This window comes from Thrips palmi, unplaced genomic scaffold (genome assembly GCF_012932325.1).
Source record: "Thrips palmi isolate BJ-2018 unplaced genomic scaffold, TpBJ-2018v1 HiC_scaffold_5, whole genome shotgun sequence".
Classification (NCBI taxonomy): Eukaryota; Metazoa; Arthropoda; class Insecta; order Thysanoptera; family Thripidae; genus Thrips; species Thrips palmi.
This window is the reverse complement of record NW_023144632.1, coordinates 5875898-6119615: the sequence shown is the minus strand read 5'-3', so window position 1 is coordinate 6119615 and position 243718 is coordinate 5875898. Positions and strand designations below refer to the sequence as shown.

Here is a 243718-nt window from a genome sequence, read left to right as displayed (position 1 = left end):
TGTGACGGGGGTGTGAAGGGCAGGATTGCGGCAACAGCGCGCTGCAGCGGAGCAGGGGCTGAAAAAGGACAGACACGTTGACTTGCCTGCCAGCCCCGCCGTGCCGGCTGGTGCCCAGCTTGCTGCTGCTGCAGCCAAGTGCTGAACTCATCCTGTCAGAGAGGGGGGGGGGACAACCCCACCGCGCTGTGAGCTCTTCAGAGGCGGCTGAGTTAGCGGAACTCATTTCCACCGCCGCCCTCCGCCTTCCCCACACCATTTCGCCCGCCGTATAAAAACATAAGCCGCGCTGAAAGGAAAAACGAGAGAGAAAAGAGAGAAAGCAGTGAGCTTCGGCCGTGCCGCCGCAAACGACATTGTTTGAGCTGCAGAGTGCATGAATGCTGCTTCCTCGGCGCTTGTGCGGCCCACCCCCTCTCATCTTGTTCAGCGCGGCCGGCTCTTCTCATCTTCGGCAGCGCTGGGGTGCGCTGGGGTGAGAGCGGCGGGGTGGGGTGCGGCGGGGTGCGACGCGGCGGTGCCGCCGAGGGCCCAGTGGCCCAGCGCAGCGTGGCGCCCCGCCGGCCGAGGGCAAGGGGGGCTGACTCCTATAATACTTCGTACACAGCCCTATAATACTTGAATAATACTATAATCCATAATACCAAAAAATGCCGTACATTTTGTGCAGTTTTTGGTTTTAAAATGAGAAAGTTGTGTAAAATTGTGGTGAACAAGCGTTCAGAGATTTCTAGACGGAACGTTAGAGTAAGAAAATGGCGCTGAGAGAAATGACTTGGTGCTGAGGCTCTTAAAGATGCGCTGTATAATAATTTGAGGCCCAGGAGCGCGAGCCGGAATCCTTGTTTTCAACTTGCTTGCGTATTTTGGAAACCTTTGGTATACGGAAAACCACTTACAACGACACAATTATCTGGATATAATATTTGGAATAATACCTATAATACTCTATAATACCTATAATATATAATACTTCGTACACGGTTCGGGAGAGTCAGCCCCCCTTGGCCGAGGGGCTGCTGGCTGTGCTGGCTGCTCTGAGGCTCCGGAGATAAGACCGGATAAGACGAGACGAGCCCGCCTCGGCCTTCTCGCGCACGATCATCGTGCTGGATAATGCTGCTCGCTGTTGCAACGTGTCGAACGAGACTGGGAAACGAGGTCGCCCCCCCCCCCTTTCTTCCGGCCGGCGACAGCCCCAGCGAGCCTCAGAGAGCCTTAGCCTCCACGGCGGCCCGCTCCTCGCGCACCTCGACGTCGCCGTCTTCGGCCGCCTCTTGTGCGCCTCCTCCGTTTTCCGGTTCCATTGTACCGCCGCCGCCTTCCGGCGCGGCCTCCTCCGGTCTGGACACCGTCCGCGGCGTCACTGGGGGCAGAAAGCAACATCTTGAGCTGAGGTGCTGCAGGGGGCGCAGGACTTTGCTGCCAGTGGCGTAGCGGCAGCGACGGGGATGGGACGGTTGTCCCCCCCCCCCCCCCTACACACACCTCTCCACCTTGAAACAGACTCCTGACGTGTATGAGATCGTATTTGCATTGCATAGCGACTGTGAGTAGACAAAAAGCTCGACCCCCTTCCCGACTGCGGGTCTATATCGTTTGTACGACCTCTTTGTCTGACCTGTGCGCCGCCACCGCCACCGCACCGCCCTTGGATCACAAAGAGGGTCCCTACACCACCCTACCCAGCGCTGCCCTGCCTCACCGTCGGCACCCTTGCCGCCCAGCCAGCGGGGGCAGCACAGCGCGCAGTGCCTGCTCCTCTTCCGGGCGGCGCAGGCCGAGTGGCAGGCCCAGTCGTCGGCCAGGATGTCCGTCGCCGTGGCGCCAGCCCTGCCCTTCAGGCACGGCGCCGAGGCGGCTGCCGCGTCCAGCACAACCTGGAAGAGAGCGTGGTGGCGAACTGGCAAGCGCAACGCATTTCGTCGCTCTGCCTCTCTCGCAGCCGTGTGGAACGCCCCATGAGAGCGAGAGGCAGCGTGACTCTGGTCGGAATCAGACTGGGCTCTTGCCTGCGGTAACACGACCAGGGCTGTGGCCGTGCCTATGCACTGAGCCAGTCTGCTGCACTCACCGTCAGAGCGAAGCAGGTGCAGAGGATGGTGGCTGCCCACCTCAAGAAGAAGCCCATGGCCATGGCCGTGGCAACCCCGTGGCAACCGTGGCCGTGCAGCGATGGCCTCGGACGCGACTGCAGGACTGCGGCCTCGCGGGCCTCATCCTCTAGACGGCCGTGGCGCCATTGGCGACGCGTAGCGAACCAACTCGCTGCCTTCGAGGCACGTCCGAGGGCACGTCGGCATGGGAGTGTGAGAAAAGAAAAAAAATGAGGTTGGTTTCCATTTTGGATTGTTTGTCGGGATTTGGCAGCACGATCGGTACAGGTTGCTGTGGCCTCTGGATCACCGAGTTCAAGGAGCACCAAAAGCAACGAACACGGATAAATGTTCGATCATTGGACGCACAGGGCGGTAAGAACAGCGTCGCCGAGACCCCTTCGCAACGCTCCTGGGGAGAAGTCCTTGGGATTCTCTCGGATTCTTACGAGGTGAGACGGTAGAGGGAGCAAAGGACCATTATTTTTGCTCTCCCGACCGGTACACGCTTACAGTCGAGTGGGCTACCACTAACGATGTTTGGGGACACAAGATTTCTTAAGACATGAGATATTTCGTTGGATTTCGCAAGATTTCGTTCAATTTAACGCCTAAGATCTGCTTTTTTTGCCTTTTTGGGGAAAGATTTCGGATTTCCGGAGATTTCTAGAGCTCCAGGGGACACAGGATTTCTCGAGTGGTTGCCCCCTCGCTTACGGAGGAACATTCGCTGAAGAGGAAAAGGGCAAATCACAAGAAATATTTCATGATCGTCCCCCGACGACGCTTCAATCCACGGCCTCGCCATCGTGGCTCACTGACCCAGTGGACTGCGTGCCTCAGTTCTCAGCAGTGCTGCCGGCCACGGAACCTATTACACTGCAAGAAAAATTGTGAAAAGTACAACAAATGTACAACAAAAACTGTACAACATAAGTACAACAGTGATTGTAGAAAGTACAACAAAAATTGTACGGACCACAACAAGGCCTGATCTGCACAGCACTTCTTATGCCGGTGCCATTGTACTTTGTACAGCAATTGTTGTACTTTGAAAGTACAATAAATTCATGACAAAAACTTTGCCGGAAATTTGTGTACTTTTGTGGGTTTTTTTTTGCAGTGTGGGGTTCATATGGTCACATGAAGCTGCAGTAATACAATGTCGCCAATACATGATTGTCCTGCGAGGGTGCCACCACAAGCCTCCAGCAGCGCCAAGCCCAAGCCCAAGCCCAAGCCCAAGCCCAAGCCCAAGCCCAAACCCAAGCCCAAGCCCAAGCCCAAGCCCAAGCCCAAGCCCAAGCCCAAGCCCAAGCCCAAGCCCAAGCACTAGCCCAAGCCCAAGCCCAAGCCCAAGCCCAAACCCAAGCCCAAGCCCAAGCCCAAGCACTAGCCCAAGCCCCTTGGCCCAGCCGGCCTGGAGGTCCCAACACGGTAAAAACGGTACCTGGTTTTCCCAGGAGCCCTATGGCGAAGACATAGGTGATTTCCAGGGGGTTCCTGGGAAAACCAGGAACCGTTTTGACCGTGAAAGGAATGAATGCGTGTGTGTGGAAAGGAAAGGGGTGGGGCCCCACGGCCCCACGGCGAGTCCCACGGGGTGACCTCGGCCGAGTCCGTCGAGTGGCGGTGCCAGGGCGGTCTGCTCTACTTGTTGCCTGTCGCCGTCCCTTGCAGAGAGCCACCTTCGAGAGTGGATCCACGGAAAGGATTGCCCCGATACCCTCGAAAAAGGCAAATCAAATCGATTGAAGTTCATTTTTAAAGTTTTTAACGGGTGGATACATGTTTCCAGAGTGAGCTCGTAGCCGAACCGAAACCGTTTGGTCTACAGGAATAAGAGCAGAAAGAATGTGGACAACGCATCGACTTAAACAGGGAAAAACGTTAAAGGGACAACCACCACATTTGGCATTTTTGGGTTTCTCAAAACAAACTTATACCGCCAGCGTAATCGCTTTTCGCGAGGGGGTAAACACTCGCGTAATACCCTGTACACAAAAATCGTGTATTACGCGTAATACACGTAATTGTAATACCATTTTGGGGCTAAATATGCCAAATTTTGGCATTTTAGTGCCGTAATACACGTGTTATGTCCCCGAAATACCGCGTAATACCGAGTACTCTGTACACGATTTCGTGGAGTGTTTACCCCCTCGGCTTTTCGTGATGAGAACGGATGGGAATGGCGTTCAAAGTGCGTATCATCTGCTTTTGAGATACTGGCGTCAACGTTTTTTCCGTCCCTGAATCCCTTTACCGCGCCGACCCCGCCCGAACAGCAGCACGAGCGCGCACGAGCGCGCCGCCAGCAACAACATCTGTAACGCCGGCCCTGCCCGCCGCACACTTCCCCGGCCCCGCGAGGCCCGCCCGAAATGAACCATAAACAAATCGACTTGCGGAGGCGAAGAGGAGTTGACGGCGCGAGGGGAGTGGAGGAAAGAGGGGATGGGTTGCCTTGCTCTTCGCGCCTCGCGCCTCACGGTTCGCCTCAATGCGCTGGGCCACTTGGCGCCAGGCTGCAGCCCAGTCGGGGCGCAGCGTGCGTGCGTGTGCGTGTCCCGTGCGTGCCCCGTGCGTGTCCCGTGCCGGCCCGAGCCGCGCGCGTCGAGCGAGGATTTCACCGGGAGCGGAAAAGTGCGATACCGGCTCCTTTGATCTCGGGTCTCGGGCAGTCTCAGGTCTCAGCGGGGCGTCCAGGTGAGCTGCCGAGCGGATTCGGAGGAGCCATTTCGTCGCTCTGTCTCTCTCGCACCCTTATGGAGGCCCCATGAGTGCGACAGAGACAGAGCGACGAAACGAACCCTCCGAATCGCTCGGCTGACGGCGTTAGTTTCTTCCTCGTCCGCCTCGCCGGAAGCCGAAACCGGAAAAGTGGCGGCGGGAAGAAAGGGCTGGAGGGGAGGGGAAGGGAAGACCCGGCTCGCGGCTCGCCGCGCTAGCACAGTGTGCCGTGCCCCGACGGATTCTCCGCCTCCGCTTCCGCCCCCGCCCCGCCCACGGCCTACACCTGCAAGCATTGCGCGGCCGCGCGGCCGGATTCGCAGTGGTGGTGCTAAACTGTCCCGCCCCCCCCCCCCCCCCCAAACCACGTCACTCACTCCCCCTTGCAGTGTGGCCACACCGCGCGACACATTCCGCGCAGTCTTGCCGGCCTTGCCGCCCGCAGACAGACTGCCTCCACGTCCTCGCGTATTTTGGCGGCGGACGTCGACTATTTTCTTTGCCATCGTCGTGCTCCCTCCGTCCGCCGCGTCCGCCGCGTCCGCCGCGTCCGCCGCCAGAGCGCGACAGCGTTCCCGACCCAATCGAAGGGCAGGAGGCACTCCCAGGGGCGCTCGGCCACCTGGCCAGACCGGCCCGAACCAATCTTTCGGTATTATCGGTGGCGGCGAAACGACTCGCGTCTCTCTCGCTCTTCGTGCCTCCGTCTGGGCACTCAGAGAGAGAGAGAGAGAGAGAGAGAGAGAGAGAGAGAGAGAGAGAGAGAGAGAGAGAGAGAGAGAGAGAGAGAGAGAGAGAGAGAGAGAGAGAGAGAGGGCATCCGGCCGATACCGGCGCCCCACGTCCGGAGTTGGCTTTGCCGTAGCGGCGCCTGTGCCAGTCTGTGCACTCTCGGCCCCGGGGCGGGCAGAGACTCGAGCCCTCATTTCTGGTCAGGCTGATCCCCAACTTCCGAACGGTGGTTCCTTCGGGTTTCTTCGCTCCGTCCATGGTGTCTCTGACCCTCCCCCTCGCACGAGTACAAGAGAGACAGAGCCTGGCGGGCGGTGCGGCCACCACGCCGTGACTCCATGCCGTGACACCACGCCGTGACACCACGCCGTGACACCACGCCGTGACACCACGCCGTGACACCACGCCGTGACACCACGTCGTGACACCACGTCGTGACACCACGCCGTGACACCACGCCGTAACACCACGCCGTGACACCACGCCGTGACACCACGCCGTGACACCACGCCGTGACACCACGCCGTGACACCACGCCGTGACACCACGCCGTGACACCACGCCGTGACACCACGTCGTGACACCACGCCGTGACACCACGCCGTGACACCACGCCGTGACTCCACGCCGTGACACCACGCCGTGACACCACGCCGTGACACCACGCCGTGACACCACGCCGTGACTCCACGCCGTGACACCACGCCGTGATAGAAACCACGCCGTGACACCACGCGCGTCCCTCGGGAGGGAAGTCCGTGTCGTGGCGTCGTCTCGCCCCGCCCCGCTGACCGCAGCGTGCAGCGTGATGCTCTGCTCTTGACCCAGTGCCGCGGTCGAGCCCCGGGCCCCGCCCCGCGCGCCTCCGTCGCCGCGCCTCCCCTCCGCCACACGCAGCCAACGCAGCCACGGCCGCCACGCGACGCGCTTGAGCGAAAAACTTTTTGCAAGGCGCGCAACGCCTCTCGCCGCGCGGCCCTCCCCCCTCCCCTCCTCGCCCCGCTTCCACCCCGTTGCTTAAATTATGGGAAACCGAGGCAAACTTAGCGCTCCGCCGCCTTTCGGCATGCTTTCGGCGCGCGTCGCGGGGCCCAGTGCCTTGCCCAGTGCCCTGGCCACCCGGCGCGGGCTGGCGACGCGCCAACGCCTCGTGCCACGCCTCGCGCCACGCCTCGCGCCACGCCTCGTGCCATGCCTCGTGCCACGCCTCGTGCCACGCCTCGCGCCACGCCTCGCGCCACGCCTTGCGCCACGCCTCGCGCCACGCCTCGTGCCACGCCTCGCGCCACGCCTCGCGCCACGCCTCGTGCCACGCCTCGCGCCACGCCTCGCGCCACGCCTCGCGCCACGCCTCGCGCCACGCCTCGCGCCACGCCTCGCGCCACGCCTCGCGCCACGCCTCGCGCCACGCCTCGCGCCACGCCTCGCGCCACGCCTCGCGCCACGCCTCGCGCCACGCCTCGCGCCACGCCTCGTGCCACGCCTCGCGCCACGCCTCGTGCCACGCCTCGCGCCACGCCTCGCGCCACGCCTCGCGCCACGCCTCGTGCCACGCCTCGCGCCACGCCTCGCGCCACGCCTCGCGCCACGCCTCGCGCCACGCCTCGTGCCACGCCTCGCGCCACGCCTCGTGCCACGCCTCGCGACGCCTCGCGCCACGCCTCGCGCCACGCCTCGCGCCACGCCTCGCGCCACGCCTCGTGCCACGCCTCGTGCCACGCCTCGCGCCACGCCTCGTGCCACGCCTCGCGCCACGCCTCGCGCCACGCCTCGCGCCACGCCTCGCGCCACGCCTCGTGCCACGCCTCGTGCCACGCCTCGTGCCACGCCTCGCGCCACGCCTCGCGCCACGCCTCGCGCCACGCCTCGCGCCACGCCTCGCGCCACGCCTCGTGCCACGCCTCGCGCCACGCCTCGCGCCACGCCTCGCGCCACGCCTCGCGCCACGCCTCGCGCCACGCCTCGCGCCACGCCTCGTGCCACGCCTCGCGCCACGCCTCGCGCCACGCCTCGCGCCACGCCCCCCGAGGGCCGAGTCCGCCTTGCAGCTTGCTTGCCGAGGATGCAGCAGCACGGCAGTGGGCATGCGAAGGAACACTCCAGCACTGTCAGTCGCAGCTCCTGCCGAGTGGCTCCGAAGGTTCGTTCCGTCGCTCGGCTCCTCTCGCACCTCTGTGGAACGACCCATGAGTGCGACAGAGGCAGGCCGACGAAAAACGACGCTTCGTATACACTGTCTGCAGCCCAGGAGAAGTTTCAGCGAGAGTTTCGGATCCCCAGTTTTACCCCAGTTCCGGCTGCGGCCGGAATAGAGCCTGTTGACGTCTGGGGCCCTGGACGCCTCTCGAGGGGGGCAAGGCTTGTGGGTGGCAGGCTGGGCAGGCCCCAAGCGGGGCCCGGCACTTCCCTCCACATACTGCCCAAAACGAGGCTACGCCGCTACGCGAGGCAATGCGCCCCCACACCCCAAGGACAGCGAGGCGGCGGCGGTCTCAGCAGCCGTTCACGATGACCGCGGCGCCGCAGCGTCAACCGATGCACACTCTTGTGGACTTTTTAATGCTTGTTTCAATGCATAGCGTGCACAGATACGCACATACGGTGTGTAGTATGCATCTCTGTGTACGAGCGTGACATTTTGTCTCGTTCGTTTCAACGTAATGTCACGTTTCTGGGATGAGAGTGCTCCTTTGTGCCGACCCGAGGCTTACCCGACGGTCCGGGAGCCTCGGCCACTCTCGGCCACGCTCGGCCACGCTCGGCCACACTGCACTCGTCGCAACCATGTCGCAACGGAGATGCATCCCGTCCGTTTTATCCTCGCAAAAGGAAGCCTTTCAACCCGCAGCACTGGTTTTTCGGTTCCTCGATTCCTCGGATCCTCCCTCCGCCCGCTACCGTGATTGAGGCTCAGCGTGTCCTCTCGAGGTAGAGAGGACTTTCTCTGGAGAGTCACCGTCGTTCTGTCTCTGTCGCACTCGCGGGGCGCCCCGTCCGAGGCCCCGTCGGGGACGCGAGACAGACGCTGCGAATCGGCTATCGCTCGGCTGCCTGCTGAAGTTCGGCCCCCACTGCGACTCTTTGATCAACTGCGAAGACTCGCCCTCCGGGATGCTTTGTGTTTGCGAGCTCCATTTGAGTGGAGTGTGCTGGGCATGGTGCGGGGCATGGTGCTGGGCATGGTGCGGGGCATGGTGCTGGGCATGGGGCGGGGCATGGTGCTGGGCAGGCCGCAGGGTGGACTCTCGTGGATACTGTTCCTGGCCTGCGCTGTGCACTCGTGTAAATTTTGTCAGAACGTCAGAAACATGTCTGAAGTCCTGATCAAAATTCACACGCCTCTAAAAGCTGAAATTCTGAAAAATTACTCTGATATTGATGGTTTGAGTTCTTCGCCGGAATGTAGGAGGTGTTTTCAGCTTTCAGAGGCGAATTTTGATCAGTTTTTTTCAGACAGGTTTCTGACGTTAAGATTTACATGAGTGTGACGCTGCGCTGCGCCGGCGTGGCGGCAGACAGACACATTCCTACCGTCGTTTTCGCCGCTGTCGCACTCATGGCCCGTTCCGTGCAGGCGAGAGAGACGGAGCAACGGAAACGGCCCTCGGAAACAGTGTCTGTGTGACGCACTGGCGCCACGTGCGCCCCCACGTAATCACGTGTGGCCGCGCCGACAAGGACCTCCCTTTGTGTTCCAGAGCGACATGCCCTGGCGCGCCCCCCCGGGGGACCACGCCGGGGCGGCGCTGAGGCCGGCTGAGCGCGGCGCCTCGGGGGCGGGCACGGACGTCGAGGTAAGTGGGTGCCGGTGGCGCTCGTACGCGAGCTCGTACGCCCAAGGGGTCCCCAACCGAGCCGGCGAGCGTACACTGACTTAAAGTCAAAACTGACTTTTTTGACTTTTTTGTGACTTTTTGATTGGTTTTTGACTTTTTTGTGACTTTTTTGAGCATCTTTTCTGACTTTTTGCGACTGTTTTGCCTTGGAACTATTTTCACTTTCACACGTTTTAATGACTTTTTGACTTTTAAATGACTTTTTGACCTTTAAATGACTTTTTTGACTTAAAAAGTTACTTTTCCACCAGCGTTCATTGAAATTTGGTATTTTTAAAGGCTGTTTCGTGACTTTTTGGATACTTTATAGTGGTTTTTCTGTTACTTTTTCACTTTTGTGACTTTTTGACTTTTTTGACTTTTAGTGACTTTTTTAATGACTTTTTCACCCGTGTACACCGATTTTCGCCGGTTGGGGACCCCTTGCGTACGCCTCTAGATGCCACCGGCATTGCGGGTCCACTCTACGCTCTGCCCTCTGCTCTGGCCGACGCCGCCCAGGAGGGCAGCATCTCCAGCGAGGAGGAGGGCGGCAACTCGGGCGTGGACGAGCCCACGGTGCGGACGGCGCAGGCTCAGCCCGTGTGGACGCGCGACGACCTGCTGGACGGGCTCAGGGCGCTGCCGGACGCGGACGACTGGCTCGGCGCCACAGGTTGGTTCCTTTCACATTCTGGCGGCAAATCTCGAAATCTCTCGCCGCCACTCTCACGTCAAGGGTCAACTGGACCTCCATAACGTAGGATTTGCATAAGCCTCTCCAGGATGGCTCTGCGCTCGGGGGAGGAGAGAGACCCCCTCCCCCGCATCAGAGTGAAACCTTTGTCTTGTTTTATAACGGGTAATCTGTGTGTTAGATAATATAAATTTTGGCATTGCCTGGAAAGCACGGGGAGACACCTGATGAAAAATGGGGTCGGGCAGCGCACAGAATGTGTGCTGATCCAGTACGTCCGACGATGCCGTCGAAGTACATCGGCAATACTATTTCCAGCCCACCTTTAAGTCATCCGTAGTAAGAAAGTGTGGTTGTCGGAAGCTCACCCCGCCTCCAACTCCTCCGACTTGCAGACGGCGCGGAGCTCCCCCGCGACCGCGACGCCACGACCGGGCTGCTGGTGGCGGCGTTCCTCGGCCAGCCCGACGCGCTGCTGGAGCTGCTGCGCCGCGGGGCGGACCCCAACGCCAGGGACCGCCAGGGCAGGCAAGTCCCACATGAAAACGACGCCCTTCAGCACCACAGTCTTCCACGCCCCTCAAGAGCGTAATGCCGATGGAAGGGCATGAATAAAATTCACCGAGAAGTCACATTCCAAGTGACGTCCATTTACTAGGACATAGTTGTCATGCCTTTGTTTCGCCAAATCAGCGCTAGTGTGTTCATGGAAGACAAAAAGGCAAATTTAGGGGGAGGGGGCACTTTGCCGCCAGCATGGCATAGACCGCGTGTTTACAAACGAAGCGAGCCGGCCGCATGGGGGCGGCGGGGCGGCGGGGCGGCGGGGCGGCCGCCTGGCGGGAAACGCATCCAGGCCGTTCTGCTCAGGAAGCTATTTCGGAGTGCTTTATTTGCTTTGCTGTAGCCAACACAGGAAGGCAAAGAAAGAGGCCCCGTTGTCTCCGTTCTCCCTCGCACGAACACTTTCATGCAAGGACACCTAAGGACGCGAACGAGGGAAAACAATCTTCAATATTTGCCCACACTGGTAATGTAAGCAGACCGCGCATTCTATAGGTCGTGACTGAGAGAGGGACTTACAAAGACTAAAGCTTAGTTGCACTGACGGTACGCGAAGTGACGGCTTTCACTTGAAATGTCCAACAGAGGCTCTCTGTTTGGAGAACAGGGAAGGAAAGACTTTAGAGCGGCAGTCTTGACTCGCCCACCGCGGCATGAGGTCTCCTCGGGGAAAGTTGTTGCGCTGTTGTGAATGGAGCTCGTTGTCGCAGGACGGCGCTCCACTTGGCCTGCTGCGTGGGCTGCGCGTCGGCGGCCACCGCGCTGCTGGCCTCCGGGGCGTCGCCGCAGCCCTGGGACGCGCTGCGCCGCGCCACGCCACTGCACTGCGCCGCCTCGGCGGGCTCTGCAGACTGCATCCGGGCCCTGCTCGCCGCCAAGGTCTGTACGTCTGTACACTCTGGACGCAACGCGCAGCACGAAGCGTGCCCGCGAGAAAGCAGCCAAAAGTTGATGAAAATTTCTGAACTATGAGTGTTTGGTCAGAATAACCGGGCCAGAGGTTGTGGTAGATTTCATAATTAGCTTCACAAGTGTATGTCTCATTTACGGAAATTTTACCGTCCGACCCGGCATAAACTTTATGGGCGAAACTGCCGGGTTGCTGCAAGTTTTGGCGGGCACGCCATGGGCACGCGGAGAGCCAACCCAGCCGCGAGAAGGGAGTTTTGATGAAGCGGTTCTTCCGCTTCGCCGCTCTGCTGTGCAGGTGGACGTGAACGCCGGGCTGTCGGGCGGCGCGGCGTGCACCAGGGCGCCCCTGCACTACGCCGTCCAGAGCGACGCCACCGACTGCGCCCAGCTGCTGCTGCAGGCCGGCGCCATCCCCAACACGCCTCAAGTACGAGCACGACGGACCGGCATGCCGCGAGCGCCTGGCCTGTCGCCCACTGTAACCTCTTGCCGCAGGTGTTCACCGAGACGCCGCTGCACGTGGCCGCCGCCCTGGGGTCGGCGTCGTGCGTCGGCCTGCTGCTGGAGCACGGCGCCGACGTCCGCGTGCAGTTCGGCGCCATGCGCGCCACGGCACTGCACCTGGCCGCCGAGGACGGCAACGCGGAGTGCGCGCGGCTGCTGCTGGAGGCGGGGGCGGACACCACGGCCATCAACTGGCGGCGGCAGACGCCGCTGCACCTGGCCGCCCACGCGCAGTCCGCCGCCACCATCCAGCTGCTGCTAGCGCGCCGCGCCGACCCCAACAGCCAGGACGACGACGGCCGCACCCCGCTGCACTGCGCCATCGTCAAGCTGTCCCGCTCCTGCGACTGCGTGCGGCTGCTGCTGCAGGTGGGCGCTCCGGACGGTGCATCGTCGCTCTGTCTCTCTCGCACCCAACGCGATGGGGGCCGGGTGGCCGCGATCACGTCCCGAAGGCACGGCCGCCCAGCCCGGCCGCCCGGCCCGGCGTCAGCTACAGCCTGCGCCTCTGCTGCACCATCCCGAGGGCGTGTTCATTTGAATGCGCCACTGCGGGCGTCGGTCGGGCCCGTCGGGCCGCACGGGGGCTCGCGTTATGCGCGCCACGTCCACGGCGCGAAGCAGCGAGAAGCAGCGCGGCGCAAAGCTGCAGGAAGTGGATGTAGAAAAAGGCGGCAATGCGCTGTTCATCCGAGTGCCGCTCGACGCGGGGCGGGGCGGGACGGGGCAGGGCGGGGTGCATTATCCCCTGCAATGCAGGCCGGGCGCACGATTAAACTTGTTTCCAGCGCCTGTGCACAGGCCGACCCCTGTTTCTCTCGCACTCCTACGGGCCGCCTCATAAGAGCGAGAGAGAACGGGCGACGAAAAAAAAATTATTCGAGGCCACTCTGCAGCGCCTCCCGCTCGTCCAAAGTGCAGCAGGCGCACACGGTTTTTCCATTTCCGTCTTTTTTCTCGGCGCAGATGAGTTTTATCTCCAGTCGGTAAAACTGAATGGCAGAGTTCGGCGGTCCTTTTTTTCTGCGCCCAGCGGTGCAGCGGCCCAGCGGGGCCCAGCGGTCCAGCGGGGCCCAGCGGTCCAGCGGGGCCCAGCGGCCCAGTCGCATGCTGTCTAATGCGCACCACGCGCACTGCAATCGCGCAGGCTCTTCAAAAAAGCAGAAAGTCGGGCGAAGCGCTGCCAACGGCACAAGCACGTTCGCAATCACCAAAGCCTTTCGAGCGACAGTGCGGATGCATTTATCTCGACGTATGGAACGGTAAATCAAATCCAACTGGTGAGGGCAAAAGGCAGAGAACGTTAAGCACGTACATAAGGTAGCCGAGAACAGTTTTGCAATCGAAATGGTGGACTGTCGTCGCCGAGCAACGAGAAACCGCGTTGTTAATTCCGTATGCGTGTACTTATACTACGTACACATTTCTATTTGTGGAGTCGTCCCCGCAGGGCGGAGCTCGGGCTGGGGCGAGACGGTGTTTGGCTGGCTTCCTGGAACACGGCCTGGAACATGCAGTCCTGCCACGAGGCGCACACGTGGCGCACACGTGCTGAAGGCCGACGAGGCCGGCGAGGCTGGCCTTGGCCCAGGTGCGCCGCGCGCGTCACGCCGCGTCGGCGTGTCAGCGCGTCAGTGTCAGTGTGTCAGCGTGTGTGAGCTGGTGTGAGCCATCGGACCTGACCGACTCGCGAATTGCCATGTGTCACGCTTGAATTGTCAGCCAATCCAATGCGCAATCCGCGGCTTCCCATTGCGCCCCCCCCCCCCCCTCTCTCTCTCTCTCTCTCTCTCTCTCTCTCTCTCTCTCTCTCTCTCTCTCTCTCTCTCTCTCTCTCTCGCTCCCCCAACCCCCTCCCCACTCGCACACAAAACCTCGCTGCTCGCGCGCTGCCTGACGTAACCACCAATTAGATCGGCGTGCATGAGCGCGGCCAGACGCGTTGCATCACTCTCATCACTTGCGTCATGTTCGCCGCTTTGATCACTGCGTTATTTGCGTCACTTTCGTCACTTGCTCCATTTGCGTCACTTCCATCACTGCCTTCACTTGCGCCGCGTGCATCGCGCGTGGCACACGTCCGCCCGCCGCGCCATTTGTTATTGGCGGGCGAAAACGAGCACATGAAGCGATGGCCGAGCAAATTAACCAGGCTCAAACTAATAGCGAAATTGAGGAAAATCCGAACCACCGCGGAGCGGCCCTTTGTATACGCGCACAATTAACCAAATTAACCCAACCCCGCCCTGTGAGCGAGCCTGTGAGGGCAGAGCCAGGCACAGCAGGCAGAGCAGGCAGAGCAGGCGCGGATTGAGGGGGGGGGGGGGAGGAGGAAATTGAGGGAGAGAGCCCCTCACTCCAGTCCTCGCCCTCTTTTCCGAGACTCTGTCCCTCTCGCACCGTCGCGCCGAACGTTCTCGAAGTGCGCGCGAGGGGCGGGGCGACGAAATATGTATTCGGATCGGAGTCAGACTGCCGGAGCAAACAGTCCAAGGACCACGAGTTGACGCCGCGGCGCGTCGTATCGGATTTTCGTTTCCCTGAGCTTGGGGCGATGACACGGTGGAGGGACACGGTCTGTACAACGTGGCTGGGGCTTCGCCTGGTCCCCGGCCCCGGCGGTCCCCGGCCCCGGCGGTCCCCGGCCCCGGCGGTCCCCGGCCCCGGCGGTCCCCGGCCTCAGCCCGGCCCCTCGTGCCTCGATATCGGCCTCCAGGCCCGAGGCCAAAGCCGATTGCTCCTTCTGGTACTAATACCTTTTGCGGACGCGTCTGGAAGGCCCAGGCCACCGTTCCGGCCCGTCTCATTACTGTGCTGGCTGCGACGCTGCGACTGCGAGTTCGGACCACTGCGGAGGGAGGAGCCTGCGGTCGCGGCGCCGTGGCTAGCCGGGGCCAGGTGTCGCAGGGTTGCACGGCCCCGCATGGCCCCGCATGGCCCCGCATGGCCCCGCATGGCCTTCGCCTCGTGGGGCATAGGCTTCAAAGGGCCCGGGAATCAAAGGCGGTATATTGGCAATTTAAGTTGTCAAGGGCGGCTTCCATTCGTTCCGAGAAGTGTTAATGGTGGCCGTGGACCGGCTTTCGGCCTTGGTTTCCATGCTTGCGAGTCGTGGGAGGTTTGGTGGGTTTCCAGTCACGCGGGTTTCAAGTCACGCTGCTCGAGGGGAGTTCGATCGGCCGCTCGGCGGCACAGGAAGGACAACGACGACGCGGTGCTCTTTGCTGCAGGCCGGCGCCGCGGTGAACCAGGCCGACAGCTTCGGCTACACGCCACTGCACATGGCCGCCCTCAACGAGTTCTCCAACTACGTCCTGCTGCTGCTGGCGCACGGCGGCGACGTCACGGCGCGCACCAAGGGCAACGTGTCCGTGCTCTCGTTCATCGTGCGCCGCACGCCCGACGTGCTGCCCAAGTTCGTGCAGAGGCTGGACCAGGCCGTGCGCCTGCACGACCACGAGATCGGCGACGTGGACTGCGAGCTCAAGGTGCGTGCGGGTTCGATCCACACCACTCCCGCAGGGAAGAGGGCCGGTTCGCCGGGATGCCCGCTTTCGCTGTAATTTTCCTTTGTTGATTTTATCTCTGGTACTCTGGTATTTTAAGACGCACGCTCAACTTTGTGCAAAGCTTGAGCGCAAAAAAATCTGCATGGTAGTTTGGTGCGTGCTGATTGGCAGATGGACTTCCGCATCCTGGTGCCGAACGCGGACCGCGGCGAGAGCGTGCTGTTCCTGGACCTGATCGACGTGGGCCAGCGCAGCATCCTGCAGCACCCGCTCTGCGAGACGTTCCTCTTCCTCAAGTGGCGCCGCATCCGCAAGTTCTTCCTGCTGTCGCTGCTCTTCCACGCCGCCTTCGTCGTGCTCTACTCCGTGTACGTCATCGGCGTGTACCCGCGCAACTGCGACGGCGAGCAGCTGCCGCGGTACATGTGCCAGATCCCCATGGCCACCACCGTGTCCGGCTACGTGCTGCTGGCCATGAACGGGCTGCTCGTCACCAAGGAGGCCTTCCAGCTGGCGCACGGCTTCCGCGCCTACGTCCGCCACTGGGAGAACTGGCTGCAGCTCCTCATCGTGGTGTCCGTGTTCCTCTGCGACATTCCTTCCGGCCGGGTGAGTCTCCATTCGCCTACCCGCTCATTCAGTTGGCATGCATTCATTCGCAAACCCCGTTCCCTGCGGGCCCTGCAGGTGTCCTCGTGGCAGCACCACATGGCGGCGCTGGGCATCTTCCTCACGTGGCTGGAGCTCATGATGATCGTGGGCCGCTTCCCCACGTTCGGCCTGTACGTGCAGATGTTCACCACGGTGGCCGTCAACTTCTCCAAGTTCCTGCTCGCCTACTGCTGCCTGCTGTTCGCGTTCGGCCTCAGCTTCGCCGTGCTGTTCGCCAACTACCCGCCCTTCGCCAACGTGCCGCTGTCGCTGCTTAAGACGGTCGTAATGATGTCGGGCGAGCTCGAGTTCGAGGACATGTTCTACAACGGCCAGCCCGGCGAGGAGATCCAGTTTCCCTACACGGCGCACTTCCTCTTCCTCATGTTCGTCGTCCTCGTCACGGTCATCCTCACCAACCTGCTGGTCGGGCTGGCCGTCAGCGACATCCAGGGGCTGCAGAAGTCCGCCGGTGAGTATCGGCATGGGCCTCACTCGGCCCCGGCTCCGGCTCTCCGGGCTGGTAATGGGGAGCGCCTGACGACTGGCGGGTAGGCAGCGCGGCCGACAGGCGCGTCGTGCTGCGTCTCGCTGCCTACCCGCCAGGCGGACTGCCGCGGCCGCTTCGCCGCTTCCAGTGCGGAGACACGCGCTAAATATAACCCTGAGTCCGACGGAGGGGCTTGGATTATTCCAGTGGATCGATGTGTTGACAACGTGTTGACAGGCCTGGACCGCCTGGTCCGGCAGGCCGAGCTGGTGGCGCACCTGGAGAGCATGCTGTTCTCGCGGCTGCTGCGGTGGCTGCCCGCCAAGCTGCTGGCCGTGTGCCACCGGTCGGCGCTGCTGCTGTCCTCGCCGAGGTCCTGCGCCATCTTCATCCGGCCCAACGACCCCCGCGAGCACCGCATCCCGCGCTACCTGGTGCGCCGCGCCTACCGCCTCGTGGCCGAGCGCCGCGACCGGGGCCGCGCGCACCGCCTGGCGGGGCTCGGCGGCCTGGGCGGCCTCGGCCTGGACGGCCACCACCACGCGCACGGCACGTCCCTGCCCATCCACGGCCTCGGCCACGCAGGCCACGCCAGCCCGCACCCCATCGACAGGGAGCAGGCGCGGCACGGCCTCGGCCTGCTTGGGGTGGGTCAGGGGGGCTCCCTCCGCGGCCGGCCCTAACAGTGGTGCGGCGTGTGGCTCGGCTCAAGGGGTCCCTCCCAGCCACACCATTCCCATGTGGAAAATTTAAACGAACGATATCTGTTGTTAGTAAATGCAAAAATGCTCTATTTATTTCAATTTTAGTTTAAGGGTTATGGGACCAACAGGAACTATAGCTGACAGAAGATTCTTTTCATGCAAGAAATCAGCCAGCAAAACTTAGTTTATCTTTATCATGTCGTGCCTCATCTGAGCATGCAACTGTGATTTTATTGCTGTACCATTTGATACTTTTATAAACCAATGCTTGTACATTTAATTTTTTTAAAATATCACCTTGAAAAAATAAAGAAAAGTATATTCTGATCAACGTTTTCTGTATATTTCATGACTGAGCAAAAGTCCTGTACATTTCTAATATGCCATTGAGTCGCTGACACAATGCTCTTACCAAGTTAGAAAGACTTCAGTGAGAAAAGCAGAACAAAAAGTTCATGCTCCTTAACACTATACAAACTTAACAATCAAACACACTACTGACACATACATTCTCACCATTTTTTATACACATAAAGGCTAACAAACACTTAAGTCAGTTCAAATAGTACTAGTGGAAAAAGTAGAGAAAATACAATTCAGAAAGTAAGATGAGAAAAATTGCAATAGAAACATGGCACAAACTCAGGAAAAGATGTATGCCATAATTGATGCAAAGGTAATTAAAATGACTCAATAACAAATAATGATCATTTAAAATAAATCATTTATAAGAAAAAGTCTTCAACTGCAAATTTTATGACCTCTGAACATGAATATGGAATTTGCAGCCAGGCATATTCTGAACTTCCGCAGTGACTAAGCATTTAATACCCAGATTTGCCAGGGCTCCTCTTATCAGCCCACAGGTGAAAGCAACATACTGAAAAAAAGAAGAACAAAAATGAATACACAAGTAGAATTCTGCTTCAAGATTTTAAGGTGTATGTTTGACTTAATTAATAGCAGGAAAGCAGAAACACAATTTTAAGACAACCCCACTGAACATGCGTCATTATGGCTACAACTAACAGATACTGCATTCTAAAAGGCACAGCGATTCTGCTACTCCCCAAGTGGTTTAAGGCCAAGCCACTCACCTTTGGTGCTGATTCTAGGTATTGACGTCCAGATGATAATTTTGATAGAAATCGAAAAGCACAATCATGTAAGACATAAATTCCTTGGTGATTGGTCCTCAAATTGTCAATTTGTTTCTTGTAAATAGTGGACCACAGGTCTGTGCAAATGAATTTGACAGTATCTAACTCGTCGTTGAACCGTGGACGTTCTTTTGTCAGTCTGTGAAGAAAGGGAACATTAAGGAATTCTATATCTGGTGAAATAAGAGATTTTTTAAAATCGCTAATGTGCTTACCTTTCAATAATCCTGAATCCAGATGAAAACCCCATGTACTCCAAGGAAGAAAGGTCATCTTTCTGTGAAAAGACAAAACAGACATTCACTAGACACCACCATGGAAGGTTTCTAATGACAAGTTACAATAATCTTGATTGAATCACTCCTCAAAATATTTGAAGCGACTTCCATTGAACAGTGAGATAGTAAACATAACCTAAATAATGAAGCTTTTACTGAAATATTGTGACAAATGAGAAACTTGCCTTGTTCTCTCGAGCTGATTTTTCAGTGACATATCCTACAATTTCTGAGTGCAAAAATTCGTAGAGAGATTCATCTGCCATCGCGCCGACCTCAAAAATTCAGTAGACAGACAGACGTAACAAAACGCGGAACAATAACAACAATCACACACAACAACTAAAGTGGAGGCGGCAGCCGGCAGACTTCACAGAATGAGTCCCGAAGCAAAACGATACTGATAGACGTTAAGATAACAAGATTCTACATGAGAAAAATATCCACAGTACATATTTGAAAGGCGGGGACTTAAATGTTGCATGTGGAGCAGCTCTTCCATGGATGAACGAACGATTTCGATACCTACTTATATCTGCCGTAGGCTTGACCGGAATCTCTGCCCAGCAGCTTCCTGGCGCAAAAAAAAGAAGTAAACAAAAACTAACGCAAATTTGATTGGGAAAGCAACGCCCCATCGTATCAAATCTCAGCCCCCTTTTAGATTTGGGGCTGTTGCACGGGGTTCTCGAGGACCGGGCCGCTTCAATAATAAAGCGGCGATGCTGTGAAGTGGCAAGTACCCCATTTTGGGTCCGTGGGCATGCAGCAGCGGCCACCAAAGTGCGACGGGGCGTAGGCCGTCCGTGCCTGGACTCGGACTCCTGTGATCGATTTATTGTCGGGGTAAGTGAACTGTATTTCTGTCGTGGACAGAAGGGGAGTTTTGAGACGTTTCATTACAATTGCGTCTTGATTCGTGATTGTGATTGGAACGTTGTGAATTGCTTCTCCCCCTTTCTGTGTAGCCTGTCATGACAATGCTCGGCCGGCTAGGCAATTTAACTGGTTGCCATGGTTACCTAAACATTGTCACTTTTTTCATTCGTTAAGTAATACATGGAATGCAGTTCAACTTCATATGGAGGCTCAGCTGTTGTTGAATGACAGCCAATGACAGCTTACCAATTTTCTTTTCGTATGAAAAGAAAATACTATTACTTCTCATTTTTAATTCATCCTATCATAACCTCTTTTTGTATTAGCTATCATTTGAACCGAATTCTACCATGCATTTGTTTAATATGATATCCTGCCCTAAGCCTCTTTCCTCCTAAAAATAATGAAAATTACTTTCTTCAGGTCAGAAACTTGAAATCATGGATCTTGCAGAGATGATGAAAACCATGATGGCCAAGGAATCTGGTTCTGCCACTGCGGTAAATTCAGCTGTCGCTGGTCCTGCTGCAGTGGGCAGCCCTACTATCATGGCAGGAGCTGTTGGACCTGGCACTGGACCTGCACCCAACAGTCAGTCAAGCACTTCAAGCACACCCTTCGGCACAACCTACATTACAGAAAAGCTGTACACTGTACTGCAAATGTATCTGCAGCATAAAGGCTGGAACTCAGTGGAGCTCTTGCAATGCTTTGCTGAGATGAAAGAAGCTGCTATGATTCCCAATGCAGCAGCATATTTGCAGTAGGTTTCTTTGTACTTAACCACAAGTTTGCATCAATGGTTCTATGCTACCAAAGACTCATCATGATTTTTTAAATTTAGGATGATGGCATCAAGGGTAACACTGGACACGCAAGCAAGGCTTGTGCACAGAGAAAATGGTAAACTTATTCTGCCATTTGAGCATTTTGCCAATGCTGTCATGTTAAAGCATATAAATAGACCTCACACCATGCATTTGAATTTGGAAGCAACTGTTAGAGCTGTAAGTAAAATTCTCTCCCTATGTGTGTATTTATATGAATGGTACTCAAAATCATATTTGCCAATAGGTAATGGAGTCCTATACCATTGGCCGTGACTATTTTGGCATGGAGAAAGAATTCATTTATGAAGTGGTGCAGAATTGCCCTGAATGTCGCTATTATAAAAGCCAGATGCCATCATATCATACACTTCCTGAAACCAATGGTAAGCACAAGATTTCTTTTTGCTTTGAATAGAAGTTTGTTGTTCTGTACTCCTAGTTTTCATTTCCTATCCTTTCTAATTTAGATAAGACATCTAAGGGAATGAAAGACCTTATGCCAAATCCTCAAAGGCAACATCAAGACTACAAGTCAGCTTCCAGAGGTACAGTATAATCCTTTCTATAGTGCATGAAATGTTTCTACTCAAACTATTTGTATAATTATTTTGTCAATATATTATTCCTTTTATTAAAAACAATGCAAAGTCCTTGACAATTTGCTTATATTATTTAGGTCAGATGCCTCAATCACTTGCTGATGCAAATCTTTTGAGAGGTGGAGTTGGGACTCCTGCATCATTCTCAAAGCCCCCTTCAGCACCTGAATATTCGCAGGTACGTTTCATAAAAAATGTTGACTAATCATTATGTGTCGATTCCCTAGATGGTACTTACCTAATTATTTTATGTTTCTAGTCCATGGACCTTGGAAGTCAATCCATGGGAGATCTTAAAACAGTCAACGCCATGCTTGAGTTGAGTAGAGCAAAGGCAGCTGCTGCAGCAGCTGCAGCTGCAGCCACCACGCATCCGAGTCGCAGCAACACTCCAGCACCAACAAGAGCTCAGCTTCTGAATGCCGCTGTTGCCGCCCAACAGCAGCAACTTTTGGCAGAAAAAGCTGTCCGTAATCTTCAACAGGAAAAGCAGCAACACCAGCTGCAACATCTGCAGCAACAGCAACAACAACAGTTACAGTTACAGCAACAGCAACAGTTACACCAGCAGCAGATTCAACTTCAGCTTCAACAGATGCAACAGCAGCAAATTCAACAGCAGCAGCAGCAGCAACAGCAACAAAAGTTGCTTCAACAGCAAAAGTTATTGGATCAATTTCCCACTATGGTGGACCCAAAATTAACTGACTTCATGCGGTCAAGCTTAGACAATTTAGACAACTTCTCCAGCTCAAATAAAGACTTACTTGCGTTGCACAATGGAGCCTGGTCTTCTCATGATGATCAAAGCTCTTACAAAAGATCTTCAAGCATGGAAGGTAAATGAAGAACCTGATGTGTGATCTGAGTTATATCCCACATACAGAACTATAGGCCTTCTGGACTAATCTCTTTTGTTCACAGGCGGACAAGAAAAAATTGTTCGAGCATTTGCAGAGGTGATGAGAAACTTGCACCGCATGAAAATGTGTATTAAACCATCAATGTGCAAGCCCTATGGAAAGCAGTCAGAAATGCTGCAAAAGAGTGAGTTTTTTCCTCTTTATTAGTTTTTACAGTGTCTTTTTGTGAAAGTAGTGTATTAATTTTTGTTTCATTTTGTAATTTTTCAGCTCTGGAAGACACATTACTACTAGTTCAGGCGATGCGATCTTTCTTGCCTCCTCCTCAGTACTAGTTATTGTTGAAAGGCGTGGGAAGCTACCAATACTTTGGCATGTTGCGCTTCCAAGTGTGTTTCGTGACTCCTCCCCCTCCCCCAATTATTTCTTATCAGAACCAATTCATTCAGCTGTATTACATTATTGCACTTTTATTTGCAATGTGTTGAATACTACTGTGTCAACATTTCCATATCTTCTGAAGATTATTTGTGCTGAGAACATTGAATAGATGTTTTCAGAATTTTAGTCTAGTCAAGGATGGGGTGCAGGCTTTTGAATAATCATCACCTTTTGGATATCTGTGATATAATTTCATCATCAGAAACAACGTTTGTATTTTTTCTCCTTTGATCTGGTGCTACGTTTTTGTGTAAAATGCTGAAAGCAATTTTTAGTTTCTAGTTACTTTTACATGTAGGCTAGCAAATTTATAATTTTTTTAAAAATCTCATTTTAACTTTAAAAATTTTGTTTTTGTGTTTTGATCTGATTTTTGTCAACTTTTGTTGCACCCTTTTAAACTTTTGTTCCAGTGACTCTTCTCTGGATTTACCTAGATAAGAGCAATAAGAGGAAGTTTTGAATTAATTCTATAATGAATAACAGGTACCATTTGGGTTCTAACTTAGCATTAAAAACTGTTAAACAGTTTGTGTTAGTTGGTTGAGAACTGCAGTGGTTTTTGTGTTATGAGACTGTGAACTGTTTAGTTATACTTACTTTTTCATTGTCATCCTGTTTGCTTGTGCAATTTAACTTGAATTGTTCTTACCAAAGTTACTTCCATTTTTGATTGTCACATGTCTCTGGAATTTTTTTTCTTTCTGAAATGTGATTTTGAAGTTTGTTCATGTTGATGTAATGTTTTTTATTGTTCTTTGTTATGTTAAATTGGCATAGCCAAACTGATGGTTCTTCAACCAATATTAGAAGTGTTTTTCTTAAAAGATTTGTCTTGTCAAATTTTGATTGTTTCTGTTTTTGTTTTGTACCTTCCTCTGTTTCTCCTTTGAGGAATATCAAATTTATCTACCTACATTTTAAGGTAGTCTAAAAAACAAATCAAAATACCTTGCGGAAGATAAGAAAGCCTTATCTTTTTAATTTCTATCTTGAAATGAATGCTTTAGAAGTGTGTTGTTAAATCAAGCTTTTCTAGTATTCAACCAATGACATAACTTCTGTAGACTGTAGGATAATCTGTGTCTCATCATCATAACTATGTATTCTAAGTTTTGCTGGAATCGGTTGACTGTTTATAGACTGTATTTCTTATCACAGGACTTGATGGAATAATCTTTTGTCTGTAAATAGTGAAATTGTTGCTTTTACTTCTTCCATAGATAATGCCATAGAAAATGATTCTCTTAATGCATTTGCATCTTAAAAATTAACTTTATTTTTTGTCTCAAATATGTAATGTAAAATGATCTTCACATTGTACATTTCATGGATTATTCTGTGGCCCCACCACTAAGCAGAAAGTCCTGTGGGGCATTTCTGTGTGCCAGCAGTCAGCAGTGCCCTCGAGCACGCCAGATGCTACCTTTATGTGTGTTCAAAAGGACAAGGCTGAGAAAAGTGATGAAAGGAGAACATGTTGCAAAAGGCTTCGTTAGTTAAGCATTGTATTTAATACAGTATTTGTGATTTTAAAAAATATGGAAGAAATCCATTTTTTCCTTTTATTGGATTGGGAAACACTATTATTATTACTACTCAGCAGACAAGTTTGTTTTTATCTTATCAATTTAGTGAATGTTGCTTTTTATGTGTGATCTGGATGTCAAGTCTCTTTTCTCTGTACTGATTTCTTAAAGTACCTAGTAAAATTTTGTGTTGGTAATTGATAAAACGAAATTGAAATTAACAATCTAGTCCAAAATTGACTGACTGTTTAAGATAAGTAGTTTGAAATTTAACGGCTTTCGGGAGATATCGAGGACTTAACTCGGATAGTAGTCGCATCATTCCCCATGGTTTATTTTACTGTAAACTTTTGTCTCCAATTCTATTGATATATTTTAGGATTATCCTTCATATTACATGCATCTCTCACTGTTGCAAGAAAGTTTGAGTTCCCAGTGCCCTTTTTTTTTCGGTTTCCGATTCTCTTATTCACATGAAGTAAACCTCTGATGGTTATGTTCCTTAGTAGGGAGTTTTTATTTGTTTTTGTTGTTGTTGTTGTTGTATTGCCATGTTCCTTTTTTGTGTTTTAGAGTAATTTTTGGAAGCATTTTTAAATTTCTTTTTTTTTTCAAAAACATTTTACTAAAAAAATTTGGTTTGATGAAAACAGGTACTGTTTCTTTCAGTATTGTTGACTCTTTCTTCTCAAATGGAATCAGTCGCAAAAATGATATGGTATTGTACAGCTTATGGGAGTTTAAGCTTGCTGGGAGTCTGCTGTTACAATTCAGTTTATCTTGCACTTTGTGTCTTTGTTTGTGTTCCTTAATATTCTGCTGCCTATTGTATGGAAAGAAATAAAATACAAGATGAACTCAATAAATTGTCACTCTACTCAAAATGATTTTAACCTTAATTAATTTTTGGAATCTGAGAGACTCTGTTCTACGGACTCAGTGTGGTCAAACAGTCGAAAGCAACCGACAGAAAAAGTACAAGCAGACATTAAGAGATGTAGTTTATTTCTCCGGACTGAATGAAGGGGTCATAAATAGAGGTTGGCGGTGCATTTAGTAGGCGATCTTGTAGCCGTGCTGCTCGACGGGCTCAGCGTGGACGGCGACGTTGTAGCCGGACACGTAGGAGTGGGCAGCAGGCACGGAGTAGGCGACGGGGGCGGCGACGGGGGCAGCCACAGCCACGGGGGCGGAGTAGGCAAGAGGGGCGGCGATGGCGGGGGCAGAGTAGGCCGAGTAGGCAAGGGGGCTGGCAGCAATCACTCCGCTGTGAAGGGCGGGGACGCCAGAGTAGGCCAGGAGACCGGGGGCGGGCTTGGCGGCGGCGACGGCCAGCACGGCGGCGAGGACAACCTGGGGCAAGACAAAACCATCAGACACAAACCAATCACTTTCGGCGACGCCCAGGTGTTGTGCCTCGGGTGGTGGCCCGCAACATGATAGAAACGCCGTTTCCACTTCGTATGGTGTGGACAGGCCGTACAGATACGGAGGAAATCTAATCTGTGATGCCGAGACAGGGCACGGAAACTGAGGGTGCAAGAGAGAACAACGAGACTTGTGATGCACGAAACACTACTTACCAGCTTGTACATGGTGATGGGATGGATAATTTGCCTTCGGGAGCGAACTGCAAATGTGCCTGGTCCAGGACCCCGCACCACTTTTATACGAAGTCCAGGCGGTCCTGTCGGCCTGCCCCCTCCTTCCTGCCTCCCAGCGCAGCCGCTGCCCGCCCCGCCGCCCCGTCGCCCCGCCCGGAAAAAGGAACGAAACACCAAGCCGACCACTCCACAAACGGAGACGCGACTGTCTTGCAAGCAGCAGAAAACAGAACACACTCGCGGCTACAGTGTAAGACATGCAGCCTAGCCTGGTCCAGTGAGTGCAGTGCCCTGGCAGTGCCTGTGCCCTGCGATTGCTTTCGTGGAGTACTGCGTTGTCGCAGGAACAAGTGCAGGCGTCTGGCGTCCGTGACGTGACAACGTACCTGGGCCCAACGCCGTGGGGGACGGGGAAGACGTCCCGAGCAGGCGAACATAGGAGCAGGAGTGCATTTCCCGCACGATGGTCGCTCGGCCTGCAGCTAATTGATGCTCAGCGCAGGGCTGGTAGTATTTCAGGCAACTCCAAGCGCATCGCCACACAGTAAATGGGGCAAACCAGGGCCAATCAGCAGAGCCCAAAATGGACCATCGACGATTTGGCCCATTTTTGGCTCAAATGTTACCTACCCATAGGTAAACTTCGGGGTAAAATTTCAGCCACCTAGGTGTCGTTTCATAGGAGTTATGGGCAATCTTAGTTTTTGACTTTTTTTCTTAAGTGGTTTTTGACCGAATTGCTACATTTTCCAAAAATCCCTCTCAAGTCTACAGTTTTGCAGTTTTGCCCCTAGTTGGCTAAAAACTCGTACTCCAACGTAAAATTGCATGAGGAATTCGATTTCAGGGCCCAAACGGACCCCTGGGCAGTCTATCATAAAGAAAAACGCAAATTTTGACGAAAAATCACTTTTTTTAAGGTTTTACGTCGGTGCGTTTTAAAGCTACACCCGAATCCAAACTTGGTCAACTCAATGCGGGAAATCGTACCTCATACTACCACCTAAAATAGCACGGCTCGACATTTGGGTGGTATGGGTATGGTTTGGGCGCTGCAGCCTTGGGAACTTTTAAATTATGAAAAACAAGCAAATTCCACCTTACGGCGAGGTCAACCCTCCTGCATTGGCTGTTTCGGGTTCAACTGAGGCCCCGCGGTAAGATTTAAGTTAGAAAGGTCCTTCTTACCCCTCACTACCATCACTGACCCTCTGAGAAGCGCACTGAGGTCACTTTTGGGTCCATGGCTGCAGCCAAAATGACAGAATTGACGAAACGCCTGAAGGGTAGGCAACTTATCCTACGCGCCTGAAGGAATTATCCTACGCATGAGGGGGGCTGTTCTGGTCTAATAAAACATGTAGTCTAATATCTGCTTCTTTCATTTTGAAGAGGATAATGATCACAATTTTGACAAATTTGGCAGTTAGATAAAATACTAAGCTAGGAACAAAACTTGGCTCATTATACATTGAGGTAATATCGTGAATTGCTGATCATTACACCAAACTAAGAACACAACTTTGCTTAACACGTTCACGACCGGACTCGTTTTGGGCAAACTTCCGCTCAGGACCGGAGTCTGCTTTGACCAAACCATGCATCTCTCAGACCTCGCGACTTGATATAAGCACGAATCATGGAATAACAAAACCAACCAGCTGAAAAAAAAATCTGGGAACCCCGTGCCCGGACGGTCGCGAGGGCCATGCCCATTCACGCGGGTACGGGGTTCCCGTGTGGACGCCAACGACATTAGATGCGGGAACCCAGTACGGGAACACGGTTCCCAGTCAAAATGAGTGCCAAAATCATTTTATTTTCCGAAAATAAGGAAGAAAACGCAAAAAGTCTCAGTTTGAAGCTTGTATGGCCGTTTTTGAGTCCGGGAACCGTGTACCCGGACGGTCCTCAGAGACATGTCCAGTTCGGGAACACCGTTTCCGTACGTAAAAGCGGCCCACCAAGCTAAATGAGGGTATTTTCGGAATCAGCGGAGGGACCCCAGGCCATTCGCACACTTTTTGACCTGTTTTGAGCTGTAACAACCAACCCGATTTCCACACGGCCTTCTTGACGTGCAGCAGAATCGGGCCGTGTCAAAATCGAGTTGGTTGTAACAGCTCAAACCAATTCGAAAAGTGTGCGAATGGCCTGGGCTCGATCCGCTGATTCCGAAAATACCCTCATTTGGCTTGCTGGGCCGCTTTTACGTACGGGAACGGTGTTCCCGGACTGGGCATGTCTCTGACGACCATCCAGGAATCATGTTCCCGTACCAAATTCATCGTACGAGGTCCGTTCAAAAAGTAACTTGCGTCTTTCGTAGAGGCGGTTCCAAAACAATGTGTCTCATGATCGTGACCATTCTGTGAGGCGAAATCGGAAAATCGGATTTGTCCGGGAACGGTGTTCCCGGATGGTCGTCTGGACTTTTTCCCATGGGTTAAGCAAAGTTGTGTTCTTAGTTTAGTGTATGAGCCAAGTTTTGTTCCTAGCTTAGTATTTTATCCCACTGCCAAATTTGTCAAAATTGTGATCATTATCCTCTTCAAAATGAAAGGAGCAGATATTAGACTACATGTTTTATTAGACCAGAACAGCCCCCCTCATGCGTAGGATAATTCCTTCAGGCGCGTAGGATAAGTTGCCTACCCTTCAGGCGTTTCGTCCATTCTGTCACTTTGGCTGCAGCCATGGACCCAAAAGTGACCTCAGTGCGCTTCTCAGAGGGTCAGTGATGGTAGTGAGGGGTAAGAAGGACCTTTCTAACTTAAATCTTACCGCGGGGCCTCAGTTGAACCCGAAACAGCCAATGCAGGAGGGTTGACCTCGCCGTAAGGTGGAATTTGCTTGTTTTTCATAATTTAAAAGTTCCCAAGGCTGCAGCGCCCAAACCATACCCATACCACCCAAATGTCGAGCCGTGCTATTTTAGGTGGTAGTATGAGGTACGATTTCCCGCATTGAGTTGACCAAGTTTGGATTCGGGTGTAGCTTTAAAACGCACCGACGTAAAACCTTAAAAAAAGTGATTTTTCGTCAAAATTTGCGTTTTTCTCTATGATAGACTGCCCAGGGGTCCGTTTGGGCCCTGAAATCGAATTCCTCATGCAATTTTACGTTGGAGTACGAGTTTTTAGCCAACTAGGGGCAAAACTGTAGACTTGAGAGGGATTTTTGGAAAATGTAGCAATTTGGTCAAAAACCACTTAAGAAAAAAAGTCAAAAACTAAGATTGCCCATAACTCCTATGAAACGACACCTAGGTGGCTGAAATTTTACCCCGAAGTTTACCTATGGGTAGGTAACATTTGAGCCAAAAATGGGCCAAATCGTCGATGGTCCATTTTGGGCTCTGCTGATTGGCCCTGGTTTGCCCCAAATGTCTTACGGTGAAAGGCTGCACCAACATAATATGGTGGAGATTTTCTCCATAATACCAGCGAAATTCGTGAAAATCTCCATAATGTACAGTGAATTCTCAATGGTATGTTACGAAGTCAGCTGCACCACCATAATATGGAACATTTTCACCATAATATGGAGAATCTTCACTGTAGAACATTTAGAGTGCATGCGGCGTCGGGGCATCGGAATGACTAACCCGACCTTCTGCGTCGTCGGGAAAACGCTTCTGCGTGCCCCCAAGCCCTTGCCTCCCTGCTTCCGGAAGGGCCATTGAGTGATTGTGCGGCGCAGAGGCACGCCCCCAACCTGGAATGATGGCTCTAGAATGTTTGCAATACCCCGGCCCGGCCCGGGCCCGGCATCCGGCTCTGCCGGCAGCGCAACAACGCAGAAGCGTAGGTCGTAGGTCGGAGGGAAGCCCTCGCTCGCCCTTCCCCCGCTATATTGGCGTAGGAATCTGGAATGTGGAATGCAGCAGCGCGGCGAGTGCAGTCGAGCGACTCACTCTGTCTCTCTCGCACCCCTGTGGCTGCCTGTGGCTGCCTGAGGCACACTCCGTGAGAGCGAGAGAGACAGAGCCAGGAGTGCGGGCAGCGGAATTGCACGACAGCGCGGCGGCGCGGCGCTACACCTGTGATATCCTGGAGTGCTCCGAAGGCCCGCGGGCGCGGACGCCGGCGAGGGAGGGAGGGGGTCATGGAGAGTCGGGGTCGGGGGGAGGCGTCGTCGTCGGCGGCGGCGGCGGAGGTCTCGGCCGTGCACTTGACTTTGATTTGGCGGCCGCCGGCAACCGGCCCGGCCCGCCCCGGCCCGCCCCGCCCCGCCCCGCGGGCGCAACGGCCGGCGGCTGGCGTTGGGTGGGGCCGTCGGGCCGTCGCTGCCGCGGCGTTGCGGCGTTGCGGCGTTGCGGCGTTGCCCCGACCGGCGCTGGAGCTGGAAGCCGCGGTGGCCCCGGGCAACACGACCACCCTGACGCGCCACGCACGGCGCCGCGACCCCACTGCGTAAACCAGGCACAACATGTTCTGTTTCTCCGGTAAGGATTCTGCCCATCATGTACACCCTGTAGCGCCTGTGAGGTAGGCCACCCCACCGGTGCGCAGGACACCGGCGCGGAGACGGTGGCCTACCTTGCCCCTGTGAAGACGACAGGGGCGAGGTAGGCCACCATCTCCACGCCAGTGTGTCGCGGACGGAGCGGAGGCCTACCTCAGGCGCTACAGGCCCTACACAGGGCGATGGCTGCCAAACTTGTACGATAGAGCAACGCAACAGTGTTCTTGTGAGGCCACGACGTAGTTAGTGATCACAGACAGGGACGGGACGTCCCGGCCTTCATCTTCGGGTCTCCGGCACGGTGCAGTGCACGGTGCAGTGCACGGTGCAGTGCACCGCGCGCGCCAGCAGTCGCCGGGACGCGGAGGGTCACTGACACCAGATACATTTCTAATACAACGTCACCGTCGGTGTTGGCGTGTGTGCGTGTGCATGGATGCGGGCGCGCGCGAAGAGCACATTTTGCATAGACCGGCGGTGCAGTGCTGGGGTCGCCGACGACAAGCCGCGAAGCTCGCCTTGCCCAGCGCCCCGCTGCCTCGCCGCCTCGCCGCGCAGGTGCGGAGGGTGGGGGTTGGGAGGAGAGGTTGTCGTGCCGGACGGGGACGCCGGAGAGGCACGGCTAGAATCTCATCTGCCGTTTACGGATTTTCTCAGCGCGCCCTTTTCTCACGCACGCACTCGCGACCAAAAACGCGCCGCATTTTTAAAAAGAAGACTAGACAAACCTCTTTTTTTTTTCACTCCATTTTTTTGTATCGTGGCGCGGACCAGCTGGTCGAGGCGCCAGTGCCGCTTTGAGTCGTTTTGTTCTCCGTTTCCCGACTCTTCCCGCCCGGCCGTTTATCGCCGCGTCGCGACGCGTTCGCGAGTCCGTTGGAGTCGCGTAGTAAAACGGCGCCGCGCGCCGCGTGCCGCGTCCGCCTCACTGGGCCCATTAGTTGGCGTGGCACCCGTGCGGCCCGCGCCCTCGCGCCCCACGCCGGGGCCAGCCGCGGCCACCACGCCCTGCACGGAGCTCCAGTCGCTACACTGCCGGGAGAATCTTGCGGCCCGAGGTAAAAAGAACAATCACAACGAGATCGGCGCCTCGCCCCGCCGCGCCCCGCCGCGCCCCGCCCGCGGACACTGGACTGCCGTCCGATTCCGAGCACTGCTTTCGTCGCTCTGTCTCTCTTGCGCTGATGGGTCGGTCCGTAGGGGTGCGAGAGAGACAGAGCGACGAGGCAGTGTTCGGAATCAGACGGCTGGACCGGGCCAAATGAACTGACGCCGGCGTCGGGCTCGGTTGCTCGGCGGCTCGGCTCGGGCGTGGCCCATTGTTAATTCGAGCTGGACCGCGCCCCTCCTCCGGCCGGCGTGCGGCGCGGTGCGGCGTGCCTCCGGTTTGGCGGACAAGACAGCCCCTTACACTGCTCTGCTCGCGCTGCTCGGCAAGAGTCGTTAGAGGATAGAGGATCGGCAACCCGGATCCACGCTCGAAAACAGCGTGGCGCGTGGCGCGTGGGACGTTGCGGCGGCAGGAGCGGCTGCTGAAAACCAGCAGGATATCGGCGATGACGCGTTTCTTGGTTCGGACGGGGCCGCGTACTCCCGGCTGGCATGCTCGTGCATGAGCACACTCGCTCCGGGCGTTGTTGCAGGTTTTAGCTGTCCGCCGGCAGCGCAGAGAGCGCAGTCAAGGCCCGGCCCGGCGGCCCTCTGCGGTGATTCGTCTGACTTGTGGAGATGCCTCGCCGCGCCCCGCCGCGCCATGGTCAAGGAGAGGCTGAGGCGGGAGGCGGCCCAGGGCCTCGCCCCGCCGCGCCATGGTCAAGGAGAGGCTGAGGCGGGAGGCGGCCCAGGGCCTCGCCGCGCCGCGCCATGGTCAAGGAGAGGCTGAGGCGGGAGGCGGCCCAGGGCCTCGCCGCGCCGCGCCATGGTCAAGGAGAGGCTGAGGCGGGAGGCGGCCCAGGGCCTCGCCGCGCCGCGCCATGGTCAAGGAGAGGCTGAGGCGGGAGGCGGCCCAGGGCCTCGCCGCGCCCCGCCGCGCCATGGTCAAGGAGAGGCTGAGGCGGGAGGCGGCCCAGGGCCTCGCCGCGCCGCGCCATGGTCAAGGAGAGGCTGAGGCGGGAGGCGGCCCAGGGCCTCGCCGCGCCGCGCCGCGCCATGGTCAAGGAGAGGCTGAGGCGGGAGGCGGCCCAGGGCCTCGCCGCGCCGCGCCATGGTCAAGGAGAGGCTGAGGCGGGAGGCGGCCCAGGGCCTCGCCGCGCCCCGCCGCGCCATGGTCAAGGAGAGGCTGAGGCGGGAGGCGGCCCAGGGCCTCGCCGCGCCGCGCCATGGTCAAGGAGAGGCTGAGGCGGGAGGCGGCCCAGGGCCTCGCCGCGCCGCGCCGCGCCATGGTCAAGGAGAGGCTGAGGCGGGAGGCGGCCCAGGGCCTCGCCGCGCCGCGCCGCGCCATGGTCAAGGAGAGGCTGAGGCGGGAGGCGGCCCAGGGCCTCGCCGCGCCGCGCCATGGTCAAGGAGAGGCTGAGGCGGGAGGCGGCCCAGGGCCTCGCCGCGCCGCGCCATGGTCAAGGAGAGGCTGAGGCGGGAGGCGGCCCAGGGCCTCGCCGCGCCGCGCCATGGTCAAGGAGAGGCTGAGGCGGGAGGCGGCCCAGGGCCTCGCCGCGCCGCGCCATGGTCAAGGAGAGGCTGAGGCGGGAGGCGGCCCAGGGCCTCGCCGCGCCGCGCCGCGCCATGGTCAAGGAGAGGCTGAGGCGGGAGGCGGCCCAGGGCCTCGCCGCGCCCCGCCGCGCCATGGTCAAGGAGAGGCTGAGGCGGGAGGCGGCCCAGGGCCTCGCCGCGCCGCGCCATGGTCAAGGAGAGGCTGAGGCGGGAGGCGGCCCAGGGCCTCGCCGCGCCGCGCCATGGTCAAGGAGAGGCTGAGGCGGGAGGCGGCCCAGGGCCTCGCCGCGCCGCGCCGCGCCATGGTCAAGGAGAGGCTGAGGCGGGAGGCGGCCCAGGGCCTCGCCGCGCCGCGCCATGGTCAAGGAGAGGCTGAGGCGGGAGGCGGCCCAGGGCCTCGCCGCGCCGCGCCATGGTCAAGGAGAGGCTGAGGCGGGAGGCGGCCCAGGGCCTCGCCGCGCCGCGCCATGGTCAAGGAGAGGCTGAGGCGGGAGGCGGCCCAGGGCCTCGCCGCGCCCCGCCGCGCCATGGTCAAGGAGAGGCTGAGGCGGGAGGCGGCCCAGGGCCTCGCCGCGCCGCGCCATGGTCAAGGAGAGGCTGAGGCGGGAGGCGGCCCAGGGCCTCGCCGCGCCGCGCCGCGCCATGGTCAAGGAGAGGCTGAGGCGGGAGGCGGCCCAGGGCCTCGCCGCGCCGCGCCATGGTCAAGGAGAGGCTGAGGCGGGAGGCGGCCCAGGGCCTCGCCGCGCCGCGCCATGGTCAAGGAGAGGCTGAGGCGGGAGGCGGCCCAGGGCCTCGCCGCGCCGCGCCATGGTCAAGGAGAGGCTGAGGCGGGAGGCGGCCCAGGGCCTCGCCGCGCCGCGCCATGGTCAAGGAGAGGCTGAGGCGGGAGGCGGCCCAGGGCCTCGCCGCGCCGCGCCATGGTCAAGGAGAGGCTGAGGCGGGAGGCGGCCCAGGGCCTCGCCGCGCCGCGCCATGGTCAAGGAGAGGCTGAGGCGGGAGGCGGCCCAGGGCCTCGCCGCGCCCCGCCGCGCCATGGTCAAGGAGAGGCTGAGGCGGGAGGCGGCCCAGGGCCTCGCCGCGCCCCGCCGCGCCATGGTCAAGGAGAGGCTGAGGCGGGAGGCGGCCCAGGGCCTCGCCGCGCCGCGCCATGGTCAAGGAGAGGCTGAGGCGGAAGGCGGCCCAGGGCCTCGCCGCGCCGCGCCATGGTCAAGGAGAGGCTGAGGCGGGAGGCGGCCCAGGGCCTCGCCCCGCCGCGCCATGGTCAAGGAGAGGCTGAGGCGGGAGGCGGCCCAGGGCCTCGCCGCGCCGCGCCATGGTCAAGGAGAGGCTGGCGGGAGGCGGCCCAGGGCCTCGCCCCGCCGCGCCATGGTCAAGGAGAGGCTGAGGCGGGAGGCGGCCCAGGGCCTCGCCGCGCCGCGCCATGGTCAAGGAGAGGCTGAGGCGGGAGGCGGCCCAGGGCCTCGCCGCGCCGCGCCATGGTCAAGGAGAGGCTGAGGCGGGAGGCGGCCCAGGGCCTCGCCGCGCCGCGCCATGGTCAAGGAGAGGCTGAGGCGGGAGGCGGCCCAGGGCCTCGCCGCGCCGCGCCATGGTCAAGGAGAGGCTGAGGCGGGAGGCGGCCCAGGGCCTCGCCGCGCCGCGCCGCGCCATGGTCAAGGAGAGGCTGAGGCGGGAGGCGGCCCAGGGCCTCGCCGCGCCCCGCCGCGCCATGGTCAAGGAGAGGCTGAGGCGGGAGGCGGCCCAGGGCCTCGCCGCGCCGCGCCATGGTCAAGGAGAGGCTGAGGCGGGAGGCGGCCCAGGGCCTCGCCGCGCCGCGCCATGGTCAAGGAGAGGCTGAGGCGGGAGGCGGCCCAGGGCCTCGCCGCGCCGCGCCGCGCCATGGTCAAGGAGAGGCTGAGGCGGGAGGCGGCCCAGGGCCTCGCCGCGCCGCGCCATGGTCAAGGAGAGGCTGAGGCGGGAGGCGGCCCAGGGCCTCGCCGCGCCGCGCCATGGTCAAGGAGAGGCTGAGGCGGGAGGCGGCCCAGGGCCTCGCCGCGCCGCGCCATGGTCAAGGAGAGGCTGAGGCGGGAGGCGGCCCAGGGCCTCGCCGCGCCGCGCCATGGTCAAGGAGAGGCTGAGGCGGGAGGCGGCCCAGGGCCTCGCCGCGCCGCGCCATGGTCAAGGAGAGGCTGAGGCGGGAGGCGGCCCAGGGCCTCGCCGCGCCGCGCCATGGTCAAGGAGAGGCTGAGGCGGGAGGCGGCCCAGGGCCTCGCCGCGCCCCGCCGCGCCATGGTCAAGGAGAGGCTGAGGCGGGAGGCGGCCCAGGGCCTCGCCGCGCCGCGCCGCGCCATGGTCAAGGAGAGGCTGAGGCGGGAGGCGGCCCAGGGCCTCGCCCCGCCGCGCCATGGTCAAGGAGAGGCTGAGGCGGGAGGCGGCCCAGGGCCTCGCCGCGCCCCGCCGCGCCATGGTCAAGGAGAGGCTGAGGCGGGAGGCGGCCCAGGGCCCAGGGCCCAGGCCTGGCCCTGCCAAGGTGCATGGGCATGGACGAGGACGCGGGATGAGCCCCACCAGTGCTTCGCGGTGCTGCCTCGCCCGTTCCCTCTCGCGCTCATGGTGCGTTCCGCATGGGTGCGAATGCGACAGAGCGACGACAGCACCGCCCGCGGGGTGGGCTAGCCCGCGCTCGCGCCGCTGGCCCAGCTCGATAGAAGGCAGGAAGGGTATCACTCCAATCACTCCTCCGATCCCCAGCAACTTTGAGGCGTACGCCCGCGGGTCTCCGAGATGACAGAGTGGAGCATCGACCCACGCGTACTCGAACTCACGATGAGATGACACGGGCTCGGCAAAGAAGGCTCGTCGGAGGAAATGCGCTAAGGGTCTTTCCAAGGGTCTTTCCAATCGGAATCCGATGCGGACAGGGCAGCCTGCGCGAGCCCTGCGAGCCGGTTCCCTCCCGTAGCGCCGCTCTGGCGCTCTTGGCTCTCGGCCGCGCGAAGCTAGCAGGGGATGTGCACGTTCAACAAACATGCACACACACACACACACACACACACACACATTGTCCCCTTCTACACCCCCCCCCCCTCTCTCTCCCCCACACACTCAATCTGGGCACAGAGAGCCTATCTGCGCACTGTGCGTTCAAAGGCAGCGACGCGTGCAGCGCAGTGAAGGGATCGAGCCTCGGCGCAGCGGAGTTTCAGAGTTTCGGGATGTCGTCATCCACTTCCCTCATGCTCGTGAGACGAACGCGCGGACGAACGTATTAAGGGCTCATTAATTTTGTTCATTGGGTCGTTCAGGTTGTTGATGAGCGCGTCCGCGGTTTCGAGCCACCCGCAGAACTTTAGCGAGCGCCTGAATGCCTGAATAGTGGTGATTGGGCACGCGTTGCTGTACCTGTGTGGCTGTCCCAGTGTTCCATGTTCTTCGGATAACTCGGCTCCAACGGCGACGCCGATCGCGGTGCTCGGATTCCTGCCTGGCTGCTGACCCCACCGCCCGCCACGCGCGGCCACGCCGCCCCGCCGCCCCGCCGCCCCGCCGCCCCGCCGCCCCGCCGCCCCGCCCAGAGAGGCGGACAGGACGGCCGAGTGCACCAGCGCGTACTGCACCTCCCCGAACCTGCAGGCTGAGTCCGTGCTGATTACGAACAGTGCCCTGTCTCTCTCGCACTCATGAACCTCTCTGCGAGGGAGCGCGAAAGAGACGGGGCGACAAAGTAGGCTTCGGATGAGAGCCCCCCCCCCCCCCCCCACACACACACACCCTCCCCCCAGCCGCAAACTAAATTCACTTTAGACAAATAAACACGCAGTCTCACTGCATTCGGACTCCCGGAAATATGATTTCCGATATTAAATTTGACGTTCCCACAAATAGGAACCTTGTTGCTAGAACTCGAGAGACTCGGTTTCATGGGCGCTGTGTATGAATGCGTCGTTGGGCGCCTGTCTCTCGGCGCAGCATTGTGCAAACTTTGGGCGCCTCTTTCGGTACGAAATGTGATCGAGTCAACTCGTGTGGATGGCGGCGCATACACTTAGGGCTATGGATGCACACACACACACACACCCAGACCCACACAGTAGGGCTGTGCCCACCACGCTGTGCCCGTGCCTCCCAGGCTGAACCTTGCCGACCAGACTGTGCCCACCGCTGTGCCCACCAAGCGTTGCCCGCCTCGCCACGGCACGGCGCTACGCGTCATTACTCTGCGCTTCTCTTATTGTTTTGGTCAGTACCGGTTCCTTTGGGTGTGGCAAGGCCGTTCGGAGGTTCGCCCCCCCCCCTCTCCCCGCTCTCTTCATCCCGGCGAAATGGAAATGAACCGCTCCAATTGGCCCGCCCGACTGAAAATAGATATCCATTATTTCCTCCAAACTACAGAATGGAGTCCCGGCCCTCTATCTGCGCCCAGCACTCGGGAAACACCATTAACTAAGACGCTTTGCAGCCTCTGCCGCGCGGCGGGCTGCTCTATGGATGTTGGTCCTCCCGCTGCTGCCACTTCCACGAGATGGCAGTGGCGCGTCAGCATACTCCAAACTTCTGTATGCATCCGATCAGCAATGGCCGATCTACATAGCCAGCGAGCTCGTCTCCGAAGACCGATCTACTCAGCACTCAATCAAAAAGGCCGTTCTACATAAAGCGATTGTAAAATGTAGATGAGGCTATGGGCGGACCGGATGCATCCGGCGACTTCTGTCCGGCAGCAGGACCGAATCAGATTCTCCAGCACCTGATAGGCGCGTCCAGTTCAGGGCGGGACGAGACATTACCCCGCGCAGAACCTAAAGTCATCAAAACGATTTGGGCAGAGGTGGCACATGCCGAGAGACCTACGTTTTCTCCAAACATATGACCTTGAAGATGGGGCGTTGTCACCTGTCTCGCCGTGTCTCGCCCTGCAAAGCGTGCTCACAGATCCGAATTTAGATTTTCTTTTGTTTTTGTTTTTTTCTCGTCTTTCTTCTGGCAACGCGTCACTGGACCCATGAGAGTCGTAAATTTCTAAGGGGGTTAATGGACTTCAAATATGACTGAGTTGACGTCACAAAGACGAAGCTTGTGTTGCTTGCCAAGCTTTTTCGTGCAAATGTACACAGGAGTTGGCGAATTTAGTTTGATTAACATTAAACAAACCCACGCGTGATATTGTGTAAGTTCTTGTCAAAACTTACATAAGTACATGTTAAATTAAACTACGCACTGGTAAAACAAAATGAAAATAGAACGACATAACTCTCCAAAATAAAAATACTACTTTTTTTTTAAGGAAGAAAGTGGAGGTGTTAAATGGCAAACCCACTGTAGGCCAGAGCAGGGCGCCAGCCTAGGAGATTAAACAGTCCTCGTTCTGCGAGTTCCGCGCGAAACTCGCCGCGGACTCGCCACTCCGGACAGACACCGCGGTCCACATTAAACCCTACGCCCGTAAACCGCCAAATAGTGACCTAGAGAAGGAGAGGAGCGAGTGGCGCACGGCGTGGCGCGCGGCGTGGCGGGTCACTGGGGCAAGCTGACCATCAGCACGCCGCCAAATCGGCATTCGGCACTGGGAAAGACAACCAAAAACGTGAACTGTTTATTTTTTGTCGGCTTTTAAGGGGCACATTTAAAAAAAATTCACGCACGCACGTACGGGAGCAGTAACCACTAAACCTAGTTTTTTTTCATCCTTTCCGATCAAAACATTTTAGGGCAGCAAAGAAATCTTCAGAAAGTTTCAAAAAACGACAAGTGTTTCTGACCACTCATTTTTCACTAGCCAAGTGCAACACCCCCGAAAGAGCAAAATCAAACATTGAGCACATTGACCCCAGCCACACGCCTTGCCGTGGTGTTATGACGCTTCCCTAGTGTCTGCAAGCCGTCCTTCGATGCAGCGCGTCGGGCAGCCTAGCCGTGCCCAGCCCGCCCAGCCCGCCTAGCCTGCCAGCCACAGCGTCCGGCCCGCGCAGCCACACCGTCCAGGTCTTCCTCCTCTCCCTTCTTCTTTTTGCGGGCCGCAGTGCGCGGCGCGGCGGGCGGGGAGGGACGAGGGGAGGACCGGCCGCAGCCGTCGTATAAAAGCGAAAGGCTGTCTCTGCGGCAGCACACTTCCTTCTGATCTTCGCGGAGGACAACACAGACCAAACATGTACTCTCTGGTGAGTGATCGGCGTTAGTCCATTCTGGTCGATTTGTTTGCCGCCACCCCAATTCTACTGGGGTATTATTCAGAGGGCTAACATTGCCTTGCCTTTGCCTTGCAGGTGGTGTTGTTCGCGGCCGTGGCCGTCGCCTCTGCTGCTCCCTCCGGCCTCGGCCTGGTGGCCCCCGCGGTCCACACCTACGCCGCCGCCCCCGCTGTTCACACCTACGCCGCTGCCCCCGTAGCTGCCGCCGTGGCGGTCGAGTCCCCCACCGTCGTGGAGACCCGCACCTCCGTGGGCTACGCTCAGGCTGCCGCCCTCAGCAAGCAGGTGCACTACGCCCCCAAGCCCGTGGTGACCGGCTACAGCTCCTCCGTCATCAAGCCCGACCTCGGCGCCCTGGCCACTCCCCTGCACTCCGTGCTGCAGCAGCGCGTCCTGGCCCCGAGCCGTGCCGTGCACACCATCACCCCCCAGGTGACCCAGGTCCAGCCTGAGCTCCACGTCCAGAAGGTGGCCGTCGACGTCCCCGTCCAGACCCCCTACGTCAGCGAGGTTGAGGTCCGTACCCCCCAGGTCGTCGCCAAGACCGCCCCCGTCATCGCCGCCCCCGCTGTGGCCACCTACGCCGCCGCCGCCCCCGCTGTGGCCACCTACGCCGCCGCCGCCCCCGCTGTGGCCACCTACGCCGCCGCCGCCCCCGCTGTCCACACCTACGCCGCCGCCGCCCCCGCTGTGGCCACCTACGCCGCCGCCGCCCCCGCTGTGGCCACCTACGCCGCCGCCGCCCCCGCTTACACCACCTACGCCGCTGCCGCCCCTGCCTACGCCACCTACGCTGCCGGCTACCCCGCCGTCAACACCCTGGGCTACTCCAGCTACAACTACGCTCTGTAAGGAGTCGGCCGAGGCGAGACAACTGGACCATTTTGGCGACCCACTCGTCGCGGAGCTGTCCCGCACCGGCTGCTTCCTGATGACTGAACGCCAACACCCCACCCGACCCGCCCTGCGGCGGCGCGGCAGCCGCGGCAGCGAACGCAAGCTGTGAGGCGGCTCGCTTGGGGTCCGTCAACTTTACAGTCTGGAATAAACACCTCCGACAACTAAGAGTGTTGCCTTGACTTTTGAGTTCCCCTCGTTCCCCCGCACACTAACCGACACGAGGAGCGCTGTGGAGTGGGCGGGCAGTCCAACGCAGGGAACCCGGCAGCCCAATCAATTAAACGGCCTCAACGAAAGGAACGCGTGGAAACGAAAACGAAGGCGAAGGTCGCCATGCGGCGCGTGGCACGCGGCGTCGGTGGCCGAACCGCCGAGTTGGTGCCCGTTGGGTGGCCTACCCACGGGCCCACGGCGCACACCGCGCCGCGCCGTCTCGGAGCCACGCCGCGGCCACGCCTGCAGTCCCGGAGTACGTCGTTTGAAGACGACTCTTTCTTGCATAAAACTAAAAACCCGGTGTGCGTCCAATGCGAAAAACATGAGTCATATGCCAAACCGCATCAGCCCCCTGCCCCCTCACCACTCAGCAAAGCAACACATGGTACCACAATCGAGTCATACACGCCACTCTCTTTAAAATTTGGTTTACGATAAGACAGAAAAAATTGAACCCCACGACCCTCTCCCCCCGCAATGGGGTTCGAGCCGCCTGCTTAACTTCGGTGTTCGTTGTTGCGTGTCAACGCCTCTACGCTCTCGCCTACCATCGACTGTGGAGTGCGACTCGTCAAGAAGGGTACAAGGTAGCTTTTATACAGACAGCAAAATAAAAGAGGACGTCGACAAAAACCATTGAGGACCGGATTCGAACCAGAGGTTTTGCCTGCCGCAATGCAGTGCGCAAGTGCCCGCGACTAGAAAAGCTTGATGCACTGCGAGCCAGCAGCGGTGCTGATAAAACTTTGGCAGTGACGTGACGTACCCTCCGCGATTCGGAACAACTGTCTCCAAGTGCCCTGCTTGACGAGTCGCACTCCACGGTCGATGGCATTTCAAAAGTTTAGAATTTTTAAAATAGGTTTTAAATATTTAGGTACTTTTATTTTTATACTATTTGTCAAGTCCAGTTGTATTGTGAGCTTAGTCTTAATTTAAGAGAAAACAGTACAGTGAGTTGGGGTGCTCACAGCCAAGCGCCCGCGCGATGCTGATACTTGGTCTTCTTCTCGATGGCGGCGAGGGCTGGCGGCGTGCTGCGGCCGTCCACCTGCGGCACCTGCAGCAGCTCGGTGCTCGGTGAAGTGCTCGGAAACGCCGCCCCAGCCGCCCCAGGGGACGGCGTCGACGCGGCGGCCTTGGCCATCGGCTGCATGAGAGCGAGGCGGTCGGGGGGCGCGGGCCTGGGCGCCGAGGTCTGGGGCGGCCCGGGGGACGCGGGCCTGGGCGCCGAGGTCTGGGGCGGCCCGGGGGACGCGGGCCTGGGCGCCGAGGTCTGGGGTGGCCCGGGGGACGCGGGCCTGGGCGCCGAGGTCTGGGGCGGCCCGGGGGACGCGGGCCTGGGCGCCGAGGTCTGGGCGGCCCGGGGGCGCGGGCCTGGGCGCCGAGGTCTGGGGCGGCCCGGGGGACGCGGGCCTGGGCGCCGAGGTCTGGGGCGGCCCGGGGGGCGCGGGCCTGGGCGCCGAGGTCTGGGGCGGCCCGGGGGACGCGGGACGACTGCCGTCCCTGGAGGACGCTGCCGACTGCACCGTGAAGATGGGGGTGCGCCGTGTGAGCGATCCGGACTGTCTGGCGGCGTCCACGTCGGGCACGTCGGGCACGTCGGGCACCGGGGACGATGCCGCCCAGCCCCGCAGCCCGGCCTCGGCGAACAGGTCTGGCGAGGCGTCGCGGCGTCGCAGGATGGGGTGGGACAGGAACTCCGGCTCCTCGAAGTGCGGCGGCGGCGAGCTGGCCAGGGCAGGTGGCAGATCGTAGTGCTGCGGGGGAAGAGGAGGTGGAGGCGGTGGCGGTGATGGAGTCGACCCTCGCGAACTCGTGGCGCTGTCCCCGGGAGTCGGGGAGGCCTCGGCCTTCACCGCTGTCACGTCGTGAAATGCGCCATGGAGACCGTCGGGAACCTCCTTGGCGCCCACCTCCGTTCCCCGGCTGTCTGCAGAGTGCGGGTGGGCGTGCTCGAGGTCGCCGTCGACGGACTCCACCCGAGGCGTGGCAGGCGCCCGGCGCTTAGTTGACTTGCTCAGTGATCTTCTGCGGACGGACAACCGCTGCAGGGCCGGGCCGGGGCCGTAATCTGCCGTGCTGGTCCCTGCCCAGAGTAGCAAGGAAATGGAGTATGAATCGTCAAGCTTGTTTAGTTAAGCAGAAAACCTCCAATCAAGAGCCCAACCTGCGTCCCCGCGGTCTCCGCCGGCCCGACAGTCCCCGCTGTCGCGGCGCTGCGGCCGCGGCTCGCCCCGCAGCAACTCCCGGAAGTCGCGCGTCCCCGGCAAGGGCGGCATCGGGGAGCTACCGCCGCTCGGGGCGTTGAGGCCCACGGCGCCAGTCTCCTCCGCCAGCCGACGCGCCTCCTCCATGGCGCGCTGCAGGCTCTGCTGGTTCATGAAGGACTCCCGGTTGTGGCAGCGCCCGATCTGCGACGCCTGGCACAGCCCCTGGACGACCTGCGCACAGAGTAGGAGACCTCAGCAAATTGGGCACATAATCCAATGGGGTCTCGGATGGTGGTCGGGTTGGTGGTCGCACCTGGCGCCAGCGCATGGTGCTGGCCTGCAGCACGGCCAGCTTGGCCACCCTGCGGAAGCGCTGCAGCCCCGTCTCGTTCTCCGGCGGCGGCGCCATGATGAGCTGCTCCTCCTCGTCCACCGTCGCCACGGGCGCCACGTGGAAGTCCTTGAGCAGGCGGCGCTCCCACACGCGCTGCCGCTTGTTGCCGGGGGCGTCTGCAACGCGGGGGAGGCGAGGTGGGTTACTTAGTTACTTCCAGTCGATGCTCTGATGCACCAACAGCATCGTGGGCGGGTGCAGCAGGCGGACCCCGACCGCCAATTACCGCGTCAAGGTCCCAGAGCGATTCCACACTGCGTTTCCTCGCTCCGTCCCGCTTGCACCTTCGCGTGACGCCCCGAGTGCGAGAGAGACAGAGCGACGAAAGCCCGGTAGGTCGACAGTGCCGCTGAGCCGCAATCACGACATGAGTCTTCGGGGAATTGGAAAGCCACTTACTCCGGTCGTCCGCCGCCCGCACCGCGCTCACGTCGAAGCCGTTCCTGCTCATGACCTCCAGCAGGTCGCAGCGCAGCGCCGAGATGTCGCCCTTGACTTCGTTGACGTCGTCCTCGGTGACGGGGGCCTCGATGCAGGCGCGGTGCGACTTGGAGACGTGCCGCCACACCAGCGCGCGCATCACGGCCGAGTAGCGGTAGTCCCGCTCGCGCTCCACGCGCTCCTTGCGCTGCGCAGCAAGCACACCCTCAGTACGACACCTTCAGCCAGGACCCCCTGCCCCAAATGCCAAGTGCGGATTAACGCGTTGCACTCCGTTAATTCAAACTCCTATTAGTTTGCGCGGATTTGATGACTTGGATTGGGCTGGTTTGTTTTAAATGAGAAAAATGTGCTGACTGCTGGCCGGAGCCCCTGCGACCGCCAGGGTAGACCAGCCCGTTGCGGCGCCCTGTGCGTGGGGTTGCCTACCCAGCGCTCCGCAGGCGCTCGCGGCCAGGCGGAGCGGCGGCGGCGTACCTTGGTGGACATCCTCCGCAGTCCGGACTTGGGGCGCAAGAGGCGCATGATCCTCTTGGGGGTGGGGAAGATGTTGAAGGGCGGCGGCAGCGTGGCGCCCTGCTCGAAGTACGACATCCAGAGCCTCGTCCGGGCGAACTTCCACTCCGTGTCCGAGCGTTCCTTTTGGAAGAGTCAGGGCAGGGAGCTGGTCAAGGACTCGCCGAAACGGAAAGACTCTGGCATTTTGTTTGGATGTACCTCGATCATGGCGTACGAGTTGGACATCATGGCGATGAGGAGGTTCAGCAGCACGATCACGTTGATGACGGAGTACGAGCCGAACATGAGCAGCCCCCAGAAGCGCGTGTACTGCTTGATGCCGGTCAGCTCGAAGGAGTCGATGCCCACGTTGCCGAAGCTCGCCCAGAACAAGGACTGCGACGCCTCGAACAGGCTGGAAACACGCCGTACTTGGTGAAGCACTCGCTCTACCGACACAGGCGCACGACGGACACGCTCTAAAGCACGGCGGGCTACTTTGCGAAGCTGCGCCACTTGGTGCACGAGTCGGCGTGCTCCTCCCAGTTGGCTCGGCCGTCGGGGAGGCTGAAGCAGCGTCGGCGCTCCAGCTCGGCGAAGTACCACAGCAGCTGGTTCATCCCTGGAGCGGCGAAAAGAAAACTTATTGACCGGAGCCACAAGCTGAACGGGCAAAATAGGGCCAAATGGACTTACCGCAGGCGAAGGCGAAGAGGACAAGACTGTAGATGAAGAGGAACTTGACGATGTCGTTCACCATGCGGCCCAGCGAGATCTGCAGCGGTCCGAGGTGAGGGTTTATCGAGAACAGGTGCACCAGCTTGAGGGCGCTGCGGGACAAAAAACATTGCCATTGTTGTCGCCGAATCCGCCTTATTGCAGCACGTCGGAGGAATGCCTGCGCCCTGCCGCTCTGCCCTGCCTGAGAATGTTGGCCGCCGCGAACACGCCGTCGCCCACGAGCTGCGGGTCGAACTCGGACCAGCGCTCGCGCGGCACGAAGGCGCTCTGGGGGTCGGCGGCCACCTCGCGGCGCTGCTGCACGAAGGCGGCGGCGCGGAACACGAAGCACAGCACGTACAGCAGGTTGCGCGAGAAGTCGATGAAGTTCCACAGGTTGCGCAGGTAGCGCCGCATGCCCTCGCGCAGCATCTCCGCCGTCTCCTCCCAGATGAAACCTGCACCGGAAGGCACTGATGAAGTTCGTGTCCGCCTGGGTGTCCTCGTCCCAAACGGACAAACACGCACCCAGCACGTACACCGCCACGACCCACTCCAGGGGCGTGGGCGCGTTGCCGCGCTGGCGCTCCATGACGTCCTCGCCGTGGAAGAAGGCCATGATCTTGACGTCGATCCGCTGCGACACCAGAATCAGGACCACTGCAACCAACAGGATACCGCAGTTAGAGTAGCCTGGGGCTGGACCATCCAATCGATGGCGAGCCTTGAGCCCTTGGCGGGCGCTTACGCAGGAAGAAGAGGTAGGAGGAGGCGTGCAGCAGGAACTTGATGAAGGGCTTGCGCACGTGGCGGCCGAGGCGCGAGTCGGGCGCCACCATGTACACGGTGCAGTACAGCGGGAAGAGCAGCGCGATGACGGCCAGGTCCTGGGCCTTGCCCACCATGCTCTTGCGCCGGAAGCCGGGCAGGCCCTCGTACCACAGCGCGGCCAGCAGCTGCTGCACCTTGGGGTGCGCCACGAACTGCAAGCAGAAGGCCGTGTTCACCGCGAGCAGCCTCGCCTCGCGCCAACATGCACGCCCTTGTCTTCTACTCACAAAGCACCCAGAGCGAGATTTTACATCATTCAATGGCTATGTGAGTATTGCTATCAGTGTCGTCGCCTGCTCGAATGACCAACTAAATTTATGTTCAGTACGGTGGTTCCCATTCCTCAGTCACACCTTTACGGTACCTTCTTCTGCTTGTACAGGATGGCCAGCTCTAGGCGGGCCAGCTTCATGTGCTCGCCGTCCTCGTACGGCGGGCTGTTGGGGTCGTGGTTCAGGATGACGGCCAGCTCGGTGGAGGAGCGGATCTGCTGCAGCAGGTCGACGGCGAACTGCTGGCAGCTCTTTCGCAGCTCCAGGTAGTCGGCGCGCGACTCGGGCTCCGCCGTGGCCAGCTCGCGCAGCTCCCAGGACAGCTGGAAGGTGGTGAGCAGCGGGTCGGCGGAGGACAGCGCCATGAGCGACGGGCTGGACAGCGCGCGGTACTCCGACAGCCGGGCCGCCGAGTGCTGCGGCGGCAAAAGGGCTGCTCAGTCACGGGGGTGGACAGGGCCAAGGGGCAGCTTGGGGACAGCACCACGAGGCCACCCACTCTCTGCGGTAGACAGCGCCATGCGCCAGTGTGCCAGTCTCGGCATCGGACAGGGCCAAGGGGCAGCTTGGGGACAGCGGCATGAGGCCACCCACTCTCTGCGGTGGACAGCGCCATGCGCCAGTGTGCCAGTCTCGGCATCGGACAGGGCCAAGGGGCAGCTTGGGGACAGCGGCACGAGGCCACCCACTCTCTGCGGTGGACAGCGCCATGCGCCAGTGTGCCAGTCTCGGCATCGGACAGGGCCAAGGGGCAGCTTGGGGACAGCGGCATGAGGCCACCCACTCTCTGCGGTGGACAGCGCCATGCGCCAGTGTGCCAGTCTCGGCATCGGACAGCGCCATGCGCCAGAAGGCTACCCAGTCGGAGCGACCCAGTCTCTCAGTAAAAAGAATCGTGGCGGTCGAGGCGGTTTTGTGGAACATCGCAATAAGGCTGGTATGTATGTGTGTGTGTGTGTGAGAGAGAGAGAGAGAGAGAGAGAGAGAGAGAGAGAGAGAGAGAGAGAGAGAGAGAGAGAGAGAGAGAGAGAGAGAGAGAGAGAGAGAGAGAGGTCCACGTATGACGTGCATTCGCGCGGAAAGAGGAAAAGGCGAGCTCGGCCAGGAAATGAAACTAATAAGTGCGTCTGCGCCGGTCTGCTCCCTGCGGACTGTGGGCTGCGGTCAGGGATTCGAGCGGTTTGAAGCAAGCGATGGTGCTGCCCAGCGAAGCGTGAATTCCTTCGCTAATTTATTGTGGGGCCAGCCTTGCATTGTTTCATCTTTCCTCAAGAAAAGAAATTAATGAAACTAGAGAGGGCGCACGCGTGGGCCGAGGCGTGGCCAAGGCGTGGCCGGAGCATGGCCGCGGCGAAAGGCGAGGCGGAAGGCGAGGCGGAAGGCGAGGCGGAAGGCGAGGCGGAAGGCGAGGCGGAAGGCGAGGCGGAAGGCGAGGCGGAAGGCGAGGCGGAAGGCGAGGCGGAAGGCGAGGCGGAAGGCGAGGCGGAAGGCGAGGCGGAAGGCGAGGCGGAAGGCGAGGCGGAAGGCGAGGCGGAAGGCGAGGCGAAGGCGAGGCGGAAAAGGGGAGGCGGAAGGCGAGGCGGAAGGCGAGGCGGAAGGCGAGGCGGAAGGCGAGGCGGAAGGCGAGGCGGAAGGCGAGGCGGAAGGCGAGGCGGAAGGCGAGGCGAAAGGCGAGGCGGAAGGCGAGGCGGAAGGCGAGGCGGAAGGCGAGGCGGAAGGCGAGGCGGAAGGCGAGGCGGAAGGCGAGGCGGAAGGCGAGGCGGAAGGCGAGGCGGAAGGCGAGGCGGAAGGCGAGGCGGAAGGCGAGGCGGAAGGCGAGGCGAAGGCGAGGCGGAAGGCGAGGCGGAAGGCGAGGCGGAAGGCGAGGCGGAAGGCGAGGCGGAAGGCGAGGCGGAAGGCGAGGCGAAAGGCGAGGAAGGCGAAAGGGCACCTGCAGGGAGTCCTCGCGCTGCTCGCGCAGGCACGTGTCGCAGCCGCACTTGACGTCGTGCGGCATGGGCAGCGTGGCGCCGCGGTCCAGCAGGATCTTGAGGATCTCGTAGTTGTTGCGGTGCGCGGCCAGGATGAGCGGCGTGATGTCCGGCGTGAACATGGCCACGTTCCAGTCCACCTTCTCCCAGCTCTGCGACCCGACAGAAGGAACAGGCTTCACTTAGAGGCTAGGACGAATTTCGGCAGGTCGGACAAAAAGAGGTCGTACAAACGATGTTCTCCGGAGTAAGGTCATATGGAAGATAGGTCTGCGCAACCGAGATGCATGCTGGGAGACCTATCTTCCATATGACCTTACTCCGGAGGGGGTGACGTGATTCGCGGATGGAAGGCCGCTGAAAGTCACCACAAAACACGAGGTGTCTGCGTTACGACCCAAACACTTTCTGCCAATAGCATACACCCGAGGCAGGGCATAAGACAGAAAAATCTTTCGGCCAGCACGCTGCGGGTGTACGATCAGCAAAGAGTTCAGCCCAAAACACGACAGCCGTCTTCATTTCGGTCAGCCAAACCCCAACCGCGGCAACCGGGTAGGAAACGGTCAGGTTCGAGCCCCACTCGCTGAGAACCTGTTGCTGCCACGACTCACGTAAGGCTCGCCCTCTTTGTGCACCAGCTCCTCGTGCTCCAGGAGCAGCTCCACCACCTCCACGAAGCCGGCGTCGATGGCGATGAGCAGCGCGTCCCCGGTGGCCACGCCCATCACCACCAGCAGCTGCACCATGTCCAGCTGCTCGTTGTCGATGGCCAGCGAGAGCGCGCCGCGCCCCAGCGGGTCCACGCAGTTCACGTTCAGCGACTTGGTGCGCTCGGCCCGCTGGATGATCCTGCCAGAAAGAGAGGATTCTGTGGAGGCAAGTCTCAACATTTCGTCACATCCGCAGAGCAACGCATTGCCATGGCACCGGCCCGATACCTGCGCACTGCGGCGATGTCGCCCCTCTCGACGGCCAGGAGGTAGCGCTTCTCCTCCAGGCTGAGGGGCCTCGGCAGGTTGGGCATGTGGATGGTGCGGGGCTTGGGCTTGTCCTGCGCCGCGGATGCCGCCGCGCCGTGCTGCTCGCCGTGCTGCCCGTCGTGCTGCTCCACCTGCACCGCCACGGACCCGCGGCCCTGCGGGTGGCCGCCAAGCCCGGCGACGGCTCCAGCCAGCATCGGCCCGAGCTTGAAAGGTGAGAAGAAAATTAACCACCGAATGCTGTCCGCGAACAGATATAAAAATTTTAGGTCCTTGCTCCCCTAGCTACGTACGCTGGTATTGCTTTTCTTGCGCTGCTCCATATTCACTGCGACGGCGTGGCGGTGCGTGGCGCGGGGTGCCGAAAGGGCGCGCCTTGCCGGGGCTTCTTTCCCAGAAACGCGGAAAGGCACACCTAGCCTAGCCGGCCCAACAGTGGTGTGGGCATGAGGAAAAGCTAATTATTACCAACACAATTTTGGCAGAAAGGAAGACACCGTCCAGCGGCAGGGTTGCCAGTCGCCGACCATCAACTTCGCGCGAGAAAAGATATGAATATTTTTAAAATATATGTTTGTTGTAATTAGTGCCATTTAGCACGTATTGAGAGCGGATTTCGGCGAATGGAATAATGCCCGTGACTCACCCGACATGCGCTTTCCGGTGGTAGTCCGGCCGTCAGGTCCTGCGTGGAAGAGAGGGTTGCGCCAATGGCTGCGCGTGCTGCGAGGGCCGCCACCGCCTGTCCCACATTTATCAACACTCAGTGTTGCTGGTTGGTCGCTCGACTGGCCGGCTGTTGAGTGTCGGAGGGGTGGGGAGCGGAGGCGTTAGGGTTTGAGGGGACTGAGGGGCTTCGGATGAGCCGCCCCAACCCCCTTAGTGCCCCCTCCCCCAACCCCCTCCCCGCTGAGATTACAGATACTGCCTTCGACTCCCTGGTATGCATATACAGGGTGGCCCGCACCTCGCAAAGGCAAGCCTGCCCGCCCGAGCGGCTGCACGACTGTAGACCCCGCCCCGCCCCCCGCCCCGCCCCGCCCCGCCCCGCCGCCTTGAGTTCTACCTCCTCCCAGCCAGGCTCGCGGCACTGCCATGGGGTGGACGGTTCTGAGAGCCGAATCATCCCTCACTGTAACTTTTCAACGAATGCAATCACATTGAGTAAAAAGTGTTGTTTTATCTGCCGACTAGGAGTGACATGAATTAAGGAATTTCAACCATGACTAAATTTTTGACTACTTACTTAATTTTTTGACAGAGCGTCGGGTAAGATTCCTTGGCGCGGTGCCCCGGCGCCAGCCGTTGTAACCTGTTTCAAATCAGCCCAGCAGCAGGGCCAGCAGCAGGGCCAGCGGGCCGGCAGGGCACCTCAGGCAGAAGTTCAAAGGGCACCAAGAGGCACCAAGCGGCACCAAGGCACGGAATACCTGGGACGGACGTCGGGCAACATACGGCCCTCATTTTCTGTTATTGCGACTTTGAGGCTGCCTCGCATGGAATGCAGGGGACATATTTTGCCTCGCTGCTCGAGGGGCTCCCGTAAGAAACTTTATGACTGCACCAGGTAAGTATAAATGTGTGTTGGGGATAGAATGAAGTAATTAATTTTTTGTTGTTGTGCTCCTTTTTTGGGGACCAGTGAGGAAACGAAGGGATTAGGGCATAAACACACTCCACTCCATCAACAACATTTTAATGGTATTTCTACGGAATAACAAACCATGTGAGAAAATGAAAAAGAAACATCACTGTGACACTGATTTTAGAGAAAATTTACAGTGCACGTTTTTATTGCCGGGGACCCAGGTGAAGGTTTCTTTATTGATGAGTACATTCGTGTGTTAAGTGAACACTTAAAATTCGAGTTAAAGTTAACGTGGTGCAGCCGACCACAAGTCTGTCTGTCGCGGTGGTCGATGCAGCGGTGGTCGGTCACAACCAGCCCGTCAGCACCTGTCCGGAGATCTTGGACTTGCCCCCGGGCTTGGTGGGGCCCGCCGTCCGCACCGGTGAGTCCTTCTTCTCTTCCTTCTTTGCGTCCTTCTTCTCGTCCTGCTTGGCGTCGCTGCTGGGGACCGCTGGGGTGGGCGGCCGCGTGGCGCCGGGCGTCTTTGAGTCCTCCTCCTCCTCGGGGATGGGCGTCCTGGACCGGAAGTCCTGCTTCACGCTGCTCGCCTTGCCTAGCGTGTCCTTGGCGGCGGTGGTGTCCGTGGCGGTGTCCTTGGCGGCGTCCTTGGCGGCGGGCTCTGCGGCCGTGGCGGGGGCGGTGGGTGGAGACGCGGGTGCTGCCGCGGGGGGAGCAGTGACGCTGGTGGTGGGGGCCTCCACCGCGTCCGGGGGCGTGGGCTCGATGTCCACGGTCACGGACTCGGCCTTGGGGGCGTCCTTCTTCAGGCTGCCGATTTGTGACGGCGCCGGCAGCGAGCTCTTGGGGCGCGGCCGGATTATGGAGCCTGGCTGTGACGGCGGCTGCGACGGCGGCTGTGATGGCGGCTGCGACGGTGGCTGCGACGGCGGCTGGGACGTCGTGCCCTTGGCGGCTTTGGGCGGGGACTTGGCCGCGTCGCCCGCCTGCGACGACGCGTCGCCCTCGCCCGCCGCCTCCTTGCTGTCGTACTCCTGCTTGATCTTGCTCATCTTGAACTTGGCGTAGGCGACCCGCGCCGCGGGCGAGACGAGCGACAGCTTGGGGTTGTACTCCACGAGGCGCTCGGGGTCCATGGAGGACAGCGCCTCGCCCTGGTTCTCGATGATGTAGCGGCGCAGGGACTGGCGCGACCGGCGCACGTGGGCCTCGGTCGTGGAGCCGATGGGGTCGCGGGCGATGGTGCTGCGCCGCACCACGGCGTTCCAGTCCTTCTTCTGGGACTGGCTGGACGTGCGACGGCCGATGGCGCGCGCGATCTTGCTGAACACGTCCTTGGGCTCCTTCTCGCTCGAGATGGCGTCCTTCACGATGCCCTCCACCATGCCGATCTGGAAGTCCTTGAGCAGGCGGCGCTCCATGACGCGGCCCTTCTTGCCGGCGACTGCAACAATGAGGTGCCGTCAGAACCCAGAACAACAGCCCAGCCCCCCGGACCGACCGCGGAACTTAAGTGTGCGCGTAAAATCATAGAAGTGTGTACTGAGTACACTCTTTGAGAGTAAACTCTGTGAGCACTAAACTGAGAACTACTGAGGACACACTTAAGCCTCGTGGGGCGTCACCGCCTCTACTTACTGCCCGACTCGTTGGAGTCCACGTTGGGCGTCTTCATGCCGTTGTTGCGGAGGATGTCGATGAGCTCGAAGCGGAGCGTGGAGATGTCCTGGCGGATCTCCATGACGTCATCCTCGGTGATGCCGAACTCGTCGCGCTTGCGCTGCTCCGCCGTGACGTAGCGCCGCACCAGCAGCCGCATCACGGCGTCGTGCCGCTCCTGGGAACGCTCCCGGGTCTTGCTCTGCGCCGTGGCGCCACGCCCATCAAAGCCATTAGTAAGTGAAAAATAAGAAAATAAGAGCAGTAATCGAATTGCTGGGTTGCTGCGACGCGGCGAGGCCCAGGCAGACGCCCACCTTGACGGAGCCGGAGCGCTTCGCCTGCGGCGCCATGCCCAGTGTCTTCTTGATCCACTTGGGCGTAGGGGCCATGTTGAAGGGCGGCGGCAGCGTGCCGCCCTCCTCGAAGTACGACATCCACAAGTGCGAGCGTGCGAACTTCCACTCCGTGTCGGACCGTTCCTGGGAAGCGGCAGAGTGAAAGGATGTCGGTATATGGTCACACTGAGCCAAAGACGAACCGCTATTTTTGGCGAGCGAGGGGTTTTCTTCTCCCCTTCCACTTGCCCTTCACAAAAGCCTTCTGGGTAGCCAGCCTGCGATGCTTTCCGCCAGTAAGTACGACAAAGGGGCCACAGAAAAAGCCTTGAGACGGCTGCGCCACTGATATCAACCGACCCTGTGCCGACTCACCGAAATGATTTGGTACGAGTTGGACATCATGGCGATGAGCATGTTGAGCAGCACGATGATGTTGATGACGGAGTACGAGCCGAACATGAGCATGGCCCAGAAGCGCGTGAAACTCTTGATGCCCTGCAGCTCGAACGCCATCAGGTCCACGAGGCCGAAGCTGGCCCAGAACAGGGATTGTGACGTCTCGAACAGACTGGGAAAGTCGGGAACATTAGGCATTGCTTACTGTGTGCAGCAAGTTGTTATTTCAAGAGCATTTTTTGCCTCGCCTCACACTAATGCAAAACTATTTCGAGAACATCTATCTATGCAGGGCAATATGCTTTCGGATTATAATTTCTGTGTTTTTTTTTTTTTTTCAGTGTACTTTGCGAAGCGACGCCAGATGGCGCAGGCCTTCTCGTTGTTGTCGAAGTCCGGCGAGCCGTCCGGCAGGTGGTAGCACTTCTTCATCTCCAGCTCCGCGTAGTACCAGAGCAGCTGGTTCAAGCCTGCGGCAGAGTGGAGGAATCAGGTTGCTTGTCCGTTCAGGCGCCATCGTTCTGCGAGACGCGATCGGGACGCACCGCAGCCAAAGGCGAACAGGACCAGCGTGTAGATGCAGAAGAACTTCATGATGTCGATGATCATTCGGCCGAGGGAGATTTGCAGCGGCCCCAAGTGAGGGTTCACACTAAATATGTGCACCAGCTTGAGAAAACTGAGGACACAGAAACGCATGAATCGTGGTGCTTCGCAAGTTTGTTTTTGAGTATTCGCAAGTTTCCTTCGCCGAAGGATGTGTACCTGAAAATCATCCCGGCTGCGAATGCGCCCTCGGACAGCAGCATGGGGTCGAAGGGATCCCAGGCCTCTCGAGGGTAGTAAGGGTTCAAGCCATTCCACAGGTCCACCTGAAAATGGAGAGAGCCGAGGTGAGAAACACTGAGAAACACTGACGGCCCGGATCTACGCCTTGCTCCTTAGAAACATTTTGAGCAACCTTGACCAGCCACCAAGAAACTGCTCTGAGGAAGATCCATGTCACGTAGAAGCAGTTCGTACAAAAATCTACGATGTTCCAAAGATCGCTGATGTACTCCAAAAGGCCTTCCTGGTAGAGGGAGCACATTTCGTTCCAAACTAAACCTGAAAAGAAAAAAAACCACAAATATTAATTTTTTTGAAAGCATTCTCTTACTGCAGAACTATCATTCGAGTCAGTTGAAATACGTACTAAAAACGTAAAAAATGACACCGAACTCGACGATTCCGGGCAGGGAGCCCCTCTCGCGTCGCTTCCAGTCGGCCAGGATCTCCTGCATCCAGTCGGGGCCGAACCACTCCATGACGAGGTACTCGAGCCGTTGCGACGCCAGCGCCAGCAGCACTGCGGGCAGAGAACACTGCGGCACCTGCGGCGTGCGACGTGCAAACAACTAGGAGGGGCGGTCCACCTACTGAGGAAGAACGCGTAGGACGCCGAGTGGCAGATGAACTTGACGAAGGGCTTCTTCATGAACTGGCCCTTCTCCGAGTAGGGGGCGAACATGTAGATGGTGGACAGCACGGGGAACATGGCGCCCAGCTTGCCCACCTCGATGAGCTGGCCCACCATGGACTTCCGGCGGAAGCCGGGCAGCCCGTCGTACCAGATGGCCGCCAGCAGCTGCTGCACGTTGGGGTGGGCCACGAACTGCAACACACCGGGGCGGGCCGAGACGGACCGGGACGGACCGGGACGGCCGGCGGGGGGCGCAGAGTCAGTGGTGCTTTGAAGTCAGTGTCGCTTCTGGGAGCGCGTCACCCTGGTACGAAGGGTAGTCCGTTCCCCAGCCCGCGACGGACACCCCCCCGAAACACGTTCACTCCGAAGGAAGGGATGGGAAATCGCGGCAAGTGACGAGAACACCGTTCTCGTTCGGTAGCGAACGAGCTAAGGTCATATGGACGTCCATATTGACCTTACCCCCCACTGAGATTCCAAACGCTATGTGTATAGCACGAATGGTGCAATGCAGCATGAGGAAGTGCAGGCGAGGAACAGAGCAAACGCTTCCGTAAATGGGTTACTCGACTGGGGCCCTTTGGAATTCGAATCCGTGATGGAGCGGCCCTTCGGCGAGCCCCTCGCGAGGGGCCGCTCCATCACGGATTCGAATTCCAAAGGGCCCCAGTCGAGTACACCACTTACGGAAGCGTTTGCTCTGTTCCCCGCCTGCACTTCCTCCTGCAGTGCGCCCCCCACGTGCACCCCGCGCCTCTTTCTCTCTCCCTCTCTCCCTGATCCGTGCTGCCGTCGCCATGGCAACCAGGCTCGGCGCGTGGGAGCGTGGGGCCCGGCGGCGGGGGGGCTTGCACAACGCCAAAGGCGGGTCCGGGCCGGGACGGCCCACGGCTGGGCCGGCACTTTAATGATGGGGTGACGCACTCAATCTCGGAAATGTCGCAAGCGAAACCCACTTGTCAGAAGAGGAGGGCCACATTACATACACATTCAGGCGCGGTTTAAGGAGCTCCCGACAGGGAGGGCGATTGTGTATATTTTGCCTGCCTAACAGTGGTGCTGTGATGCTGGTTGCCTACTACGTATCAGGCGTTTAGGTACGCGAAACCGAGATGCATGGTAGGAGACCGGGCAAGCCGGCAGGTAGGCTGGCAGGCAGGCTAGCAGGCAGGCTGGCAGGTAGGCGGTCCTCCGCTGCAGCCGGCGACGGATTCGGGAGGGATCAGATCAACCAGTTGCCGGGCTCCCAGCATGCTTCTCTGTTGCGCCGACCTGTCTGCCATATGACCTTTACTTCACTCCCCTCCCCCTCTAAACCGCGCCTGTACACAAAATGCCAGAACGAGTTTGCTTTATCGGGCCTATTTCATTGAAGCCGGTTTGCAGACACCTTGTGACACTGATGCGGCGCCTATCCGCTCTCAAAATCTCGGCTTTTAAAAGTCGTGAAAACGACGATAAATGCTGATTTTTACGGATGAGCGGCTCTGGATCCCCGGGGCCGTGCCCGGCCCCATCACAGCTCAGTCCAGCGCATCATCGGGGCACATCACCCTAGTCGGGCCCCCGCGTCGCTGCTGCGCTGTGGCGGGAACAGCGTGCCGCACTGCGCGTCACTGCGCGTCACTGCGCGGCGCTGCACCGCCCCGGGCAGGACAGTGACACGGCAGGCCTGCTTGTCGGCCCTTTGCGCTAGTGTAGCGCCGCTAAACAGTGTGGGGCTGGTTGGGGCCGTACCATTCAAGTCTCACCGTACATAAACCTTGAAAGTGTAAGGCCCACAGTCCTACTACACTGTGAAAATTTGAGTTGTCACTTGATGACAATTTCAAGGCTAATTTTCCTTACAAGGATGTCATCAAAACAATTGATTACATTCTTGTGGCGCCATGAGACAAGTATAGGAGCTTTGACGAAAATGTCATCAATTTGTGACGAGATTATCATCATTTTAAAGTGTTGAAAATAACCACGACTTGGTCATAAAGTGACAACGTATTTTCACAGTGATGCAGCCCGAGATTCATTCACCTGCTTCTGCTTGTACTTGATGGCGAGCTTGAGGCGCTCCAGCGTCTGCCGCTCGCCGGGCTCCCAATTCTCCCCCGTGGGGTTGTAGTTGAGCATGATCTCCAGCTCGTTGGAGGTGCGCGCCTGGTCCATCAGCGAGGTGACGAACGTCTGGCAGACACCTCGCATCTCCTGCACAGCGAAGTAACGCACTCAGCGACACGAAAATTAAAAGCTTCCTGCCTGGACCAGCTTCGTTGTTTGCTGGACATCCAAATAACTGAATGTCGCCAGAACGAACGCCGCGGAACGCCGCTTCGACAGCAAACAAGTTAGTCAAACAAAGTAAATGTTTACTTTGTTCATCATTTTTAACGAAATGAAAAGTCAAAGCAAACTAACTAGTTTGCTGTGAAGGAAGAAAGTTCGTTCTGACACAAAGCATGAGGAAAAACGGTTTTTCGCAGTCCACAAACCAAGAAACCAAGCTGGGGCGCAACGAAAATTGTATTTTCGGGAGTGGCGACCGTGAAATTTCTGGCGGCGGCGCCGCCGACAGTGTACTCACGTTGTACTCGGCGCGGAACTCAGCCTCCATCTTGGCGAGGCGGCGCAGCTCCCAGGACAGCTCGAAGGAGGTGAGCAGGGGGTCGCGCGAGGACAGGGCGATCAGCGACGGCGCGGACAGGGCGCGGTAGGCGTTGATGCGCGCCTGCGAGTGGCGCAGCGAGTCCAGCGAGCTGGACGAGATGCACTCGTCGCAGCCGCACCTGCACAAAACGTTCTCAAATTTCAAACATACAGCCCGTAATCGGCCCGCTCGTTCTCTCTCTCTCTCTCTCTCTCTCTCTCTCTCTCTCTCTCTCTCTCTCTCTCTCTCTCTCTCTCTCTCTCTCTCTCTCTCTCTCTGCCGTGTTTATCGCGTAGCTTGATCCGACTTGATCCGTTTTCCTGGTCTTGACATGCGAGCAGCCAGCAGCGCGGTGGTATTCAGGAAAATTGACACCCGGGCGCTACCGCTGTCTGGTTGCAGTCGGACTATCACAACCTGACCCTGACCCTGGCCTTGGCGCCTCGGGGGGAGACCGTGCAAACTCCACTCCACCGGGGAAGACTAGACAGTGAACGCGCAGCCGCCGGGGAAGACTGAGCTATCTCGCATTCTTTCCGGCAAGAGATAGCCTAGTCTCCCACGGGGATGTCAGCGAGTCGAACAATTTCAGAGCAGGGGGCGTTGTCAGCCGGGCGCCTCAACAAACCAAAGTCCCTGCTTTTTTCCCTTTTCGTGTCGCAATGACGCGATTCTGGGTACGAGTTCCTCTTATTTCAACAGGAAAACCAACCAGAACTCTGTGGCATTGCGGGGAAGCCGCGATCCTAATAGTGCGGCGGCTGTCTGTATAAAACGAAATGCCACGATTGCAAAAAGTCGATTTCAAGTGTGAAGCGGCTTGTCCTAACGAGGAATAGTCGTGTTGGCGGATCACAGTCCAGCACGTACCATGCGCGCCGCAGCGATCCACCCAGTTCAGACACGCCCCTACTAATTTTTTTTTGAAAGACTCTATAACTCCTCTCACATTCCGAGTGGATCTTTTCTTGTTTTTTTGCGTGTCTTCGGTGTCCTTTTTGGGTGCTCACCTCACGTCGTGGGGCATGGGCAGGGTGGCCCCTCGGTCCAGCAGGATCTTGAGGATCTCGTAGTTGTTCATGTGCGCGGCCAGGATGAGCGGCGTGATGTCCGGCGTGAAGGTGGACGAGGACCGGTCCACGGCCTCCCAGCTCTGCACACAGTAAAGACACAGCGACAGTGCGCGGTTCCACGTTGTCGCCGAAACGGAAGCCGCGAAGCCGGCGCGAAGACGGCGGAGTGGAGCCGCTTACGTAGGGCTGGCCCTGCACGTGGATCTTCTCCTCCCACTCGAGCAGCATCTCCACGGCCTCCACGTACTCCTCCTTGATGGCGTGCAGCAGCGCGTCCTGCGGCAAAGCAAGCCTTTGAAACGGCAGAGTGCAGCAGGGCGATTCCAAAGCAGTGCTCTCTCGCATCGCTGCGGACACTGTCCGGACAGCCCCACGAGTGCGAGAGAGACAGAGCGACGAGAGCGCTGTTCGGAGTCAGCCTGCAGGGCGCGGGATCGTTACCGTTTTTCTCCGGCCGCGACGAGGCAAACTCGCTCGGATCAGAGCGGGCGGGGCCGCGCCGCGGAACAAGGGCAAAGGGCGGGGCGGCGAGGCCGCGACGCGAGGCCCTGATTTGGGATGCAGGGACGGTGCGGTGCGCGACGCCGCGGCGCCTCAGCGAGTGTGGCGACGCCGGGGTGAGGACCCGGAAGGGGGCGCCTGCCGGCCGGCCAGCAGCGGCCTAGGTGTCTGCCCGGAAAGTAGCCGCACCCAACGCACCTTGACTTTGATGTTGAACTCGAGCAGCAGCCGCATCAGCTCCGCGTTCTCGTTCTCGATGGCGGCGATGAGCGCGGACCGGTCCAGCGGGTCCACGCAGTTGATGTTGAGCTGCTCCGGTTTGTCTTTGTACTCCTCGAGCAGTCTGCCGCACACAAAGCGAAGCCCACATCGGCGTATTTTAATTTGGGCGTGGGCGCAGGGACTCAGCGCAGGGAGTCGGCGCAGTTTGTCAACTTTGTGGGCGAGCTATGTGAGCCGTCTGATGTTGACTCGCTGACATACTTCCTGACAGTGGCGACGTCGCCCCGCTCGGCCAGCAGAAGGAAGCGCTTCTCGAGCGAGGAGAGCGAGAACTCGCTGCTCATGGGCTGCAGGGACTGCTGCGACGTGGAAGAGCCCACGTTGCTCTTGCTGCCCAGCAAGTCCTGCCGCGACTCCCCCGCCATCATGGTGAGGCCGGGGCTGGCCGCGCTAGGCGCGCCTCACGCCGCACTGTGAAGTGTAAGTGTGACGATGCAGTACCCGCGTTGCAATGCTTGGATTGGCCGCCCCAAGACCAGGGTCTCGGTCACGGGGTTCGCACTCACCGGAAAAGGAGAGCCAAAGGGACAGTCCCCTCGGCTACTGTAGTGAGGTGACGGCGGCGCCCCGTCGTCGCCCTGGTGCTGTTGGACCGGCGACGGCCGGCGCGCCGTGCAGCATGGCCAGCAGCTCGGCCTGCAGCGCGGCCTGCAGCGCGGCCTGCAGCTCGGCCTGCAGCTCGGCCTGCAGCTCGGCCTGCAGCTCGGCCTGCAGCTCGGCCTGCAGCGCAGCCTGTAGGTTGGCGGACAGGACTGCAGCAACCGCGTGCCAGCCTCGCTACACCGACCGCCGCGCGACCACCTCAAGCGGGACGAGCAGGGACAAGCCCAGGGCACCGAACTGTCCGCCGCGCCCCGCCCTGCCGCGTGCGCCCCGCCCCGCCCCACCCCACCGCCCCTTGCCAGGCCCCGCCGGGCCAAGAGGCCGGATCAGGGTGCGAGCTCCCGAGGGGGAGGCACCCACAAGCCATAGAACGACACGGTGCGGCTTCCTCGACGCCGTGGTCGAGGCGGCCGTGTTCAGCACCGCGCCGGCGCCCCTGCCCGCCCCAGCCCCAGGGCCCACCCCCGGGGCCACCCCCGGGGCGCAGCGCCGCACCGGGGCTCCCATCCACCGGCAGAAGTCAGCGCGTTTTGCAGCCGGAGGGAGGGTCAGCCGTCAGCCGCGGTCAGCTCACTGATTAGCAGTCTCGTGCCGCGTGCGTGCACGCAGCATGGCTGTGGCTAAGGCTGGGGGCGGCGCCGACCTTCGCGGCGGGGTGTGGGCGGCGGGCGGCGGGCGGCGGGCTTCGGCGGGTGCGGCGGGTGCGGCGGGCGGCGGGCGGCGGGCGGCGGGCGGCGGGCCGGCGGGACGGCGGGGACGGCCGGTGGCGGCGGGGACGGCGGGGGCCGGCGGGGACGGCGGGGACGGCGGGGGCCGGCGGGGACGGCGGGGCCGGCGGGGACGGCGGGGACGGCCGGTGGCGGCGGGGGCGGCAGGGGCAGCGGGGACCTAAGACCCAGGGCAACAATGGCAAGGCGGGTTCCGTGAACATGGGAGGTACTGTACAAGGAACTGGGCTTTTTCGGACAACTCCAGGCGCTGAGGTGCGGATTGCGCTATCACCTCTTGGCATTTTCTGATAGCACTGCGCCTGAACCGCCGCCATGCTTCGCAGCGCGGGCTGGGCGCCAAGACCGTCTGGCGGGGGTGCGGGCAGGGGCCGGTGGGGTTGTGACGGGTTGAGCGGGTCAGGACACTGGTTGTAGTGAGCGGCCGGGGGAAGGGGAGAAGGCGTGGGAATAATGTAGGACACAGCGCGCCTTGGCCGTCTAGGCGCCCTGTCCTTTTTCCCTCGCCATCCTCCGCAAGCATCTCCGGACAGAGGCGTACAGGTGCAATAAAAACTAAATAAAGGAAGTCAATTCATAAAGTTTTTTTTTTTTAATCACCGCCAATTATGGTAACGTAACAACAAAAACGCCAACGAAATAAACCAAAGAACGAAGTATTCAACAGATTATTTTGATTACGTGTTTTTTGTTCATCAATTTAAAGGCAAACATCCCCGTTGTCAAATTTTTAATCTGTTTTATGGTTTTTAAGCGTGAGTGATGCAGCTGAGGCATCTGTTTTGTAGACGTTGGCCAGGATTTTATTTCTTTTTCTGTAAGGTGTAGCGAAACGGAAAAAATAGCAATCGCCCAGGAGGGCCTTTGACGCTCAGCCCTGCAGGCCATAGCTGTTACAAGGTTGGAATTTTTTTTATGAAGCTGATAGGGCAGCGTGCTTACGGTACGACCAGGTTCATCCGTAGCTCACCGGTGCTGCTGGATCTGTCGTGTGCAGTGTCACACGGAAGCCATATTTCGAGCCATTCAACTCCGATGTGTGTCAGTCGGTAGTCGGGTGCGGTGGGGGCGAGCAGGGGGCGAGCAGGGGGCGAGCAGGGGGCGAGCAGGGGGCAAGTAGAGGCGGAGCGTGAAGAAATCACGGCCTCATCGACGACAGCGCACACTAGCGAGACAAAGGCATACGTAAACAAGCGGCGTGAATCGTTTCATGCTCTTGGGAGGTGCGTGAATTGGTAGGCAAAATTTTAATGCCCTTCCAAAGGCACTTAAAGGGCGCTCAAGGGGCGTGAAAGACTGGTTAGGCCCTTAGGAGCGTAGCTGTTTTATGCGTTTGTTTCACCAGAGCAATGCGATTCCACTTGGGCAACACAACTGTCATCAATTCAACATTTGAAATCCCCGACAGCGCTTCGTTTGTTTGATTCGCGGCGGGGCTAGCAGTGGAGCCAGCAGAATCCGGCCTCGAAGTGGCACCACAGTGGCGACGCAGACGATTGACGCGGTCTGCCCAGCGTGCGCAGCAACGTCCTGCTTGATTGGGGGTCGGCCGGGGTTGGCATGCCGACCGCGCGTACAGATCGTGGGTGCATGCGCGGAAAGAAACGACAATAACAAATGTTGCCATTTTAACGATGGCATGCCAGCGCCGACGAAAAAAAAAATAGGAAAAGAAAAGTGGAGATGTGCGGGGACAGCTGTGATCCATCGGTATCCGCGGTTCCCTTTTTATCCAGCCTCGCGTGAGGGATTTCCAGCAGCTGGTCTGAATAACGGTTCCGAGAATGACCTCGAGGAAAGAGGGAAACAGCGACGTGCCTGACACGCGCCCGCCCGCCTTACCGGACTACGTAGTGGGCCCACTACACCGGACCGCTGGGCTAGCGCTGGGCCTGAGCGTGAAGGTGAAGCTGGGCCGGCCACGCGCGCGCGGTGAGGCTGTGCAGGCTGCGTGGGCCTCGGCCCAGCCCTGGGCCCCGCCAGCCCCGCCAGCCCCTGCAGCGTGCACCCTGGCGTAGCCCCACCAGGCCGCCCCCGGGAAGGAAGGGGGGCCTCATGATGATTGAAAAGGGCAGAGGCAGAGAGCCACCACGCGCCACTTTATGAATGCAAAGCGTCAACGGACAGCGCCTCTATCTAGCGATGTACAAATACCGGTAAGATTCAAAGTTACGTAAATAACGGTAAAATACGGTATTTTACTGTATTATACGGTATATTTGGGTAAAGTAAAATTTTATCGTTTTCATCCACTTTGCTGCGATACAGCTCCCAAACTAAGGCGGCCAATCGCACTCCGTAACAAAGGTGTTCTAAAGGAAGGCCCAAAGACCAGCTACCCGTTGGGGGAGAACGACTAGCCACCTTAGATCAGACGCAGTGGCTGCCCTAAGTCAGCCCAAACGACGATTTCTACACATTTGATTCCGTTTCGACAAACTTTGCTGCAATACCGCTCCCAAACTAAGGCGGCCAATCGCACTCCGTAACAAAGGTGTTCTAAAGGAAGGCCCAAAGACCAGCTACCCGTTGGGGGAGAACGACTAGCCACCTTAGATCAGACGCAGTGGCTGCCCAAAGTCAGCTCAAACCACACATTTGACCGAGGGGGCCACCACTCTCATTTCAGGCGTACACAAGATTACGGGATTACGGGAAATTTACTAGGGATTACGCGTGAAATTTTCGAAAATTGGTTCGAAAACGTTGAAAAATAGCTCAAAAACGTTGAAAAATGACTAAAAACGTTGAAAAATGACAGAATTTTTTCAAGGATTACGTGATTACGCCATGGATTACCAGGGATTACCAGCCAATTTGTACACAGGATTACGGGGGTGGTGGCCCCCTCGCATTTGACGCTGTTTCGACAAACTTTGCGTACTGCTTATTTCAATATTAACAATAGTTTCAAAATTACCAAAAAATACTAATTTTACCGGGGACTGCGTTAAATACCGTATTTTACCGTAATTTACCAGTTTTCCCTTCTTTTTGTGTATTTTTGGGCCACAACCCTTAAAAAAATCTGACAGTTCACAGTCTGTTTTGAAAACTCTATACTCATTGGCCGGTGGAGTGTAAAGAAAAGGCAATTTAATTTTTCATCCAGTTTTCTTGAACATTTAATTTTGGTTGAGAATATGGCTAAAGCCACATTCCATTTCTGAAATCGGACATCAAGAAGCGACAGCCAGTTAAAATAAAATCTATGTGCCAAATTTTTTTAAATTTTATCTATTAAAATTAGGCTTTTAATTTTTTAACTGTGTTGTACGTTTACAAATTGTTCTACAAGTACGTATAGACAAAGATGCTCTGGTGGTTATTGCAATTGACCAAAAGTTACTGCTTGAATTCCAGTAGTGCACTGAGCGAGTGGGGTGGTGGGTGGTGTGGTGGTGGTAGTTTCAGGGTTAGTGAGTCAGTCGACACAGAGGACATATTGTACACCGCAGTTTATTGAAACACACATCGTGGATACAGAGTCACAAGGAATGACTACTTCAGCAGGTACAAGAGAGACAGGCGGCACTACGACGTTGCTACAGCCCGTCTCAGGAGAGGAAAGATTACTGCGGGTTCGTCCCCGCCGGCCCAGGCGGCCGGCAGTCGGCCGGCAAGCAGAGGCCATCCGTAAGGATTTTCTTTTCACGCCTGGGACGGCCGGGACGGGGTAACGGGAAGAAAACAAAGACCTAGCGGGCTGCACGTCCCATACGCCGGACGTGCGCACCGTGTCTAGGGGTACACCGTCCCTGACACCATTCGCTATCTCTCTCCGTCTCCTCCACCCACTCACGCTCACGGTGGTACTCACCCACAGACACGCACATTATGATTTACACAGCAGACTCTGATCACAGAGTCGCCTCCCGTCCAGCCACGTCAGGAAGGCATCCCGGAAGTTACATCATGGTTACATGTTGACATCGAAAGCATTATACTTGTATACAAACAAAAGAACTTTACTCTACGCACCCAGATCGAAATATTTTCACATCAATGTGGTCGGGAAACCATTTTCGGGTGCATACTACAAACTGGAAAAATAACGCGTTCGCTAATATCTGTTTGCGTATACGCAGTTTTTGCTACACTATACTGTTTCTATCCTGCTGTCTCCCACCCTCGCACGAAGCGCTACGTTCCCCAACTGTGCGGCCATGACCACGCTTCCTTCATTCTCTTCTCTCTCTCTCTCTCTACGACCTAGGTAACCTAACCTACAGTAAAACTAAAGGAGGGGGCAGCCTGTGGCCACCTATGGATTTAACGACTGTCTTTACTACGCAGTCGACCACTACGAACCCAAAACTAAATTAGTAACCTAGCCATACGACCTACGTGCATAAATGATGGCGAAGCGAGGGGATGTGAGGACCGAGGCTCAAGTCTGACCGCTCCCCGGAGACAGGGTATTCCGCTGTGCTACAGAGTTGCCACACCAAGATACTCGATTTCCCTCAAACCGTGGTGACACTACAAGTTATTTACAGGAAGCGGATCTCTATCTATTTTAAATTTTGTGAAAAATTTTATATTTAAAATTAAGATAATAGTCTTTTAAAGCCGAAAGAAACAGGGCACCAACAACGCGCCTGAAATAAGACTAAAGGTTCTAGACTAAATTATATACAATCTGCCTGCAATGTTGATGACTGTGTCCTCACTTTGTTTCCTATCATCCGCAGGTGTTTCCCCAAAAGAAGAGTGATTCGAACTAAAAGCACGAAAATCGATTTGTGGTGAGCCATTTGGATAAAAAAAATGTCACCTGGTTGCCTACATCCATGATTACGGCTGAAATAAACTCATTTCTGTTTGAAGTATTTTGAAATTATTTTGAAATTTTGCGTTCACGCTGGGTTAAACCTTGCTAAAACTTCTCCCCCCAAAATTGATTTTTCTTCAATAACTCGGGAAACAAATTCTGGTCCATATAATTCAGAACAAGATTGTCATAGAACGTAAATATTTGATCCTAACAGCTCACTAGAAAAAGTAGTTTGTGTTCCCTATACAAGGAGTCACCCGGGGGACACACGATCTGGCAACACTGTTACACTATTCAGACTGGAATCGCGGCCACAATTCTGATCTGGATAGGGCGGAGTACCCTGTTAGTGCAGAGAGGACTAAGGGGTGAAGCGGCGGCGCGCGCTGCCTAGGCGACTGGGGCGCGTTTGCTGCCAGTGTTGTCGTGGGCCTCCTGGTGAGAGCCCTCTCCCTCCGCGGAGTCATCGGAGGCCACGTACGCACGGTCGGTGCGAGCGAAGGCCCCGGAGGCCGCCGGGGTGGTGGCGCTACCCCCAGCGCTTCCCCCGGCGCTTCCGCCACCGGCCACCTCGGCCCTCTCCCTGGCCGCGCGCACGCAGCGCACGCGGCGGCCCAGCAGCCCGCCGTCCGGGCGCAGCACATTGGCCGCGTTCGCGCGCATGAAGTGCTCCAGGATGGAGCCGCCGGGCACCTCCCCGAGCCCAGCGCGGGCCCAGTCCCCGCGACCGAACCTCACGTAGTTGCTGTCCGGACCGAGCCCAGAACGCCCAAATCGCACGTAGTTACTAGTTTCCGGGCGACCAAATCGCACGAAGTTATTGTCAACTGAACGGCCGAGACGGATGAAATTGCTCTCTTCCGGGCGACCGAAGCGGACGAAATTACTTTCCACCTGAGCCCTGGCGATTCCATCGTTCCTCCCAAACCGCACGAAGTTATCCTGGTTCGTTCCACTGCGATCAACCATCTCCAAGTGATCGTCGAAGCCCATCCGCCCGAAGCGGATGAACCCGTTGGTGTTGTCATTCTCGCCGCGGGAGATCCGCTCCAGTTGCCCAAAGGCCGGGCTCCGACCAAGACGCATGTAGTTCTCAGCTCGGCGATTCATGGGGTCAGTCGTCCCGCTCCGGCCATATCGCATGAAGTTCCTCTCCAGGTCAGTCCGGCGGTTGAGCAGAGTGGCCAGGAAATCCTCGTACCTGGACAGAAGGCAGGCCGTGAGACCTGGGCTGCTATGCCGCCAGCCACACAACAACAACGACCCAAAGGACTACGTACTCGGAGTTGACAGAGTCGTCAGCATCGGCTTGGGCCAGGCAGGTCGGCGCGAAGCAGCAAGCGACCAGGAGCAGCATCAGCACGAAGAGCACCATCCTGGAAAAAATGAAGTTTTATTGGTTAGGCTTTCCTCCAGGACTGTTAATTTTCCCTCCACAATTCGTTTTGCTTTCATTTTAAATTTGGTTGGAGAATCTACAGCTGTCCTAACGGCAGAAGGGAAATGCCGAGGCAAACTGCTCGTGGGTTGCTGATGTTTCGTCTTTTACCAACACTGGTAAAACAAAGGCATAAAAATACGATTTCAAGAAATCCTAGGAGTCACGAAGTCAATTTGATTATTGTGTAAGAGTGTGGAGAAAGAAAAGAAGTGGTGTTGTGAAGTTGTGGCTCAGGGGACTACCAATGGCAGTGGTACCAATGTGGTCGATGTGCCACCCGTCGAAATTTAAACTTGACAATAAATAGAAATCAAAATGCTGGTAAATTCAAAATATTCCAATGCTAATGTATTCCGCAGTGTTCTGACAATGGAACATCTTTAAAGTCCATCATTATTAAAATGTTCTTAGCAGAAAGAAGGCAGTAAATTATTTTCACGGGTTGGCAACAATCTTCTCGGCGTCTGCGCCCTTGCGAAAATCGCGAAGCTGAAAGCACCAGCAGTCGCGCATTAAAAATGCCCCTCCATTGTTGCTGACGTTGAATTGTTTGGCTTGTTTCAAAAGGCTATGGTTCTCTAGTCATGTTTTCTTCAATTCTGTGTAATAGTTCTCACTCACAACGTATTAACACCACGACGGTTGGTTTGACAAACTTCATAAACTCGGGAGGGAAGGTTTCGAAACGCGGGTGAGTCTTGTTCGAGGAACATGAGCACTGCAAGTCGCGAGGTGGAGCGAAGTGGTCCTAGTGCTAACTGAATCACAACAACAACAAAATTGTTTTGTTGACAGAAAAAAAAGTGATATTTGAAAAACTTTATGTCAGAAAAAAAGAACTTTTGTATTGCTAATTTTTTGTGAACATTTTTTTAGAAAGTTATCACATTAAAATTGAAAATTTGTCTTATATGAATTTTCATTAGCAGGAAACAAAGAAAAAACAAAAAAGAGAGCAAAATTAATACAGATTTCAAATGCTACAGTTGGTTAAACTGTTAAACAGGTTGCAAACCTACTGCGCATGTCCAAAAACACTCCGATCAAGAAGTATTATTGGATAGTTCTACCCGAAAAACTGCGTTCGAACCGACACCAATTCTATTGTTGCATCTTGTCTACCTGCAGTCAAAGAAATTTTTCATTTCGAACGTGCCATTTCAGCTTTTGGAGTAAGCTGTACAGACCCAAAATGAAGCTCGGCTATTGGTCCTCCCCGGCTCGGCTCCCCCCAATCCCTTTGACGAGTCGAGTTTTGCCATGGAAACGGCGATTTTGACAGCAAATTTCTCAAAATTGGCCGTTAACTTTTTAACCAGATTTCAGCATAAGAATCAGCGTTCAAAGTTCTACAAGTCTGCAAAATCTCATTAAAATCGTATAGAAAATTTCCGAAATGCATAAAGGGCCACACAAATTGAATCTCGGGCCGGCTGAATCCTGGGTATACTATAAGGCTACTTCGTGCCTAAAAATTACGCCCTTTGGGGCATAAATACTCTTTTACGCCCTTGCAAGGGCACAAATCGTTTATGCCCTTGGAAAGGGCGTAAATAGTATAGGAATTTCAAGCAAAGTTTTAATGCCCTTCCCAAAGGCATAAACGATTTATGCCCTTTAAGGGCGTAAATCGTTAACGCCCTTAAAGGGCATAATTCTAATGCCTTTGTTTCACCAGTGAAGCCCTTCATGTTCGATGGGGAAGGAGGGGCTTCCCACCCAGCTTGCATCGAATGCGGAAAACATGAGTCGGTCCATACGCTAGGGCGCTACGCGTTCAGCCCGCATTATTGATTCATGGACACGAGGCAGAAAATTGCTGCTTATTTCGTCATTACTGACCCGTAATTCCCTGCCCTCGCAGGCAGCCGTCCCTGCACTTTCCCCTCGCACTTCATTTGCATGAAAAAATAAACGTGCCGCGAGGCCGCGGATGGGTAGGCGGCGCGGAGCTAGTTTACTCTGCATTCGAGGCGGCCAAAACAGGGACGCTGCGTGACTGCTACTTGCGATGGAGATTCGCTTCGATTGGACAAAAGGCGTGTCCGCGCGGTCTCTGCGTGACGCGTGCGGCCCTGCCCCTGGGCCTGGCCTGCCCTGGCCTGCCCTGGCCTGCCCTGGCCTGGCCTGCCCTGGCCTGCCCTGGCCTGCCCTGGCCTGCCCTGGCCTGCCCTGGCCTGCCCTGGCCTGCCCTGGCCTGCCCTGGCCTGCCCTGGCCTGCCCTGGCCTGCCCTGGCCTGCCCTGGCCTGCCCTGGCCTGCCCTGGCCTGCCCTGGCCTGCCCTGGCCTGCCCTGGCCTGCCCCTGGCCTGCCCTGGGTCCTGCCCTGGCTGCCCTGGCCTGCCCTGGCCTGCCTGGCTCTCCATTTCCCTTTGCCTGCTGAATCCTGGCCTGCCTGCAATCTCATGGCCTGCCTCTGCCTGCCCTGGCCTGCCTGGCTTTTCTGCTGCCCTGCCTGACCGGCCTGCCTGGCCTGCCCTGGCCTGACCTGGCTGCCGTGGCTCCCTGGCCTGCCCTGGCCTGCCCTGGCCTGCCCTGGCCTGCCCTGGCCTGCCCTGGCCTGCCCTGGCCTGCCCTGGCCTGCCCTGGCCTGCCCTGGCCTGCCCTGGCCTGCCCTGGCCTGCCCTGGCCTGCCCTGGCCTGCCCTGGCCTGCCCTGGCCTGCCCTGGCCTGCCCTGGCCTGCCCTGGCCTGCCCTGGCCTGCCCTGGCCTGCCCTGGCCTGCCCTGGCCTGCCCTCCGTCTGATCTGCCCTGAAAGGCTGGAAGGCGAGCCCCACAATGGGGACGGCGAGCACAACTCGCGCGGACTCGCATCGCCCCGCCGGACCGCCGGACCCACCGCCATGGACATTCCTGCCCCGCCCCGCCCCGCCCCGCCAAAGTTAAATCAGAACAGAGACGGGACTCGGAAGGGCTTTCTAACCAGGTTACCGTCCGCGTCCCCGTCTCAAGGCGGCCCTCGGGCGGCCCCGAGGGGTTACCCACTCGTTGTTTTAATGTACACACGATTCCGGATTCCCGCGATTCCCAGAACAACCTTACCTGAGAAAAGAGAGAACTTTCGAAAATTTGCTTTGTATTCGAATGTTTTTGGTGTATCACATGATTACCATGACTTTAAATTGAAACTATGAGGATTTTCCATCAATTTAAAAGATCTACGAATGATTCCCGGACTGAGCGTACACATGATTCCCGGAGTGGGTAACCCCTCGGGCGGCCCTCAGCGTCCTGCACCGAGGCGTACCGAGCAGACGGCCTGCACCTAGGAGGCAGCCTTTACCGAGAACACGGCCCGGCCCGCCGCCCGCTGCGCCGCCATGAGAGCTCGGCCGAACGTGAGCACAGCATTGTCCGCTGCCTCCGCCAATATGATTGCTGCGCCCACACTGCACGCGCGCCACGCGTCCCCCCCCCCCCCATCGACGCCGAAGTCAGCAGCAGGCCGGCCAGCATGCAACGCGGAAAACTAAAAATCATTAAGAAAAACGATGATCGGCCTACGCGGTAGCGCGGTCCACGCCGGCCCACGCCGCGGCGCTAAGTACACTATAAAAATTGCTCGCTTCGCGCTTTGCGCTTGGCTCCGCAGCGCCAAGATGGCGGACGGGCCTTTGCTGCCTTGCCTTGCGGCTGCGCGGCTGCAATCCAACGCCCTGGATAATGATGGCAATCCAGTCGGCTGTTAATTAGGGGGACGTAACACGATGTAGCGACATCCACATGGAGGGGGTGGGGTGATATAAGGGTGCGAGGGCCGCGGGGGCCGCGGGGGCCAGGCTGGCCGGATGGGGGCGTTTTTGGCGGAGTTCGCTTTGCCCCGCCCCGCCCCGCCCCGCCCCGCCCTTCCAGACCACTCTGAACCATGTCTCAACAGGGCCGGCTTCGCGTGCCTCGCGTCGCCCACTCGGTGAAGTTCGCGCTTTGCGTTTCCGCGCCACTCGAAGTGGGTATCTGCTTCCCGACGGTCTGCCTGTCAGCGTCCGTCTGTCCGCCTGTCAGCGTCCGTCTGTCCGCCTGTCAGCGTCCGTCTGTCCGCCTGTCAGCGTCCGTCTGTCTGCCTGTCAGCGTCCGTCTGTCTGCCTGTCTTTGCACCTGTCTTTCAGTCTGCCTGTCTGTCTGGTCTTCTTCGCGGGATAGCGACGTGGGCGTACCTGCGGGCCGCCTCCTGTTTACGTCTCCATCCCGGCCTCCTTGATCCAACCCCTCCTTTCCCCGCCTCGGGAATCAATGTGAACGTGGAGGCAGCCAGCCACGCAGGGGTGGGCCGGCGGGGCGGGGACGAACGTGTTGCGCGCGGTGGCGGAGTGGAGCCGCGAGAGCACTTTGACATACTTTAACAGGCCGCTGCTTCCGGGAAGGCGAACCAAACGAAGACATGTCCCTGGCAGTTCATCATTTGATTACTCGGCGTGTGTAGACAGTGACCGAGCAGCGCCATGGCTACGCCGCTACGCCAGTGCACTGCGGCCAAGCCGCGTGCCAGGCAGGCCGATGCAGGCCGAGCAGGCCGAGCGGGCAGTGCCGCCCCTCCTCCCACGCGCGCCCCCTCCCCTCTCCACTCCGCTGCCCCCGCAGGACAATGTCCCCTGGCTGCCGTGATGCCGTCAAAAGTAGCAGCGCAATTTCCTTTCCACTGAATGTAGAGATACTAACTAGGTAAAGTCTAAACTTAAGGCTGAGCCTAAGTTCCCACTTGCAAGTTGACATTTCATAAAGATAAAATAATTTGTTTTCTGTACTTTGATTATACTTATTAATTTTTCTAAGTTTGAATGTGGGATTAACAGTATTTCCACTTTGTTTTCCTAGTTTAGGACGGGGTTTTATAATTTTTGGTTTGTATTCACCAAAGAAGTCATTTGTTACAACTTTTTTTTTCTCACCGCCCCATGTAAGCAGGCCAAAGTTTGAGATGGAGTTTAAGTCCCCATGGAAAATTTTGAAATACAGTTCTTTGGCTTCACATCGTAACATCCCTCATGCACCGAAAACTCCATGACTCAAAGACCGCCTTTCACCCCACATAAAGCGCAATCAGCAGTAGCTTGAACTGAAGATTGAAATAGAGGTTGAGATCCCATGGGAGATATTTAACTAAAATTTAACAAAAATCTATAATATATTCAAGTTTTATATACATCACAGCTTGAAAAGCTTTGTTGAAGGTAACATCATGGACACAAAGAGTTGTGGTTTCCACAATCTTTTCAAAATGAATCGTAGAGGTAAAAATGTGAAGACCAACCTTTTACGTTAAAATAGTAAGCGTCAGAAGATTTTTAGAGATATAGTCAAAATGTGCACGATAAGGTTCTTAACTGGGTTGAATGGTTAGCATGTGCCTCCCAATGTCAATTAAGCAGTTAAAAATTATTACTTTTGTTGATAGACACACAATTTATTAAACTGTGGAACTTTAAAACTTGGAAGCGAATTCTTATTGTTCATGACTGAGCGCTGCCACAAGAAGAAATACTACCACTTACAGATTTAAACTTTATAAGATTTATAATAATGATCATAGTTTATTATTAGTTTTTAATCTTGTCAATATGAATGTTAACTTGTAATTTGCAACTTCATTTTTTAAGTTTTGACTTCATCTAGTGTGAACGCTAGTGCCGACTTCCGCCTCCGTGTGTGTTGTTCGTGTTGTTGTGGTCAGTTTACAAAACCCACCGGGGTTGCAATTCAACGACGCTTCTAAACTGCACCCGACTTTTATCGTTGCCAACCTGAAAACTTCACTTGAACAGTGAACGAAACTAAACGTTTTACCAGCTTGAATCGAATGTTTGTTCGTTCATTTTGAAAAATTGGGTTCTGATCATTATAAAAATTCATCAAAGGCACCTACTTAGTTAATTTCAACGCTTAACACTACCACTTTTGTTGCCACCGATACGTTCAAAGGTTGCCTACATTGCGAGGTGCCACTTTCGTCGTGGTTCACTCGGGAGGGTCTCTGGGCCGGACTAAAGGGCTTCGCTAGTTTAAGTTTTAGTTTCAGTGAAAGGAATAGGGGGCTCAGCCAAAAAGTTCTGAGAACGATAAGCGGAAAGAACAGAGCAACGCTACACGTGGCGAATCGTTGCGACGAAAGTCACAAAAACAGAAGCCGCAGTATAGTCAAAGAGAGAACCGGATAATTCGTGACGAGTTTTGTCCCTTTGACTTTATAACTTGGTATTTCTGAAAGGGTGAGAGAACGCTTTCAAACGCTCTTGAATGACCGGCCCTTTTTTTTATAAAAAAAAAAATCGCACAAAGTGCTGTGCGGGTATTCTCTCTCAAATGGGTGTTTTTATTGATTTTGCCTAGATTTTTTAAAAAATTTACTCACTCGAATTTGACGCGATAATCGCCGGCACGTGGCGTGGTTGCATATTCTGCACTTCAATAGAGCCAATAAAACTAAACATAGTTCAGCACGGCCCTTTCCCCCTCCCTCGAGAGCGCGCCCCCAGCAGTGGGCCCACCTAAGCATGCCTGAGACCCATCCCACCCCTCCTGTTTGTATCGCTCACAGCTAACAAGCAAGGCCAGATAAAGGGATTCAATCGGAGTCGCGGCGTCCCCGGCACGGCACGGCACGGCATGAAGGGGCGGTGCGCAGCACTGCGCGGGACACCGCGGGTTCGTTACACAAAAAGGACAAGAGGCGCATGCAGAGGCCGGGGGTTCGGCACACAGACAGAGAGGCGGACACAAACCGTGGGCGCGAGCTCACACACACACACACACACACACACACACGCGCGCGCGCCCTCACACATGCCCACGCTCGGCGCCACGCACGGGAACGAAAATCCACGAAGAGTCTCACTCGGCTCCTGCCCCACCAGAGTCGTCTGCCGAACGTCGGCTGGAGATAGAGCGGACCGATGCCACCAAAAGCGTACTTTGTTTTTACGGTTCTGCCTTTCGACCAGTGCGGTGAGTGCGGCGCGGTAAACAGTGACCCCGGTCACGTGCGGGGGACGCTGGGCGACACTGCGCTGCCCTGGAAGGCAGGCATCGACCGAAAATAGATTATAGGTATCGGTGCGCAGGCAAGAGGGCAGGTGAGCTCGCGTTCTTTCTTGACTGACGCACGGTCCACTGTGCAGTGGAAGAAGACTCCAGTCACACCTCAGGAAGCGAGGAAAGAACTCGAACGGCCGGGTGATTGTTCCGACACGCGCGTCGATTAGAAATGAATTCGGACGTTGTATTGTAATTTGTTCCGCCCGGATGCCACCCTCGCTGGCGTCGCTGTTCTTGGGAGTGGTGCCGACGTGCTTCGAGCAGGTGCCCCGGGTCCACCACTACACTCTGAATGTAGGGTGCCCAGAAACTGGGCGCGTTTGTCGCCCACCCCACTTTTTAGGGTGCCAAATGTCGCCCAGTTTCTGGGCACCTTTGTCGCCCAGTCTCGGGGTGGACAAACCATACAGTAACCGGCCCTCTCCCATGGTAGAGCATACACAGGTGTCTAGTTCCTGGGCGACCGAGGTGCCCAGATTCTGGGCACCTTTGGCACCTTGGAAGACATTTGGCACCCTAAAAAGTGGGGCGCCCAGTCCCAAAAAACCATGGAGCACATGGGGTCCCATGGATGACTTCCCACGAGACGATGATCTTTCACCATGGAAATTTAGGAAAACACCACGAGCACTCTTACACCACGGCATGGGGCGGCATGGGGCGACAAATAATTCCGTGGTGAAAGAACCACCATGGTGTCTATCGTCATGGTGAAGCATGGCTTCCCCATGGTGGCGCTCGCACCATGGTAACGTGCTCTTGCCCGTGCGTTGAAGTCTCCAGAGATTATTCAGAATCCCCTGCAACTTGAACTATAGAGATAGAGTGACGGCGACCGCTCCATCGTGTTCAGCATCGAATTTTTACGTGGGTGAAGAGAATATGAACGCCTCGTGTCTCTTCGCTTGACTTTGTGACAAGGCACTTGGCACGCCATGTGTACGAGGGATGTCATGGGACCAGTACACCATGCAAACCAGACACCATGGAATTTTCTCATGGTAAAGGGGCCAAAATGAGGGTGTTTTGGACACCATGGGATTTTGCTTCCCATGCAATCCCATGATGTCCCATGCACCATGGGACCCTCCATGGTTTTTTAGGACTGGGGGGCGACAAAGGCGCCCAGTTTCTGGGCACCCTACATTTAGAGTGCAGTTGCGGCAAGAGCCGTGCCATTCTACAGGCTTCGCGATGCCTCGTGCCCCTAAATGCTTCGCCCCGCGGAGGCCCCGCGGCCCCGCGCTGGTGGTGAGTGGCGGCCGGCGAGACGGCAGATCGGCGGGGCTGTCCGGACCTATTATTTCGCGTCGGAGTGCCACACGGAGAGGGGGGGGGGCAAGCTCTTTTACGGGCGAGAGTCTTATTTCCTCACGCCCCGCGACGTCGGCTGGAGGCGGCTGGAGGCGGCCGCGCCAGCTTCGGCGAGACGAAAACCTCAAAACGCACGGCGCATGCTTCGTTAACGATGGTGCACGGCCATCCTGTCCGGCAGGAGACCGGTGGACCAGGAAAACCGGCACTTCTTGGAAAGGCCTGCATCTCGATGCGAACGAAGCAGGAAGGAGATGGAAATCGAGGGAGCCTTCGCTCACCTAAGGAGGGCACTTAAAACGACGTGACTTTCTCTCCTGCGTGAAAAGTGGAAAGTCTCACCGAAGACGGTATGGCAGGAAATTTGGCGTGACTTCTCTGTCCCGCCAACTTATGGCATCTCTTTTCAAAATGCATCTTTAGCACTAACCCATTACGTAAGTGCGCGGAGTGTTTGGTCTTGGTCTACATAGTGCAGTAGTTTCACACACACACACACACACCTCCCCCATCCCCGCCCGTCCCCACAGAAACACACTCGAAGAGCCTCCTGCACCAACTTTTACCCGGCCTCCCTTTATGATGCGTCCTGTGGAAAGTTCGGTCTCATTATCCGTCGCCCGGCCGGGCTGGCGGCGCGCTCGTGCAGTGCTCGTGCAGCGCTCGTGCAGTGCTCTTGCTGTGCTCGTGCAGTGCTCGTGCAGTGCTCGTGCAGCGCTCGTGCAATGCTCGTGCAGTGCTCGTGCAGTGCTCGTGCAGCGCTCGTGCAGTGCTCGTGCAGTGCTCGTGCAGTGCTCGTGCAGCGCTCGTGCAGTGCTCGTGCAGTGCTCGTGCAGCGCTCGTGCAGTGCTCGTGCAGTGCTCGCGGCGAGGGCCGCCTATTAACCACGCCGACAGTAATGGCTGCAGTGATCTTGCGAGAAAAAAAGCTCCCCGCCTTTTTGTGTTTATTCGTTGTATTTCGAACTGGCAAACCAAAACCATCAAAACAGCCAGTTCAGATTGAAAATGGCATCGAGTTCTGGTGCAGTTCTGTGCCACCCACTTGCCCGCCTACACTCTCTCTCTCTCTCTCTCTCTCTCTCTCTCTCTCTCTCTCTCTCTCTCTCTCTCTCTCTCTCTCTCTCTCTCTCTCTCTCTCTCTCTCTCTCTCTCTCTCTCCCCCCCCCCGGCCAGACAGACCAACACACGTGCCGCTTCTCGTCGTCGCACTCGTCCACTTATTTTTTTTTCAATTTATTTATTTATGTTGCTTTTGTTCTCGTGTTTAAAGTTTCGGGTTACTCTAGTCTGTCAGATCGGCAGGAGCTAGGCACTGAACACCAGAAGTGGCGATGCATCATCAACTTTGGCCTGTCGTGGGTTTCTCTAAACTTCTGGTGGTGTCACTTGCGTAAAGGTAATTGCAGGGCGGTCCCTGGACTGCTCCCGTGCTCGACAGCCCTCGCCCGGTGGCCACGTGATTGGAAGCGGATCTGTTGGACGTGACGTCTTATGGCGCGCCCCGGCCTACCCCGGGCCCACCCCGGGCCCACCCCGCAGCCACAGCCAGCCACCGGGCCGGCCAAGACAACAAACGGACAACTCCACTCGGACATCACTCGGACGATTTCCCGGACGACTCCCCGGGCAGGCAACCCCCGGCCACGGAAGAACGGAAAAGTGGAGTGGGCGTAGGTAGGTGTAGCCCGGCCCTGGCCTTGGCCTTGGCTGGAGTCTCTGCTGCTCGCGCCGGGTCGCGTCGGGTCGCTCCACGTCGCGCCACGTCGCGCCACTGCCGCCGCAGCAGCAGAGTGCCGAAGGAGCCGAAGGAGCCGAACGCTGTCGGTGTCTGTCGGTGTCTGTCCGGGTGAGACAGGTGGGGCTGGCTCGGACGGCCGTAACAGCCTTACGCCGCATCGGAAGCAAACATCCGACGGGCGCGGAATGGAATGGGTTCTTTCGAGCAGTTTCAAGCAGGTCGGAGTGTTTTGTTTTGCCCCTTTTCTAGCGCTGCGGAAAAGGCGGGAAACGGGCTGGATGAAATGGCGGCATAACCCGCTCTTTTCGGGGCTTTAAAGTGCCAAATTGACAAAAGAGATATTGTTACCGGATAACAGAATACGGAATCGTTAAAATACATCTGCAGATAAGGGCTCGTTCGGAGGAACAATTAGACAACCTATTTTCCAATGAGTAAGGCCCAGCGCAATACACCAGAGCAGGAGTCGGCCCGGTGTTTGCCGACGGTTGGCCGGCGGGTCCGAATGAGATGGCCGTTTCAAAGGAACCACGCTGCGCGACGCATCCCCGGCCCGAGTAACGTCATTCCTCCACTGTTTGCATGCTCCAAGTTGTGCCGGACCGCGATCTCTTCATTGAGCTGGTGCGGTCCGCGGCCCCGTTGCGCAGCCCAAGGCCCGGGTGACACGGTCGCAGTCTCTGAATGTTTCCGGGGATTCGAGCGATGCAGGCTGGTCACTCCAGGAATCAAGCGCTCGACAGCAGCTGCCGCCAAAGCCACGGGGAGTGCTGTGGCCTGTGGCCGGGGCCGGGGCTCAGGCCCGACCGGGGCGACACAAAGCCGATTTGGGTATATCGCTTCGCAGCCATGTGCGGCCGGGCCGGGCCGGGCCGCACGCACTCCGATGCGGCATGCACTCCGATGCGGCGTCCACAGGCCTCTCTGCGCAAAACTCATCGTGGCCGCTCCCCGCCAGTGAGGTTCCATATCACACAGTAATCAAATTCTGTGGATTCTATGCACTCACAGGATTTCCCCGCCGACAAAGCAAGTGCATGGCAGGCGAGGCTCAGCCTAACAAATAGACTTTAAAAACTTTTTTTAATATCAATCAATTTGTAATATTGTTCAATTTTCAGACTGACTCTGGCAACATTCAACGAGACGTCAAGAAGCCAAGTTGATGGTTAAAGTCATTTTGAACATTTTGAGTCACGGGGAGGCACAGCCCTTCAACCGACCCGCTCACCCCGCTAGCAAGCACCCACCCGCAATCTCACCCCTCCCCTCCCCTCCCCCTCCCCTCCCTCTCCCCTCCCCCTCCCCCCCCCTCCCTCCCCTCCCTTCCCTCCCTTCCCCTCCCCGAGGAACTGGAAGCCGCCTGCACGCGCCGAGGGACGGCAGGTAGGCAAAATGGACCATAACTTGATTAAGAGTTAAACTCTGTCCATTTTGACGTCGGAATAATGCAGGTAATTTTTACGCCATTTTGACTACCCTATCCGTCTTCCCCGGGCGAATACGGCAACCGCGTCCTCGGCAGGATTCTACTTTCGCAGCCACGCCTTCGCCGCCCCATCGGAGCAGCGCGTCCCCGCGGGCCCGGGGCGCCGGGACGCCGAGGCCGGGGCGCCGAGGCCGGGACGCCGAGGCCGGGCGGCGCGGGGGTGTTCGGTGGCGGCGGGCGGCACACGGCGCACACGGTAACTGGAGCGGGCGGCCGGGCAGGCGCCACACGCCGCATTTCGGATTCGCGGTGCGGGAAGTCATGCGCGGCGTGGCCTGGCCGATGAGCCTGCCAGCCCTTCTTTGAGGCTTCGTGTTGCGCCCGCGCATCACCGCCCCGCGGCTTAGGCCGCCACGCGGCACGCGGCACGCGGTGTCCGACCGCGCGGCACGGAGGCGGAGCGCGGGGCGTGGGGTGCGTGGAGCCCCCGCCGTCGCCACCAACGTCATCAGCCAGCAGACGTACGCGACGTATACGCAAGCCGCGCTGTCGTCTGAGCCACGGAAAGAAACGCCTCAGATTTACACGGCGGCATACTTGCCCCAGGCGGCACTGCCCCGCACGTCGCCCGGCGGCGGAGTGCTTCTCGTCTCGGCGGTCACGGAGCGCCTGTCGGAGTCAGGGTAGGCCGGCCCGCCCCAATGCCAAGGCCGGCGGGGTGCCTACGCGCCACAAGCCAGGCGCTCCACTGGAATGCGGCCGCGTAACGCTGCGCCGCGCACGCAGCACGCAGCACGGGGACAGCGACGGGAACGGCAATGGGGAAGGCGACGGCCACGGCGACGGGCGTGGCGACGGGCACGGCGACGGCGATGGCAATGGGGAAGGCGACGGCGACAGGGGCGGCGACGGGGGCAGCGATAGGGACGGCAATGGGGAAGGCGACGGGCACGGCGACGGGCACGGCGACGGCGATGGCGATGGCAATGGGGAAGGCGACGGCGACGGGGGCGGCGACGGGGATGGGGGCGGCGACGGGGACAGCGACGGCGACGGCAACGCGGACGGGGACGGAGGCGCACGCAGCACGTGGACACACACGGCCACCACCTTCACGCGGCGTGCCCTCGGTGGGCGTGGGGGGCACCACTCGGCTACGTCGCGTCCCCGCTCAGCGCCTGGCATCGGGCGCGTAGGCAGCCCGCCGCGCGCGGCCGTGTGGCGGGAGGGCCTGCCTTACAGGCGCTTGGCAGAAAGGGATGGTCGCCACTTCGGGGGCCTAGCGGGGGCCTGGGGCTCGGAGGGGCCAGCACTCCTGTGAGCTTCTGAGGGCAACCCCGCCTCGCCTCGCGCGGACGGTGGGGCCGGGGCGGCACGGAGCGGCGTATTGTGTTGGGGAATCTCTTTCCGGCGGACAGCCGCTCAAAGCCAGGGACACAGAGCGCGAGCCAGGGGTCGCTGCACCCGGCACCCACACGAGACGCCCTCGGAGGCTCCCCGTGGGCCTGGCACGGCCTGGCACCACCTGGCAAGACACAGCGCCAGAGCGATGCGTGGATTCGCCCGGCAGCGGAAGGCGGGAACGCGTCGCCAGAAGACTGATTCCGGGAGTCATCTTCATCGCTCTGCCTCTCTCATAAGCGCCCCGTAGAGGTGCGAGAGAGACAGAGCGATGAAAACGAATCTCGGAATCAGTCTGCAGCGATGGCTGTCGAGGGAAGAGCACTGTCTGACCTGGCGTCGGCCGATCGGCGGCGAGCAACAACGCAGCGGCGAAGCGGGCCGGCGAGGCGCAGGCTGGAAGCTGAGGGCTACAGCGCTGCTGTGCAGCCGCAGTCCCGGAGCACTCTGGAGCACCACTACAAGGACCACTTGTTGATCAGGTGGAAGCGTAGCTGCGTCTGCCGGCTGCGCCGCTGCGGCCACACTTTTATAAGCGCTGCTCCGGGTGAGGGGCGAGGGCGGGGTGACGCGCGGGCGAGGGCCCGGGGAGGGGAGGGGCGTACAGGGGCGTGCTGGGGATGCTGGACCGCGTGGTGGGGGAAGGGGAGGCGCATCGGCCGCCGGGGGCGCTGCCGGGGGCGCTGCCGGGGGTGCTGTGTAGGCGGTGGGCGTGACAAGTTCGAGACGAGGCAAATCTCTGCCCACAGTTTGGCCGCGTGCATTTCATTTTCGCCTCATTGTCCGCCCGTTTTTTCCGGACCCAGCCCACGCGAGAGACAGAGAGAGGCCTGCTGCGCCAGCTTCGCCTGCACGGCCGGGCCTCAGTAGCGACGTAGCGGCCCGTCGTTTCATCCCCTTGTTCCGGACGTTTCCGCGGAAAAAGTTGGACAAAGCCGCGGCCGCACGGCGGAAGTCACCCCCTCCCCCTCCCCCTCCCCTGCATGCGAGTCTGACCTTTCAGGTATTGGCTCTCGCGCATGCTCGCTGCAGCGATTGCACCACCTTGCAAATCGCTCCGCACAGCGAGCCGTCCAGCGAGAACAGCGTCGTCGACGGCTGGCCTGGCTGGCCGAATCAACGGTGCCTGCTGATCCCGAGCGCCGCTCTCGTCACTGTCTCCCTCACTCTCGCAGGGCGCCCCGTGAGGGTGCGAGGACAGCCACGACAGCGGCGTTCGAAATCATCCTGCTGCTGCAACCCGTGTAACCGCAGGCCCGCCTCGGCGCAGCCTCGCTGCTGTCGGCGGGGTGATTTTGGGTGATCTCGCCCCTTTTAGCGAGAGCACGGCGTGCGCCTGTCGAGACTGCCCGGCCGGGAAGCCTCGAGTCCCGGCGGCTGGCCCAAGGGCTGGCCGGCTTCAGAGCGATTTCGGACATCACCTCGGACTCTCTGTCCCTCTCGCACTCGTCCGTCGCTCCGTAGGTGCGAGAGGGACAGAGTGACGAGACACGCTGCTTGGAGTGGAATCAGTCTGCTGGCCGGCTGGCCGCCCTTCCAATTAATCGTGTGTGGGTCGCGCCAGTCGCCCTGCCGTTATGAGCCGCCCGGAATTACGGGCCATTTGTTATGCCGCAAATTGAACGCGCCGGCCGACAGCCAACAGGCCAGCCAGCACCGATAGGCAGAGGCAGTGCGTGGGGGCGGAGGGGGAGGGGGAGGGGTGGGCGAGCGGGCCTAAACTCCCTGGCCGGCCGGACCGGGCCGGACTGCCCAGCCTAGCGTGGGGCATAGGCAGACTGAAGGCTGGTTCCAAGCAAGCTTGGAGTCGCTCTGTCTCTCTCGCGTGCATGGGGGCGTGTTGAGAGAGACAGAGCGACGGCGGCGGGCGTGGTCGGAGTCGCCGTGCTCGGAGAGGACCTCGGCAGAATCTCGTCCTTTCCTATTCCAGACCGGATTACAGTCATGACAAGACTGCAGTCAGGATGCGATTCCTTAAAATCACTTGTCTCGCGCCCAAACTGATACAAGTAGCAAGTCCGCCAGCTATATCGCTACCTCAAAATTTGGATTTTGGCCATTTAAATGGCTTTCGCACAGTTCTATTCGTCTCAGCAAGGCCTGCAACGCACGCATGACGAGCACTGAAAAGTTTCAAGGTTTCCGCGTGGCTTGACGGTTATGCGATGCCTTCGGCCTTGCCTTTGACACATCTTCATCCCCCTGTGCCTTGGACGGTGGTGGGTGAAACTGTACCTGTGCGCCCGCGTGTGCGCTGGTGTGCCCAGAAACTTGGCGGCAACGTCGCCCACCGCGTCCCATTTTAAGGACGAAACTTGAAGGGTGGTGGAGGCTTGCAAAGTCTGTCGACCAGTTTCCTGGTGTGCCGCTCTTTCGCAGCGTAGACGCGACACGCGATACGTACACGACACTGCTAGGTTGGGCAAAATCCGCACAATTGCCCTCCCTGTCCTGAACCCCTAAAACCGATTCGCGCCCCCCCCCCCCCCCAGTGCACCCTTCGGCCCCTACACTGCGACGTCATGGGTTGCGTGGAACGGAACGCCCGGTGGAGAAGTCTGCTTGGCGCTCGCGGTACATTTCGGGTCTTCATTCTCACCCGCCCCTACCAAATGACTCGGCACACCTTTGGCGCCGTTGTCTCGCTCGCGCTCATGGAGCATTTGGGGGGGGGCGTGGATCCAGCATTTATCTGAGGGGGGAGGCAAAGTGGTGCCTTTTTCCTGTTTGCCAGGCGGTCTATCCAGTGCCCAAGGACCCGGGTGGACACTCTCATTCCAGGAACGTGACATCACGTTAAAACGAACGTGACTAAATGTCACGTTCGTTTGAGCATTGTGTCACATTCCTTTGAATGTAAACAAGCTGGTTTTTGGCCAATTCACTCCCAAACGAATGTGACACAATGCTCAAACGAACGTGACATGTTGTCACGTTCGTTTCAACGTGATGTCACGTTCCTGGAATGAGAGTGGAGGTTAGTTGTGTCCCCAACCCCCCTGGATCCGGGCCTGAGGTTGCTAGAGCGACTGGGTGGCGTCGAGGGGGTAAACACTTCACGAAATCGTGTACAGACTACTCGGTATTACGCTGTATTACGGGTGTATTACACGTGTATTACGGCCCTAAAATGCCAAAATTTGGCACATTTGACCCAAAAATGGTATTACGATCACGTGTATTACGCGTAATACACGGTTTTTGTGTACAGGGTATTACGCGAGTGGTTACCCCCTCGGGTGGCGCAACACCGTGCGGAATCTTCCTGCCGGCATGCTCCCCTAGCTCCGTGTTGCATGGCTTGGCGTGGCTTGGCGTGGCTTGGCGGCCCGGAGGCCATTCTTTCCCCTCGCCGACTGGAGTTCTCCAGCTGGCTGGCGCAGGGGTGGCGGGTGGGGAGGGGGTGGGGTGACACTTTGAGCAGCTTTGCCATTGTGTGGCCGTGGCCGCGCAGGCCGGCGCGCCAGTCACTCATTTATCACACACTTAGCCTGCAGTCTCCCATCCTGCCTCCCACTGGCCTGCCTCTCCCTGCCTGCGTCCCTCGGCGGGGCGACGGGGTCCGTCTCTGTAGGGCACTCCACGCCCACTCACGCAACACCCCCGGGCGAGGCCAGCTTGGTTTAGGTCGAGGTAGGCTGGCTCTAGCTGGAGGTAGGTGGGTAGGGGGCGGATCCTTCGCGAGTGCGAGGCCTTGTTTCAAGGTCCTGATCAAGTCCTAATTTCCCGCTATTTAGCGAGTCTAGTTGGTAAATAATGGTGGATGTTGTTAAAAAAATAAGATTTTAAATATTTTTTTATTAAAACAAGGTTATATATATAAACTGGTGCCAGTAAAATCGCAACAAGCTGAAATATAATTTGTGTGTAGCCCCCCCCCCCCCCCTTCTGTCCCTCTCTCTTGCTTCTGAATATGTGCAATGCTTTTAAGATGCTAACTATAACTATCATTGGTTGCTGTAAATGCTAAGTAATACATAGAAAAGTCTTAATTCATATTTTTAGTTACATCAGCTAGCAAATTTGGTGATTCAGATATAGTAGCTTTAAGCACATAAATTACACCTAGGGTGGTGACATGGCTCGACATTCATATTTCCCCAATAAACAAAGAAGAAGTTTTTCAGTGTACCATTTTTGGAGTGAGATTAAGGAATGAAGGTGCAGGCAATTAATGAGTATCCATTGCCATGGAGTAAAGCTTACTTCTTGTAAGGCTCAAAACTGTGACATTTCATATCTTCATCCATGTGGCCTTCCTGGAAACAACTTTTACAGTACAGATCGCGGTCACACCCTAAACACCGAATTTTAGCATCTTCATTGCAAATTATGCACCATGGTAGCTCTTCCTTCTGTCAACAAGAAAAAATGATTTATAAAAATTGTATTTATCTACATACAATAGCACAAAGTAAAAACTAGAGGACATACATCATTCTCTGCATCCATTGCTTCTTCTTCATCAGATACTTCAATGCCACAGCTTTTCTCCAAGTCCACTTGGGCTTGTACCTATAAATTTAAATATTGTGAAAGTAACAGAGACTGGGAGACACAGAGTGACAGCTTATATAGTTAAACAAGACACATACTTTTGAAATGATTTTTGCAGCAGCTGCTTCCTCATCAGAATCAGATTCTTCTCCGATTTTATCAGTTTCTTTGACCACCTGAGCTCTGAGTGTTTCAAGACTTAACAAAAAAAGAGACAATTAATTAAAAAGTTCTGGAACAAAAAGTTGTGTTTGCCCAATCTTCATAAACTACATGAAACCACACCCACCTCACAATAGTAGCAAAGTCCGGTTGTGTGCCCTTTTCTGAAGCCTCCATTTTAACTTGTGAAAGTATTTGGGCGATTTCATCTAGAGTAACTACTTTTTCACTACCTTCAGTTGATGAAACCTGCAACACATCAATGAATGAAATAAGTGAACACAGTTGATACCAATTATAACAACAGAAAATATTACCTGAGCAGGAACATCAATCTGGCCTCGGAGCCTATTTAATCGCTCCCTAATTTCATCATCAGGGTTTGGTATCTTTGAATCAATTTCCACCTCCTCTTTGCATTGTGAGAACAGATCATTGCTCTGCTGCTCTGCTGATCGATTGTCAGGAGCTTGGTGAGTCTGAAAAAGAATGGACCATTAATGGTGCAGGCTGAAAAGAAACACATCACTCACATTTTATTTTCACTTGACTAACAGAGGTCTTTTTAGGAGTGTGGTCATCCAGGTCCACCCCTTTTAGCATGGCTAATCTACGAGCCAATTCATCATCGGAAGGAACATTTTCAGATGTTCGGCGGTCTTCACGTAATTTCTCCAAGCGTCTCACTATGTCTAAATCAATACTGTTCAAGCCTTTTAAAAGTTTTTGCATGCGAGGCTCAGCACGATACATGGTAACAGGTGGCTTGAATTGACCATCAAGGGCATCTAGTCTCCTGGAAAAAAAAATATATAAAGTACAAGTTTAAGATTTTTAAGTATCAGAGACAACTGAAATCATTCCAGATCAAACTTAAAGATGAAAATGAAACATGGACTATCGGATTTTCCCAAAAGCAGACCTACTTGAGAAATATGTCGGGTGGTCCTTCATGCTGAGACATTTTGGAGTCTGTAGAAGATTCGCTGCTTGATAAAGTACTGAAACACTGCTGGCACACTTTGGAAACTTTACCGTTTAATTTAGGAACAGCACATTTTTGTTTCAAACAGGAATTGCAGAAAGAGAAGCCACAAGAGACGCAACCAACCTGCATGAAATAAAACACAAAGAGAAAACCGTGTTAGATATTAAGCAAAAATGGAAATAGTATAAACATGTAATGATAAGTGTATAAACTATTTGATTTACTCACATCTTTAGTCCAGAGACCAAAGGAAGTTGCACATCCATGGCAGGGCATACTATGGAAAATTTCACAATTTGTTATTCACTATAATTGTGGTACTCTTTAGAGAGACAGTCACTCTCCTCGAAAGGTTTGAAACAGCAAACATTAATTAAAGAGAAAATCGAGTGATCTAGGTTGTTTCAATCACTTAATCAAGGAACGTCAGGAGCATCGACAACAACGACAACAATTCCCTCCTAACCTTTCTCTGCTGTGTTTTGACATTGGTATGGTGCGTCATGCGTCCCCCTCCCCCTCCCTCCCCCTTTTCTCTCCCAACCCTCTGTTTTCCCCCACCCCGCATCCGATTTCGGACCCCCCCAAAAAAAACTAATTGAATGTCAAATGCACGATCATATTCGAAATCGCCCTAAATAAGTTATTACTCACCATTAATGAGAAACCTTTAATTCGTGAGTCGATAAAGCCGAGCCGTAGTACTTCCCTGCTAGGGAGTGCACATAAGGTATGTAACCTGCGAATAACGTGTCGTCTGCTATTGTTTTGTTGTTGTGGCTCCAGTCAAGTGTGCTGGTGTGTGCTGACGGGATGAGAGAGTGATAGTGGAAGCAAGAGTGAGGTGTGATTCTCTCGTGCCATAAGTTGCGCTTTGTTCATAGTCCGTAGGAGATTTAGAAGTAGTCGAGTTGAAAATGGGAGACGATTTGAGAGATGAATTGCTGCGAAATGCCATACGCACGCAGCTGAGGGATCGCAATGTCAAACTGTGGATGCCTCCGTATGCAGAAGAGAGCGGCAAACCGAATGACAAGTCCTTACAGGTTCGTGTGCAACATTGATTTTGATTTTGATTGTCTGAGCGACATGTTGGGAATTCGAGTTTTCGAAGCCGTACGTTTCTTGAAAGTAAATTATTGCCGACCATTTTAAACATTGAAATTGTGCCGTGTGTTCTTTGAGTATAAGAAATGACATGATGCAGCATCCCTCTTTGTTCTCATGAGCAATACATGAAGAAATCTTTTCAGAAAAGTTTTGTAGTTTAGTGAAACAATGATCAATGATTGATGACTGAGACAACACTTCTCTGTGTTTATTGTTTTTACATTCTTACTTGAGCTGTTGGTATTTTTTCTTCACTTTCCTATAATGATGTATTTTTGTTTTCAGGCCTTGGCTGAAGAATTTTCTACTCAATTAAAGCTGGATAAGGAAGACTGTTTACAAATGCTTCTCAGCCTCCAAGAAAATGCCATTAAGCGAATGAAGGAACAAGAACAGTTTCGTTCTGGAGGTATTGCCACATTGCACATCCGATTTAGTGGGTTTTCTGCTGACGTGTTGCCATCAACTTCAAAAAGTAGTCAGGACGCAAACGCAAAGAATCAAACAGAAGTTCAAATATCTCTTAATGCACGTGGAAAAGACCTTGCAGATGCTGTGTCTCAAATATCAGGAAAACCTGTAGATCAGTAAGTATTTCAAAACTGATTTTTCTTCAATGGTAGCTGTAGAAACTTTGTTATCTTTTGTTGTTTTTCCTAATCCTCTATGTGGCATTGATTATTTTTCCATTTTCTTTCAGAATAAAGCTAATTTGTGGGGGTCGTCTTCTGAAGCAAGAACAAAATCTTAAAGACCAAGGAGTTAAAAGCTCATCTAAAATTATGGCAATTGCAATAAATGAAGATCCCAATGAAGTTGATGTGAGTTTTTCTTTCTTTTTCTTGGAGCTCTAAACAGAAGTGTGCTACGGCGCTTTTCTGTATTAAACTCAAACATTTATCTTTGTTTCTTCTTCTTCTTGTTTTTTTGGTTTTTTTTGCAGAAGGGCTTGTCATACAGTAAACTATGTGAGAAGACTCGCTCTGCTGCCTCAACACTTTCTAGAAAGAGAAACCAATATGCTTCTCTTGAGGTATGTTAAAGATTTTGGCAAATTACTTTATCTTTACACGACTGCTTAACTTAGGTGCAATACTTTACTTGTAAACAGCTTGAAAACCAAACTGGCAGCTCTTTAAAACTAGATCAGCGAGAGAAGCAAGCTCTTTGCCTTGCCCTTGCCTTGCATGAGAGAGGACGTTCTGCATTGAAACGAAATGAGAACTCTTTAGCGCTGTTGCTTTTCTTGGAAGCTGATCAAGAATTTCAGTAAGTACTGTTCTGGCTAAACAATCAGTATTATTCTGAGAACTTGACTCCCTTTGTATGTCATTTAAAAAATATAGGAAGTAAAAGATGCTATTGGTATTCTATTCAGGCAGTGCAACTCTGATCTCCTGAAGAGTGTGGACAATGTAGCTCTTCTGCAGCTGGACATTGTGTGGTGCTATTTGTGCTTGCGTAGCATGTCACACATTCCAGATGCTGACCGACGCTTAAATTTGTGTGAAGCAACATTGGAACGCACCTATGGCAAAAATCTAGAACGTGTAGAGGCCTTGAAAGGCACCGCTGGTTTGTTTGTTTATAGCTTTTATTTGTTATCTTATGCATGCACTTTTTTATAGTTTTATGAATGCATTGTTGGCTTTTCAGGGAATGAAGCGGCTTTACTGATGCGTCTTCATTTGCTTCAAGCTATTGTCGCTTTTCATCTAAATAAAGTTAGTCTGTCACAAGAGCTACTTAGGAAAGCAGAGTCAGAGCTTCAATCTCTCAAAGTCAACTCAGATGATATTGTACAGATTGTAGCTTTAGGCAAGTTCATATATAAAAATGATTATGTGGATTTGAAACTTACAAAGATTTTTCTAATGCCTGACAAAGGTTTTTTCTGTCTCTAGGGTACTCAACTTCTGAAGCTCTTTTGGGTCTAAGAGCCTGCCAAGGAGATCTAAATGCAGCAGTCATCAGAATTTCTGAGTGGCAGGAGGAACGAAAAAAAGCAAGAGAAGAAAGCAGGAAAGCAAGACATAGAGAAAGGTACGTTTTAAAGCTTTTCATTTTAGTTAGAAAACTCTTAAGTTATTCAACTTTTTTTCCAGAGAGAGGCGAAAACTGGGAAAAACTGCGGATGGATCACAATACATTGAGCCAGATTTTGTAGAGACCCTTTGCGGCATGGGTTATGATCGATATCTTGCCATTTCTGCTTTGAAACACTCAAATAATCACGTGACTCAGGCAGTGCATATGTTGCAAGAGCAGCCACATCTTCTTGATGCTAAAAGGAGGTGTGTGCGTGTATCTTCAGAAGACGTAGTTCAGGTTCGTGTTCAGACTAGCTTCAAAAAACCTATAAATTGTTAAATGTTATCTAAAGTGTGCTTTTTTTTCTTGGTTTTGTTTCTTTTTAACAGATTTCTGCTTTGGGATTTGACACTGATATAGCTCGCCTTGCCTTGCGCAAACATAATGGAAATATTGAAGCAGCAGTTGCTGATTTATTCAATAATCAAGGCATTATAACCGTTACTCCAGGTATGCATTTTTCTTTAAAAAAGAAAGAAAGTTTTATTCTTGTTAAGTTTTCTTTCTTTATATCTCCTTTTTTAAACTTTAGATCTTGCCGAAGCGGAGACAGATGAAACAGCTACTGCATCAACCAGTGCAGGTGAAGGTGTTTATGATGCAGAAACAGTGGCTGAGAATGACCAGAGGGATCAAGACGAACAAATGGAAGCTGCTTTGGAATTGGAAAATGACATAACAAATGTTGAAAATGATCATCTTTGTATTACCCTCGAAGAAGAAGAAAATTTTCTCCTTGAATATAAAACGCTCTTGAAGATGTAAACCCTCAAATTGATTCAAGCTGATCTACAAGGGTGTTTTGCTTTCCTTTGCATGCATGTGCATGTTCTTTTAAATGCTAAGTGTTTCTGTGTTATTATCTATAATGTTTCTGATGTCCAAAGCTGTCAAAAACCAAAGGTAATTTTTTCATTAGGAGAGCACCAATTTTATGGAGCTCTAACAATTGTGCAATTCTTGTTGAGGGTTCTCATAAACATTGTTCCATCCTCTTTATTAATAAAGTTTTTTTCTTTTTGAATGCTGTGTCAAATAATTTTTTTGTGACTGAAGAATTTTCTTTTAAGCAATTAATCAAAGTCTTGTCGTCCCCAGAGTTGAAAAACTTCCATCATGCTCTGTCAGTTCTTGTGCTGGTCCCTCTGACTTTCTCTTACTTTTCCTAGTCTTGTCCTATAACCATGTGTGTTGAAACAGATTTTCTTCATTTTGGAATATGTTGGTGGAGGCTGCCCTTGATAAATCACTTGCCAGTGACGTACATCTGTGGCTCAGCTCAAATTTTAACAAGTAATAAAATATGAGAAATGGAAGTGAAGGGTCAGTGCGGAGAAAAACTGGACAGGGGAAGAACCGAACACCCCATATTTTACTTAAAATGCCCTATGTGCAGGCTTAACAACTATCATGTAATGAACCACTGATGCCATGGAACAACTTCTGATGGTTGTTATGCCTGTGCATACGGTATTTTAAAATATGGGGTGTTAGTTCTTCCCCGCCACCAACCTGAGCTCTAAAGTAATGTTTCTCCAGCAAAGACTTTTTCCTGCAGCAAAATATTAAAAATAATAATGCCTAGATAGCGGACATAATGTGAATTCAATTGCTGTTTATTTAAGATCCGTATATTCACTTAATGTATATTTTCTAGATAAACACATTGGTCCAAAACACTAGTATCAAGCTTTGCAAACTCTTCGGCAGATACAAGCCTCTCCCTTAATCTGTTACGATCTTTCTTCCCTGAAGTTGTTTTGGGTATTTCATCTACGAAATAAATGCCACCCCTAAGTAGTTTGTGATCGGACAACCGTGCTGTGGAAAAAAAGCAATAAGTTTATAGTTTGAGTTATCACAACCATTCTCAGAAACTCTTTTGTATACAGTGCACTGGTTTGAGGGAGGCGTACCTCTAACAAGTTGATTTATGTCTTGACGAAGCTGCTGCTCGTCGAGGTGCGCGTCGCCCTCTGCGCCGCCCGACCGCACGACGAAGGCCGTGGGCAGGTCTCCGTGGATGGGGTGGGGGCGGCCCAGGACGCACACCTCGCGCACCAGGGAGTGGAACAGCAGCACCTCCTCCAACTCGCTGGCCGCGATCTGCAACTCGCCGCAGGGCCGCAGCCGCAGGCAATGCAAAGGTGCAGTCCAAGGAAGCATTTCGATCCCTCGCCTGACTGGCGAGCGATTCAGGAGAGTCGTTTCGTCGCTCTGTCTCTGTCGCACTCATGGGGCTCCCCATTGCCCATAGGGGTGCGAGAGAGACACAGCGACAAACCGATCTCCTGAATCGCTCCATAGGGCGATAGAAGGCTCTCTGCTGTTGTCTGACCCAGTGGTGCCAATGTTCCTCACCGGCCAGCTGTTGTACTTCATGAGCTCCTTGATGCGGTCCACGAAGTAGAAGTAGCCATCGCTATCCCTGCGCACCAGGTCACCGGTGCAGTAGAAGCCATGCTCGTCGAATCCCTGGGCGGAGGCCTTGGGGTCACCGACGTAACCCAGCATGAGGTAGGGGGTCTTGTAGCGCAGCTCGCCCTCACCCTCCTCCCCGGACACGTCCCTGCCGCTGACGGGGTCCACGAGCTGCGGGGAAAGCAAACGTCAACAGCGCCCCCAACCCCCAAAACGCGCAGCGCGTGTTTCGAGTGAAGGGGTGGTTTCACTGACCCGCAGGTGCACCCACGGCTGCAGACGGCCGAGAGAGCCTGGCCGCGGCGGCGGCTGCCCTGGGAGGCCCGCCGAGTCGGAGAAGGCGACCCCCGCCTCGGTGCAGCCGTAGCCCTGCGCCACGGGGCAGCCCAGCGCGGCCTGCAGAAGGGCGTGCATGTCTGCGCCCAGCGCCGCGCCCCCCGTCGTCACGGCCCGCAGGCTGCTGACGTCGTAGGGGGCCCGGGGGCCCACGGTGGCGGACAGCGCGCTCGGCACCAGGGACAGCAGCCAGGGCGGCGCGAACGTCAGGTTGATCTGCGGCAGAGGAGGCGTGGCGTGAGTCCGGTCGTAGGAGATTTCCGCCAGAGACGTCTCTGTTTGTGACCACAGAAGAATGCTGAACGCACCGGCGGTCATCTGACGCAGGTCGCGGACTGGAAGCCCCCGTAGCGCCTAGACCCGTCCCGCAACACACCAGTGCGCAGAGGGTGGCCTACCTTGCGCCTGTCGTCTTCACAGGGGCTACGTAGGCCACCGTCTCCGCACGGGTGTGTTGAGGGTTGGCTCTGTGGCCTACCTCACAGGCGCTACGGGCCGCCGGACGCAGCGCCACTACACCGTTTTGGGGCTTCTGATTGGTCGGTGGTCGGGCCGGCAAAATCACACATTCGTAGCGTACGTGTACGTATATATATCGACAAACAGGGACGTCAACCGTGTCCGCATTAGAGTGTACTCCACGCATCGCCGGCATGGCACCTTGTACTTGTGGACGGTCCCCAGCCAGGTGTGCTCGTCGGCGCATCCGTTGAGGAAGACCCGCGTGGCTCCGACGAAGGCGCAGTGGAACATCATGAGGGCCCCGGAGATCCAGGACAGGGGTGACGACACTAGGAAGCGCTCGCCCTCCAGCACTGCCCAGGACCTGCGGAACAGCAGTGCGTGAGACGCGGATGGGACGCCGACGTGGCCCGGCCCGGCCCGGCGTCAGCTTACCCGGGGTTGAGCGTGTGGATGAGCATGGAGTGGTCGCTGGTCATCACGGCCTTGGGCTTGCCCGTCGTGCCGGACGAGAACAAGATGTACGCCACGTGCTGCTTGGCGTCGGCGACGGCGGCCGGCGCGTACGTCTCGATAGCGACCCCGTGCCGCACGCCCGCCGCGAAGAGGTCCTCGGAGGACATGACGCCGCCGGGCACGACCTCGGCCAGGCGCGCGCCGCGGCCCTCGGCCACCGCGACGACGTGCTTGACTGGGCCGGCACCCAGGGCCTCGGCCAGCGCCCCGCTGGCGGCGGCCATCCTGGGTGCCGTGAGCTCGTCGGAGATGACGGCGCGTGGAGACACCAGGAGCAGCGAGTCTAGAAGCTCCGCTGAACAAGGACCATTAGCTCCATTAGCCAATCAAAAATGCAAAGCGGGCGGGTGGCAAAGAGCGTACCCGTGTTGCTGGACGGCACGATGCCCGCCACGGTGCAGCCGTTGAACATGGCGCCCAGCACGGTGGGGAAGAGCGCGTGGAGGTTGTTGCTGCAGACGGCCACCGTGTCCCCGACGCGCAGCCCCAGCGCGCTCCAGCCCTGGGCTGCGCGGACGCTGCGCTCGAGCAGCTCGCCGTAGCTCATCGCCTGCCCCGTCACGGCGTCCACCTGGGCCGGCGGGGCGCGCTCGCCCTGCGCCGCGAAGTGCCGCAGGTGCTGCAGGGTGAACTCGGACAGAGAGACGCCAGGGTGCTCCACGCCGGGGCCGCCGAAGTGCACGCGCGGCGGATCCATGGGGTCCGTGGGGTCCACTGCAACACACGGCAACACACGAGGCATGAGGCATGACGATGTGTGCCTGCAGCAGCAGCTCATGAGCTGTCGCCGTCGCCGTTCGCCTCCCTCACATGGGGCGCACCGTGGTGAGCAGTAGGAGTCCGATTGGCGAGACACCGAGTCCTCCAACGGCGACGCCAGGGCGACGCACGCGCTGCGCTGCTGGAGGCAGCAGCCGTGCGTGGCGGGATTGCCTGCGCTCCCAGGCAGGGCGCGTCGAAGGATTGGGACCAGGCAAAACCGGCAGTCGTGGTTGCGTAATGGTTTTGCGGACGCGGACATCCTCGTCACCTTGCCCGCTTGCCCGCGCCGGCCCCGCCCTCGGCCGCCCTCGGCCCCACCCGCTTCCTCTGCGTGGACGAGATCGGGTTGCACGGACATCGCTGGGATGGCGGCGCGGCGGCGCGGGCCGGACACCAACAGGCGCTCATGAGGCCTGCGGCAGGCCAGGCGGGCCGTGGCCGTGCCGTGCCGCTCCCTTGTTGTTGCCGCCCAATCGGGCGTGAACGAACGAGGTACCCTCGGTACTCACGGTACGCGGTCGCCAACGGCGTAACCCTTTGGGTCCGTTTAATCTGGACGCCCTGCCTGCACTGGCTGGTCGGCAATCGACTGGAAATTCGACCCGCACTTTAAACGCTGCTGCCTATGCCAGGCTTCCCGCGACAAACGACTACGATTTGGGTGCGGCGTTTCGTCAACTCCGCCGTTTTTGCAAATTTTCTGGAAAACGTTATGTATACTCGTCTGATCGTCCTCGAGCGGCAGCGGCAAGCGCAAGGCCTTCTCGAGTTTCCGCGTCTCACGCAGCACGCGGACTGCGTAGGTAGACTGCTCAGAGGACGGGCGTCGCGGTGAGCACTCCGACATGCCTGAACACGGTGCTCCGCGGGGTGGCCCTAGTGGCTCCGGGGTGGCCGATGACCGAGGGAGGAGAGGTCCGGGGCCGCGGCCTTCTGGGGGTTGTCGGGGAAGGCCCGCGCGGCCCGCACGCACCTAGTACAACTGGGACGCGAGATGACGCGTGACTCCCGACATAGATAACGCTCACCAACTGCGCTTAGGCGTTGGCAAACAGTACCAGAACTGCCGAGAGAAAAGTGGGGCAGCCCATAAGAAACAGGCAGAGAGGCCTAGTAAACTCACGGGAGGAGGGGTATACCTGATCCTTGCGAACTGTGAACATCGGCGGGAGGAGAATTGCGGAGATTTTGCCCGCCTGCCCGTGTTACAGTTTGTTTCAGAGATGCGGTTGGAACAGCGGACACAGGGGCTGAGGTGCAGGCAGATGCAGGACACTTACTTGCGAGTGAAGGGGGCGTGTGAAGGAGCCGAGATCCAGTGACGAGTGTCCCCGGAAAGCTATTTCGGAACCGATGCCACCATAGTCACTGCGACAGGTCCCGGAAAGACGCGGTGCTCGGCGTCGACGTCCACCTGCAGCTCCGCCAGGCAAGAGTCACCGCCGGAGTAGCTTTGGGTAGCGCCCGCCCTACTGCGCTGGCCGCGGCTGTGCCGCCGCGCGGACGGGCAGGACCAGGCAGGACGGGCCGGGCGGGCTCGCGCACCCGCAGGGAGGGGTGGGGGCGGAGGCCGTGCAGTGCGGGCAGTACGACGAGTAGCTCGACAGGTGATGCACCGGCTGTGCGCGTACAGCGCGCACATCCCCACCTGTCACCCTTAGGGTCACCCTCACACCACTCACACCCACCCTGCCCCCTGGAACGGGTTGGACTCGGTTGCTGCCTTTCCTCCACATTGGTGCGGCCCGTCGCAGTTACGTGGTTCAAATCCAAGTTCCAAACACTTCAACCAAACGACCACCTCACTGCGCCACCAGGTCGTTTCGCGTCGGTCGGGCGTGGGTGAGCGATAGATGGGTGGCCCATCTACTACGCGGTGCTCGGTCGTGAGGCAGGCATTCCCTTCTACACGGTGTATCGTCAGTTTGTCCACCTTCGGCACCCTCCCCGAACCACGGCCCGTCCCCGTCGTGGCGCGTCGTGGTCTCTGCACTGAGTTGGCCCCATCTACTCTCCCGGCACTTTTGTTGTTTGTTCGCGGAATTGGCGTGTGACTCGGCGTGGAGTGCCCCACGAGGGGAGGCCGGTGTCGCAGGGCTTCCGGGGCGTGTTTCCCTTCCCCTCCCCAAGTCCCACCGGCCCCCGGTCTGGCGCGGCGTCTCCCATCCGCCCATGTGCTGTGCTGTGCAGTGTCTGCGCTGGGCCCGCAACCCGCAACTGCCCTCCTTTCGGACCATCAAGGGCTTCATAAGCCCACTCCCCTCCCCCACCCCCTCCAGACTGGGGTCCTTGCACCGCGCTTCACAACAATGGCAGGTGTTCAGAAAAGTTGACACACATTTGTTAAAAACGCGTATATATTTTGTAGAAATGTGTATCATATCACAATTGTAGCAGGTACCAAGACTTATAGAAAAGGTCATGAGTGGGAGTAAAATATAGCAATTGCTGGGTCTTCTGTCTCACATGTAACCAACACATCACGGAACTTGTCAAGGAGCTGAAGTAGTTGGGATCTTCGTAAATTTTCCAGATACATAATTTCTTCTAAATGATGTTGGCCTCGCAGGTAGCCAGACCGGTAAAGTTTGGCAAGTAAAGCCAAGTCATCTGAGTTGGTGGCAGCTGGGATCTTCAAAATTGACACCCGCTCTGCTTCACTGAAATCAGCCAGGAGTTCTTCAGGGATGAGACCATTACCCTTGTCTCCATCAGTTGAACCGTCATCTACAAAAAATAGAAATTAAAAAAATTATTAGCATTATTTTTGAAGTGCTTAAATGAACATTAATTCAAACATACCAAGGTTGGGGCTCAAGCTATTAAGAACAGCAGACTGATGATGGTGTGATCCCCGATGTTGGAACTGTTTCTCTGCCCGAAGTACAGCAATGTCATCACTGATGGAGCTTGCATCACTGTCACTCCTAGCATGCCCTGCACTCCAAGTTCCTGTAGGACCAAGGCTCAACTGCTCCTCTGGTGTGCTATGAAAACTTCCTTCACCTCCTGCTGGTAGAGACCCCTCCTGAAAATACATGGGAGGCAAAGATTTGAGGAAATTGGGAAATAGTGGTTGAATTTTTATTTTCTAGTTGCTGCAGTGAGTCCCACCTGATGGGGCCAACGAGAGGTAGCCATGAAATACACATAGGTGTGAAGTTGAAGCAGAAGCCTGTGGCGTAGCATCCACACAACAGTGCGAATCAACTGGGTTAGGGCTTGTGATCCCAGTAAAGGACTCACTTTCTGACCGATTGAAGTGGGCTGGGAAAACTCGCTCATTGTCTAACAAAAAAAAAATTGATAGTCTTAAGGCAACAATCATAAATTTTAGTGATAAATGAAAATGAGTCATTAAATTAATATGCTGGCAAAGCACCTGAAAAAGGCATAACCCAGGAAATTGCTCCGAAAAACGTTCTACTAAAGGGGAACCAAGATCAGTTGGTGCATCAGGAGCAATGACATACACATTACTCTCACAGAGCGGGTAAATTATAGTAGCCTTAGCCCAGTACACTAAATGTCCTGTAAGTTGGAAAACCTGCAACAGATTACAATAATGGTTTTCAAAGATGTACAGTGAAAGATAACTTCAAATACTTTTGTAAGTGGAAAACATTACCTGAGCCAAGGTAAGATCAGCATCTGCTGACAGGGTCTGCAAACTTTTTAGAGGAGAGTGGATTTGAACAAGACGTACGAGAGCAGGTGACGCATCAGGTGGTAAACTTTCTAATAGCTCGGAGGGTTCCACTAGAAGAAGAAGTCCATGATATGGTCGAAGGCTCTGAAGACACCTACGGGAAAGGGCAACTTCAAATAAATTTGAACTGCAATGCACACAAAGAAAACCAGAAGCATCACAATGCAAACCTATCAATGGCTTCTGGCTCAATTATGAAGTTTTTAAGATGGAAATGAACTTGGTGAACTTTTTGTGGGAGACAAAAGCTGACTTGAAGCCAATTATTGATGCGCAGTTTTATCAGACCTGTTTGAATGAGATCTTGAAATACTCCCTTTAATTGTTTCGCAAGTGAACTCCGGTGGAGTATCAAATCAAAAGCTGACTCAGCACCATAAATGTTGCATTCACTTTGCCTGAAAAAATTTATCTTCAATGAAAAAGTATCAAGCACAAGCGTATTCAGGAATCATCAACTTTTACAAGAAACTCACCTTGTTGAGAACTCATCATGGGCTGTTATCATTATTTTTGTTTCTTGTGTTACATATGAGCATCTCTTTTCTTCATGTCGCAAAGCCACCCCGAGCCTCTTGCTTAAATCATAGTAGCACTTAACAATTGAGTGACTGGCAGTTGCATGTAGAGCGAAAACCATGTTAATTAATGTGGTGTGAGACGGTGTATCTGGTTTGCTTCCACTTGCACCTGAACATAACAGTCATTAGTCGAGCACCTTGTACAAATTCAAAAGGTATGTCAAAACTGAATGAGGACGTACCTCCGAGTGAGCTCCTGGATTGGCTGGTGGCAGGCAGCTGTATAGGATGACCGACAAATCGGACATCATTCACTTTTAACTCAAACTTACGTTCACAAAGTTCTGGTTTGACAGCGAAAAGAGTTGACAGTACCTGGTGGCAGTTCATGAATTAGATGAGTAAGAAAAGCCATAATAATTTTTGTGGTACGCTAACTGTCCAAAATGCTTGCCTCATCAGTAAAACCAGTTAATCGTCCTTGCTGAATGTTGGACGTTTGGGCAGGTTGGGTTTGCAACAGGTCTTCTGTGACAGTCACGGCATAGGGATTACGACGGCGAATTTGCTGACAATTTTCCCCAGTGTGCCTGGAGTCAGCAGCGTAAGGGAATCGGAACAAGAGCCGGTCCCCTTTGCTATCACTGTTTACTAAAATGACACTTATGGGGTTCGCCTCCATTCTTAGCAAGAAAGAATACAGATCAAAAACAAATAAGACATGGCGAAAGGTTCCGCTTGGTGACGAGGAGCGCCACAGTGCTTTGAAAGTCGGTCGGCAATAAGAGTTTCGTCACGTAATATCATTCAACCGAAGCTTTAGAACGAACGTGTAAGGTTTGGGTTGTAAACAGCAACTTGCCAAGCAGAACAAAATTTGTGACGTCACGGTAGTGCGGATAACGCAAGATATTCGCACACCCAAATTGTTGGTTGATGCTGTTGTTGTTGTTGCTGTATTCGAAGTTGGAGTTGGAGGTTACGTTTCTCCTAAACATGCCTCCAAGTTACGAAGTTCTGAAGTCTCATTTTAATTTACCTGAGTGTGAAAAGTTCATGAAAGCCTTGGCGACTTGCAATTCTGATGTGCGTACGTCAACAGTTTTTAGCCCTTGACATTCTATAATTAAACAAAGATTTCTTACTTTTTGGAGTACTGCTTTAAGGCTTCTGCAATGTTTCTTATAAGTTGTTTATTTTATAAATTTGCATTTCAGAATAAGTTTATGAGATTTCTTGGTACATGTGATAGCCATTCCATATCACTCAATAAGTGCATTATCGAACAAGTATGTACCTCCCCAATTGCACTATTTTCTGTCCATGTACGTGTGCATATTTTTATGTTACGTAAACCATTCTGTTATTTATTTTGCAGAAAGAGCTCCAAAGGCTTAGGTCCAAGGCAGTAACCATACCAAAGCACTATGACTAATACCGTTGAGCCGATTGGCTTTGATGTGCCTGCTTTAGATGTCTATCCATCATTCACAGATAGGTATTTTCAAGCTAAATACCTCGTAGATGCAGACACAAAAGTTCATGAAGATCATTGTGTACTTATTCATTCTAATAGAATATGTGTTGTCACATTAGCGCCTTCCCATCCTGTGGTTGCTTTTCAGAAAACTATTTCTTCCATCAACTTTCAAATTGGAGACAAAACCAATAGGTTGAATAATATTGTACAGGGAAAGCGTAAACATGGAGCACAGGGTTTGAAACCAGAAGCAATTTTGTGTGAAATTCAATGTGAAGATGGCCTCAAGTATTCAGTTCAAAGTTGTGTTCATGGGAAGCTCATAGAAATTAATGAGAACTTAGTGAAGAATCCACAACTTTTGGTAGAGAAACCTAAGTCAGATGGGTATATTGCCATAATTCTTCCACACTTAAGCAAAAATGATAAATTTCAGAGCAACTTGGTTCTCGAAGAGGAGTATATGAAAGTTGTTGCCGAGAGGAAAGTAAAGGTAGAAAATGTGCCTCATACGTAGCATTTAACAAATTACCAATTGAATTCATGTTTTTGTTTATTTTGAATTTGAAACGAATAAAACTGACAAACTACCCGATTTTACCAATCCATCATTTTAAAGTAACTAGATTTAAATGGTTCTTGTTAAAACAATCCCTGCCAATTGGCACAAAAATCTTAAAAGAGCAGGAATCTGTTCAAAACCAAGAACCAGCAAACAACAATTATAAATTACAATAAAACCTTTAACATTATACATTGGCCATTGCTTGGAAGAGCAAGAGAGGATCCTTATAACCATAGGTAGAAATTGAGAGCTCTTGGCCGACAGGAATAAAAATCACAGAGCCCCTCCGAATTTGGAGGTCTTGTTGGCTGCATCCTTGACCGGACACTGCCAGAATAATGCTTGCCGATGATCGGGGTCCAACAGTGTAGTTAGCCACTTCGCCTGGAATCTGCAAAGTTAAGATTTGCATTAGTATCATGAACAAACTTGTTAACAATACATGGAGGATATCAATGAGAACCAACCTCAATCTTGGCTACAGCAAAATCAGGCACAGGGGGAGAAAATAATTGAGAGTAAGAGTCTAGACGTGTGGGCAGAAACTTCTTGTTATCAGCCTCTTCACAATGGTAGGTCAACATTTGGCACAGTGTGTCTACATCCATATATTTTGGGGTGAGACCAGCTCGTACGACATTGTCCGAACATGCCATGCATTCAATGCAATCTAGAAGGAGAGAAATATCACTGACACGTTGCTTTATCTTGGTAGGGAAATATTTCAGATTCTCACCTCCAGACAAATACGCATGGGGTTCATTAGGCCCTAAGTACAGAGCTTCTCCAGGCTTCAGAGTCAGATAATTAAGAAAATAAACACAAAAGCACCCAACATCTCCGGGAAATTCCGAAGCTAGCCTTGATACCAGACCAGCCAGCTCTAACGACCTTGATGATTCATCTATAAAAAAAAAGCAACATTATAAAAATTTACTTTGGTAAGTATGTATGCAAAATAAGAGGAAGAAGTAAATAAAAAACGTACCAAGTGATGAATGTCTTTCGACAAGAGAAGACAGCTGAGCACGCACACTCTCAGCAGGGCAAGTCATTAGAGCCTTGAAACACTGTCTCAGAGCAGTCTGTATTCCTGCTTCATCACTAGTCTGCAAGTTGGACCCAGCTTCACCAATAATAGCACCAAGCTCCGGGATGTCTGCAATGGAATCATGAAAAAATTTAACTCTTCCTTCTAGACATTGTTCTGTATGAGAAATACATATTTTTCTTTACTGAAAAGCGACTTACTGCCAAGGAAATCTTTTATTTGCTGAATTGGACGAAAACCACACAGCGCTTCAAACGGTGTCAGCGCAATTGCCAGTTCTGGCTTGTGATTTGGATCTTTATACAAATCAGGTCGCTCGCAATGGAGTTTCTCGGCATGCTCCTTAAAAACAATCAAATAAAATAAAAAACAGCCCAGATAAAAATTTTACAAACCCTTTTGAGTATAGAAATTTACCTTATTTGGATGAGCTTGAATGGACAGAGCTTTGTTAACTGATAAAACCTTGAAGAGAAAAGGAAGCTCATCACCAAATTTTTCCCTGACATTTTCTCCGAGTACTTCAGGATTCCTAGAAATCCATTCATTCAGTTTTTCATTTGACCCCTGAAACAAAACGACCAGACTATCCCAATAATACTATCTTACACCACAGCTGCCTATATTTTCTTTTGAAGAGCATTCTTTAGAACAGAACCTTAATCAGAGATGGAGCACTTGTATGAGCTCCCATCCAAAGCTCAGCATAAGGTTTAGTTTCTTCTATGCAGAAATCAGGATGGGCACATTCCTGCAGCGAAGCCACTTCACTGTTGTGCCCCAGCTTTCCCCAGGCGTAAGGCTGCACAGCGCATCGAATCTCCATCTGGAACACAAAGATAGCATCAGCTTTATTCAATCGGTCGGTACAAAATTGGAGCAACAGGGGGAAAAGAAATGATTTCAACAGTCCAAGTTAGTTAGGCCAAAGTCCACAAGTCAAAATAATGATTACATTTGATTGGACGTGCACAGCTTCCAATACGTGGCACAATGGGTGACAAACGCCGCTAACAGCGCGTTAGGTTTCGACAGATACGGATTAGCTGACACGCATCTCCCATTCCGGCTTGTTTGACCAGAAACTGTTTTCGTCGGCGGAGTCAATATAACCCCACCCTCGAACCACCCACAACCACTGACAGCAGCGCCAGCTGACGACACCTGCCTTCTGCTAGCTGAACAGTAACTGACAACTGCACAAACCCTAAGTTGAGCTGGCAAATACTTTTAAATAAATTTAAACGTCACTTTAAAGGTTGAAATTGAACAATTTTCTACATTTTATATTTTTGGTTAATTCTATTTGAAATTTGGTTTTTGCCAAATAAATAATTTTTGTCTTTTTTTGTTGATTCAAGTTTCTCGTACTGATGTTTATGTTGTGGTTCACCAGCAGAAGCAAAACGAACAGCACCGGACAGGACAGCTCAACAAGCGAAATGACCGCTATTTCTATTCAAATTTCGGAACTTGAAATGTTACAGTCCATGTTCAGCCCCGGCGAGTTGCGCCTGGATCCGGCACTGTTGGACGGACTGAAATCAACGACTGATTTTGATTCAACTCAAGCGATTTCGCCTTTTGTGTCTTTTACAATTAACCTCGATGTGGAGGTAACATATGTCATGCGGCTAGTATAGTCCTAAAATTCTAGCTAATTAATGAAAAACTCGAACTGTTGCAGATAAAGATGGAAGTGAGTGTTACATTGCCCTCCGACTACCCAATGGTCGAGCCCGAAATTTTTGTGCGAAGTGAATCATTAGATAAACATCAACAAGCATTAATCAACAAAGAGCTACACATTTTTGTGACCCAGTTAGAGAGAGGTGAAATGTGCATTTATTCTGCTGTTTCATGGCTTCAAGAGAATGCTCATCGGTTTCACCTACTTGAAGATAAAGATAATCTCAAAGATCACAAAGCTGAAGCTGATAAGGTTGTACGCCTGTGGATATATTCTCACCACATTTATAGCAAAAACAAACGACGAGATATATTAGGCTTTGCGGCTCAACATTGTTGCACTGGTTTTATATTACCAGGGCGACCAGGGATAATTTGTGTAGAAGGGTTAAAAGAGGATTGTGATGAAGTTTGGAGAAAGGTAAACCTCCAAAACAGCTGTTACATCATCTGACACTTACTGCTATTTTTATAGTACCTAATGTTATATTCTATAAATTTCAGATACGAAGTATGAATTGGAAAAAAATTATGCTAAAGAAGGAAGAAGATTGCTTGGTACAATCTTTTTCTTCGTTTGAAGAACAATCCTTCAACAAGTGTAAAGATGAACGCCACATGGATATGGGGGAATTTTTCAAGTTTTTGGAAAATCACAACTGTGGATATATATTTAAAGAATATTTTGGAGTTGATGGTAAAATGCCTTCAGAAGCCTGAGCCATGGACTGGGAAATTATTTTGATTTTTGCATTCACCATATAATAAAAGAAAATGAATTCATGAACATTTAGATCTGATTTCGCTTTTTACTTTCCTCATCATCCCTCAAAAATGAGCTTTTACACAGTGGTGGAGTAGGGTTTGCCTCGCATTTTGCCTACCTACAGCTAATGGTAGTGCTAGTTGCCCACCTCTTTGGCGGGTCCAGAAACGGGGGAAAAGGGTGGTGGGGCAGTTGAAGCAGACGATAGGTACCATGTGCTATGCTTCCTTTTGCGTAGCTTCTGAGTGGCAGGTGGCAGCGACATTTCCGAAACCCAGTGTGCGCAGCGCATATACCGTGCCTGCCGGGGCCGGGTTCACGCTGTTCACGCTTCCCGCCTGGCCCTCGTCCAACACGCGCACCGCACGGGCCGCAGGCCCTTCCGCAGCCGTGAGGCGCATTTCTAGCGCTCGCTTTGTTGCTTTGCGACGCGAGGACGTGAGCAGAGGCCGTTCGCGTTCCGCGGACATGCAGCCCCGCGCGTCTCAGAACCGATTCCGAAGCGCGTGAGGGAAGTCCCGCAGCTCGCCGCCCGCGCCGATGCTCTCGAAACATCAAACCGACCGCGTGGGAAAGGCCGAAAGGGAAACAAAACAGGACGCGGCAGACGAGGCGGGGAGGAGAGGAGACTGTCGCCAAACGGGGTACTTGCCCCTCGCGGCGACGACACGGATCCAAAATCGCCAAACTCGAGAGGAGAAAGGTGCGCGTCGCAGCGAGATGGCGATGGCGGGCGACGAGACGACCTGGTTCCGCCAATCGGCGCGCGTCTTGTCGCTGTCCGCTCCTTTACGACGCGACCGCGCCATTAGTGCGCCAAAGAGATGCGCCGCCTTGCCGCCAGTGGAGTGGACGGAGTGGAGTGACCCACTTGGCCCACTTGCCGGACTACTCGGCCGCCTCGCCGGCGACTGCGGCGGACTGCGTGGACCGGTGCGCTGACAACGGTGACAACCCGACCGAGCCTCCCAGGGACCCACGCACACTCATTCCGCACAGCGTATCGTCATCGACTCTCTCGCACGTGTACGCAACGCCCCATGGGAGCGAGAGAGACAGAGCGTCGAAGGTGGTTTTCGGAATCAGCCCCGCAAGTCCCAGGGGCGTGGAGATAGAGGGCCCCGCGGTGCATCGCGGTTTCGCGGCGGACTTTTGGCAAGCGTGCTGGGCGCGGGGCGGCGCGGAGTGCGGGGTCCGGACATCGGAAGACGGGACGGCTCTCGTCGCATGTCCACGCCCCGCCACGGTGCTGGGCCAAAGAGAGAGGAGGGGAGGGACGAGTGTGTGCGCGGTGCCGCGGTGCCCCACAACGGCATGCACCGTTCCAGCAGAGCAATGCCCGATTCCCGGTGGGACTGGGCAGACTGGGTCCGCCTGGTCCGCCCTGCAGCGAGCCCTGCAGCGAGCCCTGCACCCAGCGCCTCTTCTGGACTTCCCCGCGGGTGTCCGAGTCGCCGCGGCCGAGAGGAGAGCCCTCCTGGTCGTGATAATCGGTGTCGTCGTCACGGCAGCCGCGGCGCGCGGCGCGCGCGCTGGCGCAGGCCACGGGTCATGACGATAAAGAGAAATTCCTGCCGAGCCTTGAGCGGGAAGCAGCAGCTGGAAGCCCGCTTTTCACCATCCGACCAGGACGACCCACCTTACAGAAGAATCAAGCGAAAAATACTCCGTGTGAGGGCGAAGGCGAAGGCGGAACTCCGGCAAGCCGATTTAATCGGATTTAATGCCTCCGGGCGCGGGCACCGGTGGCGAAAATAAATCCTAACGGTGCGCCAGGATGGCCGCCGGCTTGACCTGGCTTCGGCTTCACGGTTCGAACCTTCGCTGGCTTTATTTATACGTTTGCGAAAGAGAAGGAGAAAGAGAAAGAGGTCCCGGGAGGTTTTGGCAGAGCGGTATGGGGGATCTCCTTGTCAACGCCCCTGCCCCACCAGCGCGATTCCAGAGCTTCCCGCGCGGCGAGGGGCCGGGGGCACGTCAGGGGCACGGGAAGGGGGAGGGGGAGGGGGCGTCCCGGCGACGCTCTGCGCTGCTAACGGGGCTGGACTGCGGGGGTACCGGGTACCGGGTAGCAGCACCAGTGCCAGTCCAGTCCGCCTCCGGCCACGAGAGCGGCACCCTGCACTGCAAGCCTGCGCGAAGTGTCCCCACAAGAAGTCGGCAGGCACCCCCGTGCTCAACCCGCGAGGACAGACGCTGTCCAACATGGCCCGGCCGCTAGCGGCGCTGCTCCTAGCCGGCCTCGTGCCCGCCCTCTTCCTCTTGGCGGGTGAGTCCTCGTCGCGCAGTGCACGGCAGTGCTAGTCGGAGTGGTCATGACCGTCCTGGTCGTCCTGGTTGCAGGCCTGGCCGGCGCCGACAAGCCCGCCAGGGTGGTGTGCTACTTCAGCAACTGGGCCGTCTACCGGCCGGGCATCGGCTCCTACGGCATCGACGACATGCCCGCGGAGCTGTGCACGCACGTCATCTACTCCTTCATCGGCGTGTCCAACGTCACGTGGGAGGTGCTCGTCCTGGACCCCGAGGTACGTGCGGTGCGCCGCGTGCAACCAGCTCCTTTCCACCTTTGTGCCTTTGTCCGTCACTGCAGTCACTGCCATGCCCTTTCTCCGCGCCCTTCAGAATGACGTCGAGAACAGCGGCTTCCGCAACTTCACGAACCTCAAGAAGAAGTACCCGGGGCTGAAGACGCAGCTGGCCGTGGGAGGCTGGGGCGAAGGGGGCCGCAAGTACTCTGCGCTGGTGCACAGCAAGGACAGGAGGGACACCTTCATCAGCAGCGTCGTGGGTGAGTCACGGCCAGTCAAAGCAGCAAGCCGATTGATTCCCCTCGTCGCTGTCAACGCTGTCATCAGTCGGTCCCTCTCGCACTCATGGGGTGACCCGTAAAGGCACGCGAGAGAGACAGCGACGAGCGCGCGATGGACCGAATGAGCAGTTCGTAAAGGCCTGGATAACCACCGGCGCTTGTGTCGACAGACTTCATGCAGAAATACGACTTCGATGGCTTCGACCTGGACTGGGAGTACCCCGGGGCGGCAGACCGGGGCGGCTCCTACTCGGACAAGGACGTGTTCCTCTACTTCGTGCAGGAGCTTCGCCGCGCCTTCGGGAGACGCTGGGAGATCACAATGGCCGTACCCATCGCCAAGTTCCGTCTCAACGAGGGCTACCACGTGCCAGAGCTATGCGAGTGAGTTTGGTTCGAGTAGCACGCTCCCCGTGCCATGGCACCGCCCCTTCTCACGCCGTTACCCTTTAACGGCAAGCTGCAGCCATATGTGCGATGATAAGCGTCGCGAAGAACACGATGACGTGACGGAAGGGTTGCCTAGCCCGCAGGCGCTAGGGGCTCGAACAGCCGGTACTTCCCTCTCCCAGCCACCAGCTCACCCGTCCGCTTCCTTCCGCTTCCAGGGAGCTGGACGCGATCCACGTCATGTCCTACGACCTGCGAGGCAACTGGGCAGGATTCGCCGACGTGCACAGTGCGCTGTACAAGCGGCCGCACGACCAGTGGGCGTACGAGACGCTCAACGTGGTAAGCAGTGGGCATACGCCCCGGCATACGCCGGCCGGCCACGACCAAAATGCGTAAACGGAACGTGGCTGGACCTTTTCGGAGAGACTGACGAGAGGCGGTCCTTGTTCTTGTTGTCTCTGTCTGCAGAACGACGGAGTGCAGCTGTGGGTCGACTACGGCTGCCCGCCCGACAAGCTGGTCGTGGGCATCCCCTTCTACGGCCGCTCGTTCACGTTGTCGCAGGGCAACACGGACTACAAGCTGGGCACCTACATCAACAAGGAGGCGGGCGGTGGCGCGCCCGGCAAATACACCAACGCCAAGGGCTTCCTGGCCTACTACGAGGTAGTAACACGTAGTACTACGAGGTTGTGACCTTCTTCATGACTCTCAGCCTTCAAACGAATTGTTTCTGAAACATTGTAAATGCCCCCCCCCCCCTTTCCAGATTTGCTTGGAGTTGAAAGACAAAGAGGGTAACTGGACAGAGAAATGGGATGACATTGGAAAGTGTCCATATGCCTACAAGGGTGAGTAACTGATTTGAGGGTGAGAACCAGAGACCGCAAACAGTACAAAGCAAATTAATTATTCAAAATAAATCTTTTTAAAGGAACACAATGGGTTGGTTACGAAAACGAACGCAGCGTTCAGATAAAGATGGATTGGATCAAATCCAAGGGATATGCAGGGGCCATGAACTGGGCCATAGACATGGACGATTTCCGTGGCGTCTGTGGGGAAAAGAACCCACTGATTAAAATCTTACATCGTAACATGAAGGACTACATTGTTCCTACTCCAACTATATCAACTACCCCCCGAGTGAGTTAACATGGGTTAATAATACAAAAGTGATTTAAGCTACTATTGCAACACCAGTAATCATTTTTTTCTCATTGTGGCAGCCTGAATGGGCTCGGCCTCCAAGCACCCCATCTTCAGTGCCAACAAGCCCAAAACCAAAGCCTTCATCAACCTCAACAACGACCACCACTGCAGCTCCAACAACAGCTTCCACCACCACTTCATCCACAACCCAGTCCACTTCAACTCCACCCAGTACTGTCAGCCCAATGGATGATCCTTCAACGACTGAAAGTACTGTAGCATCAGCAACAACTACAACAGAGGCATCAAATGAGATTCCGTCAGAGAAATGCAAAGAAGGCGACTTTTTGCCTCACAAGAATTGCCACAAGGTAATTGCTTTAAACAGAATTATGTTGACAGAACAATTACTTATTTTGTTGGTTTTCTACTGTCAAAGCTGTGGAATTGGCGTTTAAAACATAATATGTAATTGTTTTACTTTTTCAGTACTATCGATGCCTTTATGGAGAACATGTGGAATTCACCTGCGAATCAGACTTGGTTTGGAATAATGACGGTCAGACTTGTGACTGGCCGCAAAGCTCAGACCGTGAAGAATGCAAAAATCCTGGGGCCTTTTTACAAAAGCAAATGGAGCACTCACAGCATGGACTACTGGGACCTCAGCGCAGACAATAAACAATAACATTAATTTAAACCATATTTATATGAATATATTTATTATTAATAAATTGTACTGACATCAAAACCTTTAATTGAGTTTCATTCTTACACTATCTTTACATAGCCTTCATAATTCTCTACTGCTTGAATCTCAAGTTTAACAGGACAATGTAGCCATATACTCAATAATCGTTCACAGAACCCAGTTATGAAATAAACTGACTGGGGAGGCAATTTCTTAGGCAAACAAAAGGCTATACGAATTATGTTGTGTTGGCGTTTAATAATGATCTGTTGGCCCTTAATATGGCAAAACCAAGCTCCATGTATAAAGCGTCGAATGAACATGTCCTCAATGGTGGTGAGCTGGGAACGTCTTCCTCCTTCAAGAGTACCTGAATGAAAAGAATACATACAGGAGTGAAATGAAGCATTCAAAACAAGAAAGAGTATTAGGCAATAGGGTACATACTTGTATTCCAAGTGTTCCAACTTTTCTTGTGAGCAAGTTCATGGGGTTTGATGGCTTGATCGTATGTGAGTAACTGCTTCCGTCCCTCCAAGGGTTTGTACCGTCCTACCGACACTCTATTACGCACCGGTGTAGTGGAAATGGTTCGATGTAATGCCCACGCACCATGGTTCGAACTTAAAAGAGCCTGTATAACACAAAAATCAAAGTAAACCGTGAGTGCTAACCTCACTTACAGCAGAAAGCCCCAAGCGTTCAAATGGAAGTCAGTAAAACTAGACAAAAATATACGGGTAACATACATTTTTCCAAATGTTCTGAGAGAAATTGTAGGCCATAGTTGCTACAGGAAAATGTAGCAACTTGCCAGCCTTAAGTTTAAGTGTAATCAAGCTGGAATCACAGAACAGCAAGCAGAAAACAGCAACAGCAAAACATATGACTTTGGATTTCTCATACTGCTGTGCTCACAACTATGAGAAATTAATATCGTGCAAGTAGTGGGCGGAAGTGCCCCATCCCTCCCTTCCCCATCCCCCCGTACCTCCTCCCGGTCATCTCCTCAACTCAGCACCACTTTTTTTCCGTTTTATTTTAAATGTTGAAATTTGACTGTACAGGATAAGCTTTGTGTCTGACGGTAAACTTTTTGAAGGTACTCTATCTTATAGCAGTTTGAACATTCAAATTGTTTTCTCCTTGTTTCTGGGCTTTCGGAGCATGATCTTGTATACACCAAAGGAGTGAAAGAGAAGTTGCTTGTTTGCTCTGCACACCGCTTTTGTCATTCATCCCTTGGAATGACAAAATTAAACATCTGGAATCCATTTTTAAAATTAAATTTGCTTCTCACATTTTTTTTATGGAAACATTTTTAATCTAAATCTGTTCTGAATCTTTTGGTTAGGCTCCTGTGACTCATCTTATTTATTTTCTTCCTTTCAGCGGTGTATGAACAATGTTGAACACCACTTTTTGGGGACAACCCTGTCCCCACAATCTTCAACTGGATCAAGCATGTCTTGAGGTGTATTCATCAATACCAAACAGAGTAGACTTATGGCACCAATATGTAGAGTGTTCTGGGGTGTGTATATAATTTTATTGCAGTTATCCCAGCCAGAATGAGATGTTCAAAACAATGTTGATTCGACGGCGAATCGATGAAAAATCCATCGATTCTATATCAAACCAATGTCGTTTCAAACACCTTATTCTGGCTGAGCATCTTGGAGTTTTGAATGTTTGTCTTATTAGTTTTATTATTTAGTGCGACGGTGAGCTCTGGGCCACCATTCCGGCCAATGGGACTGCCGCATTCCTTACCGACACTGCAATCCGTAGTTTCTTCTACTTCACTATAGGAAAAGACCAACACTACTGCAAGTAGGATTCAAATTCCCTTCATGGTACTCCTATCATAAATATTATTTATACTCAATAAATTATATTATATTTGGTTTAGCACAACTGAAAAATTTGATGAATATGGTATCTATGGCTGGAACATTACCAGCGGAAGCTGTACGAGTGTTTGGACAATAAAACCGCCTTCTACCCATTTCTACTTACGTAAGTTTATGTGATTACGGTGGTTAAATAGATTTAATGAAATACTCTGTTCTTTGAGGACTTTCCTACCGAGGATAAAATTCTGTTCCTTGTTCACAGCCATTACAGTAGCTTTTTTTGTGTATGTCATCGCTGCTATCTTAATGTGTGTAGCAAAATGTGTCTACCAGCATGAATGGTCTGCCAGAGCTTGGCTCTTAAATGTTGCATTTACTGAGCTTGAAAATGTGAGTATTTCTTGCTTAGTACTTTTGATGGGTATTGACACTGAATGTAGCACGGAGTACTGTAGGCTGATTGTGTCTGTAATAGATCAGCATTAAGATTTTAGGCAAGGTCTCTGAATGGAATTCAGATCTTGTTTCATTTGGGACTATTGTGAAACAGGTAATTTGCCAAGACTTTGCCTTCAGAAGTGGAAGGATTTATTTTTATGTATTTATTATTCACAGGATTTAGGCCCACCAGAGTCAAGAGAAAATTCTCCTAATACCGGCTCCCGTTTGGGAAACAATAGAAGACAGATAAACACACGCATACAGTCTTTGGATACCTTTCGGGGGTGAGTAGTTAAAACTAATTGTTATTTATGCTCAGCAGTTTGCAACAATTGTTATAATCATAATCATATTCTGTACTCTCAGGATTTGCATAGCTATGATGATCTTTGTTAATTATGGAGGAGGACAATACCGCATTTTTCGGCACACTCCTTGGAATGGCATGACGATTGCTGATGTTATATTTCCATGGTTAGTAAGAAAACAATTACCTTGAATCAGGTTGACTGTACTATCCAGAATAACTTTGTTTTTATTATTATTTTGTAGGTTCTTATGGGTAATGGGAATGTCCCTAGTCCTGTCATTGAGATCACAACTTAGAAGTGACCGCTCTCGATATTCAGTGTGGCTCACTGCACTACGCAGATCTCTGATGCTTATTGCCCTGGGCCTTCTGTTGAATTCCTTTGGACACCTCCACAATGATCTTTCTAATTTCCGGTATGGTGGAGTGCTCCAGAGGCTGGGGGTCAGCTACTTCATTATAGCTTCTGTCGAAACCATTTTTATGAATTTGCAAGGACCCTCAGAGGTAAAGTTTTTGTTTTACTTTTGAACACAAAACGAGATATTGGGATCGGAAGTTTTACCATGTATTTGAAGTCGCTCTAACTCTTCAAAGTTCATTTTCTTTTCTTCTTGTGAATTTCAGTATGGTTTGCTCTTGGACATCTTAGATGGTTGGGTTCAATGGATATTCGCACTGGGTTTTGCCGGTGCATGGATGATGATCACGTTTCTGGTTGATGTGCCTGACTGCGGCCCTGGATACTTGGGCCCGGGAGGAATGCATGATCATGGGAAGTACATGAATTGCACAGGTGGAGCAGCTGGCTATCTTGATCGATTGATCCTACAACCCAATCACATGTACAAACATCCGACTTGTAAAAAAATATATCAAACCATCCAGCCCTATGATCCTGAAGGTAGGTCTCATTCATTTTTTATTTTCATTGCAAGCTTTACTATTATTTTAGCACATTGTTTGCTTTTAGGTCTTCTGGGAACATTGACTGCTGCATTTCTAGTTCATCTTGGGGTTCATGCCAGCAGAGTATTGCTATGTTATGACTCCTCAAAGTCTCGTATTTCTCGATGGATTGCTTTTGGATTTGTGACTGTAAGTTATAATGATGAGGAATTTTCTCAGTAAACTAACTGTCTTACATTTTTGCTCAATTAATTGTTCTTTCATTATTAAAGGCCATGGTGGGTGGAATGCTTTGCGGCTTCTCCTTCAAGGACACTGGTCACATTCCCATTAACAAGAATCTATTTTCTCTGTCTTTTGTTTTGTTGACTGGAGGATTTGCAAATTTGGTTTTTGCCATCTTGTACTTTATGATAGACCACAAAAACTGGTGGTCAGGATTTCCATTTAATCATGCTGGTAGGTATTAATAAAGTTGAAAATAAAACAAGGTTCTGGTATGGAAGTATTACTTTTAGTACTTATACACAAATTTTTATTTCAGGTATGAACTCTATATTGCTGTATGTGGGTCATGAAATTACTCGGAATATGTTTCCTTGGAGCTGGAAGGCTATTTATGGTACTCATGGAGAATACCTTGCAATGAATTTATGTGGAACCACCATCTGGGTTGTTATTGCTGTTATCCTGTACCAAAAGAAAATATTTTTCAGTATCTAATGGCAAAAACCCAAAGTAGACCTTCTTTGTGTGATACAGTAGTTTCTAAAAATTTGTGTAGCTACTCCTAGTATCTTGACCAACCTGTTTGTTTTTATTGATAGACTTGCTGAACTGAAATAATTAGACTGTCCTACGTAAGCCTGTCTTAAAATTAATGTTACCATTTTAATTTCTATTTTGGGTTCAAATTGTAAATTTGGATTGTAAGTGTACCTTTAAGTGTTGGTAAAATTAACTTCCTTTATTTTGATATGTTAAGAATTATCTCTTTATTTTTTATTGTTTTTTTGTGATAAGAGGTTCTTACCTCTTGATGTTGTACAAATTCTGTAATTTGTTTTGACAGTTCATTGTTTCAGCTTTAACTAGAGGGCCCAATTAGTCATTGAACAACAAATAAGCTCAGTGTAGCTTTGGCTGGGATAAATTCATTTCTACTGTAGCTGCAAGGACAAAACTTTTGCTTTTCTTACTGATAAGTGTTCTGTTTCTGGTTTCATCTCTACTTACATTACTAAGCGTACTGACTTACTTAAATTATTGTAATAGTCTTAGTGCTATGTTAAGTTTTGAGGGAAGTACCCTGTGTAACACATGTGATATTGTTTTTTGTAAGCAGGATGTATGCCCTTTTTAGTATCTTAGTTTAATATCCTCCTTTTTATCTAATTACAATATTTTGTAATGTTTTGAGCAATTTTATACATTAAATAAATTGTACCACAGACAAACAGATCCAATTTTGTGTATTTTTCTTCTTACTGCTGCACCCTAAACATTTGTGACACTTTTGATGAAATTCCGGATATCATGGTTTGCAATATTTGCGTAGATTCCTGGGTGGCCTTTCCGTCCACAGCCCAACCCAAATGACACAATTCCTACTAATTTCCAAGAGCCAGATAAATTCTCGCTGAGTGGTCCTCCACTATCGCCCTGCAAGCAGTAAATTACAACACCATAAGAGGGGAAAAGAGAGACGGACGATACCCCGCGCGAGAGGGTTCCTTATTAACCTCACTCGGGGAAATCCAAGGAAATCGTGCGTGCGTGGGGTATTGACGGGTTGAGATCTTTCTCGACCAGCGTGAAAAATAAAGTAAAACACACTTCAGTCCTAGTGGGGATCAGACCCATCTCCCGACAAGATAGTAGGGAAGGTGAAACAGCAGGAAAAGTAAGGGTCTTTTCGCGTTTCCCAGTCACCCACTCTGAGTTCTCCCGTAAAAGCCTGTGAGGTCGAGAGATTCGTGTTGTTCGCAGTGGAGGGAGACAATGCCCCACACGCACGCAGTGCTCGCAGCTTGGCTGGGAAAGTCACTCTGGCGCGGGGTATCCCCGCTCAATTGCCTCCACTAGAGACCCTCCCGTCTCTAGCCTCCACTCTACGGACCTGGCACGCGTCTTGCCGGTTGCTGCTAGCACAGATCATGCGCACGGTGATGGGCACGCGCTGTAAAAAGAAAAGTCAATTGCCAATTCGACATCCCCTTTGTTGCATGTCCTGCTAAGGTCCTTCTACATTGGCAGCGATCCGGCACTGAACCAAGGCCCCCCCCCCCGCGACGGTGCTAAATTGCCCCCCTCCCCCTCTCCCATGGAATCAAAAACTCGAACCCTGTCAGACGATTGTTGTGTTTGCAGGGTGTTTACCTCCTTGAAGAAATCCCTGCAGTCCTTATGCTCGACAGTGGTGAGGTCCGCCTTTAGCAAGCGCGGCGACAGTCTGGAGTTCGGGGCCTCAGGGTCGGAACACAAAATGGAGTCCGTAAAGCAAGCCGGCAGTCACCCCGCCTCGGACCTACCGCCACCAGACGCGTACTCGGACACACGCACCTCGGCGATGGCGCCGTACCCAGTGACCTGCACCTTGCGCTTGGCCGGCGGCACGGCGTCGCTCGGCGCGGCGAGCTCGATGCTGCTCACAGTCTGGCCGTACGTGAAGGGGGCGGCCACGTGCAGCACGGCCACGTCGTAGTCCACGATGGCGTCCGAGGGGTACATCACGATGCGGTCCACGGGGTGCAGGCTGCCGCCGTACTGTCGCTGCGTGGACCCCACGCGCACGCGGTACGCGCTGGCGTCCGCGGCCCCGGGCGCGCTGTAGAGAGAACATGCAGGGCAAGGTGCATTAGCCGCGATCAAGCTTCAAGCCCCAGGCGTGCCCCAGGCGTGCCCCAGGCACGCCGCACATCGGACGTGGACTCACGAGAAGCAGTGCTTTGCCGACACGACCCAGTTCTTGGCGATGATGGCCGCGCCGCAGATGTGGTGGCCCCTCATCTCGATGGATGCCTGCGAGCAACAGGTTCAGTTCCTCGCGGCCCTCACGGCCCTCACCCACTGGCCGTCACCGTGCCGTGCCGCCCTGCGTGGCCGAGGGGTACTCACTTGAAACGGGTAGTCCACTATGTCCACGGAGTCGCCGTTGACAATCCTCATGCCAAGCGCTGCAACACCGTAACACACGCGCAATACACTGCCTGGGACTGCGGGTGATTGCGCTGTGCTTGCTCGGTACGCCTAGGGACCGCAGCGCGCCGCAGCGAGGCACCATGTCGGCACACGTACGTGGCAAGGCGGGGGAGGTGTTGACGGCGTGGTGGGCGTGGGTGGCCGCGGCGTGCGTCGCGGTGCGCGTCGCGGCGTGCGTCGGGCCGTTGTCCAAGACGTGCCCCACGACGAGGGCGCCCAGGAAGGGCAGCAGAAAGAGCACAGGCTTGGCCTCGGGGCCGGGCGCACACCATGCCCTGCCTGCACAGTGAATGGCGGTGACGGCTACCTTTGCACGGCCGAGCGATTCAGAGTCATTTTGTCGCTTTGTCTCTCTAGTACCCCTGAAGAACGCCCCATGAGTGCCACAGAGACAGAGCGACAAGGGATTCTTCGGAATCAGCCTGCAGGGCAGTGAGTGTTCTCGATTTACCCTCTCGGCGGCGCATGGTGCAGGCCGCGGCGTGCCTCGCAGCCTCGCACAGCGCACCTCGGCGGCCAAGGAACGCGCACTCCCCCCCCTCCCGCCCCTTCCCCTTTCCCTTCGCTCCCCATTCGGACATTCGGCCGCCTCGGTCATTCCCCATCCACGCCTGCGTCCGTGCGTCCTCGTCGGCTCGTTGCCTCAGGGGACGAGCGGGAGCTGTACGCCCCAGAAGTTGTTAGTTTCCATCGCGTTTTCTTTTTTGACAGTCCTTGATTGTCGGTTGGTGCGAAGCTCAACACAATGGTACTCAGCTCGCAAAGAAACCCGTACTGCTACAGAATTTTTCCGTCTCATCGATATTTTCTGGAGTGCAAATGGAATCGAACCTCTTTCTTTTGCCAGCATCATTAATTCGTAATTTAATCTGGACACCAAATGAATGTATTGTCCGGCCGCTGAATGAGGCGCTCTCGTCCTTTTCCCCGTCTCGTCTCGACACGATTCGATTCTCGCATCGAACTGTTTCATCTGCGGCGTCCTCCTCGCTCACTCAGCCCGTCTTTACACTTTCTACTGCTTTTTACTACGCACTGAAGTATTGGATGTTCGTGGTTCGCAGATCGCAGTTCGTGGTTCCGCGAGGACAGAAGGCAGGGGAGGAGGGAAAATGGAGGGGGGGGGGGCAGCGCGCTGTGGCTGCGCGTGCGCGGGCGCCTCTGCTCCCGACTGCCGAAGTTGCCGACTCGGTGCCGATGCCGCGCCGAAGCTGCCCGAAGCCGAGCGGCTCACGGCCACGGCCCTCCCACCATTGGATCGGTCCCCCACCGTCCGCCAGCCGCAAGACGAGGTGGCCGAGTGGTTAAGGCGTTGGACTGCTAATCCAATGGGCTCTGCCCGCGTGAGTTCGAATCTCATCCTCGTCGTCTCTTTTTCAATGTTTCTACTCCACTGCCGTACTTACAACGTCTGTAAAAAGCAGCGTGCACGGAAACACATGCGTATCAACGGTTCCATGGTGTAATGGTTAGCACTCAGGACTCTGAATCCTGCGATCCGAGTTCAAATCTCGGTGGAACCTGTCTTTTCGCCTCCGCAACGTCCACCTTATCACTCCCCAACTCTCTGAGTCTGATATGAAGTATTCCGCCCAAACCGCAGTGGGACAGGCGCCTCCATAGCTCAGTGGTTAGAGCACCAGTCTAGTAAACTGGGGGTCGAGAGTTCGATTCTCTCTGGAGGCATATTTTTGAATTAAGCGAAATGATAAGTAGAAATTACTACGGTTTGGAACTGAGATTCGAGGGTGCTAAACATGTGAGGAGCGTTCGTCAGGCAGGGCTCTGATTTTCCTGAATGGGGCGAGAGGTCCCGAGGAATCAAACCTGGGACAAACCCGTCGGGATCCCCCGTTACTGCTGGAACCGTTTCGCGTGAAAGAACGGCGGATAATTAAAATTCCAAGGGCCCGTGTGCATTGGAAAACCTATAAAGCTCAATTTATTTAACTTAATGTGATCTGTGTGTGTATGTGTAAGGCTTAGTTCCGCAAAAGTGACTTAGGAACCATTTGAAGAAATGAAACAAAGACATTTTTTAATAGAGGAATTTTTAATTTGGAGTCGGGAACTTAACATAACGATGGCTTGGTAGATTACATCCTACGCAGTGGACATTACATAATAAATTGCTGCCGTCAAGCGCTCGTTGGGGACGGAGTTACGGAAAGCAGATACAGAGTGATTACGCTCTACGCTGCGGGTCGCTAGCTTGGCGCCAGGGAATAGGCTGAGAAGTGAAACTACGGGTCAGAACCATAAAGAGAGGGCTCAGGATTAGCCGTGCTAGAGGCCGAGGGGAAAGGGGGAGGGGGCCTACATTTTACATTAAGAGCACTATGTTTCAATTTTTACAGTTTTGCAAAAACTGATGAGTAACATACACGACAGTAATTTTGAATTGCAATACGAGGTCTGGAATGAGACCATGAAGTATCTGCTTCTTGGCAGACACCAAAAGTGTCAGCCCCCTCGGCTGGATGAAATATGAATTTAAAGAACAGCTAAATTGCCCAGAAGAGAACGAAGATAGACGTATAGAAAAGACACACTAGATAGGAAGACATTTAATAAAACTAATAACTTGCGTGTGCGATGAGAGGTTTTTAAGATTTTCAAGATTCGACATCCCAAATGCTAAGAAAATGTGCGAAATACAAATCACATCAATTTTACGAGATTTCGCTCGTAGCCCCTCAGAACCTCAGAGCCTCAAGGCGTTTGAATGATACAAATTTGAAATTAATCCATCCAAAATATCGAAAAACACAATGGCACCTTACTCATCGAAAAATAAAAGGAGAGTATCATTAAATTATTTAAGACAATTAACAAACACGCCTACAACGCGTGCCCTCTGTTTGATATCCTATCAGTCTACATAACATTATGGTGTTCAAAACGGAGGAAACAAAATCAATTCAAGACAATGACACGAAAAAGATGTCAATCTACGGTGGAAAATTGAACACAGTACTGTAGAATAATCAATTGCAACTTTTATGAACCACCCAGTTTAATACCAAACAATTTGCGCTCTTCCAAAATGTAGCGAATTTTTCCTACGTCTACTTTCGAGGTGTTCGAAATGCGGGCTTTACTCCACAATCCAGCCTACTGAAACTCGGAAGGGGAATGGGCGCATGCTGGGGCAGGCCTCTTCAAATGTCGCTGGGGTGTTAGGGAACAAAAACAACACGGAAAGATGTCTGGTTGGAATGGGGCAGGGCTGCACCGACTGCACCGACTGCGCCGGGCTGCGCTGCGCGCTCAGTACACGGACCGCAGGAGCTCCTCGGCCGACAGTTCGCCGTCCTGGTTCTCGTCGATGAACTTGCGCACCACGCCCCTGGCCAGGTCGGGGTTGTTCTGGATCTCCTCGACGAACCACTGCACGGGGAAGCTGCGGACAGAGAAGGTCGTTGTAAAAACGGACGAAGGAGAAGCGGGGCGTGCGTACTTGGTGTGCACTGCGCGGGGCGGCGAGGCGCACTCAGAAGATGAGTTGCCGCCTCGCCTACACGGCCTGCTTGGCCTGCACCGCGAGCAGCACGTGCGTGAGCGGTGCGGCTCGTCACGGCACGTTACGGCACGTCACGCCGCGTCACGACAGCGTCTAAAGAGCTTGGATTACATTGCCTGACCCAATTATACACGCCGGACTGAGTTCGGCCCTCCCTCCGTGCTTGTGGCGTGGCCGTGCGTGGCCGTGCGTGCGCCGTGCGTGCGCCTCGCCTAAGTGCCCCACCTATGGCACCGCATCACGCACCTGGGGCGCCGCGTCGATTCCGACGGGGTGCATCGGCGGGCCAAGGCGGGGCGGGGCGGGGGGGCGGGGCGGGGCGGGGCGAGGACGCCGCCCTCGAGACGCCGCGCCATCCCCGCGGACCTGAGGCCAGACGCTGGCAGCACCGGCGGCGGGCACGGCAGGCACGGTGGAAGTGCGAGTAGGAGGCAAGGGGGGTGTCCCTCAGGAGGCCATCATCATTGACATGCAACGGGACTCGTGGGCCGTGCTCCCCGCGTCTCGCCCAGTCTCGCCACCCAGCCCGGCCCAGCCCGGCCCAGCCCGGCCTGTCCCTGTCCGACCCACTCAGCAGACCGAGACGTTTCGACGTTTCAACCCACTCGAAAGGCGGAGGCCGAACCGCGTCGTGTCGTCGCCAAAGGCCTTGACCGAGGCCACGCGCCGCTACGCGATGCAGCCTGCGTCGTCGACAGACTAAAAGATTAGATTGAAAGGACCTTAGTAACACCTCCTCTGGCGGCGCGGAGAGGGAACTCCATATTAATTACCCCTAGCAACGGCAATCGGCCTCGGTTCAACGGTGCGCCCGGGTGCACCCCCCCCCTTTCCCCCCGCACGCACGCACGCATCCACACACACACACATACATACGGATGCACGGACGGCGTCATGCCATATTGACGCAGCGAGATGGCGTGTGCTCGACCGTCTGGTTTGCGGGGCGCGGGGCTCGCCGTGGGAGTAGTGAAATCCTATTAACCCATTAGAAGCCTGCCGCCCCGCCCCGCCCCGCCCCGCCCCGCTATTCGCCAATGTCCGACAGTCGGCGCTCGGCTAATTTGCCGACGCACATAGTTTGGCCCGCTCCCCGCAACCCCCGCGTCCCCCGCTGACAGCGCGGTGGTAATGCGCGCGCGTACATGTGTGCAAGACTTGTCGCGATGTCGGGATTTACTGTCGCTGGGGCGGGGCGCGGTAGGGCGGGGCACACACCCCGCCCCCGGCCGCCCCCCGGCCCGCCTGCTGCTTGCTGTCTGCTGCAGTGCCGGCGGGCATTAAACAGCCCCAAAGAGCCATGACGCCTCGCTCTGCCTCGCTCTGGCCCGCTCGCCGACGGACAGGCCAGATTGGCTAACGTAAAGCTGGTGCGCCGGCAGGCGGTTGTCCCAGCTTTGACCTTCCTCCCTCCCACTCCAAAAAACAACCCGCAAAGCCCTCAAGCTTTGAGCTGAATTCCAACACGGTTCTTCGCTTTTCCATCAGACCCCTCTTAGTGTTATATCCACTGCTATATACTGTATTTTACTATAATGAATGTCTGACGACTGGAGGAGTCAGCCGCCTTGTCTGGTGCAGCATCCTTGCTTGGAACCATCTCGATAGATCTCAGCCACCACCACCACCAGTCATCAGCTGGCGGGGAAACGGAACGATGCTGAACTTGCCGACTTTCCCACGGGACATGAGCGCGAAACAGTGTGGCAGCGCACCCTCCCAGACCTGGCCTTGCCTGCCTTGCCCAGGCCTTGCCTTTTGTTGGCGGCTAGTCCACCGAGCGCATGCCGCGCGGTGCAGCCCGATTGCAGACCCGCGGCCCCACGCGGCCCCCACGCGGCCCCACGCGGCCCCACGCGGCCCTGCCACAGTGCGGGCGGACAAAGCCACGAGCCATCGGCCCTCGGCCATCGGCCAGGTAATTTCCGCGCAGCTGGCTCCCTATGTATGTAGGCACACAAACACACGTGCATATGCACACATACACCTACACGTTTTTTTTCTCGGGGAAGGGGGCTTTGTCCATGTTGTTGAAGCAAAGGGATGTTTTCTGCGGCTAGCTGTGCTAGCCGTGGTAGCGTAGGCGGGTGCGGTTTCTGCGCTAAGCGGGAGGGACGGCGCGTGGTAAAGAGACCCGACAGGGGCACGCCGAACGCGTTCCCTGCCCCAAGCCCTGCCCCAAGCCCTGCCCCAATCCCTGCCCCAAGCCCTGCCCCAAGCCCTGCCCCAAGCCCTGCCCCAAGCCCTGCCCCAAGCCCTGCCCCAAGCCCTGCCCCAAGCCCTGCCCCAAGCCCTGCCCCAAGCCCTGCCCCAAGCCCTGCCCCAAGCCCTGCCCCTTCGCGGTGCCTCGCGGGGGCTGAGCCCGGTGCCTTTTGCCCGTTGTACGAGTTTTATACCCTTCCTACTCACCTGCTCGGAGGACGCTGGTAGTCCTGGCCGTTGGCCTGCAGAGCCGCCTCGTCCACGTACTCGCCCTGGGCGTCTGAGCCCCCCCGCTTGCCGAAGTTCCTGGCCGTGGACAGGACGACATTCTTGAAGCCCCGGATGGCGCGGGGCTTGGTCTGGCCCTTGGAGTAGCTCGGGCCCGGGGCGGCGAACGCCTCGCCGCACAGGACCAGCACCACGACGGCCAGGCACAGGACGACCACGCACTCGCACCGCATGCTGAGGAGCGTTGGGCTGCGGAGGGACAAACAGAACAAAGCGGGCTCAATTTGTGGGCCGTGCCCAAGTTGCAGGGAGTCGAACCCCAGCCCCTGCGCGTGTTCATGATTTCCTCGGGATGCCACAGTGTGAAGCCAGCCCAGCCCAGCACGGCCCCCAGGCCAGCGTTCCCACCTTTTAACGGGTCGCGACCCCAATTTGTAGCCAACTTTCCGCGACCCCGGAAAAATTCGCGACCCCCGCGACCCCTCCTTTAGCATCTTTGTTACGGAGTGCGATTATCTGCCTTAGTTTGGGAGCAGTATTGCCGCCAAGTTGATCAACGGTCACAAATGTCTGAAAAATCGTGTTTGGGCCGACTTTAAGCATTTACTGCGTCTGATCCGAGGCGGTAAATCGTCCTCCGTCAACGGGCAATTGGTCTTTAGACCTTCCTTTAGCATGCTTTTGTTACGGAGTGCGATTATCTGCCTAGTTTGGGAGTTAGTTATGCCCAAAGTTGATCAAAACACGATTTTTCATACATTTGTGACCGTTTTGATCAACTTTGCGGCAAAACTGCTCCCAACTAGCATATCGCACTCCGTAACAAAGGCATGCTAAAGGAAGGTCTAAAGACCAATTACCCGTTGAGGGATGACGATTTACCGCCTCGGATCAGACGCAGTGGATGCTTAAAGTCGGCCCAAAACACGATTTTTGACAGACATTTGTGACTGTTTAGACCAACTTTGCGGCAGTACTGCTTCCAAACTGAGTCAGATAATTGCACTCCGTACAAAGGCATGCAAGGAAGGTCCAAAGACCAATTGCCCGTTGAGGGAGGCGATTTACCGCCTCGGATCAGAAGCACTGGATGCTTAAAGTCGACCCAAAACACGATCTTTTACACACATTTGTGACCGTTTTGATCCACTTTGCGGCATTTAAGCAGCCAGTGCTCGGCGTGTGGGCCAGCCGGAACCCACCGCGACCCCAGGCGACCCCAGCCACCTCGCCCGGCCCCTTGAAATTTTTTCGCGACCCCATTTGGGGTCGCGACCCCAAGGTTGGGAACCGCTGCCCCAGGCCGACGACGCGGCCCACGCGAGGTACGCGACGAGCCCTCCTCCACACCCCGACCGGCAAGGGAGTTCCCCCGGGACGGTCGAGAGGCGGGAAAAGAGAAGCTAACACCGCGATGCCGTGTTGAGGCGGAGGGCAGCGGGGCGAGGGTCGAGCGGGGGTGGGGTGGGGCTTGTTTCGGCAATTCTCCTCGGCGAGACAGTGAGACGAGACCCCTCTCGACAAGTCTCGCCGACCTCTCTCCTTCCCCTTTTGGCGAGCCGATTCGTGTGTATTTTTTCCGCTGCCTGCATCCCGCCGCCCTCTCACTGCACGGCTCAGGCGCGGCAGGCATGACGGCATCATCGTTTGCCTGGAATGAGCTGGTAATGACGTTAGCCTCGGCGGGCATCGGCGGGGCCGGGCGGACCGGGGGCACGATACAGGAGGGCGTCGGCGAGGGCCCTCTTGCGCTGCCCCATGATCAAAAGCATCCCGCCCACCAGGCCGCGCCGCCGCGCCGCCGCGCCCCGCCCGCCCTTTAGCCCCGTAGTTAGCCCCGTGGTTCCATATTCATCACTCTGGTCGCTCCCCGCGGTTCCTCGTCGCACTTTGGCGGGATTGGTTGACGCGGGCCGCGGCGCGCGGTGACGTGCGAGGGACCGCCATGTTTTTCTTTGGGGAGGCGACCCGCAGTGCGCCCGGCCCACCCGGCCCGCTCGCGGCGAAGCAGGCAAAGGCGCGGGTTGTCTCTTACAACAGCCGCCTTGTACCAGCACGCCGCCGCGCCGCCGGCGGAGTGATCGACTTCCTACTAGGCCGCCGCGAACGCTCGCAGCCGCACCCACCCTTCACCACGCCAAGGGCAGCCCGGCCCCCGGCCCGCGGCCCTACAGGGCCAGCAAATGAAAATATGAATGCGCGGGCGGAGCCCTTGGCGGAGCCGCGGCAAGAGGCGAAATGCGACTTACGGGCCGCTCGCTCCCAGCGCTTCCAGCCGCCAACACCGTGCACGCGAGGCGAGCGATTCCGAGGAGGCGGTCCGTCGCTCTGTCTCCCTCGCACCCGCGGAACGCCCGCAAGTACGACAGAGACCTCGACAGAGACCTCGACAGAGACCTCGACAGAGACCTCGACAGAGACCTCGACAGAGACCTCGACAGAGACCTCGACAGAGACCTCGACAGAGACCTCGACAGAGACCTCGACAGAGACCTCGACAGAGACCTCGACAGAGACCTCGACAGAGACCTCGACAGAGACCTCGACAGAGACCTCGACAGAGACCTCGACAGAGACCTCGACAGAGACCTCGACAGAGACCTCGACAGAGACCTCGACAGAGACCTCGACAGAGACCTCGACAGAGACCTCGACAGAGACCTCGACAGAGACCTCGACAGAGACCTCGACAGAGACCTCGACAGAGACCTCGACAGAGACCTCGACAGAGACCTCGACAGAGACCTCGACAGAGACCTCGACAGAGACCTCGACAGAGACCTCGACAGAGACCTCGACAGAGACCTCGACAGAGACTGCGACGAGCCTGCAGGCCTCGACGAGGCTCGCAGGACCGTGCGCGAGCCTCGCGAAGCGCTGCGGACACGACGGTGGCACACTCGACGAGCTGCGGCCTCGCGGACCTCGTATAACTGGCAATAAAGAGTTACGCCTCAATACCGAGTTTGACAATCAAGAGGGGCTTTAGTGCCTTTTTAACGCGCGGCACACCTTCCTCGCTCCCTGGTGGCGGCGGGGCGGGGCGGGGCCGGGCGCCGGCCGTTCAATCACCTCGCGACTCGACACCGCCGCGCCGCGGCCGCCCGGACCACGCCAGCGGGCCCCGCAGCAAGCACCACGTCAAAGACTGCGCCAAAGCTCAGGCCAGGCCCCGAGTGAGCCGCCGGGAGGCGCACGGCGACCCCGTGAACCCCGTCCTGCGAGTAGACTGATCCCGAGCAGTGGCTTCATTGGCCACAGTCTCTGTCGCACCGGTGAGGCGTCCTGTAGGGCCGCGACGGAGACGGCGTGACGAACTACTCTTTGGAATGAGCCTGGTGGCCCGGCCGGCCCGGACGAGTCACGGTTCAAGTGTCAAACGAGCTCCTCGAAAAGGGCCCGGCGACGACATCGGGGACCTTGAGGGCGCGGAGCTCGCTAACGACCTCGGGGCTGCCGTGGTCGCGGACGTAGAGAGGCCGGACTACGAGCGGCGGCTGGCCATGGCCAGGGAACGATTCCCCGCATGGGGTTTCTTCGTGGCGTTGGCGCAGCAGCCCATCGGGTGAGACAATTGTCTGCTGGAAAAGTGGACGGCCGCCCACAAAGGCTGCAAATCGTTTCATCAAGTGGCCGTCCCTGATGTACCTGCCTCAAGTTTCATTCGTCCTCGCGCGGGCGGTGGCGGCCCGGGGCTCTGGGCAGGTCTTCCCCTGCCGTCCCCGGAGAGGAGCCACTGTGAATATTTAGCAGCGCTGGATGGAAAGGAGCGCCGCTCTTTTCTTCCTGCCATTTATTTCGTAAACCGTGTTCGCCCCTCCGGACCTCCTGACTCCGGCGTCGCGGCGCCGCGGCGCCAATCCAGCCGCGCGTCAGCAGACCCCCTCCCCCTCCCCTCCCCTCTCCTCCCCCGCCGGCCCGCTCTTGCCCCCGTGTTGCGCACGGCCGTCTGCAGCCCTGGGCCGCGGGGCGGCGGGGCCGGCGTCGTCCTCCGAGCCGCATTAGCCAAGGCAGCGAGCAATCCGGTGCGGAATTAAAAAGTTTGCCCCGCTGCACTTGAAGCAGTGCATCCCCGCGGTGGCGAGCCGGGGCCGCGACGCCGCGCCGTGTCGGCTCACTTTCCAAGTCGCCCCCGCGCCCCGCGCCGCCGACGCAGGCAGAAGCCGATGCACCGGGGGGGGGGGGGGGGGGTCTGCCCTGCCGCTGACTGAAAATCATGTACGATTGGGTGAGAGTGTCGTGGGTTTCCCAGTGACTTCAGCCATGGCTGCAGAGCCATTTTCCATTCACAAAATTGGAGTAACAGAAATAAAACCGACAAACACGATAAAGACAATTTCTCAGAAATGGCTTGTCACCCAGACGATATTCACTCGAGAATCTGTAAACTGTTTGGGACGCGCTTCTCCTCGTCGCGCGACCGCAGGCTTTTGCCCAAAGAGGAAATTTGTTCCCTCACGGCCACTCGCCTTTCACGCGCCGGGCCCAGCAAGGGGCCCACCGACAGGGTATCCGAATTTCACAACCCACCCGCCCCGCAGCCCCGGCATGGCATCGAACCGGCAGCCAATCTGGGCGCAAATTACTCCATGCGCCCTGCTCTTGTTGTGCTTGTTCTTGACACGACTCCCACTTGGTCGTTTTAGGGCGCCAGTGACGCGCGTGCCTCGCAGTGCAGTGGGCAGCGATCGCGATGGATCGAGATTAGGCCGCAGGGCGCCCCGGCCCCAGCCCCGGCCCCAGCCTCGGTTTCGGCTTGGCAGCGAGAAATAATAGAAACACAAGAAATCGAGCCGACGCGCCGCGCGCCAGTGGGACTTCCGCGCGCTTTCTCTTCATACTTGCAGCCTTATCATACTTTCCTCGACTTTTCATTAAAATTTTTCTGCCCGGTCGGCTCAAAGAGATTCCCCTTCGCAAACCGATCCCGATGCTGTTTGCGGCATAGGGCGGGGCGGGTAGGGTGGGGTGAGGCGGGAGGGGCGGGGCGGGCGGGGTGCCGGTGATCCCGTGGGGCCGAGCGTGCCTGGCGTCCTGGCTTGCGTCCTGGCTGGGGTGGCAGCCTTTCGAGGCCTTTAATGCGCCGTCTTAACGGGTGCGGCTCATCGGGCTCATTTGAGGTTTAGCGCGCCACGGCAGCCAGGGCCCTGCAGGGTTAAGGCTTTAGGGGTCGCGGCTCGAAGAACTGGCGTGCGCACCGCGCCAAGCACCGCGCCCAACAAGACCAGGCTCCGCCAGGCTCGGCCGGGTTCCCAGCCCGATGCCAGGTATTGCTATGTCAGTCCTTCCCCGCGGACGCACGCGCGGCCCGGATGGCCGATGACCCCACAGTGCAGTCTTGACCGATCGCCGTGCCGCCTGGCGTCGAAAGGGCAGGCCGTCCGGAGCAACGGGGGCGGAGGGGGAGGGTGGGGCGTGGCGTCTTGACGCTGCCGTTGACGTTGTCGACGAGAGGCCGCGCGGCGTGGGCGTCGCGCATCGCCGAGGCGACCGAGACCACCGCGATGGTCGAGCGGCATTTGAGCGCGAAACGAGGCTGGGACCGATCCGCCTCGTTCACTGCAAGTGCAGACCTTCCGGAAGGGGCGGCCGGGCAGTGCAGGGCAGTGCAGGGCAGTGCCGTGCAGCGGCGGCCCGACCGGATCGGTGTCGACGTGGTGCCGGGAAATGCCAACGGCCGGCCTCGACTCCCCATCGGCCGTCCCGTCGTTTCGTCCCCTCGGGGCGCGCAGCCCGCAGCCCGCAGAAGTGCACGGCCCCGTTGCCCCGTTCGCTTGCATCGCGGCATCGCCCTTCCGTGCAATGGCCGTCGCCGATCTCCACGGCACTGCCTAGTGATGCCTGGCGCTGCCCCTACAGACCGGAGTGAGAGTGCGCACACACTGCTAAACCGCCAACCGCGCGGCCGGGGGCAAACACGCCTGGCCGTGTGGGTCCAGCTACAACAGGGCCGTGCAAACCAAAACGGGGAATAAATACCCCCCAGCGGCCGGCCGTTTGTCTCGCCCATTACGCGCTCCGCGACACCTGTAGACCGATGCCGCGATGCCGTCTCTCTCGCGGCCTGGTCGCCCCGGGAGTGCGAGAGAGATGAGCGACGACAGCGTTGAGCGGAATCGTTCGGCTGGCGAGGCGCGGGGTGACGAGGCGGGGCGAGCAGGCTGATTCCGAACAGAGGTTCGTCGCTCTGTCTCCATCGCAGCCCGACGCGAGACGCTACGCGCGACGCGACGCCGAAAAAACAGAGCAGTCCGAGCTCTGTTTTTGTGGCGTTTTTTACACCACGCTAAAAAAATGCAACTCGCTAGCGTCCTCAGTAGCGCTGCACCTTAGTGAGGGCTGCCCGAGACCGGTTTACCGGAACCATATTTCTTGAGGATGCTACTTAGTTGCTGCAGTGCAATAGGCTGCAAAAATGGATTTACAAGGAAATGTTTAGGAGATAGGCAAGGCTAGGTTCTTCCGTGGGCCTTCGCTCGCCGGTGCATCGGAGTGGGTTAGTGGGGAACGGTGCTCCCCATGTTCTCACGCGTGCATCACCCTGGTCGAATTTTTAAAGCCCGGACACGTCTCCGGAGGGCCTTACGCCGGGCGACTGGCCGGTTACAGAAAATCCCCACCTCTTAATATCATAATCATGAAGAATTCTACACTGCTAATGCAGCCAGAGTTGTTTTCAATGCCACTAATCTCCGTTTTCTCCATAGCTAAATTTACCCAGCTAATAATTTTTAGCTGTGCAGCTAAAAATTTTGCTGGGCCTACAGAGCTAGATAAATTAGCACTGGTGCTAACTTTTTAGCTCTAAATCGATTTATTTTTTTGCGTGCGCGAGACGCGCCGTGTGTGCGGGCGAGACAGAGCGACGGAACCACTGTCCGGAATGAGCCCGCTGCCGCGGTTTGGCCGTCAAAGTCCACCCCTCTGACTGGCGCCGGCGCGGCCCCGACCGCCGGTGCGTGTAACGGCAACGGCCACCTTTGACTGATGGTGCGCGGGCGGTGCGGTGGGGAGGGGTCTGCGTGTCAAGTAAAACAGTGTGGTCCCGGTTAATTTCTGCCGCGGCGTTGTGTCCGCGCGGGTACCCTTCGCGCAGCCCCGCGTGTCTTTCCGAGAGTGCGTGCGTGTGTGGGTGTGTGTGGGTGTGTGTGGGTGTGTGTGGGTGTGTTTGCGCCCCGAATCGCCGCGCCAGGCCCCGGGCCGTCGGACCGGACAGTCTCTGTGTGCCGTGGCGCCGTGACGGTCTGAATAATAATACCAGGTTGGCGGCACTCGCGGACCTCACTGGCAAGCTGGAAAATCGCGGGGGGCCAACCGTGTGTTGCCTGTTGCCCTGCTTTACTCGTGCCGCAACGCTGGTGCCGCGCCCTCTTGTTCCACCTCTCTCTCTCTCTCTCTCTCTCTCTCTCTCTCTCTCTCTCTCTCTCCTTCTCTCTCTCTCCCTCCCCCCCCCCTCTCTCTCTCTCTCTCTCACCCACGCGGCCCGCGCTGCTTGCTCTCGCGAGGACGTCCGTTCCGTCGCCACTCTTCCCTGTTGGCTGTTGGCCCGGCCCGTATGGTATTTGCGGGTGTTTGCCTCCGCGGTGTCGGACTCTGCCGTCCAGCCCGCAGCAGCACGGCAGCAGCACGGTAGCAGCACGGCAGCGCGCAGATAAGTCGCCGTAGACCGCGAGCCGTGCAGCACGACCCCGCTGGTGTTACAGAGCGCGCGCTTGGCGGACGCAGCCGAGGCGACACGGCGACGGCGCGGCGATGGCGCCACCAAATCCCGGGAAAGCCGCGGCAGAGTGTCATCGCCTCGCTGCGAGCAGAGGCAACAAGGGCGCGAGCGAGAAAGAGCAAACGGCGCGCTGAGGCCGAGACCACGCCGCCGCCCGCCGCGCGAACCATGAGGCGTACTCATCCACACCGCTCCGTCCGCGCTCCCCAGGGTGGTTGTGCGCAGTGCGGCCGTCGGTCTATCCCTCTCGCGCTCATGGGACGTCCCGTCGAGGTGCGAGAGAGGCAGACCGACGGCCGCACCGCCGCACCGTGCTGAATCACCCTGCAGCCCCCGCAGTGCAACGCCACGCCGCACGGCCGGGCATCGCTGTTGCGTCCATTGCGCCCCGGCCAGCTGGCCAGTGGGTGTGCGCTGCGTTCACGCTGCGTTCGCGCCGCCAGTCTAAACAAAAGCAAGCCGGCGGAAACATGACCGACTGATTGGCCATCAATTCAGGACGACACCAGCGACCGCGGGGGCACTGTGTCAATGTCGACCGGCTGCAGGCCAACCCTGACCGCGAGGCGGTGGTCCGCGCGGCCAGCAGCCCGGCAAGGGCTTTTCATCGTGGGACCGCACAGCAAACTGCATTCCCCGTTTCGACCCCCCCCCCCCCTCACCCCGCCTCGCCCCGCCTCGCCCCGCCGTCGAGTTCACTTATCGTAAAACGTGGCGCGGGGTGCGTCGCGTGGGTGGCCTTGTCCGGCGTGCTCGCTCACTTCGACTAACAGTCTGTTGCGACGCATGGTACACGACACCCCGCCCCCTTTTTCCCGCACTGCACCTCAACTCCGAAGTCTTGGAGAATCTGCTTTGTGCACTCTGAACTCAAGCCCGCTGTCTAGAACAGCCCGGGAAGAAGTTTCTCGAAAGGCCCACCAGCCGCCGGGCGGTTTTGCTGGTTTTCGCCGGGCCTCGCCCGCGTCTCGATTATGCGTCTGTCGGATGGACTGTTCGCACTGATTATGCCCTGTCGATAACATGACGTCAGGGTGTCGGGTGCACATAGGTCTTCGACTTTGCTCTTCGCTTGAACTTTACTTGCGGGTAGCGAAGCTACCTCTTCGGCAAAATATGAAAGGCTGACCTTACAGGTTTGTTTGTTCGACGGGAAATGCAGGCAGGGGTAGGTTTGCCTCAGGCCCAGGGAGGCTGTCGTTGGCACTCTGCGCGTCTTATCACCCGGCCGACCCTCCGGCCCCTCCTGGACGCCGTGTCCTGGACACACCAAAGCAAACAGGACCACCCATCGCGGGCCTCTCTGGCCCCCCACCGCAGTGTCGACTTTCGCCAACGACTAATTGGAGTAATTCGCCCCTCCCCCTCCACGGCCTGCCGCCCCACTCCCTTGGGACTGCACATGCAGTGCACATGCAGTGCCAGCAGACGAGCAGGGCAGGGTCTCCTCCGAGAACGGGACCTTCCCGCCTACTCAGGCTCCAGACGGCCCGAAGGCAATGCAGTGAGTCGCATCCTCATCCCGTCTACCGACTACCGACGGCTCCCGTTTCGGTACACGGCTGGCGTGGCCGTTCTGAAAAAGCTCGAAGCGTTGCCATGGCGACGCCGCGGACGCCGCGGCCTTCACGCCGAGACGGATGTCACCCCGTCGGCCGCCGTCGGCGATCCGTCAAAACAGGACGCCGCCTGCCCGTCCCGCCGGCCCAGGAGACGAAGATTGGCTCTCAGTGCTGCTGGCCCACATTCGTCTCCCGGCCTCCCTGCCGGTCCCTGGCCCCCGGCCCCAGCGACCTTTGACATTGGCGCCGCCACGACCTCGACGGCCTCCACCTGGACAATATTCGACGGTTCAACAGGGACAATGCAGATAGGGTGCCGCTTCCGCGCGAAATTCAAGTGATCACCTTCAGCAATCACGGGCAGGGCAGCTCTCGGCCTCTAACGGTTTGGAGGAGCATGGGCGATCGGGATCTGAGTGGAACGGGAGCTTGTCACGAAAAAATCGGTTAAGATTTCATCAGTGATTTTTTGCTCATGCCTGTTTGCCCTTCTGGCGGGGTGGCGCGCCATCTAGGCAACCTGTTGGCCCTCCGCGCCCAGGACGCCCTGGACTCGCCGCGATACTCGCCCCCGCCGCTCGGTCTGGACGTCAGCGGCATTCGCAGGGCAGGACCTGCGCGTCGGCGAGGGCCTGGAGTCTCTCCAAGCTCGTCCTTACGGTCTTGCAGCTCCTGCAGTCTGGCGGCACTCCTACGCTGGGAGTCCTAGCCTCCTAGCGCTCGCTCACGACCGACTGCACCGCCAATGTTCACAGCCACCGTCTCTTTGCTCGCCGTGCTGCTGTTTGTGTGAGTGGTTTCAAAGGAAGGAAAGGGAGGGGGCTGGCGGTGCGCTCACCCAGAGAGCGAGCCACGGAAATCAGTCGTGCCAGTCGGTGAGATCGAGGGCGGACACGCTGTCTGTCCCGAAAATAAAAATAATCGTAATCCCGGCACATTATTTCCGACGGACTATTGTTCCCCCGGGGAATTCCCCTGGGAGTGGACCGAATGGACTGGCGGGGCCGAGAGCGGCAGAGAGCGGCGACGACCTGGCCGCGGACCCCCCCCCCCCTTTCCTAGGCGAGCAAGCAAGCACCCGCGTGGTTCCGTTTCCGGCGAGGGGTCGCCGTGGCGGTGCGGCCGGGCCAATGGACACCTTTCTTCTTCCGCGTTTCGCGGCGACAGGGGAAGGGGGAAGAGCTCACGGGAAGGATGGTTACTCACACACTTGAACAAACTACGAAAGAGAGTTGAAAGAAATTGAAATTGGATGTTTTAAAATTAGTTCTCTTGTTTCAAGTAAATAAACTTGGTTTAAGAAACCTTCTCCTGCTTTAAGTGGACTTTGGCTTCACACTCGGGTCATCTGCTTGCCCGCCAGCTTTGCGGTTGTTTTCATTTCGTTTCCTCTTTCTCTTTCCTCTTCCCTTTCAGAAATGCACACATTGCCGCAGCGGGTGTACTGCGTGTACCGCGCATACCGGTCTGCAGTCTGGGGCCCGGAGCACGGAGGGCGCGCAAAGTGTGCCGAACACACACGCCGCGCAGAAGACTCCCGCCGAGGCAAAAATGAAGAGAAAGGAGGCCGGCGGAAATATGCGCGGAAAATCCTCGCCGTTGGCAGCAAGGCACAGCCAGGCACAGCCGGGCACAGCCGGGCCGAGCGGCAGGGCAGGGCCGTCTGCGCGAGGCGCCGCCAAAGACCGCGAGCACACACTGCGCACCCCGAAAGCAACGCGTGGGCGCGCGGTGGCGGGGGCGGCGGCGCGGCGGACAAAGGTGAGCGGCGACGTTCTGTCTTTTTGGCGGCGCCTGGCGGGGGCCTGGTCCGCCTTTCGGGCCTTTCGGTAATGCACCGCACCGCCACGGCTCGGCCGCACGGCTCGGCCGCCGTGGAGTCCGGTCAGCACGGGTAATGGGCGAATTACGGGGGACGCGCAATTTCTGTCACTTATGATGGACGCTGGCCGGGTCATTACGCACCGCGCGGCACAGGGGCTGGCCGTGGCGGAGCAGTGCGGCACGCCGGACGGTGCAAGGGCGAGGCCGTGCCGCCGCCGTGCCGCCGCAGACCCGCCCCCGCCGCGCACCTGTGCCGCGGGGCGCGCGGGGCCGTCCGCCACCGACACGCCGTGCATGGCCAAGCATGGCCAAGCGGGCCGGCCGCAGCGGCGCCTCCTCGCGCGCATTAGGCGGCCAAGGTCGAGGAGGGGGAGGGGGAGGGGGAAGGGGGCGGCGACGCACGTTTTCGGGGTTGTGGACCGTTTTGGAAACGTTGAAGGCGTCCGCGCTCCGCGCGTCACGCTGCCGGTTCGTCAACCTCATCCCGCCGATGCTGGCAATGCCCGGCAATGCCGGCGAGGCGAGGCGAGGGCCGAAAAGCAGGCGGCAATGTCACGACCCTGTCGCCAACAAGGGCGACGGGAAAATGAGCAAGGTGATGGTGAGCGTCGACACCGCGCGGGCAGAGAGCGGCGCACCCCGTGGCCGTGGCACCGAACCGGGGGGCCAGGCCGACAGTCTCACAGCTTCGTTGGCCTTCGCTGCCCTCTGCACGACGGCCACCGCGAGCCCCACGGCCTCGAGGTGTCCGAGGGGCGGCCGAAGCTCGACCCGGGTTCGACGTCCGCGAACTCGCACCGAAAGGTACCCGCGCCGAGAGCCAAGCCGTCTCGTCTGGGCATGGGTTATTCGATGCCCTGCCTCGGCACGCCTCCCCCCCCCTCCGCAAGGCATGCCGGCTTGCCGCCACACTGCTGTTTTTGCGGCCAAAGCAAGCAGAGCAGCACCACTGCTGTGCCGAGTCTTCGTTTCTACATTTTCCACACTTTTATTTTTTGTAAAAGAAAGAAACCTGCCGGTAGAAATTTGATCCCGCTTTGCGCGGCCAGATGGCGCGTGCCGTCGTCGTCGTGTTGCCCTGCTTCGGACGTCTCCGCCCCACTGCCAAGGCGGGCAGCCGAATCACGCCGTACCTCTGGACTCTGGACCAGCATCTCGCCCGGACATGCATATGCAGCAGCGAGTTTCATCTGAGAACGGGGTGGAACGGGGCCAGGCAGGCCGCACGCGCCGCAGCGTGCTGCAGCACTCCAGAAACCACCTCGCCCCCGGCCCCCGTCCGACGCGCTTGCGCTGACCTTTTGCCTAGAACGCGCGTTAACGCTATTTGGCGCTTTCGAGGGGCTTCCATGCAGGCTCATTACAATCTCATCTTTCTTCTCTGTCTCTCTCGCACTCCTTGGCCCGGGGAAGAAAAAGAGGCAGGGGCGCGTGGCGTCGAGTCGCTGCAGATTGTTCATTAGCCCGCATCGGTGACGTGGATGCTGCGACCCCGTCGGGGCCCCCCGACCCATCAGCGCCGCTTTCGACGGAACACGTTCATTATTAAATGGAGAGCGTAATCTCTGGAGCACAACGTCAGCGCGCTGATGACATTACGGGGCCGGGCGATGGCGCATCATGGCCGGGCTTAGGGGTGCCCTTCGCCCGCCCCGCCCCGCCCCGCCCCGCCCCGCCCCTGGGCGAGGCGACTTACGTCCCGCATTCAGTTAGGCGCCCGTCAGCCGTGCCCATCTGGGGCCATCCGGTAGTTAGGCATTCCAAACAGCATTTGGCACGCTTGCGCGACTCCTTGCCTCCCCGCCGCGCGCCTCGCCACCTGCACCCCCCCCCCCCACCCCCCACCCTTTTCCCCGCAGCCGGATCGCGGCCCGCCAGCCGTCTCGCCGTCTGCGACGCCCCGCGCCGGCCGGCCCTCTCGGAGCCCTCGCGGCCCTGTGGCCTGCGGGGCCCAAAGTGGCCGCGTGCCCTGCTGCCTCGTCGCAAACTCTTGCAGCCCCCTCCCCTCCTCCTCCCCCTCCCCGCGAATCGCATTAGCTTCGGCCGCTCATCGGCCGCACTCGCTTCCCGCCGCGGTCGTCTCCCGCCGGTCTTGCTACGTCAGACGCTCGCCAGAACTGTAATCTTTCCACGCGCGTTTGAAGACGACTTCACATTCGTTTCAGCGGGACTCGCCTCTCAGTGGGTGAGAGTAAGTCTCATTCCGTTCGAACGTCGATCGACGTCCAAAGGAGTGTGACGGGTCTTGGAGCACCGGCAAGGCGTGTGTCGCGCGTGGGCTGGGGGCTGGGACCAAGGCTGGAGCGTGCAGCCTCCCGCCCCGCCCCGCCCCGCCCCGCAGCGCACCAGGAGGGGCATGGCGGGGCGGGGCGGGGCGGGCCGGGGCGGGGCAGAGCCATTTGCACGAACGCGATCACGATCCCCGACTGCGGACAATGTGGCGGATTAAGGAGTGATTGGGGCCGAGGCCGAGACCGAGGCCGAGATCGAGGCAGAGATCGAGGCTCCTCATCGAACTGCCCACTCACGCCAACGCCACCGCAGCGCTGACCGACCGCAGAGCGCAGCCCTCGGCGTGGCCAACTTGCACCCCACAGCCCCCACAGGCCCCACAGCCCCGACAGGCCCACAGGCCGCACAGGCCCCACAGACTGAAAGAAATTCAAGGGGAAGTTCCTCAAGTCAGGATCTTCAGCGCTTTTTTGAAGTGCCACTTTGCTTCGGTTCGCCTTGCGCTCGCCCACGCTCGCCACGGTGTGACGCAAGGGCATGATCCTCGCCCGCAGGTGGGGGTGACGCCGACCAGCCCCCGGGCCAGCTCAATCCTTGGCTCAATCGCCCTCACATTTTCACTGCACCATCAAGAAGTGGCAGAAAACGTATGGGAATACATTTTGGACATTACATTTTTAATCACCCAAATTCCCAACCAGAGGAAGGTGCTAGGAATTCATACCCATGTCAACCGTTAGATCTTACAGTCTTATAGCTAAACTGCAGTCAAATACTGCAGTGTGCTTGTTATTCCTCAGACAGAAAGAAAAGGAATTAAAATTAAATTGGGAAAGCACACAAAAAGTCTTATGATCGGAGCGGTATCCTCTGTCCGGGCCACTAAGCACGATTCTGGTCGTGAAGTTTCGAGAAGTTCGCGACGCGGATCTAGCGGAAGGACCAAAACACTTTCCCCGGAAACACACTAACTATCCGCCCGAGCACCCGGAGAACCGGTGTCGAGGACGCGAGGCTGGACATATGCCGTTGGGCCCAGCGTATCCCGGCCGCCGATGCCGCCGCCGTCCTGGAAGCGGATTTTTCTTTTGCACGGGGCAGCCTGTTGTTGTTTCATCTCGGCTAGCGGGCCAAGCCGGCCGGGCAGGTCACACGGCCCGGGGCGCGATGTCGCGGCGAGACACGTGGGTGGGTACCACAGCAGGCAAGCAGGGCGCGGCCGGCCGGCCAGCCAGCCAGACAGACAGACAGACAGACAGACAGACAGACAGACAGACAGACAGACAGACAGACAGACAGACAGACAGACAGACAGACAGACAGACAGACAGACAGCAGACAGACAGACAGACAGACAGAGACAGACAGACAGACAGACAGACAGACAGAGAAGACAGACAGACAGACAGACAGACAGACAGACAGACAGCTAAAGGACCTCGCCTCACCCTGCCGCCGGCCCCGCGGCGCTCGGCGGACCGCGGACTGCAACTGCAGAGCAACTGCAAAGCGCCTGTCGAGTCGGGGGTAGGCAAGCCCGCGGAGCACGGGGACGGAGCGGGGTGCCTACGCCGCGACCGGCAGGGGCTTTGCAGAAAGCGGACGCGCGCCAGAAACCTCACCTGCAGCTAGTCAACTATTTAGCTTTGTATTACGAAGCAATTGCTTACGAAGCAATTGCTTAAGAAGCAATTGCTTACGAAGCAATTGCTTAAGAAGCAATTGCTTAAGAAGCAATTGCTTACGAAGCAATTGCTTAAGAAGCAATTGCTTACGAAGCAATTGCTTAAGAAGCAATTGCTTACGAAGCAATTGCTTAAGAAGCAATTGCTTACGAAGCAATTGCTTCGTAATTACAACCATTTTATTTCTAAGATCAGCCTCAATATATAATTGAGAATACTTAGTAAAACATTTCTCAAAATAATTTGAAAGGGTGTGGCGGCTTCGGGCCGAGGGGGAAACGCAGCAGTACGGAGAAAGGTTATCGTGGGTGTGCGGCCCCTTTCTTCTAGAGGCGTAGCAAGGGGCTGACCCACAAGATGGGTAGGCAATTCGCAGCTCTCTCCGGCCTCCGCCCCGTAAGTTGGCGAAAAGTTAAACTCCCCTCTCCCTGGAGCAGTTTGGATACGCCTCGCACCCAGAGAAGTATGTTCTCGAAACAAGAACACTGGTAAAACAAAGGCATAAAAATTACGCCCTTTAGGGCATAAATACTCTTTTACGCCCTTCTCAAGGGCATAAATCGCATAGGAATTTCAAGCAAAATTTTAATGCCCTTTCCAAAGGCATTCACGATTTATGCCCTTTAAGGGCGTAAATCGTTTACGCCCTTAAAGGGCATAATTTTAATGCCTTTGTTTCACCCGTGAAACGTTTCGTTCCCAGAGCTTGGCACCGTCCGTTGAAAACGGGGCAAAATGCGCGGTTTCCAAGCAATACAGGGTGAGTTTCCTCAATCTGTCAATAATTTGCAGGCAGTTTGGGCATCCCTAGGGGACCATTTTTCACCCATGAACTAGCGGGCGCAAACGTCTAGGTACGGAGATAATTGGTGTTTTGTAATTGGATTTTGCGCCTACGAGGTAGGCACCCGGTGCCACTGAGGGCGGCAGGACCTGTCGAGGGGGTGTCGCGGGACTAGCAGTACTCGCGGGAGTGCCACTGACCTCGCGGAAGTATCCGTGGAATCCCGCCACCCTCGCAAAGACAGCCGTGAGATCCACTGTAACGGGGGCCACCATGACAGCCTCTTGAGACCCGCGGCAACCCCTCCCAAAAGACATTTGCAAGGTCCGCCGCACCCCTACGAGACTCGAAGATCCCCTCCTAGGCCCGCGACACCCCCACGTGAGGTCCTGCGACCATCAGTGGCAGCGGTGCCTACCTCGCAGGCGGAAAGCCAATTATAAAACACCAATTTCCCGTCAACGTTTCCCAGGTTGCACGTCGGAAAACGGGGCAAATGCGCTGTTTCAAAGCAATATTCTTCCTGCGGTGGCAGAGACGATGTGGTCATTTTTGAGGGTGCGCTGCGCCCTTGCCGGCCAGTCCGCCGCTCCGTGGCTGCACTAAAAAATCAAACGCGGTCTAGACCGCACCAATTGGTGTGGTCGAATGGAGCCATTTTGACCGCATCAGTTGGTGTGGTCTAGACCACCGTTTGGGGCGTTTGGGCGTCTAGACCACACCAACGGGTCAAACGTGGTCTAGACCGCACCAATCGTGGCCGAACCGTGGTCTATACCACACAACTGATGCGGTCAAAATGGCACCCATCTGACCACACCAGCGGTGCGGTCTGGACCACGTTTGGTTTTTCAGTGTGGGCAGGTGCCGTTATTGGCAGCCGAAGAGAATCCCCGTTAATCCCCGGCGAGGCGAGGCCGTCGGGGAGGCCCTGCCCCGCGTCCGCCACGCCGGCCGGGGGGACACCGCCTTCCAAGGCGAGGCCGCGGCGTGGCAGGACTACTGGGGCCGCCACCGCCACGAGGAAGTGGAGTTGCAGCGGAGACGGCGGCGCGGCCTCCGCACGTTTGTCTTGCTGCGGACTTCGGACCAACAAACTGGGCGCACAGCACACACGGCCGGGGAGGAGTCGGGCCATGGCCGGGCCACCGCGTTGCCGCGCAAGCAACGTCACATGCCGGGCGCGGCGTGCCGGCCGCGACGAGCTGCGGGCTGCCGCGCCCCGCGCCATGACTGACGGTTTCAAATACGGAATGTGAATATGGATATTTTGAGAGCCAGACTTGAATTTCAGAGGACTTCAAACTCGCGTCCTTCACTTTTATCGGACCGTCCGTCTAACGGTTCATTATGGGAGCGGACGTCTCGTCAGCGGACTTCCCTTTGTGAAACCCCACACACGGAAAGCCTCTCTCACGTCGGTTCGGTGAAGCAGTTTGTGATGCGCTAGTCGGGACGGTCGGATCGCCGAGCCGCCGACGGCGACCCGAAGGCCCGAAGGCACTCGTTGGGGTGGTGAGCGGGGCGTGCCGGACGACGACAAGGCGGCCTTCGCCGAGCACACCGTGTGGCGTGCGTGGGCCCTTGGCCCTTCCGCCAGCCAGCGCCAGTCAGCGCCAGCACGCGCATGCCGCGGCACGGCGCACACAGATTACCGTGCCGGCCGTCCTGTTCCGCGGGGCGGGGCGGGTCTGAGTCAAAGCCACTTGGCTAAATCAACTGTGTGCCTCTGCCGATGAGAAAAATGGCGCTGCACGGAGTGGGCCGGGCCGGGCCAGGCCGGGCCACCTGATTCCAAATTGATGGAATCTTGCCGTTTGCTTCGGAGAGCTGGCAGGGCAAGCCGAGCGGCAAGCAGCGGGGGTGGGGGGCGGACCAAAGAACGCCGAGGACTCGCTTCGAAATGTGTATCGCGTCGACACTGCCGGGTGAGCGCAGCCGCGCCTTCGAGGACCGAGACGCCCGGGACGCCGCCGCCGCCTCGGCGTTGAGGAAGTTGAGCGCCCGTCTGCCTGCCGCGGCGGGGTGCGGCCCAAACGAGAACGGAACGAAAGGGGCGGCGAAAATTAAGAGCCGCGACGCCTCGCCTCGCCTCGCCTCGCCTCCCACACCGCGTATCCAGTGACACAAAGAGGAGGCGGCGCGAGGCGCGCGCGTGCCACGGCGGGGCTGACGAGAGGCACTGGCCATGCACGAAGATAGAATGCGAGGAAGAAATACGTTGTGGCGACGGCGACGGCCGCCCCGCCGCGCTGGCGGCCTGACTCTCACCCCTTCCGACCCGCCGACTTGTTCGTTTGGATTCGGACTGCTTGATCTCGGCGGCGGCCCGCCCCCGCCGCCAGTCCGCCGCCGGTGGCGGTGACGAGTTCGCCTTAGAACTTATTGGAGCCAGAACGAGGCGGGCCGTCGCTGGCGAGCAAACCAGCAATTGAGTTCGGAAAGTGGCCGACACAGTTTGCACAGTGCGGTGCTCAGTGCACACCTGCCCTGCCACTCCCACAGAGTGCGGCCTCCGTCCATCTGCCATTGTCGCTGACACTGTGAAAATTTGTCATCACTTTATGACGAAAACGCGGATGACATTTTCGTCAATTTCGAATTATGACAATCTCGTCACAAATTGATGTCATTTTCATCAAAGCTCCTATACTTATTGCATGGGCGTGACAACAATGTCATCAATTTTTTTGATGACATTGTTGTAAGGAAAATTAGCCTTGAAATTGTCATCAAGTGATGACTCAAATTTTCACAGTGGAGGGAGGAGGAGTGGGGGGACTTTACATCAGCCGATCAAACGTACTCAGGAGTTGGTCTCCGTGTGCTAGTTAGCAAGGGCACTTACAGGTGCAAGCTGAGTGGCCTGCGTTCAGACGAGACAACAACGTGTCATGGCAAAACAGGAGCCTTGAAATTTCCCGCCATCCCAGGCGATTAAAGGGACAATGTCCACACCTTCATGCCGAAATACGCTCTTGGAAATCAATCCAGTGAGAGGAGGTTCTTCTTCCCAGTGGCGCGCCCGCAGAGGCTGCCGCCGTGGCAGCGCAATCGAGGCTCACCGCGCATCAAAACCAGTCCCACCGCACCAACCTCACGGCAGATTTTTCAGCTATGGTTAGCTTTTAACAGCCTCACGCCATCGGCGCGCAGTTGAAGTTTGCCGCTTACTTTGGTCACTTCGGTCGGAAGGCAAGGAGCTGCGGATCCTCGGCTGCGGACTGGCTTGTCACGCCGGGAGTCAGTGAGGTCAGGACTGCAGACAGAGCACCCTACGCGTTTCGCAGGGGTTATTATCCCGCCAGCGATTCGAGTGCGTTCTGGTTTTTGTAGGCGAGACTGCCCCCGCCGCGGATTGGTTGCGCCGGAGCAGGGTTGCAGGACGTGCAGACGAGCACACCTGAAGTCGTGCGGGAGAGTCCCGGTGACGAGTCTGGTTTGCAGGCGGCCCCCGCCGCGGAGTGGGGGGCGCTTAGGCCGGTGGCGGCCCCGTGCGCCCGGGCGACTGGAGGGCGGCCCTGCCGGATGGCGTTGTCCGCGTGGCGCTGGCGCGCGCTGGAGGGTGCTCGTGCGGGTGCGGCCGCGCGCCCCGGCCGCCAGACTGCAATCGTACTTAGCGACCCCCTCCACGGCCTCCAGGCCGCTTCCTCCGCGTTTGGTCGCCATTAGCTGCGGTTCGCGGATCAGCTCGATCCGCACTTTAGACGCATCGAAAACTTTACTCGCGAGAATCGACGTCACCCTTCCCCTCCCTCCGTCCACCTTGCGGTGTAGGGGTCGCCGACGCTTGCTGTCGGTGTGGGTGGGCGTGCCGCATGCGTGCCGCAGGCCGCAGGGACGGATGGAGGCGAACCAATCACCCAAGGCCTCTGCACGGCCGGCACGTCGCCGACGTGCCCTGATCGGCGTAATGCGCGTCCAGTGCCCGCGTCGCCGCGTCCCGGTGACGGCCTCGGTGACGGCCTCGGTGACGGCCTCGGTGACGGCCTCGGTGACGGCCTCGGTGACGGCCTCGGTGACGGCCTCGGTGACGGCCTCGGTGACGGCCTCGGTGACGGCCTCGGTGACGGCCTCGGTGACGGCCTCGGTGACGGCCTCGGTGACGGCCTCGGTGACGGCCTCGGTGACGGCCTCGGTGACGGCCTCGGTGACGGCCTCGGTGACCGGCCTCGGTGACGGCCTCGGTGACGGCCTCGGTGACGGCCTCGGTGACGGCCTCGGTGACGGTCTCGGCTCGGTGACGGCCTCGGTGACGGCCTCGGTGACGGCCTCGGTGACGGCCTCGGTGACGGCCTCGGTGGGCCGTCGGAGACGCCTTGCACCCTCTGACGCCTCTGTGACGGCGCTCGTGCCGGCCTCAATGCGGGGGACGGGCCTCGGTGGGCGTCCTGCGGTGACGGTCGTCCGGCTCGATCCCGGCCAGAGCGCACGCACCCCACGCACGCTCCCTTTGCAAGGGCTCGTTGCCGGCAGTGGGGCGCTCATGCGGGGGGGAGGTCTCGTCCGTCCGCACCACGGCGCCCTGTGAAGGGCTTTCCCGGTGGGAGCGCATCATGCAGGTTAGCCGTGACGACACCACTGCCCCTTGAGGCTTTCCCGGCTGGCGGGCATCATGCGGTTGCCGGCAGACACCACTGCCTACCCCCTACGCGCCTGTGAAGGGCTTTCCCAGTGGGAGCGCATCATGCAGGTTAGCCGTGACGACACCACTGCAACCTAATGCTCGCACGCGATTCTGCGACGGGAAAATTTTTGGGTTTGCTGGCAAACAAGTCAAGGCTAATTTTTCTCACGAGAATATTGCCGTCGCCAATATGCAATAAAGTATAGGAGCTTTGATAAAACCGTCATGAATTTGTGATAAATTGTCATCATTTCAAAGTGACGAGAATGCCATGCACCATTTGGTCGCCGTGACAAAAATTTTGCATCGTCCCACAGTAGCTGCTTACTCGAATGCTAGAGGTCTGCTGAGGCCTAACAGCGCTGATGATGATGATGATGATGATGATGATGATGATGACGACTGGCTGCTAGGCCTCTGGAGCGAGGTTCTTCCCTCCGTTTGAGGTGTCGCGATCCCGCGGCCCGTCCTTGCCCCGCATTCGCCGCGTTGTTCGCGCACTTCACCCCCTTCTTCGTCTTCCGCCGCGGGCTGCGAGCTGCGACACACCAAACACCGCCTCGCCATCAAAGACGCCTTGTAAGTGCGTAAGCGGGCCGTGCTCTGAAAGTGGAGCGCGGCCGGCTCAGCCTGGAGCTCGGCCCGGCCATGCCATGGGTGGCCAAGGATTGGAGGGGCGAGGCGCCCGCGAGGGCACGGCCCTGTCCGCCCTGCGCCCTGCGCCTCGAGGACCAGCCGAGGGGCTGCCACTCGTTATTTTGGTGGGCATGATGCCGGACTCCTGTCATTCCGTAAAACCACGAGAGAAGTGGCAGGCGCGGTTTAAGGAGTCCCCGACAAGAGGGGCGATTGTGTACATTTTGCCTACCTAGGAGCATATCATGCTGGTTGCCTTATATCGGACGTTAAGGGAATCTCACAAGGGGGCAATCGCCCCTTCGCCACCGCTCCCCGGCCTCGTCCCCGGCGGACACCCCGGTGGGGTACTACGCGAGCACCAGGCCCGTGACGAACACCAAAGTCCTTTTCTATCTCTCTCTGTCTCTCTATCTCTGTCACCCTACGATCGCCGGCTGCCCTCATAAGGCGGTCCTTCATGTGTGGAAGGCTATAGCGGTCCTCCAGAAGCTGAACTATGCGGTAGCAGTTTAAAGCCTGGATACACCGGTTCCCATCCGAACACCGAAGTTAAGCAGGCGGCTCGAACACCATTGCGGGGAGAAAGGGTCGTAGGGTTTGAATTTTTAATTTTATTTTAAACCAAATTTAAAAGAGAGTAGCGCATATGACTCCGTTGTGGATACCATATGTTGCGAGGGGTCGACAACTCATATTACCTCGTACGCGGTAGCTATGTTACCTGTGTATTACCTATATATTCATATATTACTTGTATATTACCACAATTTTGCCTTCCTATTACCCCTATGTTACCATATATTACTATATATTACCGTATATTACTTTACTGACGTATACTCCCTCGTACACGGCTAAGGGGAGTTGTCGACCCCTCGATATGTTGTTTTGCCGAGTGGTGAGGGGGCTGATATAAGCTAAGCAGTGCATACGCGACTTTACACCATGCGCACATTGCCAGGTCGGACGAAAAGGGGTCGTACAAACGATGTACTCCGATGAATGTCCGGCAAGGACCGGTAAGGACTTAAGCCGGGTCAGGGCCGTGGCGTCACTGGGACGCCCCAGCGGACGCCAATATCGTGGCCAGGGCGCAGTCTCGGTCGCAGAGTCACGGGGCATTGTGCAGGGAGCCTGGCTGAGCCACCTGGCCGCCCTGCCCAGGCCAGCGTCCTTCATTGTGCTGTCGCCCAAAATGGCTTCATCGTCGCCGCCCACGTCATGAACCAGCCGCCCTCGTTCGGTGCACTGTCTAAGTGTATGAGTACAAATACAAATTCGTCCCTTTTGGTGCAAATTTACAAATGGGGGACTATGGTGTCTCTGATTTTCTGAGTTCACACCATCTCGCCCAATCAATAGAGGGTGCAGAGCACGAGACGGGGTGTAGTTTGCTTTGCTCCGATCGACATCCGTGCCATACGTCACCGGGACTGTACAGAACAGTTCCGTGAAGAGCCCGAACGGAGGCGGCCTTAGCCGAGCGTGACGAGGAGAGATTATCGGGACCCTCCTGTCAGGGATGTGCGGTATGCGGACACCCCTTTTTTCCTGGCCGGGTCTCGGAATAATAGCAGGTACTGCTTTTCCCTTCCGTGAACCGCTCTCGGAGCGCTGCCTCTCGGAACAGCGCGGAGGCGCGCTGAAGGGCCGTGCGGCGGGATCAGGGCCCTATCACGCTATCGCCGCGTGGCCAGCCGCCGCGCCGGACCCCGACCCGACCGGACCCTGAATGGGCCTGCACCGCGACCTGACCCGCGCTACGCGCGCCTCGGCAGCCCTGGGCGAGCAGTGCCTCACTTGGGACACATGGGCCAGCAAATGCGTGCCAGGCTGGTTGGCCTGCCGAACGATTCCCAAGAGTCGTCGTGCGCTTGTGGTCGGACAGGAGTCATAGCCACATGGACAGTCTTGCGCTCCAAGATGTCCCACCACTGGCCTGATAGGCCGCCCTCTCCGCAGCGCGCCGGACGCAGGACCGCAGGAACACCCCAGCTAATCATTTTTAGGCGGCTGCCAGTCGGGCCCCGAGTTCACTAACTCAACGAGCCTTGTTTGACTTGCGTACGATTCCAAGTTGCCTGGCGGTCCGGGACGCCAAGATGCCAGCCAAGTGGCATTGCTGGGGCGGCACTGCCCGGCACGCCACGCCACGCCACGCTCGGCAACCGACAAGCAATCAGAAGAAAGTCAAGTTGCGGAGCGAGTGAGGAAGGAGGGGCTCGGCGCGGGCGGCGAGTGCGAGAGGCGCCGCGCTGGAATGACGTCTTCTTGACGCCCCGAGTCCAGGGCGTTGTGTCACCCTCTGGCACCGCAGCACGCATACGACGCGAACCGACCATACGTACGAAAGGGAACCTCCATACTTTGCATACGTCAGAATTTACTGGTGTCTTGCCCCCATTGGCCTAGTACGGTTGAGACAAAACTATATAATTTACACAGTTTGGCTAGGATACAGCCACTGCGTCATCAGGACTTGCCAGTTTTTTTTTTAAAGGACGTTGTAAAACAGAGGACCGGATTCAAACCACAGGTTTTGCCCGCCGCAACCCAGTGCGCGAGTGCCCACGACTACGAAAGCTTCTTGAACTGCGGACTAGCAGCAACGCTCATAAAATCTTGGCAGTGACTTCGTGCTTCGGAACAACAAGTGCCTTTGCTTGACGAGCCGCATTCCGCAATCGGACCTGTCTGCAGTGACACGCCCTCCCACTCCCACCTCCCACTCCCCTTTCCTGGAAATAGGTGGGACACGGTCGGAGAAAAAATGGAGATGCAAGAGAAGTCTAAGACTGACAAAAAGAGATCGTTGAAAAATTTAAGAGGGAAGAAGGTCAGGTCAGACAGAAAGAGGTCGTTCAAACGATGTACTCCGCATCGTAGACACTGAAAAACCAAACGTGGTCCAGACCGCACCACTGGTGTGGTCAGATGGGTGCCATTTTGACCACATCAGTTGGTGTGGTCTAGACCACGTTTGGCCACGTTTGGTGCGGTCTAGACCACGTTTGGCCACGTTTGGTGTGGTCACCACACCAAACGCACCAAACGTGGTCTAGACCGCACCAACTGATGTGGTCAAAATGGCACCCATTTGACCACACCAGTTGGTGCGGTCTATACCACGTTTGGTTTTTCAGTGGACCCTTAGTCTGGGACAGCGCTTGCGATACACTGCGAGGGCCGAGAGCGTGCGGAGTGGACCGGCCCGGTGGCGCCACCTAGCGGCCGCGCGAGCATCCTCGTCGCGAAGAGGCCGCCACTGCGTGGAGTATCGGCCGGGGTCGTCGCGCGAACCTTCCCCTCTCATAGCTGCCGATGGAATCAGTAACAATTATGCTACGCCCGAAGCGCAACTCACGTGAGTCATGAGTCTAACCTAACCGAACCTTGAAGTAATAAGCCTGGGTCACTGCGATTCGCAGAAATTTTCTTTATCGTGTTGATTCATTTTATTTCATATACTTTATTTTTGTGTTAGTATAATGTGTTTGGAAATTATTTTAAGGGGAACAAACATTATCAAAACAAATTGAGAGATTGAGATATTTTCGGAAATTCTGTTTCGGGAAATTTATTTTGCAGCCATGTCTTGATTGACAGAGAGTAGCCGCGGGTGTTTGGATCAATGAAACGCCACCGAGTCGCCGTCCAGCTGCAGCCTGGCCCCGTGGCGGTGTCAATGGAACGGACAAAACGGAGGCCGGGCAAGCGATCGCAAGCGATGGCAAGCGATCGCAAGCGATGGCAAGCGATCGCAAGCGATGGCAAGCGATCGCAAGCGATGGCAAGCGATGGCCACCGGCCCTGGGTGAGTCAGCCGGCCGTTTAGACAAGTTGGAGCACCGTCCACTTTGCGCTCGTTCTTTTTAGTTGAGAACGATTCCCGCTCACGTGAAACCTTTTTCGTGACAAGTGTTGACAGTGTGGTCGATTTCCATTGATTGGACCGTAGTCGACAAGGACAGCCACTCTCGGGAAGATGAGGGACTCACGGATTAGGGAAGCGTCAAAATATATTAGGTGGGAAGGTCGCTTTATTCGGACAGATCCTCCGTCACACACACACACACACACACAAAGATACACACACAAACACACACAAACACAACGTCACACACACAGCCTCGATTCACAGGGATACAGTGAGAGAGAAAAAAGCACGACACAGGCCTGGTTTTGCAAGAGATGCGCGGCTGAGCCGCTCTGTCACTATAGACTGGTCATCCTGGAAGGAATAGGTGCGGCCGGGCCCACGGAGGCGAAGAGAGAGGGGGGGGGGAGAGGCCGGGAACAGGTTTGTCTCTCAGGGCGCCTGGACAATGTGGGATACTGGACTAGAAACGTGCGGCTGCTGGTGCCGCATGGCAGACGCACTGGCGCCGGCGGGCAGCGCCGCGGCGCGCTCCGCACGTCCACCAACGAGAGCAGCCTGCAGCACGGCGGCTGACGGCGCCTCACTTCCTGAAGTTGCCGGAGGCCTCCTCGCGGGCGTTCTGCTCCAGGGAGCGCAGGATGGCCTCGGGGATGGGGGGAGGGGTGGGCAGGTGGGCGCCGGAGGCACGGAAGCCGTTCTCGTCGGCGACGTAGCTCAGGGAGATGGGGGTGCCGTCGGGGGCGGTGTAGGCGACGTTGCCCTGCTTGGCGGTGGACTCGGAGTTGGAGCCGGGGTTGGTGACGACGCCCTGCTCGGCCTGGCGGATGCCGTTCTCGGTCTCGAAGCTGCAAACGAACGAGGCGGTTGAGACGGGCAGCTCCGCGTGCAAACCGACAGCGCACCACTTCTTGATGGGAAACAAACTCACTTGAAACGGTAGTTGCCGATGTCGTCGGCCTCCTGGGTGTGCTGCAGGATGCGCCACAGGGGCTGCTGCTGGTAGGCCTGCTGCTGGAACTGGGGCTGGACCTGGAACACCTGCTGCTGGAACTGGGGCTGGACCTGGAAGGCGCGCTGCTGGAACTGGGGCTGGATGAGCACGGGCTGCGCCACGAGCTGCAGGGGCCTCTGGATCTGGACCGGGTTCACGATGATGGCCTGGCGGGAGTTGCGCAGCGCGTCGCGGACGTCGGCGGACACCGCCACGGCGAGGAACAGCACGGCCTGGAAGGAGGCGGGCATGGCGGTCATGGAGAGGCAACGGGTAGAGGTGGTTTGACTCTGAGAGCTCTAGCCGCAGCTTACCAGGAGCTTCATGTTGGCGGAGGAGAGGTGTTCTCGGCTAGAACTGGAGCGCAGATCTGTGCTCTACCGGCCGCGGCATTTGCCTTATATACGAGTCCAGTCCACATTTCGGCCGCGCGTCTTCGCCCGGAACACCGAAGCTCTAAAAAACTGAGCGACAGGCCCGCTTCGATAAAGTTCAGTGCCGACACATGTCACGAAGGAGAGGGTGGGGGGAGGGAATCTGCTTTCGTTTCACAAAAATCAGGAGCAGAATGGCGTTGCGAAACACGGCCGCCTCGTCCTCCCGCCGAGCTACATTTCGCACCTCTCGTCTTTTTTTGGAGGGGGGCTGGGATACACATCTCGGGAAGAAACTCTGAATGGAGTCTTTCGTTTCCACTAACAGCGAACCAAATTCAGCATTTGGCGAACAGAGAAATCGTTTTGTGTTCTCCAAAGGGGAACCTCAGTGAAGCCAGTCAAGCTTTTTGAGAAGTGCAAATTCCAGCTGCGGATTGTCCCGGAAAAAGGTTTGGAGTGGAGTGGACCTCCCGGATCAATCGGAGCTATAAAGTTGTCAGATGGATCAATAAAGGTGTGACCCGACCTGTCCATCCGCGCTCCGAGCGTGTTAGCGCGCTTCGCGTGTCGCGACCGCCGCGCGGTGAAAACCTTATTAAGTATTTTGTGCATATTTAGTTTCTTATACGAAGAATTAGTTCGTGAATCTCAGAGTGTATTTTCTTCGTAAGCAAGTGTATGCCGGTGCATGCTCAATGTACTTTGTCTTCAAGAACCTTTCTTTGAAAGGCCGTAGCGGGTAGAGCTTTGAGAGTGCGTGCAGCAAAATAGCGTTCCGTAGATACTGGCTTTCGCAGCGCCCACGTGTGAACCAAGCTATTTCACTGCCCAGGCTACGAGGCAAGGTGCCGCGGTGGCGGACCCACTGCCATCCTGAGGGTGGGGAGAGGAGCACTTGCATACAGGGGCAAAGTGTTGATGTGAAGACTCGGTTCCACGCGGGCCTGAGCCTTTAGGACCACCCATCCGTCATGGCCATCCGCCTTTAATTAGATTACCAGATATGCATCTGGACGGCCCGCGCGGCGCTGCGGCGCTGCGCTCCTGGGGACTCCGCGGGACGCCTCGCTCGGTCGGCGGCCGCGGCCACAGTGCCGAACTGGCCCGGTCGGTCTCCCTGACCGTATTCAGCCGCAGGGATCACGCTCATCCCAAGGAGCGAAGACACCAGCGTGTTACTTATAGGGCGACCATGGGCGACCGAAAGAATGAATATCCGAGGGGTCTGCCACCTTTCGCACTCACACGTCGAGCCTCTCTCACTCTCTTAGATTGCAGGTGAAAAACGCCGGTAGGCAATTTTGTGAGACGAGTGCCTGCAAGTAGGCAAAAAGCATGGCTAAATTGAGAACTCACCACACTCACACTCAATTGTACATGATTCTAGTCAGTGGCCCCTCCACGGTGTCTCAGGCGGCTGCTTGTGGGTGGTTTCAGGTACTGCACTGTGGCAGAAAGCTACGGAAAATTCTGTAAACAGCTTGTGGTAATTGTCCGTAGGCCCCTTATCAATATTCTCCGTAGGCTCTTACAGTATTTTCTGTAGGACCGCACAGTATTGTCCGTAGGACCGCACAGTGATCTCCGTAGGACTAAACAGTCTTCGAGGTCCTACGGAGAAGACTGTGCGGATTTACAGAGAATACTGTGCGGCCCTACGGAGAATACTGTAAGAGCCTACGGAGAATATTGATAAGAGGGCTACGGAGAATCCTGGCAAAAAAATTAACAGGATTTTCCGTACCTTTTTGCCACAGTGTGCATTAGCAGCTTTAGTTCGGTGCAGGTAATGCAGGCACCGCCAGTCCGAGACTTCCGACCGATTAACGTTTTCATCCCGCTGCCGCGCCCCTCACTTTACTGACAGCCAACTGAGGCCGCATCGCGCCCTCGCCGTGGCTGCGCCGAGGCCCACTCGGCGCCTCCTTTTATGGAAAAGTAAGGCAACCCGCATCGCCACCCGCGCCTGGAGTTCGGCGGCTGCGCGGCACAGCCGACCCAGGTGGCTACTGGTCGCTCCTGTCCTCTTCTATTTGGAGGCTCTCCTTGCCCCTCCGCGCGGCCCGGCCGGCGCGCTGACCCTGGGCCCTGGACCACGGCGGCCCCGCGGACTGCAGCCGTATAAAAGCCACTGCATCGGCGCGCAGATGTCACACACCGCCTCCTCTTCCAGCACAGCAGTCACCCGCAGCACCCGCAGCACCATGAAGCTCCTGGTAAGCACGCCGACATTCGCCCGCATTCGCCGGCAGCGTGACGCGGTGTGACGTGTAGCTAACGCCGAGCTAACGCCGAGCTGACGCCGAGCTAACGCCCTGCCCCGCCCCGCCCTGCTCAGATCGCCGCCGTGCTGCTCCTGGCCGTGGCCATCCAGGCCCAGCAGCCCAGTCCCATCGTCATCCGCATCCTCAGGCAGCAGCACCAGCAGGACCCGTCTGGCATCTACAGCTTCAGGTAGGACCGGGTAGGACTTGGTCTTCTCTGGCGCCGCCATGACGTTAGCACCGCCGGGCACCGCGTAGCAGCCGACACTGACGTCCGCGTTCTGCCCCGCAGCTTCGAGACGGAGAACGGCATCCAGGTGCAGGAGGAGGGCACCGTCATCCGTCCCGGCACCAACGACGAGTCCACGGCCAAGCAGGGCAGCTTCGCCTACACCGCCCCCGACGGCACCCCCATCGCCCTGAGCTACGTGGCCGACGACAACGGCTTCCGTGCCTCCGGCGCCCACCTGCCCACCCCTCCCCCCATCCCCGCCGAGATCCTCGCCTCCCTGCAGGAAGACGCACGCTCCGGCGCCCAGTACGACGAGCAGGGATTCCTGCTCAACAAGAAGTAGAGAGCCATCCGCAGCCATCCCTGCCAGTCCCCGCCTCCAAACTGTGATATACTTTAAGCCTTGCCCATCGTCTCGTTAGCTTATACAATAAATATTCAAATTCAACAAGTCTTAAAATTAATGTCGAGTCCTTAATCCTGAGGTGTACGATGAACTGGGAACCTATCAATGAACTGACTGAGACGGTATTTTAAAAATATACTTTATTTGAAAGTACTGAAACAATACGTCCAGGCAATCCTGGCTCAGAGCGTGCAGCCCCCTCAGAGGGCCGTGGCGCCACATGGTGTGCTTTGTACAAATCAGTTCGGCCTTAACAACTGTGCTGACGCAGCTGCTGCTCTACACAAAATGGATCCCTTAGAAATTGACAAATAACTCCGATAACAGCAATCATCAGCGCTCTCGCCAAGAACAATATTTACAGCGATCGTCAGACGAAAGTGATGCACAGTTCACAGTCGCTCAGTATACACACAAATTCCTACACAATAGACCACTCATCAACAGCACGGCGCGGGTAATAATTCAATGGGTGATTCCAAAATGAAGCAACATCAACAATATGACACACAAATAGCGTATTAACTTGTAATGCTATACAAGCCCAAGGCCCTGCCTGAGATAAAAATAATTAAAACATTAATTATGATAAACATTGTACTCAATCTCCGTTACGAAGCTGTGCCACGACCTTTGAGCTTCGCGGTGAAAGTATTGTCCGTGTGTCCAAACACATCTTTCTGATGGACCTCGTCTAGATAAAAACAACAGCAACGAGTCGTAAACGCTCGTGATTTAATTTGACTAGACCTAAATATTTACCAGGTGACGCCCAAACGCGCCAGTGGCATTGACAAGGTTTAGTTTTAATTACGATGAGTACAAAATAAATAAATAAATAAATAAATAAATAAACAAATAAATAGCACCTGAGCTGCACGCACTCGGATGAAAAAAATATTGGCATTACAATTAAAACTTTTGACTATTGACGCAGAACAAAATTCACGGAGAGACTAGCCTACCTATTGTTATTAAAAATGTCAACATTTCACAAAATAAATATAGATCTATAAAAGTCTATTAATTAGTTCTGAACTTATTGTTACAGCTACGTAGACAGCAGAGAATCTCTTTTTTAAGGACGAGAAAATGGCAATGAAGTGGGAAAGCACTTCTCAAACATGTATAGAACGGACGTGCGCTTCCCGTTGTCTTCTCCTGGCATGAATTTATGAGCTAAGTGTCCTGTTAGAACATGCTTGTAACAGAAACGAATTTTGGACAGCTAAGGTTTTGTCTATTGCCTATAGTTTGTGCATGAATCCGGCACTAACTGTTTTAAAAATTTTTGAAGCTGTATTTAATTGACCGTTTAAGCTTTGTGCAGATCAGAAAAACGCACAACCTGGTTTCCTCCTGAATAGAATTGACAAAAAGAGGTCATACTGGCTACAGGAGTACAATCGGTAAGTTAAATAAGGTGGACCATGTACAGACATGGGGACAAATGAATATTTTCGTGTGTCTTGTGCAGAACATACATGCACCTACCACTAACCACTAGATTTATGGTTAGTAAAGATTCAGCAGTGTAGTAGAGAAAAACAACTTAGGTTGAAATTGGAAATGCAAGTCGTTTGAGCGTTTAGGTACAGGGTTAACCCCATTTTCCGAACAATCTTGCCTCCATGATTCCTTAATCTCATTAAGGCATCACATTAGATTTCCCCAACTGTCCTAGACCGAAGAACTCATGGAAACGTTCAGATAAATTAGAAGGAGAACAATACAAGTCTATTCTACGTTTGAAAAATGTTACACTCTATGATGGCAATATTCTGATAAGTACCGGTGGTAGAAAAAAGGTCAGCTCCCAAAGGCTTCCTCTACTAACAGTCTTCTCGGCCCGTGGCGCACTTCACAGTATTGATAAGACGTCGCGTCGGTCGGACGTGGTACTTGTTTGACGCGGCCATAGGCATTTCACTCCGGGCAGTCCTGCTCACGCCTCTCAGGGAGGGCGGGAGGGGCTGCGTTGCCATGTCCGGGGCGGGCCCTCTCCAGAGGAAATTGATTTAAAAGTAGCGCTCCCTCCGCCAGCAAGCCCTGCGAGAGGCCGCGGCAGGCCCTGCCCTCCATCACATTGCGCTAAGCACATCAACAGTCTAAGTAACGAACGCAGCGGAAAGTCAAATAGCCAACACATCACAGCCAGATGTTCGCACTACATTGGCTGCGAATCATTGAAACAGTACTACAAAATATACTTGTCTAAGAGGCGGCAGCACGCCGCCCGGTATAGGCACATCCGTTTCACTAGCTTTGTACAATATTTGACTTGTGAGGACCTGCGCACACTGTGGACACAGCGCCCCCAAAACAGAGTGGCCATCTTCAGCAAACTTTCCTGCTAATCGATCAAGACTGAGATTTGTAAGCCGATTCCCGGGGACATGGGTTTGGCGCTGTCCCTTTAAGGGGGTTGAATTGCATTGCAGGAAGTTTAAACTTGCATGAAAAGGGCCACCATGGTGGAGCTTAAGGTGCGCCGTGCCCGTTGCGGCCGTGTCTGGTCCATGAGGGACAGTGAAGGGCGGACACGAACCCGCCCCCCATGGGCCAGGCCGGCGGCAGAGGCCCCCACCACGCACCACCAGACACGCTAACATTCACACAAATCAGTCTCTGCATGCCCTAGCTTTCTGTAAAACCCTGTTTCACTGCACATCCTAGTATACAAAGGAGGACACGCACAAAAATCACGCTAGAAATGTTTTATATGATATACACAGCACTATCCTTTCTTCCTGGTCACTTGGAGTCACTGACGGTCGTCCGGTCGTTCTTCGCATTATTCATTTTCTGCGCCCAGAAAGTGACAGAAGCCCCAAGCAGGAGTGTCCCACGCCGCGTCCAGCCAAAAAGGGGAATGACGAAACCGCGTTTTGGCCGACGGCTGGCTGCTGGCCGTGCCGCGCCACGCAAGCGGTTCGAAGCGAGGCGAACGGCATTTTTTGGCGGCGCGCTCTGCTTCGCTCTGCTTCGCTCTGCTTCGCTCTGCTTGTGACGTCGTGGAGCGGTGCAGGGGACGCGAGGAAGGAAGACGCACTTCGCTGATAAGCGAGCATTGCGAATCGGTTGGGAATCAGGGCCCCCATTAAAATTACCGATCCCTTCCTTCCTCGCCGTCGAAAAAGTCGACTCCGCCAACATCAGTCCTGTCTACTTTCTGGCCGTGCTGAGCCTCGTCTCCTCGCTGGCCGTCTCCAGGTCGTCCTCCGTGTCCAGGTCCTCCTCCATCTCAGCCAGCTGCACGTGCATGGGCAGGTCCTCGCCGAAGGACGACGCCGACGACCCCGAGGACAGCGTCTGCTGGCGCAGGCGGCCGCTGCTGGTGCTGGCGGCCGGGCCGCTCTGGCTCAGGCTGGAGCCGGGTCGGCGTCGCTGCGCCGCCGGCGTCGTCTCGGCGGGCGACCCCGCCGCCACCGTGGTCGCGGGGGACGGCGTCGGCCCGGGCGTCGAGGGCGTCGTCGCCTGCGTCGAGCCTGCGTGGACCAGAAATGGCGTTAGTCACAGCGAAGAAGGCAGACGAAGTCAGTGAGGGTTCGAACCGCTACCCTCCCCTACCCGAGTGCGCGTCTTCCTCCGGGATGGGGTCCACGGAGCTGCTGAGCGCGCTGAGCTCCAGCAGGCTGCCTCTTCTGCCGGCCAGGGGCCGGCGGCCCACGGACGTGGACACGCCCAGAGGGTCGCCCGAGACGCCCTCCTCGATGAGCAGGATGGACATGGGCCCGGACGGCGGCGACTCGGAGCCCTGGCTGCCCTGGCTGGCCTGGCTGGCCTGGCGCTGCAGGGACGTCTCCGACGGCGTCCGCGACCCCACGGAGCCGTCCCGCCGGAACAGCCCTATGACAGACGCCGTCTTGGGCTGCTCAATGCCGCCTGCAAGAGGGTGGCGTCGCGGCCAAGTCAAGTCAGCGTGCCGGCATGCAGGGCTAGGTGCAGGCTAGGCCAGTCCCTTGTCTCTACAGCTCAAGCAAAACAGAAACACGCACGAAGGAATGTTATTTCTAGATTGATAAATTTTGCAAGACGACGGCTAAACGCGAGAGAAAAGATGTATAAAGTCTATCCTACTAACTTTTTTCTTCTCAAATTGATCTTTATTAGTAAATTAACTTTATAAAAAACGACACAGTAAAGCTAGTTAAGGAAACGTGAACCAAAATGAGGTATAATTAAACCAAGCGCAATCATACCTTTTCAGTTTTGTAAAACATGCGAGAGGTTTTTGTTTATGTCTTTTTGGCTCGGGAGAAGGGGCAGCAAACGAGACCATGCCGAAGAAACTAGACACACGAATCACAAAAATGCCGGTTGGCGTCACACTGACCTAGGAAGGTGGCCGACGGCGAGTTGTACGCCAGGTACTCCTTGTTGGTGCACCACGGCGGGAACTCGCGCTGCTTCACGGGGCCGCTCAGCTCCCCGGAGTCGTCGTCGCGCTTCCAGGGCAGCACGCTCTCCGTGGCGGTGGGCGTCGACACGCGCCCGTTCTCGCTCACTGCAACAACGAGGCCGCCGTCGAGGTCACCACCGAGGTCACCACCGAGGTCACCACCGAAGTCACCGCCTATCGGCGTCATCCTCCGAACTCCATGGTCAACTCACCGTCATCTCGCGACAGTTGAGACGATTGTGAAATTTTCTTAATCGGCCCGCTTCCAGAATGGGGCTCCTCTGCAATAGAGAATAATTTGAGAGGATTTTTAATGAGTTATTTTTGTAACGCAAGGCCTAATTTTAATTGAAGATGTTTAAGTGCTTGGGACGTGTTTTAAAACGCCAGGTTGCGGGTTTGACCACCTGTGCCTTACCTCACGGGGGGATTCAGTTTACCGCACAGATGGGCTGCGCTTTGGTAAGGGGCTGACGTAGCCAAACCCGCAACTTGGGATTGCTTATCCTACGAATGTGTGATAGTGTATTTAGTTAGCAAAGTGCAAAAGGGTAGCCACTTTACCCATTTATAGGAGGGCAAACTAAAACAAAAATACCAAAGACTTACAGACCATTGAAAAGTTTGTCTACTAACGTTGGTAATGGGTCATGCATTAGTTACAGGGCAAGCACAAAAACGACACAAATGATCTGCAATCTATGCTGCAGAGCGAACGGTGAAAGTCACTGGGTTAGCTCTGCAGGCTGTGTAACGTTTACGCAATGAAAGCTGTGAGACAGAGTGCAACTCTTCTACAATGGGTTGGGCAAGAGAGAAAGAGTGAGACATGTTAACAACAGACAGACAGCAGGGGAAGAAGATAGACAGAGAGACAGACAGCAGAGGCAGACAGAAGATAGACAGACTACGCATCCCCCGTTTCGAGAGACCGGCGCGTTGCGGAGGGGCTGTCCTTTGAGTCAGGAACAAGAAACAAGATTTCGCGCGTCGACACACGTGTGGATCACTCCCATTGGAGATTGCCGCCGAGACCCCCACCCTGCCGCCCTGTATCGCTGATAGAGAGAAACACAGTTGAGCGCGTCAAGGCTTCTGGTGGTTGGCGGGGAGCTTGACTGCGGCCCGGCGCGTCCTCTGATGCGGCAAGCCACAGTGCAGCAAGACCGTCGCGGCGAGGCGAGGGGTGGGCGAGGGAGCAGGCGTCTCACCGCTTGTCGCGGGGAGGGGAAGGGGCGCGAGGGTCGCTTGCGGAGGGAGCAACGTCAGTGCTGTGCTGTCGGGGAGGATGCTCTATCCCTTTGCGCGCTCACCTAGCCGCACTATCACAGCTCTCTACTCTACCCAGGCCAGCGAGCAACTACCGAGAAAGGGGGAGGGGGAGGGCGCTTTAATACTGTTCAGGGCCAAAACTAAGTTTTTGGAAAGAGTTTGCTCTCAATGGAAACGCTCCGGGACCGCGACTCTGAGAGGCCCCCTTCACTGCAGGCAACCCAACCTACGCGTCTCACAAGACACCAAAGCGTTGCGAGGTGGGGGGAGCCTCTCTTTCCTCTGTTTTTATCGACCAAATGGCCAACGGGGGAATATGGCCGGTCGCGTCGCGATGCGCTTGCCAATCTATCTTCGTCGGGCCGTCAGTCAGTGGGGCGGCGCGGCCACGGTGTCGCCTCGCGCGCCTTGCGGGGCCCAAACGTCAGCGAGCTGCCCCCGGTCCCGGCCCCAGCCCCCTCTCTCGGCACTACGCAGCAATAAGCCACCCCTGGCTGCATGCAGCTGGGCTACACGTCAACGCGCACTATTTATTTATTTATTTATTTATTTATTTATTTATTTATTTATTTATTTATTTATTTATTTATTTATTTATTTATTTATCGTAGCAGCCGGCGCGAGCAGCTAGTCCTTGCATTGCAAGAATGACTCGGCCAGTACCATCCGACTCGAGGCTGCGTTTAGGAACCAGGGAGCTAGCGCCACCCGCAGCCCAAGCACTCCAGCACAAACTTTGAAGCGAGGGTACTTGGAAAACGGCCTTCGCAGCTTGGCCCGCTTTTCCACCCAGTAATGCCTAGCTCGCACATGCGTAGAGTGGCACGCGGCCTCTAAGCCAATGCGCGCACCGTTTTCTCCGTTCCCCCGCACCGCCCGCAACATGAACATAAACCTCTGGGAATGGTAGCTATTATTTCGCAACACGGCACAATAAAACAAGAAATTTGTTACTCATTCGGCGTTGATAAATTTCTACGAGAGCAAAACAAAGATGTTTACAATACGAGTTTAAGTTCTAAGTTAATTTTTTGATGAGCAGCACCTACGAATACATTTAATTTACAACAAAGTTTGACTTTTAATTGTGCCTCTGGAAAGGCGAGCTGTTCACAGCGGAAAATGATGAAAAAGAAAGAAGCCTCCGGTTGGCCTAGTGCCTAGCGCTGCGTGGCGGCGTGGCGGCGTGGGCGGCAGGAAGCCGAGGCAGGCGTCGAGGACCAGGACCTACCCTCTCTCTCCCGCCGCCAGGGCAACGACACCTCCGCCACGACCGGCGCGTCGTCATAGTCGTGCAAAAGGGGTTTCGAGTACTGCCGGACGAGGCGCGCTCTCCGGGGTTCCAACCCGGGGAGAGAGGCTACGTGAGTAAGCAAGGCACACTCGGTCGAGGTCGAGCCAGAGCCGGCCGCAGAGCCGCCCGGAGAGCCCACGGAGCCCGAAGCTATATGGACCGGCCGCATCAGAGAGACATACAGGTTAGGTGAGATTATGTCGCGGGCAGCACGGCTCCCAACGGGAGTTTCTTGCCCCTCTAAAGGGGCATAGCCTTGATCCTGACGGATAGATGGCTGGACAGAAGGACCGCGACTACGGCGGCTGGCATCTACAACTGTCCTAAGTGGGAACACTTCTAAGACATCAAACGCCAAGAGCCGTGCTGGATCATTTCATGCGTCAAAATAACGTTCTCTGAAGGGGTTGCCATGAAAAAAAAATACCTTCAGCTTCATTTGCACCAGATTGCTTGCTGAGCTGTGCAACTTTCCTTATTTTCCTGACAGTCAATGTTTAGATTATCAAATTATTCCTTTCGCAATGTGGCAACCCTTAAACTGTAACTCAAACGGCCGTTTTGGTTGAAGGATACAAAGTCTTTCAAAGGGCGACAAGACGAGAGAATCTCGTTCCTTGTTAAGAGCTCTGAATGTCAAGTCAAAATTTTGTAGCAAGTGTCGCTGTTTCATTTTCTTGCGCAGTCTTTAAGGACCAATTTTCACGTAGAAAAGCACCCAATTATAGATCCTCGAGAGTAAGCAAGAACGGAGAAGTGCATTAGAATCACTTGTTTGAAAGAGGAGTGATCTGATCAATCCTAAGGGAAATCACGAAACAGTTCTACAGAATAGGTTGTGCGAGTCAACAGAAGAAGAAAAACGAATACTGAAAATAAAACAAGGATTGTAATAGAAATATAGGCAGAGAAGGAAGAATGGTTCGGTAGGAACACAGAAAGAAGCCACAGGAAAGAAATATTTAGCAAGGTGGCTGAAAAACAGCTTTTTAACCATTTTTTTTTAAATCATGTCGTAGAGCATGAGACATGAGAGGCTTTGGAATAAGTTTTACAATAGTCACGCTAAACGCAATCTTATATGGCCTAACATTCTGGTCTTTAGTTTGAATTTTTTTAATTGTGACAGTATTTTGTTGAATCTGAAATGTACGTCGAATTGATATTCAAGTTACAAGATAAAGTTTTTTTTTTTGGAAAAAAAAAATTTTCTTATGGCAGTACCTATAAAATCACGTTTAGCGAACAATACGCACCAAACAGAGGGAGTAGATAAAGAAATCGTTTAAATAAAGCACCCAATGAAGTTTCCACATAAAGTAACAGTTTATCCGTAATAGTCAAATAGACGATCAGTTTCTGACGGCATTGATTGGTATTCCAAGAATACACTAACATTCCTAAGAAGGTGAACCGGGTGCATTCTTTAAAATAATCAATCGCATTCGTTTTAATTTCAATTGGCTATGAACGCGCCCGTTTGAAACTTGACTCAACGCAATTCCCTTTCTAAGGTATGTAACGTCACGTTCCTGGTATAGCATTTTTTTTCCTACGGACGAAATAGAAGTTTAAAAATACTCCGTCTGAAGGTGGTTAAGGGCCACAACGTTAAGGAAAGGTGCAACCAAAAATTGGGCGGGCAGCTAAAACGGTGAACTTGCTCTGGAATTAATGTAAAGACTAAACATACCCCATAGCGGTATTCCACAGCCTGAAACGGAAGCTGTCAGGAAGAAACAAGTCGTCAGTCTCGATGTGTACATACAAACAACCAGGACCAACATGCGATTAAAAGGTTTGCAATAAGCATGCATGATCCTAAGTTCTTTAAAAGTTTCATATTCGTTTTGAAAGCATTTAGGATAGACCAACGTATTAAATATTTCGTCCTGTTTCCACAAAAAGGAGAAGAGGTAAAATTAGTGTTTTGAGAGACAAAACAGACAGCTTGGTTGGGGGTTAAACGACACAGACAGGTGATGGACATGAAAGGCGAACGTTATTCGAGTGAGCGTTAACTTAAATGACTACGAAGGTGCGTATCAAACTCACGCGAGGGGTGCACGGTGAAGGTGATGCCGCCCTCCCACTCCTCCTTGCCGGCGGCCCCGCCCTCGCCGTCCTCGTTCTCCATGATCACCTCGTCGATGTAGTCTGCGGGCATGCGCGTCAAGTGAGTGCATCTGCCAATCTGATGATGGCCAGCCCGGCCAGGCCTCATCGAGAGCCAGCCTTACCGTGCGAGAACTGCTTGGCTGACCCATTCTGTTGGATGCCAGGGAAGCTGACGTGGTTTTGCTTCCCGTCCTGGAACCGGGAGAGGGTGGTTAGTCTAAGCGAAGGAAATAAAAGAAACAAAGAAAAGGAGGGGGAAAGGCAAAATCTCGTGCGAGGGTCTGTAAGTCTAGAATGCTGGTATTTGGTTGCTTAGAGTGATGTTTCCCTTCAGGCACCACATGCATAATGGCCACACCGTCGCAGAATGAGAAGAGACAGAAATGTACAGTAGAAGAAAAAAAGAGAAAGTTTTCTTGTCTCGTCTCACCTTTAGAACCAAGCGCTTGCTGCTCACCTTGCCCAGGCGCTTGGAGCGCTTGTGGTGGTGCTTGCGCTCGTCCCCCACCAGCCTCCTGATGTGGTTCATGTGCATGCGGTAGTTGACTTCTTGAGTGGACAGGTCCCGGTCGTTAACGGCGTGCCGACTGTAGCTCAGGCGGCGGTGCTGTGGACACGGAACACGGTCTTGTGAGGGTTGACGCCGGAACGGCTGCGAATATGGGGGGCCAGAGCAAAAAGGGCCAGAGCAAAAAGGGCCAGAGCAGCAAGGGCCAGAGAAAAAGGAGAGGAAAAGAGAGAAAGGAGGGAGGGAGGCGAGCCACACACCGCTGGGGCGTTTGCAACACCCTTCAACACCCTTCAACACCCCCGGCACTTAGGTGCACTTTGCGTATTTCTCTCTCTTTCTCACTAATTTAACAGGAACATGTGTAAAAAAAGTTCATCATAAACTTGACGACTTTTTGAAACATATGTTTTAAAATAACCTCTTTATGTACTTATCATCATTATTTAAAAAGTAGTCGTGCCAACTTTGTTTGCAGTGCAAATACGCACGACTGGTGCACGCCTACAGTGCTCACGTGCCGGACACGTACGGACCTTGGAGGAGTACAGTGCGCTCTACAGATGGGCGCACTCGCTGAACCCAAGAGTAGGAAGAAGAAAGAAGAAAGAAAAGGAAAATGCCGAATGCGTGACGAGGCGCACCCGCTACGCAGCCCAACTACATCAAACAGCACCGACTGGTGGACTACGGCAAAATTTGGCGCAAAAAGAAAGGAAGCTGGACGCCTGGCGGCGGGCCGGGCCCGGCTGCCTACCTCTCGTCCTGACGTGTGCAGCTCGTCCCTGAAGCCCCGCTACGCAGAACCAAAATTTCAGGAAGGGTTAGTGCGGGCGCGGAAACGGGGTCGCGGAGCGTGACCCGACAAAATTTGGAAGGGGGCTGTGGTTTTCCAGGAAGTGGCCGTGAATTGGATTCGCGCGGGGGCAATCTGAGCGGCGACGAGGGCGGGGTAGGCATCGGTGGGGAGGGGGCCCAACTGTGGCCTCCCAGTGCCAGGCAAATGAGGAGGCGCGGCCGCTCGTCTGAATCCAGATTGGGGGTGGCTGGGCCCGGAAACGAGACATTTGTGTATTTCCGCCCCCCGGGAAGGGTGTCCACCCGACATCGGGATAGGCCGCCCGGCCGGGCACTCGGACACCAAAACCGCGAGGGGACACATGCCACGGGGGTGCGCGGGGGCACAAAGGCCGTGCGGGCCGCAGGAGCGACGCACGGCAACGACATCGCACGGACAAGTTGCCTGCAGTGCACTCACCCGGCGGTACGGCTTGCACAACTCCTCGGCCAGCAAGTGGTGGATCTTGGCGTCGGTCAGGTCCTTCTTGGAGGGGTTGTACTCGAGCTCCTGCATGTCGATGTTCCACGTCGACGAGTCCGCCTGGTTGAAGGAGGCGCTAGACAGAGCAGAGGGGGCGGGACCAGGGCCAGACCCGTGGCCGTACCCATGACGGTTAGGCCTTGGCCTTTCGTACGGCTGCAGCAGCGGCGCCAGGAGCGCGGCGGGCACCTCCACCACGGAGGCGGTGTCGTCGTCCTCCTCCGTGATGGTGACATCAGGTACTCTATACCACGGGGTTGTTGGGGTGAGGAGAGAGGCGGGGAGAAAGGAGAAGGAGAGGAGAAGGAGAGAGAGAGAGAAAAGAGACAGAACATTAAGCGATAATATGTGAGGAGAAGCTGCACGTGGCCAGTAGCAATAACGTGGCTGCGCGTAGACGTACTAGCCGGCGCCCTAGAGGCTTGCAGGTCTGGGGCCTGTGAGTTAGCAGGACCTCCTGAGGAACCTGCTCGAGAAGGTGTTCTCTATACTCTAATGAAGTGCACGGCAACTTACTGCTGCTTTGGTACTGAAAAGCTGAGAAAGGAATTTTAAGGAGTGGCAAAGGATAAAGGAAAAATCAAAATCCTTTACGAAATCCAATGAGAGTATCTCGAGGGGAAAACAACTTGCTATAGCCTCATTTTGCACTCTCCTGATTTAATTTCTTTGGATTGTATAAAGGAGGTTTAAATTGATTTGTATTCATTTTTTCACCTTAATTTGGAGTTGTTTCCCACTCATCTAATGTTGCTTAAATAGCCTAGGTTTACAGATCAGCAAATGTGCGAAGTCAATGATAGATGATCGATTGATTACAAAACAGTTTTCGACTGTCACTTGCACACTGATACGAATATGTACATATGGTTTCACGTCCTCTTGCCATACGTTTTAAACTTCAAGCATGGGTGTAAGTGCATGCAAACGAACATTGTACTCTATTCAATACTAAGATATATTCACAGACGTGCGAGGGTTCGCAGAGGTGCCCATGAGTGACAATGTGTTTACAAAATAAATGGTTACAGAAAATAAAAAGAGGCATGCTCAGAGTGGAGACAGGATGGGATTGAAATGGTATAGGAGTACCTGGGGTCCAAACATAGACGTACCCATCTCTCACTGACGCCAGGGGAAAGTGCAAGATGGATATGGTCACATGCCGTGCCTCACAAATAGAATAGATTCAGGAAGTTAAGTTCGGAAAACCAAGAGGAAACTTTGCAAAGTGCAACCCAAAAGACAGATCGAGTAGAGAAAATCGTCTGAAGAAGAGTTGGATAAGGAAAGTATTTGAAAATGATTGAAACCACAAAGGAAAAACCAAGTAAATGCAATATAGCCTCGATTGGGCGGGTTTCATATAAGATAACACGAAACAAGTTCAAATAATTCCAGCACACTCATGAGAGTACGTACCTGCCATTCAGGTTCAAATTGTTTGACGTATAATTTCTAAATATCGCAGACATGCTTTCAGTCCCAGATATGTTGCCCACGTTGGAGGCGTTCCTCTTCATTAGCTCCATGGCGTCCTTCATGGTTAGCTTCGAGAACGTCTCGAGGATCTTGGGCTCCGCCCCCTTGTAGTCCCGCAGGAGGTAAGGCCTGATGAACTTGTTATCAAACCTCTTGAACCTGTTGGCAACAGCACCAGTGTTAGGATACAATGCTGTAGCCGCAAGTTTGGTGATTTGCAACGATGGCGCCGTACTTGTCCCGCACGTGGTGGTTGCCGTGGTGGCCCAGGATGTCCTCGATGCCCGCCATGGTGTGGTCCATAAACTGCAAAAGAAGGGTCGATAGTCTTTGCGGCCCGCGAGCAATCAGGCGAAAATGGGGGTGCACTCACCCTCTCGTGGATCCTCTCGTTCATGGTGGGCTTCCGCTTCTCCGCCCGCTTCACGTTCAGTATCTTCACTAAGGGCTTGATGGTGATGCCCTGCAACAGCGCGCGGCGTGTCAACAACAAAGCAATCGCAGCGGTGGCCGTCAGTGTCAGTGACAGCGCCTGTACTGACCTGGAAGAAGACGGTGAAGTAGATGACGGCGATGGTGGTCGTCACGAACATGGGCTGCAGCTTGACGTGCGTCGGGTTGATAAGGAGCACCAACGCAAAGGCCACGGCGCCACGGAGACCGCCGTACGACATGACGAACTTCTCGACGCGGTCCAGCTTGTACAGGCGGAACGGGTTCACCAAGGCCGTCAGCACGATCACACCTGTGCATTCACGCGGGTTAGGTTTCAGTCGGCCACGGTGCATGTCGTGCTGCAGAGGAACAATTTCGTACTCACCGATAGACCGGAACACGGAGCAGAAGAAGATGGTGAGGATGACGAACCATGTATTCCAGTCGTGGTTCTTGTTGACGGTCGCCACACCCAGGAACATGAAGATGACCGTCTCCGAGGAGGACGACAGCATCTTCATGGCGTACTTGACAGTGGTGTGCGACTTGTGCGATATGTTGGCCTCCACGTAGTTCTTCATGGTGATGCCGCAGAACGTAATGCTGCGGGCCAAGGTGAAACGACAGGGCTCAGAAAGACGCCGACAGCAGACGCCCCGGTAAGACTCTCATTTCCACTTACGCCATGATGCCGCTGAGGTGGAAGATCTCCGCGTTGAGGTAGCACAAGTAGGCCATGACGAAGATGAAGATGGGCTCGATGACGCGCACCTGGTGCGTGAAGCGCGTCACCAGCCCCGTGGCGAAGCCCCAGATGATGCCGATGACCGTGCCGCCCAGCGCCACCACGAAGAAGGACGCGAAGCCCGCCAGCAGGTCCGTCGCCAGGATGTTGCTGGGGCCCATCTCCGTGTACGACTCGAACATGTGGTACAGCACCTGCAGCAGGTTAAGTGTGAGAGCAGGACAAGCCGTGGAGGGCAGCCACTTCACGCTTCGCCATCAGCGCACTGAGCACGTAGAGCACACACAGTTTAAGGACCCTAGAAACACGGGGGCAGCGCCGTGTGCGTTGCCCGGCCGCCACGCACGTTCGTGTGACGGGCCCGACAGGCGCCGCGCTGAGCGGCCTGAGACTCGGCCCGAGACGCCGCGGCGATGGAAATTTTCCTCATCGACAATCGACGGCCGGCTCGGTCTCGGTAGTCAACACGCCAGCGCGCGCCAGCGTGACCTTTCGGCTCACCCCGTCCGCCAGCTCCGCCAGCCAAGACCCCGCCCTCGACAAAAGAGGCCATTTATTCGCACCCCTCGAAAGCCGGGCTAGGCCGGCCCGAGGCGGCCCTGGCAGGGCGTGGTTGGCGGCGAGGGTCATCACATCTCGGCCACCACGCAGGTGACCTGATACACGCCCCTCCTCCCCGCCATCGAAAATGAGATTTTAAAACATTGGCAGAGCCGAGCCCGATGGCGCTGACGGCACTGATGGCGCCGATGGCGCGGGGCGGAGAAGACGAGCCGCCGAAAACTGGCTAAGTGGATTCAGTCTTCATCTGCTGCGAGCGGACGACACGGACGGTCTCTCCCTCAGCGTTCTCTCGCTCTTTCCCGTTCGCTCCACCCCCTTCGCTGCCCCTCCTCGGGCGATGCCCCAAGTTTGACGTGAGGCGCCAAGCGACGTCCGCGTTTTCCCCCAGCAGCGGCGACGGAACTGTCCGTCTCTATCTCTGCCTCCGTCTCTGCCTCCGTCTCTGTCTCTGTCTCTGCCTCCGTCTCTGTCTTTGTCCTGAATCTGCCTCTGTCTGTGCCTCTGTCTCTGTCTCTGCCTCCGTCTCTGTCTTTGTCCTGTCTCTGTATCTGCCCCTGTCTCTCTCTCATCCTTCCGGTGACTCACCACAGTGACGGCGTCGTTGAGCAGGGACTCGCCGAACACGACGATGTAGAGGATCTCGTTGACGTGGATCTCCTCGAAGACGGCGAGCACGGCGACGGGGTCCACGGCCGAGATGAGCGCCGAGAAGAGGAACATGTCCAGCAGTGGCGTGTCGCAGCCGAAGAGCCCCGTCTGGCCCACGGCCCACAGCGAGGCACCTGCGGAGCAAAGGGTGAGTTAATCCGAGTGAGAGAGAGAGAGGAGAGAGGGGGGGGAGAGGAAGGACGGCGCGGACAGCGAACCCTGGCGACCCTGGGCCGCCCTGGGCGGGAAGCCTCTCGCCCTGCGAACCAAAGCGAAATAAAACCGGCGGGGCGAAATAATCAGAGATGGGGAAAGGGCGGCCCGGCCGATAAGCAAGCGGCATGCGCCGTTCGCTGCCGAGGCCCAGGGCTCTGGGTTCTGGGCGCAGTGCGCCCGGCGCACGTGGCCGGCGCGGCGGCGCGTTGCGCGGCTCTGCGCGTCACACATGCCGCGGAGGCGGAAAGACAACCCAGGGAACGATGCAAAGAGATTTCACCTGAGCAAACAAGCGTGGAGAGGCGGGAGAGCGGAGAGGGGCTGTGGGTGGACGATTCCAGTCTGTGATCCCGACCCCTCTCAGCGGGGCGCCCCAGGGCGAGGGCGCCGCCGGGCTGCGGCCGCCGACCCCCGCAGCCCGCATGGCCCGCAGCCCACACTCGCGCCCCGCCACCCCTCCTCCGCCCCGCCCCCAGGCCGTCGCACCGACACCCCCAGGGCCCCAGGCGACCGCTCACCCCGCCTGCGCCAAGCTGAGCCTGCAGGGTGGCCCTAGGGTGCGTGAGCCGGCCCAGCGCCTGCAACGCCCAGCCCAACAACCCCGTTTTCGTGACGTCATGCAGTCTCAGGCTGGCTTTGCTTTAGAATGCGAGAGCGGCACGCGTCCCCGCTGTCTCGTTCGGCAAGTCGCTGAGTCGTTGTACAGTGAACAGGGCGAGGGCAGGGCGTCCTGGTGAAACCCATTTCGCAGAGTGGCCGGCCCAGCCCCGTGCCGAAAGTGACGGAGTGCTTTACATCGACTCCAGCGTGCTTTCCTGATCATGCCCCTGCGCCCTCCAAACCTAACCTAACCTAACCTTACCTTACCTAACCTAACAGTATTACTCCAATGCCAAACCCGCCCCCACCGGTTGGCCCGGACGAGGATTCCCTCGAACCGCCCCTCCGCCGTCACGCTAGCCTTGACGATGACGCACCGTCGCGGGCACGCCGAGCGCCGCCGCAACCAGTTCGCGGCCGGTCCGCGCCACGCCGCGCCGCCGCACCCTGGCCGCGCGCCCGGTAGGACGCCAAGCAAGGCTGAAAGCAAGGCGTGGCGAGGCGGGCCTTCGCCTGCCACCACCATGACTCGTCACCATGCCGGCGGTGGCCTGGCGCCCCAGCAGGGTTCTCCGCACGGCATCACGTCACTCTGTCTCTCTACCACCTCCTGCGGGGCGGCCCTTGAAGGCGAGACAGAGGGAGAGACGACGTCGCCGTTCGGAATCAGTCTGCAGGCCGGACCTGCCGGCCGGTGGCGCGGCGGCGCGGCGGCGGTGTCGACAGGGTGCATTAGCGCGGCGGCGGGGGTCTCGGGTCTCGGCCTCCGGGCGGCGTCGTTTGCTTGGCGGCCGCGGGGCAGCGCCACGGCCAGCGCCACGACCAGCGGGGGCCAGACCCGCAATACTGCCGTGATAATCGATTGTACTGCCATTAATGGGTGCACTCGGCCCGACTCGGCGCGCACAGCAGCAGCCACTTGCACACTCTAAACGGGAGGGGGGTGTCCTCGGAGTCACGTGCTAATCGACTGTCACCGAACGGACGGGTATATAGACACAACGTTGTGTGCGTGCGTGCGTGCGTTTGTGTGTGAGTGTGTGCGAGTGTGTGTGAGTGTGTGTGAGTGTGGGTGTGTGTAGGTGTGTGTATGTGTGACCGGGTTTCTCGTCGATAATGCGGGAGCCAACAAAAGCCCGTCCCTAAATGACGGAGCCAACGTAAAGGTCAAACGGGGCTACGCCCCGAAAATTGGTTCCGTCGCGTACGTCGCTCTGGTTTCCACGCGGTGGCGGTGCCGGCCTCGGTGCCGGCGGTAACGGCGGTGACCGGAGGGACGGCGTCAGTGTGAGGGGCGGTGCCCGGAGGCGACCGGAGGCGACCGGAGGAAAAGGAGGCCGGTAAGGTCCAATCGGAGAGTCGGAGCGGCCTGGCGGGCCTGGCGGGCGGCGGGCCTGCCCTGCCAGGCCCTGCAGCACTGGGACCCCGACGCGGGCGAGTACTCACTCACCCCTTCGATCGGGCCGCAGTGGGGGCCGGGCGGGGCCGGGCGGGGCCGGGCGGGGCCGGGCGGGGCCGGGCGGGGCCGGGCGGGGCCGGGCGGGGCCGGGCTGGGCCTGGGGCGCTCGAGAGGCTCGCGACAAGCGGGACGAGTGGGGCGCGTAGCAGAGGGCGAGGCAGACGGGGGCTGCACCCGTCGTCAACAAGGGAAATGGGCCAGCGCGCCAGCGGCAAATGTCTTTGCGTTCGCGGAACTTCAATCAATTTAGTGGCCACAAATTGCTTGGTAAAGTCCCGGAAATTTGGGTCTGATGTTGCCGGAACCGCCGCTGCCAGACGCCAATCCCGGGCATCTTGCGCCTTGGCGCGCTCCAGCCAGGAAGCCAGGCACAGCCCAGGCAGCCGTGCATTCCAATCGAACGCCCACGGAGAACTCCGCCCGGCAGCCTCCCGTGCGCGCTCAGCTCGAGACTCGAGGAGCTCGGGAGGGTCTTCTGCCTCTCGCGGGCCTCTCGGCGCCTCTCGGGCTGCATCATTAACCGGATTACAGTTTGAAGGAACGTCACTGTGCGCTAGGCCAGGCTAGGCGGTCGGGTCCCCGAAAATCGAATTTCACCGTGAAAAGGAGACGGCGGCGCTGCATTACGCCCCACAAAGGCAAAAGCGCTTTTCTGCTGCTAACTAAGTCCCCTCGAGGTCCCCCTTCCCCAGGCAGTGGCTGAGTGGCTTCTCTGAATGCGCGTCCAGCTCGGCCTCGCCGATCACTTCGCCCATTCAGCTACCTCGGCCGACAAAGGCACGCCAACCACCCCGGCCACGCCGACCGCCCCGGTCGCCCCGGCCACCACGGGGATTTCCGCGGTCGCATGTTTCGACGGCGGGGTGCACGGCGCGGCCGCCACCGCGGTCAGCGTGGCGAGAGTCACCGCGTCCACCACGCCAGCACATCAAGTTGCATCGTTGGGCGCGGGGCGGCGCGGGGCGTGGTGGGGCCGTGCTGCGGTTGCGGCCACTCTACCCCAGCGCCCCGACGCGCGCCACCGCCGCCGCGCCTGCAAGGGTAACGCCGCGACGGAAGCTGCGGGGAAATTCATCTCCTCTCCTTCTCCCCCACCCCACCGTGTCCCGTTGTCGCCTGGACCGGCGGGGAGGACTCGCCGCCGCGCGGCGCCGCGCCCCAGTTTGCTTGCTTCCAACGAAGCAGCAGCAGCATCCCGCCCGCCAGCCCACAGCAGACGGATTCCGAGCGCGTCTCTCTCTCTCTCTCTCTCTCTCTCTCTCTCTCTCTCTCTCTCTCTCTCTCTCTCTCTCTCTGATACACACACAGAGCTTGCCGTATGGCCGAGTGAGAGAGAGAGAGAGCGACGCAATCGGCCTGCTGGTCTGCTGCGCCAGCGCCCCGATAACTCATCACACTCGGCCGTGCAAATAGCCCAGGGCTGCTGCTCTGCCGCTGCCGGTCCGGCACCTCCGTCCGACGAGAGCACGCCGGCGACCCTCGAATGGTCCAAAACTTCTGCCGCACAGCACAGACCAATTTCCGATAATAAGTTCTTCATCGCTCTATCTTTCTCGCACCCATGAGGGATGCCACCCATCTGTGTGAGAGGCAGACAGCCCTCGCTGTTCAAATCGGAATCCGTTTGTGACGCGCGCTTCGAAAGTTCAGATCCGTACATGTGTCGCGGAATGATTGTTTGTCCCCCGCCACCCGCACCCCATTGGTTTTAGTTGGAGAGAGAGAGAGAGAGAGAGAGAGAGAGGAGAGAGAGAGAGAGAGGGGGGGGGGGTCTGAAGGCTCCCAGAGAACGGCAAGGCGCCTTGGCGGAAATAGCGGCAGCGGCTGCAGCGGTGGTGGCGGTGGCACACCCTCCCCGATGACGTCACGCGCGTCGCCGCCACCGCCACGCGCGGCGCGAGGACGCGGACGCACACAGTGCGATATCGGAAGACTCCAGCAGGGACGAGGCGGCAAAGTTTTGCCCGTCGCTCCATGGCGGTTCGACGCCCCACACGAATGTGGCCCTGCCCCGCGCTCGACGCGGCAAGGGCGTGAGAAGTCGGCCCGGGGCCAAGAATGTGTTAGGGCCGGGAGCGTACAGTAGAGCCAGGCCATTACCTCGCGTCTGCATTTGACACGCGGCCGGTGGGTTGTGCTCTGCAGGGAGTGTCCCCCTTGCCGGACACAAAGAAACCCATTCCTAAGAAAGAAAAGACCGAAGTCTCAGGGGAGCGTCGGACCGAACCAGCAGGACTCGGTTTCAGGGCGCGAGATCCAGATGATTACCGACTCAGGAAATCAGCGAATTATCTTTTTCCCAAAAAACAGGCGCCGAGCAGTAAGCTGATTAAGGACCCGCGGGTTGTGAATCTGGGGCGCCGATCCACGCCGAGGACGGTCAACGGCGGGAATCGCTCTTATCTTCGGCGTTCCGGTCCGAACAAAACGTCAATTCCAGCACGGCGAGACGCTCCGGCCCCCGCCTCTTGCTCCGGGAGACGGAACGCGCAAAAACAAACAATCAAACGGGCAAACAAACACGCGCTCACACACAGGCACGGACACACGCAGACACACGTACCGATGGTGAGGGTGTTGAAGATGGTGCCCACGACGGCGTACCACAGGATGGTGCCGAGGTGGTCGAAGAAGAGCCGGTTGGGCATGAAGTAGCCCGCGTCCAGGATGATGGGCGGCAGCATGTAGAGGAAGAAGGTGTCGGGCGTGAGGGGCGACACGTGCAGCTTGTCGGTGAGGAAGAGCAGGATGCCGATGGCCACGCCCACGGCGATCAGCAGGCACGACTCCGGGAACATCTTGCTCAGCGACGGCGCCATGTGGAAGCCTGCGGAACGGAAAGAAAAGGATCATTTTATTTGCGTGGCAGGCGGCGATGTGGGGCACGACGGACGGCGCGACGGCGGCCCGGGGCGGACGGGGAGGGGCAGAGGTCGTCGGTGTGAGGGTGGGGCGGTGAGCGGCGGCCTCCGCGCGGGTTGGGAACGCCTCGGAACGAATCGGATGCCTCCCTGCCCGCATACCACCCGTCCGACGGGAAAGAGTTATTAAAAAAATTGTTTGCTCTGGAGAGGGCAATACGCGGTGGAATTATCCAGCATCCTGGCTTCATCCTCGCTTTCAAAATCACTCTCTCAGTCGATCGACGCTTTCATTTTGCCACCGAGTGAAGAACAAATGCAAGCAGAAACAACCATCGGTCGTCCGTTGCTGGGGACCAATCAGGGTTCCGCTTTTCACAGTTGATTACAGTCGGCCGCTAGGTGGCGCGCTGTTGGTTGCCGACTTTTTGATTCCTTTTGCTCATCACTCGGTGACGACTGAATGGGTCTGGTACGAATCACTGTGGAACATTATTGCACCGCCACCCCTCCTCGTGTCTTCGGGCTGTATTGCGAATCGCCAGGGACGTCGTCCAATCAAGCTGACCCACTCTGAGAGGCGCCACGGGGGGTGTGCCGTGCCGTGTCGTGTCGTGCCGCGCCGTGCCGTGTCGTGTCGTGCCGCGCCGCGCCATGCCGTGTCGTGCCGTGCGCCCGGGACGCGGCAGTGCCCGCGGCCAAGACTGTACACACCACCGTGCACCACCGACAACGCGGGCACTTCAATCATAATGTGCACAGCACAGCCAGGCATGGGCGAGGGTAGGGCTCTGGCTTTTGCCCGGGCACCTGGGTTACCCGGTTACCCGCCCGCCCGGGTTGGACCGGGTCCGCGGGTAGACCCGGTGACCCGGGCCGGGTCTGCGGGTTTGCGCGGAGCCTTGGATCCACCGCCCTGGCAGTAGGCAACACGGCTCACTGGAGCGCACTGCGTGTTGCCTACCGCCAGGGCGATTGCGATTGCGATTAATGCCTGGACCACAAGTGATCGTCTGGCTTTCGGGCCCGCCCGGTCATGTCGGTGATACACCAGCACGTGACGGGGCGTCCCTACTGAGAGGAGTGGTTTTCTCGGTAGACCGGGTACATACGCCCACGCATGGTGGACCCAAGGCTCCGGGTAAACCCGCAGACCTGGGACCCGGGTCCACGGGTTTACCCGCATACCCGGGTATTCGGGTCAACCCGCGAACCCGGGTCTTACCCGGGCGACCCGGGTACCCGCGCGGTCCGGGTTTTTAAGAGCTCTAAGCGAGGGACAAAACAACCTCTGCACGGCCGCTCCGAACATCCCCCCACCTTCCCCAACCGTTCCTTTCGCACACGTGCTGATACCGCCTTCTGGAAGTAACGGCCGTTCGATTCCCGCCACCGGAATGGCCTCTGCACTGCTGCACTTTGGGGGGGGGGGGGTCAGCTTGGCGGGGTGAGTGGAGGCGGGGCCCAAGCTTGCCGACTGCTGAGGGGCGCTGAGGCGTCGGCGGCGCGTGCCGGACCGACCACCACGGCTAAGATGGGGCCGGCCGGGAACAAGGCCGGGATGGATCCATATTCGGCGGGATTTGGGAGCGAGCAGGCGGAGCAAGGGCGTGTGGACCAGGCGCAACCAGGGGGCAGGCCGGCCAGGCGGTCGGGCGGGACGCGTGTGCGACCCCCCACCATCCCCTGAAAACGTTCGCCAGCGGGCTCCCTCCCCTCTTCCCATCCTAATCTCATCTGTTCGATAGTTGTTCCTGCCGCCCCTCGCCGGGCCGCCCTGCCACGCGCTGCCTGGCCCGGCCTGGCCCGGCCTGCAGCAATCTAAATGACTAATTCAGGACGTCGGACACGAAAAGCCGCTCATGGCACCACGTCTCTCTCTGTCTGCCTGTCTCTGCTGTCCGCCAGTGCGCTGCAGTGCTCGCTCACGGCCCGCCCGTCAAATGCCAGGCAATGCTAGGCCTCGGCCACTCTCCGGCCGGTCGGTCGGGTCTGTTGTTTGGAACGTGCCGGAGTGGCCGGAGACCCCCTCCCCTCCCCCTCCTCCATGCCGCGGTTGGTTATTTTTAATGGTGCGGGGCCGCGAGTTCGGCGGCGGGGCGGCGGATCAGCGCCGCATCCCGGCCAATCCCTGCCTGGCCCCGCCGCCAGCCCCGCTGCCGCTCGCTCCGCAGCAGACCGATTTCGAGAGTCTTTTTCGTCGCTGTTTCCCTCGACGAGATGGAGCGACGAAAACGACGCTCGAAATAAGCCTGCCGGTGGAGTGGCCGAGGCCGAAGGTATGGCCAAAGGAACTCTGGCGGGGCCCAGGAGGGCTGCAGGGTTGCATAGGGCCGCAGGGCTGCAGGGCGGCAGGTGGAAGGGGCGGGGAGCCGACGCCGCAGCCGCCCTTGCGACCCAGGCCTGCCCAGGCCAGGCCTCCCCCAGCCAGCCGACCGGCCCGGGAATCTGGAGCATCACGAGGGGCATGACTTGACTGCCCTCGTCGCTCTGCCTCTCTCGCACCTATACGGGACGCTCCATGAGTGCGAGGGAGACAGGGCGACGGAAACGACGCTCAGAATCAGTCTTCTGAAGGCTCATTCCAAAAAGAGCTCCGTCACTCTCTTCCTCCCTCACGCCGGTACGGAAGGAGAGGCAACAGGACTATGCAGCGTGCCTCACGCGCTTCGGCTGCTGTCGCCGTGCGGCAGTGTATGGCGACTGGCGACGCGCGTGGACACTACAGTAGCGCAGGTGGGCTGCCTCAGGGCAGAGAGACACAGACAGACAGACAGACAGACAGACAGACAGACAGACAGACAGACAGACAGACAGACAGACAGACAGACAGTGAAAGGAGTGGGACGCGCGTCGGCGCTCTCTTTTGTGCGCAGTCCTGCCTAGCTGGCACATCCATGAACCAACCGCGCGCGAATTCATGCGATGCAAACAAAAGGTGAACAGAAAATGGTACGCTGTCCCTCATGGACATTCAATATCTCCCTCGTTTTCCGCGCTGCCTTTTCCTGCTCGCCGAATTCGGGCGTGGCACAAACGGGAACAAAGCAGAGTGCAGAAAAAAGACACGTACGCGGAACGCTGCAGACCAGAGCGGTCAGTTTGATGGTGGTGCTGTTCCACTCTCCGTCTCTCGTTTTGCCAAATCCTGCATCGCGCGACGAGAACTTTTAATGAAATCGGCTTTCCAAGCAGCATTATTCCGTTTGCTCTCAGCTCTCAGAGCTGTGATTGAAACACTGCATACGTGAGTCCGTCGTTCTTTGCAAGTCGTTTTTCGCTAAGAGGGAACGAAACGCAAGAAAATGGGGCGCTCTGTTCACCGCTTCGACGCTCGCTTCGACGCCACTCTTTGAGCGGCGGTGAGGTGAGGTCAGGTAGGTTAGGTTAGGTTGCTTCAGGGACGTGCGTTGGCCGACTGGTTGGGTCCCGTCCACCAGCCTTGCCTTGGCTCCTCGCCATCGAGTATACACACCGCTGTTTGCACGGGGTTGTTCAGTTTGGTCGCCTCGTTTCGTGGCGTGCTGGGGGTGGGGCGGAGTGGGGGTGAGGCGATAGTGGGCTTGATAAGGAGGTCTGCAAATGACGGGGGAAAGGGGGCGAGGCAGGCGAGGCAGGCCCGGCAGGCGAGGCGGCCAGGTGGAGTGTTGTCTGTAGAAAAGGCGCCACTGGAGAGGCTGGGGCTGGAGTGGAGAGGCACGGAGACTGCGGACGAGCGCGCTCCGAGCTGCGTTACGTCGTGATCCGCGTTCTTCGCGCGCGCCTTGCGCCACCTGCTGCCGGTGGGCAGCACGCGGCCGGCCGGCACGCGGCACGGGCACCCCGCTGCGCCCCGAGGCGTCGACGGCCATGGTCATTGTCACGCCGCAATCAAACCGGCCAAGGCCACGCAAGGCCAGGCAAGGCCAGGCAAGGCCGCCCCTCCGGCGCTTACCGCTCTGCCGCTCCCGGCGGCGTGTTAGCATTAACGCGCCTTTGTGCCGCGTCGCCGCGTCGCCGCGTCGCCGCGTCGCCGCGTAGCCGCGTAGCCCGACCCGCGAGGCCAGGCGAGGCCCGCAGCCTGCTTGGCGTGGCTGGCGCCTCGGGCACTCAGGCTTTCAGTTGGCAGCGCCTTAGAGTGGGACGAGGGCTGTACCAGCCTCGGTACGAGCAGTCTCGGCAGAGTCCCGGCAGCCAGCCGGCCCACAACACGGCGCGGCATGGCAAGGCGCACCTTGGCCTCCGCTCCGCAGGCCCAGACCCAGTCAGCACGGTGCCAGTTCGGAAAATAGCCCAGCCGCCGTGGTCTCGGTGGTCCCGACGGTCTCGGCCAGCCGGCCGCCTCCGCGTCACTCCGCACGGGTACACACGTACACACGCCCGAATCCGGCGGCCACCAGTTTGCAACACCTTCCCCGTCGCCGCGCCGCCGCGAGCAGGGTCGCGAGGCCGCGCGGCGGGGCGGGCGCGCCGACCACAAGGAGGCCGTCGGCATGCCGTCGCCGCGGTGGCCATCTCGCGAGAAAATTACCGTGCCACCATGGAGCCTTGTGTTGACCATGCGACTACGAATCGATATCCTTCGGGGCCGCCACACCCCTCCCGCGCCCACCCCCGCCCCCAGCCCGCGCTCTTCCCCAGCCCGGCCCGGCGGCGGGTTGAAACGCTTGAAACCCAGACGCCGCCGTCCTCGCCGCCCTCGCCGGCGCCCAGGGACTCGCGGGTGCAGCGGGCAGGGCGCGGCAGGGCACGCCCCATGAATACGCAAAGCGGCGCCAAGCGGCGCCAAGCGGCGCCAAGCGACGCCAAGCGGCCCCGGGTGCACTGCATCGGCAGCAGCCGGCTGGGCAGAGCGGCAAAGCGCAAACAGTCCAATAGGGATTTGCTAATTGGCGCGCAATCAATTCTGCGGGTGCGGGACACGCCGCCGCGTCCCGCCCCGTCCCGCCGCCGCGACCACGGGCTGGAGGCGGTGTTGATGGCGGTGGAAGAAGAGGAGGCCGGGAAGGCGGGGCGCCGGGCGGCGGGCAAGGCGGGGCAAGGCGCACGCAGAGAGGCGGTTTGCAGTGGTATCGACCTTCGCGCCTTCGCCTTGCTTCGCCTTCGCTTCCCTTCGGCTGATGGACGCAGGCCGGTCCATTCCCACGACGCCGTCGTTGCGTGTTGCCGGGGAAGACGAGACGGAGGCGTCCGTCCCTTGCGAGAATCGAACCCGAGACCTTGCGCTTCCCAGACGAGCTCGGAGACTTCGCACGTGCTGACCGCCCCCCGGTTCGGCCCGGTCGTCGACCCCGCCCCCGCCGCACCGCGGCATCCTCTATGCATGAGCTGTGCACACTTCGTCCGCCGCTGTCGGCTTGACGCGGCGGCTTGACGCGGAGGAGGGCACTCGGACTCGAACCGCCAGGCCACCCCGCCTCCCTCCACCCGCCCCGCCCCGCCCCGCCCAAGCCAGGACTGAGTCCAGGACCGAAATAGGGGCCATTGTGTCACCGGCACGTCATGGCGGCTCCACCCGGCTCTGCCTGCCGTCGCGCAGCCCTTGGGTGAGTTCCTGTTGATGACGTGCTGCTCTAACGCCTCGGAGCGAGTGTTCTGACACCCCTCCACGCGCCACCAGTGACAGATTTGGGCACATCCATGCCATCGCTGTCTCTCGCGATAAGGGAAGTTGCCAAAATTGTGGGTCCTTTTGTGTCTTTGGGCTACAGTTTCCTTATTTTTCGACGTATCGACCTGCGGTTTGATTCCTATGACTGGGCTTCATCTCCCCTGCTATCCCACACACTAACCGAGCATGCAGTTCACGCATTTCCCTGTCAAAACAGGCTAAAACTGGGCAAAATGTAACTTCCGTGCTGTCCATTGTCCAAAAAGTCCGTGTTGCAAGGTGAAAATCTCCTGAACTATTTGTCGGAGAGCAAATCCGCGAACAGCCTTTTGTTCCGTTGGCAACCCTTTATGACACCCTTGGATAGCAATTTCTTCCTGTGACTCTCACCTCCTGCTTTATTGGATGAAAAAATGTCCACCGTGTACTGGTTTTCAAACATCGTCAGCTTTAGTTTCGCGCCTCAGCGCCGAACCTGTAGCGGGAAAAGTTCGGCTCAACGTTCAGAATCAGCAGCACGGTTTCCTCTTTCCAGCGCGGTAGGTGGATTTTCGCTGGAGGGCTCCATTCCGGCTGGCTAGACCATCGAAGGTAAAAATCCGGCATGTGTCAGGTTTGTGTGTAACATTCCGTGTCATCAATAGCGAGCTTGCTACTCGACCTATCGACTTCGGTCCACCTGGCCATTTTGCGCTTTCACGTCTTTTAAACCTTAGGCAAGACACCTGTTCGATTTGGTGAACGGGTTGGTTCGTTTTCGCGGTTTGTTTGATGATGTAACTTCCGTGCCATGTACATTTTCGGTAACTTCCGTGCCATTCCCCCATGTAAAGTATAGGGGAAAAATCGAAGTGCGAGAAAATCCTGGTCTCCTTCGGAAATGCGTTTAGAATGACCCCTAGAATACAGGAAAAATATTTAAAAAAATCTAGAACGAGATATTATTTTCATTTTTTTAGGAGCCAAAAGGACCCACAATTTTGGCAACTTCCCATAACGAGGCGTCCCGCGGCGGAGCGAGAGAGCGAGACAGAGCGACGAAACGCTGTGCGACATTATCTCCTGCCGCCAGGCGGCCGGCCGCCATTCACAGTCGCGAGTTGCGTGTTCGCGTGCGCCGTACGCGCCGTGTTGTGTCTGCGTGCGTGGCGCGTGGCGTGGTGTGTGTGTGCATGCACGTGCTGGCGGTGCCATTGAGAGAGGCCGCCGGCTATTTCCACCGCGCCGCGCGCACTTTCTTGGCTCCGATTTAGACCGGCGGAAAGGGAGGGGGGGGGGCAACAACGCCACGCGGCCCGCCACCGCCGGGGCGCCCTGGCGTGTGGAGACACGTGGGGCGTGGGTCCCTCGGGGGGCCCGGTTGGGACAGGGGGCGCAGCGGGGGTGGCATGTAGCATAGTCTCTGTGGTGAAAGTGGGACACCGGAAAGCGCGCTAGACGGGGTGGGGTGTGGGTCTGGGATGCACCCGGCAGCCAAACTCCCGCCAGGGCCAAGCCTTGGGCGATCCTCGTGGTGCTCCGCGCTCCGCCGGCCCGTCGCTCCGCCCCGCCGGCTTGGTACTTATCGACGTAACTGCGAAAGTCTTTGACTGCGCTGCATGCCGCCCGAGGGGGCTGGCCTGGCGAGGCCTGGCGAGGCCTGACCCCCTGGCCTGGCGTGCCTGCTCCCCTGTGCCGACTGCCGGCACGCACCAGCGCCCAAGCCCAGGGCTTGTCTGGGGTGGGCCGGGCCGAGGCCGGGCCTCGCGCACCCTTGGCATCCCAGACGCCGATCGCCCCACGTCATGCCTCAGTCATGGCCGGCAAGGGCAACCGCAACGGGAAATCGTTGGCGGCAGATCGATCGATGGCCGATGACCGGGCCTGGATGGGCCTGGATGGGCCTGGACGGGCCTGGATGAGCCTGGATGGGCCTGGACGGGCCTGGATGGGCCTGGATGGGCCTGGACGACCTGGACGGGCCTGGACGGGCCTGGATGGGCCTGGATGGGCCTGGACGGGCCTGGATGGGCCTGGATGGGCCTGGATGGGCCTGGACGACCTGGACGGGCCTGGACGGGCCTGGACGGGCCTGGATGGGCCTGGATGGGCCTGGACGACCTGGACGGGCCTGGATGGGCCTGGATGAGTCTGCAGGTGGATTCAGCACAGTGCATCGAACTGGCTACTGTCTCTCTCGCACTCTTGCGGCAAACCCCATAAGTGCGAGAGAGAGAGACCTTCCACTCGGAATCCGCCAGCTGGATGGGCCTCGATCGCACTGCAGTCTCTCGAGTCTCTGCACACTCTCAGGAAAACGTCCGTGATCTCTTACGGAACGAACAGTAAAAGCATTACAGAGGGTCCGTTCCCCAAAATAACCGAAATGATCCGTAAAAATAACTGAAAAAACGGTCCCAGGCGGGTCCCAACCCAACACGGTCCCTTCGGGTCCCACAGCGTCCCGGCTCGGTCTTGACCCTGTTCCTCTCGTATTCGTGGGGCGTCCTCTGCCTGTAGGTCGGGTGAGGGTGCGAGAGAGTCAGAGCGACGAGGCGCTGAGCCGCGCTGAGCGGAGTAAGCAGTTTCGGGCCTGCAGTGCCGTCTCTATGGGCGGCAAGACGGTAGTGCGCCCCAGCTGGAGCCCCGCAGCGGGATGGCGCGCCGTGGCGCCCACGCGGCCTTATCAAATCTGCAGCGCGGAGCCACGTGGAGCAAACAAGAAGCGACACCCGAAGCGACACCCCAAGGCGGCAGCGCGGCAGGGTGCCACGCGACGGTCGGGTCAGGCCAGTGAGGCGCCGTGCCGGCCGTGCCGGCCGTGCCCCGACAGTGTCGAACCACGCCCACGTGCCAGCGTGTCAGCGGGCCAGCGCCGCGGCAACGCTGCCCAACCGAACTAAAATATTTAAATTCCTGTCTGTGCTGGCGTTCCTTCCACCCCACACTGGGAGGGGACCCCCGACCAGCCCCCCGGCAGGGCCAACCATTGGCCCCATGATGAGGAGACAGGGCAGGGCTGAAGCCCGGAATCAGGGCAGGCCCAGGGCAGACCGGGGGCCGAGGCTGGCCTTGACGTCGGCGCACGCAGGCACGTGACACGCCGAGTCGGCCATCCGGGCAAGGCGGGCAAGGCGGGCAAGGCGGGCGGGGCAGGCGGGGCGGGCGGGGCGGGCGGGGCGGGCGGGGCGGGCGGGGCGGGTGAGGCGGGCGAGGTGGTCTGGGGCGGAGAGCCGCCCCTCTGGAGGACCCCTGTGTTATGCCGCACGGACACAAGTGGCTTTGTTTCGGATTCCCGGCCAGAAGCGGCCGGAGGCAGAGAAGCGGGGACTGAGGAGGAGGGGGAGCGAATGGCAGAAGCCAACAGCAGGCCATGACCAGCCCGGCCAGGCCCGGCCCGCTGTGCCGGCTGAACGAATAAAACAAAAAGCCATCAGTTTTACTCCAGCAGGGCTGAAGCCCCGCCCGCCCCTGCAAGCCCCCTCCCCTCTCCTCTCCGTCTGCCACAAGCCTGCCGGAGGGAGGTCGATCATAAGGCCCGCCCCACCTACTGCCCTTTTCAGCCGGAGGAGCGAAATAGGTGACAAGACGCCGGGCGGCGCGTCACCGTGCCTGATTGGCTGCCTCTTGTCTCGGACGCGACGGTGGCTGCGTGGCGCTGCGTGGCAGCCGAGCCCGGCCCGACACGGCGAGGCGAGGCCGAGAGTTTGCCTTCCCTTATTCTCTTCCCCCAATAATTTGATTACGGGCCGTCGCCGGCGGAAGCGCATCGGCCCGCTCCGTGATAGCAAGGGGACTCGAAGATGGCAGGGAGCCGCATCAGGCTGTATCGGGCGGGAGGAGAGGAGAGGGGAGGAGAGGGAGGGAGGGAGGGAGGGAGGGAGGGAGGGAACGCGTTCGTCCTCCCAGTTTCCCGATGCACACGAACGTCCAAATTTAGATGCGATGGCCGGTGTCCCGAAACCAAACCCCAACCAGCCCCTTCTCCACTTGCACGGCGCATGGTTGAGAGCTTTCGTCACTCCTGCGTTTTAATCCGAACCACTGGGCGAAGCGCGCGATCGGCCTGGGGCCTGCACTGGAGTGCTACTCACCTATCTTGGCGAGGCTGGCGCAGAAGATCCACAGCCCGATGAGGAAGGGGGTCTCGACGCGTTCAAACTCGACGGAGGCGATGGTGTAGCGTCGGATGGGTGGTCTGGTGGTGGTGCCGGTGGCCGGGGCCTCCGTCGTGGCCGCCGCTGGGTCGCCGGGCTTGGCAGGCACCGGCGCGCCGCCCGGGTTCGGGCCGCTGTCCAGGTCCGGGCCGGCGGCGGCGGCGCCGCGGTTGCCGCCGTGCTGGGTGTTGACCACCACCTGGGGGTGCATCACCTCGGGCTGGAGCTGCAGCGCCTCGGGGCGCGCCAGCCCGCACGGCAGCAGCGCCAGCAGCAGCAGCAGCGGCAGGCAGCGGGCCGCGCCGCCGCATCGCAGCCATGGCGAGCGGCCCCGCCGCCGCGGTGGTGGGTGTTGACTCAGCCCAAGGCGCCCTTGGCCCCGGCCAAGACGTCCATGGCGGCCTCGCCCTTGCCGGCCTTCCTCCGGCTCGGGGGGCTCCGGCTCGTCCAGCTCCATTAAGAGCTCAAGGTCTCTCAGGCCCTCCGTGGCCTCCGCCCTTGCCGCGCTACATCCGCGAGCACAGCGATCACAGCGACGCCTGCAACAAGGCCAACAAGGCCAAACAAGGCCATCTTGGATGAAGACTGGCACATGCCTCTCCACGTCCATGCGCCGCAGCGGCCGGCGTCGCGCGGCGTCCGGCCGGCGACACAAAACCTCCTGAAGTGGGCCATGAATAACACAAGCCGCGCTGCGGCGAGCAAACTTCCTCACGTCTTCCTCGCGCTCTCCTTGCCCTTCTCGCGGACACAGAAAGAAGGCGGGGGAGATGTAATCTGATATGTCGTAAAAAAGACAGGAATGCCGGGAATGTGTAGTTGCTAGGTCAGTTGCCTGTCAATTCATTAGTTCGGGAAGCAAATTACATTTCCTGTGCCGGTGGCAACCCCAACGCACCCGTGCTTGGCTTTGCCTATCCTCCGGCTCGCTCCGGCTGCAAGGCGTTTCGGCAGCTCCGAGCGCCTTGCGAGTAGGCAACCCCAACACACCCGTGCATGGCGTTGCCTATCCTCCGGCTGCAAGGCGTTTCGGCAGCTCCGAGCGCCTTGCGAGTAGGCAACCCCAACACACCCGTGCATGGCGTTGCCTATCCTCCGGCTGCAAGGCGTTTCGGCAGCTCCGAGCGCCTTGCGAGTAGGCAACCCCAACGCACCCGTGCATGGCGTTGCCTATCCTCCGAATGCAAGGCGTTTCGGCAGCTCCGAGCGCCTTGCGAGTAGGCAACCCCAACACACCCGTGCATAGTGTTGCCTATCCTCCGAATGCAAGGCGTTTCGGCAGCTCCGAGCAGGCAACCCCAACACACCCGTGCATAGTGTTGCCTATCCTCCGAATGCAAGGCGTTTCGGCAGCTCCGAGCAGGCAACCCCAACACACCCGTGCATAGTGTTGCCTATCCTTCGAATGCAAGGCGTTTCGGCAGCTCCGAGCAGGCAACCCCAACACACCCGTGCATGGCGTTGCCTATCCTCCGAATGCAAGGCGTTCCGGCAGCTCCGAGCAGGCAACCCCAACACACCCGTGCATGGCGTTGCCTATCCTCCGAATGCAAGGCGTTTCGGCAGCTCCGAGCAGGCAACCCCAACACACCCGTGCAATGCTTTTCCTATCCTCCGGCTGCAAGGCGCCGGGCCAACTCGCCGGCCCACATTGGGGTCGGGAGCCGGTCTGATGTGAGCGTGGGGACGGCCGCAGCTCTGCCGCGTTATTTCAGGTTATTTACGGCTAGCGGCGAGCCAGCGACGCGACCCGCTGAAAACAAAGTAAACGTCTCGGTTGGCGTCCCGGTGCGTCCTAGCTGCGAGCTGCGTCCTGGCCACGTCCTGGCGAGGGGGTAACCACTCGCGTAATACCCTGTACACAAAAACCGTGTATTACGCGTAATACACGTGGTCGTAATACCATTTCTGGGTCAAATGTGCCAAATTTTGGCATTTTAAGGCCGTAATACACGAGTAATACCCCCGTAATACAGCGTAATACCGAGTAGTCTGTACACGATTTCTTGAAGTGTTTACCCCCTCGCGTCCTGGCCACGTCGTGGCGCGTCGTGGCAGCGCCGCGCGGGGCTGGAGGGAGCTCTGGCCTGCAAAGTTTTTGTGAGTCCAGGCATGGCGTGGCGTTGCCCGGGAAAAGGGGCCGCATTTCAACCACCGAAATGGTTATTTATTTCCACGAAAATGAAGGAAATCCATTTTAAAAAAGAGCAAAAAAATCATTTTTTTTTAAAGAATATGTACTTGTTGCGATGTCTTTTTAGCCAAAAGGGGAAGGTCCGGAAAACAAAAGGCCGTCTGGCTGTGGTTCCGTCTCTGCATGCCATTGCGTCGGGAAAACTTGTCAAGCCTTCCTAATTGCAGCGCGTGGAAGCAGTTGGAAAGAGAGTGCTCTAACTTTGAAGAGTCGGTCCACAAACTTATGGCGGTGGAGTCGGCGGCGAGTTGCGCCCCTTGATGTGCTACGCAGTGCTACGTTTCCACCCCACAGCGTGCCACAGCGGCGGGTCTCGTGAGGGTCACTGCCGAGTCGCGCAGCACTGCGCAGCACTGCGCAGCACTGCGCAGCACGTGGGCCGAGGAGGAGGGGAGGGGTATCTATTCATCAGTGCACGTGCACTGATTGCCGTGACGTCAAACTCCAGGTGGAGATGACGCGGGTCCGAACTGTGCGCTTCCATTGAAATCGCACGACTGTTCACCAGGCTTTGAGTGCAGGCCACCTGCCACCCCTTTTCCCTAAACCAGTTTGGCCGGTCTACCAACTTCGCTTCCGCTAATGTGTGCGTGTTGTCGGTAGAGAGGTGGAACCAAAATTTGGTGGGTGGTGTAAAACAAAAATCTCATTCAACGAACGTCTGTCCCGCCCCGGCAGCCAGCCCCTATTTCATTGTTAGGATACGCGCTTGGTTTCTGAACTTGAGAGCAAAAGCTAGCTGACACCTTAGAGTGTCTTGTTCTGGTCTATGTGTGTTTGAATTTCTAAAGGCATCATTTGCTAAAAACAAAACAGCCTCCTCCAAGCTACTACGACAAACTCAATCTCTGTTTGCGAGCAGGTGCCAACCGAGGTGCCAACGCAGAGAAATTCTGGAAGGCCCAAGCCATACCTTTCTCCACTCTTGGACTTGGAAGTATTTATGAATTGTTTTCCCCTCATTGGGTTCCTCGCCATGGCGACCCCTATTCTCCTTGTGGGTGCGTGGGTGCGTGCGTGTGTGCGTGTGTGCGTGTGTGCGTGTGTGCGTGTGTGCGTGTGTGCGTGTGTGCGTGTGTGCGTGTGTGCGTGGGGGGCTGGGCACCGCATTGTCCGATCAGCTGTCCTTAGGACTGGCCGTGCCTGCTGTGCCTCCTGCCGTGCCTGCGGTGCCGAGGCCGGCAGGACGGCGCCGGGAGGCAGGCGGCCCAGGCGGGGGCGGCGCCTCCTGCGCATCAGGGGTGGCTGTGTCGGTCGTGCGAGGCGGCGAGGCGGCGCGGGGTGGCCGGGAGGACGGGGGCGGCGCGGGGGGCGGGGTGAATGCTTCCAAAACAGCCCCGCGGCCCGGCCCTCCCCGCCCCTTCGCGCAGCCGTGTCACTCCTAGTAGGCTCCTACCCCTCCCGTCCACATCCTCCGTATCGCAGCAATCGCAATGGGTGCCGCGCCACAGCGCTCCACCCCGCCCCGCCCCGCCCTGCCGCCACGCGCCACGCCACGCCACGCCGTGACAAGATGACAGCCACCGGACAGCGCGAGGGCGAGATGGCCCTGGCCGGCCCTGGCGCCATCGACACTCGGGCCCCTCGCTCCGGACAGGTGCTCGCGGTTGTCGCGGCGGCCGACGTTGTCTTCCTTGTCTCATTGCCTCACCTCAAGTCAGGTGCACCCGCCGCACATGCTGCCAGTGAGGTCGCCCCGAAGGGGTATCTTCCGAGAAGGTCCTCCGGACGGGGAGAGGTTCCGTGAAGTCCGCTGTCCGTCGCTGGACGCTGTCCGCCACTGCACTGGGAGCGGTGGGGCGGTCGTGCGCAGGGGAGGTGCCGAGGGGGTGCGCGCGGGTGCGGACGTACTCGTCGAACACTTGGCACTAGCACGGGCGGCGCGCTCCGCCTGCGGTGCCTGCGGTGCCGGGGGTGAGCATGACCGGGCGCCACTCGCGCGGGGAAGGGACTGCCTCTGGGGCTGGCGGGCTGGCGGGGCGGCCTGGCAATGTAGGGACTCGGTTGGACTCGGTGGGGATGGGCTGGCTGGTAGGAGGGAAGAGGAAGGCAGGAAGGCTGCCCACATCGGCGGGGACTCGGCCCGCGCTCGGGTCCTGCCGTTCGGCGGCGTTCGGATCGGGGCCGACTGCGGCGTCGCGGCGCTCGGCGTCGTGCTCGGCTCGAGCAGCCCGTCGGTCGGGCCGTCGCCGTCGGCCCCGCGGCCTTGCGCTGGGAAACGGTGAAACGCAGCAGGGCGAAGTACAGGCCCAGCCCAGCGCGGCCCAGCGCCACATCGAACGCCTGCCCTGCCGCCCTGCCTGCCGCCCTGCCTGCCGCCCTGCCTGCCCTACGGCGTGGCTCGGGGAGGGGTGGAGCCGGGTGGAGCCACAGTGGAGCGTACGGAGGGGTTGGGGCGGTGCGCGGTGCGGCCGGCTTGCCTCCCCCGCACGCCGTCCTCGCCGGCTCCACTTCCACTCCTCCCTTCCTGCCCCGCATGCCCCGCACGCCCCACACCGACACGAGCTGCCCTGCTCCAGGAGCAGCGTCGTGAGGGCGTCCAGGACGCCGCACCCCTTCCAGCACCCCTACCAGTACCCCTACCAGTACCCAGCGTCGCCGCGACGCCGTGGCACGACGTGCGGCTCGAACCGCGGGGGCTGTCTGGCTGTCCCGGGCTGTGCCCCACTGTGCGCGTTGTCCTTCGCCAGGCCCAGGACGGCCTGACCGCGGTGGGGTGGAGCGGCGTCCTGGACCGTCCCCGTCCACTGTACGAGGCGAGGGGGTGTCTCCACTCGGCGCGCCGTTCACCCAGCCACCCCAACCCTCTCCGAAGGGCTGGGCGCCGGGCGGAGAAGGGCGACTGGGTGTGGGTGGCTGGGTGTGGGCGGCCGGGTGGGATCACGGGCCGATTAAAGAGCGACCGCTTGGGCAATCTGGGGATTCGAACCCATCCCTCGCCGATGAGTCGCTTCGTTAGAATTTCTGCATTTCGCCGGTTTGAATGCGGTCCCTGTAACGGCGACCCAGCCCTTCCACAAGCACGTGTCGCAGAAAACAAGGGAGCGACTGTCCGGCTGGCTGCGTGCGGCACGCACATCGCCGCTCCCCACCCACACTTGCCGTACCGTGCTTCAGCTGATGCACCGAAAGGCGCCGCAAGGTCAACGACCCTGCCGAGCCGAGTCCCATGCAACCCCTTACCACTTCCCCCCTCCGGCCTCCACTCGCTTCACGTTTAGGAAGGTCGACCAACGGGCTGCCGTCGGCGTGTCGCTGCATGTCGCATGCACGTGCATCATCAGTCGCTCAGGGGTGCCCCGTCACTCGTAGCGAACGTTGACCTAAAATGTAATAAAGCTTTCTGCAAATGCATGGATTTTTCCATTTTCTTTTTTACAACTTTTTGCATGATTTGTGACATGCTGTATTGCTACTGTCATAGTAATTATTTATTGCCTTCACTGTGTTATGTTAACATAAAATAAGAACAAAATTATAGTAGAGTATCTTATTTATTAAACCTATGTAAGTTGTTATCAGGTCTATTCTTTTGCTTTCTCATCTGTGTTTTGGTTTAATTTATTTTTCTGACCCTGATTTTCCTCCACATTCTCATGCTCCAATTCCTCTTCCTCTGATGATGTCTCTTCTGAACTGCTGGACGGAAAGTCTGGAAAGACAGATATTTATGAATTAAGTAGATGTAAAGGAACAGTTATGTTACATTTCAAATGCAAAGCCCACCTCTTCGGTCATTTCTCTCCTGTTGAACTTTCTCTAAATAAGAATTTTGAGCAGCTACAACTTCAGAACTACTTTTACATGCTGCATAAATATCAAGAAGTTCCTGGTTTAAGGAGATGAAAGACTTTCCCCATTTGAATTTACTTAAATATAACATTGCTTCACTTTTATATCCTTTCAAAGAAATAAAAAAATATGAGAAAACATTGCAGAGACACATAACATAGAGGACTCTAATAACATAAGAAACTATATGAAAAGAATGTTACCTGTTAGATAAAAAGTGGCTGCCAATGCTTCCACACATGACAGTTTGCATGGTTTTCCATAGTTGATGGGATTGGCCGCCACAAGAAATGGCAGTAGACGTGGATATGAAGTGCGCATTTTAGAAAATGGAGTGTCCTCCAGCCTTGCCCATGAACAGTCAACTACAGCAGCGCCATGCTGTGCAACTATATCGTGATCTTCCATGGAGACACACTAAAAATATTATAGCTCATTAATTTTTTTTAAATGGTATCTCAAAACCCCTTTAACTAAATCATGAGCAGCGCTTACTTTTGATCCAACTGGTGTCAAGGTTATTCCCCCAAATCTCTGTGTTAATTTTAATGTACGAACCAATCCAAAACGAGCAAGTTTTCGGCCCGAACATTTGCGTGGATCACAGTGGTCCATATCCCACATGGCCACAGGAAAGTTGGCTTTGTCAATGACCTCGGCTCCAGTTATGAAAATGTTTTCATGTGATTCTTGTTCATCTGAGGAACCTGAAAGAATTGTCTTAGTAAAATAGGATATGGTGAACCGAATGAGGAGCAGGTTTAAACAAGCATTACTCTGGTCAGTTTCTTCACTTGATTCAATCTGAAGCTGAGACATTTGCACAACATCACTCGAATCATCTTGCGACAAGTCACAAGACTTCAGTTTACTGTCATGTCGAGAAGAGTGGCCCCTCTTCTTATTGGTGCCTCGAGTGCGGCCCTTGCCTCTGTCAGTTCGTTTCATCCTGCTGGACAATGCCTGGAAACAAAACAGACAGTAATCATCCAAGAGTCACTGATCATATTTAAATGTTGTTGTGCATGTGAAGGTCAGGTTATAGTGAGTGCCAAAAGTGTACAGGTAAAGGATGTCTTGAGAATTGTTTTTCAAAACTATGAACCGGATTGCGTAAACAATCTTACTTCGTATTGCAATAACAATTTCCAGAAGATACCAGGCAAAATAGCCAAACGAAAGAGAAAGCGGCAAGTGGCAGTGGGGCCCACGAGTCTGTCGTCTGCTATCCAACGTAAACAACCCCTTAGGCGGTCTTTAAAAGGCTGTATTTTCGTGACGTCACGGATCTATCCAGCTGGGCCGTTGCCATTTGCAAGATGGCAGCTCGAATCATCAAGTGGCTCAACATCCCAATTTCTGAATATTAAAGAAGTAACTGCCTCTCGAAAGTGCGGTGGACGTTATTTTTTGAAGTTATTCAAAACAGTAAATGATCGAATCCGTGCTGTGAGGTATGAATCCACGAGAATGTCAACCCGTTGTGGTTCTCTAACGCCAATACGAAATATTGTATATTTTAACAGTCCAGTTCAAACCAGATGTTACGCCTTATTTTTTCTCAAACCGCAGATAAGTATCTGTGGAGGTATCTGTCTTTTGATTATCCTAAGTTGCGTCTGGACTGTTGCACTGATTTTCCCTATTTGCTATAGTGTAAGCAGCCCGTGTGGTTTCAAGGATATCTGATCGTTCGTTGTCCCTAACTTGTTTACGTCGCGGCAGTGGCAATATCTGGTGGGATTTATCTTGTTCCGAGTATTCGCCGCTAATTTGTAGGCACAGATGACTGTATTGTTGCTTTAAGAACACTAGCCAAAGAAATCTAATCGTATGGACAAGAGGCCTTAACATTGCTTCTCACCATTAATTGCCTGTCATGTTGTCTACGGGTTTTACAATTTGCCCTGTCTTGGTGAATATTGATCGCAAACTTAATCTTTCTACTCAAAATTCAGGCACAAGGCATGAAACAAAATGCATGCTGTCTTAATTAACTTTCATTTAACCATTACTGCGTACGACCACTACGTTCGTCTTCAGTTTGGTATGACATGACTTACTTTCCATTCTTGCCCCTATCTTCTTACGATTGCAACTGCAGAATGTGACTTTCAAGTTGCTTTTATCAGATGAAACATGTTGGTTTTGTGATATGAAAGGTACTGCAAACAGTAGTTAAGGTTGGGACCTGATAAGAGAAATGATAAGTTAGTTTAGAATTCATGAGGTGAACTTAAATGTTGAGATGTGTTCAGCATTTGAAAGTGTTTGCATCATACATAAATCTATCTTCAATTCACAATGAATTTTCGTAAGAAACAATCCAAGAAACAAGGCAAGTTATAACAACTCGTGGGTCTCAGATTTTTCCCGTTTGATTTGAAAATGTCCAAACTTCAACTACAAGAGTTACCCCATTTAAATGATTTTAGTTTCTGTGACTCTATATCGCATTAATTCTGCTGTTACCAGACTTCTGAATCTGAAATAGTTATGGAGCAGCAAAATGGTATATATATGCCAGTTTAACATCTGCATAATGGAGGCAGCAGCAGGTATGATCCATGAGGCATCAAAATTGCTTTTTAGGATCACCCTCTGTCACATCAGTTAGTTGTAGATTAGAAATAAGTGTCTAGTTCCGTTTGTATTTTTTTTTAAATCTTTTTGTGTTGTTTTTATTTTGCCATTTTTCCTGTAAATACCAAAGAAGCTTCTTTAACGTTTGAAAAAGCGCATGAAATAGAGCATGTTTCAAAATGCTTGTCATATGGCTTACCATTGGTTTTAAAAAATTGTTTGGATTCAATTAAATATCAGAAATTATTCCTTATATGCTTTCTTATTCTATGTAAATAATGTCTTTATTCTACACTGGCTGTTTTCTTTGCCTCAAAGTACCAATTTGTGAAACCAACTGCATTGTATTCACCAGCTTTCTGAGCCATGCAATTCTAATGAGAAAGCTTTATTAGCCATAAAATAGAGCACCTGACTGCTATTAGCATGCCAGTCCCCTAGTTATCATAAACAAGTACTCCCTACATTACTGGGGGTCCTGAGAATTTTTCAGTTTTCTGGTGGATGCCATCAAAAGTCCTTTCCACTGGGAGCTCTGGAATTGAGTTCCACCTTATCCATTCTAATGGTTTTGAAGACTGCTTTACATGTTCTTGATTTTTTGTCTTCTTGTGGATCGCAGTGTTGTGATTCAAAAAATAGGAGTGTGTACTCAATGACCTACTCGTTCTTTTGCCTTTTCCCAACATCAGTAATTAATTATAATTCTTTCTATTTGTCTATTCAGGCTCTAAAAGCGAGGGTCCAACTCAAACCCTACAGAATCGCGTTAGAGACGCGTTTCGAAGAGGCTTGCAATGGAAGTGGGAACGGGATGCAGGACCAACATTTAGTGGGCACAAGGAGTCAGAGCGGCATGGTGAATTACCTCAAGGGCATGAGCTTACTGACTCTTCTACACAGAGGCATTGGCCAACTTTTGCTCCGATTGCCATTCAGAAGTTTCGGCGTCTCTTCTCTACAGACAGTGCAAATAATGCATCATGTGAGCAAGGCTTGGACAATGATTCAGAGGGTAAAAGTCATAGTGTAGCACCATGCTCTAAAAATATTAGAAAAGAAAATACCAGGGAAGGCAAGATGGTGCGGATGAAAGCTAAAGACATTAAAAGTGGAGAGAAAGTGACCTCCCCGGAGTTCAGTGAGGAGAACCAATTTGCGGACCACATTTCATCTGTACCTGCTGCTTCAGTCCAGTTTGATTCTCTCAACCAATCATCAAAGGAAGAAAGTCAAGATTGTATTTCTTTGTGTCCATCAAAAATGGAAGAAAACCCAGTAGAAGTTAGCGGTACTGTGAAGTCCCATTCTCTCAACTTGAAAAGCATAGTGGGTGAAATAAAGGCTAGTGATGATGAAAACATATCAGTAAATAAGGATTGCGTAAGCACTAATCAATCCATTGTCTGTGATGTAGTTAAAGGTAAATCACCAATTGCAATTGCTCATGGTGAAAAGGAGAGTGATGCTTTAGATTCATTCAGCAATGATGTGAAAAAGCCAGAGAGAGTCTCAGGGTCATTATGTGCACCAAGTGACATGGTGACCATTTGTGAAACTGATGTAAAAAATCTTGACTTAATGAGCAACAACTTAAAAGATAATTCTGCCAATCAATATCTTGATGACGATTCCCCTGGTCCGTCTTTAGCTCTGGCATCAAGTAACAGTGTTATTTCTAGCAAAAATGAATCCATTAGCACATCAATGGCAATGAATACCAAAGATGCCAGAAAGGCATCGATTCAAAAACATAAAAAGTTACTGGAACCATTGTACCTCAACATAAACTCTGCAAGTAGTGCAGGACCTCATGCAAGGAAGTCTCCTGTTACTGTACAGGAATGGGTCGACTCTATTCCAATTTCTTCACATTTGTAAGTATTTCCCAAAAGCATTCCATTGTTTGACACCAACATTTTTTCATTTGTGTGAATATTTTTTGTCTTGTAGAGACGATGACCCTGAAGATGCCAATACTGATGGCGATTTGTCATTAACAGCACCAGAAACACAAATTGGTGAGGATTTTGCAGCAGTATATGAAATTGTTTCTTTCCGAATGTTCCCTTTTACTTGAATTTTGTTTCAACAGGAAATGTGTGCCCATCAGTTACACTAAGGTAAAAAGAAGAAAGAACAACCATATTTTTATCACATCATTTTATTTTTGTGTCTTTATCTGATTTATGTTTTTTTGATCTTTTCAGGCCAGCACCTGGTTCGGGTGCAACAGTTGCTGATCAGCGGCGTGAGGCTTTTTCACGTGATGCATCTCCATCCCTTCAATCTGATACGGGAAGCCATGCATCCAGTGTGGATTCCTACCTAGAAGCCCGCCGCCCAGATCCTGAGGAAGTCTTATTAGGATTAGGCTTCGGAGGTTCATTACATGCTAAAGAAGCTGAAGTTTCAAGAATTCCTGCACGCTTTCTTCAACCATCTCAAGTTAGTCCATTGTTAAAATGATATAAAAAAGACATCCTGAAAAAAATTGCAATTTGAGTTATAGGTCAGTAACAATGCTATATGAAATTGTCTACAGGTGAAAGGTGTGGCAATAGATGATTTCTTGCGTTACCAACAGGATTTAATTGAAACTTTTGAATCGGGGTACAGTGGTTATAGAGGCTTAACTGGTGAGTGTTTGATGAATTGCTATTTTTAATTTTAGTGGGTAATGTGGAAGGAATCTAGTTTATCAAACTGGAAGTTCAGTGGATCTTTTGTCTCCTTGCCCTCTTATTTGAAAAAATGCACAGTGCCAAAATGTTTGTCTACAGGTGGTGGTGGTGGTGGTGGTGGTGGTGCAGGGGATTCTGATGTACTTGCCGCGAATGCTTTATCATTTATTCCTGAACGCTTTCGTTTATCTTCATCTGCATCTTCTCCCATTCATCGAAATTTCACCACAACACCTTCTTTTTTCTCAGAATCATTCTCTAATATTCCCCAGCGATTCAAGCCCCAAAACTGCTCCTCGTCCTCCACAGGACGGAGACCATCTCACCTCCTTACTGTTCCTCCTACTGAAACTATTAGTAGGCGTAGAGCATCTACACCAGGACAGCCATAGTAATGAATTCAGGAAAACCTTTCCATAATTCATCTTAATTAATAATAATGTCTTATTTAACTCATAAATACTTAATAGCAGTTGAAATTATTGCACCAACTCTGAATTGTGGAAGTTAAAAGCTAAAATCTCTTCAAGATGTTATCTTTCTGTTTCACGACTTCCGCAATGTCATCACATTCCTCTTATTTGCATTAAAGTTAGATTTCTTTCTGAGTGAAGAAAAAAAAGTTATGCAATTTCAATACTTAGTTATAGTTTTTACCAGTGTGTTTGAACTCTCAGTTTTAAAAATGACCTCATACTTTCTCCAACTCTTCTGTGTGATACTGTGGTGCATCATCCATTCGTAAACCACATCTTGAGGAAATCTTATCCGTGAGTGGCAAAAGTATAAAACAGTCAAGATTTTTTTGTAGTTTGTGTGGTAGCTAATTTTACGTTTCTTCTTAGCTAAAATAAGCGTTTATATCTTATGCAGTTGTGGAGATTTTTGAGTGTAAATTCATGCAAATCAGTTTTTGTGCTGCTTAATTTCAGTGAAACATAGTTATGAGTTTTTTTAAATGGTTTTTCTTCTTTTTATTTTCTGTTATGTCACTGAACCCTTGCATGGTATGGCTTCCATTTTCTGGTCAATGTTAGCATGTGTATGTATGTGTAGCGTGTCAGCTATGTAGTGTTATCTCATTAATATTAATTTTGGTTTCCTTTCCCTCTTTCCTAAATGCTGTGGATCCTGTTTAAAATGTTAGCCTTATTTTAATTGTTATTATTGTTTTTGTTTGGTTTGCATTTCCCTGTACTGTCTCATAGTTTTTTTCATGCCTTTTTAAATACCCACCTTGTGTCTTCCTGGCCCTTCCCTTAATGCTTTGTTGTTTTTCAGGTGGTGCACAGGTTCCATCCGTGATCGTTGCTAAAATAATGGAAAAGCTTCGAGAACATGAGAGAGAGAGCAGTACCAAAAGCTCTGCGGGCTCATCTCCAGGTCATCATGCCGATATTTCAAGACGCAGGTTTTCTCGAGCAGCTCACCGAGTTACCATTTTGGCCAAAATGAAATCACGAGACAGCTTAACTTCTAGTGCACCAGCCCACTCTGTACTAAACCCTGACAACAGAAAATTCCTGGACAATCAAGGCAGTAAATCTCCAGAGGTAATATTTTTCTACTTCAGGCTAGCACCAACATTTCAGAGGCCTTTTCTTCACAGTACTTTCTGACTTCGATACAATAATCAACCTGTTCTTCTTTTCTCCTCTCAAGATATCTCGGAAACGAATGATTATTGGACATAGATCATTTACTTTTGATGGCGATGGCCAGTTAATCGAGGCAGAAGCAAATCCCCTCGAAGTGGCTCATGCAGAACCCATAGTACCTTCAAAACCACCATTACCTCGTCCCCTCGTTCATAAAGATTCTGTGCTTTCATCTGCAACAAGCTTAAGTCTGACCAGTTATGACAGTGATAGTGATACGGACGAAGCTGGTGGTGCCGACAGAATCACTAATGAAGCTGTAGGTGATAAGAATAATTGTGAACCTCAGCTGTCACAAAATACTTCCATTTCTGATACTAATGAAAATTTATCATTGTCTCCTGTCATGGCAAATGTTGCCAATAATGGTGTTCAGAATGCATTTGATAAGAAGAAAACTCCTTTACCAGTCATTCCTGACCTTGTTTTAAGTTTGAATGAAAATGTAAGCGTGGGGCTTAAAACATCAACCCCCATTAGGTGTATCAGCTGGAAAGATTTGCATCAGGTTAATTCAGCCCCTTCCACACCTCTAGTTGACGCACCAACTCCTATCCCTGCTCTGTGGACCCATGCAGAAGAAAGTTCATCAGGTTCTGAACCATATAATCATAAGAATGGAAAGCTTCAGGAATACTTGAAGCAAAGAAATCAATCTGCTTTACAAAATAATCCTGAACTACTTGCATCCCTCAAGGCATATTCTAAAATTGAACCTGAGCAGACTCCATCTCCAAATGCAAGGCAATCCTCCTTTTATAAAATATCTGATTTTGTACTGCCTGATGATTGTACTTCATCCCTTGACTCTCCAGAGTCTCAAAGTTCTTTACCAGCTGATGCTCAACAATTACAGAGAATGTGTTCCATGCCTAAATCATCATCAATGTTCCTTGATAAAGAATTGCGCCGCAAACTGTCTCTGAACTCGAGTGTTGATTCCTACATTGCCAGAAGTGTAGCACACTCCCCAGATTTAAAGAACTGGTCAACAAGCAGTGTGAGTAGTTGGGAATCGGAAAAGGATTTCTCACCTAAACTTTTGGTTGATAAAATTTTGAATGAAGAAGAGAACCCTGTATTTGATGAGCAGACTGTTGCTATAACGCATGAACCTGAAGTGGATGCTACAGTCAATCGAAGAAGGGGTAGCTTAAAGCGACAGAAAAAAGTTGATGAGGAAGACTTATTGCGAGGCACTTCAAGCTCTTCTAATCTCAATGTGAATCGTCCAAATATTGCAACGGACCAAGGCGATTCTTTTGAAATGGAAGAGGTAAGCATCTTCATACCCGATACTCATTTTTTTTTTTTATGTGCAAATATGCCTCTTGCCGCACATTGATTGGTTTCTTATCCTAACAGTTATCAGTGGAGGAGGAAATACGGGGTGCAAGGACAGGAAGTGCTCACTCCGACAGTAGTGGTTTTCAAGAAGAACCAAATCAAAACAAGCCCTCTCTCAAGGCAGCTCTTGGGAAACAGCTCTCTCAAAGTGAACCAATGCTGTGTACTAAATTCTTTCCTGAGGAACTTGCCCAAATTCAAGTTGACCCCCTTAAAAGGCTTAGTCTCCCAGTGATACGGATTCAAGATGAATCGGGCCTCACACAATGGCATGCTACTAGCATTTGCCAAAGTGATGAGCCTGTTACCAGCTCTCTTAGACGGGTACAGTCTCTGCCATGTCAACTTTCCCGTCTTGGTCTAAGAAGGCTCAGTGAGTGTTTTTCTCCAGGATCAATGACAGACTCAATTGGAAACATGTTTAGTTCCTGCAGTGATGAAAGCGTGATACATGTACCCCGTACTAGCATAGATGTAACAGCAGAGGAACAGCCAGAAGTTTCTCCCCTTCCTGCTGCAATATTGGTGAGTGTTCTTGAGTTATAGGAAATGTTTGCATCCTTTTTTGTAGCTGTTGTTTGAGCATTTCTCCCTCTTCCAAAGACCATTTTCACAAAGTGGGAAAACAATTCTATGCCTGCATAGAAATGGTGTCGAAGGTTTTGTGCATGTCTTGGCTTCCTTTTAAACACACCTGTGTAGAAATGTAGTTGGCAAACATGCAATAGCAGTAGCATGTGTCTTTGTGTTTCCTTTGATCTTTTCTGAATGTTCGTCACCATAAATAGCTATAGATATCCTCATGCATAACATATTCTCACTGCAGTAGTTGTGCTAAACCAAAATATTAAGGGTTTTTTTTTTTGGGGGGGGTGTCTTTTTTTAACACCTTTGTAGACTCTTTCATTAAATTTACCATAAACCCTTTCAAAACATTGCATGTGTCTTGTGTCTTCAGGACTACGAGGGTGAAGTGGAAGCTCTCCGCGCACCCAGGGTGAGTTGTGTCCTGGCATCTCTGGTTTCTCAGTGTCCTTTTCCTTTATACCCACCATCAACCCACTATAGTTTGGCTTCTATTTATCCCATCCTCCCTTCATAACTTTAGTTTCTAGAATAGTTCATTCTGCATGGTTATTTAGGACACTTCTCTTGCATGTTAATAAGGAATTTTTAAAAAATCAGTGAATTTTCCTTGCCTTTAAGAAAAAATGAACTGTGTATATTATATTACTTGTCCTATCTTACCTTTTTTTAAAGGTACCTATTAATCCTGCTTGCTTACAGGAATGCTGCAAGTGCCATTGCTCTTTGAAGAATTCCTTATCTAAGTGCCATAGTGATTTATTACTTTCTCAAGAAAATGATCAATCATTTTCCAATATCAGCTCAAGTTTGAAGACCTTGAAAGAGGCTCAAAATGAAATAAATAATGTAGTGCAACAAATGCAAAATCATTCCTGCCTCTCATTTGGTTGCAAGATGAAGGATACTTTGGAACAGGTAAGAGGCTAAAATTTAGTTTTGCTTCAGTTTAAGTTGTCGCTTTTTTTCCAAATATTGCTTTATGTTAAATTTTAGGTTGCATCTGTGGTTTATCAACAAAATAGCTTATGCCTTCTTTTGGAGGGGTTCAGTTCGGACTTACTGTCTACAATCAAAAACTTATCTGCTCAAAGTATGTCTGAGGATCTTCACTCAACTCACAATACCCTCAATACTCCAAACATCCCTAAAAAAACTCTGAAAGAAGTTTCCTCCTCACCTCTGCATTCGTCTGAAAACTGTGTGACACTTTGTCGGATAGTTGAGAAAGAAAATCGTAGACTGCAAGAATTGGTCCAAATGAATGTGGATGAACTTGCACGCATACGGCTTCTTCTTGAAACACTCCTTCAGAATAGTAAAGTGTGATTATTCTATGTCAGACTTCTCTCCTGGTTCAGTCATTGCTGTCTCTGTATTAGAACTGGTATCTTCTCATAAGATTAAATTGTGATAACAATTGTTAGCTGGGGCTGTTGTAGGTATTATAAAAATCTATAAAAGCGTCTTTTTTTGTCTGTTTGTGGTTGTTTTGAAAGTTTTTTTATTTGTTCACTTCTTAACAACTTTTCTTCAGGGGTGTTTTTTATTTCAAATGACTGAATTGTACAGCTTGTACAGCTTTTCTGTAATTTCATCTACCAATCACAAACATTCTATCTTGAACTGTTTAGTGGTCATTGTGATTTGTACTTTTCTTTCTTGTTGTTACTTCTTATTGGGATTATTGAGCTACTTTCGGTACTCATAGTGCATTCCTTGAGTTGTTACACTCTTTGGTTTATTTTATACTTATGCATGTAATTTGAAAAGTCTATTAGGTATAGGTAGGTTTTGGTTGTGCTCTTTCAGGACTTTCTTTACATTATATGAGGCTTATATAGACTAGGGCTTTCCAATAGTTCTAACTGTGGTTTATCATGGCTGATGGATCAATTAATTTAACTCTCCCCTTTTTAATAATGTCTTTTTAATGCTCAAGTCAAGGCAGCATTCATTGTTCCATGTTTTCATCAAGGCACCATCTTAGGCTGTTGTGGTTTCCCTCTTTAATTAGAACCATACATTGAAGAGTGGTGTTACCTTGGATTTTGGTTTTAAACTTGGCATGGGTATCAATTATTAGAAATATGACACCTTTCTGGTTCATTGAAAAGTTGAATATAGGTAACAACATTTTATTATACAGAATTGCAAATGTATCAGTGATTTTTGGATAATAACACTTTAGGGAACCTTCGTGCCATGTTTCCTTTAAATTATCATATTTTTGTAAATTATAAATCTACTATGGAACTACTAAGCAGATTTATTCTCATTATGGAGGTAATTTGTCTCTTAAAACTGTTCATGTTGACTTAGTTTGCTATGGTCTTAGTTCTGAGTTGCCTTGTCTCACTAAGACGATTGAACAAATAAATATTTATGAGGCAACAAAGCTAAGACATCCTTGTGTGGTCCAATTTTACAGAGTTTTATTTCAAAGGCATCCATTAAGTTACTTTATTTTGAGATTATTGTGTCTTTCACACAAGTACTAGCCCAACAATGTCAACAGTGAGAATGTGATTTGTGGTTTTGCTTGCCAAATAAGTTACTTGTGAAACTGTGATATTTGTTCTTGTCAAGTTGAATACTCGTCTTCAGACATGATTGAATATGTGACAATCAAGCTTCTCTGAAATCCTTTGCTGCTCTTTTTGTTTTTCTTAACAATCTTGCCGTTTTTTGTTTTTTTAAGTTTGTTTTGCTCTATTTCTAAATTAGTTAATGTGTTACCTAGGCAATGCGCATAGGTACCATTGTTCTGAAAGCCCATTGGCTAGCCCTTTCATTTCTCAACTTTAAATAGCTGCTTTTAATGTATTTTTGTATTGTTTCATGTGTGCAATAAGTTTGACTGCTCACTCTGTAACCCTGGGTTGTTGATTTGGAACGATGGTAGTTAAGTAGTACTCATTCAGGTTTTAATGTTAAGTTGTCATTGTTATCTTATTTTGTTGATTTTTTAGGGTTATTAAGTGTTATCCTAATTAGTTTGAATTGCCACAATTGCCTTAATATTTTGAATTAAAGGAATGAAGTATAAATTTGCTCAATCTTCATATTTAGTAATGAATTTTATTTAACAGGTGCAAGATCTTACACTTTTGGCTCAACATCCTTGTCACTGAAACCATCAGCTGCCAGACCTTCCTTATTACTGGTGCTTGTGAATGTGGTAGCATCTTCATCCTCCATCCAGACATCTTCATCCACATTTGAAGAAAATTTGTATCTGACAAAGACAGTTACACAAATGAGTATGGATTTTAAATATATCCTCAGTACTTAAGGCACATTCCATGACACATGAGTACTAAAAGGTCCTTGAAAACTCACTTGAATAGCTTAGGTTGATCACTACATAAATGCTCATAAGCCATCACCAAACGTTGAAACTCATCCATAGTCAACTGGAAGGCTCTTGTTTCTGGATTGACCTCTGCTATATCCAACATTTTGTGGCTCAGTTGCTTACGAAGGTGTTCAGGAAAAAGAGTCCTAAATGAGACATGATAGGCTAGTTGTGTAAAATTTATGTAAAAATACTGAAAAATTACAGCAAGCTGAAAATTAGTTCGTACTTACCCAGCACAGGTTATGCAGTATTTTTGACGAAAACATGTCATTTGTCTGACTACTTTTTCTATAAGATGAAAGTCTCCTTTAATTGTCGGTTCAATTTTTGGCCGAAATGTGACAACACCAACATCAACCTCAGGAGGTGGAACAAACGCAGACCCTACATTTAATAGATAATAGGTCAGAGTTACATAATTTGAACTTGGTTAAAAAGTTGTCAACTGAGGTTCTTAGCTTTACCAGGTATATTGTATAAATGTTTGACATCGCACCAGTTCTGACACATGACTGATAATCTACAACGCTGTCTACCATTAGCTTCAGCTACTGTTCTTTCAGCAACTTCCTTTTGAAATGTGAGTGTCATTCTTACTCGTCCATATGACCAAGCATTTTGCCTAGAAATAGAATAAATGAAAATTAATCAAAGACATTTGTAAAACCTCTCGTTAATGTATCAGCTCTCACAAATAACTTACTTTAAAGAAATATCTCTTAGCCATCGAATAATCAAAGGTGTTGACACACTGAAGGGAAGATTTCCTATAAGATGAATATCTGGACAAGTGTCTTCCCATGATAAGCGTAAGGATTCTCTGAACATTTTACTCATGTCTAAGGACAACACATCTCCTACAACCACATTCATTCTACTTTGAGAGGCTTCTTCCAGCATCTGGAACAAAGAACATCTCATAATCCTACCTTACACAAGTGATTAAAGATTCTCTTTCACAAAAATATAAACGCTGACTGTACCTGTAAAAATGGGAGAAACCTTGGATCTTTTTCAATAACAATCAGTCGCCCAGGATGACGTTTCAGAATAGATCTTGTAATGCTACCAGGGCCAGGACCAACCTCACAAACATCAGCTCCTTCAATTTTCCCTGCAGACTTGGCAAATTTATCAGTGATTCTAGTATCCAAGAGGAAATTCTGAGAGAGTTGTTTCCTTGCACGAAGCTTGTAGAGCTTGATGAGATCTCTTGGACTTGGGAGAGGTGGGAGCCGGAGAGCTGATCCAGTTAGTGCGGTTTGCTTCATAGACAAGAGACCGGAACGTGCCATACTTCCAACCATTAAAAGACTATATAATTACTCAAATAAAAGTTGTGAAAACCACAACAAAATTTGACTTGAGAAATATGTGTCTTAATTAAACTCTCTTTTCAATAAATTTTGGTTCTTCAAAGTCGTCCAAAAATTTCTCTTGCTTCACAGCACTAATTGTATACGCGTAGATGCCAACTACAACACCAAATAAACCTAACCCAGTCAGATTAGTGCGTTTACGATGCTTAAGCAGCTCTGCCACTCGGTGTTGGTTTTGTTTCTCAATCAAATTTATATAATGGCGAGTTGCTGAGTGCACTCCAGAACGGCCTTCAAGAGGGTCAACTTTAGATGGTTTACTTTCATCTGCCATCGCTCAATACTTCACCAATTCTGAAAAAGAAAAAAAAAGTTGTAACACAGTGATGGAAAATTACAGATCAAACCACTCAATGCTTGCTCTCATGATTAGGAGCCCTACGAAACCATGATGGAGGAGACCCAACTTGACAACCAGTTCATTAAAATGAAATAAAAGTTTTTTGTTTTTATTCGAGGATCTTTTCCTAACTCTGACCTCTGAGATGTTCAGTTTGTTTCTGTGGTATGGTTTCTATGAATATTTTTACTATTAATTAATTCCCCATACTCCACTCCAACTGCTTCAACTGAACTGAACAGTAGATGAGCCTTTCTCGCTACGGCAATGCGCTTTTCAAGAAACGCTTAATGGAACACATTACCTAGGACGACCTAACGCCCCAGAGATGCAGAATAAGACAGAACACAGCAGCTACAACATGAAAACACCAAAACACATCGGCGAGCAACGAGGTTATGATATGGCGCAAGAGCCCCAAGCAAGCAGCCGACAGCGACAGAAACTTCTTTCGAGAGCTCGACGAGGTTCGAGAGCGAGAGCGATCTAGAGGCTCTCTAGATTTGCCCCTCCCGCTCCCCTCCCTCCCCCTACCTTCTCTACCCTCCCTCCCCTCCCTCCCCCTCCCTCCCTCCCCCTCCCCTGCACCCCCCCCCCCTTGGGGGGGGGGAGGGTAGGGTGGCGGGTGGTGGTAGTTTCTGTTTCTGTCAGTGTCAAAATCAAAATATCTGTGGATCTTCACTGTTCACTCATACATTGTTATGCTGGCTAACTATGAAACTTATTCCAAAATCAACTTTGCATTACGTGGCTTACTTAACTTTCTGTCACACGTTGTCAATTCATGTAAATAAGGTACTGTAGTAAAATGGTATTTCTGTATCAATTTTGTAATAATTTGAAAAATTAATGTTTTGTCATACAATTCTCTTTTTCAGTTCATTCTTTCCGTTCTACGATTTACTTATCCAACTGTGTTCCAAGGATGGCAAACATTTGTGGCTGTTATTATAATGAGAATCCTTATGTTTGAAAATTTGTCTGCAGTTGTGTGCTTGAAGTCTTTTTGTTCTCATCTACCTCTCTTCTTGTCATTTGTTGGAGCAATTGTAGCAGGATCAAAGGCTCTCTCATACTTGGTAAAATTTGAAACTTATAAAAGATCAGATAAAGGGGTAGCAAATCTCTGAACAGCAAACCAATTGGCCGTGCAAAATAACTTGAGAATTCTATAGGTAACAGGAGTGCCTACAGTGTGTTAGAGGAGAAACAATAGTCTTTTGCTTTACCTTGAACAGATTGCATGTTTTTCCATGGTCAATGGATGGTTACAGCGGTTTCAGATTTTGCTACCACATTATCCCATGACAACGGAAATTTTCAATGTTTGATTTATCCTTAAAGAATGCTATTTGTTTGGATTGTCAACAGCCTATTCCTATCATTGTGGCAGTTTCCAATTTGTTGCCAGCCCTAAACCATATTCTTACTACCTGCCGGTCTGATGCTACAAATTATTTTCTTTTTAGCAACAGTATATTATGTGTAGTGAGTGTTCTGGCAATTTTCTTCTCGGACCACAATTTATCGGTATGATTTTCTTTGGCATTAAGCTGACAAATTTTTACTTTAACTCTTTACCTACTTTTTCTCAGTAGTTTAATAAAATTATTGCACTACAGGACAGAAGGACAAGGTATTAGTAATTTCAAAATTGTTTTCAGAGCTTCAGTGTGGCGGCTTTATGGCTATACACCCATTTATTATTTGGTGCTTCTCAGGACATCTTCAATAACGAAGATACATCAACAAGATTTAGTTCCTTTGATAAGTTATTTTATTGTAATTTATTCAGGTTGGTAGTTTTTCAGAGATATTTGTGTTCACCAAAAGTAATCAGTTTATTTTGAATGTGTGACCAAGATATTTTTCTGTTCAGTGTTGTAGTTCTAGCCCCCAGCAGCTTATATTTGGAGGAAGCATTTGAAGCACTACATTTTCAAGAGAGAAGCCAGTTGAGTTTTTTGTTTGGTTGTGTTTTGAGTGGAGTTTCTGGAACTCTAGGATCTGTCCTGTCCCTTCATTCAGCTTCAGAGTCCCTTAATGTTAATGCAATTTCTAAGGTCCTTCTGTGCTTGTTTTCCCCAATGATTTTGCCGTGCTCATTAAGCTATTTCACTTGGTTATTGATTTACATAATCTTAATTACATCCTGTTTCATACCTCATAGTGCCACAGAAGTGATGGATTGTTCCAGGCCCAAGCAATTGGAACATGTGTGATTCAGCATGATTTCATAATGTGCTCCACTTGCTTTCCTGCTCCCGTTTCTGAGAAAGAACTTACCTGTATTGGGCTCTGGAGTGAAGATAAGATAGTGCATGAAAATTGAGTGCATTAATTTTGTAAATAAATGAAATTTAAGGAAGTTTCATGTTTTATTGCCTGTTTAGTCAAAAATCACACAAGTTGAAATTTTCTGCACCTGTTCTCAATGAATAGTGTGTCAAAGTTAGTAGGTCCTACTTCAGTGTATCTATTTTTGTACTCCTATGCACTAAGCCTCAAATTGGAACCATTATTTGACACCAAATGATTTAATTTGCTGAGAATATGCTCTGCCCTCAATGAAGCTACCGAAGTGTTGCTGCGATAGACCTACCAGTCTGGACAGGCCCCCTTGTAGCAAATGTGATTTAAGGAACAGTACTTCGAGTGGAAACAGGTTAGCCTTGATAGAAACATTATTAAGATCTAGAGGTTTATTTTGTAAAAATGAGGTTGTACACAGTCTGACACATGGTCAGAGGACAGACATTGCATTAAAAACTTAAATAATATATACATATATATATAGAATGTACTGTAAAGAAAAATGTGTCTCAGAGAAACAATCTTCTTTAAAGCACGTCCCACATAAGGCACACAACCAAAATATATCAAAATAGCTTAAAGCTTTCAATACATAAATGATCAAGAATCAAAACTACAGTAGCAAAAAGAAAGGAGTACTTAAAACACCGGCAAAAATCTATTTTTAATAAATAAACTTAGAGCATTTGATGAACTCAGGACAAGCCTCTTTGGATCAAAACTGATTTAGGGAAGAAAAAAGTCTCAGAAATTCCTACAATACTCTATGTTGAATATTTTTGAAGATAAAGAAATTTTACAGGACAGAACCAAAGTTTTAGGGGGACATTACTTAAATAATATACGTAGAGTTAAAATCACTGGCTTGAAAACATAGATCAATAAATAATTGGGGTTGAAGAATTCTCGTACTGGTTGGCCACTTGCATTACAAGATATACATCGTTTTAAGTAAAAAGTGGCACTCACCAAGAATTCAAAACCTGTTTTAAATTAGCAACCATTAGGTGTGATAAAGGTACACCAATCAGGAGTAGAATTGTTATTCACTGTCACTTCCACTTCCAAAGTTATATGAAACTGGTTTCCGAGCGCGACCTGTTGTTGCTTTAGATGATACCTTAACTTCAAATGAATCTGACATATTGTCTTCACTGTCAGAATTATACTTCTTTTTAGTCTTCTGCAAAATATTTAAGGAGATTAAGCATCTGTTTTATTAACTAATTTAATTGATATATGTAACATGAGGTGTGATTAAAGATAGTATTACCTTTCCTGCTGCTTTAGAAGATCCAAAAATTTCCTCATCAGAATCAGACCCTTTCTTGGCACGCTTCTTGGGAGGTGCTTTCTTCTTTTCAGGCTGTTCTTTGGCAAGAAGCTGGCGCTTTTTAGCTGGAGCTGTAAAACAACAACAATCAACAAAAATTTTAAAAATCTCAAATGTATACCTCTATTGTCAAACCAAATGTAGAAACAAACATGGCACTTGGGGACATGACATTACTAACACCGTCCAGTGGAAGCAGTAAGTAAGCACAAGCATTTCTACAGTCTTAAATTTATTTTTGAATTGACAAAAACCACAGAGGACACCAGATAAACAATTTATTATTACTGAAGAAGATTTGGTTACCTTTCTTTTTTGGATCATCAGCTGGTTTGCTAGGAGGGGCATCATCATCTTGTGAATCACCAGCAGAGAAGAGTGAATCAAACATTTGGTCAGAAGATTCTAATAATGGAAAAGAGAAACAAAATTGACGAACATGTCATTATTTTTACTAAAATTCAAAAGCAAAATCTATCCTAAAACAAACACCTTTTTTTTCTCCTAAAAAACAAAAAACAAAACAGAGATGCTCTTTACTATCAAAAGAAAAAGTTGTATGGTGTCTTACGTTTCGCTGGTGCAGATTTTGCAGGCTTAGGCACATCCTCAAAGATATCTTCTTCGTCAGATTCATTGTCCTTCTTGGCCTTCTTCGAGTTGGACTTGGATTCAAATTCATCATCAGTATCGCTCACAATAATGTGTCCTCTAAAAAAGGAAAAAAAAAGAACATTATGTTAAAAATTAAGGAGGAGAGTTGATATAGTACGGCATTCAAAGACTTTTCAGAACTCACTCATTTTCTGGTGCGGAAGGACTTGTGCCATTGTTAGTATCTCTAAATACTAAATCTTCATCGTCAGTTCCAGCACTGTCGCTATCACCAAGCATTTGCTTGTAATTGGCCTTGGATGCAGCTGAGGGGAGGGAAGTAAGAAGGTTTACATTCAACAGGCTAATACAAACTTCCATAGCACAGTTAAGTGGTTAATTACCCGTTCGTCTGGGACCTCTTTCTCTAACTGGTGAATCAAAATCAACATCAGAAAGATCTCCATCAATATCAGATTCATCAGAATTCCAGGTGGTTTTCTTCTTAGGAGAATCTTTTTTCTTGAAGTTAAGTTTAGTCTGCTTTAAGGCGCCTATAAGAAAACAATGTCATGTAACTGACTGAAAGAAGTCACTTCTTCCCATATGGGTCGTTATTGACACCACCTAAAAATAATTCTTCAGCTACAATGAGCTTTACTACAAAACGTAACTCACCCTTGGCTTTCTTTTCAATGGCTTCAGGAGATGTGCCAACACGGTCTTTCAGTGACTTTGAGGATGCTTCAATCAAGAGATCCAAATCGTCCTTTACTTCTGCTCCATCACTCTTTCGCTTCTTAGCGCGGCCTGTTGCTCCTGGTGGCCTGGCCTTGGCAGCGTCCAGTTTTTCCGCCTTTTTGCGCAACTCCTCATCCATAGACGGGGGGATGCGCCGCCCGTTTGGATCTGGCAGTGTGTCTCCATGCACAGTGGTGTTCTTCTTGGCTCTACCAGCCCCCTTCTTCCCGCCGGCACTCGCGACAACAGGCATCTTCTTGGATTCATGCTTCTCTTTTTCTTCCCACTTGTCCAGCTGTCAGGTGAAAAGCAAACAGTTAATGTAGCTAAAAAGCTAGCATTGATCAAACAAAGCACTAAAATGGTAGGGTTTGTACCTCCTGAAGGAAGATGTCAAGGTCTTTAATCCAAAGTTTTTCAGGTGACATGGATTGAAGATCACTGAGCTCCTTCATTCTTTCATCTTTCAACTTCAGGAGTTCCTCTTTCTTTTCATGAGTCAAAGACCACAATGACATGCCAAGTAGGTAATTGAAATCATGACCATCTTCTTGTTCAGCCACATCAGATTCATCATCATTCTGTAAGTTTAAGAGAATTAATTGAGTTTGTTGAGGAACGTCAAAGTGCTTTGGCATCATTAATGTAAAGAAAACCATACTGAATCTCTGCCTTGTTTGGCCGCCCAGGCTTTCTCAGGGTCTGAATCATATCCACGAGCTTGGAGCTCCCTGATCATTTCCGCTTTCTTTTTGTTCTCAATGACCAACTTGTTACTGCATTTCTCCAAAATAAACCTATAAAAATAAAAACAGACAGTAGGTTCTGGACAGAGATGTCACAGCACAAGTATTAAACAAATACTGCATGATCACTCACCTTACTTGGTTTTGCAGCTTTCGTGACTGTCCATCCAAATAACCTTCCATATATGACTTGCGTTTTTTGTAAAGGTCCAAACGAACTCTAAAGAAGTCTTTCAATATTTCAGCAATTGTTTCATACTTGCGAAGGACCCCCATCTCATCAAACAAGCACATACAAGATATATGGATATACTGGTAAAGCTTGAATACTTTATGTAAGCCTTCTTCCTCAAACTTGGCTAAGTTATCCTTTGAAAGAGACACTACAAAGCGAACTGTTGTGTCAGTGCTGTATTCCCTATAATCTCTGCAGATAAAAAACTCAGAGTCAACAGGCATACTATTTTAAAGGTAAACACTATTAAACATTTATCATATTGCAACTTACGTTATTTTTGGTTGAGTATTGCCAGTAGGATTCAACATCGGTTCTAAAACAGACTCTTTGTAATCAGTAGTCCATTTACCAACAGGAAGTTCAGTTATTTCTATCTGTTCTTCTCTCAAGACAGACACTTCTCCATAAGTAACGAATCTGCTTTCACCCACAACATCCATGACACCAGTATGTTTTCTGTACCAAGGGAACTGAAGACACAACAAATAATATTAAATGAACAGATCTCACCATTGTGAACAATAAAGAGTAAAATAAGAAAGTCAATCAATCAATCAATCAATCAATCAATCAATCACGCAACCCCTCTCTTTGCATCTTGCGGAACTAAAAAAGAAAATTGATACTCACCATAGCAACTGGCTCATCACCATGAATCATACGTTTTATGTTTTCAACAATTTCACGGGGGTTAAAATTTGGAACTTTGGTACTCCAACCCGTACCAATACCCTCGCAACCATTTACAAGAACCATGGGAATAATTGGGCAGTACCACTGTGGTTCAATTTTTTGGTTATCATCATAAAGGTTTTTCAACAGAGGTGTGTCGGATGGATGGAAGAGAAGTTTTGTCAAAGGGCTGAAAGAAGTTTTAAAAGTCATTACTTAAGGCGCACTGCGATATGAATTTTTCTGAGAATTGCTGGGAAGTAGTAAAGGAACTTACTGCAACATAGTAAAGATATAACGGGGGCTGGCAGCATCTTTGCCTCCTGAAATCCTGGTACCAAATTGACCGTTGGGAAGCAGAAGATTAATATTGTTAGTACCAACAAAATCTTGAGCCAAGCCAATAATGGTTCCCATCAAAGACACTTCACCGTGATGGTAGCTTGACAACTCTGCGACAGAACCAGCTAGCTGTGCCACTTTCACTTCTTTCTTGTCATTCCTCTTCAAACATGTGTAAATAATCTGAAAATTTAATGAGTAGGAAACTTGGCATGATATAATGAATCAAATTTGTAAATGGCACAAAAATTACGAAGAGCACAGCATAGCAAGACAAAAGATTATTATATATTGATAATTTAATATTTCCGAACACAAACCTTTCTCTGTCCAGGCTTAAAACCATCAACCATTGATGGAATAGAGCGTTCATTGTCCATGTTCGAGAAGAGGATTAACTCTTTGTTGACAAATTCAGAATAGTTAACAGATTTCGTTGTCTTGTTATACAGGTACTCCTCAGGAAGCCCAAGCTCTGTGCGTCTCTTACAAGATTCCATCCAGTTAGTGAGCCACTCCTTTCTTTTCTCAACTTCTTTCTTGGAGAAAGCCTGAAAGTTAATGAATGAAAATAAAATGACATTTAAATAAGGCAGCAGCACACTTCCAGGTAGCCTCTGTGTCTACTTTGAAAACATGACTATACTGGCATACCATTATAATGTTGTGATCATCTTCAGCACCTTGATAATTGAACTTGATTCTGTGACGTCCCATGTCTGAGAAATATTCCTTTGCTTCCTGGGCACTAGATGTTCCCAAACCTGAAATTTTAATTAGAATTAGTCAAAGTTAAACTAGTTAATCAATTTGAAGCATTGTATCAAAGCAAAGCACCTTTGTAGTACTTTATGGTGAAGGTATGCCAATTGTTGGTTTCCTTTTTCCATTCTTCAAATTCTGGCAGGGAGAAGAAAGATAGCTCTTGTTCTTTCTTCCGGGCCTTCACAAGTGGAGTGATGAATTCTTCCAAGAAAGGCAATCGAAGCAATGAGGGCCAAAAGTGGTGAATGAAGTTGATAAGTAAACCCTTAATGTGGGAGCCGTCTTGATCCTGATCTGTCATGATCATGAGCTTGCCATATCTTAATGATTTCAAGTCATCCTGAGTTTCATACTTCTTTTTGTGCTGCAGCCCAAGGATCTTGATAATTGAATTAATTTCTGCATTTTCCAAGATTTGTTTGTGTGTAGCTTCTCTGACATTGAGGAGTTTACCACGAAGTGGGAAAATACCATATTTATCTCTGCCAACCACACTAAGCCCCGATACTGCTAAAGTTTTGGCCGAATCTCCCTCTGTAAGGATTAACGTACAATCAATGGAATTCTTCGTGCCAGCATCATTAGCATCTTCCAGCTTCGCAACTCCCCTCAGTTTAGAGGACTTCTTCCCACTCTGCTTTTTCAGGTCAGTTGATTCTTTGAACTTAGCCCATGCCTGAATAGACTCAACAATACCCATTTTGTCCACCTGTTTAAAGAATTTTTCTGTAAGATTAGGCTTGGAACCAAAGCTTTTGACTTGAAGTGTCATGTTTTCCTTGGTTTGGGAATCAAATGTGGGGTTTTCTATGAGACAGTTGACAAATATGAACATGTGAGATTTGATTTGGAATGGCTTGACAGCTACTCCTCCCTTATTCTTCTTTTTAAAAGCTTCAATTAAGTGCTTCACTATTTGATCTACAATGCAGTCAACATGGCGACCACCCTATAAGTACAAGAAATAAACTTTAGAAAGAAAGAAAGATAAAGGATCAAACAATAACAAACCAAAGATCTGCAGAATATTTTAACTTGCCTTGTATGTTGCAATACTGTTCACAAATGAGACTTGTTGAAATCCCTTTTCAGAGAGAGAAATGGCAACCTCCCAACGTTCATGCACTTTCTCGTAAATAAGAGTGGATTTATCAGCTTCATCTATGCCTCTCAAATAAAAATCAGCATACTCTTTGAAGTTTTTAACCTTACAGAATGAAAAACATGAGGGATTCAGCTTCAAGTCATTGAAGAAAAAGAAAACCTGTGAAATATACACCATTTAAAAGAGTGGTTACCTTCACTTTTTCACCATTGAGGTAGACTTTCACTCCAACACATGCCGCAGCAATGTCAAATGCTCGTCTTTCCATGAGTTTGATGATATCATCTTCTAATTCTGTCATTTTAAATTTAGTAAGATCGGGGTGGAATGTGATTTTTGTAAAATCATCGCCAGTGCACTTGGAGACTCTAGGATCAGTTGCTTTGCTCATGTTGTTGGCCCAAGTCTACAAAGTAAAATAAGATAAAAAAAAGGCATGACCCTTTGAAGTTAGGGAAAATTAAAATAACAGCGCAAAGAAACGAAACTCTTTGCTTTAAACTCAGACTGCTTACTTGTTTCAGTTGCATTCCAAACTCCTTGGATGATGTTTCCACAGTGAACTTGGTGCTAAAAATGTTACAAAGCTTGGCACCATAACCATTACGACCACCAGTGACCTTCTTCTCATCGTCGTCATAATTGGAAGAAGTGAGAAGATGTCCAAATATCATGGTCGGAACATACATTTTCTCATCTTTGTGCTCAACAACTGGGATTCCTTTTCCATTATTCCACACAGATATAAGATTCTGCTCCCTGTCACAGAATCAAATTCATATCAGTAAAAAACCAGAAAAAACATGACGAAAAGAACAAACACAGATGAACTTATGTGAAATTTGGAACAGATAAATAGTGCAAAAGTAATTGAAACTATTTACTTGTTTATCACAATTTTGATGCAGTCCATTTTGGGGTCTCTTTGTTTGTTGTCAGCAGCATTCACTAGGATTTCATCAAATATTTTGTACAGGCCAGGAACATACTTGAGCTCTTGTTGGACCATCATGTCTTTCTCTTTATCATAAACCCACATTTGCTCAGTGACAGGTTCCACAGAACCTAAAAGCAAACCAAAATTTTTTAATTCAGTAGAACAGCTCATTAATATGGTAAACAGAATCAGTAAGAAATGTGATATTTTTATACCAATGTAAGTGTCAGGACGAAGAAGAACATGCTCCAACTGAGACTTCTTTTGATAAATCTTCTCAACAGTAAGTTTCTTTTGAGGCTTTGCTGGAATAGCTTTCTGCCCCCCACCACCATTGGCAGTGGGGTTGTATTCATCATCACTCATCTTGGTAAAGTAAGGTGCTTTCTGAAAAGAGAAGAGCAGACCATAAAGAAGGATCAGTGAAGTTAGATTGCACAGGACTGTCCTTGGTTAATGATGAGAGCCATACAAGTTCCTTATGCTTTGCCACACACTTCAACTAACAAGAAAATTTTATCATTAACAAGACTTTATGAGCTACGTCTAATGAAGCGACTGGTTCGAGACTCAAATCGTAAATTCAGCAATAGATAAATTTGATTCCCACTGATGGCTGTGAATTAAAGAAGAAAAGAACAAGGCCAAAATGCATTCCAGATTACAATAAAAACAATGAAGTGAATGAACTGCTGAGATGAAATGTCACATAATATTGGGTGAAATGACAATGTATGCTCATACTTCACACAAGAGACTGTTTCAGCTTGTGACTTACAGAAAACCAACCGAAAAGACGGGCTCGAATAAACAATGATAAGGGGCCGCTGTTTTTCAGCCGGCTTGCATTCATAACCAATGGACCAAGAGGATTCGGAAGATTCTCCCAAAACCAGTAAAGGACGTTACCAAGCCCGGCTCGATGTCGGCACTGAACCAGTTCAAGGTACTACTCATGCCTCCTGCGACAAACTCAACCAAGACAAAGGGACACTTTACAAGAGCAGCACTTACATTTAACCGGCACTGAAATGGATTGGAGGTTTTACTTTCGTCTCTGAACCGAAGCCTATTCGCCGGTTACCTGCGAAAGGAAAGCGGACACTTTAACCAAATACCAACATGAGGAAGCCCGAAGAATTTCGGATTCTAAAACTGACAGCCGCATGAGTTAAGTTCAGTTAACAGAACAATGCATTCAGAAACAAACAAAACCCTTTAGAAATGTATTTAAAACTCACTGCAAAAGCGTCTTGAAGGCGTCAGGCATCCACCATTTTGCGCGTGTTGAGATGGTTGAGATGCAACGGCAGTCGCAGCAGCAGCGGTGGCGGAACGACACGGCCGGGTGTTTACCCCTTTCGCGTTCGCGCGTAATCGTTTCTTGGTACAGTCGCCCAAAATGGTGACAAATACTGATTGACACATCGATGCCCCCAGACTCTAAAGTAAAAAAAAAATTGAATTCAATTAAGTGAGCTTTTACGTTTTAATTTTCTTCGACTTAATCTTTATTAAAGAAAAATTTTCCTACCACCGCCTTGACACAAATTTTCAAGGACGTTCTGGAACGTAGAACTGCAGTAAGTCACAAGGCACCATCAAGTGAGTTTAGGCGCGAAGCCTCTGTCTAAAGTTCTTTTTCCCGCTCAAAAAACATCATTGTTCACTCGTCAGTTGGCTTATCGTCATCGTCTGGTCTTGGTCCGCGACTGACGCTGTATTTTCTTTCCTCTACTTCCTTTGTGGTTTCGGAAGATAATTTTCGAGTGCCCTCACTCTGCCGTATTGTGCAACAGTCGAAACCAAAGAAAGCAGCCAAGATGTTTGAAGCACGTTTGGTTCAGAGTATGATCCTGAAGAAGGTCCTCGATGCCATCAAAGACCTTCTCAATGAGGCCACGTTCGACTGCTCTGACTCGGGCATCAAACTGCAGGCCATGGATAACTCTCACGTGAGCTTGGTGTCGTTGAGCTTGCGGTCCGACGGCTTCGACAAGTACAGATGCGACCGCAACCTCTCCATGGGCATGAACCTGGCCAGGTGAGTTAACCATTCATTTTGTCGGGTGGCCGGGGACCGGTACAGAGGGTGTCCCAACTCGGTTTGGGGTTTAGTAGTTGTCCTCATTGCTCACCAGTCAAATCAATGTTGTGCATTCTGACCCATCGTTGCGTTCATGATTATACGCTGAACTGAGGTATTTGTTGGTCAGTCGTAATTCCTTTCCCTGGAGTAACTCTTCATCTCTCAGTTTTCTGCTATCCTTTCTCTTAGTAACTTGTATTCTAACTTCTTGAAAATTTGCTTGTCTTTTTCTAGCATGACCAAAATCATGAAGTGTGCGGGTGGAGACGACGTGCTGACCATGAAGGCCCAAGACAATGCCGACACAGTTACGTTCATGTTCGAGTCACCGAACCAGGAGAAGGTTTCTGACTATGAGATGAAGCTAATGAACTTGGACCAGGAACACTTGGGCATTCCTGTAAGTTCAACAATTTAATTGCAATAATTCATATCCTGGCCACTTTAATTCTAAAGCTGTCAATTTTTTTACAGGACACAGACTATTCCTGTGTTGTCAAAATGCCATCAGGAGAGTTTGCTCGCATCTGCAGGGACCTTAGCCAGTTTGGAGAGTCTGTTGTGATTGCCTGCACCAAGGAGGGTGTTAAATTTTCAGCTGCAGGTGATATTGGCTCAGGTAAGAACTCATGTGATTGTTTCCAAACTATTATCTTAATTTTTTTAAAGACATTGTGTGTTATTGATTACCTACCTGATTTGCAGCCAACATTAAACTAGCTCAGACTGCCAATGTTGACAAGGAAGAGGAAGCTGTTACAATTGAAATGCAGGAGCCAGTAACTTTAACCTTCGCCTGCCGATACTTGAACTCCTTCACAAAAGCTACACCTCTCTCTAACCAGGTTTGTGGATGGAATTTAATGGTTGCCTTGTTTCTCTGTTCAAAAATTAATTCAAGTTTGTTTTGTTTCACAGGTGTGTTTGTCCATGTCTGCTGATGTTCCTCTTGTGGTAGAATACAAAATTGGAGAGGTTGGACACATCAGGTATTACCTTGCTCCCAAGATTGAAGAAGAGGAAAGCCATTAAGTGTACTGTACATTATTTATTTTTAATTTTTCTGTTTGCACCTCATGTGTTTGTCAATGTCATTCCTCAAAAGCATGTTTGATAAGGTATTCGAAATGATCAGCTCCATAGTCTTATTTTAATAAACTCTTATTTTTTACTATGTGTGATTTTTTATTAATCCAATGTGTGGGACATAAAGGATTTGATTAGAGAACTAGCAGCCTTTCTTTGTATTGCAACTAATTTCTTTTGTACTCTTCAGTTTTACATGCAATCAAGAGACTAGATAACAAACAAAAGTGCGATAATTGACTGTGATTCAACATGAACTCAAAAATCTATTATGGTACCATTCTTACTGTTCATTTGAAAGGATTTGATTTTCAATCACCAACGAGTTTCAAAAATTAATTTATGAAAATAGCGGTAAGCCTTAATTCTCTCAATGAATGAAGATAACAAAGCTGAGCAGAATACCCATGTACAGATAATTGAGAACTAACTTAATTGTTAACGATCTTCAACCTCAATAATTTTAACTAGGATGTCTACACCAACATCACCCTCATGCTCTGCAATCTGGGGCTGAAGTCTCCTTAGGGTGTTCTTCACAATCTGCAGAAAACATTAGAAAGTTACTTTGTTGAAACTGGTGACTTTCTGTTAATGTTCCTTAGCAGTGTTCATGTTACCTTTTGGATGAGAGCAGGACTTGGCTCGCCTCCATGACTGCCAGCCGGTACCTTCTTCACAGCTGTCCGCACGAGCGTCGGCTCGGTTTTGATGTCCTGTGCTGTGCCATCGTGCTCAACCTTGAGGGAAAGAGGGATTGAGGGGATCACATCATTGTTCATTTAAAAAGAAACAAAAATCAACAAATTTCTATGAAAGAAGTAGAAAAACTTGATAATACTTCAAAAAATACCAAATTAGCTATTAGCGTTTAAGAAAATCAACATTGCTAAGATTCTTAAATTATTACAATTCACCACGGCTGGCTTAAAGGGGATCTCAAATAAAGCAACAAAGTAAGATTATACTTTACCTCAACCTGGGGCAGGTTTTGAGTGGGGGGTGCTGGCGACAACCGTCTGCCGTGTCCTCGTGGCCGCTGTTGGTCCGGACTGCTCTGCACCGAGAGGGACTCTTCGGACACGGTTCTGGCTGGAGCCTGCGGCCGCCTCCTCCGCTGAGGTGGTGGCGTTCGCCTCGGCACCTCGCTGACATCCTGCGCGTCCTCCACGGGCACAGGCCTGGGCCGTAGACGCCTGCGGAGGGGCCGCCGCTGTGGCTGGACGGGCTGGAGGGCCTCGAGGTCCTGCGCTTCCTGAGGCGCAGTGGCGGGGGTGGAAGGGACCGCGTCGTCCGGGATGAGGTTGTCGTCAGGCGCGTCTGTCACGGGCCTGGGACGAAGCCGTCGACGTAAAGGCCGCTGTTCGGACACGGAGACATGCTCCTCTTCCTGCTGGGGCTGGCGGCTCGGGACCGCGCCTGCGACGTCCTCGCTGGCTCCAGCACCAGTGCTAGCTCGCACGGGGTCCGGGCGGCGCCGGGCCGGCTGGCTGCGCTGCGGCTGGACAAGAGGAGCATGTTTCGGTCACACCACTGCATTTGATCAGGGTGGCACGTCTGCAGGCCGAGTTCGAGAGTTCGAACAGTGCTCTCGCTGTCATGAGTGAGGCGAGGCTCCATTGGAATGCAAGAGAGACAGCGAAGAAGCTCTGTTCGAGATGAGCCGGCTCGGCTGGGCGCTATGGGTAATTGTCAAAGGAGCCGTCGCGTTACTTGTCGCGTGCCGCCTGAGGTAGGCAGGTGCAAGCTTTGCAAGGCAGTGGCTGCGGTCTGGGGTCCAACGAGGCGTCCCGCGCCGGGCTCGTGGTGCGGCACGTGGTGCGGCCGAGACGCGACTGCAGTTGCACTGGCGCGGCGTTTCGTCCTGGGTAATGACTGTCGTGCGGGTGTAATGCCGAGCCGACCCCGTGTTCCGTGTCGTCGTGTCGAGTCGCGCCACGTCGGGATGAGTCCCGTGTCCCAATACCACTGCACCACATTCGAGGTGGTCATTCCCTACCTGGTCGCTGCCCTGCCGGACGCGGTGGCTGGCCCTGTAGCGCTGAGGGCCCCTGGTCGCCGGGATGGGCTCGAAGGGGGCCTCAGGGGCGTCCTCGTGGGCCTCTTCACTGCGTGCGGTGGGTCGAGATCGCGAGGCGGGTTGCCGTCGCTGCGGAGGGGGTGTGGCGGGGGCCTCATCGTGGACGTCACCTTGCTCGTTGCGCTGCGGGGGCGGCTGGTACTGGTTGGCGTGCTTGCGGGGCTTCACCCGGAGCACGTCGCCCGAGCCACCCGCGTCCGACGCGAACGTGCGCTTGGGGAACTTGCTGCGGTAGCCCGGCGGCAGGTCGGCGTCGGCCTCGACGCGCTGCTCCGTGGACGCGGTGGGCACGTCCTCCTGGGCCACCTGGTCGTGGAGGGGCGTCGGCGCTCCGGCAATGTCGTTGCTTTCCAGGTTGCCGTCGTCGTCGAGGTCGTCCTCGGTGGGCAGGTGCGTGGGGTAGCGCCGCACCGCCTCGTACGAATCCACCACGGCGTCGCTCTTGGCGTCGTGCTCCGCCTCGGGGACGTTCAGCTCGGCCACCTTCTTGGGGCGGACCGGGCGTCGGACGGGGCGCCGCTGCAACAAGAAGCGCAGGGTGGAGGCGACCGTGACATGCATGCACGCGGACACACTTGCAACACACCCGCCTCAAACGCACACGGCCGCCTATTAAACTTTTTTGTGGAATTTCGACGGTGTCCGTAAACGGCAAAATAAAATCTGATAACGGGGCCTTGCCGCCCTGCCGCCATGCCCATAACGACCTTGTTCCACGACGCTCTTTCGCCACTTGGCGGCTGCCCCTGTGCCCTGCCCGCCCTGCCATGTGTGGCCGAGCGGAGTCAAGCGGAGTGTGTTGGTCCGGTTTTGTCCTCTCTATGGCTGCGCGCAGAAACCTGCCGCCGCTGCGGACTGATTCTCAGAGCGTTTTTGTCGCCCTGTCTCTCTCGCACCTATACTGGACGCTCCATGAGTGCGAGAGGAACAGGGCGTCGAAGCCCGGCAGTCCGTAGACAGTCCGCAGGCAGAGCGAGAGGCAGTGCTCCCATTGTAATGACAGGGACGGGACGGGGCAGGCCGGTCGGCTCCATCGGCCACTCATGACGGCATGCCGCTGCCCATGGCAATCGAGTCCCCGAAGCGCAGCGCGGCGCGGCGCGCAGCCACAATCCCAAAGACTGCCCGTAGAGAGCCATCGCTACTCCCCGCGCAAGAGGCTCGGCGGCGGCCAATCTACTACACGCGGGGGGTCGGCAGGGAATAATTTAGCATTGAGTGCGTCGAGGAGAGGGGCAGCGACGGCACTTTGGTTGTCATTTCATGATCTTCCGACTCGTCGCGAAGGCCTGCGTCGTCGCGGCGCCCACACTGCCCGGCTGCAGCGCCATGCGCTTGTCCAATACGCGACCAAGGTCGCCGACCTGTCATTGGCCGAGGCGGAGCGGAGGCCCACGGCGTGGCGAAGAAGAGCGTCTTGTGACGCTGCAGCGCTGCAGCAGACTGACCTGCAGCGCGGGGCTGGCGGCCACCTCGTTGGCGTCGTCCTCGCTGAGTCGGCGCTGGCCGCGGTGGCGAGCTCCGCGCGCCGTAGTGCTGGCCGCCACATCGTGGCCCTGCTCGTCGGGGAGCACCGCGTCGAAGCGCCGCTGTCCCGGCGGCAGCTGCGGGGTGTCATCCGTCACCGAGGAGCCCGCGGACGGGTCGCGGTGCCCCGTGCGGGACCGCTTGCGCACCTGGACGGAGAAATGGAGCCATCAGAACATGTACAAGACGCCAAGCAGGCAAGCAGGGCAGTGTGCTGGGCAGTGCGACGCAGTGCTGCGTCGCGGCACTCACCGAGTAGGGTCGACGGTGTCCCTCGGGGAGGTCCGGGATGTGCGCCACGCCGTCATCGTTGCAGGGCACGGCGAACTCGGCGCCGCCCTCGGCCGCGGTGGCGGCAGCGAACGCCGCGCACGCAAGCAGCGCCAACGGCTGCAGCGGACAAAGCTGAGATTAATACTTAAATGAGGGACTTGGATGACACCGCCACGCCACACGCCCGCGCCCACGCCGCCGTGCCGCGAAACCAGGCGCGGCGCGTCACGGCGCGGCGGCGCGCGTGTGTGAATCATAGCGTTCAAAAGGATCCGAGGACTCCACCGCCTCGCCTCGCCTCGCCACTACTCGCTACCCGCTGGCTGCGTGTCAGGACTAGCCAACTAGTCGGTGCCGACTTGGAGGCCAGGCCGCGGGCCCAAGGGGCCGCGGGCCGCAGCAGTGACCCAGTGGCATACAGGGACGGTGCCGCGGTCGCTCGGCACGCCTAAATGACGCATAAGTGAGACGTCAGGTGGGACGGTCTGGGCCTGGACGGTCCTGGAGTCCTGGACACATCTCGCTCCAGCGCCGTGCAGCGCCGTGGGACTGCATGTCGCAAGGAGGGCGCGCGCCGCGCGAAGTGGTGTCGGTGGGTTGCGGGCGAGGACGTGCCAACGTGCCCATCGAGGGAGGCCGTTGAAAGCAATCGAAAGGGAGAGGGGCGAGGTGGAGATAGCAGTGAGATAAGTAGTGCAACCCGAAAGCCGTGCCCGCGCCTCTCCGATAAGTCGGAAGAGATCCCACTTCCTCATCAGTCAGGATGGCCGAGCGGTCTAAGGCGCCAGACTCAAGGCTGATCCCTTGCTCCGAGTCGGAGCCGAGTGTTCTGGTCCTCGTCTGAGGGCGTGGGTTCAAATCCCACTTCTGACATAACTTTTTATTGACATGAAGTGGCCGAGTCAATGCGCTCCTCCGTCGTTGGATTCTATTTTTCGACACCCCGCCTTGTTTGCTGCCTTCCCTCGTCCGGGACGCCCCCGCCCCGGTGGCACACAAGGTGGCACATGGTAGCACACGGAGGCCGGCAAGGCCAAGACCAGCCGGCACCAGCCGAGGCTAGGCTCCCGCCGCGACACGCAGTGGGTGTCACCGCGTTGGAGTTCCCCGCCGCCGAGGCAGGGCGAGGCAGAAGCACACACAATACAATCGAAACCAAACCGTAAACACTAACCACACGTGCCGCGTGTCGCGGGCTGCGGGCCGCGTGCGATCCACGCCGCGTTTCGGAAATGACCGCACAGGTGATCCAAACGACCCGGCCGAACCGAGAGACCAAAAGGCGGGTTTCGCGTCGCAGGGGCACGCCTTGCGAAAGGCCCACCGCGCCCCGCCCCGCCCCGCCCCGCGAGCAGAAGCGCCCACCGGACCGGCTGGAGGGGCGTGTGGACTGCGACACGCGTGTTGCCATGGTCTCGACGGCGGCAGCGCGCGCGAAACAGAATCACAGGCTCAAACAATTTGACAGAATAAAAAAGAGACCTGCGCAAAAAGGCTCTGGCGACCTTGCGCCGTTTATAATTGACGTACATCATGTTGGTGGATCCTGAAAAAATCGGGGGGAAACTGGTTTGTCGCTTTGAGTAAGCCGAGGGCGAAATTAGGCAACCCGCGTCGTATGGCATCGCGACGTGATAATTACGTGTCCAGGTGGCGCGCGGGGCGTGGCGGGGCGTGGCGGGGTGGGGCGTGGCGGGCAGTCTTCCCGGGAGCCGGCAAGCGGGATGGCACCTGGGACCGGCGTCCTTGACCCAATTCGGATTAGTATTTCGGACCACGCGAGAGTCTCCGCCGCCCATGCTGGTTCGGCCGCGCCCGGCCGCGCCCGGCCGCGCCTGGCCACGCCCGGCGCGCTGCGTTCGAGTTTTCATGCCGCCTGCTGCCACTGCCATTGCCGTTGCCGCCGCACTGAATGGATGTGTGGATGTCTTCTCGCGGTCCAGCCGAACGCGGAGTGATACGCCTGCGCCCGCCTTGCCGCCTTGCCTTGCCACACCACGCAGCCACTTCGGGCCACTTCGGGCGCGGGCGCCGGACCGCGGGCTGGTTTCGAACACGCACTCTGCGCCCCGTCGCTCTGCCTCCCTCCCACCCCGAAGGGCCGAAGGGCCGAAGGGACGCTCCATGAGTGCGAGAGAGACAGTGGGACGAAAGGGCGGTTCGGAATCATCCTGCTGCCCAACTCGATCATGTGCCAACGCCCCCACGCCCCGCGCCTCCAACCACGTCACGTAGGCTGTACGCTTGGCGGCACGTCCGAGCCGGTCCCACCGCCCCCTCGCGTGCTGGACTCGAAGAAGACCGGGCCAAGTCCGAGCCTCGTTACCGATCATCTCGATGATGCGAGGCTCGTTAGGGAAAGGAGTAGTACCGGCAAATGGGTCGTGGCTCGTGCCCGGCCCCGCCCCGCCCCGGACACCACGCTGAACGTACTCACGAGCTGCCTCATAGTTCACTGTCCTCTGCGCCGCCTAGAAGACACGCAGCCTCTCGCAAGGTCGGCAAGGCCCTCGCCGTCGTCGTCCGGCGACTCTCTGGCCGCGTCTCTGCTGCAACCTGGAGGAAGAAGCAGAGGCAAGAATGACTAGCAAATGGCGACGCGGCAGGTTCGGGCAGCGGTCACGCACATGGCCCAAGTTTTTGTTTGTTTTTGCATCCCGAAGGACGCGGACGAGGAAAAGAGCGCGGCCGAGCTAGAAGCTAGAAGGGCACTTTGCTCCCTGGCCGCCAGCACTGCGCCAGCACTGCGCCAGCATGCGCCAGCAGTGATGAATGCTGGGTCGCGCGGCCCGCGGCCTGGGGGCACCTGTCCTGGCCTGGCCGGGCCAGTCCGCCGGCCCCCCGGACGGGATGCATGTGGTGCAAGTCGGGATCATGAACCTGTTCAAGGTCGGCCCCGCCCCGCCCCGCCCCGCCCCGCCCCGCCTTGTCCGGTGCCTGCATCGCCTTACGTCACGCAATCAGGCCGACCAACAATGCGGCAGGCCGGCAGGCGAAGGGGCGCGAAATGGGAATGAGGTGGGGGGCGGGAGGAACAGAGACGGGGCGACGGGCCGACGGGCCGACGGGCCGACGGGGCTCCGGTCTCCGAAACTCGACTCGGCGTCATTGGCACGGCCGGGCGTCCATCATGTCCAAGGAAGCAGCTGCGCCTCCCGGACCGCCTCGTCGCTCCACGCTGCAGGATGGACAGTCGTTTCGTCGCCCCGTCTCTCTCGCACCATGGGACTACCCGTGCGGGTGCGAGAGAGACACAGCGACAGAGCACTGTTCGGAATCGCGCGGCTGTCGCGTTGTTGGGCAATCCGGCATCGCGTGATACGGCACGATCTGCCGCAGCATCGCCAACAACCAACAATCCGTCTGAGCGCCGCGTAGCGCCGCGTGAAGAGGGATTTGAATATACAGTGATACAGACCCAAGACGGCGCCACTGACCGCGCATTCGGCGAGTCCATTACTTGCCGTTCGATCCGCCAGTCTGCCGTGAGAGGCTGCGCATTTTTTTATCGTCCCATGATGGGGCTGCGATACGTACGCCTCAGAGGCTGGCGATGATGAGTACCAACGGGGAGGTTTCGGCTTCGCGACCAACTCACCTGCGTCGCTGCGTCGCTGCGTCGGGGGAGTCCGTGGGGCACCTGCTGCACGCCGCGCTGTTGTGTTGACTGACTAACGCGGTGGAGGGACCGCCGGGACCGCCGCTGCCTCCTCCAGGCTCCTCCAGACCGCCCGGCCCGGCCCGGCCCGGCTCGGCTCGGCGCGGTCCGGCCCCACTCCGGATCCTGTGGCGCGGCTGGACTCCGCTCGGAGCGACATTAATAAAGACTGGACCCTTTACAGGCTTCAGGACTCTCCGATCGAAACAGCCATGTATGTTTTGAACGCATCTCGCCGGGGGTTCAAGTAAAGCATCGTGGCACGTTCCCGTTGATGTGACATCATGACAATGCAACATGCATCCGGCGTTCGAGACGTCCTTAGACCCCTGCAGAAACGGATCCAGAATTTCCGTTCTTTTGGTGACGGGTGTGTCGCATGGCGTGCTTCTCGCCTCTGGCGACTCCCTCTCCCCCTCTCTGAACGCTCTCGATCCGCGCCTGCCAGTACACTGGCAAACACACCGGGAGGTCTCGACCTTCCAGAAAGGACGAAGCCCTACCCTTTCCGTGGATGTAATTGTTTCCTCCCTAGGACGTCTGGGACCGAAATAAAGCCTTTCCTCGCTCGTCGGTGGGTCACCCTATAGAAGTGTGCCACACATGCGCTTGAGACGGAGCAACAGTATAGCAGCGCCGCCTGCCGCGCTGAGTCCGCCATTTTGGTGGGTCCCATGGATCCTCCAGCGACACGGGCCGTTGCACATCGGTACCTGTGATGAGGATCAGACGCTAGTCCCTAGCGGCCAGGGGTCCTGAAAATAACGAGACTGCCCAGCAGAGGCACCGTGCGCTTTCAGTTGAAATCGGGATGAAGACGAACGGTCTCTTTTTTTCGCGCGCTCCTCCCCGTGCACCATGCACGTTCGCAAATAAATGGTTCTGCGTGGGCGGTGATTTCCTCTTCTTTTTCTCTGAGAACTTCCTGCTATGCACTTCGGAGCCAGGCAGCCGAGCAGCGAGCGAGCTGCAAGCGTCGCGGCCGGTCGCGGCAGGCAAGGCGAAGAAGATGAGTTAGCCTGACATTGAGCGGCCCAACCTGTTCCCAAAGCGCGGGTGACGCACTCCTTGGCCACGGCGAGGCACGCGGGCACGCAGGCTCGCCGCGAGGGCGAGGGCGGGTGGCGGGTTTCTGTCCACGGCCCCTGCGGAGTAACTCGCCGCGTCGCCCGCACGCCCGCTCGCGAGGTGCAGCGCGGCCAGCGCGGCCACCGCTTGCTGGCGCGGACTGTGTCCAGCCGCTCCAGCCGCCCAGCGGCTCAAGGACGTGAAGACGTGAACTCCGGGAGGCGAACCGGCCCGGCCGGGCCAGCCGGGCCACGGAGGGAGCCGTCAACTTGTTTTCATTTTCACGCCCGAACTGCCTCCCCCTCCCCTCCCCCTTCCCCCGGCCGGCACTGCGAGGGGCGCATCATTCCCTGTTCGCGGACACGCCGGCACTGCGGCACTGGGCGATGCGTGCTCGACGCGTGTCGTTTTTCCAAAGCGGAAACGCCAGACCGCCGAATGAGGCCCGCGACGCACCTGCAGACTCATTCCGAGAGTCGCACTCATGGGGCGTGTGTGACGCAGACACAGACACAGAGCGAAGCAGACGGCTCTCGGAGCCAGCCCGCTGGCCCGCAGAAGGGCCCTCGCCAGACTATTCCTGTCGCGGCGTATTTAGGAATGCGCCGTCCGGAGGAGACCGGGAATTTCAGAAAATCACCGTTTTTGCTGACTTTGAGCTGTCACTGCATCCAATTTAGTTGCGGTCAAAGGCCTCCCTCGACGCCTTACTATTCTGAAGACCCTACTCTTTCATGCCCCGCCTCGGGAAGGCTTTGACCACTGATAGTTTGGGAGCAGTGGTCTCGCAAAAATGGTCAAAAAGTAAATGAATTTCAGGAAATCACCGTTTTTGCTGACTTTGAGCTATCACTGCATCCAATTTAGTTGCGGTCAAAGGCCTCCCTCGACGCCTTACTATTCTGAAGACCCTACTCTTTCATGCCCCGCCTCGGGAAGGCTTTGACCACTGATAGTTTGGGAGCAGTGGTCTCGCAAAAATGGTCAAAAAGTGAATGAATTTCAGAAAATCACCGTTTTTGCTGACTTTGAGCGGTCACTGAATCCAATTTAGTTGCGGTCAAAGGCCTCCCTCGACGCCTTACTATTCTGAAGACCCTACTCTTTCATGTGCCGCCTCGGGAAGGCTTTGACCGCTGATAATTTAGGAGCAGTGGTCTCGCAAAAATGGTCAAAAGTGATTGAATCCCCGAAAGTATGATTGTCATTTCATTGGATGATGTTGATTACGCGCAATGATTATCTTGAGTCGGGTACCCCTTGAAATAAGCTGTTCCATTTTTACCCTGTGTCCCATAATTGCCCCAACTGACCCTAATACTAATACAAATTATTCAATTCAAGGGGAAGGGGGAAGAGGCCGCCGCGCCGCGTCTCTCCGCTCGCTGCGGAGATACTTTGCGCGACCGGTGCCCGCCCGCCTGGCTCGATTTTCGCAGCTTTCCGCCAAATTCCAAATTTCCAAATTCCAAATTTCCAAATTTTAGGGGGGGGGGGGCAGCCGGCCCACCCTGCACCCCACTTCCGGCGCCCCTGCCACGACGTGGAGTGCTGGGTCCAGCCCTCGGTCCAGCCGGGCCGGGCCGGGCGTGCTGCGGTCCGCGCCCGCGCGCTCCTTGTACATCCTTGCGGCACCGGTACACAGTGCAGCAGCTTTCGTCTTTCGTCGCGCTGTCTCTCTCTCCGAGGCGTCCCGTAGGAGGAGTGCGAGCGAGACAGCGACGGAGCACTGTTCGGCGTCAGACTGCAGTCCGTACAGTCCGTGCAGTGCGACACGTTGCATGACAATGGGCGGTGGTGGCGGCGGCAGCGCCTTTGCAGTCTTGCAGCGCCGGTCGCCGAGCCAGTCGCCCACCATTCATTGGGGAAACGAGACGAGAGTGTCCCGAGCCATCCACGAGCATGACACATCGGAGCGGCCGGCCGAGCCCACTGTTGACCAACCTGGAGCCACAGGTCCACTCCATTTCTTATGCGCGGCAGCCCCGCGGCAGCCGACGAGTCCCATTCCTTTTTCCTAATATGGGTCACTGACTGGCGCGAACCGACACACAATTGCTTGTATTTTCCAGCTTGGCAGATTCACATTTCAGTCGAAATTTGAGCGATGGGTATCGGAATAAGGTGCAAATTAGAAGTTAAATAAATCGTCCTTTATTTTCAGTTTTGCGTTTTCGGTACTGTGACTTGGTGGTGGGCAGCCGTGCTCACGCCTGGGGCAGGTGGGCACCGGACGCGCGGAAGCCGAGCTCGTCGGCCACCCAGTTGACGGAGTAGAGCACGCCGTCGGGGCCGGTGTAGGAGTAGGTGCCCTGCTTGGCCACGGCGGGGCCCTCGGGGCCGCCGCCCACCAGGGAACCCTCCTCGGAGGCGGTGATGCCGTTCTCGGTGGCGTAGCTGTTGCAAGAAACAAACAAGTGGAAGCTGCTTTGTGACACACCAAAAATCGCCTGTGCCTGCGGCATTGGAACTCACTGGGCGCGGTAGGGGCCGCTGGGGTCGACCTCCTGCACCTGCTTGAGGATGCGGTACTTGTAGGCGGGGGCGTAGCTGCCGCTGCCGCTGCCGGCGTACAGACCGCCCAGGGAGTAGTGGCTGGAGCTGGCCAGCTGCGGACAATGGTCGTGTCAGACATGGCAGCACGACGCGAGCTCCGGGCTGTTAGGCACCTTTCTCGACGAAGCCGCCGGACTGGTTGACCACCTCTCAGGCGCCGCGTGGCGAGAGCGGCCGAGCGGCCTAGCGCCGTGCGGGTAGGCCGCCCAATCAGCCGGGCGGCACGCGTGTGCAGCGCGCGGCCTACCCGCACGGCGATTGCGATTGCGATTAATGCCTGGACCACAAATGATCGTCTGGCTTTCGGGCCCGCCCGGCGCTCGCCGACCTCTTGGCGTCCCGCTACAGTTAGGACTTACCGGGCTGCTGTAGGTGACGGCGGGCGCAGAGATGCGAACCGCGGGCTTGCTGACGTAGTCTACGGCCACTGCGGGGCTCTGGACGTACTGGAAGGGGGCCTGGTAGTACGCGGCGTTGGAGGTGACGACGGCCGGGGTGTACTCGCTACGGTACGCACCGATTGCGGGCGTGTACTGGGTGTACACGTTGTTCGTGGTGACGGCGGGGTTATACTGGGAGTAGTACGCATTGCTGGACGAGACTGCGGGGGTGTACTGGGAGTAGTACGCCTTGCTGGAGGAAACTGCGGGGGTGTACTGGGAGTAGTATGCATTGCTGGAGGCGACGGCGGCGGGGCTGTACTGGGTGTAGTACGCGCTGGGCTCCGAAATGTATTGGTTCTGGTAGTTGTTGTAGCCGAACGCAGAGCGTGGGTAGGCGGGCTGGCGCCCGGACAGCGTCACGGGGCTCCTCAGGGTGCTGAAGTGGAACACGTCATCGTGGTAGTCGGCGCGGGTGGCGGCCACGACGGCCAGCACTGCGAGAACCTGCAGCACGGGGTCAAAACACTTAAACACAGTCCACAGCAGCGCGCCGCGCTTTGGAGGGGCGCCGAACGGGGCTGCAGGGGCTGCAGGGGCGCACTCACGATGAGCTTCATGTCGGCCAGGGTGAACTCTGAAGCACGCACGAACCACACTTAGACACGCGATTCGATTCGCACACGTTGAACCGGCGAAGTGTTCGAGACGACTGTGACCGAGAAGGCGCTGCGCTCCTTTTTATGTGGAAATCTCAGCGAGGAGTGGAAAACAAAGCAAGATGACTGCTTTCTGCTATCGCGAGTGGCGCCCGGTAAGCGGCGGCAAGCCCGCATAATAGACAAGGCGGCCGAACTCCCGAATTCCCGCACGCCACGGCGCGGCATGGCGCCTCGGAGTGCCGGGGAGCCCGACCGACATCGGAGGCACTCGGAGGCAGCCCGCATTTGCATTACACATTGGGCGTCGTCACGGCCGCGGCGTCTTGGTCCTCTTCATCCGCGTCTCCCACGCGACGAGGTGCCGACAGTTGCCCGCTTTCGCCGCACGCGGCGCACGCCGGCGCACGCCAAGGAGGTCTTGAACGAGTGGACTGCGCGGCCTCATGGCTGTCTTTCAATCCATGCCTGAATCAATTTTTTTCAAAACAAATTTCTGCATGTTAAATTTTGATTAAATTCTAAAAACCCAAATTTTGACTTTGACCTTGCACTTTTAATGAGGCGCTCTTTTTACCCGCGCCCCTCGCTTGCAGTGTCGTAGACAAGCCGTGTTTGCCGTCAAAAAATTGAACTCGGCCAGGAGTTCTTTTCGGTTGGTAAACGTGGAGCGAACTAGGCATGAAAATGTGCGGATGTTGACATGTACGTGGCGACGGCACACTCACCACTCGACGCATGGTGTGCGTGTGCGGCTCTGAAAAGTAGATCGGGCCTGGGGATGAACCTAGAGTAACTGGGCCTCCCTGCAGTGCCGCTCCGCTTTATACGTCGCCAGAGCACTGTGTGAACGTGTCGCGCGAATCGTAAGCTCATCCTTTTTACGGCGCTTGTTCTGTTCTGCGTGGCCTCGTCGAGGTACGAGCGCGGAAGAAGTGTTCCTTTTTCTTTTGGCGCGCATTCGACCTGCCCGGACCTGCCAGTTTGGGAGTGCGACGGAGACAAAGTGACCGGGCGGGGCGGCCGGGCGACCCGACCCGCGGCCATGCCGTCGCGGCCATGCCGTCGTGTCGAGATAAAATCTTGATTAGCGCCGCCCAAGTTGTCGCACCTGGAGCCGTCGTCTGCTTGGGCCTGCTTCTCCGCCTTGCCATCTTCCCTCGGCCTTGCTGGGTCGAGGCCCGGCCGTGCCGTATGAGGTTTATATTTCCATGATATTTCCAAAGTCGCGTTAAATGAGAATGTGGTTTTTCAACAACGTAACGCTACCTTTTCAGTTAGCAGCAACTAATGTGTGCTTAAGCTGCTGATTCGTGTCAAAAGAAATGACGACTGTGTGCAAAGAGACAATAAAGTTGAATGTTTTGACATTTGGGATTCAATTAAGCAGGGATAAAAACATGGTGGGTTTAGAAGATTGCTAGTTGTTTATTTTTTTTTTGAGTTTGGTACATGAGACCGGGTCGAGAATTCTTTTCAGTGCGGGTTGGAGACAGCAGTTTAGTGCTTGTAGACCAGACGACCCTCGTCGTCGTACTGCTCGCCGGAGGCGGCATTCTCCTCCAGGGACTTGAGGATCTCAGCGGGGATTGGGGGAGGGGTGGGGAGGTGGTCGCCGGAGGCGCGGAAACCGTTCTCGTCGGCGATGTAGTTGACGGTGTAGACCTGGCCGTCAGCGCCGGTGTAGGAGTAGGAGCCCTGGGCGGCGACAACAGCGCCCTCAGCGCCAGCGACGAGGGAACCCTGCTCGGTGGCCTGGATGCCGTTCTCGGTGGAGTAGCTCAGCTTGTAGGGGCCAGAGGGGTCAGCCTCCTGGACCTGGGACAGGATGCGGAACTGGGGTCCGTTGTAGGCGTTGGCGTAGGTGGCGACGGAGTCGGACTGCTGGGAGTACAGGTTGTTGGCGGAGTACTGGGAGACGGCGACGATGGGCTTGGCGATCTCCTTGATGGCGGAGTACTGGGAGTAGGCGGGCTGAGCGACCTGCTTGACGGCGGCGTACTGGGTGTAGGCGGGCTGGGCAACCTGCTTGACGGAGTACTGCTGGGTGTAGGCGGGCTGGGCAACAGCGGAGTACTGGGTGTACACGGGCTGGGCGATCTTCTTCACGGCGGAGTACTGGGAGTACACGGGCTTAGCGACCTCCTTGACGGCGGCGTACTGGGTGAAGGCGGGCTGGGCAACAGCGGAGTACTGCTGGGTGTACACGGGCTGGGCAACCTTCTTCACGGCGGCGTACTGGGTGTAGGCGGGCTGGGCGACGGTGTACTGCTGGGAGAAGATAGCGGGCTGGGCGATCTCCTTGACGGCGGAGTACTGGGAGTACACGGGCTGGGCGACCTGCTTGACGGCGTACTGCTGGGAGTACACGGGGATCTCCTCCTCGACGCTCTTGACGAGCAGGGGGGCGGCGACCTGCTGGGCAGAGTACTGCTGGGTGTAAGCGGGCTGGGCGACCTGCTTCACAGAGTACTGCTGGGTGTAGGCGGGCTGGGCCACGAAGGAGTACTGCTTGGCGACGGCGGGGGCGGCGTAGGTGGTGTACTTGTTGGTGATGACGGGGCTGGAGGCCTGGACGAAGGCGCTCTTCTGGAGACCGCTCACGCTTCCCACGGTGGAGAAGTGGAAGGTGTCATCGTGGTAGTCGGCGGCGGCCACGGCCAGGAGGGCGGCGAGGATCTGTAAAGAGAGGCACCGCGTCAGTCAGGACGCCAGGACCGCCAGGACGCTGAAGAATGGAGATGGTCTTGCCCTGCCGCCGGAGGGGGCGAGCGCCTTGAGGGCGACTTCCACTCACCAGGACTTTCATGGTGCTGCTGGGTCAGAGGAGATCGCCGGCTGACTTGAGAGTGCCAGCTCTGTCGCCAATGCGCCCATTTATACGGCCTCGCGTGGGCCGTGCTGGCACGGCCCGGAGTCCTTGGCAAAAAGAAGGAATGGGTGCTTCGGTATCATTTTCGGTATCGGTCTGGGCCGAGGCGCCGAGGCTGGGCCGCATTGGCATTCGGATTCAGCGGATTCAGCCGGACACACCGCGGGGATGGGCTGAGGTGGACCGAGGCATCTCGCGGAAAAAAAATGATTAGCGAAACTAGTGTGCGGACAAAAGGAGGAGCACGGAACCATCAAGCGGTCAGCGGGCGATGCCCCGGCCGGTCCGCGCTCCGCACACGTAAGCCTACTCTGGAAACCAACCGGGGGAGCCACGAACGCGGAGAAAATGCAGCGAGGAAGTGAAACATTTAGTGTAGGATACATGGTGTTTCCAACTTCTCAATAAACAAATTATATAAGAACTAAAAACAAAGACTTACGCTTGGTTTTGAAAATTTTGCACAACGCAGGAGACATTGTCGTTTAGCCTTTTCTGCGTTTTCGGACACACTAAATTCTTATGGACTTTTTTATGCATAGTTTTGCATGCACAGATACGTCCATATGTTATGTATAATATTATACATCACTGTGTACATTTTATGCAGGAAGATGCATAAAATGTACACAGTGATGCATAATTTTATACATACCTTATGGACGTTTCTGCGCATGCATAACTATGCATAAAAAATGCATATACGTATTTAAAAAGTCCATAAGAATTTAGTGTAGAGAAAAATATTCTTTTAAATGTATTGGCGAGTATTATTATGAAAGCAAAAGGGTGTATGTTGCGAGTCATACTGGGGGTAGGAGTTATTTCATTACAGAACATAATAATGAGATTATCATGGAGTACTGTAAAATTTTATTTCATTGAGAGACTGCCCTGGAGATGCAGAAACCGAGTGTGGATATCGGCCTCAACCGTCTGCTAGTTGAACAGAGCAAATGCAAGTCAGCCCTAGAAAGAGCCAGTCAAGGCGGGGGCGGTGTAGGTGGTGAAGGCAGGCTTCGTCTCGGTGATCTTGGTGATCTGGGTGGCTCCAGTCAGGCCGGTGCCGGTGAAACCAGTGGCGGTGGCGTCAGAAGCCCAGGCAGAACGCGCGGCGGGGGCCAGGCCAGAGGCGGTGTAGGTGGTGAAGGCAGGCTTCGTCTCGGTGATCTTGGTGATCTGGGTAGCTCCAGTTCCGGTGAAGCCGGTGCCGGTGAAACCATGGGCAGCGGAGTCAGACGCCCAGGCAGAGCGCGCGGCGGGGGCCAGACCGGAGGCGGTGTAGGTGGTGAAGGCAGGCTTGGTCTCGGTGATCTTGGTGATCTGGGTGGCTCCAGTCAGACCGGTGCCGGTGAAACCAGTGGTGGTGGCGTCAGACGCCCAGGCAGAACGCGCGGCGGGGGCCAGACCGGAGGCGGTGTAGGTGGTGAAGGCAGGCTTGGTCTCGGTGATCTTGGTGATCTGGGTAGCTCCAGTTCCGGTGAAGCCGGTGCCGGTGAAACCATGGGCAGCGGAGTCAGACGCCCAGGCAGAGCGCGCGGCGGGGGCCAGACCGGAGGCGGTGTAGGTGGTGAAGGCAGGCTTGGTCTCGGTGATCTTGGTGATCTGGGTAGCTCCAGTTCCGGTGAAGCCGGTGCCGGTGAAACCATGGGAAGCGGAGTCAGACGCCCAGGCAGAGCGCGCGGCGGGGGCCAGACCGGAGGCGGTGTAAGTGGCGACGGCAGGGTTCACCAGCGTCCTGGTCTCGGTGTACTTGGTGGTCTTGGAGGCGGCATTGCCGGCGAAGCCGCTGGCGGCATCCGCGTTCCAAGCAGAGCGTCCGGAGGCAAAGCCGTTCCTGGCGGACTCAATTTTGGCGGCGGACTCCCATGCGGGGACGTTGGCGCTGTGCTTGGACACCCAGGCGGCGCGGCCGGCGGAGGCGCGCTCGGCTCCCTCCCACATGCCGGCGGTGCTGTCCTCCTCGGGGTGGGCGGCGTTCCACTCCAGGGAGCGGGCGATGGCGACGGGGATCTCGGGGATGTGGGCGCCCTTGGCGTGGTAGCCGGTCTCGTCGGCGACGTACTCCACGGAGAACTTCTCGCCGCTGGGAGCCACCCACGAGTACGTTCCCTCGACCTGCTCGGCATCCTCGGCCTTGAGAGCGGCGCGCTCCACGGCCTCGATGCCGTTGGAGGTCTTGTAGCTGCAGGCGACGATACGTTAGTAAGCGTTGTAAAAGAAAACGAAGCAACGAAAACTTGACTCCACTACCTCACCTGTACTGGTAGCCGCCGGGCTGCTGCATCTCGTACTGCTGCTCCAGGATCTGGTCCGCGCGCAGAGCGTCAGCGTTGAGGTGGGCGTCGTGGCTCCAGGCGGCGCGGGCGGCGGGTGCCAGCTTGGCCTCCATGGCGAGGCCGCTGAGGCCGGCGGCACCGGCGCTGGCGGTCCACGCCGAGCGACCGGCGGGCTGCAGGCGGGCGTCGGTCCAGGAGGTGGACACTACTCCCTCCGTGGCCTCCTTCGGGGCGTGGAGCCCGGCCGACAGTCCCAGGGCGGCGTGGTGCCCCTGGAGCTGGGCATGGTGCTGGGCGAGCGCCACGGCCGCCAAGGAGAGGACGAGCTGGAAGCGAACGACATGGGCGATCAAGCCGACGAGTCCTTCAAGACCGTCCTCGTGGTGAACGTTGGCGGCGACGTTGGGATACTCACGACGATCCTGTTCATGTTGCTCGTCTGAGGGACCGCGATTGAGTGACGCCTTACCTCCGCCATGCCGGCGTTTTTATACGCCAATCCGATGATTGTTTGCAAGCACACTGTACACACGGTTCATAAATTAATTGTCTGTGTTTCCTTCAAAGCGGCGCGGTGGGACAGCACAGACGCGCCGACCTTTGCCTGGGCCTGACCCAGTGGGTCACCGCCATGTGGGCATTGGGGAGGTGACCCCGGCCCGGCGCGTCGGGTCCTGGGACTGGGCATTTGGCCATTATGTTTGCTCTGTGAATTAGTTTCCTGCCAGGCGAGAGGTTCCATCAGCGAAAGCCGTCGATGAAAGTGAACCGAAAAGATTGACTCGTAGAACTCGCACGCAGCCTCCACGCCGCCTTTACAGAGTAGGCAAAATGTCGAAAAATCCATTCCTGCTGCCTTTGGGTGGCCATTACGTCCAATCTAGCTGTGGCAGAAACCATCCCTCAACGTCCTTAATACTCTTTGGACCCTACCCTCTCTACCTCGCCTCTGGAACGCACTCAGTTTGGGAGCAACGCCGAAAGTTGTCAAAATGTCGGAAAATCCAATACTGCTGCTTTTGGACGGCCATTTCCTCCGATCTAGCTGTGGTCAGAGCCTTCCCACCACGTCCCGATACTCCAGGGACCCAACTCTTTCCTTCCGCTCCACGGGAGCGCCCTGACCACTGTTGTGGAGCACCGGCCTCGCAAAGTTGTAAAAATATCGACAAATCCTATTTTTTTTCTGCTCGTGGTTGGCTGATTGGCTGGACCAGAAACGATCTTACGCCGATTTAGGACCGTCCAGTTTTCCTACAGCTGGCTACGGTGAAAACTTCTAACGTAAGTGGCTTCAAATCTTACAGTCTTGGCCATCAAAGTTTTTCACAGTGTGTACTGGACTGCCGGTTCTTCCCGCTCTTATGCCATTGGGCAAAGCCTAGCGCGCGGCGCCCTGGCGCTGTCATGTAAATGCATTTCCTTCATCAGGCAGCTATTGTATTTGATTATCACTGATTTTCGAACACATGCTCTGATTACCAGTGATTATTGCAACAATTTTTTTAAAATGTTTTCAGTACTTAGGAATATTGTGATCTTTTCAATATTTAAACACTATTTTGAATATTGTGACTATGTTCATTATTTCTCTGATAGTTGACTGGAAATACCCTGAGATGGTTACCCCTCGACTAAGTCAGCTGGTTTGAAAACACCCTCAGCTTCAGTCCTCTACTGATAGAAACCCGTAAAAACCAGATTTCGCTTTTCTTTAGAAAAAAAAAAAGGTTTATGATGCATGGATCCGAAGACTCGGGGTCATGACAAAGAAAAAAAAAGTAGGAACGTTAATTTTTTTGTTTATAATTTATTTCTTCATCACTATCAGGTATAGGTAACAATAATGTAACAAGGTAACTTCGTAGTCATTGGGAAAACGGTTGCTCCGGCGACGCGCTGTTGTCGATCTGCGCTCGCTGCATCAGGACGGCTCGAGGGACGACGCCTTACTCCTGGTCGCCGTGGGCGGCGTTGTACTCCAGGGAGCGGAGGATGGCCTCGGGGATGGCGGGGGCGACGGGCAGGTGGGCGCCCTGGGGGTGGAAGCCGTTCTCGTCGGCGGTGTAGGTGACGGCGTACTGCTGGCCGTCGGTGCCGACGTACTGGAAGGAGCCGCGGACGACCTCGGCCTCCTCGTTGCCCACCCTCTTGACGTCGCCTTCCTCCTCGGCCTTGATACCGTTCTCGGTCTCGTACCTGCAACGCGCAGGGGGACGTTAGCGACAACACCATCGCGGACGCTCACCAACGAAAACCATCAAGATGAAAACTGTGAAGAATTGGCTCGCCCTGAGGGGCCCGAGATACGCACTGGTAGAAGTAGCGGCCGGAGGGGTCGATGCTGCGGGAGTCGCTCAGGATGCGGAAGACGGGCCTGGCCTGGAAGTCCTGCAGGACGGGGACGCGGTTAAAACCAGACCAACAACACTCAGGACTCAACTTCTGTCTTTTTTTCAATGCCGAATTACCTGCTGCAGGAACTGCGGGGCAGCGGCCGCGACGGCGAACAGGGCAGCGAAGATCTGCAAACAAGGCAAACGGCGTCTCGTGTTACACAGTACAGTCCGCGGAGTGCCGGCGGCCAATTCACCGGTCTACACACCACGCCTCTGGCTCTACAGTGAAAGTGAAACCACCCTCGTGCCGGCGGCGAAAACCCTGTATCGCGTACACCGTAATTGAAACGAACACAAAGGTGCCTCATTCGTTAAATATGACGTCACGCCACATTCGGTGATTTGGAACGTGAAGTCATACAAGAAAGCGACAATAATATTGAAGCAACTAGCTCAAACTCATCGAGACCATGGACTCACCAGGACGCGCATGGTGAGGCTGTGTCGGAGTCTTCTACGCGAGTAGTGGCGATGTCGGCTAGAGGATCCAATTTATAGTGGGCAAACCTAGGCGGCATCGCGGCCCGGGGCATGGGGCCGCGGGCAGCCGTGGGCCATGGAGCCAGGGCGGGGGGCAACTGGACCAATGGCCATGCCGATGGCCACGCCGATGGCTGTCCCCTGTCCTCGTCTGGCCGCAGTAAAGCGAGGCCGCCCGACCGACGTTCGGCCGATGTCACCGGCAGAGGCGTAAAAATGCTAATCGAGCGCCGTCAATAGAAATAAACAGACTTTTTCTATTTTTTTCAAGGGCTGGGTACGCTTGTGCGATTGTGTCCACAAGGAGAGTCGAAGAGTGCACGGTGCTGCAAAGTTCGGCGGATTCTTACCTGCATCGTCGAAGTTTGCCGTCATTACAAACCATTGTGGTTGTTCGATCAATAATGTCCCCTCTGGAGGAATTTTCCGGGCGCGCCATACCGCTCGGGCGGGACACTGCCAAATGATACATTCCGCGAGGAAGAAGGCCGTTTCCAGATTACGGGAGGAGGCCCGGCCGCTCTGCCGCTCCGCCGCTCTGCCTCGCGACAACGACAACGCCACCGACGCGACCTTGGCGGCGGCATATTTTTACTGGTCCGGGATGGGGGCTCGTCTCGCCGGACTCCTCGCCGCAGTCCCGCCGGCCAAGGGGAAGGTTCAAGGCTGCAGGGAGCCCGCCGGGCAGTCAGCTCGGCTTGCGATGCGCTAAGAAACTAAACCATTAAAAATGTCAATCAATTAGTCTTTTTGGCGCGACCGCGATCGACGAGTGACGGCTGCCGATTACTATTGATTTGTTTTGCAAGTGAAGTTTGGTTTGTTAGAGCGAGAGGCATGAAGCCCTCTTGAAGAAAGTGAACGCGGAGAGTGAGGCGGTCGGCCGGCGTCCAGCCGGAGATCACCGCGCTGGGCCGGGGCGGGGCGGCGCGGGGCGGCGCGGGGCGGGTGCCGGGGTGCTGGCCTTGACCTTTGCTTCGTCCGCTGCCGTGCGCTGCCGTCCGCGTGGGTCGGCCGGATGACATGACAGGGAACAGGGCCTCCGAGCGCGCTGGGCCCGGCCTGGGCCCGGCCGCCCAGTTCATCCACAAATCCACAGCCACTTCATTTCACAGGTGTCGGATGGCGATGCGAACGCCGAGTTGACGCTCGTCCTCAACGCCGTGCACGCGTCTACGCGTCAGCAAGTCCCGAGAAATAGGAAGGGGCGGGTACAAGGCGAGAAAAAAAGCTGCACGTTCTATAGGCTCTTTTCACAATTTCGAGACGCTCCCCAGCCCAGAGTCCGCTGCCTTCTTTCCCCCACGAACATTTTAATAATGATTGACTTCAAAAATGTTCCACTGTGGAATACATTAGCATTGGAATTTTTCGAATTTTCCGTCATTTTGATTGGGTGACGGGTGGCACATCGACTACATTGGTACCACTCCCATTCGTACCCGAACCACCCCCTATCCCTTTTACACAACTTTTTTTTCCTTTCTTCACACTCCAACACAATAAACCATATTGACTTCGTGACTCCTAGGATTTCTTGAAATCGATTTTGTTTTAATTTGTTAGCACCCATTGTCTGACTGCTGACAGGTGGCGCATCACTGCGTATTGTAGCTAGTGGCTCGCCCAGTGGGAAGGGAACCGATACAGCTTGGGAAACGTGGCAATCTGGCGCGCAATCTGGCCTGATGATCTGGGAGGATAGCCCGGTGGGGCACTACGGGAGTACCAGGCCCGTGACAGACAGGTGTAGGGTTCAATTTTTCATTGTATTTGCTGACCAAATTTTTAAGAGGGTTGTGTTTGTGACTCCGTTGTTCGTACCAACCAATGAAGGCGAAGGTTTGCTCGCCTCTTCTAGGGCTTTCAGTAGTGGCGGTGGCGAACCGGCCCCCTCGCCTCTCCGACCGAGTCCGACAGCGGCGCGCCGGCGCCGGGATGTTCGGCCGCCCCCTTGTTTACGGCCAAGACGCCTCAAGTTTCCGCCTTTCTGTCTTTTTGCCCGATCGGCTGACGACAATACTTGGCAGCCGGCCGGCGAGTGGTGTGGTCCCTGTGGTCCGGACTCATCCATTCGACCGCCGAGCCGAACTGAGAACGAACGTCACCGCCTCTGCCTCTATTCGGAAGACGACACCTTTTAGGAGGCGACCATTTATCTTTCCTCCTCAGACTAGGAAGAATATTTGCAGCCGATGAGCAAGTATCTCCGAGCTGCGGACGAAGCCAGACGAGCTCCTCGGACTGTGCGTGACGCCGTGACGCCGTGACACCGTGACGCCGTGACGCCGTGACGCCGTGACGCCGTGACGCGCGGCAAGGGTCCGAGAGCGCCCAATACACGCGCGCCGAGCAAGTCAAGCTCGGCAAGTCAAGCTAGAGCGACTCCAAGCCTCTGTAAGTCAAGCCTAGCGCCTGCAGTCGGGAGAGTAGGCATGCCGGCGGCCAGGCACGGCGAGCGGCTGCCTACCTCCGCGGCGCCCCGTCGAGGAGCGAGTCGAGGAGGGCCCCGATTCCAGCAGCCCAGCAGGCCACTGCGGCCGGCGCCGCGGCAGTGGGCCACCCGGGCAGCCGCGCCGCCGGTTGGGCTGCCTGCTCCCGGCGCTGCCGCCTCGCCTTCGGACCGTCGTCGACTCCGGTCTTCTCGGCCAGTGGCGCCACCTGCAGCCCACCACGGGCACCAACGCGGCAGCGGGGGTCTTTGCGCCTCCACCCTAGTGATGTTAGGCCCAGATTTCGTCATTGTTCCGATATTTCACCCACTTCGCATGTCAACAACGCCACCCTGATGGTGTGCTCCTCGGGTTCCGACCAAGCTTCCCGCTTCCCACCGCCCCCTACATCGCCTCCCCACTTCCCCCATAACTGGTCATCTTTTCCGGTCCACCGTTACAGATTCCAGTGCCGGTCCGCTGTCCTCTGACGCAGACACGCTCGCACGCTCGTTCCAGGAGATTCCATCATGGAGGCGACCCCTCTTCCGGCGGCGTCCATTTTTTCGGACGAGAAACCCTCCGCTTTTGCTCCGCGTGGTCCCCGACCCACCGGGGCGTGCTGGGGCAGGGCAGCCGGGGCAGCCGGGGTAGCCGGGGTAGCAACCGGGGTAGCCGGGGTAGCCGGGGTAGCCGGGGTAGCAGCCCGGGCAGCCGGGGCAGGGGGTGAGTCGATTCAAATAGGAAGCGGAACGGGTTCGATGCGTCGCCGCGCATCAGCGTCACCGGAAACGCAGCCGCCACGCCTTGCAGGGCCTTGCAGGGCCTTGCAGGGCCTTTCCGAGACGACGACCGCTGCTCGCGTCGCATCTTCTTCCGGTGCGAGCGTGGCGTGCGTGGCGTGGCGTGGCGTGCGTGGCGTGCGTGGCGTGGCGTGCGTGGCGTGCGTGGCGTGGCGTGGCGTGGCGTGCGTGGCGTGGCGTGCGTGGCGTGCGTGGCGTGGCGTGCCCTGGCCCAGATCGGGACTCTGGCCGCGCCGAGTGCGCCTAAGCACTCCATCATCGGGGCCCGGGACCGGCCGATCCGGAGGCACGGTGAAATGAAGCACTTACCCGCTTCCGAAAGAGTTCGCGACCTCGTGTGTCATCGCCCCGCCCCGCCCCGCCCCGCCCCGCCCCGCCGCGCCGTTACTCGCGCCGCGTGCGCGTGGAGCGAGCGCTGTGTGCCGCGCGCTCCGCGCCTCCCCGCCGCGGCCAACCAGGCCGTCTCGCAGCCCAGCCCGTTTCGCCGTTCGCACTGTCTCAGAAACGAAAATAAAGAGGCCCCACTGACTGAGTGATGGGTACTCCAGCCGGTTCAGATGGAATAGGCGATGACTTCATCGGCCGGGGTCCAGCAGATTCCACGGCCCCGACGAGCTGTCGCCGCGACGCACCGCGACCTCCATGCCGCTCTAGACCTGGACGCTCGGGATGTCGGTCGCACCGCGGCACCGCGCGGCGCGGCACTATAAACGCGATCGTAAAGTGATCGAAAAAAAGGGGGCCGAATAGGGAAGCTGCGAGTGAGCGCGCAAGCGTGGGGACGGTGGCGAGGACGGTTCGGCTGGCCCACTTTGGATACCTTTATGGCGGCTTTTGACTGCCTCTTGGCTGCCTCTTGGCTGCCTCTTGGCTGGTTCTCGGCTGGCTCTTGGCTGGCTCTCGGCTGGCTCTTGGCTGGCTCTCGGCTGGCTCTTGGCTGGCTCTTGGCTAACTCTTGGCTGGTTCTTGGCTGGTTCTTGGCTGGTTCTTGGCTGGTTCTTGGCTGGTTCTTGGCTGGATCCTGGCTGCCTCTTGGCTGCCTCTTGGCTGCCTCTGCCGGGGCCTCCAGCCTTCCTCCGCAGCCTCTCTCTCCTCAATCCGCGTCCTGTCCCATCCCGGCCCGATCCTGTATCGGTCCTTTGCTACCTGTCGAGCGAGTCAGGGTCAACATTCAACATTCCTTCCGCCGATCGGCGAGCAGCAAGCGCGGGGAGGGGGCGGATGGGCATTGAGGGAAAGGCGGGGAGGGGAGGGGAGAGGCGCCCTGCGACTTGCGACCCGGCGCGCGCGACGCTGCGGCCCCGACGTACTCCACGCGCAACGCGACGCGCAATGCAGGGCGGCCTGATCCTGCCCAATGACATGCCGGGCGCGTAGGCGGTGGCGCGGTGGCTTGGATGTCGCGGTTTGGGGCCGCCACCACCGCCGAGCGACGCCCGGCGCATTGCTGATCCCGCGGGAAAACGCGGAAAACGGAAAGGAAGCGGGAAAGTAAAAGCCCTGCGGCTCGGTGTGGTCGGCCTGGGTCGGCCCTAGGAAGTGCGTCAGTCTGCTGGCTGCTTCCGAAGACTGCTCTCTTCACTCGGTTGCTGGTCGCACCATGGTTGCGAGAGAGACAGAGCGACGGAAGCAGTCTGTGAATGCATCCACCCTGTGGCGTCAGCGTGCGCCCTTCCCGCGACGCGCGGCCAGGACTTTCTCTGGTTCGAATCCCCCTGGCCGCTGGCCGAGCCGCCCCTGGGCCGCCCCTGCCCCTTCACTCCGGTATGCGGACGATGCGGACCGCCTGGCTCGGCCTGGCCCGGCCTGGCCCCTTCCGTCTCTCTCTCTCTGGCTCACTCTGGGAGCGGCGGCCAGCGACACCCTCGCAGCCCTGCCGGAGTTTTCGGAACGAGGTCCAGGAGCCCTTGACACCGGAAAAAAGAAGAAGGGGGGGGGGGGGGGCACGAGCCGGGCATACCGGGGCACCGCTCCAGTCGCCGCGCCGTTTTGAGTTGAGCGACTTGTTTCGGCTTTCCTCTCACGGCCTCGAAGGCCTCGCCGCGGATCTAAAATTAAACCCGACGGCGCCCCGGCTGCTCGAAGCGGGGCGAAGCCACCAAGCCGGGCCGGGCCGGGCCGGCGTGCGCGCACCTGGCGGTACCTGTCGCGTTCCTCTCGGCCGCTTCCGAGTGCTTCTGCGTCATTCTCGCACCCTCAGGGAATGCCCCACGAGTGCGAGAGAGACAGAGCGGCGAAAGCACCGCTCGGCCTGCGGGCGGCCGGGCCTTGGCCGGGCCTTGGCCGGGCTGCGTCGCTGCGTTGCGGATGAAAGGGAGTCGCCTTGCAGGGAGACGGCGCCGCCAGGGCCGCCAGGGCGGCGCGTGCCGCGACTCGGTTCAAGACTCGCCGGATATTACGCCGCTCGGGTCGGGGCGCTTTCCGCGGCCACCGCTTGCGGGCGCCGCCGCCGGCCTGCCGCCCCTGCCGCGCGATGCGTGAAATCGGTGAAATCCGAAAGGAACTGACAAAACTCGGATGGATACGTATTCATCGGTTTACACTTAATGTGTGAGGAAAAAGAAATACACTCCTGTGTGCTGATCTCGGTGCGACCGATCGAATATGCAAGCCGAAACTGCCTCCGGGTTCTTTGGAGATTTTGCTGGGGTGCGCGATTTCCCAACATTGTTTACAGTGACAAATGACCACAAAAGAATCGTGATTTCGGCTGTCTTTGGGCGGCCACCGCGTCTAATCCAAGCCAAGAAATCCGCTTCTGCCAGTGCCGATCTGCCATCGGCTATCCAGATGTTGTTATTTACTCCTTTTGGACCCGGTAGGAACAGAGACGTGTGTAACGAGCAATGCAGACCGCAGCAGCACCGAGGCTCCTCCGCGCCAGAGAAAACTACACAGTGTTTGCCTACCCAAGTGCTGGCGAATTAGGCAGACAAGGCAACCGCAGTTCCGCGCCGCGCTCGAGTCGGCTCCATGGCAGTCGTTTCCGAGGGAGAGCAGATTCCTGAATGGAACGAGCCGCGGCGGCGCGCACACTGATTCCGAGTTCCGAACAGCGTTTCATCGCTCTGTCTCTCTCGCTCTGATGGGCGACGCCGCATGGGTGCGAGAGAGACAGAGCAACAGGTGTCGCGGCTCGAGGCGCGCCCGTTCGCGGCCGTTTCAGATTAATTCGTCCGAACGGCCGAACGCTAGTCAAGCGGCGCGCCCCGGTCCCGGAGCCACGGGGCCACGGCGGGGCAGCCCAGCGCTCTGGATCCATTTCACCCGAAATATAAAGAGCAGCCCAGGGCGGGGCCGCGGCCGGCACGCCGAGGGGCCGAGGGGCCGACGGCACGCCGAACCATGTGAACTCGGAGGCCGACAAGTGGGACGACGGACGGCGCAACCAGCAGGCCGGCTGGACGGCACCGCCAGGCCGCACCGCCAGGCCCCATCGAGTCCCCATCCGGCATCCTGCCGGAAAATAAATTCAGCCGCCGACGAGGACAACATCGTCCTGCACGGTCCTGCAACAAGGGGAGGCTGCCGGGCGGGCGGCAGTGACGCCGGCCTTGGGGCGAGGGGGCCACCACTCTCATTTCAGGCGTACACAAGATTACGGGATTACGGGATATTTACCAGGGATTACGCGTGAAATTTTCGAAAATTGGTTCGAAACCGTTGAAAAATAGCTCAGAAACGTTGAAAAATGACTAAAAACGTTGAAAAATGACAGAATTTTGTCAAGGATTACGTGATTACGCCATGGATTACCAGAGATTACCAGCCAATTTGTACACAGGATTACGGGGGTGGTGGCCCCCTCGCCTTGGGGTGCGCCCGGGGTGCGCTGGGTGCCGCGGGGAGCCTGGCCGTCGGCGCCATGCGGTCCTCGACCGACGCCACCTGACGACGGTCAAAGTGAGAGAGCACTCCGACGTCGCGTCCCGCCGGGTCCGGCGCCCTGGCCTCCCTGGCCTGCCCGCCCTAGCCCACACGGGCAGGTGGAATTCGTTCTTGCCCCGATTCGGCTCGATTCCGTATCAGATTAGATCGCCACACTCCAGCCTCGCGGCCTACAACAAGGCGGTCTCGGAGCGCGCGCCCGCGGGGCCCGCCGGCCCCCCGGGAAGATCGGAGGAAGGGGGGGGGGGCCTTGGCGGCGCGCGAGATTCGTTCCGCGGCTACCTCTGCGCAGTCACACACACGCGCGAGCGCTTACGCTCTTTTCAGTCGATGCTTCCGGCAGTTTCTCCGCGAGACTCTGGTCACTGCCAGTGCTGCCCTCTCCTCCCCCTCCCCTCCCCCTTCCCCTCCCCCTTCCCCTCGCTCGGCCATCCCCCGGCCGGTAGCCTGCGGGACTCGATCGCATTCCAGCCCCGCCTCCCCTGGCCTGGTATGTTACTGGAGCTGCGCCGAGCACTGGAGCTGGAGAGCTGGAGCTGGCGGCGGCTGCAGCCACTGCTATTGGCCCACTTCTGCCGACGTACTGCCCCTCCGGTCCTCTCCGGTCCTCTCCGGTCCTCTCCGGTCCCGTCCGGTCCCCGCCACGCCCCGCAGCACCACCTGACCACTTCGGGACGGCCGCGGCAAAGGGGGCGAGATAACTAAAATGCCAAAAATCTCTTTTCTGGAAAAAAAATTTGAAAGGGTCCACTAGTCTAACCCTTCATGGCGTCTCGCTGTCGCTGCCCCCCTCGCGTGCGGATCTAGCGCGCAAGCCGAGAGCTGGCGTAGCAAAGTTCAGTTTCAAAATATGTCCCTGCAGCCATCCGTCCAGTTTGGAGCCCTCTCTTTGGCGGGGTCATCACTGGTACCCACCAGCCAACCGCTCCTCTCCTCCCGCGGCCCGGCTGGCTGGCTGGCTGGGCGGGGCCGCGCCGCCGTGCCGCCGCGTCCCCTGTCCGGTTTCGAACGGTTTGACTGACAACGACAACCGCCAATCATGGCGACCGATGGCGACGCGGCGGGGCATCGTGCGCGCCGACGGCGTCCCGGCCGCGTCCCGGCCGCGCCGAAACTGGCGGACAACCGTTTGATGCCGCCAACAAACTGATTAGTAAATAAGTGGGCGGTCCGAGTCCGGCGGGAAATTCCAGTGCCGCGGCGCGAGGCGCGAAACGGCCGTTCGACCCAGAGGGGCCCGTCAAACTCATTCCCGTCATCGGCCTGCCCAGAATGAGAGGGCCGCGAAGGGAAAGACTGAGGGCGGAGACGAGGACAGGGTTGTCGACATCGGAGATGAGCGCGAGCGGCGTGGCGCGCCTGGGAGGTAGGCATTTGCCCGCGCGTGTAGCGTGTAGTGTCTCGTTACTCTGCACGGCCCCAGGGAGCGCCCCATGAGCGCGAGAGAGACAGAGCGATGAAACCACTGTTCGGAACAGCCCTCAGGCCGGACTGCTCGTGTTTCAAAGAGAGCAGCGCTGCCGCCGTGAGGCCATTGCCATGAAGGGTATTGCTGTCGGAGAGGCGTCCGAAATTCGCGTCGGCGGGGGCGGGGCTGTGAGGGAGGGTGAGGGCCTCGGCCGCGCCCCGCCCCCGCCGTGCGCGCTGCCCGCAGTGCACCACTCCGCGCCGCTGCACCCGGCCCTCCGGTCCGGTGCGTGGCGCTCTTGGCCCACGTGGCCCTCGCGGCCCTCATTCGGTGGGCCTGCTGCAGCCTGCTGCGAGGCTCCGAGCGTCTTCTAATTTTCGCGCCGGTAACCTCCATTCCGCTCACCACTAAATTCGCCCGGCGGCGCGCCGGCCTGCGTATGCGTCCGTGTGTGTGTGTGTGTGTGCATGTGTGTGAGCGCGTGCATTCTCCGGGCGTTGCCGTGCGTGCATTCTCCTTTCCCGTGGGCGCGGCGGCGCGGCGGGGCGGCAGGGCCCTGCTCGTCCTTCAGCGGGGAAACTGGACCGAGTGATGTAAAAGCACGAGCACGCCGCCAGAGCCCTCGCCACAGCCAGCCGGGCCGGCGACGCCCGACTGCCAAATTTCGCGAGTGGCGGCGCGGCGGCGCGAGCCCAGCATCACCATTATCCCCTGGGAGTTATGAGGACTAGTTTTAGCGGGACAATCTCACATTAATCAGGTATGCGTCGGGCCGGGGGTCTGGGAAAGGGAAAAAGGGGAGGGGGGTGAGGAGGCATTTCCCCGCATTCTTTGCAACGGCCGTCGTCGCCACCCTTCGGAGCAAAAAACAAAAAAAAAAAAGAACAAGACGTCCCCCACCCTGCGGGGCCCCTTTGAGAAATTAATCGTCGATCGCATCGGTCCCGCGCCGCCATGCGAAAAACTGTGGTCAGCGCGACGAATGGTTGCCTGTGGCCTGTGGTACGGTGTATTGGTCCTGTACCTAGGTGCGGCTCGCTGTGCCGCTGGGGCCACTCCCCTCACTCAGACCCCGAGAGGCTCTGGGTCAAGGGCGCCGCCGGCATCGCGCACCGCATCGCGCACCGCATCGCGCACCGCGTGCCCGTGACGACGGTCGCGCACGCCGCCTCTCGGCCCTCCCGCGCGGACGCGCCCGTCCAAGGGGTACCCAACTCAAGATAATCATTGCACGTCTAGTTGGTAATCAGTGAAGTAATCAACATCATCCAATGAAATGACAATCATACTTTCGGGGATTCAATCACTTTTGACCATTTTTGCGAGACCACTGCTCCCAAACGATCAGCGGTCAAAGCCTTCCCGAGGCGGGGCATGAAAGAGTACACTCTCATTCAGGGGTGTTCTAAAACTTGACGCCTTTAGTCGCTTGCCTTAGGTTTTGTACCACCTTGAGTCGCCTCACCACGTAACGCCAAAAGGCGCCTCAAAACAAAGCGCCTAAGGCGCTCTCTTTTGAAACACCTTGGGCTCAAACCACTGCATGAGATAGCAATGCATGGCTGCTTAGGCTCACTTGCAAAGGTGCGTCCCATGTAAACACCTTTCACTTTGATTTTACTAGTGGGGGTGCGCCCAGGCCAAACACCCCTGCTGCACTATGGATGCAGCGCAAGGTGTATGCTGGCCATACACCTTGCGCTTTCTTTGCATGGCAGTGGACAAGGTGCGTGGAGTCTAAACACCTTCAGCCTAGGCTGAAGTAGGCGCAAAGGTGTGTGGTCTGCAAACACCTTTATGACCTACCGCATTTGTGCTGACTGGGGTGCGCTCTGGGCAAACACCTTTTGTCATCATTGGGAGAAATACCTGTGTACTTTGGTAGATGTTGAAGTTTCGACTGCTTCCGCTGCATTCTTGGTAGTGACTGTTAGTACTTCAAACCAAACCCGACTAAATACCCTTACAGTCATGTTTACCTACTACATGTACTTCAGAAGTTGACCTGAAGAAATTAATCACAAGGATGTTGTTAGGTGTTGATATCCAATAATAAATAGAGTATTCCATTATGTTGCTTGCTTTCTGTACATCATGGTGAGGTTCAACTGTTGATGTAAACTTGCATTGTAGTCACTGTTTTCAATTTCACACGAGGACAGAATGATGTTTGAATAAAAACATAACATAAACAACGATAAATGATCCGGTTGGGGAATGTCCATGTCACACGATTAATGTAAAGCCATAAATTTGATAAAGTAATTACTGCAACACCAACCGTAACGACGGCCATTTCCAAAAACTCGCCTCTCCAAAACGCTGTGAGTGCAGATTCAGATTCGAGTCAGGTATGAAAAACTCGGACTAGCCTCGCACACTCCAGAGACGGCCAACAATCAAAACCAAGGCCAGTCTTGTATGAAAAATTTAGACAAGCCTATAGTTTGTTTGTTGGCCGTCTCTGCAGTGCGCACATTTTCATCATCGAGGCTAGTCTGAGTTTTTCATGACTCGAATCTGAATCTGCACTCACAGCGTTTCGGAGAGGAGAGTTTTTGGAAATGGCCGTCTTTACGTTTGGTGTTGCAGTAATTACTTTATCAAATTTATGGCTTTACATGAATCGTGTGACAAGGACATTCCCCAACCAGATCATTTATCGTTGTTTATGTTATAGTTTTATTCAAACATCATTCAGTCCTCGTGTGAAAGTGAAAACAGTGACTACAATGCAAGTTTACATTAACATTTGAACCTCACCATGATGTACAGAAAGCAAGCAACATAATGGAATACTCTATTTATTATTGGATATCAACACCTAACAACATCCTTGTGATTAATTTCTTCAGGTCAACTTCTGAAGTACATGTAGTAGGTAAACATGACTGTAAGGGTATTTAGTCGGGTTTGGTTTGAAGTACTAACAGTCACTACCAAGAATGCAGCGGAAGCAGTCGAAACTTCAACATCTACCAAAGTACACAGGTATTTCTCCCAATGATGACAAAAGGTGTTTGCCCAGAGCGCACCCCAGTCAGCACAAATGCGGTAGGTCATAAAGGTGTTTGCAGACCACACACCTTTGCGCCTACTTCAGCCTAGGCTGAAGGTGTTTAGACTCCACGCACCTTGTCCACTGCCATGCAAAGAAAGCGCAAGGTGTATGGCCAGCATACACCTTGCGCTGCATCCATAGTGCAGCAGGGGTGTTTGGCCTGGGCGCACCCCCACTAGTAAAATCAAAGTGAAAGGTGTTTACATGGGACGCACCTTTGCAAGTGAGCCTAAGCAGCCATGCATTGCTATCTCAGGCAGTGGTTTGGGCCCAAGGTGTTTCAAAAGAAAGCGCCTAAGGCGCTTTGTTTTGAGGCGCCTTTTGGCGTTATGTGGTGAGGCGACTCAAGGTGGTACAAAACCTAAGGCAAGCGACTAAAGGCGTCAAGTTTTAGAACACCCCTGAATGAGAGTGTAGGGTCTTCAGAATAGTAAGGCGTCGAGGAAGGTCTTTGACCGCGACTAAATTGGATGCAGTGACCGCTCAAAGTCAGCAAAAACGGTAGCTTTCTGAAATTCATTCACTGTTTGACTATTTTTGCGAGGCCACTGCTCCCAAATTATCAGCGGTCAAAGCCTTCCCGA

At 55.2% G+C, this 243718-nt stretch overlaps 35 protein-coding genes and 4 non-coding genes across 52 annotated transcripts; 17 read left to right on the top strand and 22 right to left on the bottom strand.

Annotated features, from left to right (window-relative positions):
• Positions 1-11543: 11543 nt before the first annotated feature.
• On the top strand, positions 11544-17591 carry LOC117650807 (transient receptor potential channel pyrexia). Its single transcript, XM_034394410.1, has 7 exons — positions 11544-11976; positions 12045-12422; positions 15284-15541; positions 15734-16171; positions 16250-16685; positions 16941-17180; positions 17536-17591. Exons 1-7 carry the CDS (start codon positions 11719-11721, stop codon positions 17589-17591), a joined length of 2064 nt encoding a protein of 687 aa, XP_034250301.1. The 5' UTR covers positions 11544-11718.
• A 137-nt stretch (positions 17592-17728) lies between these two features.
• LOC117650647 (trafficking protein particle complex subunit 6b) lies at positions 17729-19349 on the bottom strand. The gene is made up of 4 exons (XM_034394208.1): positions 19031-19349; positions 18783-18844; positions 18505-18706; positions 17729-18287 (listed from the first exon to the last, which is right to left on the bottom strand). Exons 1-4 carry the CDS (start codon positions 19109-19111, stop codon positions 18162-18164), a joined length of 471 nt encoding a protein of 156 aa, XP_034250099.1. The 5' UTR covers positions 19112-19349; the 3' UTR covers positions 17729-18161.
• A 95-nt stretch (positions 19350-19444) lies between these two features.
• Positions 19445-22533, top strand: LOC117650646 (probable serine/threonine-protein kinase samkC). The gene is made up of 9 exons (XM_034394207.1): positions 19445-19691; positions 20148-20487; positions 20569-20731; positions 20799-20937; positions 21022-21099; positions 21231-21331; positions 21413-21992; positions 22078-22200; positions 22287-22533. Exons 2-9 carry the CDS (start codon positions 20165-20167, stop codon positions 22349-22351), a joined length of 1572 nt encoding a protein of 523 aa, XP_034250098.1. The 5' UTR covers positions 19445-19691; positions 20148-20164; the 3' UTR covers positions 22352-22533.
• A 2429-nt stretch (positions 22534-24962) lies between these two features.
• Positions 24963-25673, bottom strand: LOC117650648 (vitelline membrane protein Vm26Ab-like). Its single transcript, XM_034394209.1, has 2 exons — positions 25570-25673; positions 24963-25339 (listed from the first exon to the last, which is right to left on the bottom strand). Exons 1-2 carry the CDS (start codon positions 25579-25581, stop codon positions 25040-25042), a joined length of 312 nt encoding a protein of 103 aa, XP_034250100.1. The 5' UTR covers positions 25582-25673; the 3' UTR covers positions 24963-25039.
• A 13099-nt stretch (positions 25674-38772) lies between these two features.
• On the top strand, positions 38773-40905 carry LOC117650805 (pupal cuticle protein G1A-like). Its single transcript, XM_034394407.1, has 3 exons — positions 38773-38837; positions 38943-39557; positions 40861-40905. The coding sequence occupies exons 1-3, from the start codon at positions 38826-38828 to the stop codon at positions 40903-40905; spliced, it is 672 nt and encodes a 223-aa protein (XP_034250298.1). The 5' UTR covers positions 38773-38825.
• Positions 40906-40950: 45 nt separating this feature from the next.
• Positions 40951-48628, bottom strand: LOC117650804 (transient-receptor-potential-like protein). The gene is made up of 17 exons (XM_034394405.1): positions 48599-48628; positions 48264-48436; positions 47937-48174; positions 47283-47474; positions 45445-45768; positions 44998-45232; positions 44778-44909; positions 44452-44707; positions 44226-44359; positions 44028-44151; positions 43749-43944; positions 43509-43670; positions 42990-43218; positions 42510-42706; positions 42154-42427; positions 41513-42072; positions 40951-41076 (listed from the first exon to the last, which is right to left on the bottom strand). The coding sequence occupies exons 1-17, from the start codon at positions 48626-48628 to the stop codon at positions 40951-40953; spliced, it is 3582 nt and encodes a 1193-aa protein (XP_034250296.1).
• Positions 48629-49984: 1356 nt separating this feature from the next.
• On the bottom strand, positions 49985-58864 carry LOC117650803 (transient receptor potential protein). The gene is made up of 17 exons (XM_034394404.1): positions 58758-58864; positions 58453-58662; positions 58168-58312; positions 57649-57744; positions 57406-57548; positions 56333-56534; positions 55786-55956; positions 53709-53943; positions 53485-53637; positions 53251-53396; positions 53055-53161; positions 52835-52968; positions 52636-52759; positions 52266-52461; positions 51870-52034; positions 51532-51754; positions 49985-51337 (listed from the first exon to the last, which is right to left on the bottom strand). Exons 2-17 carry the CDS (start codon positions 58617-58619, stop codon positions 50241-50243), a joined length of 3504 nt encoding a protein of 1167 aa, XP_034250295.1. The 5' UTR covers positions 58620-58662; positions 58758-58864; the 3' UTR covers positions 49985-50240.
• Positions 58865-63025: 4161 nt separating this feature from the next.
• Positions 63026-79205, bottom strand: LOC117650802 (FMRFamide-related peptides). Its single transcript, XM_034394403.1, has 4 exons — positions 79046-79205; positions 65640-65735; positions 64986-65560; positions 63026-64937 (listed from the first exon to the last, which is right to left on the bottom strand). The coding sequence occupies exons 2-4, from the start codon at positions 65732-65734 to the stop codon at positions 64750-64752; spliced, it is 858 nt and encodes a 285-aa protein (XP_034250294.1). The 5' UTR covers position 65735; positions 79046-79205; the 3' UTR covers positions 63026-64749.
• A 3285-nt stretch (positions 79206-82490) lies between these two features.
• On the bottom strand, positions 82491-85113 carry LOC117650705 (abscission/NoCut checkpoint regulator). Of its 3 annotated transcripts, XM_034394286.1 has the most exons (9): positions 85014-85113; positions 84588-84636; positions 84298-84482; positions 83927-84167; positions 83689-83850; positions 83499-83620; positions 83308-83407; positions 83147-83227; positions 82491-83067 (listed from the first exon to the last, which is right to left on the bottom strand). In XM_034394286.1, the coding sequence occupies exons 2-9, from the start codon at positions 84633-84635 to the stop codon at positions 82915-82917; spliced, it is 1092 nt and encodes a 363-aa protein (XP_034250177.1). In that variant the 5' UTR covers position 84636; positions 85014-85113; the 3' UTR covers positions 82491-82914. The 3 variants fall into 3 exon arrangements, with proteins under 3 accessions (XP_034250177.1, XP_034250178.1, XP_034250176.1); XM_034394287.1 differs by lacking the exon at positions 85014-85113 and having other exon boundaries at positions 82491-83064; positions 84588-84868; XM_034394285.1 differs by lacking the exon at positions 85014-85113 and having other exon boundaries at positions 84588-84867.
• Positions 85114-85132: 19 nt separating this feature from the next.
• On the top strand, positions 85133-88584 carry LOC117650703 (NEDD8 ultimate buster 1-like). The gene is made up of 11 exons (XM_034394283.1): positions 85133-85405; positions 85755-86056; positions 86170-86290; positions 86413-86502; positions 86581-86738; positions 86848-87044; positions 87126-87287; positions 87374-87512; positions 87575-87797; positions 87890-88010; positions 88093-88584. Exons 1-11 carry the CDS (start codon positions 85277-85279, stop codon positions 88323-88325), a joined length of 1875 nt encoding a protein of 624 aa, XP_034250174.1. The 5' UTR covers positions 85133-85276; the 3' UTR covers positions 88326-88584.
• A 571-nt stretch (positions 88585-89155) lies between these two features.
• On the bottom strand, positions 89156-93560 carry LOC117650704 (luciferin 4-monooxygenase-like). The gene is made up of 8 exons (XM_034394284.1): positions 93338-93560; positions 91659-92009; positions 91215-91590; positions 90978-91143; positions 90237-90533; positions 89922-90152; positions 89477-89666; positions 89156-89381 (listed from the first exon to the last, which is right to left on the bottom strand). Coding segments are annotated over exons 1-8 (1794 nt in total). The 5' UTR covers positions 93339-93560; the 3' UTR covers positions 89156-89199.
• Positions 93561-94396: 836 nt separating this feature from the next.
• LOC117650567 (GATOR complex protein NPRL3) lies at positions 94397-97145 on the bottom strand. The gene is made up of 9 exons (XM_034394085.1): positions 96742-97145; positions 96530-96662; positions 96243-96456; positions 95937-96164; positions 95686-95860; positions 95440-95604; positions 95172-95345; positions 94860-95085; positions 94397-94784 (listed from the first exon to the last, which is right to left on the bottom strand). Exons 1-9 carry the CDS (start codon positions 96967-96969, stop codon positions 94477-94479), a joined length of 1851 nt encoding a protein of 616 aa, XP_034249976.1. The 5' UTR covers positions 96970-97145; the 3' UTR covers positions 94397-94476.
• A 51-nt stretch (positions 97146-97196) lies between these two features.
• On the top strand, positions 97197-98362 carry LOC117650570 (protein Abitram). Of its 2 annotated transcripts, none has more exons than XM_034394090.1 (3): positions 97197-97377; positions 97505-97576; positions 97666-98362. In XM_034394090.1, the coding sequence occupies exon 3, from the start codon at positions 97715-97717 to the stop codon at positions 98282-98284; it is 570 nt and encodes a 189-aa protein (XP_034249981.1). In that variant the 5' UTR covers positions 97197-97377; positions 97505-97576; positions 97666-97714; the 3' UTR covers positions 98285-98362. The 2 variants fall into 2 exon arrangements, with proteins under 2 accessions (XP_034249981.1, XP_034249980.1); XM_034394089.1 differs by having other exon boundaries at positions 97212-97373.
• Positions 98303-102507, bottom strand: LOC117650568 (mannose-6-phosphate isomerase). 2 transcript variants are annotated; one of them, XM_034394087.1, is made up of 8 exons: positions 102491-102507; positions 100042-100209; positions 99801-99950; positions 99584-99725; positions 99321-99491; positions 99069-99236; positions 98800-99002; positions 98303-98723 (listed from the first exon to the last, which is right to left on the bottom strand). In XM_034394087.1, the coding sequence occupies exons 2-8, from the start codon at positions 100207-100209 to the stop codon at positions 98517-98519; spliced, it is 1209 nt and encodes a 402-aa protein (XP_034249978.1). In that variant the 5' UTR covers positions 102491-102507; the 3' UTR covers positions 98303-98516. The 2 variants fall into 2 exon arrangements, with proteins under 2 accessions (XP_034249978.1, XP_034249977.1); XM_034394086.1 differs by lacking the exon at positions 102491-102507 and adding an exon at positions 100339-100520.
• On the top strand, positions 100741-101872 carry LOC117650569 (RWD domain-containing protein 2A). The gene is made up of 3 exons (XM_034394088.1): positions 100741-100999; positions 101071-101493; positions 101577-101872. The coding sequence occupies exons 1-3, from the start codon at positions 100757-100759 to the stop codon at positions 101790-101792; spliced, it is 882 nt and encodes a 293-aa protein (XP_034249979.1). The 5' UTR covers positions 100741-100756; the 3' UTR covers positions 101793-101872.
• Positions 102508-103919: 1412 nt separating the features above from the next.
• On the top strand, positions 103920-106950 carry LOC117650598 (endochitinase). The gene is made up of 10 exons (XM_034394128.1): positions 103920-104107; positions 104182-104363; positions 104461-104626; positions 104818-105031; positions 105256-105379; positions 105509-105706; positions 105810-105891; positions 105975-106186; positions 106270-106563; positions 106682-106950. The coding sequence occupies exons 1-10, from the start codon at positions 104044-104046 to the stop codon at positions 106871-106873; spliced, it is 1728 nt and encodes a 575-aa protein (XP_034250019.1). The 5' UTR covers positions 103920-104043; the 3' UTR covers positions 106874-106950.
• On the bottom strand, positions 106883-107798 carry LOC117650600 (28S ribosomal protein S24, mitochondrial). Its single transcript, XM_034394132.1, has 3 exons — positions 107633-107798; positions 107331-107517; positions 106883-107253 (listed from the first exon to the last, which is right to left on the bottom strand). The coding sequence occupies exons 1-3, from the start codon at positions 107666-107668 to the stop codon at positions 106964-106966; spliced, it is 513 nt and encodes a 170-aa protein (XP_034250023.1). The 5' UTR covers positions 107669-107798; the 3' UTR covers positions 106883-106963.
• Positions 107799-107834: 36 nt separating this feature from the next.
• LOC117650597 (heparan-alpha-glucosaminide N-acetyltransferase-like) lies at positions 107835-111860 on the top strand. The gene is made up of 12 exons (XM_034394127.1): positions 107835-107985; positions 108276-108417; positions 108601-108716; positions 108796-108902; positions 109002-109129; positions 109355-109464; positions 109547-109654; positions 109733-109997; positions 110118-110394; positions 110464-110588; positions 110672-110858; positions 110944-111860. Exons 2-12 carry the CDS (start codon positions 108289-108291, stop codon positions 111120-111122), a joined length of 1731 nt encoding a protein of 576 aa, XP_034250018.1. The 5' UTR covers positions 107835-107985; positions 108276-108288; the 3' UTR covers positions 111123-111860.
• Positions 111855-114113, bottom strand: LOC117650599 (trypsin-1-like). Of its 2 annotated transcripts, XM_034394130.1 has the most exons (8): positions 114052-114113; positions 113697-113879; positions 113517-113575; positions 113335-113420; positions 112962-113226; positions 112779-112865; positions 112519-112578; positions 111855-112061 (listed from the first exon to the last, which is right to left on the bottom strand). In XM_034394130.1, exons 1-8 carry the CDS (start codon positions 114065-114067, stop codon positions 111897-111899), a joined length of 921 nt encoding a protein of 306 aa, XP_034250021.1. In that variant the 5' UTR covers positions 114068-114113; the 3' UTR covers positions 111855-111896. The 2 variants fall into 2 exon arrangements, with proteins under 2 accessions (XP_034250021.1, XP_034250022.1); XM_034394131.1 differs by lacking the exon at positions 112519-112578.
• Positions 114114-114886: 773 nt separating this feature from the next.
• Trnas-gcu lies at positions 114887-114968 on the top strand. The gene has a single exon. It is a non-coding gene; the product is annotated as a tRNA-Ser (tRNA).
• An 83-nt stretch (positions 114969-115051) lies between these two features.
• Positions 115052-115123, top strand: Trnaq-cug. Its single transcript has one exon. It is a non-coding gene; the product is annotated as a tRNA-Gln (tRNA).
• Positions 115124-115213: 90 nt separating this feature from the next.
• Positions 115214-115286, top strand: Trnat-agu. The gene has a single exon. It is a non-coding gene; the product is annotated as a tRNA-Thr (tRNA).
• A 926-nt stretch (positions 115287-116212) lies between these two features.
• LOC117650385 (allatotropins-like) lies at positions 116213-119799 on the bottom strand. The gene is made up of 2 exons (XM_034393769.1): positions 119533-119799; positions 116213-117003 (listed from the first exon to the last, which is right to left on the bottom strand). The coding sequence occupies exons 1-2, from the start codon at positions 119784-119786 to the stop codon at positions 116871-116873; spliced, it is 387 nt and encodes a 128-aa protein (XP_034249660.1). The 5' UTR covers positions 119787-119799; the 3' UTR covers positions 116213-116870.
• Positions 119800-121791: 1992 nt separating this feature from the next.
• Positions 121792-122496, top strand: LOC117650800 (serine/threonine-protein kinase prpf4B-like). Its single transcript, XM_034394402.1, has one exon. The coding sequence runs from the start codon at positions 121792-121794 to the stop codon at positions 122494-122496; it is 705 nt and encodes a 234-aa protein (XP_034250293.1).
• Positions 122497-144648: 22152 nt separating this feature from the next.
• Positions 144649-145857, bottom strand: LOC117650561 (endocuticle structural glycoprotein SgAbd-2-like). Its single transcript, XM_034394079.1, has 3 exons — positions 145812-145857; positions 145435-145730; positions 144649-145351 (listed from the first exon to the last, which is right to left on the bottom strand). The coding sequence occupies exons 1-3, from the start codon at positions 145821-145823 to the stop codon at positions 145087-145089; spliced, it is 573 nt and encodes a 190-aa protein (XP_034249970.1). The 5' UTR covers positions 145824-145857; the 3' UTR covers positions 144649-145086.
• Positions 145858-148023: 2166 nt separating this feature from the next.
• LOC117650748 (endocuticle structural glycoprotein SgAbd-2-like) lies at positions 148024-148773 on the top strand. Its single transcript, XM_034394346.1, has 3 exons — positions 148024-148090; positions 148213-148328; positions 148431-148773. The coding sequence occupies exons 1-3, from the start codon at positions 148079-148081 to the stop codon at positions 148711-148713; spliced, it is 411 nt and encodes a 136-aa protein (XP_034250237.1). The 5' UTR covers positions 148024-148078; the 3' UTR covers positions 148714-148773.
• A 125-nt stretch (positions 148774-148898) lies between these two features.
• LOC117650429 (sodium/hydrogen exchanger 3-like) lies at positions 148899-178710 on the bottom strand (the record flags this gene model as incomplete). The annotated part of the gene is made up of 20 exons (XM_034393855.1): positions 148899-152264; positions 152347-152661; positions 153113-153283; positions 153391-153459; positions 155682-155894; positions 157438-157470; positions 157800-157901; positions 157985-158054; positions 158293-158469; positions 159128-159166; positions 159629-159767; positions 161114-161332; positions 161409-161479; positions 161547-161636; positions 161716-161918; positions 161994-162211; positions 162291-162547; positions 163503-163699; positions 168404-168667; positions 178365-178710. Coding segments are annotated over 20 exons (3516 nt in total), but the record flags the coding sequence as incomplete, so codon positions are not given.
• A 5389-nt stretch (positions 178711-184099) lies between these two features.
• On the bottom strand, positions 184100-186563 carry LOC117650247 (ribosome biogenesis protein TSR3 homolog). 3 transcript variants are annotated; one of them, XM_034393507.1, is made up of 6 exons: positions 186477-186563; positions 185190-185376; positions 184909-185120; positions 184617-184830; positions 184348-184521; positions 184100-184273 (listed from the first exon to the last, which is right to left on the bottom strand). In XM_034393507.1, exons 2-6 carry the CDS (start codon positions 185359-185361, stop codon positions 184146-184148), a joined length of 900 nt encoding a protein of 299 aa, XP_034249398.1. In that variant the 5' UTR covers positions 185362-185376; positions 186477-186563; the 3' UTR covers positions 184100-184145. The 3 variants fall into 3 exon arrangements, with proteins under 3 accessions (XP_034249398.1, XP_034249397.1, XP_034249400.1); XM_034393506.1 differs by lacking the exon at positions 186477-186563 and adding an exon at positions 185541-185691; XM_034393509.1 differs by lacking the exon at positions 186477-186563 and adding an exon at positions 185477-185562.
• On the top strand, positions 185713-196323 carry LOC117650245. Of its 4 annotated transcripts, XM_034393502.1 has the most exons (13): positions 185713-185867; positions 186889-186971; positions 187724-188873; positions 188950-189017; positions 189092-189119; positions 189207-189444; positions 189542-189635; positions 190962-191233; positions 191343-192614; positions 192704-193210; positions 193644-193682; positions 193973-194188; positions 194267-194599. In XM_034393502.1, the coding sequence occupies exons 2-13, from the start codon at positions 186923-186925 to the stop codon at positions 194597-194599; spliced, it is 4266 nt and encodes a 1421-aa protein (XP_034249393.1). In that variant the 5' UTR covers positions 185713-185867; positions 186889-186922. The 4 variants fall into 4 exon arrangements, with proteins under 4 accessions (XP_034249393.1, XP_034249395.1, XP_034249392.1 ...); XM_034393504.1 differs by lacking the exons at positions 185713-185867; positions 186889-186971 and adding an exon at positions 185890-186751; XM_034393501.1 differs by lacking the exons at positions 185713-185867; positions 186889-186971 and adding an exon at positions 187031-187640 and having other exon boundaries at positions 194267-196323.
• An 8-nt stretch (positions 196324-196331) lies between these two features.
• Positions 196332-197968, bottom strand: LOC117650246 (dimethyladenosine transferase 1, mitochondrial). The gene is made up of 6 exons (XM_034393505.1): positions 197615-197968; positions 197335-197531; positions 197096-197253; positions 196862-197015; positions 196613-196774; positions 196332-196508 (listed from the first exon to the last, which is right to left on the bottom strand). Exons 1-6 carry the CDS (start codon positions 197936-197938, stop codon positions 196373-196375), a joined length of 1131 nt encoding a protein of 376 aa, XP_034249396.1. The 5' UTR covers positions 197939-197968; the 3' UTR covers positions 196332-196372.
• Positions 197969-197994: 26 nt separating this feature from the next.
• LOC117650248 (cytochrome c oxidase assembly factor 3, mitochondrial) lies at positions 197995-198828 on the bottom strand. Of its 2 annotated transcripts, none has more exons than XM_034393510.1 (2): positions 198655-198828; positions 197995-198304 (listed from the first exon to the last, which is right to left on the bottom strand). In XM_034393510.1, the coding sequence occupies exon 2, from the start codon at positions 198282-198284 to the stop codon at positions 198015-198017; it is 270 nt and encodes an 89-aa protein (XP_034249401.1). In that variant the 5' UTR covers positions 198285-198304; positions 198655-198828; the 3' UTR covers positions 197995-198014. The 2 variants fall into 2 exon arrangements, with proteins under 2 accessions (XP_034249401.1, XP_034249402.1); XM_034393511.1 differs by lacking the exon at positions 198655-198828 and adding an exon at positions 198489-198643.
• Positions 198829-198967: 139 nt separating this feature from the next.
• On the top strand, positions 198968-200718 carry LOC117650343 (transmembrane protein 241-like). The gene is made up of 5 exons (XM_034393706.1): positions 198968-199145; positions 199229-199429; positions 199722-199880; positions 200015-200145; positions 200230-200718. Exons 1-5 carry the CDS (start codon positions 199065-199067, stop codon positions 200570-200572), a joined length of 915 nt encoding a protein of 304 aa, XP_034249597.1. The 5' UTR covers positions 198968-199064; the 3' UTR covers positions 200573-200718.
• A 319-nt stretch (positions 200719-201037) lies between these two features.
• Positions 201038-209517, bottom strand: LOC117650341 (DNA topoisomerase 2). Of its 2 annotated transcripts, XM_034393704.1 has the most exons (23): positions 209378-209517; positions 209151-209220; positions 208352-208523; positions 208084-208264; positions 207715-207958; positions 207393-207605; positions 207134-207301; positions 206167-207043; positions 205984-206093; positions 205650-205880; positions 205265-205512; positions 204946-205177; positions 204586-204785; positions 204211-204504; positions 203993-204128; positions 203709-203912; positions 203269-203626; positions 202995-203144; positions 202796-202916; positions 202568-202707; positions 202303-202401; positions 201937-202067; positions 201038-201846 (listed from the first exon to the last, which is right to left on the bottom strand). In XM_034393704.1, exons 3-23 carry the CDS (start codon positions 208500-208502, stop codon positions 201706-201708), a joined length of 4629 nt encoding a protein of 1542 aa, XP_034249595.1. In that variant the 5' UTR covers positions 208503-208523; positions 209151-209220; positions 209378-209517; the 3' UTR covers positions 201038-201705. The 2 variants fall into 2 exon arrangements, with proteins under 2 accessions (XP_034249595.1, XP_034249594.1); XM_034393703.1 differs by lacking the exons at positions 209151-209220; positions 209378-209517 and adding an exon at positions 208915-209072.
• Positions 209518-209740: 223 nt separating this feature from the next.
• Positions 209741-211329, top strand: LOC117650344 (proliferating cell nuclear antigen). Its single transcript, XM_034393707.1, has 5 exons — positions 209741-210180; positions 210460-210625; positions 210700-210844; positions 210931-211070; positions 211144-211329. Exons 1-5 carry the CDS (start codon positions 209960-209962, stop codon positions 211255-211257), a joined length of 786 nt encoding a protein of 261 aa, XP_034249598.1. The 5' UTR covers positions 209741-209959; the 3' UTR covers positions 211258-211329.
• Positions 211330-211370: 41 nt separating this feature from the next.
• On the bottom strand, positions 211371-218841 carry LOC117650342 (serine/arginine repetitive matrix protein 1-like). Its single transcript, XM_034393705.1, has 8 exons — positions 218790-218841; positions 217629-217747; positions 215171-215308; positions 214840-215067; positions 213311-213910; positions 212285-212812; positions 211932-212051; positions 211371-211854 (listed from the first exon to the last, which is right to left on the bottom strand). Exons 2-8 carry the CDS (start codon positions 217638-217640, stop codon positions 211750-211752), a joined length of 1731 nt encoding a protein of 576 aa, XP_034249596.1. The 5' UTR covers positions 217641-217747; positions 218790-218841; the 3' UTR covers positions 211371-211749.
• On the top strand, positions 215949-216064 carry Trnal-caa. The gene is made up of 2 exons: positions 215949-215986; positions 216019-216064. It is a non-coding gene; the product is annotated as a tRNA-Leu (tRNA).
• Positions 218842-222055: 3214 nt separating the features above from the next.
• On the bottom strand, positions 222056-226437 carry LOC117650799. The gene is made up of 6 exons (XM_034394401.1): positions 226310-226437; positions 225015-226191; positions 223462-223511; positions 222833-223360; positions 222393-222526; positions 222056-222314 (listed from the first exon to the last, which is right to left on the bottom strand). The coding sequence occupies exons 1-6, from the start codon at positions 226319-226321 to the stop codon at positions 222125-222127; spliced, it is 2091 nt and encodes a 696-aa protein (XP_034250292.1). The 5' UTR covers positions 226322-226437; the 3' UTR covers positions 222056-222124.
• Positions 226438-227234: 797 nt separating this feature from the next.
• On the bottom strand, positions 227235-229118 carry LOC117650618 (pupal cuticle protein 36-like). 2 transcript variants are annotated; one of them, XM_034394171.1, is made up of 4 exons: positions 229079-229118; positions 228643-228989; positions 227990-228569; positions 227235-227707 (listed from the first exon to the last, which is right to left on the bottom strand). In XM_034394171.1, the coding sequence occupies exons 1-4, from the start codon at positions 229091-229093 to the stop codon at positions 227354-227356; spliced, it is 1296 nt and encodes a 431-aa protein (XP_034250062.1). In that variant the 5' UTR covers positions 229094-229118; the 3' UTR covers positions 227235-227353. The 2 variants fall into 2 exon arrangements, with proteins under 2 accessions (XP_034250062.1, XP_034250060.1); XM_034394169.1 differs by having other exon boundaries at positions 227235-228569.
• A 1335-nt stretch (positions 229119-230453) lies between these two features.
• LOC117650619 (cuticle protein CP14.6-like) lies at positions 230454-231621 on the bottom strand. Its single transcript, XM_034394172.1, has 4 exons — positions 231483-231621; positions 231135-231188; positions 230978-231054; positions 230454-230862 (listed from the first exon to the last, which is right to left on the bottom strand). The coding sequence occupies exons 1-4, from the start codon at positions 231492-231494 to the stop codon at positions 230613-230615; spliced, it is 393 nt and encodes a 130-aa protein (XP_034250063.1). The 5' UTR covers positions 231495-231621; the 3' UTR covers positions 230454-230612.
• Positions 231622-243718: the final 12097 nt, after the last annotated feature.

Excerpts from the sequence above, each read along its gene's own strand:
- LOC117650807 (XM_034394410.1), top strand. The coding sequence starts at position 11,719 with ATGGGCGAAACTGCCGGGTTGCTGCAAGTTTTGGCGGGCACGCCATGG. Across the intron at positions 12,423-15,283 it reads GCGTGCGGCTGCTGCTGCAG|GCCGGCGCCGCGGTGAACCA; the intron begins GTGGGCGCTCCG and ends TCTTTGCTGCAG. Across the intron at positions 16,686-16,940 it reads GGGGCTGCAGAAGTCCGCCG|GCCTGGACCGCCTGGTCCGG; the intron begins GTGAGTATCGGC and ends ACGTGTTGACAG.
- LOC117650647 (XM_034394208.1), bottom strand. The coding sequence starts at position 19,111 with ATGGCAGATGAATCTCTCTACGAATTTTTGCACTCAGAAATTGTAGGA. Across the intron at positions 18,707-18,782 it reads GGATTCAGGATTATTGAAAG|ACTGACAAAAGAACGTCCAC; the intron begins GTAAGCACATTA and ends CTTTCTTCACAG. Across the intron at positions 18,288-18,504 it reads ACCTAGAATCAGCACCAAAG|TATGTTGCTTTCACCTGTGG; the intron begins GTGAGTGGCTTG and ends TCTTTTTTTCAG.
- LOC117650646 (XM_034394207.1), top strand. The coding sequence starts at position 20,165 with ATGGATCTTGCAGAGATGATGAAAACCATGATGGCCAAGGAATCTGGT. Across the intron at positions 21,100-21,230 it reads CTACAAGTCAGCTTCCAGAG|GTCAGATGCCTCAATCACTT; the intron begins GTACAGTATAAT and ends TATATTATTTAG. Across the intron at positions 21,993-22,077 it reads AAGATCTTCAAGCATGGAAG|GCGGACAAGAAAAAATTGTT; the intron begins GTAAATGAAGAA and ends TTTTGTTCACAG.
- LOC117650805 (XM_034394407.1), top strand. Across the intron at positions 39,558-40,860 it reads ACGCCGCCGCCGCCCCCGCT|GTACTTTTATTTTTATACTA; the intron begins GTGGCCACCTAC and ends TTAAATATTTAG.
- LOC117650804 (XM_034394405.1), bottom strand. The coding sequence starts at position 48,628 with ATGGAGCAGCGCAAGAAAAGCAATACCAGC. Across the intron at positions 43,671-43,748 it reads ACTCGTACGCCATGATCGAG|GAACGCTCGGACACGGAGTG; the intron begins GTACATCCAAAC and ends CTCTTCCAAAAG. Across the intron at positions 42,707-42,989 it reads GCGGGCGGCGGACGACCGGA|ACGCCCCCGGCAACAAGCGG; the intron begins GTAAGTGGCTTT and ends CCCGCGTTGCAG.
- LOC117650803 (XM_034394404.1), bottom strand. The coding sequence starts at position 58,619 with ATGATGGCGGGGGAGTCGCGGCAGGACTTGCTGGGCAGCAAGAGCAAC. Across the intron at positions 55,957-56,332 it reads AGTTCCGCGCCGAGTACAAC|GAGATGCGAGGTGTCTGCCA; the intron begins GTGAGTACACTG and ends TTCGCTGTGCAG. Across the intron at positions 52,035-52,265 it reads ACTCGTACCAAATCATTTCG|GAACGGTCCGACACGGAGTG; the intron begins GTGAGTCGGCAC and ends GCCGCTTCCCAG.
- LOC117650802 (XM_034394403.1), bottom strand. The coding sequence starts at position 65,734 with ATGGTGCTCTTCGTGCTGATGCTGCTCCTGGTCGCTTGCTGCTTCGCG. Across the intron at positions 65,561-65,639 it reads GACGACTCTGTCAACTCCGA|GTACGAGGATTTCCTGGCCA; the intron begins GTACGTAGTCCT and ends CCTTCTGTCCAG. Across the intron at positions 64,938-64,985 it reads CAATGTGCTGCGCCCGGACG|GGGCCGAGGTGGCCGGTGGC; the intron begins GCGGGCTGCTGG and ends CGGCCAGGGAGA.
- LOC117650705 (XM_034394286.1), bottom strand. The coding sequence starts at position 84,635 with ATGCCCTGCCATGGATGTGCAACTTCCTTTGGTCTCTGGACTAAAGAT. Across the intron at positions 83,228-83,307 it reads CTGCAAAAATCATTTCAAAA|GTACAAGCCCAAGTGGACTT; the intron begins GTATGTGTCTTG and ends TTAAATTTATAG. Across the intron at positions 83,068-83,146 it reads CAATGGATGCAGAGAATGAT|AAGGAAGAGCTACCATGGTG; the intron begins GTATGTCCTCTA and ends TCTTGTTGACAG.
- LOC117650703 (XM_034394283.1), top strand. The coding sequence starts at position 85,277 with ATGGGAGACGATTTGAGAGATGAATTGCTGCGAAATGCCATACGCACG. Across the intron at positions 86,739-86,847 it reads GAAGCTGATCAAGAATTTCA|GCAGTGCAACTCTGATCTCC; the intron begins GTAAGTACTGTT and ends TATTCTATTCAG. Across the intron at positions 87,045-87,125 it reads GGCCTTGAAAGGCACCGCTG|GGAATGAAGCGGCTTTACTG; the intron begins GTTTGTTTGTTT and ends TTGGCTTTTCAG.
- LOC117650704 (XM_034394284.1), bottom strand. Across the intron at positions 89,667-89,921 it reads TGAAGTACAACAGCTGGCCG|ATCGCGGCCAGCGAGTTGGA; the intron begins GTGAGGAACATT and ends GGCGAGTTGCAG. Across the intron at positions 89,382-89,476 it reads CATAAATCAACTTGTTAGAG|CACGGTTGTCCGATCACAAA; the intron begins GTACGCCTCCCT and ends TTTTTTCCACAG.
- LOC117650567 (XM_034394085.1), bottom strand. The coding sequence starts at position 96,969 with ATGGAGGCGAACCCCATAAGTGTCATTTTAGTAAACAGTGATAGCAAA. Across the intron at positions 96,165-96,242 it reads CATGATGAGTTCTCAACAAG|GCAAAGTGAATGCAACATTT; the intron begins GTGAGTTTCTTG and ends AAATTTTTTCAG. Across the intron at positions 95,346-95,439 it reads CTGGGTTATGCCTTTTTCAG|ACAATGAGCGAGTTTTCCCA; the intron begins GTGCTTTGCCAG and ends TTTTTTTGTTAG.
- LOC117650570 (XM_034394090.1), top strand. The coding sequence starts at position 97,715 with ATGACTAATACCGTTGAGCCGATTGGCTTTGATGTGCCTGCTTTAGAT.
- LOC117650568 (XM_034394087.1), bottom strand. The coding sequence starts at position 100,209 with ATGGAGATTCGATGCGCTGTGCAGCCTTACGCCTGGGGAAAGCTGGGG. Across the intron at positions 99,492-99,583 it reads AATAAAAGATTTCCTTGGCA|ACATCCCGGAGCTTGGTGCT; the intron begins GTAAGTCGCTTT and ends ATTCCATTGCAG. Across the intron at positions 98,724-98,799 it reads TTGCTGTAGCCAAGATTGAG|ATTCCAGGCGAAGTGGCTAA; the intron begins GTTGGTTCTCAT and ends TTAACTTTGCAG.
- LOC117650569 (XM_034394088.1), top strand. The coding sequence starts at position 100,757 with ATGTTTATGTTGTGGTTCACCAGCAGAAGCAAAACGAACAGCACCGGA. Across the intron at positions 101,000-101,070 it reads CAATTAACCTCGATGTGGAG|ATAAAGATGGAAGTGAGTGT; the intron begins GTAACATATGTC and ends GAACTGTTGCAG. Across the intron at positions 101,494-101,576 it reads GTGATGAAGTTTGGAGAAAG|ATACGAAGTATGAATTGGAA; the intron begins GTAAACCTCCAA and ends TATAAATTTCAG.
- LOC117650598 (XM_034394128.1), top strand. The coding sequence starts at position 104,044 with ATGGCCCGGCCGCTAGCGGCGCTGCTCCTAGCCGGCCTCGTGCCCGCC. Across the intron at positions 105,892-105,974 it reads GTGTCCATATGCCTACAAGG|GAACACAATGGGTTGGTTAC; the intron begins GTGAGTAACTGA and ends ATCTTTTTAAAG. Across the intron at positions 106,564-106,681 it reads CTCACAAGAATTGCCACAAG|TACTATCGATGCCTTTATGG; the intron begins GTAATTGCTTTA and ends TTACTTTTTCAG.
- LOC117650600 (XM_034394132.1), bottom strand. The coding sequence starts at position 107,668 with ATGGCCTACAATTTCTCTCAGAACATTTGGAAAAAT. Across the intron at positions 107,518-107,632 it reads CTCAGAACATTTGGAAAAAT|GCTCTTTTAAGTTCGAACCA; the intron begins GTATGTTACCCG and ends TGTGTTATACAG. Across the intron at positions 107,254-107,330 it reads TTGGAACACTTGGAATACAA|GTACTCTTGAAGGAGGAAGA; the intron begins GTATGTACCCTA and ends CTTTTCATTCAG.
- LOC117650597 (XM_034394127.1), top strand. The coding sequence starts at position 108,289 with ATGTTGAACACCACTTTTTGGGGACAACCCTGTCCCCACAATCTTCAA. Across the intron at positions 108,903-109,001 it reads TTCTACCCATTTCTACTTAC|CCATTACAGTAGCTTTTTTT; the intron begins GTAAGTTTATGT and ends CCTTGTTCACAG. Across the intron at positions 109,998-110,117 it reads ATTTGCAAGGACCCTCAGAG|TATGGTTTGCTCTTGGACAT; the intron begins GTAAAGTTTTTG and ends TGTGAATTTCAG.
- LOC117650599 (XM_034394130.1), bottom strand. Across the intron at positions 112,866-112,961 it reads GGTACGGCGCCATCGCCGAG|GCCCCGAACTCCAGACTGTC; the intron begins GTGCGTGTGTCC and ends TCCGACCCTGAG. Across the intron at positions 112,579-112,778 it reads GCAGGGATTTCTTCAAGGAG|CGCGTGCCCATCACCGTGCG; the intron begins GTAAACACCCTG and ends TTCTTTTTACAG.
- LOC117650385 (XM_034393769.1), bottom strand. The coding sequence starts at position 119,786 with ATGCGGTGCGAGTGCGTGGTCGTCCTGTGCCTGGCCGTCGTGGTGCTG. Across the intron at positions 117,004-119,532 it reads TACCAGCGTCCTCCGAGCAG|CTTCCCCGTGCAGTGGTTCG; the intron begins GTGAGTAGGAAG and ends CTCTGTCCGCAG.
- LOC117650800 (XM_034394402.1), top strand. The coding sequence starts at position 121,792 with ATGCGACTTACGGGCCGCTCGCTCCCAGCGCTTCCAGCCGCCAACACC.
- LOC117650561 (XM_034394079.1), bottom strand. Across the intron at positions 145,352-145,434 it reads ATCGGCAACTACCGTTTCAA|CTTCGAGACCGAGAACGGCA; the intron begins GTGAGTTTGTTT and ends GTTCGTTTGCAG.
- LOC117650748 (XM_034394346.1), top strand. Across the intron at positions 148,329-148,430 it reads TCTGGCATCTACAGCTTCAG|CTTCGAGACGGAGAACGGCA; the intron begins GTAGGACCGGGT and ends TCTGCCCCGCAG.
- LOC117650247 (XM_034393507.1), bottom strand. The coding sequence starts at position 185,361 with ATGAAACGAACTGACAGAGGCAAGGGCCGCACTCGAGGCACCAATAAG. Across the intron at positions 185,121-185,189 it reads AAGTGAAGAAACTGACCAGA|GTTCCTCAGATGAACAAGAA; the intron begins GTAATGCTTGTT and ends CAATTCTTTCAG. Across the intron at positions 184,522-184,616 it reads AGCCACTTTTTATCTAACAG|GATATAAAAGTGAAGCAATG; the intron begins GTAACATTCTTT and ends TTTCTTTGAAAG.
- LOC117650245 (XM_034393501.1), top strand. The coding sequence starts at position 187,562 with ATGGTTTTGAAGACTGCTTTACATGTTCTTGATTTTTTGTCTTCTTGT. Across the intron at positions 189,445-189,541 it reads GCTTTCTTCAACCATCTCAA|GTGAAAGGTGTGGCAATAGA; the intron begins GTTAGTCCATTG and ends AATTGTCTACAG. Across the intron at positions 192,615-192,703 it reads ATTCTTTTGAAATGGAAGAG|TTATCAGTGGAGGAGGAAAT; the intron begins GTAAGCATCTTC and ends TTATCCTAACAG.
- LOC117650246 (XM_034393505.1), bottom strand. The coding sequence starts at position 197,938 with ATGGTTGGAAGTATGGCACGTTCCGGTCTCTTGTCTATGAAGCAAACC. Across the intron at positions 197,532-197,614 it reads GGTTTCTCCCATTTTTACAG|ATGCTGGAAGAAGCCTCTCA; the intron begins GTACAGTCAGCG and ends TCTTTGTTCCAG. Across the intron at positions 197,016-197,095 it reads ACATTTATACAATATACCTG|GGTCTGCGTTTGTTCCACCT; the intron begins GTAAAGCTAAGA and ends TATTAAATGTAG.
- LOC117650248 (XM_034393510.1), bottom strand. The coding sequence starts at position 198,284 with ATGGCAGATGAAAGTAAACCATCTAAAGTTGACCCTCTTGAAGGCCGT.
- LOC117650343 (XM_034393706.1), top strand. The coding sequence starts at position 199,065 with ATGAAACTTATTCCAAAATCAACTTTGCATTACGTGGCTTACTTAACT. Across the intron at positions 199,430-199,721 it reads CAAAGGCTCTCTCATACTTG|CCTATTCCTATCATTGTGGC; the intron begins GTAAAATTTGAA and ends GATTGTCAACAG. Across the intron at positions 200,146-200,229 it reads TTTTATTGTAATTTATTCAG|TGTTGTAGTTCTAGCCCCCA; the intron begins GTTGGTAGTTTT and ends TTTTCTGTTCAG.
- LOC117650341 (XM_034393703.1), bottom strand. The coding sequence starts at position 208,989 with ATGAATGCAAGCCGGCTGAAAAACAGCGGCCCCTTATCATTGTTTATT. Across the intron at positions 208,265-208,351 it reads TCGTCCTGACACTTACATTG|GTTCTGTGGAACCTGTCACT; the intron begins GTATAAAAATAT and ends GTTTGCTTTTAG. Across the intron at positions 207,044-207,133 it reads ACAGTATTGCAACATACAAG|GGTGGTCGCCATGTTGACTG; the intron begins GCAAGTTAAAAT and ends TTGTACTTATAG.
- LOC117650344 (XM_034393707.1), top strand. The coding sequence starts at position 209,960 with ATGTTTGAAGCACGTTTGGTTCAGAGTATGATCCTGAAGAAGGTCCTC. Across the intron at positions 210,626-210,699 it reads AGGAACACTTGGGCATTCCT|GACACAGACTATTCCTGTGT; the intron begins GTAAGTTCAACA and ends ATTTTTTTACAG. Across the intron at positions 210,845-210,930 it reads TGCAGGTGATATTGGCTCAG|CCAACATTAAACTAGCTCAG; the intron begins GTAAGAACTCAT and ends CCTGATTTGCAG.
- LOC117650342 (XM_034393705.1), bottom strand. Across the intron at positions 215,068-215,170 it reads GACACCGTCGACCCTACTCG|GTGCGCAAGCGGTCCCGCAC; the intron begins GTGAGTGCCGCG and ends TTCTCCGTCCAG. Across the intron at positions 211,855-211,931 it reads GTCCTGCTCTCATCCAAAAG|ATTGTGAAGAACACCCTAAG; the intron begins GTAACATGAACA and ends TGTTTTCTGCAG.
- LOC117650799 (XM_034394401.1), bottom strand. Across the intron at positions 223,512-225,014 it reads TCGTCTGGTCTACAAGCACT|TGTGGTTCGTGCGTGCTTCA; the intron begins AAACTGCTGTCT and ends CGCGTGTCTAAG. Across the intron at positions 222,315-222,392 it reads AGCGGCCCCTACCGCGCCCA|CTACGCCACCGAGAACGGCA; the intron begins GTGAGTTCCAAT and ends TTCTTGCAACAG.
- LOC117650618 (XM_034394169.1), bottom strand. Across the intron at positions 228,570-228,642 it reads CCCGGCGGCTACCAGTACAG|CTACAAGACCTCCAACGGCA; the intron begins GTGAGGTAGTGG and ends CGTCGCCTGCAG.
- LOC117650619 (XM_034394172.1), bottom strand. Across the intron at positions 231,055-231,134 it reads CCCCGCAGTTCCTGCAGCAG|GACTTCCAGGCCAGGCCCGT; the intron begins GTAATTCGGCAT and ends CCCGTCCTGCAG. Across the intron at positions 230,863-230,977 it reads TCCGGCCGCTACTTCTACCA|GTACGAGACCGAGAACGGTA; the intron begins GTGCGTATCTCG and ends TGCGCGTTGCAG.